Source organism: Cavia porcellus, unplaced genomic scaffold (assembly GCF_034190915.1).
Source record: "Cavia porcellus strain 051 isolate PalLab524CR breed Dunkin Hartley unplaced genomic scaffold, mCavPor4.1 scaffold_29, whole genome shotgun sequence".
Taxonomy (NCBI): domain Eukaryota; kingdom Metazoa; phylum Chordata; class Mammalia; order Rodentia; family Caviidae; genus Cavia; species Cavia porcellus.
In genome coordinates, this window is record NW_026947512.1 from 3442984 (window position 1) to 3699562 (window position 256579).

Below are 256579 nucleotides of genomic sequence, written 5' to 3' on the forward strand. Positions count from 1 at the left end.
GTCTGCTTTTGTGCTCCATGAGCAGAGATGAACAGCTATAACTGAGAATGTATCTGTAAAGTCTAAAATACTTGTGTAGCTCTTTACAAAAGATTTCCAACTTCCGGGTTATATTGAAGGATCCCAATTTGACAAAGGTTAAAAAAAAATTCTCAAAAGTCACCCAAAGACACTACAAAGCATCTGCCCATTCATTACAGTTTTAGAACAAATACCTTATGTCCCCAGCCCCACACTCAGGCCACACCAAATATAAAGGGTTACAAATATTCAGATTTTATTATAAATAAAATACTGGTTTTTTAAAACATAAAAAATGCCAAGTGTTGCATTTTATTAAACACCCTGGACAGCAAGACTGCAGAGGTTAAGGCAAACAGCTAAAGTGAAGGCACATATAACAGGGCCACAGCTGGAATCGAAAGGAAAAATTCCAGGGAAAAGAAACAGGATTTTCCCCCCTGTGACACCCAACATTCTGCAGCAGCCATTCTGTCAACTTGATTACACAAAATACAGATAACTGGAGCTGTACAATAAAAATAATGGCTATATTGCAGGACCGACTGTAGTTAAGGCATCGTTTTGTAAAGAATTTTCATTTCAAAAATATACTTCTGTTTAAAAATACACTACACAGATGGAAAAGAAAAAAAAACCAAATTAAAAAGTCCCATGAGGGACTAAGACTTGCTCGAGCATCCCTGGCAGTCTATTTTTAATTGTTTTCCTGCAACTAGGACCAAAATGCATGTTAGGATATGGCCACTTAGTAAGAGAAACTAGCCTGGAAACGTCAGTGTAAAAACTTGGCAAGAAAGAGCCACACCTCCTGTGAGAGTTCAAGGCAGGAGAGAAGTGAGTGGAAATCTCAGGGTGTGCCAGGTCAAAGCTTTTATGGTAAACTATGGTGTACCCCAAGGACATCCAGGTCCATGTACACCAGCTCTTCCCGTCTACCCAGCAGTTAGCACTGTTCCCGATGCCCTAAAAGTACAAAGTCATGGCACGCTCCCCTACAAAACTGGCTCAAAGAATTCCCAGAAAGGGCATTTCCAGCTTATTCCTGGCTAGAGCCACAATGGTGTCAAAGAGTCCCTTGGCAAACTCTCCTGATCACGCTGTACCCTGTCAAGCGGGCATTCCCGCTCCAGCACAGACGTCGCAATCGGCGTGAGGCCATGGCTTAGGATCATCAGGACCACAGCGAAGATGTCCTGAGTCAGGGCAAGGGGGAAAGCCGGCTGATACTCATGTTAGACAGTGGACATGCTGCGAAACAAGGCAGAGAACAAAGTACAGCAGAAACAATGCGTTAGAGCTCCAGATGGAAGGCAAGACGGTATGGATATTGTGCCAGTGAAGAGGGAAATGAAGCAAAGTGGACAGACAGTGCCATTCTAGAAACAGGAGCAAGTATATTTACATAAACTCCTTACTCTATAATCATGATAAAACAAAAAACAAAAAAAACCATTCACACAAAAATATAAATTTGAAATAATTAATAGCACCAGTGTGTCAGATAATAGTTTCTTTCCCCCGCTACGCAAAGTACAAAGTTGCATAGTGTTAAAGGCTATATATGAATCTCAAAGGCAGGTCGGTAGGAGGAAAGGGGGTGTGTGGCAGGATCTGTCACACTGTGGTCTCACAAGAAAACCACAGAGCTGAGCACTAAGGGTGAGAAGCCCACTAGGAAACTCCACATACGGTTCTTCCTCGGCGTGCGGAGCAAAGGGTCAGAGTGGGTTGGTTCACAACGTGCGGGACTAGATGGTGTCGGCAGCTGTGTGAAATACCGACAGCAAGCATTTGCCACCAGGGCTTGGCAAACAGTGTGTGAGGAATTCCAGAAGATGGAAACATCAGAAGAAAACTGGAGCTAAGGGTCAAACGTTTCTCTCTCCAACAGAAGGGAAAAATCCCACATTAGATTCTGACACTACAACTTGTGTGTGTTTGATCCCTTTGTTAGAAGAGACTGGGACATTTTTTTGTTTGTTTGTTTGTCCAGATCTTAGGGAACAATTGTTCCCTTACAGATATTTTAATACTAGTTCCAAGACTAACATACTTAGGAAAAAAAACCCTAAGAATTAAAGTTGGAAAAACTTTTAGTGGTTATCATATCCCTGTTGTTTCTTCTGTGTAGCTTTCACTTATCAGAACATTAAAAGATGTCTACTAGTCTAGTGGTGAGTGTCAGCTGCCCAAAGATCTGAAAAAAGTTCGTCCTCCTAGTCATTATGAATACATGAGAAAATCTTCAGTTGACTTCTGCCAGGTTCTCCTGGAGACTCTCATACATCACCGTATCCTTACCCGTGGATGGCTCAGTGTCCTAAACTCAAACAGCTAGCACGACTGATGGATGGCTACTGACATTCTAATGACCAATACCTTTGGCACAGATGTTTATTTCCTTTTGCTTAAAAGGAGTAGGGTAGAAGATGCTGATGCATTTTCTTTATCCATGGACTGGGTATACTGGCCATCACAGTGCTACGATGAGTAGCCAAACTTTTCCTTCATAGAAACAAGGGTACTGAGGCTGAGGAAGTTCTGCTGGTATCGATGCGAGAGGGGGCAGGCTGCCTGCTCTGCCCTGGCACTTGCAGGTTCACAGAAGTGTTTAGGCCACTGCAGGATGCCATGTCCTCACGCAAGTCAGGAGAGAAAGTGTGGGTAAGGTAGCGACATTAGTGGAAGAGAGACTTTATTACAGATAAAACCCTTTGTTCCCGGTTCAGGATGTGTAACTTGCTTCTCTTTAAACTCTGTGACTTTTCTGGTTCGAAAGGACAGTGATGGAGAGCAGCAGAGAAGTGGGGGTCTGAAAAATGTCATCTTTGTGTCAAGGCACTCTGTGGCCTCACAAGCGTCCCCCTGTCAGGGGATGCTGCCTTCCGGCTCGCCCAAGGCTAGGGCTTCTCAATGGATGGGGTGTTGAAACAGCCAGACGGTAAAGTCTTCTTGATGTCCTCCAGGTTGCGAATGTCCTTCATGATCTCCTCGATATCTCGGTTATAGTCCATGATGGCAGCCTCCTGCTTCCTGGCTTCATTCTCCAGGTCTGACACTTTCCTATCAAGGTCATTGGCCTTCATTTCATCTTTGGCTTTGCTCAAGGTACCTTCGATCTCATTTATCTTATTCAGGTCCACTGTGTCCAGCTGCCCTGTAAAGCCAGAGGGAAAGATGCATTCGGTAAGAACATCACTTCGTAACAACTGCCACTAGCTTCTCTAGAAACTAAGCCAGCAGCTGCTAAGACATGAAAATCGTCCTGCCTTGCAGGTGGCTATTGTGTACTGGGGAACAAACAATGCGAACAAGGCACACAGTGGGGGAGGTCAGAGACAGCATTAATACTGAGCCAGGATTTGAGGGTTTTTTCTGAGAAAAAGATTTTAAAGAATGTTTTCTAAATGCACAGCTACAGTGTTCTAGACCTTCAGCTTCCCTTGTGCTTCTGAAGGTCACCTGGTGACATCTCATTCCTTTCAGGTTTATACATGTAATCTGTATGTCACTTTGGTGTCATCTGAAGAACAACAACAAAAACCCTCAAGACAGAATTCCGAGCTCTTAGATTTCAGGAAAGATAGGTTGGTTTTAGGATTTACCTTTTTTGAGGAGCCAGGCTCCACGGAACCTTCTCATGGAAAAGGACCAAGGTTGAAATGCTGAAGTAACTTCAGCGAAGCTTTACTTTTTAAAAAAGTAGCAAAAGGAGAAGTTCTTTGGAAAGAAGTTTCTCCACAGTAAACAAAAGGAGACACAAACAACAGCACTTCATGCATATTTCACTTGATTAAATTTTCCTAAGACTATTTTACCTTCATGGTTTTCAGATGTTAAATAATTTGCTAAATTTTGCGTAACTTATAAGCAACAAAGGCAGTCTAACTTAAGCCTGATTAATTATGAAGTCCTGCTCTTCTCTCTTACTTTCATTTTAGATTCATCTTCTCATAAATAATTATTCTTGATATTTGAGACAGATAAATCTCCTTCACCTAAGAAAAAACTCCACCAAACAAAACACACCGATCTTTAGCAGCTATGTCTAACCCGCAGCCTGCCTTTTTTCCTTTTTTGTGTGTGAAAAAGAACTGCCATGGGCCACATATAAAGCATGTAAAATGGTTAATGTATGTAAATAACAAAACTTCCTCTAAATATTTATTATAACATACTTAAAAAAGAGGTCTAGAAAATTAAAATATAAAGAGTCTGGCCTATAGTATTACTACCTTATTATGGAATCTGGTAAAAGTATATCTGTCCTAAAATAAACACTGCTCCTATTCTAAACACCCTAGATTAAAAGAATGTCTTAGTGTGCTTACATTTCCTTGAAAAATGAAGGTCTTTTTTCTTTTTGGACATAAAAGCTTTCACCTAATCAAATTGTCTTTTAGTAAGCAAATAAAGAGAATTCTTGGCAATGAAATCATGGCCATGTAAAAGTATTTTTATTCTAACACTGAAATTCTTTTCTTTAAGTCCTTAAAACATGCTCTTAGGATGAGTTAAAATTATTGTTTAATTGAACCAGGAACCTGGACCACAAATGAACCTCATTAGCCAGCAACTTATACACAAAACATGATGACAGCCCTAAGAGCGTGCTGTTTCATTTAGGGCAACATCTATGAGAGGCACCTCGTAAGCTCTTGCACAATAATACAATTTAAAGTCATGGTTCAGTTCACACTCTGAAGCTGCTAAACATACAAAAAGTATTATAATTCAAGTCTTTCTTGAAGGTCCTACCATGAAAGACACATACTTATTTTATAAGGCATTTATTCATTTGCTTATTTCAGTGGGAGGAGGTTTGTGACAGGTTCTCATTATATAGTTCAGCCTGGCCTCAAATGACTGTATAGCCCCGCTGGCCTTAAACTCGTGGTGATCCTCTTGCCTCAGTCTCCCTAGTGCCAGGATTACAGGCATGGGCCACTATGCCTGTTTTATAAGGCATTTTTAAATAAGCAAGAGATAAAAGAAATGTGAGTAACTGATGAATCACTTCAAAGGGATTTACATACTAATCTTCCTTTCAATTAACTACATCAGATCCCAGAAACAGCACAAAGGGTACAGAGACTGACCAACCCGACCCTATGGCCACTTACCCAACTGCTCCAAGAGGTCATTAATCATGCTGAGGAGATTGTTGACGGAGTTTTTGGCCTTTCTGGCATTGATCTCAGCTTCCTGCGCGGCCTGTGATGCCTGTAAGGAAAAAGGGATAAATGATGCAAATAGTTCTGTCTTCTTTGACTATTTTCCCTACAGTGAGCCTACAAATCTCATTTCTAGATGCTTTCCCCTTTTCCAACTCATGAAATTATAAGTTCTGACCGCAGGTTTTGTTATTTGGGGTGAATTTTTAGGTTAAGGATGTTGCCGTTCCTTCTCTATGGAACAGTCATAAACAATCAGTGTGCCAGTACTATTAAATCTGTCTTTAAAAAAATCAGCAATATCTCCTTCTTCCACTTTCTTACATACGAATACATGGAGGTAGATTCATAATAATACTCACCAAGCAGAAACAGCTTATTTTATAAAGATGAATTTTAGAACCGAAAACATGTCCTTCAAGGCATCCTTAGGAATTTGATTATTAGAAATGTCCTCTACTTGGAAAATTTTCATAAATAAAGGAACTTTTCATGTAAATTCCCCCTCTATTTGCAACCACCTAACAACAACCCTTCCCCAGCAACTCATTTATCGGGCTGATATACTTTACAATTTCAAAATCAACCAAAGGTAAATATATTTGGGAAAATTCCACGAAACCTGAACAAACACTCTGTGCATGAGTCACCAGGAAACAGCAGTGGAAGAGGAAATGTCTAAACATCAGAAACCAGATGCTCTTATAAGGAAACCTAGTCAGGATACAAATGAGTGGCTTTGAGCTCTCACCACAACACCACATCCCCTAGTTTTGAGGTCAAGACAACACAAGCATTTTGGGGATCAAAACAATGTGAAAATGTTAAAGAGAAAAAGAAGGGAGGCAAAAAGCCTTCCCGAGTAAATGATTAGTCTCCATTCACACAGCGCTGTGCCTGCTGAGCCAGCACAGACCTCCCGCACTGCAAGGGAGAGTGGGACAGGACAGAGAACTCATACGTGTTCAACCTGCGGGTCCCAGGCTGCAAGAACAACCATAACCCTCACACTCTGCATTAAAACACACACTGTAACAGACTCGGGCAATGCTGGAAGAAGGAAGGCTCTCCTTTCTAAGTGGTAGTACTCTTTTTGCTTTCTTTCATTTTTTTGGTATCAGGGATCACCGCATGACCTCGTGTTTGCGAGGCAGGTACTTGTGCCACTGAGCTACATTCCCAGCTCCCCTTTTTCTTTTCTGGTACCAGGAATCAAATTTAGGACCCTGTACTTCTATGTAAGCTAGAACCCAAATCTTGACCAGAAAATGCAATGAAAAGCAGAAGTCCGTATGCTTCCTTCACATCTAGCCATGAGCAAAAAATGCCGTGGCCCTTACCATGCCCGCCATCATCATGTCCTGGTCCGCGGCGTCCTGCTTTCTCTTCAGCTCTCCCTCTGCTTCCTGCAGCTGTCTCAACATGTTGTTCACTTCATTATCCAGATCTGTAACCTCTGTGAAGGTCTGTTCTGCCTCTGCCTTGGTGCTGGTAGCATTCTGAGCACAAAATAAGCACGTTGCAGATTTTAAAAAGCTTTTTCTTTTTGCAAGTATGCTTCTGCTCTTTTTATAAGTTTTGCCCTTTGATAATTGTTGAAAGGACTCAGAAAGCCAATCCAGAAAAAGTAGTACAGTAATTCACACTATTTTATGATTTATTTGGGCTCCAAGTTAATAATTACAGAAAATGATACCTAATGATGCTATTTAATATCTAATAATATAATACTACCTAACATCACAGCATTTTATATTTTATAAAGCACAATCATTTCTATTTTCTTTTTTCATCTTTGAAATTACTTGGTCTACTACATCCATTTTTAGTTGAGCTCACACAGCTAGCAACTAACAAACATTCTTTCACTTGGATAATTTTAAAGTTAGCCTGCCTCTTCTGGGCAGTTCATAATGTACAAAAAGGCCACAATCCTGAAATAGGAGTATTTCATAAAATATTGTATAATTAACCCCAAAGCAAACTGTCCTAAAGAAACTAAGACTTTTCTATAGTTCTTTTTTATTTATTTTTTGGGGTCTCTTTGAGACAGGCTTTCACTATGTAGTTCAAGATGGCCTTGAACTCACTATGTAGCCCAGGCTGGCCTTGAACTCGCAGGGATCTCCTGCCTTAGCTGCCCAAATGCTAGGATTACAGACATGTGCCACCATGCCTGGCATTTCTGTAATTCTTAAACTAGTTTTAGAATTGGCTCCAATCTCTCTTTTAAATAAAACAAGAAGACTGCTCTTTCAATATGAAAAGGCCAGCATAAATGAATGACTCTTCAAGATGAATGTAAACAGCCCTGCAGGGTCACTACATAAAGTGATACAGGAGGGGCTTGAGTAGGGCAAAGAGGGATTTAAAAGTTGTGTATAGCACTCTGCCTAAGACTAAAAAGAAAGGTTACCTGTCTAGGTCCAAAAAACACATTTATCTAGGAAACACCTCATTTTTTTTGTGGAAAGGAGCCCTATGGCCTTGGAAACCCTACCCCTAAAATAACTTAAGACTGCCACACTAAGACCTGGAACTTTTTAAGAGCCTTTTTACTGCTTTCTTCTACTCAATGTAGTTACCTGCTCTATCTAAAAGACTAGATTAGGGTAGGGGTGGTGGTAACCGGGGATCAAACTCATGACCCTGTAATTGCCAGCAGGCACTTATGCCTGCTGAGTAAATCCCTGGCCTCTCAAGGCTAATTAAAAAAGGAAGCAGACAAGCATCGATCACGCCCGTTTTCCTGGAACCCGAGAGCTGGGAGCGGGTGGCGGGTGCCCGCACCTTCTGGACGGCGCTCGCGATCCTCTCCGCCTCGTGAGCCTTGTTCTTGGCCTCGGCGGCGTCGGCCGCGGCACTGCCCAGCGCCAGCCGCGCCTCCCGTGTCTTCTCGTCGGCCTCCGTGATGGTCTGGTCGATGGCGGGAATCCGCTTCAGGGCCTCCTCTGCGGCCGTCTTGTTATCGTTCACCCGTCTATCGAAATCTAAAGTTCAAGGAATGCACCCGAACTGAATTCCAACAAGTGAAACAGCGAGCCTTTCTGGGAGCTGCGCATGGATTGTTTTACGAGCAATAAAAGTCAGCCAGAAAAATGAGGAACGGCCTGGGTTGAAATTTTAGAAGAGTAAAAGCACATGCGCATTGCTGCGTGCAAGGTTTCCTGGGAGTGGTCCCCTGAACACCACGTATTTCGGGAAAGAGTTCTTACTGCAAAGTCTAAGGCAGAGCGAGTGCGCCTCGAGCACTAGCGAAAGCGTGTTTGTGGCATGTCTGCACGGAGCTAAAGCCCTCTGGCCCTGTCTGTAGGTCTGTATCATGTTATAAATGATCGAGGCTGATGGCTAAAGAGGTTTCTTTGTGGAGCAAGGATTTAAATGCAGGCCCACTGACACCAAGGCCCATACTTTCAATCACTACCCTACAGTGCCTCCTTTATAGAACCTATGGTTATTCTATCAGAGGTGAATCCAGAGCTACACAGTGAATCTGGCACATTTCGTTTCTAAGTAGGGTAAAGAAAGAGAAAAACAAAGAATTAAATGTCACTGCCAGAGAAAGGCTAAAGCTCTCCATTTACCAATGTGAAGTCAGTTGAATAAGCAGATTTTGATTACAGGAGTTAGTTCAACAAAAATATGCCTTTTTCTAGTTTACATCTTCGAGTATATACAGGGGTAAAATGACACAAGCACTAGGATTCTTTCTAAGCACTTCAGTATAAGAAAGGGAGGCTGGGACTGGGGATACAGTTTGATGGGGATGCAGAGGGCTAGCCTAGCACTCGTGAAGCCCCAGGTTGGATGCTCAGCGTAACAGCAAAGCGCAGGATGTTGATGAAGTACAATGAAAATCATGGTAACTGCTAACTGTAAACAGGCAGACAGGGTACACTATTATTTTTCACTCTGTGCATGCGTGAAGAGCATTATGCGAACACTAAAACGACATGAAAAAGAAAAGAAAAAGGAGTGGAAGAAGCAAACGATGCGCCCCGTTACTTGCCGCTCTGGTACCTTTCAGGTTGTTGAGAATGTCATTGGCTTCCTGCAAGGTGTTTCTTCCCTTTTTAGCAGCTTCCTCAGCAAGAGCCTTGGCAGCATCGGCGCGGGCCAGGAGCTGGTCGGCAGTCTGCAAAGGTACGGCAGGTCAGGAGACAAACCCTCGCAGGCCACTCCTGCCCTCTCCTGACACACAGGCCGCCTCGGAGCGCTCTGGGTTGCTGTCTCCGTGACTCTGGTGCCACGAGAGACACTGCTTGACCAGGGTGCAATCTCTTGCCTCCAGAAAGGAAGTGATCTGAAAATCAGACCGACCTGCTGTTCAACTTTTCCACTCTCCAGAAGTTTCTTTACTTCCAGTTCCTTCCCACTCATGTCTTCTCTTAGGTCCTCATAATCCTTTAACTTCTGATCAATCAGACGATCTAGATCTGCAGCTTCTTTCTTTATTTTATTGGCTTCATTCTATGAAAAAGCAAATAATTTTCAAGCTTCCCTTGTATCCCCTCTCCTGTCACCTGCCTCCCCAGCCCTCCCTCCTACAACTGCCACTGTTCTGATGGCTATCACTGCAGAGTGGGCTGGAATATTTTCAATTTCAAACACGTGGAATCAGTGTGCATGTATCTGAAGAGATCTAAACTCTCAGGATGGCAAGTCAATACCTCACACACAAAAATGACATTTAGAAAGGTATAGATAGTAAAAGATATAAATTGTAAAAGACAACGTAAGATAGTAAAATTTTAAGTCTGATTTTTAATGCAAAAATAAACTTAAACAGAGTTTTGTAGAAGGAGACATGACTAGAGTACAGACATGAAATAAAATGCTACCAACTCGCAAATGTTTAGCCTCCTAGCATCCTGATACAGCTCTTTCATTTAAACCATCCTTTTGTTATTGTTCCCAGGTCTCCAGCAGATACGATCTGGAGTAAGGGGTTATAGACATTGTGTTCTAAGTAATTCCAATGTATTATAATTTGGGTGCATATGAAAGATTCAGGATAACACCTATCACCAAAGTATCCCTCACTAATGTTAATTAATAACTTTTATAGTTATCAACATTAAATTATAGCAAGATTTTTTTTTTACCTCAATGAGTTCTACAAATGTACTGAAAACAGAACTCACTGAGTCACCTGAAGGGTGGATGAGGGACACTGGCCATCAGTCAGGCTCTTACAGAGACCAGAGGGATGGGATGGGTGTGAGGGTATCGGTGACAGCCAGCACAGTGCATACCTCCAGTGCCTCTGAGTCCACAGGGGCCAGCTGAGCCACACTGGCATAGATTTCCACAGCTTTGTCACCAGCCTGCTTGGCCTCCTCATGGACGCGGGCAGCTTGCTTTTCTAGATCCTCTGAGATGTTCTTTGCTTGTTCATACCTAAGGAACAAATTATATGCTTTAATAAAAAGACAACTGCTTTTAGCATATTAATGTTATTCAGTTTCAATATAGTTTATATCATGATAATATTCTCAAAACCGCAAGGGAAATGTTACATTAAAATGCTTTCACTTAATACCAACATTTGACTGAAATTTACATTTCATCTCATTACTTGAATTTATAATATACAATATAGGTTGAGCATTTCAAAGACAAAGTAAAATTCAAAATGCTTCAAACTCTATTAAATTCTTTATTTTATTTTATTTATTTATTTTTTGGTCTTTTTCATTTTTTATCGGTACTGGGGATCGAACTCACGACCGCCTGCTTGCAAGGCAGGTGCTTATGCCGCTGAGCTAAATCCCCAGCCCCTTAAACTCTATAAATTCTTGAGTACCAACATGATGCCATAAGTGAAAATTTTCACATCTGGCCTCATGTGATGGGTCACAGTCAAACTTCATGAAAACATATGAAATTTTGGCTCTGAGTATAAATTGCATATGAACATAGGTGAATCTTGTGTTTCGACTTGGGTTCCTGCCATGAGACAGCTCATTATGTATATACAAATATTCCAAATTCTGAAAACGAATCCAAAATTCAAAGTTCTTGTATCAAGCATTTCAGATAAGGGATTCTCATCTTGTAATTTCTTATTTTAGACCTCTGAAAGATTTGTAGTTCATGTTTTGTCTACTTGATCATATTTTCTGTCTTAATTTTTCATTTATGCAGAATTTTAAGCACTGTAACTAGTCTTGTTACCATTCTCCACAGGTACTGTAATAGGATCAAAAAAAGAATCTCTGTGGCTCCATAGTCCCTGTTGGAATTACTCTTCTATTTCAAAAGCATGATTAACAAAAGAGACCTTACTGCATGAATGCGTGCCTTGAATCCGTAAGTCTCCATTGAACTAGTGTTACTTGAACAGTATCAAAAGGGCTGTAAACCAGCTTAAAATTATACTCACTTCCTATTAAGCTCTTCAATCTCAACTGCTGTTTGATTTTCTCCTGCCAGAGTCCTCAAAAGTAGATTATATGCCTCAGTTGAGGTATCATTGGCTGTCTTTGCTACTCGTACGATGTCATCAGCTTCTTGTTTATGGCTGTACACAAGAGGAAAAATAAACTATGAAGCAGATTACCTGACAGGGAAAAAAGTGAAGTTTAGGTAATTTTTATTTTATTATAGAGTCTGCCAAAAATTTTATATACACATTAGCAGTTCACCATACTAATAAATGTCTGGAGCTAATGGCCACCACTTTGAGAACCTCTTATAATTATAGAGGCCAAAAGTAACTTGTATTAATCTCATGATCTCTCAATACATTTAGTATTAAAATATTTACAGAAGCTTTTCTTCTGATACACACATTTGTTATGGCTTGTGGTTAGATGTCCCCTAAAGCTTCATGCTTTAGGAGGGGTTTTTTCAGAGGTGACTGGATCTAGAGTGCATGACAGAGTCGTGGTACAAGGGTGCGAGGATTTAGGGTATGAATGCAACCACCCTTCATGGGGCCCACTGTAGCCTGGACAAAATGTAAGGGGCAGAGAGAGGCTTACTGCTAGTTATTTGCAGTTCATGGCTTGATTTGCCACCTTCTGTCCCATATGAACTGCTTCTCCTCTGCAGTACCTATCGGCCACACCACCCTACCCCGGAGCCAGCCAATGATGGACTGAAACCCCTACAAATTGGGGCTAAACAAACCTTTCCTCCTTTAACTTTGGATGTCAAGTATTTTGTCTCAGCAATGAAAAAAAGTAAGAGAACTTTTTTTTTAGATACATACTAAGGTGGTCAGAAATCTAAAAATACTGAAAAGATCTCATTCATTTGGAACTTTGCAATCCTTCTGGTGGAGCTAAATTTATAAACATTACTCTCTAAACTGAGAGTGAATACTGTCCACATAAATTAGTGGCATAAAATTTATAGGAATAAACATTTATATTTACTTAACCTTCATGGTTTTGAAGTTAAAAGTCTATAAAAAATAGTAATCTTTTTCTTCAAACTGCTGCATTCTAATAAAACAAACATTAAATTTCAAAGTAAAAGGAAGATGGGACGCATTTCAGAAAGGAGAGCGAACTGTGCTTTGGGAAGTATCTGTGAGATGACACAGGACCACAAGGGGAAGGAAAGTTGCGCCCTGACAGCCAGAGAGTGGGGGTTTGCAGGTTACCGTTCAGCAAGCTTCCGGGCCTCCTCTGCCAAGAGAGTCATGTTGTTCGGGTCCCCCGTTGACTCTGGTTGAGTGATTGACTAAAGAGGAAATAAAGCATTTAGTCTGGAAGGACTGAACTGTTTAAATTTCACAAAGCGAGGGTCAAAACTAAATTTTTATTAGTGTTGAGGGCAAAAAGAATGCTTATTTTCAGAGGTATTTGACATCAACACTTTTCACTGCAAATTATTGCTATTTCCAGGAAGGGTAAAGATGATGAATTTTCTCAGTACCAAAAAAGGAGCAAAAGTGGGGAGAAAAACCCTAGACGCCACTGGGGGATTCTTTTTGGTTGTTTTTGTTTTCTGATAAAGGGTTAAACTTACTATGTAACAAGGCCAGCCTCAAACTCTAACAATCCTCCTGCTTCAGCCTTCTGAGTGCTGGAATTACAGGTATGCACCACCACACCCAGCCAATTTTTTATCCTATCTATATTATTACAGAACGAATGTGAGTAATATGGTTTTCTTTCTCTACAGAGGAAGATGAGAGGAGCAGAAGAACCACTCCATTGCCATTAACAGACTTGTAGCAACACATGACCAAAGGGCTCCCAAGCCTCCCCTGAGATCTTTCTGATCACTCACCACATTGGCAACGGCGACTTTAGCTTTCTCGAGTTCTCTGGAAGCGATTTCAATCAGCTGCTCTGTGCTCTCTACTCGGGCACGCGCCTGCTCAGCCAGGTTCCCAGTCTCTTCAATGGTATTGCGGATATTCTGCAAACGGCTAATCTGGCTGTGCAAGGTGTTATTTACTCTCTGAAGTCGACTCATCAAATTTTGGTCTACATCTGAAATGGTATTGCACAAGAAAGTACCATAAATTAGCTGCATGAAATCTGAGGCACTGGGTATTTTTTATTTTTCAAAACAGCATCTGTGTGACAAGTTTTCCATGCTCCTTCACACCTACACTGTTAGATTTCTTACACCAGGCTCCAACTGTATGTCTCTCTGTCCTACCTGACTCTAAGCCCCCTTCTTTGTCCATTTTTTTTCTACTGAGGAGTGACTCTAGAGCCTTTACACTGAACTACATACCCAAGGTATTTTTAAATTGTTAAGCAGGGTCTCACTAAATTGCTAAGCTGACCTGGTGAGGCTCAAACTTGTGACCTTCTTGCCTTGGCTCCCCAAAGTGCTAAGATTACAGCATGCACCACTACCCCTGGCAAGTCCTGTCCTCACTCCTCACTTATATACCCACATTCTTACAGAGCGGTTGACAAAGAGAAGACAAGTGAGGAATGTCTGATGAAGGGAAGATTGATTTTGATATTCTAGCACATGCCAGATTTAATCATAAATACACGAAGTTGTTAAAAAATGCTGCCAGTCCTGAAAGCTAAATATATTTTAAAACTTGGAAAAATCTGCATTTAAAATAGACATTGACCTATTTGCCTGTTGGCAAATTCAACTCGCTTTGTATTTTAGGTACTTTTGGACTATCCCTCCCTTATGCTCTGCATATATAAGTAATTTCTTTCAAACTGATATCTGCTGCTAAATAGTTTTTCAAAGGGTCCTTTATTAATTATGTTCATTCAACTTAAACCTTATACTTGGGTCCTGAAAAAGCAAAGATAAAAGCACAAACAAACCAAGCCAGTCAGTATTAAATTCTCACATTATGAGGTTATATTCATATACAAAACCCAGTAATCGTATTCAAAATTGACCAATCCTTGGAACAAATAGAGAACCTAGAAGTAAACACACATTATCTACAGCAAACTAACTTTCAACAGTGTCGCTAAGGACATACACCAGAAAAGGGCAGTCTTCAATTAATGGTGTTAGGAAAGAAAGTTGGATATTCACACACAGAAGAATGACACTAGATCCCTATAGCTCAACTCATGAATTAAATGTAAGACTTGAAACAATAAACTGCTAAAAGAAAGCGTAAGGGAGATACTTTAGAACATCTGAATGGGCACAAGTTTTTTGGACAAGATCCCCAAACAACAGGAAGCAAAAACAGAAATAGACAAATGGGACTATGTCATACTGAAAAGCTTCTACAGTGCAAAGGAAAGAAACAACCTACAGAATCAGGAAAACATATGTGCTAATTATATATCTGACCTTGATATCCTGAATATGTAAGGAACTCCAAAAGCTCAATCACAAAGACCCAAATAATGAAATTTAAACACAGACAATGGACCTAAATAGACATTTTTAAGTGACATACAACCAACCAACAAGAACATGAAAACAATGTTTAAAATCACTAATTGCCAGAAAAATGTATGAAACAGGTATATAAAATTCTTTAAATTTGAAGATCAAAGTTTTTGGTATGATAGAAAATTACTTTATAGTATCTTAAAGTTTAAACTGATGTGTTGGTTTTCAAAATATTGCTTAAAAAACAAAATAGTTCATATTCTGCAAGTTTGAAAAGCCAGGTATGATGGCACACACTTGTAATCTCAGCACTTGGGAGGTTGAAGCAGAAGGATCTCTGTGAGTTCAACGCTAGCCTGGATACACAGTAAATTTTTTCACCACTAAATCCATTTTATTTCAATGAGAAACAAACTGAACAAGAAAATTTCAAAATGTCAGTCAGGGCAACAATGGTACACTGTACACTGTCATCCCCAAATCATTCACCCAGAGCACAAGACATCTGCATTCAATTGTCCAAACAATACCAGCACAAACCTTTCTCTTTAGTAAACTCAGAGATATCAATAGCATAACTACCTTAACTATTTTTTATATACATATTCATACACATACGCATGTTGTTTCAGCTTCTCACACTGAGACAATACATACATAGTAAGTTTAAGACCAGCGTGAATTACAGAGTGAGAGCTTGTCTCAAAAAGCATTAAAAAAAGTAAGAAATTAATTTATAAAATCATACTAATTACCTTTTAAACCCTGAATTAGGAACCACATCACAGATTTACCCACAGTTTACGTGCATTTACCTTTGACACCCTGGGCCTCACGAAGGAGGTCATTGACCTCTCTCTGTGCTTCCTTCAGTCTATCCTCAAAGGCTTGATCTGTCACCATCTCATCCCCCGTTCCTAGGTTTGCTATAAGACTCTCCAATTCCTGGAGTTTCACTCGATGATCAGCAACCTACATATATGGAGGAGGCAAAGAGAAAAAAAACTCAGCTGTATTTGCTGCAGGAATGACAGGGGCACTCTACGAACAGGTGGGTCTGAGGGCTCCAGATACACGGGTAAACATGTGACAAGGGTAGTTCTTCTGTATTTCTCTGACTTCAAAAAAAAAAACAGGGCCATTCCTCCGACTTTAAACAATGCCTGTTGATAATTTTTCAGTTCTGACCTTTCTGTTGAATATTAGATTGCTGTCTTAATTTTTCCACTGGGCTCTCTGACAACTACCTCAAACTTACCCAAATTTACACTTAAATTTCTTTTCTCTGGGTTATCTCAGTACAAAATGTCTGTAGCTACCTTAAGCAAAAATCTCAAGACTGATCCTGATTCTTTGCTTTCCCAATCCAAATCCAACCTGATTGAGGCTTCCTGTTTTACTCCACTCCTCACCTCACTCTTTATATTGCAGTCACAGTGTGCACCTCTTAAAAAACTGGATTTCTAAGCTTCTGGGAATTTCTTCAGTATACTTCCATCAGACTTGAGGTAAGACATAAATTCCTTATCAGTGCCATCAGTCCTGTTATAACCTGTGCCCACCAAACGCTGTAGTCTCATGAACTACGCCCTCTCCCTTCAGCAGGCTCTGGCCACACTAGTTTCTAGGCCCTTTACACAGGCTCCCCGCTGCCTGGAATGACCTTCTATTGCTTCTTACGTGGCTCATTCCCTCACACCCTCAAGAGCTTACCACACAGGACCTTAGGCCTTCTCCTTAGTCCTTTTCCAGAGTATTTCCCACAGTCATTCTCCATTTGTTATTCTTTCTAGCAGTTATCTCAATGTTTCTTGCTGGTTCATTTACTTTTATTATTTACCTGCAGACTGCTGGAACGTAGCCTTTGGGAATGGGCCCTATCTGTCTGTGTCACCACCGTCTCTGGGGCTTAGCATAGCAGGTTTCCAAGCAGCGTCTCGGAATGAACGAATGCACGCTGGCAGCTCACCTTTGCCTTTACCAGCCGGTAACAGGCCGGGCACTCCTGGCAGCCAGGCCAAGAGCGGTTGTAAAAATAGTTCTCTTCACACTGGTCGCAGCGGTTTCCCACAAAGCCTTCTCTGCACTCACAACGACCATCGTCTTTGCACTGGAGTGAAAGAGACCCCTCAGGATGACAGTCACAAGCTGTACAACGAGGGGAAATAGTACATAGTAAATAAAAGGAGGCCGCCGCATGCTTTTTCTTTATTCAAGACTCGTAACAAGAAGCTGATTATTATAATCATTATAAGTGAACTTTTAAAAAAAGGCCTATTCATGAGACATTACATGATTAAGTTCCCCTCTCAGAAAAGACATGTTTTTAAAGTAAAAATAAGCTTTAAAATAAAATGTCCATCCTTTGGGGCACATTTCATGTTATTAATAGTTCCAGAGATCATTAAACTAATTAATGCCCTTTCCATGCACTTCAGGAATTCATCTCTGCCTCCGACTATCCATTGCTTAGTAGTCCTCTAGGGACTGCAAAAACCCAAATGCTAATGCCTCTTACATTATTTTATAGTCTGTTTACTCACTTTGTTCTCTGAGCTGAGCAAGTGACTTTTGCTCCATTCCACAAGAGAAATCAAGGAATTCAGAAAGCAAAAACACCAAACTGTTCTAATTCCAGGCAAGTGTTTATGCCAAGGAGAAGCAGATGTTTATACGCAACTGTAGGGAAAGGGCCCCAAGGGTGGGAAGCAACTGCAGCCAGTGAGTCAACAAACGCAATGCAAAAAGAATTCTTCACTGTTTCGTTATCTCCATGATAAATGTGATCAATACGAAAGTTTCATTAAGCACAGTGGGCAAGCTCACTAATCAAAGGGAGATTCTTCTTTGGAACAACAAAGCATCAAAAATGCCATAAAAGAAAATATAAATAAGGTGGTTGCAAAGAGACTAGAGAGGTTGTCCATTTCCAGAGTTCTAGAAAAGAGCACCATTTCATGGACAAGAAGGTCCATGATGACTTAGGTACGGCTCAGACTCTAAAAGTGAGGTGGCTAGTCAGAGGTGCCAAAGTCCCTTCTAACTAGACTCAGAGGAGACTTAGGATTGCACGCCAACAGCAGCAGGCCTTACGTTTGCAGCCTTCAGGTCCGAACCCAAAGTGGTTGACCTCACAGCGCTCACAGTGCTGCCCAGTGATGCCAGGCTGGCACTCACACTGGCCAGTACGAATGTCACACTGCCCATTGGTGGAACCTAGAGCATGGCAGTCACACCTGAAAAACAAACACAGAATGTTTCTCGAGTAAGGAAAACAGACCTTAAGTAAAAGTTGTTGTTTTTCAGCACAGGACTGGTGTAATCTCTATCAGAAAATAGAATGTAGAAGGTTACTAAGTTTCTGAGGTTCAAGTTAATTTCTATGAGTGCTATTTAGGACCTCATTTTCAAGACTACCACTGCCACTGGTATTCTGAGCAGAGATGGTACTGTACTGTCATCGACTGGGCACTCAGACTTCCCGGGCTGCAACCCAGTAGGGTTTATTCTAAGCATCCCAGAAAGAACCTTGTGTTACTTTAAAAATGTTGTTCAGCTGATTCTGATATAGGTGGAGCCATTATGCTCCATTCCTTCATCCCATTAGCTTACTATAATTTCGAGTACGACCCTCAAGGATACATTTCCTGTATTAGGTATTCAAATCATTTGGAAGAAAAATCAAGTGAGCTAACAAGTGTAACTTACAAAACCTCACTGCCCGCACACAAAAAGTAAAGATGATGTCCACTAAAGGCACCGACGTCTCACCTCTCGCAGCCTCGCCCACTCTGCAGGTTGTAGAAGCCGGGGTCACAGACAGCGCAGTCCCGGCCAGACACATGAGGCAGACACTCGCACTGCCCAGTCACGGGGTTGCAGTCCCTCTGCTGCTTCACCGTCCCATACGGGTTACAACTGCAGTCTACGGCAGGAGACAGAGACAGCGCAGGGGACATCACCAGAGGAGAAGACTGAACGGCAAGCTACCCGAATAGCAACATTAGTGTTGCTCCATACAGCAGCCACTGCTCAGTCGGCTAGGAAGCATTGGAAATGTGGCTGACTGACCCGAACTGAGATGTGCTATAAATGTTGAAAATGTGCTACAATTACTGGATGGGGAGAAAAAATTTATATCTCACATATTTTACTCATTACTTATTAAAATAATATATTGGCTATTTTGGGTTGAATAAAATATATTAACTTCTCCTGTTTCTTTTTATTATTTTACTATGATGGCTGAAAAATTTTAAATTATACAAATTTTAAAATATAAGTCATCCTGTATTTTTAATGGACTGTACTACACTATATCAAACTATTGTCAGTATTCCAAAGGACACAGATGAAGTCACAGAGTACAGAAATTAAAGCACCTGACCGATGGCCGTACCTTTGCATTTGTCTGCTGGATTGGGAGCCAAGGGATTTCCAAAAAACCCATCCTTGCAGCGATCACAATAGAAGCCGGCAGTGTTATAGATGCACTTCAGGCACTCCCCCGTCAGGCGGTTGCAGTTCCCCACTGCGTTGGGGTCGATGTTGTCATTGCACTGGCACAGGCGGCAGAGCCTCACGGGGCCATTGTTACCCTGGGGGTCTCCAAAGTAGCCGTCATCACAGAGCTCACATCTCTTACCTAGGGATGAGACAGTCCATTGTTACAAAAGAAAACACTAGGGTTCCACAGGCAGCCTAGCGTGTCTGACAGCTGTGAGGGCAGCCGGGACCTGGCGGCAGCTGTGGCGCTGAGCCAGATCAGTGGAGGGACCTCCCACACCTCTCTATTTCCTCCTTAGAAGACAGGCAACCACGGTTATCCACCTCTCTTCAAATACTCTGACAACTAACCAAGACCATGTATTCAAAGCACTTTGTAAATGAATCAGACCCAAGGTTTATTCACCTCCAGTCCCCAGGAATGGCACATTCATATGCTTGCTTTACCTGATAATATTTTTAAAAGATGACATGCCACTTCGACCCCTGGAAGTCCCTCAAACAGAGAGAGCAGGATAATGCCCTGAAAATATAAAAGGCACCTGCTACCTCTCACATGGCAGTAACTAGTATGGAAACGGATATCTAGAGAATAATTTAGAAATCATCCATGGCCACCTGTTTCTGTTGGAGCTCAGGGGACAGAAAGGGAGACAGTCACAGGGCAAGTGCCCCAGAAAGGCCATTCACAGTGCTCAGCCAAGCAGCACTCAGAAGCCCCTACAGCCACGATGCAAAAGAACCTGGAACTTGGCTGCTGCTCAACATAGCTGCAGACCTTGGCATCATCCAGTGGTGCTGGTTTTACTGGCACATAGAAAATAAGGGTTATGGAGCCATGGAGGCTTCCACCAGATTTTAGAAGAAGCGCAGGTTAATAAAGATGCTATCACAGACATACAGGCAGAGTGTAGGAAACTACAAGGAGAATAGTACCTGGGATAGGTCCAGAGCCTGCACCTCAGCTACCAGAAACAGTCAGAAAGTGCTATTTGGATAAGGTCACCTGCCACAAGCTGAGACCTTTGATTTGAGGTCACCAACCCAAAGGACTTGTCAGAGAAAAGGCCTTGAAGTAAACACTCAGCCTTCACTGTCCTTCTCTCTGTTCGCCTCTATGTGCTTCCTGTTGTCTGAACCCCACAGAGGTGGGATTCGATGTAGCACACAGGTTTCATCATTTGGAGACAGGCAGAGAACAGATGTGGAGGGGTAAGTAAAGGCTTCCAGCCCACCACCCAGGCAGGCTGCAAGTGGTTACTGGTGCTCAGGAGAGAATGTTCAGGACTGAAGATGCAGATGCTGAAGTTATAGGCATCAGGAGGCTTTTGAACCCTAAAGAAGAGATCTGATCACTTAAAGGGGGAACACAGACAGCTTGCTATGAAAGCTCCCAGCCGACGAGCAGAGGTGATGGAAGGATATCCAGGAGAAGAACGGTTATATGAAAACAAGGAGAGGAAGTGGTACAGAAGGGGAGAAGGATGGGAGACAATGTTTGGAGCAGCTGAGAAAATGGGCAAGATGAGCACTGAAACGAACCACCGGATTTGACAAATGCAGACTGATGAGGCGAACAGAGAGTGTGGGTGGAGGTGGGGCCGGAGGGGAAAAAACAGGGTGTTGGAGAGGATGAGACACGAGGGACTCTTCTGGCCCTGATGTGAACAGCCACCAGACTCTCACTCAAATCTGTTTCCAGATTAGCATTCTGGCAGCATTTCAATTATGCTTTTTCATCCGACAATTGAGCTAGTCTAGAGATGTTTCATATTTTCAAAGTTATAAAACTTGCTTTGAATAAAATGCAAAACTAAAATTAGGTAGAAAAAGCTAGAACAGGGATCTGGTAGCCTATAAAAAAGCCCCTCCAAAATATGCTTTGGTAGCTCTGGCTAGTCTACCCTTTAACCGACAGTCTAGGATCTAGGTTTAAATCCTAGCTGTAACTTGTACATGACTCTGTGCAAGCATCATATATTTTCAGCCTTAGTTCCCCTTATCTTCCTTCCCCTCACTGGGAGATGTGCCTTCCTTTCTTCTCCTTTGGTACCCATATGTACATTCTTTTATCTGAACTAATCATGCTGCATTAAAATCATCTATATTTCCCTCCATAATTTATTCATCTTTGTATTCCCAAAGATATGCACTCAAGTTTATTGGAAAAAACAATTGTTAACATTTCTTTATCTTCAAAGATCATTTAAAAAGATTAAACTGTATGCATAAGAACTCAGTAACTATCACAGTTATTCATACATAATCTTGGAAAATCTGCTAAATGAGAAACATCTTTTACTCCTTATAATCTACCTCCTTCCAGTTAGCAAGTGCTTCCACTCACTCAACAAATAGTCATGGTTAATACTGTTCTTTATTCACAAACGAATAAAGCAAATTGTGTGTTTATAGTGCTTAAACCTGGGGGAAAGAATAAAAAGGAGATAGACAATAAACAAATTAAAAGTGTTATTAAAAAATGAAGCAGTGTATAAAGATAGCATTATTTTGATAAGACCTATACTGTTTTCATACAGACCTCTACCTCCACCATTCTCAAGAATTGCTATTCATCACTGTCTTCAAGCCAGGTGATAACTAAGCAAAATAAGTATATATCACAAATCTTACATAAGACAAACACAGTTAGGGACTAATATGTTTACAGCATTTTCCAAGATCTCAAGGAAAGGCTTCCTGTAGAAGAGATGCTTCAATTCACCCCATAGACAGGTAAGAGCTGGCAAGGGGAGGGCAGAGAAAGAAGTGTAGGATAGCATGCTGAAGAGAGGGAAAGCTTGCAGCAGACCAAAAAGCCAGTACATTTGAGCACTGGAGCCCAGGAAGGATGCAGCAGACACAGGTGCAAGGGCGGGTGGTAGGACCAAGGTTGCAGAAGTCTGTTGGGGTGGGACTGTGGAGAAATGATTTTTTAAGAAGTAGGACACAATACATATGAATATCAAGACATCACATGTATATCAAGACATTACTATGTATAAATTTATGTATCAGTTAAAAATCTTATTTTAAAAAGGCAGAAAAGTCAGAGATACGAAACTCTACACCAATTCCTATTCCCTTCTTGCCCAACTACCTTAAACAAATGACAGACTGTGAGCTGTAATTCTCTTGTGCTAAACGTGGGGTCACCAGGACAGTGGGTGGGAGCTATAGGAAGGGGACTCCTAATGACCACAGTGTCAGTGTCCTCTCACACAAAGCCTGCAATAGAGCCAGGGCTTTACGGGAAGCCCAGATAGAACCTCTCTGTGATGGTGTGGGTGATGGGAGAAGGCAGCGGTCTGCATGGAGGAGCCTCGGTCTCCTCAGTAGTTCAGCACAGGCACTGTTCTCTTAGCTAGGAAAGATCTAGTTGTATGCTCTTTTGAAAAAGAACACAAAAAATCAATCTGTTTTCCCAATTACACATGATGATATACTGAGAGGACTATTTAGGGAATTTTAAAATGATTACTTTATTTCAAAAATCCCAGGACAGCCTCCCAAACTGAAAAATCAAGTTTAGCTTCTCATTTGATGAATGAGAACATGCTGTGGCCATCATTATCTCTGGAGGTACACTGGCTGGGCTGGGGTCCCAGCTTGACCAGGGAGGGGCCGTGCAGCCTTGGACATGAAACTCACTGTCTCCATGCCTCAATTTTCTTAGTTGTCACAAGGTAATAACAGCAGAACTCACCTCAGTGTCATGAGGATTAATAAAAAGTTCATGGAACATACTTAAATAGTATCTGGCCATAAATAATACATATTAGCTACAATGAGTAACCTGATACGTATTTCATGAATTCCTAATTAACCTAATTAACCTAATTACCCTTTGTGATAAAAAATATGGTGAATATTCAAGTTTTTAAAAAATGTAGTACATGCAGTAAAAGACACATTGTCATTAATCCCTTTCAAAATAGTTCCCCTCACTTCAAAGACACTTAACCCACCGTTCTTGCCACGTCATAAAGCAATTCTAGAAGTCCTCTCTCATGTCTGTAATTGTGCTGTTGGGCTTGCCTTGCCATCCTGAATCAATCCAAAACATTTCCTTCCCATGGTCATCCTGACTTTAGGAAGCACAACACCAGCTGTGGACAAGGGCTGTCACAGTGCTGTGACGGGCCGTCTTTCCCTGGGACGGCACTGGGCAGGCAGCAGCACTCCCCATATTGTCAATCACAGCGCATCATGACGGGAAGCAGGACTTTCAAAACTTCTTCAGGAAGTTGTGAAGATAGGACACTGAGTTTGAAGTGAGATAAGAGTATTTCGAGGGGGATGAATGGTAATGTGTCTTTTACCGTAATCAGTTAAAAAAATTTTTATAAACATTCACTGTATATTTTCATCACACTTTGCATTTTCTGCAAAACTTCTGACTACAATCACTAACCCAAACAAAAACAACTTTAAAAAAACAAACTCAAAACAGAACAAAACACCAAAGTTGCTACTCCCAAGTCTTCCATAAGATGGAAAGAGCGGGCAGACTCACCAGTGGTGCCGACTGGACAGTTGGTGCACACCACCTCCTTTGTCTTAGGGACAACAGCACAACTTGAGCCCCCAGGACACGGACACGGCTGACAGTCAGAGGAGGCGCCCACGGTCGAGTCCCCATAGTAGCCATCACTGCACCTCTCACAGTGGGGACCAGCCGTGTTGTCTCTACAGTCACACACACCTACGTGCAAAACAGGTGTGAGAGGAATACACAAGTGAGTAAGACAGGGAGCATCTCTTTCCCAGCCGCTAAAGGGAAGTCAGGCCCGGCAGGGACGGAGATCATCTTCTCACCTGTTTCAGGGTCACAGGTCTCACTGTGTCCATTGCAAGTACAAAGCACACAGGGACTGTATGGTCCAAGACTCGGGGTTTCTCTCCTGTAACCTGAGAGGCATATCTCGCAAAACTGCCCTCCGTATCCCGCTGGGCAGGTGCAGGACTCCACCCAGGTTGCAGCGACCCCAGGCCCAGGACGAGCACTCGCCAGGGTGACATCATCCAAATATCCAGCACCTGTGCAGGGCAGAATGGAGAACTGCTGAGATACCTTTCATTTTCCAAAAGCCCGTGAAAAGTCAGTAACTAAGAGTCACCAGACCCAAAATGTCAACAAAAGTCAACTACTAAGTTTGATTTGTGCACTACAGACTAATTATAATTATAATTATAATTATAATTGGCTTATTAGTTATAAAACAGTATCATTTACTGATTTTAACAAATTTTCTTCCGGCTCATGAAAGTAGTTTTTTGTTTGTTTTGTTTTTTTGTCTTTTTGAGATAGGGTCTTGCTAAGCAGTTCAGACTGGCCTTGAGCTCACTCTGCAGCCAAGGCTGGTCTCAAACTTGCAATGATTCTCTTGCCTCAGCCTTCTGAGTGCTGAGATTACAGGCACATGCCACCACACCTGGCTTTGAAAGTAGTTTTTGTAAATACATTATTTTTATATATAATTCATATACAATGTGGTAGTTTATATTAGTCCTTTGAAATCAGTGCTATAGTATTTGAAGAGATAAGCTTCTGCGTTATCACATATCCTTCTATCTAATCATTCTCTTAAACAATACTTCTGAATTGCATCATTACTTACTTCTCTCGCTGTATGTCCCCCGGATCTTGATAGAGGTCAAGTTGTTTAGGAGCTTCTGAAATTCAAAAGGGGTAAGAGTAGGCCTCCATGGATAATCTGTTGCTTCATGGAGCCTGGAGAGAAAGCAAAAAAGGGGCGTTAATTTCAGATGCAGGGATGCATTTCTCATTTGTGCCACCAACAATGAGATGCTGACAATCTAATCAAAGCAGAAAGGAGATTGCTGGGTTGACAGCAAAACTGGAAAAGGAAATGAAGGAAAGGTCACTTTTGCAAAGTCATCATGATAACCTACAAGTTTTTCTTTAATCAATGTCCAGAGGCCAGATAAGCTTAGACAAAAAACTACTTTTTGCAATGCCAGTCCAAAATGACAATGCTTTTACAAAGCAGGTAATCTTACCTGAAGACATACTTCCCTGAGGTCTCACTAGGATAGGAATTGCCCTGAGCGATCAAGGGCACAGACACTCTTAGACCTGCTCCCTCAAGCACAAGATCCTCTGCTGAGAGGCGCGTGTCTCGTCTGTCCACTCGAAAGGAGAAGGAGAGGTTCTGACCGTAACTCAACACCTGGTTGCCCAAGAACTTGGCTGGAATACAGACACAAAGGTGGGCAAGAATGTGAGCATGAAACTAGAGAGAAGCGCCCAGGAAGTCACTGCAACTTCCAGCCTCACTTACCGGGGGCAACGAAGTAGCGAGGGAAGTAGCTATCAGAGATCACAGAGATATCCTGGCTCTCGGAGGACCACTCCAGAGATGCCTCAGAGCCATCTCTCTGCTCCACACGCCACCCGTCCTCATCTGCAGGCAGAGAACAGAAACGCAAAAACTATTTACACTGTAAACATCCTGAATCCAGATCCTCTGTGTCTTACAAAAATGCAGAAGATTGCATCTTATCTACAGAAAGTCAACAATAAAAGTTTTTTAATAAAAGGCTCCTACAACAGTACATATACATGTTACACTCTGGTGTACTCTTCTCTATATAATGTTTGTAATCACTGATCACTAAGTTCTATACAAATACAAATGTTTTCATTAAAGAGTCTGATGAGACTCACGCATATTAATGCCATGCACATGAAATGGTTCCCACTATCCAAAAACCCTTGAAGTTACTGACTTTAGTTACACATTTAAATGTGATCTTGGGGTTCTAGGAGGTGGAAGGGTAAGATGAAATTTACCAATCTGAAAGGTAGAGGACACATCATAAGCACTGTAGCCAACTGCATTTGTACAGACTGAGGAATGCCCAAAGCAGAAGCAAGGTGTGCAACCCCTGGGATTGGACGATTCCAGATTGAAAAACCCAGGTTTGCATCTGAAAAACATAAAGTCGTAGTTATTTTGTTAGCTTGTGATATGATAACAGGCAAATCATATCACGGCTGCAGGAAAAATGAGCTACCTCTCACAATTGAAGCCTTCAACATTGTCTTTGCAAACACATCTTCCTGTTTCCACATTACATTCATCTGTGCTGCCGGAAGGATCACAGGAGCAGGGCCTGGGCGATGAAAACATGGAGTAAGCCAGTGAGGGAAGAAAGGGTGAAACGAAGTTCCACTCTTCAGTCAATCCTTTGCTTCACATGTTAACAGAGTAACATTCCACACAATAGGATGAAATGATACCTACGAGCTTTTAGATCTGGATTTTCACATCTAGGTATCAAAATTCTCCTTATTCTCCATACAAACCGATACCCCAGAGGCTCATCATACCAGTTATTCTTGATTCTTACTAGTAACTATTATGGAGGAAAATGTTCATGCTGCTGTCAATAATTCAATATATCTATTATTATGAGTTTACTATAGACAGACTCTGCCCCTGTCCCTTTTCCTGGTTTGAAAACAATTTACCTGCATCCTGCTTCAGTGAGAGAATGGAATCCAGGCTGGCAACGGTCACACTTGTCACCCATCACTCCTGGCTTACAGCTGCATCTGCCGTAACTATCACACTGTGTGCTGAGAGAACCTAAAATTCAATGAGCTTCCCATCAACCACAAGTCCAGGGGGAATCAAAACCAATGCATCAAAAGACTGACAAGTGGTAACTAAAAGCCACTGTTAAACCAATAAGTAATCTCTAGATGATCACAACAGTGGGTGGGAGATGATCATATTTTAAACCATGAGTCTTTCAAAATCATACCTTTTAAAACCATATTTTAATTTTCCAGACACAGCCTAGATGAGTCTATTCAGTGCTGAACAATGCTTGGTAACTGTCCTGTACCCAACAGTACCCTATACCCAAAACCAATACTTCTCTGGGAAGGAGCACAGGCTCTTTAAGATCCATGTCTAGAACTTAAGTCTATGCAGGCATAAATATGAAGTCACGGTAAGACTCTTGACAAAGTAGGATGGTCCTTAGACCTCTAGACAGACATCAACATACTTAAAGCAGTTCAGCCAGAGCTAAGGAGATGAGACTAAACAAAATCATTAACAGGGAAGATGCTTACACAGTCAAAGTTCAAACAGTCTCCGTGACCTTATTGCTAATTATTTACACAACCACTACTCAGGCCACCTCCACCTTTTCACACGCACCAGGAAATCATCAGAAAGTTCAACTGGGTTAGACAGAGTGAAGGCAGATGCAGAATAATCTACATAATGTGCATCTCCCATACTCAGCTGTGCAAATGCCCAGGAAGCAAACCTCTTCTTTCCGGGGATACAGGGAACATTCATCTTGTGTCTCCTATCAAGCTGAATGAGTCCTTCTTGTCACTTACCAACAGGACTGCAGTGGCAGGGAGAGCAGGCTTCTTTGTTCCCAAGACGGAAGAAGTTCTCTCGGCACCTCTCACAGTTAGCACCGTCTGTGTTATCCCGGCAGTTGGTACAGTGGCCACCATGGCCAGTGGAACGGTACAGTTCAGGGTCAAAGTAGCACTCTTGTGATCGACCATTGCAGTCACAGGCTGTTGGCCAAAATGTACAAGTTACATCAGATGAATACACCTTTATTATAGCATTTTAATAAACCCTAATTCCCTACATCTTTGACAGAGGTAGTGGCTGAGCGTGACCACCAGATGCCAAAACTAAGCAAAACAAAACAGTGTATCAATAAAACGGTTATGCAACTAGATGAGCTGCTTGCTACAAAATAGCCTTATAAAAAACACCAGAAATGCCTGTACTCAGAAAAAACAAATCCATCTCCACAGAGGTAGATTCATATAAACTAAAAACTGTCAAACTACAATTTTCTTGACTCTTTATCCTTGCTTTTACTACCAATTCAAAGAACAATGTGCTAATTTATGTGCAGCCTTCAGTTTTAAGGTTTAGGTTGCAGATGGTTCAAACACACCAAGACACTAACTTTCAAAGTGTAGGATGACTTGCGTAACCAGGTAAGAAACCAAAGATTCATGGGCTCAGATGAGTGCCTTTGAAGATCAAAGTAGAATTTAAGGGAAATGCAGACCCTTCAGATGCTTCCATCTCCTAGGAAGCTACTGGGTCATCTATTAAGCATTGTATGTTAAGAACAAGTGTCTATAGTCATAGAAAGTTTTGGCTATATTTATATTAAGGTGATTTTTCTCACTTTTATTGATTCTACTCAAAGTATGCAGAGTATCTTGAACACTAATGTTTTATTTGAATTTGTACAAGGAAGTTAACTATCTTTAATATCTTAATACATGTAATTTCTTTTTTTCTTTCTTCCTACAATCTGCTTTTAAACATAACACAGTAACCGAAAGCTTAGAACACCTGACCCGCTGGCATCAAATCTTAAGAGTTTTGTTAAGTTAGTTTGGTAGCTCTCTTTCTCTCATTCACTGACTACTTCTCTTCCCTCAAGCCACCCTGGTCCATCGCACCTCAAACATGTGGTGCTCTGAGACCAGGAAGCGCAACAATCCCCGAGGTCTCACTCTCTGAAGGCAGAGCATCAACAGCTGGGGTGAAAGGAGGCAGCTGTAATGTTCTCCTCTCTGGCCTCTGCATCCTGACAGCACTGTCACAACATCCAGAGGCCTCACTCCCTGAAGCATCTCAATCCTGAATACAGATCAAGGAAGAAGCAAACTGACTTAGTTTCTCATCAGTCTTTGAGATATAGCAGTCAGTTCATTTGCTTGTGACGAATGTTTTATTTGTTGTTCTTACAGTTTCCTGCCTAGACCAATACTATGACATCATTAAGCAGAGCACTTCTCTGTGTTTGTTTATTAGGAGGCCACATCTAAGGAAGATTTCATTTCTTCTTCTGCCAGTCTTTATCAGGCAGCTTCCAACCCTGCATAGTTCAGCTCAGTAATGGAATTAAAGAAGCTCAAACAAGTCTCAGAACTGTTAGAGAAGGCTGTAAATTTTATCTGTAACTCTGGGATTTGCTGAAGGAAAAGATGAATAAGAGAATCTGTTCTAGGCAGCTCAATGAAAATAGTCATGAGTCAAGGTTTCTGCCAGTAAGGTCTACAAACTTAAGAGTGTTTTTCTCTTCATTCACTTTATATTCAAGACAGTCTGATGCAGCATATTTATAAAGATAAAGAACATTACAGCTGCCTTGAAAGTTTGTTACTGTGAAGTCCTTGGCAAACTGTTATTGCATGGTTTCTTTCTCCTTGGTTTTCTTTCTCTCTCTGCTCAGAATAAACCATGGCTTTATGAAGGGATAAACAATGTGGCAACTTTTCGTTTTGTCATCTTCTAGGAATACATGCTCTATTCTTCCTCCCAAAGCCACCGGGCTCTCCAAGAGAATGGGAAAAATTCTTCCCACTTCACTCTTTAGTGAGACAGAGGAAACTAATTTTGAGAAATAGTTTTTTGGACAGCAGTCTTACTTTTGAATTCACTGTACTTGACACATGCTTGAGTAAAAGAGCACTGACAGGAAAAAGCACACACAGTCAGCCTTCTGTACTAGCAGGTTCTGCTCCCACAGATCTGACCAAGTGCTAATCAAAAATATTTGGAAAGGGGCTGAGGATTTAGCTCAGTGGCAGAACGGTTGTCTCAGCAAGCTGAAAGCCCTGGGTTCAGTCCTTTGTGCACATACACATACACACACACACACACACAAAGTTAGAAAAAAAATTCTGTGTGTTCTGAACACATACAGACTTTTTGGGGTCCTTATGTCCTAAACAATACCGTATATTGGTTACTTATATTTACATTGTACTGGGTATTAAAAGCTTGAGATAGTTTAAAGCACACAGGAATACTACACCACTGTATATAAATGACTTAAGTACTCACAGATTTTCATATCTGAGGAAGATTCTGGAATCAATCTTCCATGGCTACCAACAGATGATTACAGCTTAGAGAGCAACAAAAACAAGGCTAGAGGAACCGTCTTTAGAGGGGCCATACTGGTTTCTGAATCTAACCAAATAACCAGGACAGTTTGTCTTCACAGCCAACTGCTTTCCTCTGCAACCTTCCCCTGACGTGCATGCAGTTTACTGCTCTACTTTTCAAACTCTCAAAGGAGCACTGCCTTTCGGAGCATTCCTTCTAAGGAAGAATAAAAGGAAGCCACCCCTTCTTCCTTCCTTCCTCCGTTTCCAGATTCCTCCAGAGGAATAGACAAGACAGCGCCCAGGCACTCACGCAAGCATTCACTGGGACTTTGAGCAATCGCCCTCCTCCACGGCCGGTCATTGAAGAACGGAAGGCACTTCTCACAGTCTACTCCATACGTGTTGTGTTTGCAGTTACACACCAGCTTGCCAAATTCATTCTTCACACACTCGCTGGCGTGTCCATTGCATTTACACCTGTGGAGAGAGGAGACATGCCCAAGAATGGAACCGTCGTACGGTCCCAGAGATGACACAGAAGAAATGTGTGCCCAGAAAACTGACAATACTTTTGAGTTCTACCATTCAAACACCAAAACTGAGGAAGTAAGCAAGAATAAAGTGGTAACACATGTCATGGGATGTGCCATTCACCAGGCAAGAGAGAAACAGCCCCTGACGGCTCCTGAGGGAGCACATGTATAGGATCAATTCCTGAAGTCAACTGCAGGCCAAGAGGCAGTGGAGAGCAGTGTTCAAAAAAGGATGGGCTCAAGGTTCAGGATGCCCAGGTCTGAAGCCTTTCACTGTCCCTCAGTACACCTGAACCTCCCTGCAGAGCAGGGAGGATGGTAACGCCTACCTCGTAAGACTATTGGGAGGAGGCCAGGGATATAGCTCAGTGGTGCAGAGCCTGCCTGGCAAGCATAAGGTCCTGAGTCCGATTCCTGGTATAAACAAAATAAAACTCTTAAAAAAAAGATTATTAGGAGGAGCTTCATGTATGTCTCAGGATTGCACAACCACACAATTCAATGTATCTCAGTGACAATCTGCCATAAAGAAAATCCTGTATTTCCACTTGAAGAGGGGAAGGCACTGAATCAGACACATCCCCCTCCATGTGGATGAGCACATTCCCTCAGGCGGCTTGGGCAAGAATCCCTGACGGATCCCAGATGCAGGCACTAGCCTAACACAAGCACTGAGGCAAACTCCGTGAGAACTAATTCGTGATAGAGACAAGTGACACTTCCCTTGCTTGCTTCCAAACATGGCAATCACTTCTACAGTTACAACTAGCATTTAAAAATACATATAAATACTTTGAAGGTATTCATAGTATGCCAGGATGAGGCCCAAATTTACATCTCCAGCTCTCACCTTTCCCCCCAGGTCCTGTCCTCAACTGCTGCACAAGCTGATACCTAAAGTTTGACATGGCTACAGCTAGCTCATCTCCTCCAAGTTATCCCATCTTCTTCATTATTCGATCCCTTTACAGGCAAGTGCATCTGTACGCTCCTCTCTGTTCTACTGTCACCAGCTGATCACGTACTTATTGTCTAAGACTGTTCTGAAGCGTAACAGTAGTCTACTTTCGCCATGCTTGTATACTAAACTTCCTAAACTGGTGACTTGGTATCACAGTCCTACTCCAAAAAAATTTGCCTGATTTCTCATTGTTTAGTTTCCAACAGCTTCTGCTGAGTATCAATCCTATTCCAGAAATGCTAGATATAAAAATAATTTTTCTGGTCAAGACCTCATAGTCTAATACAGGGAGAAAAGTTCAAATGCTTAGCCTGCTGAAAAAGTCTCTGGTCAATAAACTAGCTTTCTGGTTTACGGTTCTATAAACTCAGAAAAGGTTTTCCTTCTGTTAAATAGGCTTATACTCCACCATGCCTGCATTTTATGTTCCCTGGCTATCCATGTTCCCAGACTGATATTCATCCAACCAACTCAACTGTCTTCTCTCCTTATCAACTCCTACCTATTCTTCAAGACCCAGCTCAAACCCCATCTACCTGTCTAGCTGCCATTTCTGGATCATTCCTGACATACAGCATCTTTTCTACTGCTAAGTGATCCTCTCATTTCATACATGTGACTATGCTAATACAGGGTAAGTATTTCTTATTCCTAATGCGTGGAACCAGAAGTGTTTTTTGTTTCAGATTTTTAAATATTTGTATATACAAAATGAGGTGTCTTGGGAATTTATGTGTCATGTATATTTAATACACAAAGACTGAAGGTAACTTTATATACTGTTTTTAGTATGCCTAAAACAGTAACTCATTACCTGAAATCAGGAGAACTTTCTACTTGACGTATCATGTCAGTGTCCACGGTTTTAGCTTGGCAAGCATTTCAGGTTTGAGATTTTTAGATTAGGGGTATTGATCTGTATTTAAGCTCTCACATTGTCACAAATGGCCTGTTCCATTCACTTACAAGATCCGAGAAGGTGAGGCTTTCTTAGGGGATGTTCAGTCTCCTCAGTCAGCAGCTTCCCTAACCTACCATGGAATTCTGTGCTTAAATAGTCAATATGTATTCACAAAGGGTACTGATTCGACAAGACTGAAAAACCTAGTTGCTTAGTTTTGACAAAAATGAGTAGATTTGACAAGAAAGATATTCTAGGTTGCTGCCTCTTTTTCCAGATATATATTATCCCTACATCTTCCCTTTCCTGTTGTAAGTAAAGGTCCAGTAATAATAGTAATACAGCTGTAAACAAGTTGCTACATTCACTTTTACAACAAATCTCTAATCATGTCTGTCATGGTTTATGTCTGTGTCCCCCAGGCCTCATGAGTTTGCATTGTGCATTTGCATTGTCTAGTGCTTGGATTGATGGTGTCAGTGCTCCACCCACCTAGGGGTGGAGCCAGGATGTGATGTAATGGCAGGAGGAAGGTGTGTCTTGCTCTTTGCTGCTTCCTGTTTGCTGTTTGCGGCCGCCAGGAACTGCAGCCCAGCCATGCCCACCTGCCTTGGAGCCAACTGAGTGTGGACTGAAACCTCCAAAAGCTGTAAGAAATAAACCTTTCCTTTCCCAACTTTGGGCTTCAGGTATTTTGTCTCAGTGACGAGTAAAAAGTAACTAAGACAATGTCCAAAGCTGATTTAATAGTTTACTTACCTGCCACCTACAGCAAAATCAGAGATTGCATAATAATAGGATTTGAGGACTTTGGGGTCATTAAATACTTCATCTCCAAAAGTGTTCAGGCGATTCAGAGTTACTCTGATGTCAGTGGCAGTAACCCAGTCCTGTCAGGCACCAAAAACAAAACATTAGAGAGAAGTAGATACGCAAGCACAAAGCTTTAAGTCATTACATTGGTCTCAGACCGGTGATGGCGAACCTTCCAGAACTTTCAATGACACAAACAGCCCACTGTGGCATACATGCCATGGGTCCCTCACCACTGGTCTAGACCAACCAAATGCAGTTTGTTTTTGTCTTCACCTCTCCTACAATATCACCTTCTCTGTGAGGTTTTCCTTTACCTAAAATTGCTATCCCTCTCCCACTCCTAATTTCCCTTTCCCATTTTAGATGTATCATCTGTTTTTTTATTATAAAAAAGAAAAAACAGAATTTCAAAACAAGACAACAGTAGAGTAACAATAATTAATACATTGCATATTGTTATGTTCAGAGTAGTCACTCAGTGTATAAGATATAAGCATGAGATACTGTACAAAAAATATTAGCACAAGCCTTTCTTTTCAATGAACTAAGAGAAACTAGCAGTATATCTACCTTAGCTATCAAATTTATATATAAATTATATTATGTGATAAATTACATTATATTTTATTATATAATATATATATATATATATTTTTCCCTTTCATCTTTTCCCCTTTCCCCATCACAGTTTCTTCTTTTGAACAGTTTCTTCCCAATTTACAGTATCTAATGTACCTTTTGGGTCCTCTTTATTTTTCAGTTTCTCACACTAGTGAGACCATATGATGATGTTTCAACCAGAAACACTAAATCTACTGGAAGAGAAAATAGGTAGAAGTCTTGAAGACACAGGTAAAGGCTGAAACTTCATAAACAAAACACAGACTGCATAGAAATACTACAAAGAGTGAACAAATAGGATCTCACCTTACTAAAAAGGTTTTGCACAATATTCTCTATTTCCACACATCCTGCCCCCATAATCTGACTGCAAGCACCAAGTGGCAGGAAATGTGTATCTGTTTTCTTCATTGTAATTTCCCCCTGCTGTTTACCACCCTGTATGTGTGCAAATAGTATTTGCTAAGTACATGAACAGAAAAAAAAAATCCTCTGATCAAGTTAGTAGCTGAAGAATGAAAGTTATATAATTTCCCCCCAAGTTTTATGGGCACTAAGCCCTAATAATAAATGCCCTTTCACTGAGCTAATTTTATCAGACGTTACATATGTGGTAGACTATTATCACAATAATCCCAATGAATCATATTGGCCAGAACCACACCCTGTGCAACCCTTTTCCACATGTTGTGTGACTGGTTTTGGAAAGAGAACAGCAGCAAATGTGACACAAGCAGAGGCATGATAAGCACTTGTGCCCAGGGACTTGCTCTCCTGGAGCCCTTCCCTCACCACGAAGAAAAGCCTGGTCTTGTCACTTAAGGATGACAACCAAGGGAAAAAGAAACCTGGCCTGCTTGGCTAATCTGCTGGGTAAGATACCCAGGCTAACAGCATCATTAGAAAGAACGTACCACAGTATTTTAAAAGCACTATGTTGGGAGTAGTATACTGCGTACGACAATCCAAAGACACCCTTTCTGCTCTTAGCCTCAGGGATCTTCCTGGGCATTACATGTCAGAATCACCTCTAGGGACATAAAACAAGCAAGAGCAGAGGTAGAGGCATCTATGCTTTCCGAAGCTCAGTGAGACTGGAGGAACAACCCTGATTAAGAACTACTGCCTTAACCCATGCCAGACATCTGGCATACTGAGCAATGCAGAGAACTCATAAAAACTAATCTCCATGCAACTCCAGGTATAATTAGAAAGAAGAGATGATGATTTCACTGTCTCCAAACTTGGAACTCAATAACAACTCCCACTCATGGCCACAACTGGAGGAATCTTGGTCTTCTGTAATATGAATAGCTAAATATATCTCTGTCTAAAGCCTACTATATCTTCTCCAGGCTTCGTCTCTATCAAGGCTCTCCTTGAATGGATGCTTTTTTTTTTCACGTCAAATGGGTAATGTGCCGATATCGTAACAAGGTTCAAAGGAGGCACATGTCATGCATGAAGCATGAACACCCAATCATCACGCTTATGAACTTGAGGATCTGAATGGATGCTTTTTAAAGGCTGACCTAAGCTAGCTTTTTTCATAAAAATGAGCAGACTCTGGAGCTAAACCTCACAGGCCTGGAATCTTAGTTTTGTCACTTAAGATTGATTCAGGGCAAGTTATATCCTCTCTGGACCTCTGATTCCTCATATGTAAAACAGAGATAACAGAAATACCTTACAGACTCATTATGAGAGTTGAAAGAGTTAATATTCTAAAGCGTTTAGAACAGTGCTTGCCACATCATAGCACAGTAAGTATATAATGAATGCTAATTATTATTCTACACAGTATCAACACATGCTTAGGATACTCATACATAGTGAAACTGGGAAGGAACTTCTCTGTCTGGGAGACTGCAGCTTTTGGAGGGAGAGGATGTCTGCCGTCTCCTCATTGTCAGATCAGCTAAGAGTCAAATCCACTTACCATCCTTGGCAGTAGCATTATGAGAAGCACAGCTCTTAAACCCAGAAATATATCATTAAAGCTACTGCACAATGAAAGGAACCGGCCAATGTATGCAGGTACACATTGCATTTTTACCACATGTAGTCTCATTAGTTTCTATGGCATAAAGAGTAGCAAACCTCAGAATTTCTAGAGCTGGGCAAGATGCTCAAGACAGGCTGATGGGCACACAGTTAACAAAAGCACAAGAAAATCAGTCTCTTTATAAAACCGTTTTTCTTATTGTCTCCAGTATAGTTTGTCTACCCTGGATGTAAAAATACAACTTGCTGTAGGAAGAAACAAGGCTGGAAAGTGTCTGCTCCATTACTCCTCCCTGAGGATTTCAGTCCTCTGCTTTTTCATCTCTACATCATTTATTTTGAACATACCTGATCTTCACTGCAAGAAACATTTTTCTAAAAGGCCTCTGCAAACAAACTTATGTGCACCATAACCTCAGAGTTTTACCAAGCGCTTCCATATTGACCATCTCCCAGCAGTCAAAGAGGAAAACTGGACCCACAGAGAAATACAAGATGTTCTCATTTTTTTGGCACTGTCCAAAACCACACAACCAAATCAGAAAACAAGTCCCTGAAAACAGGAAGTTCCAGAGAGACAAAATGGGAAAGCAGAAAATAGAAAATCCAGAAAGACAGAAATCATAACAACTTTTCATAAAATGTACACAGCATTTGCAAGCCTGTAACTAGTATTTTTTCTCAGTCAATGAACACAGGTTGCCCTCACTGAGATGCTAGCTTCAGCCCTGTGACAATAGCATCTGGGTTCCTTCTGGGTCAATGCACTGAGAACATGATGGGTCTCATTAGTCCCAACAGTCACCTAGCTGGAACAATGAAAATTCACAGTAACCTCAGCAACATCAGAGAATCCATGTAAACGTATATAAAGAATGCACACACAGGACTGATTTTTAAAAGCAGCTTTTAGTTCTACATGAAGTAGGGAAAAACTTTCTATCGTGATGCTCAAACACAATACCACAGGCACGTAACTGATACCTGTCACTAACACTTGCTTTTCCTGGTGATGAAGAATTCTCACAGTGTTTGGCAATAAGGCCAGACAAACCCAATCAAAGTTTCCTTGCATAATAATGAAGGAAGAGAGCTGGGGTTTAGCTCAGCAGCATAAGCGCCTGCTTGGTTAGCCTGAGGTCCTGAGTTTGATCCCCAGTACCAAAATAATTATAATAATAATAATAATGAAAGAAGAGCCGGTGAAGTACCTCAGTGGCACAGCACCTGCCTGGCAAATGCAAGGCCCAGTTCAATCCCAGTACACACACACACACACACACACACACACACACGCACACACAGTTCAATCCCAGTACACACACGCACACACGCGCACACACACAGTTCAATCCTAGTACACACACACACGCACGCACGCACACACAGTTCAATCCCAGTACACACACACACACACACACATACACGCACACACGCGCACACACACAGTTCAATCCTAGTACACACACACACACACACGCACGCACACACAGTTCAATCCCAGTACACACACACACACACACACGCACACACAGTTCAATCCCAGTACACACACACACACACATACACGCACACACGCGCACACACACAGTTCAATCCTAGTACACACACACACACACACACGCACGCACACACAGTTCAATCCCAGTACACACACACACACACACACACGCACACACAGTTCAATCCCAGTACACACACACACACACACACGCACGCACACACAGTTCAATCCCAGTACACACACACACACACACACACACACACGCACACACAGTTCAATCCCAGTACACACACACACACACACACACACACACACACCCCAGAAAGAAGGCAGCATTCTTTCTTTCCTTTTTTTGGAGAAAAGGTCTTGTTATATAGTTCAGGCTGGTCTTGAATTCACTACAGAGCCCAGGGCTGGTCTCAAACTCATGGTGATCCTCCTACTTCAGTCTCCCCAAGGCTGGGACTTCAGGCATCTGCTACCATGCTCAGCCAGAAGGCAGCATTCTTAAATATTTTGTTTTCAATTGCTTCCGCTTACTAATTAAAAAAATAGTAATTTTTTTATTTTATCAACTCAAAGAGGTACAAAGTACCAGGCCTACAACCTAGCAGTTTGGGAAGCTGAAGCAAGACTGTAAATCTGAGCCCAACCTGAGCAACTCACAGGCTTAGTGACAGTGTGTCTGAAAACAAAACATAAAGCAAAAAAGGGCTGGGGACGTCACTCAGTGAGAAAGCCTGGGTTCAACCCCTATTAAGGAAAAGAGAGAGACAGAGAGACAGAGACAGAGACAGAGACAGAGAGACAGAGAGAGAACACCAGAAAACAAAAAGTCAGAAAGAACACTAGAAAACAAAAGGTCAGAAGCAACATGTTTCCATCTCAAATACAGACATTAAAGTTAAACTTTGCACAAATTTTAAGCAATGTGTAAAGTTTATATCCCAGGATATATCTGCATCTCAGCACGTAAGTGCATCCAGGATCTATTCCTCCTGCTCACACAGGAGTGGGACCTGGCCTTGGTGCCACAGGCTTCCCGCACCTGGCGTGGGACAGAACTGGTCCTTCTGCTGCCTGGAAGGGCCTACCTGCAGTACAGGGCTGTGATCAAAGTTGTAGGCACTGGGCCTGCCTTCCAGGGTGGAGAAAGCCACATTGCCCCCAGTGAGGGGAGAGATGTCACTGAATTCATCAGTGCACAAGGCCTGCTGCTCGTCCTCTCCGGTCCGGATAAAGCCGCGGTTGGCCTTGGCGTAGGTGTTCTCACAGGAGCCACTGTAGTACTGGTAAGGTATCCAGGGTCCGTCCTCCCGAGTGCGCTTGTAGATAGCGAAGCTCTCTGGGCGGCTGGTATGGAACTTCAGGCGCACATAGGTGATGTCAAAGGCTTTTCCTGTAGGACAAACACATCACAGTTCATGTGTCATGTGAATGAAGGTACGAAATTCTTCCATTCCTAGTCAGGAGTTTGACAATGAGGCTACAAATTACTGTAGGTGCACTACATTGAGGAGACCCCAGAATACAGAATACACTGGTTTTGTTCAACAGGCTTATTCTAAATCAGGAAATAACACACATTTCCCCCACAAAATGACAAGCTGCAATTGGGTTGTGACATTGGCTTCTACAAGCTTCTTCAGGCACTGTTAAAATTTTGTTTGAAATGAAAATTAGGAGTGTAAGTAATAATATGTTTCTTTAAAGTGAATAAAAAGTTCATTTATTTTTAATGCTGGTGTTCCAGCAAAAGCTTAATTAAACATATAAAATTATTTGCTGATTTTTTAAATGAGCTGAGACTAAGGATCACAAGTGAGGGCCCAGTCTGGGCAACTGAGCAACACGGGAAGACTCTGTCTCAAAAAATTAAAAAGGGCTAGAGATGTAGTTTGGTGGAAAGGCTCAGATTTAATCCCCAATACCAAAAGAAAGTGGTGTCATTTGGTCACTTTAAATCAGTGAAGGGGATTGAAAAAAAAAATTAAGATGTGTTACTCACATATACCCACTCCCATAAGGAATATAATCATTATGTACTAAACTACAAACACATACTAATAAAAAAAAAAAACTGTGACACTCGAGGTAGAAAGAATATTACCAGTTCTATTCTTTATTTACTAGATGAAGAGACAAATTTTAGAAGGGGACAAAACCAGTGTTTTGGAGGATGGAGCAGAGAGCACAAGAAAATTGTCCTTCAATAACAACTAGAGATGGGGGGAAAGAAAGAAAAAGGAAAGGCAGAAGGAGGTTTATAAAGGTGGTATTTTTGGAAAGCGAATCCAGGAGAGGTGAGCTCTGAGCAGGGCAGGGCAGGCAGAGGGAGGGCCAGGAGCCCAGTCACTGGGACAGGCAACTCCTGCATCAGCCAGGTCTCGGGATCCAGGCGGCACAGCTGTGATCAGCCTGCCGTCAGGTGGACAGCAGTAATGTGCAGCTGTTTTGAATCACAATCCATCTACACACTGGACCTTTCTGTGTGACAATATGTATACTTTGCTATTTCCATGTTATTGTGAAGATCACAGTCTGTTCAACATGTATTTGCTGGATATAACAACATGCTCAGACTTATGCTATCCACACTGGGGGCCAGGAGGTATTCCATAGAAGAGCTTGCTTGTCCTTACAGAGGTTATATTTTCCCCCCAATCAAATCAGCACCTCACGAAGAACCAACCTGACCCTCTCCTACACCCACACAACAGGAACTCCTGCGCTCCCCCAAGCGGTGGGTGACAGGGGCTGCTGCTGTGTGCTCGGGCTGCATTTTTCAACCCAGCTTTGTCTACAATAAAACAGGTAAAATGAGTCAGATGTGACTGGAGTTCTCAACAGGTTCAGACATTAGAAGAGGTCTGATTAACTGGTTTGATTAACTATGTGCATAAAATGCACTGGCACACATATGACCTTGAACATAAAGCTACATGGTATGATGGAAAGAACACAAGACTGGGCACAGTGAGTTCTTCATTTTGTTATACAAAAGTCTCATGATTTCTATTCAGCAAAAATGAGGGTGATAATCCTGGTTCCACCTACCTTGAAGAGCTATTAAAAGGTCAAACTAAGATCTGGCACACACTTGACTAACTATAAAACATTATGCAAGTATAAAGCATTATTACAATAGAGCTTATGAAGAAAATTCTTAGGGTTCTGAGTATGATCACACATAAAAACCTGACTATAACAGGGATTACTTGGTGAAGGTACCTAAGAACATTATATAATATATGGGGTGCAGTATAACACTTTGCCTGAATACAGATCACATAAATGCACTTCACTTATTGAGAAGAATGTAAATTTAACCCTTATCTCTTTATTATGTCAAAATGTCTAGACATCACTTTTGAATGAAGGTGAGGTTAGTACAATTATCTACCGCATTCCAGAGACTCACTATCTAAGACATTCCTGAATGGTAAAAGAATTTATTTTACTTAAGAGTAAGTGGCTTGGGATGGTCAAAGCCATAATCAGTAATCTGGGGATTACAGATTACCTTTGCATTTTTTCTCTTTTACCTTCTGTACATTCATTGTTCTTTAGCAACATGACGTACAGCAGACAGGGCCAAAAGAAACAAGGTAAAATGGACCAAAGGATTCTCTGTTCCAGATCAGTATCTGCACCACAAAGCCGAGTTCTGAAATAATTGGGCATATGTGGCCACTCCCACTGTGACCACAGCCATAAAGCACCATGGGTGGCCACACATCCTTAAAGCAATTCCAGTAGCATTAAACTGAGACTGCCTCACACACAGACGTCAGCCTAGCCTTGCCAGCTCTGTGCCTCATTTTCAGAGCCTCCTTCCTCATTCAAACCTTTAGCCACCATCGGAAGGGGAAAAGGACCTCTGTGTAACTGGACAGAGGCAGACACATTTCCTCTCAAGAAGGCAGTGCCACACTCTGTCTCAGAGTTGTGGTCAGTCTACAGTAAGCATAGACAAGTACAGTTCTATGTGGTGATTCCATGACAGGAAAAGCACAGAGTACCAGGGGAATTCGGAGGAAGTTAACCTAATTCAGGTTTGGGAGGTCAAGAAATATTTCCGAGAGGAAATGGCATCTAAGACCTGAGTAATGCTTAGAATTAGCTAAGCAAACAGGGGCTGGTTGTCCAGGCAGATGACATACCATGCATGCAATACTAAGAGAACACAAGGAGCGAGTTCAGAGCAATGAGAAAGTTGCATGATATAACTAGAAGTAGACAGAGGCTGCACATAAGTGACAAGCAAAATGACTACAGGCGGTGGTCAGTCACTGAAGGGCTTACACCAGGAAATGCAGGATCCTACTGGGTGGTCCGGCCACCTGGGGTAGGGGTAGAGATTAGGCTGAAAGGGACAGGACTGAAGACAGATAAGTAAAGTAGATTGGATAATAACCCAGATCAGATCGTAAGAGGCAAAACCAAAAACAGGAACACTGGAATGGAGAGAAATGAATGGAGCCCAGTGAGGTTCAGGAGGTCAACATCAACAGTAAGGTTAGGGTTAGGAACCAAGAGCCACTCCCAAAGGACTCCTCTACTCACACCCATTAGCACTCTGCTCCCTGTCAACATTCTCTTTTCTCATTCCATGAGGTGGAGAGACTAAAAACAACCTTTGTTCCTTGGTTTAAAAATAAAATAGGCAGGTGTGGTGAGGCAGGACTATAATCTCAGCACTTGGAAAGCTGAGGCAGGAGAACTACTGCAAGTTCCAGGTCAGTCTGGACTACATAGTGAGTTCAAGACCAGCCTAAATTGCATAGTGAAACCCTGTCTCAAAAACACACCCAAAAATCTAAGGTAGTACCATCCACTAAAACAGAAAATGGTCAGTAAGCTGGGCTGAGATGATGGCAGAGAGCTAACGGGGACATGGGTTTTTGGCTATAGTAGATTTGAGTTGTCTGAAGGTCACCCAGATAAGAAGAAATGTCTGAAAGAAAGCAGGATGTGAACGACCTGAAGGTCCAAGAGACATTTGAGTTAGGAATATAGATTTGGGATTCATTAGCATGATGTAGATGTCACTGAAGATTTGGGTATGGCAAAGATCAACGAGGAAGTGTACTGTGACAGAAGAGAGCAACACCTCAAGGAGCACCAGTATTTAAAGCACAGGTCAGGCTGAGGTGACAAAGCAGACTGTGTACAAGTGACCAGGGAGAGCAGAAGTCAAGGTAGAGTCAAGTGTGCAAGACAATGACTAGGAGGCGCTCACGGACTTGAAGCTAGTGCAGAGGTCACTACTGCACTTGAAAGAGTAGCAGGCACAGAGACCAAAGGCCCTGGAAACTGAGAACCAATGGCAGACAGGTGCAGGGAGTGTGATCAGCCTGCTGGGACCCCAGCTGAAGGGAGCAGCAAGAGAAGACAGGGCTTTTGGAAGAACACAGGGCCAAGGCAAGACCCTTCCCCTCTCCCTGCCTTTTTTTGTTTTCTTAGGTAGGAGAAGTGAGTGTGTACTTACTTAACGCTGGTGTGCTCAAGTCTGCAGAAAGGAAAAGGCTGAAAATACAGGCTAGGAAGTAAGAACAAGATTCGATGCTCAGTAGGAGACTGGCTCTGTACAGGAGAAAATCCACTTCCTACTTCCTGCTTGGATGCAAATGCAATTGATTTTGTAGGTTCTAGGGAACAGAAGCTTAAAGAATTCTAATAGATGACTTTTTTATTATATGGAACATTAAGAGTACCTGGGCTAAGGGGTTGAGGGTAAAGCCAGTGGAGTCGTTGAGTGGTGAACACTAGGAAAGTACAGAAACTTTATAGGACCCACTGTAAAGACCAGCAAAGAAAGCTGGCTAGAGGAGGAAAGAAGGTTCACTGGGTAGTCAGGCAGTCAGGCCACTGAGACAAGGGTAAGAGGTCGTTAATTTGTAGGGCCATTTCTGCACAGGTGAGATTTTCTTGTTTGTTTGTTTGTTGTTTTTTGAGACAGGGTCTTGCCATGTAGTCCAGGATGGTCTCAAACTCATGTGACCCCTGCCTCAGCCTCCCAAGTGCTGGGATTAGAGGCATGCACCATCATGTCCAGCAGAGGTGGGATCTTCCACAGCAATGTGTCACATGCCCTATACTGGTGTAACAGAAGGAAAAGCAGACACAGGGCACCGATGTGCCAACTTCAAGGAAATTGGAATCTAGGCTGGATAAGAAGGAAATACAGAGAATGGGATGGAGGAATAAAAGTGTGAGTTCTGCCTGTAACCATGGATAATCAAGAACCGGAAGCCAGGCGATGAGGCACATACCTACAACTCCAGCACTCTAGGAGGCTAACACACAGGAGGGCTGCAAGTTTGGGCCCAGCCTAAGCAACTTAGTGAGGCCCTGTCTCCAAACACAAAATTTAAAAAGGGGTGCAGATATAGGTGAGTGTGAAGGTTCTGGGCTCAATCTTCTATACCAAAAAAGCAAAAATCTAACAAACAAAAACTCTGGAAAACTAAGGATCTTATTTTTATCCTGTGAAACAACCAAGAGCTACTGTGTCCCCCCACCTCACACGTCCCTATTCTCCCTGCATCCCCCTCCTCTAACAAAGTCAGAAGATACAGTTAATTGGCAGATGAATAGAAAACTGGCCCAGGTCTTCCAGTGAGCTTGTCATATCATCACTGTAGCTGGAAGCAAGCAGAAGTGAAGTAGCCAAGCCGAACAACTAAGGCTGTCAGCAAGTACATCTGTAGATGTCACCCAGCAACAGTACAAGGACCGCATCTTCCATTCCTCACCTCGCATTCCCACACATGGAGAATATCCATGAATATACACACCCTGGAGAAAATATTTAGCTACCAAATGTTCTCCTGCCTCTCCCTCTCCCTCTGCGACATTCCTTCCATAAACAAAAAAGAAAAGGAAAAAAAAAAAAAACCCTCAAGTGCAGATGGTCAGAAAGCAGAGCACAAACTCAAGGGCTACTTTTTGCTCAGAATCCTACCGCGATGCTGGCTGAGTCAGTGAGCAAAGGGGAGGAGGGGGCTGCCTGGACAGGGAGATCCAGCCTTTTTCCAGGCTGGGCCATCGAAAACAGGAATCCGTCTTAAGCCGCCTACGTGGCGAAGTATTTCTAATCTCTCTGAGGAAGGGAGAAACTCTCTCTGTATTAGGACTGGATTCAAACACTCACTGCTAGAAAACATAAATGCCTCTCTGTTATATGCAGCTCCACAGAATTCCACGAAGAGCTTGTGAAACACCATCCTATACAGTTTAGTGAATGATAATGGCCATAGAGAAATTGTCAAAATTTCAAAATGCCCTTCTATGGCCTGAACAAGAAAACAAAAGCCAATTTACTCTAAAGCATCAAAGTAAAGAGTCCCTGGTTCACTACTGTTCTTTTATGTTAACTCTTTCAAATCAGAAAAATCAGTGTTCTCCTTGCAGTGAGCCTCAGGAACACAGAACTTTAATAAGGCTGTACTACAGAGCTTATCAGAGATGGTGTATGTTTAGACTATTAAACAGGATTCTCCAAACAGTTATCACAAACAGTAGACACAGAAAGCAACTATTTGAAAATGCTTTCAATTCTGTTACCATAACTGCTGGCTGAAACAAGAGTTCCCAGGACAACACGTCCAGCTGCATACCAGCTGTTATTGTTCCACCTCAGCAGACGGATTACACAAATAGAGCCTTCCCAATTAAGATGACCAAGAGCCAACTTAACGCTGAATCTGGGATCCTCAAGCAGACAGACAGGCAATCAGGAAGCACTGGAAAGAACATCTCAGCATACAGAGAATGTATAGAGGAGATGTGAGTACATTTCAACTGCCAAAACACCCAGTCCTAACTGCCTGCCAAACAACTAGTTTCTACTGCCTCAAATTCATTGCTGAAGCAGACTGCTTTAAAAAAAAAAAATGTACCCTGTTCCTTTCCCTTACATTTCAGTGCTTCTTGTTCACGGCCTCTCCCTTGTCCACCAGCCAAATGCCAACAGTGCAAAGGCCAGTCCCATAGGAAGCATACTTTAAGCGTGCACAAGTCACAAGTGATGAAAAGTAACCTTTATAACTTTACAGAAAACAGTAATTTTTAACTGAACTTATTACAGCAAATGCAATGGAACTCCCTATTTGAGGACATGTCCCTTTCAAATGATGAACAAAAGGCTGACAATCTCAAGCAGAGGCAAGAAACCCTCCCTCTCACATGTGAGCTATTATTGTCATTAAGAACCTACGATGAGCAGAGCTGGAAAATGAAAAGCATCTCAATTCTATGCTGTCACAAGAAAATATAGCAGAAGTAGGTAACCATGCTAGCATTTTTTTTTTCCGGTACTAGGGATCGAACTCACAACCTTGAGCTTACCAGGCAAGTGCTTAAGCCACAAAGCTATAAATACCCAACCCTCATGCTAGCATTTTTAAAAAGTTAGTACGAACACCAAAGGTATGGCTTTGGCTAATGGAGCTAAAAGGCAGACAAGTATTGAAAAACGGTGTAATTTAGAAGAAGACAAACTCATAATGTCTTATGAAACTGGATTTTTCTGTAAGGTACAAAGTTTAAAGCTTAAGGCAAGCAAACAAACAGGTTAGGAAATAAGAACAAGATTCGATGCTCAGTAGGAGACTGGCTCTGTACAGGAGAAACAAAACAAAACCCCCATTTAAAAAATCCAGTTCTACTCTCTCCCTTATAATCTATAAAATACTGCTTGGCCCCATTACTGAATAAGACCACAGCACTAAACTAATGGAGCAGTCCTCACTACCCAAATGCAGTATCCAAAAATGCCAGATCTTCAGCATACTGAAGGCTCACAAATGATTTGACTTAACATGATAATTCTGGTTCTCTAAGACGGCTATTTTGTGACCAGATTATTTTTTTATTTTTATTTTTTTGTGGGAACTGAACTCACAACCTCGTGCTTGCCAGGCAGGCACCTATGCCACTGACCTAAATCCCTAGCCAACCTGAGAATTCTTAATACTAGAGTGTCAAACAAGCTTGGAGGTAAAATAGGTTTAAAGTAGGTTTAAATTACAGTTAGAGGTAATAGACATTTTCCATTATCAAAACGCAAGGGTAAAGGTACCCTAATCCGTGGGATGTGTCTTTGTTATTTTATGTGATATCTTCACCAGAAGAAATAAGAGTCTCAAGTAAAAACTCCAAGCCGAGAACTGGCACATTTGCCTTATTTGCTCAAACTTCATGCTTACAAGACTCAATACCAGCCCTAATTCAGGGTAGTAGGTCACAAACATGCCTGCAGTCCTGAGCTGAGCTAAAAAATGAGGCCAACGTTTACTCCCACACATCCAAGCTAAGGCAAAAAATGCACTCATGCTGCTGAACAAACTCCTAGCTATGGGACGTGACATGAGGCAATTACTGGAAAAAAGTCACAGAAAAAGGAAAATGCGTTATTTGTAACACTAAAGAAATAAAAGGGCAATGATATATGAGATACATAAAACACGTATTTTTAGAAAATATATACTCATTAAAATATACAAAAGACAAGTTTATATAGGAAGCTATTTCTTGTTGCATGACATTTATAAACTATTAAGAATTATCTATAGTTTGGTTTTCAACCACATAGAAGGGTGACAAATGAGAAAAGGAGACAAACAATAACCTCATTATGAAAAATGTTCTAATATCTAATCATAATGTTAAAATAGGCTAAGATCTTCTGTCTCTCACAAAGTGGCAGGAAATTGATTGATAGTTTACTTTTATTTATTCAACTATTCGCTAAGTGAATCTACGCCAAAGCCCTCTATGCCAAGCCATTTGGAATACTCCAATCCTTCATTTTGCTAGAATGTCTTTTAGTTTCTAGTTCTTTTAATTCCTAATAAACTTAGCCCTTAATTTCCCTAGATCATGTGCTATTCACATCTCTTTTTAAAGCAAGAAATTACAACAAATAACCGATATATCTTAAATACGCATCTTCCTCAGTTTTTACAGTTGCTTATTAACTTTCTTACCACACCACCCATCGGATCAAGTTTAACAGCCATGACTCTTAAATTGCTCAGGTCCGAATTCTTCCATTCATTCAACAACTATTTACTTAATACTACTATACCACCCAGTCAGTGTTCTAGATACTAAGGGCACACCAGTGACTAACACAGATATACTCCTAAACTAGGACCTTAAATTCCAACCCTGCAGTCCAGTGGGGAGGGAGCAGGGTTGGATAAGGGATACATAAAATTAAAAATAAAAATGTTATGTGTCAGAGGATCATGAAAAAATTGGGGTGGAAGACATCAGAGGAGGGGTTCTCTTAACACTGCATCATTGGAGACGGCCTCAGTGACAGAGACGAGGTGACATTTGAGCAGAGAGAAGAGCAAAACCAAGGCAACAAGTGGGGGAAGAACAAGCACAAAGGCAGGAGCTCGCTGCGGGGCGAGGTCAGCCGGCCCGGGGTAACAGTGAGAAAGGTGGAAACATTAGGAGAGAAGGTCAGAGGAGCTCCAGGGCAGGGAGGAACTGCAGCCCTGTGGAGCCTGCAGACCCAGCTTGTACTCTGAAAGAGGTGAAAAGCCACAGGAGACCTTTGTACAAGGAAAAACATGCTCTGATTAGTATTTTAAAAGGATTACTTTGACCACTATAGTAGCTTAAGACGACAGAGGACACAAAAAGGTGGGCAGGGAAGGGAGTTTTGACAATCTAGGCAAGAGATTCCCGTAACTTGGTCCAGGGTGGAGTGGAAAGTAGTGACAGATTCTCAGCGTATTTTAAGAGCAGAACAGATCAGTTTACTAGTGGACTGGGTACACATTATAAGCTCTGGCCTGCACAATTAGAATGATGAAGCCACCATTTACAGAAACAGGTACAGGGATGGCCTGCAAGGAAATCGGGAGGCTGGTATTGGGTATGAGAGTTTTAGATGCTTATGAAACATCATTATGGAAATGTCAAGTAAGCAACTAAGATATTCAAGGACACAGTTCAGGGACAGGTCTAGGCAGGGGAGAAAAATCCGGAAGTCATCAGCATAGAGTCAATATTCAAAAGCTATGGGAGTAGATGAAAATGATTACAGATAGATATAGATAAGTGAGGAGTAGACAGACTGGGACTTGGGGCATAATAAATTTTAAAGTTGGGGAAGATAAGGAGGACCTAACAAAGAAAACTCAAGGGAAATCTCTACTGATGGAGAGGAGTATGAACAGTAAAATTTCAGGAACAAAATTTTTTTAAAAAACTACTTCAGGAAGAGAATAATCAACTGAAGCAAATATTTCGGAGATGTCAGAAAAGATGAAACTAAGGACTGGCCTCTGCTTTAGCAAACTGAAGGACACTGCTTCCTTGACAAGGGTTTGGTAAAATGACAGAGCTGAAACCAGAGGGAATGCTGGGTGCAGCAGGGTGCACTGGGAACTGGAGCCAGCTAATAAAAACAATTGCCAAGTATTTTGCTAGGAAAGAAGAGAGGGAGGGCAAAAAAAGAAAGAAGAGGAGAGAAGAGAAGTCAGTCAGAAATAGCTGGTGAGGAAAAGAGAGGTTCCAAAAGAAACTGCTTTTCAAGGTAAAAAGACAAGTAGTAAGTGAATGATCCAACCGGCAGCTAGATTTACAGTTATCATGAAGGCTTTCTCTGGTGTGGGTTCGTAAGTCTCCCAAAACTTTCCCTTGCAAAGCAAAAAATAGTCATGTCCAGGATCAATGTAAGTATGTAAACATTTAGTACCCAAAGAGTTCAAAACTCACAGAGTCTGGAAGACACTCCCCATCAGAGCCGGCCTTGTTCTGGGCCTTTCTTCCCCCGTTAGTTCTCAAAATCTGGTCCAGTGTCAGGTCTCAAACTGGCTGTCAGCAAACTTCTGATCCTCATTCTCTATATGTTCCATTCTGGTACATTCTGGGTAATGTTCCAAAATTTATATTTTTTAAAGCACTAGAGATAATTTTTATGTACTGTCACATTTGAGAAATATTTCTTACTATAAATTCTTCTCCATCCTGGTTCTTACCCTTTAAAGATTTGGGTTGGGAAAAGATTCTGACCTTAGCACTGCATTACAAAATGAATTAGGCTTTTGTAGGTGATTCCTTTGGCTTCATAGGCCAAGCACTGCAAAGTAACATTTATTCCAGTGTCCATGTAAGCTTGAGCAGTGAACCAGAACAGCAGCAGTCGATCTTCTTTAAGGCACAAACAGGTGTTCAACGCAACACAAGCTACACTTGCCATATCCCAGGGGGCTTAGCATGCCTGGGCCAACCGAACCCCAACTCCCCAACACTTTTCTCCATGCCAGTTTCCTCTCTCATTCAACCGATATCCTCCAGGCCCCACTTCCCAGACAAGTAAAAATAAACATTTGATTTTTAGAAAGTTACTGAGCATTTCACATGGTATCCTTTACATGCACACAGTAAAACCAAATCCCCCCCCCCCCATACCTGTCCCTCACCGCATTCTTAATATCTGACAAAATAATGCAGGACCACCAGCATATCTCAAAGGCAAGCGATAAATGTGGAAGCAAAGAGTTAACTTTTGCCTCAGCACACACAAAATGATAAGAAAACACTCTGTGGTCATCTAGAAGCCTAGACTTGTTTAACCCCAGTCTGTGTTGGGTAGCATTGGCATTTTCAGGCAGGGTGTTACATTCTGCTGGTTAAAAACCAGCATAGAAATATTTACTTTTCAAAAAAGAATTTCAGGTGTTTATTTTAAAAAATACACACAGGTGTGTGTGCACATACACATAGATGGTTTAAGAGAAAGTATTCAATAGTCATATAGCAATAGAGAAAAAGAACAGAGCAGGGGGAAGATAGGGAGAATATGACACTTAAGAATTAAGAACGTTCTGAAAGTCCAAACGGCCCGTAAATTGGTTTGCATATTCTCATCAGATCTACAGGGGAGACTTTCTTCCCATTTTAAAAACACCTTGCATCACTTAACTCACCTCTTTCCAGAATCAAGCCTTAGGATGCACCTTCAATAGTTAGAACTTAAGACAGAGGGTAGCAAAATATGGCCTGCTCACTGATCTATTTTATCAGCCTTTTATAAAAGTTTTACTGAAACAAAGTCACATCTACTTGTTTACCTACCTACTGTCGATAGCTGCTTCCTGGCCGTAACAGCAAGACAGAGCAATTGTAGAAAGCCCAAAAAGCCTAAAATATTTTCTGTGGCATTCTATAGATCTAAGAAGACAATGAATATAAAAACAAAGATTTCTACAAAAACCTCTCCCAGCTCCCTAGTGCAGGGCACAGCATTTGAAAATTTGGTCCAAGGAAACCTGAATTTTCTCTCTCTCTACACACACACACACATGCAGAAGGGAGTCTATTCAGAAACTGTGCAAGATTAAGGGCAACTGAAATCCATTTGATATCTAGAATTACTTATTCATATAAAAAAAGATTAGTAGTTAAAAGGGAAGGGAAAGAGATCTGAATCATTCCAAAAATCGAATCTGTAATAATATCCTTAAGCTCTTACACAGCTCACAAAATGAACCAACCAAGGAGAAAGACAAGGAAAACAATACTATTGGAAAAAATGGCACCATTTTTCCAATGACGCCTCCTCCCAGACCCAGTCCAAGAGGCAGCAGAGAAGGAGGGAAACTAACTAACCAAGACGCGCGGCGACCACAGCCGGGAGAGCAGGGGAATGACGACATGTCGAAAACTGCAAATAAAATGGAAGCTACCATCAGATCTCACTTAGATCTCTATGAGAACGTCCCTCCCCTGTCCTCTGGGTAGGAATTCAGTCCTTCACACTAGGCGTCCTTGTCCTTCTTCTGAGTGGATGGACAATTTACATCATGAAAATACCCTCCCGGCTGGCACTCGCTCTACAAGTGACTGATTGTGAGCAGATGCCTTCATAAAGTAAGTATAAACGAATACACCCCTTCTCCATTCTTCAGTCACCCACCCTCTGAGCAAAAGAACAGAAATGCGTACTCCACACCCGCTGCGTTAGAAGCCAAAGCCTGTGTGTATTCTTTGCATCCCTTCACATCTTTCATTGGCCTTGCTTTTACATCCCTGACTAGATAATGCACCCTATTAAATATCTATTAAACACAATCTTCCTACACTAGAGCTGCATAATCTTTACTATAAGATGCAAGCATTTTCTTTCCACTTATTCCACTTAAAAACTAAGAAATTCCTAAAACAGCCTCAATTCAGAATATTTCAAAATCTATTTCAAAAAGGAATCAACACCTTCAACTGAAAATCAGTCAAATTTACCACTGTATTTAATGGTACAGATTAACACTAATTAAATCAATCACATTCCCTTGAATATACATTAGTATTTCAGAAACTATTTTAAATTACTCTTCAATTGGAAAGCAGTACGACGTTTGACAGGTAAACATTGCGTCCTCTTTCCACAAAGAGAAATTTTTGGTGATTATTCCCAAAACCCTCTCACAAATTATGTACACCAGATTCAGTGAGAGTGTGCTGAGGGCAAAGAGGTCATCAGCCAAATACCTACATACCACATTTCAGGTAGGTTCCCAGTATTTCAAAATCCTGAGCTCTCTTTATCTGCTTTTCCCTCTACATTGAGGGCAAACATTCAGCAGTGATAGCAGAAGAAATACTCTTTAAGTCCATTCTTTACCATATTTCAAAGAGACAGCTCGCGACTCCATGCTGCTCGGTGGAGTGTTTCACACGCACCCACATGGGACTTGCTTTACCTTTCTATTTACATTCTGGAGAGCAGCCAAAGTCCTTTCTAGTTCTCTTTGATCTGATGCCAGAGACTTGGTATCCCAAAACCACCTAGATGAAATTCCCTTAGGAGTGCTCTAACTGAAGTGGAGTATGAAGGAGACAGAAAACATTCCATAAACGCATCCTGTATCATATCACTCTTCAGCTTCAAACTCCTTGCAGTTACCTGATCTAATGCAGACTCCTCAGGCATGTTATTACAAAGCATCCGTAAGTCTGAACAATACTTCTCTTTCTATCTCCAAACCATACACTAAAATTCTCCGATGTAAACTTCCTCTCTCTCTCTCTCTCTCTCTCTCTCTCTCTCTCCCTCTCTCTCTCTCCCTCTCTCTCTCTCCCTCTCTCTCTCTCCCTCTCTCTCTCTCCCTCTTTCTCCCCAAGGTCTTGCTATGTAGTTCAGGGTGGCCTTGAACTCACAATGTAACCCAGTGGCCTTGAAGTCACAGCAGTCCTCCTGCCTCAGCTTCCTGGGTGCTGGGATTAAAAGCATGCACCACTATGCCCAGCTAAACTCTACTTGCCATCTATACTATCCATATACCATTTCTCTAAACTATTCTACCTCACCCCTTCCAAATCCTACCTACGTCTTTGGGTTTAGTTCAAGTACCACTGTCTCCTGAACACTTTCAACCTGTATCATCATCTCACTTTTGTGAATACATAGCATACAATAAAAGATTAGCTTATTCAAAAAGAAATCTGTATTTCTGGTATCTTCTGCAATAGTACAGTTCAAGGTTTTCTGACCATCACACAAAGTAAAAGAGACACTTCGGCCAGGAATGGTGGCAGACACCTATAATCCTAGCACTTGGGAGGCTGAGGCAAGTCGATCCCTGCAAGTTTGAAGCCAGCCTGGGCTATACAATGAGTTCAAACTGCAGAATGAAACCTTGTCTCAAAAAGACCCCCTCCCAAAAGACACTTCATATTGGAACCCTCAAGATATACACATGATGTTAAAACTCATTTAATCAAACAAAATAATACTATCTATGATGTAATTTGATAGTTATTCTATTTTTCATTTCATTTGTTAGAAAGTGCTGGTTGCCTATCACTAAATTCCTTTTGATACACAAGGAATTGTTGCCTACAATTTTTAAAATGCTCCTCTACAATCCTTAAGGCACTGTCTTTGGCAAAAATCGAGCCCAGTAAATATCTGATCATATTGACTGACACATCCACCAAAGACACAGGTTAGAATCTTAAAATGAAATTACGTTTTTCTAGTTATGGCCATAAAGCTTGATGATGAAGTCTTTTGAGATCTTCTTCCAAAAAGATCTTCTTAAAAAACAGGACAACATAAAAAACAGAAGGAGGAGGAGGAAAGAGGAAGAGGAAGAGGAGGATGAAGAGGAAGAGAGGAGGAAGAAGTTGTTTTAGATAAGACAGCCTTTAATAAAAAAAAAAAAAAAAATCAAAGAAAATATTCTCTTCCCTAAACCTAAACTGAAAAATTTCATTCACATACACGGCACCCCCAAGGGAGCCTAAAGCCTCCAATTTCACATAAGTAAATCTTTCCCACTTAGCTGGTTTTAGCAGTTCTGGTCTCCAAGCCTCCTTCAGCCATGAGCATATGATAAGCCTTCATAGTAGTAGCAAAGTTTTCTCCTCTGTGAGGTAGATGCCCAGTGCCTGTGGTTAAATTTCCAATAAAGTAAAGACATCTGGATATTTACTGGGAAGTTCAATTTGCGACATACCATGTTCATGGAATCATCTAGATTTGTTTTTACTTTTTGTATATATTCTTTGCTGTGGTAATTATGACACACACACACACAACTACAGATTTTTGAGATCCAGGTCTCTTGTTCCCTGCTATTCCCTTACTGAACTTTTATAGGAAGAAAAAAGCCTGACTTCTAAAATAAGCAGTAGCCCAATGAGATAGAGTAAACTTATTGTCTGGTTCATTCATTAAATGATTCATTCATTTACAAACATATCCTGAAACTTAATGTGTACCAGGCAATAGGCTGGGTACTGGATAAAGTAAAAGCCTCTGCCCTAAAGGAATTTCAACGGATAGGTGAGGACAGACACAAATAACTAAACATAAAGTGAGGTAAGTTCTATACCAGGAAGTAAAGAGTACCCACATGTCTATTTTCTCATCTGTAAGACAGTTTGTACAGATGAATTGTAAGAGTGTACATCCAGGGGCTGGAGGTTTAGCTCAGCGGCATAAGCGCCTGCCTTGCAAGCAGGCAGTCATGAGTTCGATCCCTGGTACCGATAAAAAGGAAAAAGACAAAAAAAAAAAAAAAAAGAGTGTACATCCAGCTCCAAAAAATCCCAATCCTACAATCTTACTGTCAGGGACATTTCTAAGAATACCTCCTTCATCCATCCTTTTCAATATATTACTTTCTCATAGTAGCATTATAAGGAAATGTTAAAATGCCACAAGAACTGATTTGACAGAGCTGAGTAACATCCGAGATATGAAATATCAGTAAAGTTCAGTTCCACAAAGACTTAAATAATTTCCTGACTTTCTACCATGCTTTTGCCAATAATCTCTACTCAATTAAGTTCTGCATGCCTGCTTGTAGGTAAGCTTGTGTTGGACAATTCGCAAAGGATAACAGAAGTTTTCCCTTTAAAAGTTAAACAATTCATAATTGAGCACAAGTTCTCAAACAGTTGTTTCTGTCTTTGGATGAGAAAAAAACAACTCTTGGTTTCTGTATCCGCACAACATCAAATCTCCAGGCTCTCAACATTTCAACACATATTTAGCCAAGAGAGTAAGTGACATGTAATGTTTTAAAGTTGGTTCTTCAGATGGAGGGGAAAAAAATATTGTTTCTACTGCTTGCAAAAGTAAATGTCCGAATCCCTTTGAAAATTTGCCCAATCTACAAAGCAGTGGAACTAAACTGAACTCCCACTACTACTTGGCTCATGCATTTTTCCACAAGTCGAACAAAGACCTCATTGACTTCTGCATGTAGGCGGCTTAGACCTGCAGTGCAGCCATGCAGCACGTTACTTAGGACAGTGATTCCACCCTGATAAGTCAAGAGTCTTCTCTACAGCTGCTTTCCTTCTTCCGCAGAAGTATAATTTTAAGCTTCCCATGAAAAAGTCGTATGATTTAGCATAAAACAGGTCTGCCTATATATTTGAAACCACATATAGAACTGTTTTATTTGCCTGTTTATGTTTAGTGGTGTTTCCAATCCTTCTTAGATCTCACCTTAAAAAACAGACTAAGTGGACACAAAGGTATGCCAAGAATCAAACATTCCAAGTCCTTACGCGTCCAGTGAAAACCTAACAGAAAAATATTAGTATGCAAAATGACAGTATGACAGACCAATCATCACTAAAGTGCCCTATCTTTAGAATTTATAAAGCACATTATAAAAATTTTAGTGGCACTTTCTAATTCAATATCCAAGCATGTACTGAAAGCCCTCAGTAATGGATATAAAGATGAATGTTTATAACCCAGTGGAACCAGGACAGGATGTGCTCAGGGTTACAAAGGACACAGAGAGCAACTGAGTCCAAATGGATCATTACAAAAGCTTTTCACAAGAAGCTGCCATCAAATTTATATTTCTTCTTCTGAGCAAGTGATAAAACAGAAGTGGATGGTTCTGACATAATAGTGCAGTAAACAGACATTCTCAACTTCATCTTTCAGCGCTTCTGCTAATTTACCACTGTCTATGAATTTTAACAATATTCACACCAAGTAAAATACTCGGCACTGTCACGAGATGCCAAAATAAAAATTTAAAAAAAGAAAGCACTGTAAGGAACTCAGAGAAAATACATGGCTATATGGAAAATAAGGACAGAAACTAACTCAAAATACCATACATGCATGGATATAAAGGAGGTATTTCTCCTTTAAATATCTTTCAGAAACAGGAAAACTGCCTTATATTCCAATTCTTACAAACTTTCCAGTTACTTCATTTGTATACCGTGCATTATGATAAGAAATCAAATTAAGTCTAAAATGACCTCAAATAGTACAAATTATTGGAAAATTATATATCATATACAGTAAAAGCGTTTTTGTTCTCTTGTTTTTAAGAGACAAAAATGCTAACTCATTTATACAACTACCTCCTGAAAGGCATGGGTTTAAAATTAAAAGTGCTAAGATTTCTAAATAAGCCTCTAAAGAACATAAGACAGGACTAATAGTAAGGAAAACAAAAAAACTATTCTATGTTACATGAATCAGCATATAGTGTATATTGGTACAAGAAAAACTGATACCTTAAACCAATTTTTTTAAAAGTACCAGAACGTAATTTCTTCATACAAATGTATATAATACAATCTGGAAAACTACTACTGATGATTAAAAAGTGACTTTAATAATCACTGATATCAAAATGCATATTTAAAAAACTGGAAGCAGGATATGATGGTACAAATCTATAATCTCAGCACTCTGCAAAATGGAGGCAGAAGGGTGGCATGTTTGAGACTGGCCTGGGCTACACAACAAGTTTGAGGTACCTGGATCACAGCAAGACCTTGTCTCAAAAAGAACTGGAGAGCTGGAGATGTAGTTCAGTGGCGCAGCACCTGCCTGGCAAGTACAAGGCCCTGAGTTCGCTTCCCAGTACCAAAACAAACAAACAAAAATTAGAATAAAACTGTTCCACAAAATATAAGAGTACAGATGGGTATGGTGGCACATGCCTGCAATCCCCACCCGCCCTGGGGAGGCTGAGACAGAAGAATCACCACTGAATTTGAGGCCAGTCTGGGGTACTCAGCAAGTTCAAGGCCAGCCTGAACTGCACATCAAGGCCTTGGGGCGGGGGACGGACAGAAAACAATCCTAGTTTTCCTATATGAGATTTAAACTATACAAAATTAAGTGAATATTTTTAAAAGCTATCTAATTATTTTACCTATATCCCTAATTTTTCCCCAGTACTAGAGGCTGAAACCAGAGTCCCCAAGCTGCAGTCCCAACCACTTTTTTATTCTTAAGACAAGATCTTGTTGAAACACTAAGTTGGTCAAACATGCAAGCCCACTACCTCAATTTCCCAGACTGGTGGAATTATAGTCAGGCACCATCACACCCGGCTTATGTTCCCCAAATTTTTATACCTTTAAGTTGGCCAAAATCGTTATACAAAAATATTTCAAAGGGGCCGGGGCTTTAGCTCAGCGGCATAAATGCCTGCCTTGCAAGCAGGCAGTCATGAGTTCGATCCCTGGTACCGATAAAAAGGAAAAAGACAAAAAAAAAAATTTTTTTCAAAGATAAAACGATAAGCTTTTTATCTAAGTTTTGATGCTGTCTTGTATACAGAATCGTGTGGTAGACTTCGTGTTATGATTAAAAAGAAAAAAGATGGTAAAGCAAATGGGATTCCATACGTGATCTGACCGACATTTAACTCTGCAGAAGCCACACCAAACTTCCAGTCCAGGAGGGACAGGCATAGGGACAGAGGCAAGCAGACAGGCAGACCAGCCGCTCTGCTCTGCGGAGCGCGACACTCCCTCCTCCCAAGCTACAGCAAAGTCATGCCGGGTTCCTTGCTTAAGATGCTCCCCCCCTCTCCCACTTTATTTCTACTTTACGACAGAAAAATCAACTTTAAAGGCAGATCGATCACCATTCTCACTAACACAATGAAAGAGTATCTGTATTCGGCAGTAGCACAGACTCTATCCTTGATGGTAATAGAACACACACACGCACACACATCAACCTTTTCCTTGTTGTTTTACGTCAGTTTAAAAAGTTACTTAACCTTTCTTCTTCCAAGTTTTTCCACCTGCACAAATCACAAGTAAATGACAAAAATTTCAGTGCCACAGACAGCAGGAAAATGACGCCAACATGTGCTATTTTAAAGGCCAGAAGAGTCCTTTCCCCAATACCACTAATGATACAAATGATGACACGGGGTGGCCTGACAGGAAATTACCCTGTGTCCACAACCCTGTGTCCACACCAGTCTTCACTCTGACTCCTAGCGCTGGCTGTACGTGGCTGACACTGATCCTAATCTGCTCCAAGGTAAGTCATCTAACCCTAAGCCAGTGAAGTCACACCTGAGTGACAGAGGTATTTCCATCATCAGTACTAATAAAATGAAAAGGCATCTTGTGCCATACAACATGACCCCTTTCCCAACAATGATTCTAAAATGTAAGACCCAGTTCCTGGATAGACAGAACTGGAGTAATGTGGAGAATGGATCAATGCCGGAGGTCCCTGCCCTTCTGCTCCTTTGTTAGGCACCTCCCCCTCCCTGTGCAGACTTACAACCCACACACTTGTCACACATCACCCTGACACTCCAGATTTCATAGTCTCTTGTCACAATGTCCTCATGAAGAACTGATCAAAAATACATTTAGCATACCAATTTCTATAGGCTTCAATAAAAGCATTCTACTTTTTCATTGCTAGGAATGCAAGGTTACTTTGGAAGACAGTTTCACGCTCCTACTCATGTCTACGCAAAAATCTGCACATGGATGTTTAGAGCAGTTTTACTCACAGTTGCCAAAACTCAGAAGCATCCAATTTATCCTTCAGTATAAATGGCTAGATGAACTGTGGTAAATCCATACAACACAATTATTTAGCACTATAAAGAAGTAGCCTATCACACCACGAAAAGATATGAAGAGCTGGGACTGGTGGCACAGGCCTATAATCCCAGCACTGCAGGAGACTAAGGCATAAGGATAGCAAGTTCAAACCTTGCCTGGGCAATTAAGCAACTTAGCAAGACCCTGTCTCAAAATAAAAAATAAAAGGAGCTAAGGGTGCAGCTCAATGCGAATGTCCTAGGTTAAATCCCTAGTCTCAAAGAGGAAAAAAAAAATTATGGAGGAACCTTAAAGGCACATTACTAAGTAAATAAATGTAACAGAATTACACATTGCATGATTTCAACCACAAGACATTCTAAAGTGACTGAGATAATCAGGGATTGCTGGGAGTTTGGGAAGAAGGATGAACAGGCAAAAACCAGGACTTTTAGGAAAATAAAACTATTGTGTATAATATCACAATTGTACAGGATGAGTGGATGGATATAGGTAGATAGATATCAGTACACATTTGCCCAAATTCATAGAACATACATGAAGAATGAACTCAAGTATGGACTCTGGGAATAAAGTCTTATTTTGTTTGTTTTTTTATTAAATGTAAATTTTATCAAACATATTGTCTTATTCTTCTTGTTGCTAAGACAAAATATCCAACACCCAAAGTTAAAGGCAGAAAGATTTATTGACTCCCAGTTTGTAAAGGTTTCAGTCTATAATCAACTGGCTCCCAAGGCAGGTTGGCATCAGAGGATAACAGTTTATTGCAGGCAGAAGATAGCAAAAGCAAGCAAGAAAGGGACCTTAACAGTGACATTCTCCCCCTTATAGCTTATCTAGGCTAGAGAGGGTGAGTAGTACCCCTACCCTTAATCCTAGTGCCCTTGAGCCTAGCACTGCACCTTGAATCAGTTCTTGTGTCACATACTGTAGACCTATCCACCTCTGAAAGAGCCCCACTTATGACCACATGAGGCTTTGGGGGCCATCAAGACACAAGCCATGCTGATAGTCCAAGAAGCTGGATTTGAGGGGGGACATACTTTGAACTCAAATTTGATTGTTAACCCAAAAATGTTCTAATCTATTACTATTTTCAAAAAGAACACTATTAAGTTTCATTTAAAAGACTTGTTTTAGAAGTCAAGTAAATTTTGCTATAGCCTGTCAAAGGTAGGTTGCATTCAAAAACACTAAAATCCAAGAGCATTAGTACTGCCAAAATGTCCTAAGGCCAGCTTTTAAATCTCAACAAGCAAAGCTAAAAATAGTGCTGAACAAGATCAACTAAAAAAATAAAGTCTTATTATGCAGTCTAACAACATACATGTCTCTAGTACAGTATTCTAAGTATCAGCATCAGGCTGAAGGTATAGCTGTGTTAGAAGTATGGTTAGGAGGGTTAGGATGTACAAGGCCCTGCATTCAATCTGCAGTACCAAAAAACTCAAAAAAACAAAACACTGGACCAACGATTTAGGTCAGTGGCATAAGCACCTGCCTCGCAAGCACAAGGCCATGAGTTTGATACCCAGTACCAAAAAACAAAAAAATAGAAAAGCAGGCGAGGTGGCACACTCCTGTAATCCCAGCACTCGGAAAGCTGAAGCAAGTGAATCGTTCCAAGTGTGAGACCAGCCTGGACTACAAAGTGAGCCCAAGGCCAGGCTGAACTGCATCGTGAGACCCTGTCTCAAAAAGACAGAAAGGAAAAAAAAAAAAAAAAAAAAAAAACTAGCATCTAACTGTAATAGTTAAGATTTAACTAATTACTGTATCTAGAAAAAACAGGAAGAAACAAAACCTCGAGTCCCCAGAAGTTTTGACTCAACTCACTGACCTCTAAGTATTGCTAGAGGGGCTATCAATGGGCCTCTGCTCTAAGGCTGCAGGCTAAAGAGCTGAGATGCACTCAGAAGTCTCAGGTTCCAGAGCACCGGAGGGAGAGGCACGCAACGTCCATCCTCTGTGGATGACAGGGCCCATCCTATTCCATCTGCTCCAGCAGAAGCTACAGCTAAAGCAAGTATAGTATCCCCATCTCCAGGTTTTACACTTGTACATGTCACCGCTGGTCAGCTCTGGATCATCAAGCATGCTGCACACATTCTAGAAGCTGTATCTTGTATTTTAAATATCACTGATATCCTTAACATCACTTAAGTAGCAAGTACAATTTTTAAAATCTTTTTTTAAAAAATTGTATGGCACTATAACTACTCAGTGAGATAACCTGTCATTATAAACTGACTACAGAAATAAAAACCTTTATGTTTCTAATCAGCAGAATGCTGCAGAATTTAGCATAACGGCTGATGACACTAATATTTACTGTAAGCAAAATCACCTGATCTACAGATTTTCAAATTCAGAAATTTTATTTTCATCAGCCCATCAAATGTTCATTAGGCTTTAAAAAAGTAACCTGTGTTAACCAAACACAACCTAATTGGTTTAAACGCCATAAGCCACAGGTAAGTTTTCAATGAAAGCTATTTTTGTCAGAATGATGGGAGCAGATATCTGCACAGGGCAAGTCCTCACAGAAGACAAAATTAGAGATCAGAAAGTTGCTTGGTCTGCAGAGAACTGAAGCAAATGAGAGCTGAACATTCTTAGGCAATCATTCTACCAAATAATGGCAAACTGCCCTCCTCTCCTCCAATGATGGTTTTCTAAAAATAATCAGGCTACTTGTCTAAAATTAGAGCACTCTCCCAGAGAGTGTGACAGAGATGAAGATTTCTCCTTTTTCAATATTCCTTGTATGTCACTACAGCTTCTGTTATCACAGTTTCTTACATTAATTACATGACTCCAGAGCCAGGCGTAGTGGCGCACCCCTGTAATCCCAGCACTTGGGAGGCTGAAGCAGGAGGATCGTTGTGAGTTCAAGGCCAGCCTAGGCTACAAAGTGAGCTCAAGGCCAGCCTGAACTACATAGAGACCCTGTCTCAAAAAGACCAAAAAAAAAAAAAAAAATTACATGACTCCTTTATCTCATGGTGTTGTTTTTAAACCACAATGTAAGCATAAGTGAGAATTATTCTAGCTATTAAATATTTTGTTTTCTTACGTTGAATCCAGATTTTGGGGATGGGAAGATCCTATCTTATTAATTTAGCATTTGGACTTCAGTATATTTTTTGGTACATGTGCTGCCGAAGTGAGCACATTAAGCATATTTTTAAAGCTAATATTCCAATGTGAAATATATCTTTCCAGTAAACACCTTATCTCCAGACATACAAAATCCTTAACTAGTCAAGAATAAAAAATATGATAAAATTCCTCTTATGAATAATCTTCCTGAACTAAGATGCTTTATAATTTCAATTCACATCCAAGATACCAAAGAAAAAAAGCACATTAACATGCCCAGACAAAAACCAAAACATAATTAATAGATTAATAAAAACATAATGTCCAAGCTGAAGAAATTTAAGAGAGAACTCCAAGCAAACTCCAAACAGATGAGAGAGAAAACCATTCCGCAGCTACTCATCAGAGCTGCTGAGCATACACCTGACATCCAGGATAGAGGGCTCAGGAAAAGGCTTCTTGTCGTCAGCGCTGCTGTGACCGTACTCTCCCTATCCAGAACAACTCAGGAGCTTCCTCTGGGATCAAGGTGTAGAAAGCAATGGAACAGAATTATTCTGGCAAGGTACTTCAAAGAAATCTCCACTGTCCCAAGACTTTCAGTACATATATAAGCTAAAAATAAATAAATAAAAGACATAGACAGAAGAATGCCAGAATAATTTAGGGTTAAAATTGCTTTTGCTATCTAGGTACTTTCTTCTGCTCTCTTTAAATCAGAAAAACACAACCCACATTGTTCTTCAAAGTAGCTCTTAATTATACTTTACCAAAGCAAACTCACGAAGCACTATGTTGGCTACAAAAAGACAGTAATGAAAAGCCAGTCACTGGGTAACAACTAAAGCCAATAGGTCCTTCCTTAGCTTGTTGGGCATGAGGTTAAACTATTTTGGGGGGTTTAAATACTTAGGGCAAGAGTCTGTCGGTAGTATGGGCCTGTAATTCCAACACTTGGGAAGCTGAGGCCGGATGATCAATGTGATGTCAAGGCCAGCTTGGCCTACATAATGAGTTTAAAGTCAGTCTGAGCTATGTATGACTGTCTCAAAAAAAAAGTAAATAAATACATAGGGCCAGCTATGAGGTGATCAAGAATGACATGCCGATTCTAAGAAGAAAATTTTGTTTTGCATATGCAGAAGAAACTTTGCAAACGCTAAGTGTCTCTTCCTAAAGATCTAGTAGGACATGCTTATTTGTGAAGGCAGGTACTCAGTCATCACTGAGAGAGAAAGGAGAGAGAGGAGAGAAAGGCAATTAACCTCTCCTGCCTTTCCACCCCAGCTTGGTTCCACTGTTTTCCTAAGCTGATGGACAAAGATGGTAAAGAAGATGAACAAACGAATAGTCACAGCAATCACCAGTGGAACACAGCACACCGTTTATTCTCTCACGCTTCTCACTTTTTCATAAAAAAAAATTCCCCCACAACACTCCTGCTACTAAAAATTACAAATGCCAAATTTCGACAGGGCAAAATATCCTTCTTCTCTGATAAAGGCAAATGGAAAGCAGCCAAATGCACTCATCTGCAGTATGCCTAAAAATCTCAGAAAGGATTGGAAGCACACAGCCTTTCTCAGGGTGAATGGATTCACCTTTTCCATCTTATGCCCACTGTGAAGTCATATTGATAGATTCCCTGTTAGGAAACACTTGGTGAAGGCAAAGTTTTCTATTTCTTCATCACCATAAGATCCAGTAAAATGTAAAATGAGGGCTTATGATACATTTCTCTTTTTTTTTTGGTACCAGGGATGGAACTTAGGAGCCAGTGCTTGCCAGGCAGGCACTTGTGCAGCTGAGCTAAACCCTTCCCTATGATACATTTCTTATGACAATGCAGAAATGACTCCAGAAACTGGCCAGCCCACACAGTGTCCTATACGATGAGTCTACATGTCCTGCATGTCCAAGGGTGCCAATGGAGTGGGACACTACTCGTTGTTCTAACTCTAATTCTCCCTCTCTACTCATGAGGCAACTGAGATCCATAACCCCAAACATTTTAAGCACCCAGAATTTGAGGATTTGTTTCAGAAGAAGAAAACATTAGAAACACTATTTGTATTTTACTTTATCTCATCCTTCTATATTTTCTATATACTGTACTTACATTATTACTAGACAGCATGTGCACATTTTTAAGTATAAATCAGTAAGCAGGTATTTTAAGTGTACACCAAGAAAAATGTCATTAACGGTGTGCTTGAACAAAAAATACTTACGAGACCATAAGGACAGAGAGTAGGTGAGAACTCGTGTCTATGAAGGGGCTGAAATCAAAGTATTCACTTCTATCATCTTTATTTCTCACTCAAATGTATCTATAAATGTAATAACCCACTTTGGAAAATATTTTCCATTAGAAGAAAAATATTAGGAGTAGACAAACTCGGTCTCAGTCCTTTTTCTGGTCTTAAGGAGGAACAAGGTTGTCATCAATTCAAGAGGAAGTAAGTTTTGGGTCTTTCTGTCCTTGCCTGGTGCTTGGGATAGGACCCAGGGCCTGCAGGACACTAGGCAAGGGCTCGACCACTGAGCTACAACCCAGCCCAAGTTTTCTTTTTAAGACTAGATGAAGGCCAATGTATGCACACTAAACAGGTAAAGAGAAGTTTCAGTTACTTCTATTCTATTCCTGACACTCAAGTAAAATTTCATCTTTCAATACTGCAGCACTGAATAGAGATTTTCCAATCTTTTTTTCTATAGGCACCAACAAAATTGTGAATTAAAAGCATAAAACAGGTCAGAAATTTTGTTTTGGATTTTGCTTTGTTTTTTTGAGACACAGTCTCACTATGTAGCCCATACTGTCCTCAAACTCTAAGTGATCCTCTGCCTCATTCTCCCAAGTGCTGGGATTATAGGCCTGAGCCACCACGCCTGGCTCAGGTCAGAAATTAAAAAAAAAAAAAAAAAAAAAAAAAAACTTCTTCTAATTCATATAGTTTTCCCAACCCTCTGTAATGAAGTAAAGGGGAAAAAGTAATCTATGTCCTGCTCTTCTTTAGGTCAGCATTCTGCCTTTTTCATTTATAAAAGCTGTGACTCAGGCTCAATTTTACTGTACAATTATGTTAATATAGAAAACATCCTCCCTTCTCCAGGTCCCCACAGGCCAGAGTCCTTCACATTCAGTATCACACCAAGACCCTGTGAAGCAGGGGAGCATTTTAAAAATGCTACTTTCCTGTTCTTGTCTTCATTATCCAAGGGTAAACACCACACTACTGTAAACTTTCATGATGCACACCTTTTTGGATAACAGTGCTTGTTATACACCTGCAAATGTCATTCCTAGACTGAGTATTTGGCCTTTCCTAAATTGTAGATTCTATGAAATTATAAGTGCTATTAAATTCATTGCTTTTCTGTATAAAAATATATGATCAAATTTACATATACTCAATGTTACTAATCTATAAGTCTATAAAAACACACAACACTAACATTACTAGGTATTAATTTCATCATTAATATCCATTAAATTTCTCATTTGAATAGAAATGTAAAAAACAAAACAGCTATGTTTATGTTCAAAGAAAAAAGTTTTGAAGATTTTTTTACAATTTACATTATGGAGCTGGTATATCTAAAGCAAATCAGACAAAGGCAGGAAGAACAAGGAAAATTATAGGCCAATACCATGTATAAATGCAGATAAAAGTCCTATAAACTGAACCAAGCAACTTGGCTTTTAGTTCTAGAATTACAGTATGTGGTTGTTTTATAGTTCGTCTCTTTTTTTTTTTCCTGATTGTTTCCAGTTCCCTGAAGAAATTTTTAACATATTTTTCTTTGAACATAAACATAGCTGTTTTACAGAGTGTGTTTACTAATTTCCATACCTGAAATACGCCTCCTTCTCTTGCTTATTATTTTGCTGCTTTGATTTCATTATACACTATTTACTGATATGCGTGGGTATCTTTGCCTATGTGCTTGACATTGTATTTCTAAAAATATAAGTGCACATATATGTGTGAATAATTTGAAATCTAGTGTCTTTTTCCAAAAGAATGTTTAACTGCTTATACCAGATTACATGGAAGTAAAACCAAACTGACTCAAGCCAAGTCCCAGGCTTGAGCTCCTAGATTACCCAGGTGATGCAAAAGTAACTCAAAGTCTATCCACCAGAAGGTGAGAGAACTTTCTGACAAGCCAGCAGAAAGCTTTATGAAGATATCAGATGCCTACCTCTGAACACCCAAAACTCTGCTTTGTAAAGACCCTGACCTCTGCATCTTTTGACCTATGAGGATGTAACATTTTTTGTTTTGTAACTATTGTTTTTAGATTAGAAAATAATGTACTTGGGACTTATTTTTGTGGTTCCAGTCTCTTCCTAGGTTTATATCCAGAAATTCCTGTTTTGTTCGCTCTTCTGAGATTCTGTCCCACCCTGTAGCCCTCATAGGGTTTAGAGCTAAAATGGCCCTTAAGATGGCTTGCATTTAAACGTCCCTGAGAGTCTCATGCATGCATGGGGTAAGGGGGGGTGACTGGTTTCTGAGGGCTTATAGATGACTTGCAGTTAGGAGGCAGAAACTGACCAGAAGAGGCAGTCACTAAGGGTATGACCTGGAAGGGCCTGTCTCCCTTTCCAAGCTCCCCCTTTCATTCTCTGCTTCTGGCTGCTATGAAGTGAGAGCTTCTTCCACTGGACCCTTCTACTTTGCAACTTCTGCCTCAAGCCCACCAATCATGCATGGAAAGAAACATGAGCCAAAAAAACCCTCTCCTCTTTTAAATTGTGGGTGCCAGGTGCTTTGTCCCGGCAATGAGAAAAGCCTCACATGTTTGGAGGTCACTGGACGACAGCGGTAACATAGCCGGCATGAGGTGGGATTTGATGGAGAGCCAGGTCACTGTAAGGCTATAGCTCCCTTTCTGACTCCTCCCTTTTTGTTTTTCTTTCTGGCTACAATTAACTTTTTTCCTTTAATCTCAGTCTCATGAGAAGTCTCAGGACATGAGCAAAATGTAGACAAATTTTCTGCCAGCGCTTAACACACATGATCTGAAGTCCAATTGTCAATGGAATCCTTGTTCCCAACTGAAACTTTCTGAGCCTGGTCTTTGTTTATCTCTTTCTTTTTTAATCAACATTCTAGTCTTCTGAGTTCCAATTAGAATCTCCCAACACTTGTGGCTTACAGCATTTTCGGGCTGCTCTTCTAGCTATTATCTCCAAATTTTTCCAAACTCCCCGTGCAAATCAATTCCATCTAATTCAACTTGATGTTAGGAACTGAAGCAAAGACAGCCCAACATTCAGGTTGTAATATAAGTACTTCTGGCAGCTTTTAACCAGGTTTGTATTGAAAATCAAGAGCAAAAAACACTGCTGAGTGATTCAAAAATTTCTCAATTTGGTGAAAAAGGAACTCTGATACAGTTGGAGCCTGCAAAGTTGGAGGATGGAGAGCTTGGTTTCTAAAAAGAGTAACATTTTTAAAAACCAAGTACTTTTAATCAGGACAATAGGAAAGATGACTTAAGGCATGTGAGGAATCTACAAGGCTCCTAGGCTCAAGGGTCTAAGTGTGAAAGGCTTCCTTTTAAGAAAAGAGCCCCAGGGTATCATACTCCTGAAAGGATGATGAGGAAACTGGTTTTCCAGGATTTCGTTCATAGCTATCCAGAGACTCCTAGGCCCTGCAGCCAGAATTTGAACAGGACTAGTAACTGCTCAAACTGGCTTCAGACCTTGGTGTCATCCACATGAAGCTAGTTTTACAGGCATGAATATACAAAAGTTGTGGGGTTAGAGAGACTCTACCTAGATTCAGGGTAAGACCTGTGAGGCAAGCCAGGGGGCCCCTGAGAAGATAGCGTGTGAAGCTGTGAGAGTGAAGTACAGCAGAGACCCCAGAAAGTTAGAGAAGCAAAGAACATGGAACATCTGAAGAAAGTCCAGACAAAGAGCAAAACCAATTCAAAAGAGAGGCTTAAGGATTTAATGAGAGAGGCCTAAAGGATTTAATGTTTGCCTACTAGGTCTTGCTCTGATCCCACTGCTTTCTATCCCCAGTCCTTTTTCTTCTGAATGGAGATGTTTATACTGTACCACTCTTAGTATCGATTCATAGTTAAGAGTTTGCCTTAACTCTAAGAGAAGATTTTGGACTTGGATTTTTCAGCAAGGCTGGAATTGCTCAGAGTTCTGCAACCTTTACAGACGGACCAAATATACTTTGCATAAAGAGAGACACACAAATTTCTTTGGGGTATGGGATAAAATGTTACAGTTTAGATCAAAATAGAATGTTATAGTTTAGATCTAGATCTGTTGTGTTTGCAAAGTGATTAGATTATATGGGTGATACAGCTGACTTGCTGTTAGGAAGCAGGGTTTGGTTAGAAGAGGTAAGTCACTGTGGGTATGAGATGGAAAGGTATCTCTCTTCCTAACTCCTTTCTTGATACACTGCATCCTGGCTGCCATGACATGAGCAGTCTTCCTCTGCCAGATCCTTGCCTGCCTTGGGAATGGCCAACAAAGAACTGAACCTTGAGCCAAAATAAAGTTGCTGGTGCCAGGTATTTCCTCTCAGCACCATGGAAACTAAGACACACTCAAAAATACTGTTTTAAAATTTTTACTTCATCTGGCCCAGGGATTTAGCTCAGTGGTGTAAGTGCCTGACTGGCCTACGTGGGGTCATGAGTTTGATCCCCAGCACCAAAAAAAAATTTTTCCTGACCATCATCATAGATAGAAATTAATCTTCTCTAATAATATATACATAAAGACAATGTATTATGCCCAAGTTGGCTTATTACTAGAAAGCAACTTTGTTTCAACAATTTTTAAAAATTTTATCATCTTTATTATCTTTAAAAATTAAAGAAAATAATATACAAAAGAAAAGCTTCAATAGGCAAAGAAAAAGGATTTAAATTTAATATTCTTCATGATAAAAACTTCAGAAACTAGGGATAAGAGAATTTCCTTAACCTAATTAAATGGTATTGCCTAAAAACAATTAATATTTTTAAAATTACTAATCATGGCAAGGTAAATGCCTTTTAAAATGGAAAAAATTAAAAGAATACCTAACTCGCTGACATTAAAGCAGAGAGCTAGCTAGTGCAACAATTTAAGAAAAAGAAGAGGAAGATTAGGAAAAAACACGGCCAAGAAAAGATGTTCGGACTTGTAAATAAATAGAATAAAATATAAAACCCAGACTTTACATCCTCTAGCTAAGAAATAATCTATTAAAATAAAGTATCACTGAATAGATAGCCCTACCGTGTCTTATATATAAACGAAGAATTCCATTTCATCCCATCTGGGTAGTATACAGTACAGTTCTGACACTAACCTCCTGGAGTTTATGTTAGACACCACAGCTTTAAATCTCAGTCTTCCACAACACTGCTCTTTCTTCAAATGCCAGCTATACTTCAGGAGTCCCAGGAAACCTCCAGTCCTGACCAACAGGCTGTAAAAAGAGGGGCTCTCACAATCCCTATGGGTTCAAAAGTTCACTAGCACTAAAAAAAAAAAAAAACTAAAATTCATACAGAACCAGAAGAGGAAAAGCAACCCTGGGCAACAAGAACAAAGCAGGAGGTATCACAATCTGGGATTTCAAATTATATTACAAAGCTAAAGTAATTTTAAAAAACAGCATGGCACTGGCACAAAAACAGACACACGGATCAGTGCAGCAGAACAGGGGATGGCATATTCAGTCATCATATCTTTGACAAAGAAATAGGCCAAAAATATACACCAGAAGAAAGATAGCCTCTTTAACAAATGGTACTGGAAAATCTGGTTACCCACAATGCAGATTAAATCTAAACCCGTATCGATCATCACATACTAAACAAAAGCACATTGGATCAAACATCTAAATATTAAAACAGAAACAATCTGCTGGAAGATAAAACAGATAAACTCTTAAGATACTGGTGTATGCAAAGACTTTATGAACAGAACTCCAATTACAAAAGAAACACCAAGAACCAACAAATAGGATCATATCAAATTTAAAAGCTTCTGCACAGCAAAGGGAACAACCAGCAAAGTGAAAAGACAACCTACAGAATGAGAAAAATTTTTGACAGCTATTCCACAAAGGACACACAATACCTTAGAAGCTCCAAAATAAAAGGCTCAACCAAAAAATAAGCAACAGAAATGAACAAACTTCTCCAAAGTGGTACAAATGGCCAATAAATACATGAAAAAAATGTTCAACATGTGTGGCCATCAGAGGAATGCAGAGATAACACTTGAGATTCCATCTTAATCCAGAAAAAATAGCTACCATCAAGAAATCAAATACAAACGCTTGCAGGAGAGAGAGGTTGCAGAAGAAAGGAGAACTCTTCTATGTTGCTGGTGGGAAAGTACACTAGTACAACCACTATGGAAACCGATGTGGAGATTCCTTTAAAAACGAAAATTAGAAATTGCTGTTGACCCAGCTATTCCCCCTTTAGAGTAAAAGACATCACATTATAGTGATACATACTTACTGATACAATATTTATAGTAGCACATCTCTTAATATCTAGATCTTGAAAACAGCCTGTATGCCCATAAACAGATGTATGTGCAAAGAAAATGTGATATTTATACACAATGGAGTACTACTCTGCTATGTGAAAAATATGGTACTTAAATAGAGTATGAAAGGAATATTTACTAGGTACAAGCATTGAAACATGGCAGTGTTACCTCCTTTGATGTGAGCTGAGAACATGCATAAGTAGACTCACAATTTTCGCTGCTCTGTCTGTACCTATCCCCAAATAACCACAACAAAAGCCATGAATATTGGTATAGGGGTTGGAAATAGTTTACCAGCAGGCAAAATTTGCAAACACTAACCTGCACATAAGAATAGACACTAGGGTCTACACATACTTCAAAAAGCAACTGCCACCAGGGTAATCCTAAACCTTACCACTGTCCATAAAAAGCAAAACATAGGCTATCCTATACTATTATTTTAAATTACAGTGTATCTGTATATGGTTTCAATTTCCAAGTGAGAAACCTTGCAGGTAACAGCTACAGAACAGTATCAAACACTTTCCTCCACCCACATATAGATAAAACATCTGCGCACACAAGAGTCCAAGTTATTCATTATCTCCCTTCCTGTGTCATTCACCATTTCCCTGAGAGGGACACACACAGTCACACACACACATACACACACACCCATCAGTGTTCAAATAAAGAGCACTGGGAAACACTTCCTGGATCAGCCTTTTGTGAGACCAAAATAAAAACAAAACAAATAAAAAAGAAAAGAAATCCCCCAAACTGGTATTTCCTGACATATAAATATGATTTCCTAAACAGCAATCTTTGAAAGTATTGTTACTTTGTATAGTGACACAGCAGGTGGCAGGCTGTGATGAAACAGGAAATGAGAACAAGTGTCTCCCCCACACAGCAGCAGACGCCCAGGGAATGTATGGCACACGCTCCAGTCCTCTACCCAGCCACCATCTGCAGGACTCTCCTTCCTTTAACTGGCTCCTGCCCCCTGCTCAGTCACCCTCCCACCTGTCCGACAATTCTTTACATATTAATGGAAGAAACTGCCAAGGCTAACATTACAATGGGAGAACCATGAACTATTTTGAGAGATCCTACTGAATTTAAACAGGAAAAAAAAACCTCTAAAAGCTTATCTTCTCTTTCAGCACCATATAAAAATTTACAACACTACATTTCAAGGAATGGTTAAATGTTTTTTTTTCTAATCACCTCAAACAAGGAAGATTTTCCAAATACCGACTAGATTAACAGTATTTATTCCAGTTACAGTTTTATAAAATATACATATTTCATTCCCTTGTTTAGAATATTTCCACAATTACCCAAAACAGCCCAAAATAAAAAGTTCTTTATCATATGGCATAAAAGTCAAACCTAAGAACCTCTTACCTAATTCTACATATAACAATCCTGCGCACATTCATTCCATCTATATAGGCTGGAGACTTAGCTCAGTGGCATAAGCACCTGCCTTGCAAGCGTGTGGTCATGAGTTCGATCCCTGGTACCAGTAAAAATACATTCATCTATATAAGCTCTCAATCATTCACTAATTCCTTATTAACAGTCTCCATAGGCACTGTGCCATCCCAAGCTCAAAGTACTCGACAGAGCCATTCTCTTTTTACGTACAGTGCCCCTGCCCAGGCTACCGAGCTGGAAAACCCTCACTATCTCTTTCTCCTTTTACTTTTAGTTCGATAATACCCAACCACTAGTGGCAACTACCTTGGAGATGTCTTCTACAAACAAAGATAGGCTCCCCAGGAAGCAGGGGCAAGACTGGCAAATGAGACCTGGTCCAGGAGGTGCCAAAAGTACTGAACTCTTCCTCAGACTCGCTGACTTACTGAAATCTCTCGATAATAGTTCTGTAAGTTGGGGGACTGTCTGCTCTCTTCTTCTAACACGGTAAACAATCCAATTAAGTTTACACATTCACCTGTAGAAGGAAGCACTCCTCCCACACTGGACATCACCTGCCTGCTTCCAAGCTTTCTATGTAACCTGTCTTCTTCTCCTACCAGAACAGTAGAATAAACAGAATATATGCCACCAAATGGATAGTAATCTTGAGGAGGGTGATTAGACTTTGATCTTTCCTGAATTTCCTACCATGTAAAACACAGTAGAATATGAAGCGGTTTTCATAATTAAGTTGTACATATCCTGATGAAGAGATACCATCTGTCTTATTTTGAACTGCATCAGCACAAGACAAATAAATTGTTTTCAAATCCCAGACACATACAATTCTGTCATATGACAAAAACTATAAGTTAAATGCCTATATGACAGGGTACAAAAACAGGAACCTAAACACAATCAGTTCTTTAGAAGACGCTGTAACATGAAATATAGTAGATACAGTCAGTATAGTTTATAATATACATATTAAAATTTAAAACATGTCAGGCAGAGTTTAACTCTGATTTTTAAGTATTTTAAAAGAACAAATAAAAAACCATTAGTTCACTGCCTATCTTTCTACAGTGTGAATATAGCCAACATTGAGTGGCTCAAGATAAAATGTATTTTTCCTGAAGTTTAACCAGTAAGTGACAAAGTCTCTACTAATTTATCAAAAATTATAACTGCATCCCACCACCTGGATACCATTCCAAATACCCTGATACTCTAAGCTTAACTACTACTTATAAAAAGTTACTCCCGGAAAAGAGTTTGTTCTTTGGGTTTAAGGAAAGTAAGGCTTAAAAAGGGTAAGAGCTCCAGGTCAAGGTCATAATATCCTTGAATAACACAGGAGACATCTGAGTTCTCTTTTCCCTCTCAATTTGCCAAACCTGAAAGCCTCCTTAGCTTCTGTCAGTAAAGAACCTCATATTTAGAGATTATGCTGCACCTCCCCTCCTCCCTCCCCCAGTACTGGAAATGAACTCAGGTAGCACTGATCTATGCTGCCAGCCATATTTTTGGACAGTGTTTCATTAAATTGCTGGGGCTGGCCTTGAACTTGTAATCCTCCTGTCTTAGCTTCCCAAGTAGCTGGGATTACAGGAGTGTGCCACCGTATCTGGTCACACTGTACATTTCGACCAACCTTTTTTTATTAATATATGTTTGCTGTACCTAATGTTTACATTTCTTAGGTGGAGTTGGTACATGGACATAACACATCTTAACTCCTTTTTTGACTCCTTCCCCTCTCCTTCTCCTCCTCCTCCCTCCATCTCTTCATCCCCTTCCCATTTGAAAAAGATCCCTCTCCCCACTTTTTAAATCTGTATTTTATTTTGCTCTTTATTTATAATGTAGGTTTTCATATAATAGAAACCATGTAACATTTAAGCTGGTGTATCTGATTTATTTCACTGAACATTATGGTCTCCATTTTCCAAGTTTATCTTTCTTTATAGCAGAGTGGTACTGCATTGAGATAAACACCACATATTTTTTACCTACTCATCTACTGATGGACATACAGGCCATTTTCAGGAGTTAGCTATTATAAATTGTGTTGCTATAAATGTGTGTATACACATATCACGGTAATATGATGATGTCTTTAACTCTTTCAAGAAGGTATCTAAAGTGATACCTTCTGGGTCAACTTCGAAATATAATTTTAAAAACTTTTCATATCTCAAATGAGGCAGTATCACAGTAGGAAAGGCACAACTTTGAGATCATTATTTCCCAGAACTTAATCAGAAAGGCTTTGAGGTAGTAGTTTCCAATTTCTGTCATCCAATGAATCTCTCATTTTAGATAAGCTACAGCCAGAAAGTACTGGGTTACCAAAAGAGACCAAAAAACAAAAACAAACAATTGTATTTGATAATCCCTCTTTTTTCCCAGTGCTTCCAATACCTCCAACTAGGAAACCACGGGAAGGATTCCTTAAACTGAAAAGGCATCCCCAAAAAGCCTGCAGCAGCATCACACTGTCATGAAATACTGAAAGCATTCTCTTATTTAAACTCAACTACAAGATAAAGAATGCCCCACTGCTACCTCCTTTCAAAAGCCTAATTCATGGCTCAGAAATACTCTGGCAGAGCTACGCCCATGGCACACACTTGTGCACAGTCAAGTGAGGCAGAATGGAAAATTCACCCCAGCTTGGGCTTCCACCACAGCTATGCTCCGCCCAGTGTGGGAACTTGAGATCCTCTGGCTTTCCACCCCAAGTCCCGATCTTCTAAACAGCAAAATGGGGGCAAATCATTGCAGCAACAAAGCATTTCCTACCTGCTACTGAACAAATACATAATGACTTTAAAAACATGTAAAAAAACTGCAAATAAAAAAAAGACATAGCACAGTCAAGAAAAACACTTTCCAAAACACAGACAAAGACCCAGTTAATTCTGTCCCACTTAAACCACAGGATTATAATAAGGACCAAATGAGGTAGGACAAGGGAAACTTACCCTTTCTAAAAAAATGACAAATCCTTCCACAAACATGGTTTACATCATCACCAGAATATATAAACTGGCATCTTTTTATTCCCTAGAGTACCTAGGACATAGTAACTGAACTAACTCAAAATGTATTATATGAAGTTAAAATGTACAAAGATGACATTTAATGTGCTCAGTATAAAAATACATTATAAAAGCTGAGAATGTTCTTTTTAACTGACACATGGTATGCATAACATAAAATTCACCCATTTCAAGTGCATGACTCAGTGAGTTGTGGTGTATTTCCTAGACTGTGCAACCATCACCACTAATTCCAAAATGTCTTCATCACCCCAAAAGAAATTCCAGGCACTAGCAATCACTCCCTATCCCCTCTTCCCCCAGTTCTAAGTAATCAATACTAATGTATTTCCTGACTCTATCAACTTGCCTACTCTGGATTTTTTGTATAAATGACACACTATATGCTGTACATACAGCTTTTTTTGTATAAATGACACACTTTTTTTGTATAAATGACACACTTTTTTTGTATAAATGACACACTATATGCTGTACATACAGCTTCTTTCACTTAACACTGTTTGGAAGGTCCACCCATGCTGTAATCCATATCCATATCCAGTTTTTATGGCAAAAATAGTACTCCATTGTATGGATATGCCACGATTTCTTTATCCATTCATTCAGTGATGGGTGTTTGGGTTATTTCCATGTTTATTGACTATTACAAGTGGTACTGTGAACATTTGTAGACTTTTTTGTGTGAATGTGTTTTCATTCTCTTGCATATTTTATAACGATTTCCCAGAGAAAAGAAATATGAGATATATCTCCATGACCATATCCATCCTACTGAGAGAGAGAATTTTTTAGGGAATTAGCTGGGTGGCTTTAGGCACAACCTAAAGCTACAGGGTAGTTAAGCAGATAAAGAGACCCAGGAACGAGATACTGCTGTAGTTTCAGTCTGAATGTCATCTGAATTTCCTCCTAAAGTCTACTAAAGCATTCAACTGACTGGATGGGGACACCCTAGAGTACAGAGAATAATTTGCTTTATTCAAGGCCTACAGATTTAAATGTTCATTTCATCCACAAATACACTCCCAGAAAGACCCAGAACACTGACCAAATACTTGGGCTTCATGCCAGAGCCAAGTTGCCACAAAACACTGATACACCTAGGAACAGGATACTGACTCATAGAGAACTGTATTTAATTTAGCAGCCAAAATGTTGTAGGGGCCAGGGATTCAGCTCAATGGCACAGTGCCTGTCTGGCAAGTGTGACGTCCTGAGTTCGGTTCAAAAGGTTTCCAAAGCAGGTGTACATGACACATTCCCACCAACAGCATAGTTACAACCTGTATCCTCACCAACATCTGTTATCTATCTTTTGATGAGAGCCAACTTATCCGGTATAAAATAGAATCTCATTGTATTCTGATTTGCATTTTCCTAATGACTAATGTTGAACATCTTTTCATGTGCTTAGTCTTCTCTGGAATAATATTTGTTAAATAATTATTCATTTTAAATTTGGTTATCTTTTTTTTTTTTGTCTTTTTTGTTTTTATCGGTACCAGGGATCGAACTCACGACTGCCTGCTTTCAAGGCAGGCGCTTATGCCGCTGAGCTAAATTCCCAGCCCCGTGTTATCTTTTTATTGTTGCATTTATAAAAATTTTCATACATTCTGGATTTTCGACCCTTATCAGATATATGCTTTGTGAATATTTTCTTCCAACTTGTGGGCTGTCTATTCACTTTATACATGGTGTCTTTTGAAGCACAATGGCTTTTAATTTTGATGTCCAATTCATCTGTTTATCTTTTGGTTGCTTGTGCTATAGGTATCTTACCTAAGAAATCACTGCCTGACGTCACTAAGATTTTCCCTTATGTTTTCTTCACACTGTCCTTTATGTTGTGTCTTTACATAATACATGCTCATCTTTGCACATGGCATGAGACAGGAATCTATCTTCAGTCCTTATTCACATGCATGTGAATATCTAGTTGTCTCAGCACCACTTGCTGAAAACACATTCTTTCCCCATTGAAAAGAACACTATTTTTACTACAATTCTCCTTAGTGATCAGGCATTCCTTTTTACACCACTGGTCCAGACAGGACTGAGATGATGACATCCCTCAAGAAGCTAGAACGATATAACTCCTAGCCTTTCCTAACATCCTTTGAGTTGTTACCTATTTCTGTGTAGGCAGGCACAGTGCTTTCCTCCTGCACTTACCCAATTGTGTAAGAGTTCCTCTTCAAATAGCTGCAGTTTCCCACAGGACAACACATTGCTGGCTTATAATCAATATCTACTCAATGTATCATGAATGTTCTAGAATTATTTAAAGATCGAATTTAAATACTGAGGGTATAAGTATTTCTTTCCACCTCTGTCTCTTCCTCCACTCGAAGAATTTTTTAAAATTGGAAATGGTATTTCACCAATTGTTATTTCCGTCAATTACTCTTGCCAGCCAATATGTGAAACAGATATTCAAGTGTACCATTATTTTAAAATCTTAATTTTGCGGTAACAATAAGAATATGGAATGCCCATAATGGGGTAGATATGATTCTAAATCTAAGTGTCTCCCTCCCTAACAAGACTTTGATACAAGTAGTATAAATAATCTCATTTTAAATGTAAGTAATTGAGAAGAACACAGGATTTGAACCCAGGCAGCTGGGCTATAAGACCTTCAAAATCTTTCCCCTGACATCACAGTTCTATTCTGAGTTTTCCCAATTTTTTCCATCCAAATCAAGAAGGTACACAGAACATAGTAGCACATGCCTGTAATCTTAGTACTCTGAAAGACTGAGGCAAAAAGACTGTAAGTTCAAGCCCTGCCTGGACACCTTAGTGAAAACTTGTCTCAAAATAAAAAGTAAAAATGGGGTGGGGCATAGCTCAGTGTAAAGGCCCCAGGTTCAATCTCAGTACTACACGGAAAAAAGTAAATGCAAATTATGGTTAAATATATTCTAGTTAATTCCCAAGGAAAACACTAATGGGTATATTTAGAGCCCTAAAAGACAGTAAAATTTTAAACACTATATTGTTTCTCTATACAAATTAGTAAACACGCACCAGTTTATGCTCAGTTATACTATTTTTGTAGTTTGTGAAAAAGACGAAATTAAGAAATCAGAAAGAGAAACTAGCAGTGCAAAGTAGCTAATAAAATGTTTCCATGGACAAAGATTGTAAGCTATAAAGAGCCTTTGAGGGCCTGGGATATACATCAGTGGCATAAGCGCCTGCCTGGTAAGCGCAAGGCCCTGAGTTAAATAACCGGTAGAAAATAAAATAAAGAACCTTTGAAAATGTGTGGGATAAGAACAATACATGTCAGGTTTTATAGAAAACATGAATACAAACTGCATAATTTCATCCATAGAATTCTTCCAGTATTGAAGTAAAGCTGGGTCAAAATGCACAGTAGGTCGGATGGAAAATGAAGTAGGAAAGTCAATTATTTACTTACTCCCTGAAGTTCAAAGACATATAAAAGTCTCAGACCACTGAGGCTATGACAGATGGTAGAGAGCAAACGAAGGGGCATTAGCTCTGTATACCTCTTACTCCAGAAACACCACATCCTACTACAACGAATGGCAAATGCCATGTGTGGTTTCAAGCATGGTCAGAAACTTATTAAACTTTTCAATGTTGTTACTTTCTTCATTATAAAAACAGAAATACCAGTCCATAGCCCTTACCCTCAAATCTGAAATCTAACAAGTTCTGTAAATCAGGCGGCTATTTTGTTTTTGTGCTTTTAGATTAGCAACAAACTCCTCTGGCAGGAAATTCATTTATACCAAAACTTGGCCTGGTATGACATGGACCAATTTTTAGTTATTGCCCCCGAAAAAAGTGTGGATTTATCAGCTGAACAACCACATGTTCCATTAGGGATGTAGAATATGTAAGGTATACAGTGTCACCTTTTTTTCTAAAAAGTCGTCAGTTCTGAATACTTTGCCCAGGAGTGTTTGCTATAGGACTTGCAAGCCTGCGATAATTTAAGTCCCATTTCATAAAATATTTGTGATAATAAACATCAAACATAAGCACACTGCTTGCCCTTAGTAGGTCCTCATTAGGGGTTGTTAAAAGCAAAGACAGAGGTTCCATTAAAAGAAATTCTGCCTTGCTGTTGTTAGAATTTTGAGTGTCTCCAAAAAGTCCGTGCGTTAGAGGTCTCCAGCTTGCCCCTTACCAGGAGGCATGAAAGTCTGGGCTGGGGCCGAGCAGGAGGTTCTGTTTCTGTGACCATGTCCTTGAAGGAGATTTGGGACTCTCATCTTTTCCTCTCTGCTTTACTTTCCAGTCCTAAAGCAAGTGATTTTGCTTTGCCATGCACTACTGCATAATGTGTTCCCCAAACTCAAAGCAACAGGCCAAGTGGTCAAGGCCCAGAGCCTCTATAACTGAGCCAAAACGACCAGTTCTCTTTCCGCCGATGACCTCCAGCTGCAGTGCCGGGAAGCTGAGGACACCGACTCCAACTGCCTCACTTGAGTTTCTAGCTTTCAGACTCCAGACTGCAGCAATCTCCCAACACCCTGCCTGCTGGCCTGCTCTGCAGACTGCAGACTGCAGACTTGTCAGCCCCTGCAACACAAGCTCACGAGGCACTTTCCTAAGACAAATTTGTCGTTCTCTGCATGCACATGCGCATGTGTGTATAAAACGCTCTCCTACTGAGGTGTTAGAGATCCTCTGGGTTCTGTTTCTCTGAGGAACCCTAATACCTACACTTAAGATATTGCACACAAAATTTTAACCACCAAATGCATTAACTTGCATTGAAAAGCTAACTGAGGGAGATGGAAAAATCTCTTCAATAATCTGAACTTACAAACATGCATTTAATTGGGTAGCATGTCTTCAGGTGAATTCTTTTAAGACACTCATGTACTATTTTGTAAGCACATACACCACTATTACCCTTGTGCACCCACACTGAATCCCTTAACCTGGAGTCTGCACCTGACACAGTTAAGAGACTCAATTTACTATAATAAAGTTTACCCACTGCAATAGACTTCTCAAGTTTCCAGCCTCATTGTCTTTTGTAGTTAAAAGCTGACAATAAAGATTTAAGTACTTTGTCACACTAAGTAAATTATTTACTTTGTAAATATACTTCTGTATATTACAGAAGGAACTATGCCAAAGGAAAACATTATCCAAAGAAAAACTATAACAAGTCTCCTGAATGAGCAAACTATTATGGAAATAAAATTAATAGCAGTATCTCCTATTACCACCCAGGGAAGATTCCAAGCAAGAGAACGCTTTGCAGTTGATGCCTGAAACTGAAAAACTCTTTAGAATGATTTAAATGCTTTGATGAAACAGATGTGCCTCTCTGTCTTGCGGTAATCTGTTTTTGCAGAAACAATGTAAGGAAGAATTACAAGCTATTACACTACACTGTCTAAGGCAATGCAAGAAAAGATAATGGAAGCCGCCTGGCCCACACCAAAGCAGCTGCTGAGGACGTTCCAGTGGTCAATAAAAACATCAAAGGTCAGCATCTTCCAGATAGTAACACACAGTATCACTACATAAGCTGTAAATTCCACTAAGGCATCTTTGAAGTGCTCGCTTTCAGGTTATCTACAGCCACACATAAAAACTCCTACTTTTTCTTCATACTTCAGTTTGCTATTTACTTTATGGTTATGTGTTGATCTGAATATTTTAATGAGTTTTTAAAATCACTTTAATTGATGTTATATTAACAATTTGAAAACACAAATGCATTAATTTGTCTTCTTGCTGAACAAACTCTGACTAATCTTAATGCTAAGAACTGCAGGAAGGTGTTCAGTTAAGACTTAACATACAAAACAAAACAAATCTGACTATTCAGTTTTTTGTTAAGGAGACCATCAGAGAAAATGTCATTTAAAACTACTCTATGATCCTACCCCAGAAAAAAACAGCTTTCACCAAAAATATAACAAATGCTAGCAAGGATGTGGGAAAAAGGAACTCTACTGCATTGCTGATAGGACGACAAACTAGTATAACCACCAGGAAATCAATGTGGAGATTACTTTAAAAACTAAAAGTAAAAATTACATTTGACCTAGCTATCCCTCCTCCTAATTATCTTCTCAAAAGAATTATAATCATAGGTTAGGGATGTAGCTCAGTAGTACAGAGTTTGCATATTACGCACAAGGCCCTGAGTTCAATTCTCAGTACCACACACACACACACACACACAAAGAATTTAAGTCATACTACAGAGATATATGCATACACATGTTCATAACAACATAATTTATGATTTTGGAAATAGTGTATATGGCCCATCAACAAATGGATATAGAAAATGTGATAATTATATACAATGGAATACTACAGTGTCATAAAAAAGCGAGGCCTTCATAGAAATGGATACAACTTGAGATCATAACGTTAACTCACAGGTCTGACTTGGTATCACTGCCTCTCTTACATGAGAAACACCATAAATAAATAAATACACACAAAGAAAGCAAACTAGAAGAGGCATAATTAGGAAAAAAGGAGACCTTCAAATACTTTCCCAAATTACATATTCCATTGTTTTAAAAATATTTAAATATATGGAAATGTGTTTCATTCATAGTTTGTTGAAAAGAAAGTCTGCATTATCTTTTTTGTAAAAATCTTTTTGATTTATCTTATACTGAATATTCTGAAAATAACAATATATAGTTTAATCACTACTGTTATTATGTTATTTGGTTATGAAAATTTATTTTCTTCTTTCATAAAAGAAAAAAGAAACAATATCTTAAAATATAAGGTATGTGCAGAAAACTTGCCTGTCAAACAGCGAATAGTGAAGCTGGATATGGAGATTTTTCCAATTCCTTGACTACTTTCCCAAAGTGAATTCTGACAAGTAATAATGCAGATGTTAAGTAGAAGTAATTCAACAAACAAAATTTAGAACAAAATTTCCTACTAATTATCATTCAAATTTTCTAGATCAGTATAGTCAAACACTGCCCTGAAACTGTAAGACGGCCACTCAAAAATATATTGACCTAAAGGTCCACATTGTAAATTTTGGCTTTTCTGAAAATAATCATAAATAATGTTAACGCAGCAAAAGAAAAAAAAATGCTGTTAGGATTTGTGCAGCCAAATGGCTCTGAACTCTTTGCTTTGCAAACAAAATATGTAGAAATAAGTTATAAGATGAAACAGATTGAAGATGCAAACATGACTCCAGTGTCCCAACAGCTGTAACAGAACCCTGTCCTCACCTGTTCTATGGACTGCAAGTCTGACCGCACCAGGCTGCAGGACTGCTGTAGACAGACGTGCAGACGAGGGCCACCCCTCAGAGAAAGCCAGGCCTGCTGCCTGCCGCTTCCCGCTTACGCCAAGGCACTGCTTCCTTTTATAAAGTAAATCACTGATCTTTACCAGGTGCTGCGAGCACTCACTATAACTAACGTGTGGAAGGCCTCTAACTGGGACCCAATGGCCACTCATTAGTTCTCTTTCCCCTCTTACACGGCTTGTGTGGATTTACTTCCTATGAAACCAAAGTAAGAGAATTTATTAATTAGATCATTTATGTTTCAGTGTGGAAATTCACGGAGCAAAACTGCTTTCTGAGGGGACTCTTTTGACATTTTTTACCGTCTGTGGAAGAACACCTTTCGGTACTGTTTTCCCACAAGCACGCGAGCAACAACTCAAACAGAATGTCAGGAAGCCATGCTATACCGAGACTATACCAAAGAGAACTGAAGAACTGGTTCCCGAGTTTTCTTCTGGGCCCAGAGCCCAACTGAGATGAGCCTGGGGCTGGGGATGGGTTAACAACCACCAACAAAAAATTCTAAGGACGAAAGTTATTGGGGAAAGAACTTCTGTTCCCCTTTGAAAATCAGAGTAGAGAGTTTAGGGTTTAGGTGGGGCTTGGAGACACTAATACCAAAAGCCTCGAATGAAAAGGACTTCACTTTTGAGGGGTGAAGACCTTGGCAAACCAAAATGTGCAAAATCTGAACGTGACCGAATCCGCCAGTTCTGTGGCTGCTGTTCGAAGTGTTTCCTTTTGCCTTTCTGATTGGCATCACCAAGTCCTACTCCACATTAACTCACATCTAGTACTGTAACACTGAACCCCTTTTCTAGGATTCAAACTTCTTCCTGCTCCAAATCCTCCAGCCCCTAGACTAATTTTCCTGTAACTCTGCTGATCCAACCATGTGACTTTTGTGACAAAAGCCCTTCTTAGGTCTTTTGCATCAGAGACAAAGCCTTCCACAGAGGGATCACACCAGCCTTATACAAGTCTCCCTCCCTCTCAAGCCAAATCCTTCATTCCAAACTGTCTCCATTCTTCCCATCAAAATAAAGTTAATTTTGTAGTCTTTTCTTTGCCCATGCCGACACTGACTTGGGGTAACCTCTATTTTGCTGTATTTCACTACGTCAGATAGGCATCTAGTGAGCACCTACTATGCGCTTGGCCCCAACCTACTGCTAGGAATACAAAGATGACTCAGGCCTAGTGCTTGTCCCCAGGGAAGGTAATGATAATTAAATGACTCAGACACATGAACAATAGCTCAGTAACTGCTGTGATTCTGTGTACAGGGTGCTATGGAAACACAAAAGGAGTTGTGATTCACTATAAAAGAGACAAGAGACAGAGAGAGCCTGGTCCAGGAGACTTCACAGAAGAAAGCAGAGTGGGACTAAGTCTTGCAGGGGGAAGTGACTAACAGGGGGTGGAGGAGGGGGAAAGGGGTGACCATTTAAGAGGAAAGTGCATTCCATGAAGCAGGGAACAAGGCGCAGTGGGGAGTGGGAAGGGAACATTCACGAGCACTTAAACTTCTAGGTACCTGGTGGGCAGCCAAGGATGATTTTTAAGCAGGGAGTGATTACTGGATGTGAGAGTTTTGAAGGCTTGCTGGGAAAGGGCTCTCTTTCAAAATCAGTAGAGCCAGCAAGGTTCCCCTTCTCTCTCTGCCTCACCTTTCCAGCACTGTGGGTCTCAGAACAGTAAGGCTGCCACTATGGAAAACTTGATGGAACCCACCCTCCAGTTCCATCATCTCATTTGGTCCTACAGCACTTCTAAGACAGAGGACCTTAGCCACAGCCGGGGGAATTACACTATCTCGCTCTAACGTGACACCATTTGGGAGTAGATGGCATTAAGCCTACTTCCAGACTCTGTGGTCTCCTGTGATGCCACACATGGTCCTACCCTGAATGACACATTCCCCGGTCCTCTACTGTTCCACACTGGATCCCCCTCTATTTTACTCATCTGGTAAATTGCTACACCACCTGTTTCTCTATTGCCAGGGCTGCCATAAGTAAACCGCTGGCCTAAACTAGGTAAGACACCTTCCTTGGCTGGTTTCCTAAAATGAAAGAGGGTCTCTCGGATCACTAATACAAGTGCAGGAATACAGAGAGGCAGTGAGCCAGTCCAACCTGGAATGCCACGTTCCACCACGCTACACTTTATTAATAGCCCATGCACTAACATTTACTGAGAATATCTCCCAAACCAGGGCCAAGGAAAAAACTTCCTCCAACCAGGAAGCAAAGCTGCATTAACAAAACCACCAGCCGTGACGCCTCCCCTCTTCTCTATGGGCTTCCTGCCCTGGCTGCACCATCTCCCCAAAGCGTGCATGCTCAGCTGGTGAAGACCTAAACTGGACGCCAACTCACTACCAGAAGATTCTAAGAAAATACCCAAGACCAGGGTGCAGAGAACACAAGGAGAGCAATTACCTACACTTAAGCTTCCACTAAATTAAGAAACCTAACAAAAACCGACCCTCTCACAGCACAACTATTTTTCAAGTAAATCTTATCTATTTTTCCCAAGATGAGAAATTTTTCCCACGTAAAGAGACAATATATAAGTATCATTTTATTTAGCTGCTTAGCTTGTAACTGATGGGTTTACCTTTTTAAAACATATAAACATAGCATATCTTTTTGTTGCTGGCTTTTTTGTGTTTTGTTTTGGGTTGTTGTTTTTTTTTTTTTTTTTTTACTCCTCCACTAATCACTTTCTCACCCTCCAGGAAAACCAAGTAGGTGGGCAAAAATTCCTGGATGTTTTTTGAAAGGTACTTAGAACACCCACACCCTCAGACAGAAGAAACACTTCAAGTCTACATAAACAGTCAGGAGACAATTTAGTTATCAAGAAACATTAATATGAACAAAGACAAAATATTTATATATTGAGACATAAGAAGATGTTATAGGAAAATGGAACAGATATGTAAGTACTAGAAAATCTCAATTTGAATCCTTTGCAATGCATTTTCCAATGATCCATTTACACATCAGTCTCTCAAGTCACCAAATACATTCTTCACTTCAATGAATGTTTTCCTAGGGGCAAAAAAAAACACAACATGAACCTTTATTATCAAACTGCTGCAGAGAAGATCAGACTCAAATATATTCCTGCCAGGCAAATTCAAATAGCCACAGTCTTTGTCACAAAAAGAAACGTATTCATCTCCAGGAGCAGACAGACATAAAGATGCACAAGATTGCAAAGAACTATAAAACTAAGGTAACCTAACATCCCTCCCCAAGGTACAGAATACAGCACACCAAAGCCTCACATCCACTCAGGCACACACGCTGCAGTCTGAGGCAAAACTATTTCTTTAAATACAATTCCAAGAATTCTCTATGGCTGCAACAGAAATGAAGCCGCTGATAGAGATGAATCTTTGGAAAACTACATCACAGACAAAAAATAAATATGCTCCCATGTTAACGACAGAACAGAGACACCCTCTTTTTAGATAGGTCAAATATACTCCAATGACATAAACTGATGCTTATTTTGAAAAACACATGAAGTCTGCTATCATTTGCAAACCAAAACAAATTCTTCTAAAGATAACTTTATTAAGAATCAGTTATTCATTTGTTGAACTGTACATAAAAATATGTTTCGGACACATAACATTTACGTAAGAAAAAAGAAAAACCTGAATACAGGAGGTGATAAATATATATACTTTAACTTTCCAACCCTGACAATTTAGGCTACAACTCAAGCTGCTAAAACTTTTAAATGAATGTCTCTATGGTTTGGGATGATTCAGGAGGTTTCCAGAGATAGGCATGAAATCTCTTTACCCAGCACAGATAGCTAAGACTGAGGCTTGACCAGGAAGTCCCTGGCCACACCCAGAAGGCTATGAGGTGGACATGACTTGGCTCTGAAACATAGACACTTGCTATGATCAAATATCTACCCTCGGTGCAGCTGAGGGAGAGAACAAGGTGAGAGCGCTGCTCAAGGTTTCTCTGGACTCGCCTCCTCTCCAGTCTCATGGGAAAATAATACTGCAGCCAGCTCAAAACCTCAGTCCTACTCCACAAGCGTTCTTACCCGGGCTTGGGGTAAGAGCATCCCCGTGGGCCGTGAGCTCCCTCAAGGCAATGACTCTAATAAAGCTCACAGTAGATGCTCAGTAAACACATTAATCTAGCATTATGGTTGCAATTAGAAGTACTCAAACATACCTTATCAACTGAAGTAAAAGCTAGGTAAAGGGTGAAGAGGCCCCAAACCCAGAAGCACTCTATACCACGAGACACAAGTCTGTCTGTGTAACCTGCCTGGGGGAAGGGGTTGTGTTGACTAGCTGAAAAACTGGCACACAGGTGGTGAACAGAACAGGAATCCAGAAGAAAGAAACCTGGCCTCTGGCAATGACTACCTCTCTAGAGCTCAGTTTTCTCATCTGTAAACGAGAGTGACTGATTAAATTACTTGTCAGGGATGGTTATGTGCCAAATCAGGCAGTGATCTGCTCAGGCAGAAAGGCAAGATCACACTCTGTGTGTGTGTGTGTGTGTGTGTGTGTGTGTGTGTGTGTGTGTAGAAGTCCTCACGATAGAAGACCACTCAATCAGACTCTAGAAGGCAGTGGGACTTATCCAGTAGACCAAAATGGTACCACACTTGGTGAGGTCATGCAGGAAAAAATGGATACTGAGACAGAGAGGCGCCTACATGTAATGCAACTTTAGGTGTCAGGAGCAGAGGGCAGATCCATCATTCGGCAGAGGCACTGCTAGCTGTTCTGTGCTCACTACTTGACTTAATCTTTACAGTATTATTTGAAGGAATCAAATGGGCAATTCTATATTACTTCTCACTCGTGTCTTTTTGGGTTTTTTGTTTGTTTTTAGAGATAGGGTCTTGCTGCGTAGTTCCGGCTGGCCTTGAACTCCCAGAGATCCTTCTGCCTCAGCCACCCAAGTGCTGAGATTAAATGTGTACATCATGGTTGATTTTTTTAAACCCAGGGAAATTAAGGACTGCAATGCCTTTGGAGACCTGTCAAAAGTCACAGGGAAGCAAGCAGCTGAAGCAAGACTGGCACAAGGTCCCCTGATGCCACAGCCCATTCTCTGCCCATGGCATCACACTGCACTCTCACAGCGTCAGGCAGCCACAGACAGGCAGGCCTACATCAGTCCTAGCCACACCCTCCTATATAAAGAACAGGAATACAAAATATGAAAATACTACTTAATTTTCATTCCATACATGAAAGATGTTTTAATGCAACAGAGACCTTGTAATATCTGATATATCCTTTAAATATCCCTGGCTTGACTTTCATTAGTATAGTGGTCATTAAAAATCCTTAAATGTTTGGTTTGTGCCAAACACCAGGTAAACTATTAATGTGTTTATTTCATTTAATCTCATATCATGAATTCTACAAAGTAGATGCTATAATTACCTCTTTCTTTACAGATAAGAAAACTGAGGTTCAGAGATGAATCACCCTCAGCAAGTGTCAAGAGCATGGCTGAGCCATCAGTAGATAATGGTAAAAATACCTTCCGCCACGTTCCACAAACTAGTAAACGAAATGCTGAGGAGAAGAGCCATCGAGTGTCACTATGCAAAGGCACAAGGTGGCAGGAGAGAAGGCCACACGATGGAGCATGACGAATAAGAGCGGCCAAGGTCCTCTGGCTGAGGGCCTGTGAGCCTAAGTGACAGCAAAGAGTCGAAGTCTCACGCTCTGCTCAGAGCCAAATGTTCTACACGTTGACGCTCAGTCTCAGAAAAGAGCCAGCTACGGTATCTAGCATACAGTGGACACCAAACAACTAAAATGTTCCATGTCTTTCAATCGAGTAAACTCCAAGCTAAGAGAAACTTCAGTATGGCAATGCACAAGACAGATTAATCTTGTTCTAAGCCACAGCATCTGCTAACATACCACCCAAGTTACTTATCTCCATTTTATTCTCAACATGACCCTAGAATATCAGCAGTGTGGGGGTTGTAGTATTGCATCACTGCCATTAGAATGTGGGACATGAAATCCAAATGAGGAATGAGCAATAAATAGTACCAATTCCCAGAGTCCTAAAGCGCATAGCCATATTTTATGGAAAGAGCTGGATTCTGAGAAGTAAAGCCACAGACTGACTCAGGAAGGAAACCACGCAGCCGGCTCGGGGCGCGTCTCATCACAGATGCGTGGCCTCCTAGAGACTCAGCTCCCCTGTCAACTGGGAGTTTGCTGGGAGTGATCTGAGGGTTAAGAGAAGACAACAAATCAGCACCTTTCAAGTAACTACAACCGTCTAACAATGTTAACTCCCAAGCGCCGCAGCTAAGAGTCCTGGTGCTGTACACAGAACTGAAAAGCAACAACTTTAAAATGAAAACTGAAGGAGATAAAACTATGTAGAAGAAACAAAACTGGGGTGGGGGGACCCTGCTCAGCAGCTCTTTCAACGTGAGAGAGCATCTGTACAGCACTAATGGTGATGCCGAGAGCAAAAGCATTGTTGAGCAGCACAGATTTACCACCTTATATTCCTTCCCGATAAGAACTTACCTTTTTATTATGAAAGTTAAAGGTTGCAGGTGGGTATGTCTCAAAAAGAGAAAGTTTAAAAGTTTCAAATCTTACAGGACATGCATACATGATCATTGTGGCCAGATTCATCCACCCATGCCATCTTTAGGAACACTACTCCTACTGGGTATCATGGTGCACTCCTGTAATCCCAATACTTGGGAGGCTGAGTCAGGAGGATCAGTGAGTTCCATACTACATAAAGAATTCCTGTGTCAAAAAACAAAACACTATTTTCCTCTGGAAGGAGCTGACTGGGCCTCTAAATTTGATGCAAGCACTGATCATCTAGCTGTTTTTTTCAATTAACTCATTACTTTGAAATTTTAAAAAAGCAGATCAAGACAAGACTAGCATTTTAAAAACTTAGTGAACAACAGTACAATATATTTTAAAAATGGGAAGACTTCATTTGAGACATTTATTTGATCATATGTACTGGCTAGGAAGAAACGTAAAATGTACTATATTTGTTTTAATGGGCTACAGTCAAAAATATCCGTGAAAAACTGATTGAACCATTAAAAATGAACAAGGAAACCAAGTTCTTCAAGTTTTTACATTTAACATACTTATAAAACCCTACCAACAGATTTGATTTATAGCATTCTTCTCCCATAAATTCAAACAAATAAACTGAGAAATGACTGAACTTTCCCGCTGCAAGACAGGAAGCAGAATCTGAGATCTCCAGCCAACACGAGAGAAAACAGAGGAATCATTGTGGGAGCCTCTTGCCTCCTTTACCTGTGTTTGCATTAGGAAATCCACATGCTTTCAAGACAATCATTTTTTTTTTCAGTATGTACTGAGGGTTGAATCTAGGGCCTTCACCCTGAGCTACATCCAGCGTGATTTTACTAAAGTTGCCAAATTTCCTGGGTGAAGCTGACACTTGTGACCCTCATGCCTCAGCCTCCCAGGGTGGACCACCATACTTAGCTGACAATAAATTCGTGGCCCTGGGGGAGAGGCCATGTAGCTTCACGTAGCTCTGTTTGACAGAATGAAATGCAAATATAGAAAAGGTTTCTACTTAATCAGAATAAGCTAATGAATACGACTGTGCATTATAAATGAGTAATGCCTCTGTTCTCAAGTTGCTTATAATCTATTAAGAGACATGGATATAATAAATGACGCCCCAAAAGCCAAGCAGATTAGGCTCAACATCAGGGAAGGGGAGAAAGAAATGAAAAAAAAAAAAAAAAAAAAAAAAGGCAAGTTGGGGGTGTAGTTCAGTGGCACAGTGCCTGCCTGGCAAGCGAAAGGTCCTGAGTTCAATTCCTGGTACCTCCCTCCCAAAAAGGCAACTAAAATTAGCTTTCTGGTTAGTATGAGTAGAGTAACAATTAGCACAGTTGGGCAGAGGCAAGCTGAGGGTGCAGGGTGCATTGCCTTTGGGGGAGGAGACAAGAGGCAAGAGTGCCACAAACCCGGATGAGCAGCAAGCCGACCACATGCAAGAGGAAGAGCTGAGGCCATGGTCACTCCACTTGGCCTGCAGCAGAGCCCACAATGCTGACCAAGACACCAGTGCTTTCTTTTCCAGGTGAAGAAATGGAAGGTTTGGGATCAGGGAGACTGATACCAGGAAGCTGAATATGACCTTTTTTTCTTATACTTACCCTCATTTATGGCTCCTTGAGATCATCCTTAACATGGATCCCTGTACTTATCTCCCACTACGGAGGCACAAAAAGATACTGACCAGAAAGAGTCTGCTATCGCAGACACAGGATTGCTACGATTGTAACTCAGTCTGAAATTCCTGCCAAGCTTCAATTCTCACACAAAAATGCGTAACCTGGGGTTACCTCTGGCTCCTCTCCCATTGCTCTCTGGTTGGAGCCAAAGAGAAAAGCAGTTTCTGCTGGGGTCCACAGTTCTTTTTAAAACAACCATTCTAAGAAGGAATAAAAGTTCAGTCCTCTTGGGGAAAAAACAATTCAGTATCTTCAGCGACTCAGTCATCATTCCAGGGTCTGTACTACCAGCGACTCCAAAGCTCCATGGCTTAAAACACCACGTTTATATAAAACCCTGACAGTCAGTCATTCGGAAAAAGCACAACTGGTGATTTTTGTAGTCTCCATGCCATGGACTCAAACCAGCTAGTGGTATTCAGCTGGCAACTGGGCTAGTCATGCGAGGTCCCTTAAGGGTATGGAGGGAAGGCTGGGCACAGCTGAGAAGGCTCGTTAGACTGCCTGCTCATGTCCTTTCAAGTAAGACAGTAACCGGTTAGTCAAACTTCTGCCTGGTGCCTGGGGTCCCAAGCCCTAGAAAGAAGCTGCCAACCTTGGAAATGCCACATCACCATATCTGCCACCCAAGATGTGTGAAAGCAGTTGCAAGGCACTTTGGCCATCTTCAAAGGGAAAGCACAGAAAATTGGCGGTCACCTTTACGTGTCAAAAACACCTAAACCTCTGCGGCACACTGGCAGCCATGATTTGCCAACTACTGAATACAGGGGATATGAAAGCTCAAACAAAGAAAAATGACATTAAAAGGAGAATAAAGAAATTCCCAGAGTAATAGATATTCGACTGTAAGACCCAAGGGTATCAAAAATATCCGTGTCTTTTAACTAACTCCACCTTTAAGAATTAAATCTAAGAAAGCAATCAGAAACAAACACACATAGGCAAAAATATCAAATAACTATTTATAATAGTTACAATGTACAAGTAATTTATATTTCTAATAAGGGGTAGGTTAAGTATGTAAATATAGACCAAAAATATATTTTAAAACAATAAAGTCTGCGTGTAGCATGAACGAGTAATACAACCCTACATGTGTGAATCAACAGCAACTCTTCATTGGTAGAAAAGCTGGGCACTGTGGCACATGCCCAGCACTGGGGGGCCTGAGGCAAGAGGATCACTGTGAGTTTGAGGCCAGCCTGGCTACAAAGCAAGTGCAAGGCCAGACTGAACTGCAAAGAGAAACAAACAAAACAAACAAACCAAACAAACAAACAAACGAAAAACTCAGTTGGTAAAAAGTATTAGCTAGAGGGCTGGGGATTTAGCTCAGCGGCACAAGCGCCTTCCTTGCAAGCAGGCAGTCGTGAGTTTGATCCCCGATACCGATAAAAAACAAAAAAGACCGAAAAAGAAAAGTATTAGCTAGAATAGGACCTGTATTTCTAGTACATACTAAGATAAAATCAGGCAAATAGATGGATATAAAAGAATGCAAAGAAACACATATAAAATGCTACACCCTACAGATCTGACTTACTATTGAGACTACCCAAATTGTTCTTGCTATACCCATTTAAAATACCGCAAGTGATGCAAAGGAAAAAGATTCAGAATGATTTTTTAATTTGGTGAAAATGACAGAGTAGGTACTTAAGGCAATAAGAAACCAAGTCCCTCGCCAGGAAATAAACAAACCAAATAGAATAAGTCAAATTTGAAATTGGAGAAAATAGCTACAAAAAAGTCAAGAATATAGGACTTGTTATCACAACTTATTCTAGTGCTGTAAAGCCAATCCAACCAGTTATCCACCGCATTCCCATGTGTTTTCTCTACATCTGTGGTGCTGTGGATGCTATTCCACCAAGACAAATATTAAGATGCTACTCACCAGGCAGACCATTTAAAGAGCCGCTGTTACATCAAATGCAGATCATAAGGAAACACAAAGACCTTTCTTCAAACCTAGAGCCTTCAAATAGGCTAGAGATAGCAGCAATCATTTCTTGACTGCAAACTAAATGTAAAGAACTATGGTAATAGCAGTACAAAGAAATTTATGACCCAGTCCCACCCTCCATGTCTCTAGGTGGTGAGACGACAGACGACCAGAAGTCAGCGCGTTTGAACTGGGAAAGGATGTGTGGTACTTCAGAAAGAAGTTTCGGCCCCTTGAGTACAACAGAGTGGAGGGGTGAGAGCCATAGAGGCCAGAGACTGGCTGGAGACACAGGGGTGAGGATGAAAGGCTGCAGGCCTCGGGGTCTTCAGCCCACAGAACTCGGCCCCCTTCCTATAACAACTACAGATTTTATGATGCCTCCCTCTCTACCAACCCAAAATAGAACTGCTACAGCATCAGTAACATGCATGTGTGTGTAGAGCAAAAATTAAAAGAAAACACATGTTGGGCCTCAGGTAACAGCTCAAGGATCACTACACTAAATGGCATTAACACAGCCATTAGATACCTGCTCCTTAATAACTTATAACAAGTATTTTAAAAAACAGCATTAGACGACATTTTGTATAAAACATACAAGAAAATGAAAGGGCAGAGGCACAGGTAGACATTGCAATAAACAAATGAAGGTTAGGGAAATTAGTAACAGTGCCAGTTTACCTGCATGTTTTAAGATACAAAGGAGTGTCACTTTAACTGAATAGTACAACATGTCAGGACAAATTACAGACTGTCAAAGTGAGAACATGAGGAGGAATGATGTGTCTCTGCCAGCTTTATCGGCATGTTTCCTTGTAAAATGTTCAATGGCTCTTAATGATTTCACTGCTAATAAAAAATAGGTGACAAGTTAGTAGCTATTCATGGATAGGAAAAACAAAAAAATTAAATTTCAAATTTTCTACTGAAAATTATCAATACTTTTCTTTATATTTACGACTTTGGAAGAAAAGATCAAGTAAGAATATAAAATCAGAGTCACTCTGATTGTGAGGGTCAGAAGAGCAGATGGATTTACACCTGTGTGGGCATCTCCAGCCCTTCGAAAGGCCCTGCTGGCAGAGCAGTGGCTTTCCCCATTGGTGAACTCTTGGAAACTTAAAAACCTTATACTTAAAAAATATCTATGTGGTTGTATTCAGTTGTATTCTAGTGGTCACCTAGTCTAATGCAAACATTCAGGAAAACAGTTTAAATTATGTCATAGAACTAAAGAAACACAATATTATGACCCAGCAACCCAATCAGAGACACTGTCACATGAAAGTACAAGAATTTGGGGTTTTTTTCCCTCATTTGGTTTTATTCCTTAAAAATAAATAAATAAAAATAAAGAAGGTACAAGGAGACAGGGATGACAAGGTACACCGCAGCATTATTCATAAGACAACAAAAAAGTCTACCAACAGAATAATCACTTAGCTGTGGCACAATCTTAGCTACAGGGAAATAAAAATGAATGAGTCCCAGCTACATTTTACAAATGTAGCATTGAGTTTAAAGTGCAAATAATCAATACACACAGAATACCATTTTTACAAGTAACACACTGTTGTTTAGGGATGACAAATCAGTTTCTAAGAGTCTTGGGTAGTAGATGGCTGGGATGAGGACAGGAGGAAGAAATGCTCATAAGGTTATTAATCTACTTCCTAAGAAAGTTTTCATTCCATAACATATTCCTGAATGTTAACACAGGCTACTTGCTGTACAAACAACATTTCACTTTATTTTTACCTGTAGGCACAAACCAACAATTCATACCAATCAACAACACAAACTCCTAAGATGATTCTATTTGTGCTTGTGAGTACTGGACGATCATTCACAGATGACTAGGATCCTCCCCTGAAGAATAATTCCTGGGTTCACTGGCAGTCTGTATTAAGAAGCTACACATGGTGGTGCACATCCATAACCCCAGCACTCTGAGAAGCTGAGGCAGGAGGATCCTAAGTCAGGCCCAGTCTGAGCAATTTAGTAACCAGGTAATACTGAAAATTACAAATGAAAGGACCATAGCACAGTGCCAAGGTCGTGGGTCCAATCTCTGGTGCTGCAAAAAAAGAAGCCACAAGGGAAGCACCACACTTAATAACTTTAAAATGCTATGAAAAAGGCTTCAATGATTCTTTAAAAAAATTTATTAATAAATTTTTATCAATAAAAAAATCCAACCTTGTAGGATTTAATTTTTTTTCTGGGCACTGGGCATTGAACTCAGGGCTTCACACATGCTAAGCACATGGCCTACTGCTGACCTACACCCTCAACCCCAGGCCTTTATAGTCAGTAAAACAGAAACTCTTACAATCCCAGTGTGAGAAACCCTGCTATCCTAAAAAAAGAAAGGTATTTAACTTGGCACTGTGGATCTTGGAAAGAAGAGGCTTCTTGAAAAGAAACAATTTTATGGTTGATTTCAGCTATTTTCTTGCTCTTAAAAGAAAGTTCACTAGAACAAATAGGCAGGTCTTCCATTATTACTGTCCACAACAAGGAGGACGTCTTAAATTTTGAGAAAACAGCTCTGTGGCCTTTCTCCAAAGACCAGTGAATACCGCTCTTTCAAGTACACTACCAAAGCAATGGTCTGGGGACATCTGACTGGTGAATTCACCCTGTGCTTCTCTGTCAAGTTTAGAATTAAGTCCTTCTGCTTCATCAAAACAACCAAAGAATATTTAAATGCTTAACATTTCACAAGTCAAGTACCGAGTTCTAAATTACTGACCTAATGGTTTTGTTCAAGTGACCAACAAATTATACACTAAGCACTATTGTATCACACTTTCAGAATGTAGAGAAGAATGGGTAGGGAAGGGGACTTCCTTTCAAAAGAAGTGGGATAATAAAGCCCAGAGAACAACATGGTATATCTTGGGGAAAGTGGGATGGCAAATCGCAATGAGCATATAAAGAGATTGACTAAGAAAGAAGAAGAAAAAAAAATCAATTGCAGGACACCACAATATTTTAGAAAGCACAAACTATGCTGAAAGAAAACCAGCAAACACACTCATTTATAACCATTATATAAGCATCTTCTGTCCGAGTGATTATTCAAAAGTTCCTAGAGATACTGATTTAATTATGGTTTTGTTAAAACTGGAAAGAATGAAAGAAAAAAAAAGATGGGAGGGAATACAGAGAAAAGACACCGACATCACTGAAATTACCTGCTTTTGAGAACAAGAATTAACTTCAAATTCAAAAATGTATCTTGAAATAGTTTTAACATAGCCAGATTCCTAACAACATTATGCAAAGACATTAAAGATGAAATTGCCTTTTTACAAGAACAATCAAAAACCAAAAAATAAACTGATGTCCATACAGGAATAGAAATACTTTTCTGTTGGAACAGGTAATTTTTTATTAAAAGTATTTCTTTTCCTCCCTTAAATATCAATTAATACCCTATTTATAGTTCTAAAGTATTATTATTGTAATTGAATAACTGATCTGCTTAAATTGTTTTAGAATCTGTCACAACTCATTATTTCAGTAACATTCTATTGAAACACTTTATCCCAAAAAAACCCTTTATCCATTTACTTAGATAATGACTGTTTATGTGCAGTTTTGGTCTTCAACAATTATCATCACTATTTATAAAAGTGCTATAATTTATACTATATACTCGAATGTGATATAAATCCATATTCCTTTATCATGGCTCTAAAACAAAAAGTTTTAAACAGCAGATGTTTCGTTTGACATATAACACAGCTCACTGAGAGGCTCATCCTTCAATCAGCTCACTGCATGTGAACGTATTTAACTGCAAAAATATTAAAGTTACCAATGGGGTATAATGGCAGGTATTTTATACATATACACATTACTAAATTTACTATTATAAATTTTAATAAATTTACTCTTATAAGTACTTAGCTTTAAGATTCCTGAAAAAGACTAATCAAGTGATCAATAGGTGATATTGCAATAAGCAATGCTTATCTCTTCTGCAGTTCCCATTTCTAAAACACATCTGAATTTTAAACAGTTTTAGTTCATGTGTCACAGCTAAATATACACATGATCAGAACTGCGGAGTACATAAGCGCTTCATGATGTGCATGGGACGTGCTTCTCCCAGACAGGTCTGATATACAGGCCATCATCCATAACCCCAACGTCATGAGAGGCTCTTCTAAAGATCTGAATTTCTGAGTTTTCACTACAAGTGAGTCTGCAGTTTTTTCCTAGATCACCGTCCTAAAACTGCTATCCACAGAACAGGGTCCTGTGAAGACAGCTCTCTGCTGAAAGATCAAAACTTAGGAAAAACAAGGTTCTGCAGTGCTGGAGCAGGCACACACACCACCAGCACGCAAGTACTGCCACCCATGGAAGAGATGCCAAGATCCATTTCCCTTCCGTCATTTTCATAGACAGGTGAAGCAAATGCCGCTGTGCCACCTTCAGGACTCAGTGTCAATATTTAGGCACATAACTGTTCAACAGCCTGTTCCTGTAGCCACACAGGTGGCCACCACCAACTTCAACCATACACAGAAGGACAATCCCCTCAGGGATGGCAAATTCTACCGTAAAAGGTTCCCAAGTCCCAGGTCGTCTGTGTGAAGCACAGCAAGCCTGCCCTGAACCACGTGTCCCACAACTATCCAAGAAAAGCAAAGGTCAATGTTTTCTCAGCTATTATAGGGCTCTGGTACAGTGGCTTAGTCTCACCCGCCAATGCTGGTGAGAAAGCTACCCTGTGAACTGGCCATCCCATTCCAACTATGCAGTTTCAATAACCCTATCTAAAAGGCAGATGTCCTTATGAGAAAACCTAAACAAAACTGCTGCTTCTTATATGCATCCGCAATCTATGGTCGTGCACATCTGTAATCCCAGCATGTAGAAGGTTGATACAGGAGGATCGCTGCAAATTCAAGGCTAGACTTGACTACATAGCAACACTCTATCTCAAAAAAGACCAAAAAAAGTAGGAAGCCTTTCGTTCAGCACTTTTTGGAGCACCTGCTACCACATAAAAGGTATCATGCCAAACATCAGTGAGTAAAAAGCTAGTAAAACTCTCTCTGGGACAAGGTCCTCCATATTATATGCCTCTTACTCAGAATTTCAACTCCACTTTGTCTTCTCTGCCATGTCCCCAGCACTTTTCAGTGCTTTTCCCATAACACGTGCTCAAATTTGGTAAGAGAATTAAGAACACGTTGACTTTGTCTTTTCCTTAATAAATTGAGTCTAAAAGGAGGAAATGAAGAAAACAAAACATTGTAGCACCAGTCACATCACAGGCACTCGCATTAACTGAATTTTCCGAATGCAGGGACGTGTGCACATGGAAAGACTGTGACAGTGGTATGCGGTGCAGAAGAAATCAGAACTCAGCACACCTTTCCAGGGAGGAGCTGAGGTCTTCATGAGCCCATTCTGAAGGACAATTAGCAACTGCAGAACAGAAAAACAGTCAAAAAAGACAGAGCACCAAAGCGATATGAATGTTTACTATGACTGAAACTAACAATGGGGAATACAATGAATGGAGCTTTGCTTTGAATATTTTCACCCCCACTAATCAAACTAACACTTTCTTCAGCATTTGCGTCACTCTGTGTGGGTAATATGAGTTGTGAAATCAAGAGATCCCCGTCCTTTACCTTCAGTTTTAATTTTATTTCTTAAATCTATAATCAGAATTTATTTGACTAGTTCTGGCAAGTTCTTTGTCATATAATCAAAGACTGTCCAGGTGGGGAGGAATTTCAAAGGTTACTAGATACTTGTTTGTGGAAGTTACCTGTCTTGACCAGCTATAACCCAATCTTCATAATTAAATGGAATTTCTGCCCTGCTCCTATGGCAATTCACATTTCGTCTCCTAATGTATTTGATGAAACACACTCCTGCTTTCCCGTCAGCCTGTATGCTTAAGTGCCACCTACTCTCGTCTTTACCTCGTACTCCTCAGTGTTAATAATCACAGGCTCTGCATAAACTATCTTTTGAGCCAACCGTATAGCTCTGGTAGTCCCTTGAAATACCAGACATTCCTGGATCCTGGATGCAGCCTCACTGTCACCTTCAGTAAGGATGAGCTGTGGTCTATTCCCTAACACCCACAGTCATCCCATAGGCAGGGTTTCCTTCTTGTTTTAATATCAACGCAACATTCTTTCTTTCGTTCTATGAATTAGGACCTAATACTGCAAACATTTTTTAAGAAAATGGAAAATAGACTATCCCATGTGTCAGCTTCGGAATTACTTCTGAAACTGATAGATGTTTCCCTGCAGATGTTTTAGGCCTAGAATCATCAGTGGCCTTTCCTGTCCCATCTTTGTTCCTCTGACAAGGGTACTGTGCCTCCTTGAAACTTCCTGTTTGAATAACCACACACTTGGGTGTCCCAACTCCCCTGTGTCCATTACTCACCATAAAAGGGACCTGAGGAAGTAACCAGGGAACTGAACACAAAATGATCTATGAACAAAAACAGCTGTGTGCGAGCAGGAAGACAAAAAGACAGCAGGGATCTAGGCAATGCTGTGAATTTCAAAAACAAGGTCTATTTAGTCAGGCATGGTTAAAAGGCTGCTGATTCACAGCATTAGGGGCCTGTTTCATAACTGAAAATCAACTCGAAATGCAAATAAGTCCATTTTTAGTCGCTTCCAAAATCCCGTGCCCAACACCACATCTACCAACAGATCTGCTTCTCCTCTCTGTTACAGAAATGTCAACAGCAACTCAAAAGGTTTCCCCCAAAACTTAGTGTCTATTTTATTTCCCACTCCAAAAAGCAGACACTCTCCCCTACTTCCCTAACTGTTATGAAAGTAGAAAGGAAGAAGGCACAGATACACACAGACACAAGAAAAGCAGCCCAGAATCCAAGTCAACATTCTTTGGACATCTGGAAGGTATGTTTGTCTCCAGAATTAGCCCAGCTGGGGTGGCCTGGACTCACCACTGACATCTGGGCCAGGATATAACAGCTTTAAAGTGGATATAGATTAAAAATAAAACCTTATTAGCATGGTCATGGAATTAATGATTGCCGACCCTACCAAGAGCTGATGCTAACTTATTTCTTGGCCTGTGGCAAAAATGCTGAAAACAGCAATAAACAAATCAGCTTGAGTTGCTAAAGCCATCCTGATAAAGTAAACAAACTTTATTACAGCTGCATTACAGATGTTCCCACAAACTTTCATAATCTGTAGAATTCTAAGAATTTATAATCTCTAGGAGACTTTATATCCATTATCTAAAACATTTACAATAAATTCAAAACTATGTATAGAGCTGCCCTAAAAGTTAATCCAAGACACAGAAGCCTGTGGAACCCGACCCTTTTCCCATGAAGAAGGAATCGTGTGACCAAAGTAAATAAAAAACACAATCGCTCCTCTGATTTCTAAGTTCCCACAACCGCCTCAATAGTCTTCATCAGCAGGCCCTTGCTTCTTCTCATCTCCAAAAAGAACAATTTCAATGAATGTTCCAGGACATTCATTTGTATCAGACTGTGATCGAATGCAAAAATAACAATCTAGAAACAGCAACATTAAGCAGGTGAAACCAGCCCATCACAGTAATATACCTGACAAAGCTGGGCGAGGTGGCACATCCGTATAATCCCAGCATTTAGGAGGCTGGAGCAGGAAGCCAGCCTGGGCTACATAAGCAAGCTCAAGGCCAGTCTGTGTGAGATGGCAAGAGCCTGTCTCAAAAAACAAACTTGATGGGTAGGAACCACTGAGGACTGCGGCCCAGATGCATAAGCAAATACTGTGAGCTCAAAGTAGCTACAGCAACACTAACTTTTTTCCTAAGAGAGTAAATAAAATGTAAACCGATTTCTATCTCTAAAACACGTTTTACAGCTTAAATTCTCCTAAATTCTTTCAAACTCTCAAACCTCATAATTTTATTATTCTAGCTGGCCCATGGTATGCTGCTGTGACAGAACCACAGCCCCAGGAATTTCCAGTGAACAGAAACTCATATGGCTGAGAAGTCCAGGACCACGACGCTGGCATCTTGGAGCCTTCGTAAGGCACTGTAACAGGGCAGACGGCATCATGTGGACAGGAGCACATGCAAGAACAAGAGCACTATTGTAACAAACCCACTGCCAGGATGATGACATGAACCCTTTCACGGCAGCACAGCCCACACCCGAAGCCCCACTCAAAGGTTCCAATTCTTGAAACTGCCACACTGGGAAGTTAGCTTCTAACACTGGAACTTCGGAAGACACATTCAAACCACATCAACCGCATGTTTTTAAAAGTCCATTAGATGCCCACATTCCAGAAAACTAAGGGTCTGCCTTAGGGGATAGGGTCAAAGAACTGGTCTGAGGGCGTGAATGTGTTAGGAGTGAGAGAGAGAGTGTGTGTGTGTGTGTGTGTGTGTGTGTGCGCGCATGTGCATGTGTGTGGTACTAGAGGATGAACCTAAGACCTTTGCAGCAAGCTGCATCCTCAGCCGTTTTATTTTCTATTTTGAAATTAGGTCTCACTAAATTGTCCAGCCAGGGCTAAAGCTTGAAATCCTCCTACCTCAGCCTCCCAAAGTACTAGGATTTTTACACTCAGTTTAAATTCCATACCTTGATCTAAGCATTTTACATTAACAAGGTATATGATTTATTCGTTAACTGTTTCTGAAAACAACATAGTCACATGGATTTTGAGACCATGTAGGCAGATCATTCCTGCATCTGATCAGGGTTTCTGCTAGAAAAGCAGGATGTATCACTCCCAGTCCCTGTCAGTGAATAAAAACTCAAAAAGGCTGTTCTCATTTCATAAGGCTGTCCCCCATCCTCTCTCTAAAACCAGAGACTTTGCCTGAGACAGATTAAGGGCAGCACACTAGTTAATATAGCGGAAGAAATTTCAAGGCAGTTGAATGTTTCCACAGGGGCACAGCTACTGTTGGGGGCTTTTGGTCAGATTTATGCTACAAATCAAGAGTAAAGAGTCCAGAAGAATGATTTAGAACATTTTGAGTTTGGCCAGAAAGGAAGCTCCGGTAAAGCTGTGGACTGCAAAGATGGACCAGAGACTGGTGAGAAGGAACAGGAGAATAGAAAAGATGGCCTGAGGTCATCACAAGAAGCAGAAGACTCCACCTCTACAGCCTCAAAATTGCAAGAGACTTTGCTTTGAGGAAAAAGCCACAGAGCACTACATTACAGAATGGTGCCAGGCACACCACGTTCCAGAATGGCAGCAGCAAGGAAGATTTATTCCTCAGAATTGGATTCAAAGTGCCCAGAGATCCAGGCACTCAATCCCTATAGCCAAGAAGGAAGCTTGGCTGTTGCTCCAGCTGGCAGCAGACGTTGGCATCATCCATGTGGCACTGGTTTTAGGTGCATGCAGAATGGAAGAGCTGTGGGTTCAGGAAAGTTTCCACTCAGATTTCAGAAGGCCTAGGAGGCCAGGCAGTGTGCCTGACAGTATGTGAAGCTGTGAGTGTAAGGCCATAGGTGCAATAAAGACACCAGGAGTTCAGAGAAGCCAGAAGTGTGGATCATCTAAGGAAAACTGCAAGAAGGGAGCAAAGCAGACCCTAACGAGAAGCCATGGGAGATACTACCACTAGAAGTACCAAAGGGGCAGAGCTACTCAAATCCTTTTGAGTTCACATCTAGCCACAGATTATGGGAGATGCTACACATAGAACCTCAAGACTTTATGTCTGCCCTGCTGGATTTTGGATTTGCTTTGGTCCTCTTTCTTTGTATCTCCCCGTTTGTAACTTTTGGAATGAAAATGTCTATGTCCTGCCACTGAACACTGGAAGTATTACATTTTCATTTGTATAAGGCTTCAGAGCTAAGAGTTTGCCTTACATCTCAGAGCAGATTTGGGATTGGGACTTTTCAGCAATGCTGAAACTGCCAGGGGTTTGAGAATTCTTAAAAGATGGACTAACTGCCTTTTGTGTCAAGGAATATGCAACAGTCTTTAGGAGGCAGGGGCTGAATGTTATGGTTTATGTCTGGCTTCCCCTCAAAGCTTCATGTGGTTATGAAGAGGTGGGCTTTTTGGAAGTAGCAGAATCTAGAGCTTATGACTGATTCATGTTCTAATGCTGAGATTAAGGGTGTGAGTGCTACACCCACCCTAGGACAGGCCTCCTGCAAACAATATAGGGATGGGAAGAGGCTTGTTCTTCCCTTCTCTTGTGTTGCTTTACCACAGTGAATGGTTGCCTTTGCCACGGCACCCTATCTTAGAGCCAGTTGATTATGACTGAAACTTCTACAAACTGTGAGCTAAATAAAACTCTCCTCTTTAAAAAAAAAAAAAAAAAAAAAAAAAAAAAAAAAAACTTGGTAAACACATTTCCTAAATGGCAATTATGAACTCTTTTCCAGAAAAAGCTAAAGAAAAACAAAAATAATAAGGAATCCATGACCCGCTGAAATGAACTTTAGCTCAGTAATGTTCTTAGAAGACTAAAAAGGAGAATGATGGACTGACTGGTAAATATGCATATATAGAGTGCCCATCTTGGAGGCAGGCAGATCACCTCAAGTTTAAGGCCACACTAGGCTACACAGTGAGCACAAGACCAGCCCAGAATACATAGCGAGACCCTGTCTAAGGAAACAAAAGATGCTGAAGTGAATGGCATCACTTCTGAGCCTGAAAGATGGAAGCAAAGACAAGGAACGCTCTGGGGAACACAGCAGTCATCTAAAAATCAGTCAGTAAAGGGTGAGTTAGACCTGTTCAACCAGCAGACCTGATTAACAAAAAAATGCCACCACGTAAGGCATTTACGCGCAGCACAGGAGAAACCTGAAGATCAACAGACTGACTTATCTTTAATGATATCAGATAAGAAAGCAACCGAACTGAACTCAGCAACACTCAACTAGAAAGCAGGCATGGATAAGGTAGGAAAGAGATAAAGTGGCATTCCCCTGTATAACAGAGTGGGGCCACACTGCAGGAAATGGGGCAGGAGACACAGTTCCCACCACAGACACTGACAAAACCCAGGACCTCATTCTGGAATTCAATAAATTCTTTAGAAATTCCAAGAGACATTAATGACTAAATATTACATAATTAGTATAAGTACTCAAAACCTAAAATTCTCCCTTTGAAAACAATCCTCTGTCCTTTACAAATGTAACCCCCTTTTTAACAAGACAATCCCAGCCCAGAGTTCCTCAAGCAGAGACCTCTGTCAGAAACAGCAGGTTTAACTCTCAGTTTGAGACAGTCGTTTCTGTCCACTAATTCAGCCTCTCTACCATCACTCACCAGGTCTGATCTCACACAGTAGAGAGGCAAAAGCATAACCAATGTACCACGATGGGTCTGACTGCTGCCCACACACACCTGTGCGACTCAGTCATCCTACCCTGCTATTCCACAGGGGACAGCAACAGTCCTCAAGACTGAAGAACTCAGAAGTATCAGGAAGTGGTGCTCAAAAAAAAAAAGTACAGGAACTTACATTCACCACCCAGTTTTAAGCTCCCATTCTTTTCAGATTCCATGCAGCCCATCCCCATTACTCCGTGAAAGGCAAACAATGCCTTTACTATTATCTACGGACTTTTACATCTTTTTCAAAGCAACTCGCCCTTCCTGGAAAGCCCTTTACTCTTCCATTGCTTTTCTCCAAGACTCAAGCAGCTTTTCCTGACTGACCTCAGTCCATACTCGTCAATGTGCTCAGCTGGTCTTCCTTCAGCACTTTAAAGGGCTCCAACTAAATTACTTTTCCTGTACCTGCATTTTGTGTGTCTTATCTCCTCAAACACATTACAAACTACCTCAGGCTAGGGAGAAGGTCTTAACCAACATATCCTGTACAGTACTACAATGTCCACAAATGAAATTTTCTCCCAAACTGCCTTGTAATGCCTTTGTCCACCAATTAGAATCCCAATGCAACAAACCTGCCTCATTTGGAGCTGGTAGGTCCTTCACATACTTGCAAATACTTGCCAAAGTTTCATAAACTCTTCTAAGAAAGCCATACAATTCTAGCTTTTGACCTATAATTCTGAAAAGCTCAGTAACAAGAAACCACTATCTAACACATGTTAAAGGGATGAAGACGGGATAGTCACAGGATGTAAGTAATCTGTGGAACATTGTTTTTAGCTGAAGGTGGGAGCGCATACCTGTAATTCTGCCACTCTAGGAGGCTGAGTTAGGAGGATCATAAATTGAAGTCCAGCTTAGGCAACTTACTAAGACACTACATTAACATTTTAAAAAGTATTTTTTTAAGGGCTTGGTTATATAACTCACTGTGAAGCCCATATCCTCATTCTCCAGCACTGAAAAAAAAAAAAAATTGTTTCCACCAGGGAAATCAAATAGTTATTAAAAACATACAAACAAACCAAACAACCTAGGCATTGTTACCAAAGCACATGCCACACAAAGACACTATTAAAAAAACTCTAAATCTGTAGCAACCACTACAAACTTAACCATTCTACTACAACAAACTACAAAGGATCAAGCAAAGCACACTATCCGCTTGGAGAGGCAAGAGAAGCAGACAGGAGGACCCTGGGCAGCTCCTGTGCCGCTCCTCAGGCTTGGTAAACAGACTCACAGCTCCACTAAAATCAGCACGCTCGCTTGATTTTTTGCTCAATAAATAATCTGTTAATGCCTATATGTCAGCAAATTCCAGTCAAGAGTAGAAAAACAGTAAGAAAAAGAAAAATATTACTTAGGTGATCCAGACTAAGATTCTATGTTCTCCTACTTTAAGCCCAAAATCATACCAGGAAGAAATTACCTAAATTACCTATATATTAGTTAGTACTTAATTGGCTAAAAGTATCTTAATTCTTTTCTAATTTTAAGAATAATTTACATGTGATAAAATACATACAAATATGTATAGCTCTGAATTTCTCCATCCATGCTAAGATAATAAAGCACAGAACTATAAAGGCAAAAAAAAAAAAAAAAATACTAGGTATTAACCCAGTCTCCTTAAACACTGACAGGTGCTGTGCAGCCACGCCACATCATTGTGATTGGCAGAAACCTCCAGGTATACTATGGTTTAACATTCTGAAACAAAATTCACTGGGTCTCTAACTCTGTACAAGACCACATACCAAACTCAAGGAGGAAAAAAATGAAGGAGACTAAATTTGAGTTAAGCTGTCCACCAACTTTAGAAACAAAAAAGATAAAATAAAAACCTAAAGAATAAAACAATAATCCAATGCTGCCTGTAATACAACAGGAAAGAGCCATACAGCTGTAAACAGAGAACCAAAAAAAAGGAACCAAACCCCACCATTTTAAAAGAAATAAGGTAAATCCCTAATGTTTCACTCAGCCTTGCCACAAGAGTTTCCTCCCAAGCTAAGAAAGAGATAAGTCGCTTTATTTTATTTCATGAATATGTGGCTACAGAGGGCACCGGACTGACTGGGCCCAATTATTTTAGGCTGGCCCCTTGGAAGACAGCACGGGTTAATGAGTGTCCCTAACTCTTGTGCAAAGCTCAGGGCTATTTCTATAAGTGAACTTTCTATTAGCATTTTTGGTATGCTGTCAATTTGTGGCCCAAATCAAGAAACATCCAATCAACCTACAAGAAAGAAGATGCTTGCAAATTCCACCAACATCCTCTGACAAATCTCAGCACAAGCAACCAACACAGGGTAACAGAACCCCAATGCACAATCATCTTAAAACTTACCAGCTGATATTGACTATTTAAGTGACAGATTAATCCCTTGTTTTTAAAAAGTCTTCTCAGGAATTTCAAGCAGGAAAAAAATAAACAAACAGCTCTTCTCTAAACTTTGACACTTTTCCCTACAACTCAAACACAGCAGGGGTAGAGCTGTCAATTAAGTACAGCTGCAGGCTAGAAGCAAGTGAAGAAGCATGCATGTGTCCATCTGGCTGCCGGTTAACTCTGTACACACACAATGACTGTTTATCTGCTCCCACATGAGCCCCACTGTGATCTGCATCGTCCAGAAGTGAGGGCCGACCCTGCTGCAGTCTTCCAATCCTACTGATAACGGGCTTAACAAAAAAAGTAATGCTACCCATGCTAAGCAAGTAAGAATTTTTATCATAACCTTCAACTGGTTAACAATCATCTTTCAGAGCCTTAACAATGGACAAGTGAATAAATGTGTATTTTTTAAATGACCACTTAAAAAAAGAAAGAAAGAAAATTAAAGTTAAAATGTCAGAAATACATATAAGACTTTATGAACAGTGTTCTCATAAAATTTTTCAAGGCTGCCTGAAAGCCATATAAAAGTCTCACTTTTACCCAAAAAAGGACAGTCATCAATCTTCCAATTCCATATCACTTCCACACGTAACTTAACTACTTTACGTTCTGGAAATAAAACTACCACATACCACCATTTATTTAGTATACCATCATGATGCATACTTCATGAAAATGGAGACACAGCATGAATAAAAAGCAAGTTCAAAGGTATTTCCTAAAGAATTTGAACATGCATTGTTCGGGGACATTTAGAAGTCAGACCTCCACTCACTCCCCCTACATATATTTGTCAAACACAGTTGTTAAGTACTAGAGATACAGTTTCTCCAACCTTCATCCAAAAGGTAAGTGAAGCCTTTCCATGCCTGCTTCTCTCCCTTAGGACTTATATAGCATGAGCATACTGGTCTACAGCAGAGATCACCAAACTTGTACAGCAAGGGCCAGATAGTAAATGTTTTAGCTTTTGTGGGCTGGAACATAAGGAGTCCGTCTACATTACTTAACTATGCCTTTGTAGTGCAAAACAATCGTAAACAATTATTAAATGGGCTTAACTATGCTCCAATAAAACTTTGTGAATACTAAGATTTAAATTTCAAGTAATTTGCACAAGTCACAAAATATTCTTCTTTTGATTTCTAACTAAAAAAGTACAAAGCATTCCCAGCTCAGAACCCATACAAAAGCTGATGGAGAGGCCAGGCAGGATTTTCCCAGGCGGGTGGTAATCTGCCTACCTCCCAGGTCTAGAGCATAGAGGTCCTCATCTAGACCTCCTCTAAGCATGAGGTTAAGACAACATCCTATGAATCATCATCCATCCAGGAATCTGTATGGTGAGGCACAGTAAGCAAATAACAAGTGTTAGTTCTACTGAACTGAAAATGACTGATCTGCTAACTCTGACTTTGTGGCTAGCTGGTGGTATGTACCTATAGTCCCAGCTACTTTGGAGGCCGAGGCAGGAAAATGGCTTGAGTTTAAGAATTAAGAGACCAGCTCAAGCACATGGCAAAACCCCATCTCTAAACAAAACAGAAAACAAAAAAGAATCCTTAGTCTAGAAAAGTATAAATAAACAAGAAACATATCATGCGACAAGGCTAAGACAGATAAACCTACAGGGTGATGTGACTGGGACACCTAATTTGGGCCAGACAGCAGGGCTAAAAGGGCAGGGAGCTGGTAAAGGATTCCTTAAGATTTGACTCTGAGAAAAAAGTGATCCCAACACAGCCCTTTGTGATCATGAAATGATAGCTGGTCAACCTACAAGCTAACAAATAGCTTACAGGACCTTGTCTACCATACCAGAGAGTTTGGGCTTTATCCTAAAGACCTGAGGAACCACTGAACTTTTAGCTAAAACATTGATCAGATACACACTTCAGATTCATCAGTCAGTCTGAAATGGCTGCTCAAATAAAGATGGCCCCCAAATTTGGAGGGTTTGACTTAGATACTTTGGACTTCATAGTGATATGAAAGTGATATACATGCAGTAAAAACCAGACTGAGTTTTTCAGCATAATATTCTTCTGGAATAATGCTGGTTAGCAGCCAACAATCACAGCTCCCTGTCAGCTACTCAACATGGCAGTTAATAATCAATACCCCACAGTGTACTAGTTGGCTAAACTAAAATGCTCAGCAGGTTGGGTATATTAAATGGACTTTCAACTTAGTAATTCACAATTTATGATGGGTTTACTGGGACATAACCTCATCACACATTGAGATGCATCTGTGGAAGCAGCAAAACTGGAAGCAAAAAGACCATCAGTTTGTTAGGGCGCTGCTGTGGTAATACAGGTGACAATCAGTGGGCACAGGCAAGGAGGACAAAAAAGATAAAAAGCACTTGTGACTCTACAGCTTGACAGTGATGGCAAACCTTTTAGAAACCAGCACCCAAACTGCAACCCAAAACTCACTCATTTATCACAAAGTACCACAGTGCAACTAAACCTGAATACAGAGGTTTTAGTTTAAAAACTTAACTCATACGTTGATATCTTTCGGGGCAGTCTATAGGGAAGAACGGGTGGGAGAGCCAGGCAGAGTCAGAGCTGGCCAGACATGATCTACCCCACAGCGGTGGGTCCTCCCTGCTCACCAAAGTCATCCTTACCGATGAGAGCCTGTCAAGCATAACTGTGTTTTAGAGAAGACTTGGAAAAACTGGTTGAGAGCCACAGTGATGATCACTGAGACAGAGAAACAACAGCTGTGAGTTGGGTGACACAATAAGGACTGAATTTAGTTTTGGACATGACCTCTGAGCATACCAAATTAACTATATCCAACAAGTCTTTAGATTTAGAGAAAGAGCTGACCTACAGATGAAAATTCTGAATCTATAATCCTGCAAAGAGCAAAAGAAGCCTTGGGATTAAAACGTGTTCACTTGAGGACAGTGAATGAGATGAAAAGAGAGGGGAAATCAACAAAGAAGTAGATAGGAACTCAGGACCCAGTAGACGCAAGGTCCTGGGTTCGACTTCTAGTACCAAAAAAAATAGATAGAAACATACTGAAGAACATCAAGGAAGACAACCAAAGGAGCCTCTAAATCAATGTATATTTGAACTTTTATTTTAAAGTTCCCCTGAAATAACTCAAGCTTCTGAGACTTTATCAGAGAAACTATAACTTCAGGGTTAGTGTCCTTGACCACAAAGTATAGTCTAACTCCTCCAATATCTTTTACTCTGCCTTCACTGAGTTATAAAAATCTAATGAGCAATCAACTAGAGGCTTTATAAAAAGACCCCTTGGCCTTTACAACTGTATTACAACAGTAAGAGTACACGCTCCTGAAGACAGGACACGTGACCCTCTATACCTTTTCATCAGGCACAGGGGTATATATTTCTTTTTTTTGTCTTTTTCGTTTTTATCGGTACCAAGGATCGAACTCACGACTGCCGGCTTGCAAGGCAGGCGCTTGTGCCACTGAACTAAATCCCCAGCCCCCAGGGGTATGTATTTCTAAGGTATTTTTAAAATGCTTTTGGAATATTTCGTAGTAACATGAGAATGTGTGCACAGGAGAAAAGGTACACAGCAAAACACACACCTCACTTCCTAAAACAATTTAGAATAAAATAGTCAAATTTTATTCCTCCCACAAATGTGACCAATGACAAACTGACGGGGTGAAGGGATGCCTCATAGCTCCAATTTCTCCCCCCATTTGTAAGGACTTTTTTTTTTTCCTAAGTGCCTTAGAAAAATGGAAAAGGAATTCACAGAAAAAGCAAAAGAACTACAGAAGAAGAAAACAGCCAACAGCAACTTTTATAAAACTGTTCAACAAAATACTGGCCATTAAAGAACAGCTCCGTAACTTCTCAAGTTGAAACCTGCAAACTGAAAATCAGGCCTTTGTGAGACAAACTAAAATAGTGTCCCCTCGGGGTACACAAATACCACAGTGAAGTCACCAGAGTGAGCTATTGCTGACAAAGTAAGAGCCTACTTCGCAGGGAATGGGGGTGCTGCTTGTCTCATACAAACTCATTAGAAGATCAAACAGAATGCAGTGACTTATATAGCAATTATTCTTATTTATACACACGAAAACAGTAGTCAGCAAAGAGCTTCACTAAATCCACTGTAGATTACCACAATTTATGAGGATCTGGGAAACTAATTTGCACTTCATGTTAATTTGGGGAGTTCTATAAACTTTGAATCAGCTGTGTAAGCACTGTTTTCTTAACCTAGTTGCTTTAGGAAGAGGGAAAGATACCTTCCTCCAAGATTCAAGATTCTGTCTGCCAAATTTCTACTCACAATGATTATCAAATTAATTAAAGGGATTGTTTAATAAAAGGCCAAACCTCAGCTACAATCTTGCTACCAACTCAACTATCCCTGGACAGTGATAAAACTTACTGTAACTTGTTAGCATACAGCTTAAAAGCAAAACTTTTTTAAAAAGTTAACTGAGTAATACAAAAGTTACACAAGATCCAAAAGCTAAAAGCAACATAAGAAAGACTTCTTTTTAGAGAAGAGTGTCTGGTGAGCTTTCTTTCTACAGGAGAGAAAATGCAGTTCCAGTTCCCACAATAACTTCAGCTCTTTATATCTGCACCCCGCGCACCAGGGATTACGGTATGTGGATCTTAAATAAAACAGCAGCTTTTAGGATTAATGCTGATTTTCCTGGATTTTGTACAGGAAGATATGATACTGGTACAATGATCTAATTTGTACAGGACGTATGTTTGAAGCATGCCTCAGCCCCAACCACCACTACCACCACCCACCCACCCCTACCTCATTCCCACTAAAAAGGCACTAGTTACAATGATCACGTAACTTGGTGTGTGAAAATTTTGGAGGGTTTACACAAGAAATTGTGAACTGTTGTCTTTAGAGCATGGAACTTAGCAAAAAAAAGACACGCTTGTCATTGTACTGTTTAACTATATCATGTCATGTTTCTTTTTTACAATAAAAAAGGGACTTATGATCAGTGCCCAAACATATGTTTCTTGCAACTACTTAAGTATGATCTGACGTGGCTTATTTTAAAGTTTACTGTGTTTAAAGCTCAATACTGAAAGGAAGCCTACAAAAGGGGCAGCTAGACTGAATCACATTGCTCACGTTAGTTTCACATGCTTTCCAAGGCCAAAGCACAATATGCATCACTTGTTTAAGGGTATGTGAAATTTGAACTGGATGGGAGATTTAATGGATGCACAAAACAGTCATGGTCCTTGAATTCATGGGAAATAATTTGTTAGCTAGAACCTGTGGAATAAATGGAGTCAGGAAGTGAAAACCATGAATATCAAAACACACATGATAAATAAAAGCCTTGCCTACTTGCCATTAATTATTGATCCTAACATTCATACATACATAAATTATGCTCATCACTGAAATGAAATGGGGAGGGAAATCAACCTTACTACACATAAATCTTCCTCCCTCTTCCATGGCACTTAATTTCCCCCTGGACATCATTTCCAATCCAAAAACAAATATAGCAGGAACCAGTCAAAACTGTCTTTTTTCTTAAGAGTTTTAAACAGTTTTGTTCTGATTATTTTTTGAAGCACTAATCTTTATTAAAACTTTACATCAGTGGTTGGATTTAACCATTCTAGTGACACTTTTGTCACTCTACAAATATTTACTGAGTGCTTTTTTATGTCAGGGACCTAACTAGGGATACAGTGTTGAATAAAATAGGCAAAGTACAAGGTAAAAGAAGGCAAAAATAATAATAACCAGAGAAGGAATAAAAAATAATACATCTCAGTGCAGCATAATGGTGTCTCTGTCATGAAAGATCACATTTACAACAGTGGTCCTGTGAGATTATAGTGCACCTGAAGACATCACAACTTAAGTTAAACTCGTTTTATGAATGTCATTTAGCAAAGATATTACCAAAAACAAGAATTTTCAACAAAAACTAGTCCTAGTATATAATATTTTTGGAGTAAAAAAGTCATGTTGGGAGTGCTAACTAGGTAAATCTCAAGATCTCTTTTGACTGCTATGAGCATGGCCCTCCGTGACTGCTATGAGCATGGCCCTCCATTACCGTACCTGCTCCCCAACAGCAGCAACTCCATGTCTCTGCCACACTGTCCTGGGGAGAACAAAACGTTGAGTAATCTACCTACCTCTGCAGTCACCTACAAAAAAACCTTAGCTGCTTCCCACCACCAACAGAAAACCAGGAAATCCAAGATTTCAGGCACTCTGGTGCATCAAAGCAATGCCTTTTCTTTTAATTTTTTTAAAGTTTGGAAATGGATAAAATAACACTTCCAGAGTATTCAGAACTCAACAGAAACTAAAGTAAAAATTTTAGCAAAAATTGGATATAAGCTATGAAAAGAATTTCTGCCAATTTTTAAAATGTAACACAAGAAAATGGTTAAGGACCATTCTCACAAAATCTTGGGGTCTATGGCAATCTCTTTAGAAAAGCATCTGTCCCAAGATACTACTACTTCTAACATTTTCCAATTATCTTTTAAAAAACTGGCAATACAGTCTGTATCTTCAATCACTGAAAAGAAAGTGCCTGAGAGTTTTACTTTATAAACTTATTTTCAAGTTTCATGTAACAAATAAAATGGTATTTACTACAAAAGGTGCTAAATACTGCCAACATTTATTCCACATACAGTAATTTAATTACACTTTGCATAGTACTTTTTTGTAAATCACATTCTCTGGAATCTTGATACTTACATAAAGTTTAGTGTGTGAGGGAGCAGTGGGAAAAAAATACAAATTATGATCAAAAGAACCATTTGCCTATAAAATGTCCCTTTCAAACAATCCTAAATAATGTTATTAGCTCTACAGAATTACCCTGCTTTGACAGAAGAATGGCTCGGGGCAGTCTGTTCTCTCTGGAAGTTCATTAGTGCCAGCTACTGGTAAAATCAAGCCTCCCAATGCAAATAGGGATTGAAGTCCTCCCAATCAAATCTCAGTTTCTCACACGTATGCTACTCTGTGAAAGAACAATGACATTTTCTGTCTGTTACATGCCTCTGTAATGAAGAAAACCTTGGCTAGATAAAACCCCATCTTTAATTCTTTCAGAAAAGTATGTCCTTTCTCATCTACAGCCTACCGCTCAGTTTTCTGTGCATCACTTCACCGACTTTTAAAAGGTCACTATCACACGTTTCTATACTTGCTTTGAATTAAATCAAAAAGAAAAACAGCAAGAACTTTTTTACATAGGGACAATACTCTGTCCAGCAATTACAGTGAATACAGGCACTTCCTCTTGTTTCTTCTGTACTAGGGTTAGTGGTGGAACAACTTTATAGCTCTCATTTAAAGGAGAACAGTTCTAAACAACAGTATCTTTAAACGTGAATCTCTAGCTCACTTACACCAAGGTAATATATACAGCAAAGGCAACTGCGTCCCTAGAATTCCCTTAACTCAGCAGAGAAAACAGCAATCACTCTGAATCAGGGAGACCAGAGACATCTAAACATTTTCAAAGCAAAAGTGTTTAAAGTGGACCTTCCTGTCTTTATGCTCCTACAACGCTGGGGCGGCCCTGAAAGGAATGAGAAAAGCAAGGATGGGTGTTTCTGATTAACGCTTCAATAAAATGGACCAACATCCTAACAGCAGAAATGGTGCAAGCTCTCTACAAGCAAGAAGACTGGTAGGTTAGAAAGCACTGGAAAGCAGAGATCAATGTGGCGTGGAGCGTTTTGGCCCTCACCAGATGTCAAGAGCTCAATCAACTTTAGAAGTTGCAGAAATGAATTTCTGCGCGGCCCACGCCGGGAAGCAGAGAGCTCCCACGCGGCTGTCTAAGCCGCTCAAGCTGGAACACGGGTGGAGACAGCCTGGGAGCTGGGCTGTGGGCGAGCAGGAGTGAGGACGGGGCTGTCACCGCTTACCCAGGTGCAGCGTGAGGTTGATGGAGCTGGGGTACTGCACCCCAGACAGCATGGTCTGGCTTTGCCACCAGGTGGTGTCGGCCTGGTTGTTGTAGTCGGTCAGGAAGGCTGCCCCGTGCTGCAGGTGGGGCTGCCCGGCGTCGCACAGGTGACAGGACTTGGTCACCCCGGTCACCCCGGTCTGCACACAGTACTCCTCGGGCGGAGTCCCACACGTGTTGGTGGCCTCCACGGTCACGTTGAAGGCGGCGTTGACGAACTCTGGCATGCAGCGCTGCGGCCGCCCGTCCTCATCCGTGCACTCGTCCATGGCCGCCCGGGCGCACCCCGCCGCGGCGACCGCCAGCGCGACCAGCACCGGCCAGAGCCGCCCCCGGGGCCGCAGGGCCGGCTCGGCCCGCTCGCTGCCCCTCATCCCGCCGCGCGCGCGCCGGGCCACCACGAAGGCAAGGGCGCCGCGCGTACCCCCGGCCTGGGGTCTCCGCTCCGCCGGCTGCGCCCGGGGCGCCGGGCCGGACTCGCGCGCACACGGGCGGCGGTGGCGCCGGAGAGACGGGCCGGCCGGTGGGCGCCCCTAGCGAAGACGGCGCTGCTCTCCGACCGGTGCCCCGCGCGCCGCCTCCGCGCCTCGCTCACCCACCCGGACGCAGCCCGCACCGCGCGCCGACCCCCGACTTCCGAGCGCGGCCCCGAGCGCGCACCCGGGAGGAAGGAGCAGGGGGTGGGGTCTGGGGGCGGGGAGAAGCCAGCCCCGGCCCCTCTCGGCTGCTCCCGCGGCCCCGAGCGGCTCCCCCCCCCCGGCGGCGTCTCGCGCTCGGCCCCCAGCGGGTGGGGGCAGGGGGAGGGGACAGGAGGGAGCGCAGGGGAGGGGGAGGGACGCGGGCGGTGCATGCCGGGAGGCGAGGCGAGGCGAGGCGAGGCGAGGCGGTCGGCGCCCGCCATCCGGGCAGGGCTGGGGCTCCTGGGTGCCCCTCGGGCTCCGCGGCCCCGGGAGACTACGGATTGGGAAGGGGTAGGAAGGGCGCTTAATGGGGCGCCGCGGTCGGCGAGGTCGCTCGGGGTTGGCTTTTGGGCCGCTGGCCAATTTGGGCCCTGCGCGGAGAGGCCCCGCCCAGCCAGGTGTCAGCGCGCGGCCCAGCCGGACACCGCCCGGGGCGAGGACCGGGACTGGGCGCTGGCGCAGCCCGCGAGCCCCGACCCCACCCCACCCTGGAGCGCCCAGCCCCGCGCGCCCCGGCCTAGCCTCTCCGGGGGAGGCCCGGGGGTCGGGCTGGCTCGGTCCCTGGGGAAGAGAGGGCCTGGTCGCTGCATCGAAATGAATCTTGTGAAGCGATTTCCTGCCGCTAAATTAAAGTGTAACCAGGGGTTTAGCCCGGGTGAGGAAGGAAGTGAAAAGGCTGGGAATGGGATGACATTTTTCCCCTGGGGACGCAGACCCACTGCGATGTTTCCACTGTGTTGTTTGTGATCTCTGTCTTGCCTTTAAAAGACGAAATGATCTGGATTTGACATCCCCCTTTTCAGGCCTGCTGAGTCACGGAATATTCTCAGCGCCAGAATGACTCAGTTCGCAGAACCAGAGCCAGAAGATCATGAGTTTCAGTCCTAGATCAGAACCTGGGCACGGACCCAGACAAGAGTGAGCCAGGACCGGGCGAAGCGGTGCTGTAAAATGGACCAGCAGAATGCAGTGGTTCTTAGATCTTTGAGTCCTCTAGCAAAGTGGATGCACGAAATGCATACACGAGACAGATTGTTTTAACTTTTCAGAAAAGTAAGGATACTACACGGTTTTAGATCCAGTAATCTTGTTAAGACAAGGAGAGTGGGGATCTGAAACAATAAAATAAGTAAATGTTAGGTGACTGTGATAGGGGTCAGTGTTAGTCCCACAATTCCTAATTAGGAGAGCCTTAGGGGTAACCTCGTAGTTACACTGGGGGAAGCCTGCGGACTCCAGGGCACTTTGGCAGAACCTTTTGGAGTACATCATCACGAAGGGCTGTCAGATATATTGTTCATTTATTCGATGAGATGGATGGATATTGTACATGGCTAAACATCTCTAACCCTTTACCCCAGCACTTTCTTTTTGGGAGAAGAAAGTTGTGAGAGCAATAATGTTTTAATCGTTTCATACTTGAGTTGAAACAAAGTCAATATATTCACTCCTGAAGGAAATGATATTCTCAGTTCTTCCTTGTACTTGAGAACAAAGATAACAGTGTGAACAGTAAATAAAGCTACAGATACTTTAATGTATGTGTAATAAATATTAATGCATTTTCCTTATCTTATATTTTCAGGATTTTATGAATACTGACAAATTAAAGGGTGGGTCTCTTTTTGTCTTCTACCAGAAAAGTAAAAAGATAAAGCAATCACAAAGGCTGCAAGATCAATGTGAATGCGTTTCCTTTTCACTTTCCTTGTTGTGTCCTGAGTAAATTTCAAACTATTACTGTTGCTTATTTGCTACATAATTTAATTACCAGAATCTCATCTGACATTTGTAAAGCTGTAAAGAGACTTTGCCTATATTGCTAAAGCAGGAAGCACCTAATGTGAAGAGAGGGGTACACAGCCAGTGTGCTTGATCGTAACTGCTCCATTCTTCGGAATCTGATTCAAAGATTTTGTTAACATAATTTTGAAGACAATTTGGGAAAGCTAAACACTAGATGTTTGATCATATTAACAAAGTACTTAGGTACCAGGAAGATGTCAGAGTCGTTAATATTTTTAAATATTAAATATTTAAATATCTCATAAATATATGAGATTTTCTTTTACTGCAAGTTCTGTTTTTCAAAACATTCCAGAACCTTCTAAATAAATGTTAACTGCTTGAAAATTCCCTTATTTACTAAACAGATATATGTGTTTAGAAGAAAAATATGAAAATACAGGGAAAATTAGTTTCAGAGTCCTCAAAAGAGGCTGTTAGTGGCCAATCATCAGTGCCCCCATACAGCGAGATAGGCAGGAAGAGAGGATGTAGTTTACTGTACAGGTAACATAGTTTTTGTTTTGTTTTTTAAGCAAACAACACTCCAGAGAAAAGAGTTCTCCCCATCAGGATTTACGTAAATAATTTCCAGGAAGAATGCTCATTATCTCACACCCAGATAGATGAATAGAGGTACCAGCCCACCAGAAAACCAAGGAGCATGGGGCAAGCAGTTCAAAAAAAACCAACTTGCTGTTTCGAGAAGAGAGCAGTTTACAAGGCAAGATTAAAACAAAAATCTATCAGGATTAGAAAAATTTATTGTTTTGGGTTTGTTGTCTCTTTTGCTTTTTGTTTTTCTTTTCTGTCTTTTTTTTTTTTTCCTCTTAAATAAAGAAAAGAAAAAGAATTTGAAAGTTTGGGTTGACTTTTCAAGATTGCAACTCGCCAAGAGGCAGCCAGTGAGAATGGCTGCACAATCTTCAGAAAGGCCTGCAGCCCAGGCCCCGCGGGCCGAAACACAGACCCGCTCCCTGAGACAAGGCAGCTGCTGTCCCAGTACCGCGCAGAGCAAGAAAAGCTGTCTTCGCCTTGGCCTTGGGGGACTCTTGAGGTCCACTGACCTTTGTTGGGACTTATTAGGCCACATGATCGTGGGACAGGACAGGCCTGAACAGGAGGTGGGAAGCCTCCTCCAGGACGGGCACCTCTTTGTGGACAAGGCCACGAGCATTCTGGCCGACTAGCGGCCGGGCCGAGCCAGTTTGTCACAAAATCACCAACAGCAGAGCCCCTGCAACTCCCCAGGCTGCCTTCTTGGTGACTTGCTCTGGCTTCCTTCCAAGCCTGCAGTCATTGTTGGTTATTTCTCCCAGGCTAGGGACAAGACGGTCCCATTGCAGTGGTCTAGGAGAACTGGGCATAGTGGCATAGGTCTGCAAATGCAGCACTCTGGGAGCAAGAGGATGGCCAATCTGAAACCAGTGGGGCAAGTTAGGGACTTAGAAATTATTTCAAAATGAAAAGGGCTGTGGATGTAGATCTGTACAAAGGCCCTGAGATCAATTCCTAGTCCTAGGGAGAAAAAGATTGTAACTTGTCCTTTTTTAAAAGCCTTTTATAGTTACCAATGTTTATTTTTCCATTTTTTAGTCTTTCTGACCTCATTTCCCTGCATTCTTCCCAAACCTCAGCACTACTGTATTATATGCTTTATCTTTAGAAACATAACTGTTATGGATTGGAAACTGGTGGTCAACTTAATGCTAGCTGGATTACATCAGCATGGTGCTAAACGTAGATGTTTCACTTAAGGAAGGTTGCCAGCATAAATAGAGATGTAGAGAAGGAGAAGAGAGGCATTGAGGCATTGAGGCATTGCGGGTTCTTCTATGTGTTGCTGTTTGAGCCATGAGATTCTCCTGGAGAAACTCTGGTCCTCTCATCGAGCATTGCTTCCTGGCTCTAGAGGGGAAGATGTGTGCCACTTGGTCTCCAGGATGAACTCCTCAGGCTGGCTTCCTGGCATGTACTCAACTGTGCTAGTCATTGGAGGAGCCTGGGGCCTCCGTGTCACTGAGGGTGGCTGTGGTGCTTTTCAGGACAGCCCTGGTCTTTGTTGTGAGTGTGATTCTTGGCTCCAGCGTAGAACCCTCAACCTACCAGCACAGCTCCCTCACCCCACTGGCATAGACTTCCTAGCTTCCACCTCTGACTTTGGGCCTTCCTGGCACAGATCTGTAAGAGACTGGTGTGAGTCTTTCTTGTGGGCTCTGGACCTCCAGTTGGACTTGTGGGAGGCCTTGTCATGGGCTCTGGGTTTTCATCTGGACTCATGTGGGACATTGCTGTGGGATTCAGACCCCTGGTTGAATAGTCTATGTCTTTAGTGTTGTAGACAGATTTCCTGCAGTTTCTTATGTTAACTCTGTGTGACCATCATAAAACAATATTATAAATTCCATGTTCTGGCTTTAATTGTTCTCCACACAATCCCTAACTACAATAACTTATACATAACAATCATTAATAATAATAAAACAATGTTAGCCTATAATTACATATTCTTGTTTCTTTCAAAATTGCACTGAGCAGAGGATGGATGGTTTTTCCAATGGAAGGCTGAAGAAAGGAACGCTTGAAGAGATTAGGTAAGGGAGGAATCCAAGCCAGGGCGAGAGCCTGCTGTTTTTGGCCCCTTGTCCAGCCTGCTTCCTGTTCTATGAAAAGAGAGAGCTCTCTTCGCATTTCTCACATTTCCTAGGATTTTAGACTATTAAATGGAAATTTAAAATTAGCTAAAAATTAACATGATACTAGAGGAGAATTATAATATCCCTTTTCCAAGTTACAGTAACTACACTTACTACTCTGTGTTGGGCTTATAGATCCTGACTGGGTTCCTGGTCCAAGTCCAACCATAACAAGATAAGCTATCTTCTGCGGCCAGGCTCAGGTAAGGACAGGATTTCTCTTGCTTGAGTTAAAGTCCTTTCATGCTCAGCCTCCTGCACTGACTTCGAGTCAGCTTTATAGTGTCACATTAATGTTAAAAAGAAAAGAGAACACTCATAGCTTAAAACAACTTTATTGCAATATACAAATTTTTAAAAGGCAGTATTTACAAAAACAAATAGTGAAATCCATCCTCACACCTCCCCAAATCTTCCCATTATGATAAGACTTCAGCTCTCAAAATGTTTACTATTCTTAGCATGATGTTCTCAGGAATTTTGCTGCAAATGACATGATTCAATTCTTTGTGACTAATAGTCCATTTTGTGTGTGTGTGTGTGTGTGTGTGTGTGTGTGTGTGTGTGTGTGTGTATGCCACATTTTCTTTATCTAGTCATCTGTTGATGGGTATCTAGGCTGTTTCCAGAGCTTTGGTAGTAAGAATTGTGCTGCTAAAAAAAAATATGAAGCTGGGCGTGGTGGCTCACGCCTGTAATCCCAGCACTCAGGAGGCTGAGGTGGGAGGATTGTTGCGAGTTCAAAACCAGCCTGGGCTACAAAGTGAACTCAAGGCCAGCCTGAACTGCATAGTGAGACTCCGTCTCAAAAAAGACAAAAAAAAAAAAAAAAAAGAAAAAAGAAAAAATGTTCAACATCACTGGTTATTCAAGAGAAGCAAATTCAAACAACACTGAGATTCCATTTCACCCCAGAAAGAATAGTTATCATCAAGAAATCAACCAATAACAAATGCTGGCAGGGCTATGGGGGAAAAGGAATCCTTCTCCACTGTCTGTGGAAGTGTAGACTGGTTCAGTCACTGTAGAAATCACGGGGATTCTTCAAGAAACTAGGACTAGAGATTCAATTGACTCAGCTATTCCCCTCTTGCATATCTTCCCAAAAGAATTAAAAGTATCATACCACAGAGATATATGGATATCTATGTTTATAGCTGCACAGTTTGTATATCTGGCTTGTAAATATTTATCTCAGAAGCAACCCAAGTGTCCATGAACTGCTGAATGAATAAAGATGTGCTTGTTTATACAATGGAGTACTACTCTGTCATAAAGAAGGATATACTTGAGACATTTCTAGAAAAATGGATGCACTTTGAGATCATACTCTTAAGTGAAATAAATCAGATACACTTGTAAATACTACATTGTTTTTCTGGTTTGAGAAACTAAAAGTATAAATAAGGACCAAAATGTATAATAGGTATTGTGAAATAGGAAGAAGATTTTCAAATGGGGAGGGGAACAAGAGGGGGGGGAGAAAAGAAGAGAAAAATTTTAAAAATGACAAAAAAGAAAAACGTGGAAACAGAGCTTTTGTAAATGGGAAGGGGAGGAGGGTAAGAGGGTAGGAGATAGGGAAAATACAAGTTATATCACATACAAGTACAAATACAAATTCTCTGTGATGAATGTGATCATTATGTATATCTAAAATAACCAGCAAAATCTGACTGAAAAATAAATACATGCTGCTGATATAAATTCCATATGATTTCTCTTGTATGAGAAACCAAAAATATATATTAATTAATTAATTAACAAAGGGAGACGTGGTGGGAAACAAGAAGGCAGACATCTTGGAGATGAGGAAGAGATTGGGAAGAGGAGGAAGAGGGAGGGGAGAGAGGGATGAAGAGACTGAAAACTATCAAGATAAGTGACGTGCCTGGCCCGGTTCTCCAGACCAACATAACTGCCGTGCATTACAAATGCACTGATAAACAAGAATAGCCTAGGGGCTGGGGATTTAGCTCAGCGGCATAAGCGCCTGCCTTGCAAGCAGGCAGTCTTGAGTTCGATCCCTGGTACCGGTAAAAATGAAAAGGACAAAAAAAAAAAAAGAATAGCCCAATGCTGTAAAGAAACTTTTGCTTTTAACTCAAAAATAATTATTCTACCAACTAGATGGAAACTGCATCCTATCATTCAAAAATGACACACAGGGCTGGGGATTTAGCTCAGCATGTAAGGGCCTGCCTGGCAAGCACAAGGTCCTGAGTTTGATCCCTGATACCAAAATAAATAAATAAGACAAATGATCCTTTTAATGCAGAGGACACATTTTGATTGTGGGAACTCAGATGATTTTTAATAAGTTGTTGGCCCCAATGGTTACTGTTAAAAAGAAAATTCTTTATAATCAAATTATTATTGATAGTTTTCCCCAACATTTGTCTTATAATTTATTGCCTAATTCCACTACATAAGAGCATACTCCAACAGTTCCTTTGTTTTTTTTTTTTAATTTGGACAGTAAGCCTGGAAGTTATATTATTCAAGTTAAAACTAGAAATTCAGTATTCTTTTCATGAGATTGTTTTGGGGCTCTGATAAAAGATTATAACACTAAAACACCTGCCTTGCAAGTGTGTGGTTGTGCGTTCGATCCCCGGTACTGATAAAAAAAGACAAAAAAAAAAAAAAAAGATTATAACACTAGCTTTAGATTTTTTCCAATAGAAAAAATCTGGGCGTGGGTGATACAGGACTGTAACCCCAGCACTGTGGGAGGCTGAGGCAGGAGCCCTGATCACAAGTTCAAGCAACTGAACAAGATCCTGTCTTGACACAAAAAATTTTAAAATTGTCTGGGGAGGTAGCTCAGGGTGAAGGCCCTGGATTCAGTCGTCCAGCATTGCAAAACTCAACAACAACAACAACAAAAGTCCAACTGAAATTATTAGGGTCCTACCACAGAACTCAGAGACTTCTCTCTGTAATTTATATATATACTTGAACAATCACTTTTCCGTCCCATCTTTGCTTTTTATTATAATAACCAAATTAAAACAAGATTCAAAATGACTTTTTTATTTATCAGAATTCCTTTTCCTAGCCTATATATATATATATATTTTTTTTTTTTTTTTTTGAGGGTGCTGGGTACTGAACCCTAGGCCATGGCATTCTAGACAAGTGCTCCACCCTGAGTTGTGCTCTGGCCCCATTCTTCTTCCATTTCAATAAGCTTGCTTTATTAACATACAATATTCAGACAGACAACTGCACAGAATCTGAGATAGAATTCACTGGTTGGCTGAGGTATCACAGAATCCACATACCTTTACCATCACCGACCAGTCTAGAAATAAACTGTCACTTTGACCCAAAAGTTCATTCTGTCTCGTGCCAATCAGCAGCCCCATTCTGCCCAAATGTATATTTTATTCTTTCATCAGTTCCTATTTAGTAGCTTAAAACCTTCCGAAGCGTTAGTTTTTCTAGCTTTTGAATGCTGTTTAAATGAAATCCACAGTATGCACTTTGTGTATAAGTGACTTCTTTTGAGCAATATCATACTTTTGACCTGAATCCATACTGTTGTGTGCAGCAGTCCATTACTTTTCTGTGTATGGTATTCTAATGTGCAGATTATAATTTATTCACTCTACTATTGATGACATTTCATTTGTTTCCAGTCTGAGGCTATTATGAATAATTATAATATGAATCTAACAATATTCTTACTTGGCCTTTGGTGATATATTTTATTCACAACCTCATACGCCCACTTATTTTTGGTGGGTCTGCATCTCAGAATGGAATTAATGGGTCATAGAGGAAGGCATGTATTCAAATTGGCAGATACCGCCAAACTGTTTTCCAAACTAGTTATGTCAGAATGTTCTCCTGCTAGTTGCATATGAGTTGCTGTTTCAACCCATCCTCTGATACCTGTATTCACACAGATGATAAATTACGTCATTGAGAGTGTAGTATTGAATTATACCTTCAATTTCTAATGCCTTGGTTACTAATTGAACTCACCACTTTTCATGTATTCTTTAACCACCTGGATATCCTCCTTTTGGGGTGACATTTTTTGTTAATTTTTCTGTTGAGCTGTCACTTGCTTGTTACCTGTGCAATGATCTGGATATTGTTGTTGGTTTTGGCTTTTTTTTTTTTTAAATATTTGGCCTCTCACTATATTGCCTAAGCTGCCTTTGAATTTGGCCTCCAGCAGTTGGGTCTGCAGGCATATGCCACCATACCCAGCTACTTTTAACTCTGTAATCCAACTAGCGCTTACTTATGTGTGGTGTGAGACAGTAGTTGTGTCCATCAGTGTTACTAGAGAAACAGATGTAATACAAGATATACAAATATAAGAATACACAAGATTGGCTTGCAATGGCCACCCATAGTCAGGGGTAGAAGGGTGCAAAAGGCCCATCTGTGCTTTAGGGGCCCAAAGGACCAGTCAAAAGCCTGGAGCTCAGTATAGTGTCCCATGTGTGTCTATATTGGGAGGCCAAATGGTCTGTACCAGAAGGCTGAAGGGTTAGTGCTGATGAGAGAGGAGTGACCGGCGCAGCCCCCCAATGAGACAGAGGACGCTCTTGTGGGTAACAGGTAACTGCCGCTTTATTGTTGTGGGTTCTGGCTTATATATCTGACTGTGGCCAATCAGGCTGCCACGAGGGCTGCCACGAGGAGGCAGGGCTGGAATGAGACGCGGGCTCTGGCTAATATACCCAGCTGTGGTCAATCAGGGGTTGCCACAGAGTCAGCACGGGGCGAATACGAAGTGAGCACGAGGTGTGCACGGGGTGGCTAATTTGGAGAGGGACGTAGCGCATTGCGGAAGCTGGCGTGGTCCTTAGTCCCGGGTAGGGTATGGTATGTTGAGCGCCTGCGCCCAACAGAGGAGACCACCTCCTGGCGTGGAACTGGACAGCTACGGCTTAAATGCATAGCCACGCTCACTGGGGAGGGTGATGTAGCTGAGACGGATGGTTTCAACTCCAGCCAGGCATAAGGTTGAGCTGCGAGGTAATGTCAGTGGAGCATAGCAGACTTGGAAAGAGCTGTTTAAAGTCCCTACCCCCATCACTGTTTATTCCCTTTTAATCATTGCTTGGCTTTCGTAGCTTTGTTTTGAGCTGACTGCCAATGAAAAGTTGCCCATAGGATAGACAATATAAAACTGAAAATGGGGCTTTGTTCTCCACTCTCAGGTGGACACTGGTCCCCCAAGAGATGCAGGCAATCAACTGCTTCTTGACCTATTACTCTGCGTCTTGTCAGTTCTGTCAGAGGCTGAAGAGTCTGCACTGGAAGCCAGGAGATGACGTCCAAGGTGAAAGCAAAGGCTGGAGGAAGAAGAGACAGAAGCAATCCTGTAGGCTGGGGCTCCCACATCCACAACTATGCTGAGCCAATTTAGTTGGGTATTTTTCGCACAAGTTGATGCAATCAGTTAACTATCATAGAAATCAAGGCATATTTTTCCATGTGGCTACGCTATAACATCATTATTGAAAAGAATGTCTTTTCCACCATTACTCTATAGTGTGATCTTTCTACCAATTATGTACTTAAGTGGTCTGTTTCAGGTATCCATATTTTACTTCATTGTAGCTTTATAATAACAGTACAACTGGGTATGGTGGTGCACATCTATAATCCTAGCGCTTGGGAGGCTAAAGGGGAAGAATTGCTGTGAGTTCAAGGTCATTTTAGGCTACATAATGAATTCAAGGCCAGCCTGAACTAAATAATGAAACACTGTGTCCAAAAATAAAACAATTATTATCATTACTATTTAGTGTAATCCTAGTACTTGGAAGGCTAAGGCAGGAGGATCCCCATGAATTAGAAACCAGCCTGGACTATGTCATGAATTCAAGAACAGCCTGAACTACATGACAAGACTGTCTCAAAAAAAAAAAAATAGTGTTAATAACTAGTAATACAGGTTCTCCAACGCTTTTTCCAAGACCATCTTGGCTATTTAAATTTCCATATAATTTTAGGATTAGCATTAACTTCTAAATTTCCATCAGAAAAGCAACACAAAGTTTTGCTGGTAATTGTGTTCAATCTCTGCATTAAGCTTGAAGAAGTAACAATCAGACATTTTGATTCTTCCATCTGTATCTCTTAATGTACCTCACCATTTTACCAAGGCCTTAGATTTTCCTGGTAATCCTTTTAGTTCACCAGGTAGAATCTTGTACATTTTCCATTATTCAGTTTCTTTTTCCAGTACCAGGGATCAAACTCACAACCTCGCACTTGCTAGGCAGGCGCTTCTGCCACTGAGCTAAACTCCTGACCCCCACATTTTCCAGTAAATGTTTTGCTACATACTGGTGTCTTTATCCTGTCCGTATTAGAACATAGAAATACAACTTGTTTTTTGTACATTGGCCTTGTAGCCAGTAATCCAACAATCTTACAAAAGTCACTTCTTGTCACCAACATAGGGAAGAACTGGATGCCATAAAATAAATGCAAACAGATATCCAGGGGATTAAAAATTTTGTTGAAAGTACATGCAGCAGAATCAACCAATGTGGAGATAGACTAAAAGATCAGGAAGACAGGGCTGTAGTGGGTGATCATTAAATGAAAAATTTCTTAAAAATAGCAAGTGACCTTGAAAATAATCAAACCAACAGCTGCTGGACAATGCAAAGAAGAATATAAGATGAACTGGAATCAATGAAAAATCAAAAAACAACACAAAGCACATTTTTAAAAACTGTTCACAGAAGTGACAGGAGAAAACTTTCCAATCATGAGGGGGAAAGTGACATGCAGATAACTGAGGCACACAAAACCTCATTAGCCATGATCAGAAAAAAAAAAAAAATACACCAAGGCATATGGAAGTCAAGATTCCAGAAACTGAACACAAGAACAGAGTATTAAAAGTTGTTAGAGAAACAAATCACCTATAAAGGAAAACCTATGAGAATCACAGCAAACTCCTCAACACAAACCACTAAGTAAAGGAGAGCTTGGAGTAAAGTATTTGAAACCTTAGAAGAAACAGCCTCCATAAATCAGGCCTGGTGGTGCACTCCTGTAATCCCAGCAGTTGGGAGGCTGGGTAGGATGATTGTTGCAAATTCGAGACCAGCCTGGGCTATAAAGTGAGGCCAAGGCCAGCCTGAACTGCATGGTGAGACTCTGTCTCAAAAAGACAAAAAACAACAACAAAAAAAAGAAAGTAAGAAAGAAAGAAATAGCCTTTAACCCAGATTGTTGTACTCTACAAAATTATCTTTCAAAACTAATGGAGAAATAAGATACTTCCATGATAAAAAAAAAAAATCTGAATAAATTCATGACCACCAAACGAGCCCTCCACAAAGTTTTGAAGGATATTTTGGAAAAAGACAATGAAGACACCAATTCCAAATAGTCCAACAGAATGAATTCACCAGGAAAGGCAATCAAGTAAGTTGATGGGAAGGAAAGGGAGCCAACAACAGAAAAATAATACAATGATAAGAATTAGTTAATACCTAATGGTCATAACCATCAGTGTGAATGGTCTCTATTTACCAGTCAAAAGAAACAGGTTAGCAAAATGAAACAAGACAGAATCCAACAACATACTGCATACAAGAAACATGATTATTTCAAAAAGAAATTCATAGACTGAGAATCAAAGGATAGAAAACTATATTCCATGAAACAGGAACCTGGAAAAAGGAGGAGTAGCTACTCTATTTGTAGACAAAGTGAATTTCAAGCTAAGAATGATCAGAAGAGATAAAGAAGGTCACTATATACTTGTTAAGGAAACAATCCAAGAGGAAAAAGATAACAGTCATAAATACATACACACAAAACACTGGTGAACCAACTACATAAAACAAACATTAATAGGGGCTGGGGATTTAGCTCAGCGGCATAAGCACCTGCCTTGCAAGCAGGCAGTCGTGAGTTCGATCCCCGGTACTGATAAAAACGAAAAAGACAAAACAAAAAAAAAAAACAGTAATAGATATGAAAAACAAGTTTAACACTAATACACTAATGGAGAATACCAATACCCTATGTCACAAGTAGATAGATCAACTAGACAAAAAATCAGCAAAGAGCCAGGGATATAGCTCAGCGGCCTAAGCACCTGCCTAGCAAACATGAGGTCATGAGCTCAATCCCTGGTACCAAAAAAAAAAAAAAAAAATCAACAAAGAAGTATCAAACATGAACCAAACCTCTGAACAAATAGACTTAGTCTATAGAGTGTTCACCCAATGACAATAAAATGAACATTTTTCTCAGCAGCACATGAGTCTTTATCCAGAATAGATCACATAGTACCTCATAGAACATGGTTAAGTACATGGAAAGGAATTGAAATTATTCCATGTATATTATCAGATCGTTGTGCAATGAAATGGGAAATAAATGGCAAAAGAAACCTCAAAAACTGCAAAAACATGGCAGTTAAGCAATACACTCTTGAACAACCAATGAGTCATAGATGGAATGAAAGAAGAAACTAGCTTCTACAATTGAACAGTAATGCCGGTAAAATATATGAGAATTTATCGTGCAGTGAAAGCAGTCCTACGAGGGAAGTTTACAGCAGTGAATTCCCACATCAGAAAAAGAGTGAACTCAAATGTATAACCTAATGTCAAACCTCAAACTTCGAGAAAAAGAAAAACAAGTTAAACCCAACGCTCATATGAGGAAGGAAATTATAAGAATCAGAGCAGAAAGTAATGTAGTTGAGACTAATAATACAAAGAATCAATGAATCAAGGAGTTGGTTCTTTGGAAGATTAAATAAAATAGGCAAACCCTCAGCCACCCTCATAAAAAATAAAAGTAAAGACCCAAATCCATTCAGTAGGAATGAAAGTCTGTTGAAATCTAGAAAATCTTCAGCACTTATACTGAAAACCTACACTCAAAAAAGATGGAAAATTCAGAAGAGATTAATAGGTGCCTAGATACATAGGAGCTATCAAAGCTGAATGAAGAATATATAAAACTCCTAAACAATTCAATAGCAACCAATGAAACTGAAGGTAATTTTTTAAAATTACCAACAAAGGGCCAAGGATATGGCTCCATGGCACAGCACCTACCTGGAAAGCATGAGTTTGATTCTAGGTACAGAAAAAAACAAAGAAATGCCCAGGTCTTGATGAATTCTACAAAAACTCTGAAGACCAACTAATGCCACTCCCCAAACTCTTCAATGAAATCGAAAGGGAAGCAGTATTCCCAACATCATCCCTAAAAGCAAGCATTGTCCTGATATCAAAACCAGCAAATGATCCCAAAAAAGAGAACTACAGGCCAATGTAATGAACAAAGGTCCGGAAATCCTCAAAAAGATACTGGCAAACAGAATGCAGCAAATCATCAAAAAGATTGTATGCCATGACCGAATAGGATTCATTTCAAGGATGTGAGGATAGTTCAGTATACATGAGTCAATAAATGTAACACATCACATGAACAGAAAAAAGACAAAAACCACATGACTACTTCAGTAGATGCATAAAAAGCATTTGATGAAGTCCAACCTGAGTTTGCAATAAAAACCCTAAAGAAAATTGGAATAGAAGATCTTTACTTCAATCTGATAAAAGCCACCTATGACAAACCAACAACCACTTAGTATGATATTAAATGGTCAAAAACTAAAAGCTTTCACTCTAAAATCAAGAACAAGACATTATCACAAGTCCCCTTAAATATAGTTCTGGAAATATTAGCCAGAGAAATTATCAAAGGAAAGAAATAAAAAGAATGAGGATAGAAAAGGAAGAATTTAAATAATTATTATTTGAAGATGACACGACACTCTATATAAAACACCCTAAAAACTTCACCAAAAGACACCTACATTTAATAACCAAATTTTGTACATAGCAACATACAAAGTCAACCCTCAAAAATCAATAGCATTCTGAATCACAAATGAACTCAGTGAGAGAGAGATTAGAGAAAAACACCTTTCATAATAGCACAAGGAAAATGAAATATTGAGAAATTAATATAACAAAGAAAGTGAGAGACCTTAACATTGAAAGCTACAGTACACTGAAAAAGGAGATTGATGAAGATGTCAGAAAATGAAAAGATATCCCTTGTTCTTGGAGAGGCAGAACCAATAACTAAAGCAATTCTAGGAAAAAAGGCAAGGCAGGGGACATCATATTCCCTGACTTGAAATTATACTATAAAACTACCATGACAAAAACAGCATGGTAGTAGCTAAAAAAGAAAGAAAGAAAAAAATGTAGACCTGAGGATCAATAAAACTGGATAGAAGATGAAGAAACAACTCTGACAAATACCGTCAGCTACTCATCTTTGACAAAGGGACCAAATACCTTCATTGGAAGAAAGAAAGCTTCTTTAATAAATGGTGCTATGGATCAAACCTAGATCTATATCTTACTTTTACAATGCATTAAGCTAAAATCAAAATTAATCAAAGATCTAAATATTAAAACAGAAACATTTAATCTGCTTGAAGATAGAACAGGTAAAACTTTTGAAGATGTACATATGGCAAAGGCTATGAACAAAGTCCCAGTTTCACAGGAAATAGTACAAAGAATCAACTAGGATTATGCCTAGATTTTGTAACCTGAACAATATTTCTAAGATAACAATATGCAATATATTAACTAGTGGTAATTTCCTACTATTTTTTGAAATTCTAAGGGGCTGGGGATTTAGCTCAGCGGCATAAGCGCCTGCCTTGCAAGCAGGCAGTCGTGAGTTCGATCCCTGGTACCAATAAAAAAGAAAAAGACAAAAAAAAAAAAAAAAAAAAGAAATTCTGTATCATTTCTATCCTTTTATTCTGTTTTGCTTTTTAAAATAAAAAAAGAAAGTAAATTCATTTAAGAAAAAAAAGAATCAACTAAGACCACATCATATTAAAAAGCTTTTGCACAGCAAAGGAAACCACCAACACAGTGAAGCGACAACCCACAGAATGAGAAAAAAATTTTACCAGCTATTTTTCAGACAAAGAACTAATATCTGGAGTACATTAAAAACTTAAGGGTTGGGGATATAGCTCAGTGGCACACATGTCTGCCTGGTAAGTGCAAGGTCCAGAGTTTGACTCCTAGTACCATAAAAAAAAAAACAAACTCAAAACAATCAGATCCCCCAAATTTAAATATTGAATCCAAAAATGGGCATCTGACATGAATAGACACTTCTCAGGCGAGTAGTACAAACAGCAAATAAATACGTGAAAAAAATGCTCAACATCATTGGTCATTTGAGAAATGAAAATTTATACAACACTGAGATTCCGTCTTACTCCACAAAGAATGGCTGCCTTCAAGAAATCAGCAAATAACAGATCCTAGAGAGGCTGTGGGGAAAAAGAAACCCTTTTCCACTGTTGGTGGAAATCAGTATGGGATTTCCCTAAAACAAAAACCTAAAAACTAAAATTAGAACTTCCATTTGGCCCAGCTATTTTTCTTCTAGGTAACTTCCCAAAGGAGTTAAAAGCAACATACCATAGTGGTGCATATGCAACACTCATATTTATGACAGCACAGTTTATAATAGATAAATCTTGGAAACAGTCCACATGCCTATCAATGAATGAGTGGATAATACGGTTTGTACAAACAGTAGAGTACTCTTCTGCCACAAAGAAGGATAACCTTGAGACATTGCTAGGTAAGCTGATGCACAAGTGAAATAAACCAGACATACAGGTTTAAATGTTGCATTGATTTCTCATGTAAGAAATCCAAAAGGAGGGGCTGGGGGTTTAGCTCAGCGGCATAAGAGCCTGCCTTGTAAGCAGGTAGTCGTGAGTTCAATCTCTGGTACCGATAAAAAGGAAAAAGACAAAAAAAAAAAAATTAAAAAAAAAAAAGAAATCCAAAAGGTAAATAAGGACAAACTGGAGAATAGATACTGGGAAATGGGAAGAAAATGTTTGTTTGTTTATTTATTTATTGGTAGTGGGAATCAAACTCATGACCTTGTGCTTGTCAGACAGGTGCTGTACCACTGAGCTATACCCCAGCCCACCAAAAATGTTTAAATAGGAAGAAGAACAAAAGAGGGGGCAGATGAAGGTAAGGAAGGGAGTAGGGATGAAAAAAGTTAAAAAGAATGAAAGAAAAACAATATAACCAAAGCTTTGTAAATGTAGGGGGGAAGAACAATTGAAGGGAAGGGAGGAGAATGGGAAAAAATAATTAAACTGTATCATGTACAAGTACAGACTCCCTACAATAAATGAGATCATTATGTATGCAAAAATGTATCAGCAGCCTAGTGCGGTGTTGCACACCTGTAATCCCAGCACTCAGGAGGCTGAAACCGGGATTGCTGTGAGCTTGTGGCCAGCCTGGGTTACAAAGTGAGTTAAACTATATTATACTATATAATATAAAAAGACAAAAAGAGTACCAATAAAATTAATTATAAAAATATTTTATGGCTGTACATGGTGGTGCATGCCTGTGAGCCCAGCAGTTGGAAGGCTGAGGCAGGAAGACTGCCACAGGTTTAAGGCTACCCTGGACTAACTGGTGAATTCAAAGCCATCCTGAACTGTGTTGTAGAACCCTGTCTCAGAAATAATTTTCTTTTGTACTTCTTGATGCTATTGTAAATTTCATTTTTGAATTTTTCACAAATGTACAGAAGCCCAATTGATTTTATGTTCATGAATCTTGTACCCTGTAACCTTGTTGAACTCATTAAAATCTATTAGTTCTTACTGGATCCTTTATGGTTATCAATGAATGCATTATCACTTGTGATAATTTTGTTAGTTTCAACTTGGATGCCTTTTTTTCTTCTTCAACATTTTTTTGTATAAATCCCCTAAATAAGTAGCCTAGTAAAATGTTAAATAGAAAAAAATTCACTTATTTCCAATAGTTTGTAAATTCCTAGAGCTTCCATCTATACAATCAGATCATTTGTGCATAGTAACAGATCTGTTTTTTATTTTCCATGTTCGATACCTTTTAGATCTTTCCTTGTCTACTCGGACTTGTTATGGCACCTAATATAAAGATAAAGTAAAATGGGGACAGTGGACACATTTATCTCGTTCCTGGTCTCAGGGAATTTTCAATACCTTACCCCTAAGGAAATGTTTGTTGTACATGTTTTGTATTTTTCTTTTGTTTAATTAAAGACTCTCTCTTCACACCCTAGTTTGATAAATACTTTTAAACTGTGAAGGTTAGAATTCATTATGATTTTTCTGCATCTATTGAAAAGTACATATGATGCTTCTACCATAATATCATATAATATTATTTTGTTAATACAGAGAATTACACTGATGATTTAATGTTAAACCAAAGTCACATTCCTAAAATAAATTCAATATGATTGTATTGTTTCTAATATTTTATTTAGGATTATTTTGTCTATGTCAGATGAGAGAAATTGCCCTGTAATATTCTCTATTATCATTTTTCTAAAGAAAACCTAGGCATACCTCTCAGGATTTAGTATTAAGATCATGCTGACCTTTAAAACAAATTGAGAAGTATTCCTATTTCTCTGTTTTTTAGAAGAGTCATTTTAAGTATATTTCATTTAAATATTTGGAAGATTTAATCAGTGACACCAGTTAGGCTGTGTGTGTGTTAGTACTATCATACTATTTAAATTTTGTATTTCTTCTATGCTTAGTTTTAGGAAATTGTGTTTTTCAAAGAATTTTTCAAAATTCATTGACACAAAGTTTACTTTTTTCTTTTTAATATGGTAGGAACTGTATTCATTCCTGATGTTTGTGTTCTCTCTCTCTCTCTCTCTCTCTCTCTCTCTCTCTTTTTTTTTTATTGGTACCAGGGATCAAACGCACGACTACATGCTTGCAAAGCAAGTGCTTGTGCCGTTTAGCTAAATCCCCAGCCCTGTGTTCTCTCTTTTGCTTTCTATGGTTTATCAGGTATTTTGGTTTTTGCTGTTTTTGTTTTGTTTTTTGGTCTGGTGGGAGGGGGGTGCTGTTCTTTTGAGAGAGGGTCTTGCTATGTAGTTCGGGCTGTCCTAGGCTGGCTTTGAACTAGATGCAGTCCTCCCACGTGCTGGTGTTGCCAGAATGCCAAGGTGGTATCCCATGGTGACACTTCCACAGACAGAGGAGGTAGATGCAAGCAAATTTATTTTAAAATTATAAAGGGAAGAAAATAAAAGATACAAAGGCCAGGAAGTAAAGCTCCCACTAGCCTGGAGGGGGTTCAGAGTAAGACACCCAAAAAGGCTCTTGGTGTAGAAGTTTTAAAGAGGTTAGAAGGGTCTCACCACTGTGTGAGCAACATGAAATCTCTACCTTGTAGGAGACTGTGCATCTTTTAGGCTCCAGCCTATGCAGTGCTCACGCTGGGTCCGCACAGGGCCTGTGTACCCTTGAGCCAGCGTCCTGTATGAACATGCTCTGGGGAATGGGAAGGTCCCAGACAGCTGTAGGACACCTGGCAGATGATTTTGTAAGATACCTGGAAGGTTGTGACTCAGACCATTGCTTTTGGGCTTGCTGACTCCATTTTGGGGCTGCTGTTCTTACTACCTAATAGAATCCTAACTCTTGTCTCACTAATTTTGTTACACTGGGATTACGGGCGTGCACCAGCATGCCTGGCTGATCAGTTTTAATAGTTATTACAAATTACCAGTTTATGACTTTGCCAAAATTTTTTGCCAAAAGATTTCTCTGTTATTTATTTATTAAGTCATTTTATGTTTTTTTATTATTTCCTTCCTTCAACTTTGAGTTCAATATCCTGTTCTAACTTCTGGAGATGTAATCTTAGATAATTAATTAAAGTCATTTATTTCTTTGTTCATAGTCTTAAAGATAAAAGTTTCCCTCCATGTATTACATTAGCTACATCTTGCAAGTCTTGATGTGATTTAGAATTATTATTCAAAATATTTTCTAATTTCTATGGCAAATTTTATTATGGTCCTTACAAATGTGTTGCTTAATTTCCAAACATTTGCAGATTTTCTAGTTCTCTTTGTTACTATTCTGTTTGCTAACAACTGACACCTTGATTTCCTCATTCAGATCATAAAGACTGCTGTACATTAGGGAGATGAGGAAGAGGATTCTGGTTTGTGCGAACTGCAAAGGGAAACTTGGCAGCAGCACCTGTCTGACCACCACAATGGGCTCCATATGGGCAGCACTGGCCTTCCAAAAGAGCAAGACATCAGAGCTGACCCCTCGAGACTCACCGGCAGCCCCCGAGTCCTCGACTTAACAAGACACAGGAGCCAAAAAAAAAAAAAGCAAGACGTTCTTCTAATAAGCAAGACAGGTGATTGGGGTCACGTTACTACTAAAAATATGTGACCTTGGGGCTGGGGATTTAGCTTAGCGTCATAAGCGCCTGCCTTACAAGCGCACAGTCATGAGTTCGATTCCTGGTACCAATAAAAAAAAATTGTAAAAAAAAATATGTGATCTTGCTATTCTCCAAGCTGCTGAGACAGGATATAACATCCTTCATTTGATGCCATATTTATCACTTCACGTTGCATTTGTAAGTTAGGAAACATGTATGTGGTTCAGTCTCTCTAATATGGACATAACATCCACAGCCGCGATCTGCTCTGCACTTACTGTGTGCTAGACACACTTCTAAGCATCTTACCTCTACCATTGCAACTAGTCTTCATATTTGTAATAATCCCCATTTTCAGGCAAAGAAACTAGAGCAATAGAAAGGAAGTTGTCCAGAGTCTTTCAGCTGCTGATGAACATGGAACTCAAACTCAGTACGTATGACCCACGGGCCAGCGCTCTTTGTGCTCCACGACAATAGCAAATGCTTATCTGGGTTTTACACAAAGCAATGACAGTTTAAGTGCTCTGCACATACACTGCCTCCTTTAGTCTCTGTGACAATCCTACCAGGTATGTATTTGTGATATTAGCTCATGCCCCTCTAGTAGATGACAAAATACAGGTGTAGAGGTTCAGTACCTCACTCAAGATGACACAGCTTGTAAGTGCCAGAGTTGAGTCTCGTCACGGCCGTCTACCTCCTGAGTCCTTGTCACCACCATGATGCAGTTCTGCCTCTGCCCCTGCACTGACTGGGGAACAGCAAGTGTCACACATCAGTTCACATGTATCATCTGTTCATCTCAAATGAACATCCTTACAGGTTTGATAATTATGTCCGAAATGATGAGTTATTTATTTGTGGCAATGGGAATTGAGCCTAGGGAACACTGAGCTATGTTTGTTTTTTTTCTTTTTGAGACAGGGTCTCGCTGTGCAGTTCAGGCTGGCCTAGAGCTCACTTTGTAACCCAGGCTGGTCTCGAACTTGCAACGATCTTCCTGCCTCAGCCTCCTGAGTGCTGGGATTACAGGCATGAGCCACCATGCCCGGCTACACTGAGCTATAGCCTAAGTGCTTTTTTATTTTGAGATAAGGACTCACTAAATTGCCCAGGGCTGGTCTCAAATTTTAAATCTTCCTACCTCAGCCTCCTGAATAACTGGAAATACAGGTATGTACCAGCATACATAGCTGTGACATTTATTTCTGAAGGGATGTTTTTGCTTATCAGTACCAGCTTTGAATATTTTTCAAATTTTTAAAATTTTAAACAATTTGTAGAAATAATCTACATACAGTAACACTGCACAAATAGCAATGCACAAAAATACACGTTCTATATTATAGTCTTAGTTTGTATTCTGTAACAAAAAGAAATGACTGTCACATGGGCAAGACCAGCTAGGAAAAGCCCATTACTCCTTCAGATTGGCAACATTGGCAGCTTCCAACCAGGAGAAGTACTTCAAGGAAAAAAAACCTTTAAATTATTGTTACAAACTGAATGTTCCTCCTCTGCCAGCATCATACGTTGAATTCCCAGCTCCGCTTTGGAGACAGGCTGTGAGGTGTTAATTAGGGTTGGAACAGGTCATGAGGATAGACACTGGTCTGCTGGGTTCATGTCCCTCCGTGAGAAGAGACACCAATCTCCACCAGCACCCCGCTGTGCCGCCTCCTCTCAGTCCACCACGTGAGGACCTAGGCGCAGGCGGCCGTCTCCAAAGTCTCCAAACCAGGAAGGCAGCCCTCCCCAGGAGCCAAACTGCCACGGCCTGATCCTCAACTTCCAGCTTTCAGAACATTGAAAAGATTAAGTTCTGTTTTTTAAACTGCCCTGCCCATGCTACAGTGTTTGTTACAGCAACCAAAACTGACCAATACAACTGTTTAAAAATAGCTTCCAGGTTTCAGGAGCTATAAAGTGAACTTGCTGTATCTCAGAAATTGTGGCTGTAAAGAGTCAGGAATTTAGCTCAGTGGCATAAGTGTCTGCCTGGCAAGTGCAAGGTCATGAATTTGATTCATGGTTCCACCAAAAAAAAAAAAAAAAAAAAAAAAAAAACGTATAGAAATTGTGGCTGTGTGTGCATGGGAAATGAGCCCTGCCTTTTTATTTATTTATTTATGAATTGTGAAACCTAAACATAGGAATCATTAAGCTCAATACCCAAAGTTTGGTACACTTAACAGTCGCTGCCCTGTAATATACCAATGAAAGCATTTTCAGTATTCAGTAAAGCTCAAGGAATTTCACCATAACAAGATGCCAAAATCCTGTATTTCTATGTCTGTTTTTTTTCCTCCAAAATGTTACAGTTTTACACATTTAAAATTTAAGGTCAGTAACTGCAAGGCAGGATTTCCTTCACTCTGCATGTATACCATTCGAACATTGTTCATGGGGGTAAGTGTAAGAACTAAGAAAAGTACTTTATCCTCATTTTGTGGATAAGATCCTTTTAAGCCACAGAGCAGCTTTATGTTATTCTAAAATGTCGGGATATTTTCTGTCCTAGAACTTCCGTCTTAGCACATTCTTTATGAAAACATTTTATCACTGTGGAGTGCATGAAAGAATCTTTCATCGGGCTGCTGTCCTGACCAGGCTTATCTCCCGTCTGTAATATATAATTACATGGCAACACTGAAGCCACGGAAAACAGAATGTGTCTCCCGCCACCACAGCAGAGCTGCCATGGGAAAAGATCCTCTTCACACAGGCAAGCACTGCAGTGGCCAATAACAAAGGATACATTCCAGGCATGTGCAATTCCAAGCCTCCCAGGTGTGTCTCATTCTAGGTCACCTGAAGTTAAAAACCAAGATTTCTTTTTTCTTTTTTATTTTTTGGAGTTTTGTTTTATTTGTTTGTTTGATTTTTCTTTGGTTTTAAATACTGGTAGCTGAGAGCTTAAAAGAAAAAGATTGAAAGTAAAAAGGCAGTAAAGCTAAACTAGATGTTAATATTATTTCTAATGAGTGGGTGTGGTTTATCTGACGTTATTAATCAGCTCTCCTATTGCTTGGATACAATACCTGACGCCACAATTTTATTTTTTTTGGTCTTTTTGAGAGAGGGTCTCACTATGTAATTCAGGCTGGCCTTGAGTTCACACTGTAGCCCAGACTGGTCTGGAACTTGCAACAATCCTCCTGCATCAGCCTCCAAGTACTAGGATTACAGGCATGTGCCACCATGCCCGCTGACACTCACGATTTAAAGGAGAAGTTTAATTTATCTCATGGTTCAGGAACTCAGTCCATGGTTGGCCGGCTCCAAAGCAGAAATACGGCAGAAATGTGCGACAGAATAATCTGCTTACTTCATGGAGGCCTGGAGAATAGAGCTGAGAAATTGCCAGAGAAGAACGGGGGAGGGACCATGCATGGTATCCAAGGCTGCACCTCCACAAGCCACCCAATCACACCCAGAAGATGGCTTACTAATCTGCCAGGTATTTTGTCATCCAATGAAGTTGACATATCAGGATTAATCATCACACTTGGGGCATTCTGGGTTTTTAATAAACTTAAAGAAACTGTTCTCTTCCACTTTTGTTTCTATTGTATCTTACGCCTCATAAGTGTTCTATTAAATATGGTTGGTTGTTAGGAAAAAATACACCTTAGGATAGAGCTCAGTACAACTAAGACAATGAACACCAAGCACTTTGTATCTCTAGCTCAGATCCTAGAAGTCAGCCTAAAAGTTCATTTCTACCTGGAGGCAAAGCCAGGGTCCATTTAAATACCTGTCTGCTGAGCATTTTCCCATTTATCTTTCCCATTCCTGATCTTCCAAAAGCTATCACTAAAAGATCTCTAGCAAAACACAATGAGAAGCAATGAAAGCTTAAGAATGTAAGACAGCAAAAGCAAGAGTTTCAAAAAAACAAAGCTCACGGCTGCAGTTCTGGTGGAATGTACAGTGCAGTCAAGAAGACTGGGTACATAAATGCAAAGCATCGTTCCAGCGTACTTACAATGCAGGATAAAACTTAGATGATGTTATGCAACTCAGCTATGGAGTATGAATTGACTTTTGAAGAATGTCCTTCCCCAATGAATAAGTAAGTGAGCCATGGATTAGAATTTTAAAAGTTGCAAGGCTTTTAACTGACATAGAAGGAGGAAGAGAATATTGGAAGTAAAAATATGTGTAGATAAATGTTTCAGAATGTATTGGAAATTCCTTTTTGCTCAAAGTTACGTGGTTGCTTATATATTCAGTAAATACCTATAAAGCATCTACTGTTTTCCTTGTATTTATTCATTCACCTCTATCCTAAAACAAAGCACAGATCCAATCCAGTATCTGTCATTCATTCAACAAATACTTGTTTGCTGCCAATTACATGTCAGAAACTGAAAATAGAAAGGTAAGGCAAGGAAACGCCTTGAACACACTTGAAATGTGGTGGGAAGAATAAAAATTTAAATAATTACAATGAACCAAAGTGGTACATAAGAAACACAGAGCTGGGTGTGGTGGCATCCGTCTATCACCCCAGCACTCAGGAGGCTGAGGCAAAAGGATAGCCTGAGTTTGAGGATAGCCGGGCCTATATAGTGAGTTAAAGGTAAGCCTGGACTACATAGGGAGACCCTGTCGGAAAAAAAAAAAGAAAGAAAGAAAGAAGGAAAGGGGCTACTGAAAATTAATGAAGAAAATGTTAAACAGCCAGGAATTTTATTTTCTTTCTTTGTCTGTTTGAGACAAGTTCTCATTATGCAGTTCAGGATGGCCTTGAGCTTACTTTGTAACTCAGGCTGGCCTTTTTTTTTTTTTTTTTGTACCAGGGATTGAACTCATGGCCTTGCCCTTGCCAGGCAGGAACTTATGCCACTGAACAAAATCCCTGGTCCCCCAGGCTGGTCTTGAATTCATAAAGATCCTCCTGTCTCGGCCTCTCAAGTGCTGGGATTACAGGTATGTGCCACCATGCTGGTGAGCCAGGAATTATTTAAGTATGGAAGTAATATGGTCATATTTGCAAATTATAAATTACATTTCTCTTATTGAAGAAAAAAATGAATCACAGCTCAGTGGCATAAGCACCTGCCTTGCAAGCACGAAGTCCTGAGTTTGATTTCCCAGTACCAAAACAAAACAAAACAAAACAAAAAAAGAATCACATAGGAGCAATGGAAGGTCATTTAACAAGCTAGGGACTACCATCCCTATAAAAGAGAAAATATGACAGATCAGAGAATAGAGAACATGACAAATTCAAGATGGACTTAAGAGATACGATAAGAACCTCCTAAGTATTTGTTAAATCACGAAACTTTATTTTTGCTGGGCACGGCACACTCCTGTAGTCCCAGCATTCAGGAGGCTGAGGCAGGAAATCACTGCAAATTCAAGACCAACTTGGGCTATAAAGTGAACTCAAGGCCAGCCTGAACTGCATAGTGAGACCCTATCTCAAAAAGACAAAAAATTTCATTTTTAAAAAATTAAGTTTATTGGTCTGTTTTAGGTGTACATAAAGTTCGCATTTATCATAGGGAATTTGTAGCTGTACATGATATAACTTGATTTTTTTCCCATTCCCCTCCCCTCCCTCCAACCCCTCTTTCCCCCTGCATTTACAAAAGCGCTGTTGCCATTTTTTCTTTTTCTCATCATGTTTTGTTTTCTTTTCCTCTCTTTCCTTTCTCCCTCTGCTTTAGGAAACTTTAGGACAATGAGAAAGGCGCTCCTGGTTTCTGGCTTGAATGACAAGGTAGCGGGGGTGCCCTGGTAACTGGGAGGAAACATGGGAGGCCTGGCTTTGGAAATGAAGTTTGCAGATGCTGAATCCGTTTTCAACAAGTTCGGCTTTGGTGATAACATTGTATTAGGTGTGAACTAAGGCACAGCATCTGAACTTGGACGTTTACAATATAGAGGAAAATTTATTGTAATTAAGCATAATAAAAGGTTAAACAGAGATATACAGCACCGACCAGGTTACACTACAGTAGCTAATAAAACTCAGAGCTCAAAGACTTCACCAACAAAAGTTTACTCGTTACTCAGATGAAGTCTAACACAGGTTCAGGGAAATCTCCAGCGTCCCCCCTTGTGTGGTGTGTGGAATCTCCATTTGGGGCTTTGGCTGTGCCACCATGAGACCCTCCTTGCCAGCTGGAGAGAAGCCTCATGGTCAGTTCTCAAGCGCTTTAGACAGTGGCCTCTGCCACTCCCACTAACCGCCCTTTCCCCCGAGGAAGCCTAGTGCTCTGCCTTACTGGGCATGAGCTGGGAAAGCGGACCTTAAAGACCACTGGGTGAGGCGATGTCTGTGCCGCAGGCGTGAAATGGGAGCACCAAGGCACCCCTGGCAGAAGGACCGCGCTTGTGCTGTGATTTGAAGCCAGCCCTTTCTAAGAGCTGCCCACATGATGAAGACAGAGGCGGGACTTTGCAGGCTAATGGACCATGACACACGAAGACACGAGATGCTGGAGATACGTGGGCATGGCAAAGTGAAATTGGCCGTTAGAGGAGATTTTTCAGGGAAATAGAAGAAAAGCTGATTACAGAGATGAGGAGGGCATAAAAATGCTAAGGAGGTTGTAGGCTCACCTTGAGCCGCGGAGATTTTTTTTTTTTTTTGGTCTTTTTGAGGCAGGGTCTTGCTACCCCGTTCAGGCTGGGCTTAGGCTCACTTTGCAGCCCGGATTCAAACTTGAAACAATCCTCCCACCTCAGCCTTCCAAGTCATTGATACTTTTGAGTGGAGAAGCTCAAGCTTTAGAAGAGACAGAGGAGATTCTGATACATACACATACAGCAGATGTAGAAGTAGATACACATTAGTAAGTTTATTTACTTAGAAGATAGGTTGGGTATATGAGGAAAGCCTTAGGAGGATGAGAGCAGGCACTGTGGAGAACAGATGTGAAGTTTCTGCCTTGATGAGGTCAATGGACAGTGAAGCCATGAACCAAGGTGCGAAGAGTCAGTGGAACACAGAAGGAGTAAAGGTAACTTCCCACAGCTAGAAACTCAGGTCTCTTGGATCACTGATCCTTCACTGAAGTTTGTTTACCAAAAACATCAATAACTATGCTGCAATAACATTTTTATTAAAAAAGCAGCCGTGCCCGCAGGAGCGGAGGCTTTGTTGCTCTCCGTGGAACGCCCCGTCTGCGGTGCTGCCAGCCTCTCCGGCCTCCAGGACCCGCGTGCGGAGCATGGAAGCATCTGGAGCAGCCACGTTTCCTCCCTCAGGCTAAAACAAGTAAACCCATCCGGGCTTATCTCGTATCCGCCCTGGGGATCTCATGGGAGGATGCAGCCCTTATTACTGAAATAATGTGTGGAAAACAAAAATAGCAGGGCACGATGCTTCTCAGCATGAGCCTTAGAGTGGATTTCCAAATTAACAGAGCCATAGAAAGTTAACACAAGTGAATGTTTTGGGTTTGAATTTTTGCTTGGTTTTCACAAAGGATCTTTATGGTTTTTAAATTTGCGGGGTATCCTTATGTGCATGAATTTAACTTTAGGGGGCTCTTTTTGTCATAAAAGACTCCTAGAGCAGTTTTTGGTTTTTTGTTTTTTCACCCCTGACTGGCTTAATAACTTGTGTTAAGTCACTTGGCCTTTTCACAGTTAAGCCCTTGATTGTGAAACAATGAAAATAATGTTGGACTCTCTTAGGAGGACAATACTGGGACTTAGCCAATCAGAGAGTCTAAAACGGTATCGTGCCCTTGGGGCACATGTATTCATGCATGCTAAGTATGAATAAATAATTACTGACCTTCATTTTGGATATAATTTATTGAGTTTGAATTAAATGACCATCTATTATATATTAGACATTGAAGATAAAGAGGGAATAACATGTGATCTTGCCCTCGAGGAATTACCCATTTTAGTAGAGAAGGTAAACAATGAGATCAAGAGGCCCACATGCATGGTCAAGGGAACCAGAGGAAAAATTACCTGAACAGTTACCTGCCCCAGCCATTCTAAAATCTTCAAGGATCCTGCTGGGCTTTTTTTCCCTCAGTGAGTAGGCTGTATAATTTCTGCAGTGCTCCTTTGAAGACAAGGGGTTTGAAAAAGGCATGTTTTCCAATCTAGTGCCCTGATTATCACAAAGAAGTGGTTAAGAGAGTGGCCCTGGATCTAAACCAGCTGTGTTTCATTACTGCCGTGTGACTTTGATCGGGCTTCTCTGTCACTCAACATCCCAGTTTCTTCAGCTGAAAAATTGACCTAATGATAGCAACACCTTAGAGAGTGGCTGAAAATTAACAAATTCCACATACAAAATACTTACATGATTGGCACAATCTGCCAACCAAAGTAGCTGAAAGTAGCTTTACTTCTTGTCTGGAATTTAGTGTTCTATGCTGAGTTAACCGAAATTTTTTGGTATTATTTGAAATAGTGATTTTTCAATCCTATTAGACCTAACACTTTTGTGAAAAATTTTTTGTAAATATTTTTATGAATATTGGTAGTCTCCCTCTATATTCTCAGCTGAAAACTAATAGTCCATACAAGCTATTTGTACATATTATTTTTAATCATATAAAATTCTAACAGTACCATACAGAAAAAATGAAGATATTATCTCATTGTATGAGTAGGTTAGGCACAAGCCTCCTAGGACACATGAGGAACAGTCAGGTGTCTGTGTCTATACATGGAATTACCTTGACTACAGCAGGGGCAAATGTAGACTGAAACGGATTATTGAGTTCAAAGATACAATCTTGAGCCAGGAATCACTTGTAACCTCAGCACTCAGGAGGCTGAGGCAGTTCACAACCAACCTGCACTACACAGCAAACCCTATCTCAAAACACTAAAAAAGGAGGAGGGGAGGGAGGGGTGACAGAGAGGGCATGGGAGGGGGAAAAAGTTCTAATTCAAGTTCAGATTCTCCATGATGAAGGTGATGATCATGTATATCTAAAGTACACCAATAGAATCATGCATGGTGGTGCACATCTGAAATCCCAGGACTCAGGAGGCTGAGGCAGGATTGCCTTGAGTCGAGGCCAGCCAGAACTGCATAGCAAGGCTCTATCTCAAAAAAAAAAAAAAAAGCATCAATAAAATCTGATTGAAACAAGAAAATAAAACTGGCATTCAATTTAAAAAGACAGTTTTGCAGACAGCATTGCAATCTGTGATGAGCTTTTTCCAAAATGATGAGATAATTAGGCAAAATTCTGAGTAAATCAAACAAATAAACAGACATAATAATGCCTTAATTTATATGCAACCTTGCATTCTAGAAAATTTAACATCCATTAAAAATCTCACAAAAACACTTTGTGTATACATATTAAATGGCATTTGATCTCAGTTCAGATCATTATAAATATATTTCTCTCACATAGCACCAATACATAGAGGTGTATCCTCCAGGGAACCTCTGAATGTAGTGAGGGCAGCCAGCTGACCGTTGAGTGAGTCTTCCCCAGAACTAATGTAGAATTCATGGCGCCTGCAAGCAAATGCCAGTGGTAGCATCATCACTCACTGTGACACCAAAAGTTTCAGCAGATCTCTAAAAGTTCTTCGAGAGCAATTCCATCCCCAGGATTATTACTGATACAGAAGAACAGACCTAAAAACTCAGACTCAACTGAATCTAGGGATGTTGAAGTAGATTCATCATGTATAACTGGATAGTTCCCTAACTGGCCCTCTCAGGAAGTCCCAGGGGATATTTCTTTTACTTGGGCAAAGTGTGATGATGAAGAGAGTGTGCCCAGTCTTAAAAGGTGCCATGAGCTGTCTTTTATAAGCTAGAGATGAGGAAATGAGCTGCTGCCTGTGGAATGTTCCTCAGTATCAACAGAGATGGCAGGGGCTCGGTCGGCAGCACCGAACAGAGGCAAGATGGACTTGGCTAGCATAACAGGAAGCAGGGCTGGAGGGACATCGGAATGGTTCTGTCCTTAAGGATGAACTGATCGTGAGCTCCTTAGAGCTAAGTGTCTGGGAATCACACTAAAGATTTTTATAAGCAAATTTTTAAAAATCTACATCTACACAGAGCCTGACTTGAGACAACCCAACTGTCATGATCTCTTCACAGTATTGTTCCAGATGTGGAGCTCCCAGGCTCTTTTCTTCTTTTTTTTCTCTTTTTAAAAGAAAACCACCCTGTGTCACTTATTGGGGTAACTGTTCAGTGTGGAAAGAGAAATGCCTTTCAGGGATTATTAGAAACAGGCCGCACCAAAATGCCTTGAATCCTTGGGAACCCAGAACATTGTTGTTGCTCAGTTGAGTTTACTGAAGTCAGATCATGAATAGGATTGTGTTTAAGCTTGTGTCATACAGCGCCTTGTTATTTACAAACCCAGGCTATGGTTACTTCTTTTATTCCATAGAGCAGAATACAAGATTGGCTCTCTAGCTCAAGGAGAGTGGGTTACTATGGAGAAAGGGCTAAAGAGAGGGTCTCTCCCAATCAAAACAGCAAACCAAAAGTACTATTCTATTCCTGAGAAAATCATAGATATCAGTGTTCGCAAGAGTTTAAAAGACCCTGGGCCAGGGCTGGGGATTTAGCTCAGCGGCATAAGCGCCTGCCTTGCAAGCAGGCAGTCGTGAGTTCGATCCCTAGTACCGATAAAAACGAAAAAGACCAAAAAAAAAAAAAAAAAAAAAAAGACCCTGGGCCAGGGATTTAGCTCAGTGGTGTAAGTGCTTGTCTGGCAAATGCTAGGTCGTGAATTTGATCCCTAGTACAAAACAAAAAGACCTTAAAAGAAAAAACGTATAATTCCTATCTTATCTCTATTGAATTTGACACTGATTTGTGCTGATGACAAATAGATCTTGGCATCATAAGCTTAATCAAAAAGTGTAAAATATTGTAACAGTAAAAAGAAAAAAGTAGGGGCTGGGGATTTAGCTCAGCGGTATAGAGCCTACCTGGAAAGTGCAAGGTCATGAGTTCAACCCCTGGTACCAGAAAAAAAAAAAGAAAAAAAGTAAAATTATAATAGTAAAAAGAAAAAAATTGTGGTTGGTTCAAATCAATAAAATACTACTTCTTACATGCAGCTGTTTATCTGATAATTTTAATCTTCACTAATAGGGAAACCATAAACCTTTACTTTCTTAATGAACTGTTCATTTGGTATACTTTGTGTACCAAAAAGTGGTACACAAATCCCTTAAAAGTCCTTGATCCTGGGGCTGGGGATTTAGCTCAGCGGCATAAGCACCTGCCTTGCAAGCAGGCAGTCGTGAGTTTGATCCCCTGTACCGATAAAAAAGATTAAAAAAAAAAAAGTCCTTGGTCTTGCATGTGCCATTAAAGCTTCTTGGATTTCAATTATTTGAGTCATATCAGGGCAGCCCCTCCAAAAAGATCTGAGCAGTGAAAAGTTGGGTGTGGCCCATTGCGTTCCATCACCAAGTGGAGGCTGCAGTTGGGAGCTGGTTCTGAAGGAACTCCTTGACATACAGATAAGTGGCATTTTTTCTAATACATCTCTTCATGCTATCTACATTTATAGCTTCAGGAAGAATGTTCAAGCCCGATTTATAGGTGATTTTGACACTGGCAAGAAGTAGACTGCTGTTGAATTAGACTTGCACCAAAAGTGGCCCTGAAAGACAATCCCCTGCCTGGTGGGAAAAACTGTAAGGGGCAACATGATCACCTATTTTACCAGGAAGGATAGGCGGCCAAAAGCTGAAACAGTCAACAATTTGTGGGAACCATCCAATAGTTTGGCTGAGTGGATACTGATGCCCATTGGGAAAATTAATAATAAGGAGATTTAGGTAAGCTACACACAGTATCAGAGCCACTTAGGTTCAGACTGGAATGTGTGATTATTTATGTCCCATATGATGATCACCTAACCCTCCATCCCACTCCACAGAAGATTCTTTAATCAGGTGAGCGAGCTGTCCTGCTCTGTGGCCTCTAATGGATGTGTTGAGGATACAGGATCTTTCCTGCTTCCTTTTCTGCCATTTTCTTGTTGACTTGTTTTGATATTTGTTCTGTACTTCTAGGTAGTCACCCTGGCTCCCGCACTCAGGTCCACATTTTAACCAGCGGAAATCAAGACGAAGGGAGAGGGAATCCCACTAGCCTTCACATGCATGAATCAAAACTGCACACTGCTCATACCAACGTCCTATTTTATAGGTATAACTTAACCATGTGGCCAACGAGCAAGAGCAGCGGGGAAAGCTAGTCTTTGCTTGGGTATCATGTGAGTTGCTAAAAAAACTAGGATTGTTTAATTAAGAAAGATCACACTGAGGACAACCGTGTCCACCAATTCTCAGTGCTGCAGGGCACAGAGGAGACCTGGAAATGGCCCACACTGAGGGGTCTGGCAGCTCACATTCTCTGCTATGGTGACAGTGAAGGCAAACCACATTCAGAACAAGGAAAGATGTCTCTCCACTAAGTATGCCCTTGACGGCAGTACTATCTCTGGGTTTACTGGCTCTCATAATCCTTGTCATGGCACCTATAGATATTGTTTCTGCCCAGATAATTCATCTTACAGCAAAAGAAACAAAACAATGAAGCGATACTATTGAGATATGCTTATCTTACCATGGACTCATTCCCCTAAAAGCTTATTACCATGTAGTATTTCCTTATTATCTTACAGCTGACCTTATAGGATAACGTAATGGACTGTTTAAAATCAACTCTGAACTGAGAGATAACACCTTTTAAGCTTATAATATGTTTTCCTAAAAGTAATCAGTATATGATGTGGTTTCTTCCAAGCCAGAAAACATGACCCCAGAAACCAAAGTGTAGGAGTGGCACTTCACTACACCCAGTGACTCACTTGCAAAATCTCTGCTTCCTACCCCTGCAAGTCTAGACTTTTCTGGGTTAGAAATCTTAATGCTCAAAAGAAAAATATTTCTTGGAGAGGTCACATTAAACGACTGTGAAATGCCATCTGTCCACTGGGTTACACAGAAATAGGGGAGTTAGTACGTTAGTTGAGGTGATCCATTCTTACTGGGCCAGGGAGGAGTATATGTCTGGAACCCAGCAAACTCTCTGGCATCTTCTGGTACTGCTACCAAGTGGTTAACAGAACCTCATCCACCTCCATACATAACACAGCCAGCAATGCTCAAATACTTCAACAACAAAGGTTTGACCACTCTAGCAGAGAAAAAACTCACCTTGTGGGATTGACAGGAATATGGCACAGTCATGGAGTCGGCCATAATGAAACTTAAACATTCTTCATCATCAGTTGCAAAAACTGGACAGGAGTAGCTACGTGTACTTTTTCCTATGAATATATTTTTATAAAGTGACCAAGTTTCCTTTTATCTCATTTTTTTCTCTTACTATTTTATATAGTGTTTAATTTATGACTTTGATTCAAAAAAAGGGGGTTAGGGGCTGGGGATTTAGAACTCAGTGGCATAAGCACCTGCCCTGCAAGCTTGTAGAGTCGTGAGTTCAATCCCCGGTACTGATTTTAAAAAAATTTATGACTTTGTTTAATGCACATGTTACAGGTTATTAAGGGTGAGATTGTGATAAAGGAGAGGAGGAACAACCACCTCGAGATAGGAACAGTGACAGAGAAATTTCTGGATCTCTTCTTGGGAGAAGACGCTGCAAATATTCTCACTTATACAAACTATCGGAGCATTGCATTAAGGTTAGTGGAAGTTACCAACAGAAAGAAAGGCATGTGTGAAGGCCAGGACACCAACAGGGCTGTGGGACGCACTGTGGAATGGCACGCACAACACCTCTCTTCTGCCTGTCTCAGGATGCCTTCCTGTAACACAAAGGATACAAAGCCAAGAGTCAAAACTCCCAGCGTCCCTTAAAATAGGTTTCCAGATCCAGATTATTGGCATTCAATTAAGCAGATGCATTTGGAAAGAACACAACTTGGAAATGCATTAGCTAAGGGTAGAAATGTAACTGGTGAGGTGAAATGTGGCTTTGTGCTGGTTCCCAGGTGTTCTCCCGATTTAGCAGGAGACTTTTCAGTTCTGGAACTTTTGATATCGCAGAGGAGGCCCTGGCTTGGTGCTGGTCATTGTGGAAGCTGCTTTCTGATGTGGCCACTTCCTGATCGTGACAGAGACAGCAGCTGCCTTGACAGTCCAGTGCCACACTGTGGCGTTGGGAGAACTCTGGAAGCTCTGCCTAGAGACTTCTCTCAGCCTTCACAGTGACTGTAAAAGTCAGGTAAGTGTCTTTGGTTTACACTAGCTGGAATGTATTTTCTGGACAGTTGATGTATAGTAATAAACATGGGAGCCAGAAAACAAGGGTCTACTACAGGTGAACAGTTGAAAAAAAGTCCCATCTTAACAGTTGTGTACCAGGCCTAGAGGTCATCAGTCCAGATGACCGTAGGATGGTGGCCACTGTGGTCTGAATGTTTGTGTCCCACTAAAATTTGTTCTTTAAAGTCCAGTATTCAGTGTAATACTAGTAAGAGTGGGGGCCTTTAGAAGGTGATTATATGGTGAAGGCTTTGTTTTTTGTCTGCTTGTTTTTGAGGCAGTGTCTCAATCTTGTAGTTCAGGCTGTCCTTGAACTCACCATAGAGCCCAGGCTGGCCTTAAACTTGGGGTAATTCTCTTGCCTCAGACTCTCAAGTGCTGGGATTACACATATGCACCGCCATGCCTAGCCATATTTTACCAATTTATCTAATAATTTCCAGCAGGCTTTTTTCCTCCATTAGGGGAAAATTGACCAAGACTTATATATTTAATTTTTCATAATTTAGTGTTACGTTATAATCGATCTTGACTAGATTTGTTTTAAATTTATTTCTCTTTCCCATTTGCAAACTGCTCCTTTCCAGCAGAAGCAAAGCCTATGACTGTACAGGTGGAAATGTCCCTGGAGCCAGAATCTAAGCAGACTTCTTCTTTGAGTGGTTCTGAGAATGGGACCGACTTGTCTTGCCTGGAGCAGATTTGTGAAGAGCTTTGTCCAAAGAAGGAAGCCAGTCGAGACTCATGGGCCAGCCAGTTCTCACAGCAAGCAAGAGTGTGTCAAAGCCATTCGTCTATCTACTAAATCCTTCATATAATCACATTTATTTCTATTGAATCCATTCCTCTAGACAACCCTAACTAATACATTGTCCTATATCCTAGAAAAATAGTACTAGAAGTCAGAATTTTCAGATTTAACTTTATACCCTTAGGAATATTAAATACCTTGCAATCCATCTGAGGAATGCTAAAGAGGTATTACAAGAATGAGTCAATGATATCAAGTATCTTAAAATTAGGGACATGGTTATTCACAAATATGGCAACTGTTCTACATGATAAAATACTTACAACATGACAGATTCTGTAGACCATTATTTAGAAAGTCCAAATAAAAGAATACATTGAAGATAATTCACTAGCTTCATACTGTAGCCCAAATGTTAGGCAAATGTAAATTGCCAAGAAGGATTGCTTGCTTATTTATTTATTTATTTATTTATTTATTTTGCAGTACCGGGGATTGAACTCGTGACCTTGCACTTGCCAGGCAGGCGCTTGTACCACTGAGCTAAACCTCCGGCCCTTATGTATTTATTTTGAGTCAGGCTCTCACTTTGTAGTCCAGGCTGGCCTTGAATTAATTATGTAACCCCAACTGGCCTTGAACTCACAGTGATCCTGCCTCAACCTTCTGAGTGCTGGGATTACAGGTGTGCACCACTATACCTAGCTCTGCTTACATGGCTCTTTTATTTTAGAATCTGTTTTAGAAAGCAGAGGAAATTTGTATCTGTGTTTTATACACCAGATTCCACATGCTTGTGCCCTTTTCTCCGTGTCTGCTCACAGGGCTGAGAAACATACCCGGGAGCAGGGGCAGCAGTGTTGTGAGAAAGTCCAGGTCTCAGCACAAAGCCTAGAATAAATGGAGCGCTCAGTAATATTTACTGCAGGATGAACAAGTGCTCACTGATGCCATGCCAGAGGGTAAATCCACAACACAGCTCCCGTGACGCCTGGCACTGCAGTAGACATGGGGCAGAAGGAAGCCTGGGGATAGAACAGACACACGTTCAGGGTACTAAGTATTTCTACAATTCCAAATTCTTTTTTTCTTTTTTCTTTTTTTCCGGTACCAAGGATCAAACTCACGACTGCGCACTTGCAAGGCAGGTGTTTATGCCGCTGAGCTAAATCCCCAGCCCCCTACGATTCCAAATTCTAATAATGTCGTTTTCAAGTTTTCTCTTTAGCCCCCATGTTACAGCACGTGTCCTTATTCATCTAAAAGTATACTCCTAAATTAATTTGAAAATCCGAATTAATTGGTATGATTTGTTCACCCAGTAGAAGTCATGACATATTAAACTCTTTTGCTTTTTTCAAGAAATTACTAAATGAATTGTTATGAGAATGTTATAGACAGTGTTTTGGGGGGGTTTTCTATGAGCCATTTGGCAATCACAGAAAATGTTCTAGAGTTTAAGATAGTAAGAAAACAGAAGTAATAATTAATATTAAGGGAATTTATATTTAATGGAAAATGTGCCCAAACACTGTGGGTCAGTGATTTTGCAGCAAGTCTTGAAAATGCCCACTGATTTCCCTATGGATCTTCTATATGTCACATTCTGTTCAACTGTCTTTAAAATGTCCATGGGCTAGGGATATAGCTCAGTGGAACAGTGCCTCCTGGCAAGCGGCGAGGTTGTGAATTCAACTCCCAGTACCAAAATAAAATGTCTGTTAATTGCCAAGTGTGATGGCACGTGCCTATAATTCCAGAATTCAGGAGGCTGAGGCAAGTGGATTGCCACAAGTTGGAGGCCAACCTGGGCTACTTAGTGAGTTCAAGGCCAACCTGAACAGCACAAGGAACCTTGTTTTAAGCAGGTCCAAACCCCTGCAAAAAGCAAAAACAAAAAGTCCCCAAGAATACAGAGGAATATTCATCACATTGCAGATGACACAAAGTTCCTTGAGATGACAGAAGCCTAGTTGTAAAGTTTTTGCAATAGACTACATTAAACTAAAACTTTTTTAAAGAAAAAGTTAATACACTAGTTTTAAATACAAAATTCTGGGGCTGGGCATGGTGTGCATGCCTGTAATCCCAGCACTTGGGAGGCTGAGGCAGGAGGATTATTATAAATTTGAGGCTAGCCTGGACTACATATTGAGTTCAAGGGAAGCCTGAACTCATAGAAAGACCCTGTCTCAAAAAAACAAAAAGCATTTAATTAATTAAGTTAAAAATCCAAGGTCAGCGTAAACTTCATAGGGAGACCCTGTCTCAAAAAAGAAGAAGAAGAAAAGAAAGAAAAAAGAAAAAAGTAAGTAAATTAAAAAAGAAGAAGAAGAAGAAAAGAAGGCTAACACGAGGGCTACAAAAATGGGTGGGTTTTTTTACTAGTTGTTCAGTGAAATAGGACATTTTCTAATAATTGTTGCCATTTAAAATGGAATAGTCTGGCTGGCTTGAATGGAACTCTTTCCCTTTCTGGAAATATTTATGCACAAGCTGGGTGACCACTTTCTAGAGAGACTAGAAGTTTAATCTGTAGCTTGTAGAAAACTGCGTTAGGTGACTCACATTGTCAACTCTGATATTTAACTGGTAAACTTCACAAAGTAAACTTTTCCACCATCAGTGGTAATACAGTGCTCATTCAAAGCAAAGATTTAAGAGGAGAGTTTCTAGTGCTATAGGATTTTTCAGGACCAAGAAACAGGAAAGTTAAGAGAAGTGTGTGTGTTAATTAGGACCCCTTTCCCATTAATGTGACTGTCAATTCTGAAAGATAGGGCAGCAGCCCAAGAGTGCAAAGCTTGCAAGTGTTGGCAGTCTCATGGACTAGGATGGCAAACATTGGAGTTGAGGGGCCAATGTAGGGGAGACGCTCCGGTAAATGCTAGCCTTTTGGCTAGTTTCAAAAAGACAAAAAAAAAAAATCAAAGGGAAATATTAGAACTGCATAACAACCAACATTAAGAATTCAAAGGATGGATCGCACCAGACTAAATAAGTAAGCTGGAGTAACACAGACCAGAAGAAAAAAGACTGAAGAAAGAATAAAAGAAAGAAAATACGAAAGTGAGCATAAATAAGTAAGAGGCTAATTTAAGAAGTCTGATATGCCTAAATGTGGAGACTCAGGAAGAGAAGAGGAAGAGAAAACTGGCGGATGGAATACAGTTGTCTGTCCATACCTGTGAGTCCCCTTCATAGGGTCAACCAAGTGGACATCGTGTTCTGTCACCTCGGCCTATGAAGCTGGCATCTGAGCTGAACATGTACAGCCCTTTCTTTTTCCCCTAAACAATACAGCTATTTATGCAACATTTGCACTATACCAGGTATTATAAGTAATCTAGTGATGCTTTAAAGCATATAGAAGGGAATGCAGAGGCTATATTTAATGGCTTTTTTGGTACTGGAAATCAAACTCAGGACCTAGCACTTGCCAGGCAGGTGCTGTGCCACTAAGCTACATCCGTGGCCCACTGGGGTTGTATTTAAATACCATGCCATTTTACACATTGGCCATGAACATCCAGAGGTTTTGGTATCCACAGGCCATCCTGGAACCAGTTGTCTGAGAATACTGAGGGACAACTACATTTGAAAAAATAATGGCAGAGAATTTTCCAAAATTGTTGAGGAAAGGCAAGTCACAGGTAGGGGCTGGGGATTTAGCTCATAAGCATAAGCGCCTGCCTGGCAAGCATAAGGTTAAGAGTTCAATCCCCAGTACCAAAAAAAAAAAAAAAAAAAAAAAAAAAAAAAAAGTCACAGGTTCAAAACACACCATGAACCTTCAGCAAGATAAATTCAAAGAAAATCAAACCTAAGCACATCCGAGTATAGCTTGTAAATATCAAATCCAGGGCAAGAAAACCGTAAAAGAAGCCAGATAAATCCAGATATCTACCATTAAGCAATACCATGACAATGGAAGAATAGAAGTCAAAACAGGCAATGATACTGTATCTTCAAAGTGATAAGGGAGATGTCTGCCAACCCAGAATTCTATACCCACTGAGAATAATCTTAATAAATATGCATGTGATGACGCACACTTGTAATCCCAGTTACTTACGCGGCCAAGGTGGAAGCATCTCAGTTTGAGACTAGCCTGGGCACCTCAGCAAAAGCCTGTCTGAAAAGATCAATGAAGGGCTAGGGATTTAGCTCAGTGGCATGTCTGGCATGCACGAGGTCGTGAGTGCAATCCCCGGTACCAAAAAAAAAAAAAAAATCAATGAAAAAATACATGAATATAAAATAAGAACTTACACACACACACACACTCATTCACTCACAGAAAAAAGCAGAAGACCATGCTTAGTACCGAAGAAAAATGGGTTAGAATTGAGAGATCATTTGCATATGGTGGCACACACCTGTAATCCCAGTATTTGGGGGGCTGAGGCAGAGGAGCTCAGTGAGTTCAAGGCCAGCCTGACCTAAATCGTGAAACGTTGTCTCAAAAAAAAAAAAAAAAAAAAAGAAAGAAAAACCATAAAAAGTAAAAACAAATGAAGAATCAAAATATAAGCAATGAAAATGTTTCAGAAAATATAAATCAATATTTGTGGTATAAAATAAAAATAACACTTGAGGGACTTCAAATGATACCTAGAGTTAAATTACATGATGGTAGCAGAGCATAAACAGTAAGATGGAAAATGAAGACCAAGTCTTCTGAGGTCCTTCCCTGTCAGGAAAAAAAATAAAAGTAATGATTTGAATGAGACTTTGAAAAGTCAGTGATGGAAAAAAAACAAATAAAGACTCAAATTTCATCACGAGGGGGCTGGGGATTTAGCTCAGCGGCATAAGCGCCTGCCTTGCAAAGCAGGCAGTCGTGAGTTTGATTTCTGGTACCGATAAAAAGGAAAAAGACAAAAAAAAAAAAATTTCATCATGAGGCAAATACAAATCAAAGCCACGATAAGAGTCTACTTCACTCCCATTAGAATGACTATTATGCTACAGCAGGAGCCTTGGTAAGGATGTGAATAAATGAACCCAGTGCACTGCAGTGGAAATGTAAAATGGTGCAGTCATGAAAAACAGCATGAAGTTTCTTTTAAAAATTAGGCATGGAGTTACAAGATGCTCCAGCAACTCCACTTATGGGTATAAATCCCAAATTATAACAGAGACTTGTAGAGGCCAGGGATTTAGCTCACGGTATAAGCACCTGCCTTGCAAGCCCATGGTCCTGAGTTCCATCCCCAGTACCAAAGAAAAATAGTAACAGAGACTTGGTGAGATGCCCATACATCCATGTTCATTGGAGCCTTATTCACAATAACCCAAAGGTGGGAATGAAATACATGTCCCTCGACAGATGAATGGGTAAATAAAATGTGGTTCTGTATACCACATTTTATTATTCAGAAAGAAAAGAATTCTGACTCATTCTACAACACGAGTGAACCTTGGAGACATTAAGTGAAATAAACCAGCAAAGAATAAATACTACATGATTCCACTTTGACGAGGAGCCTAGAGTAGTCAGATCCCGGAGGCTGAATCAGCATGTGGGTATGCAGGGACGCGAGTGGAGGTGTAGCTACCAGCAAGCAGGCGCAGAGTTTCAGCTTGGAACCATGAAGTGCTCCTGGAGATGAGTGGTGGAGATGGCTGCACAATGGGTCAGTGGTGTCCCTGAACTATGCACTGACAAAATGTCCCAAACGGTAACTTCGGAGGGGGTACTGGGGACTGAACCCAGGGCTGGCGTGGTGACATTTATGTTTTGTGTATTCTACAATAAAAAAATGAAATAAAAAGATCTGGGTGTAGCAGTGCACACCTATAATCCCAGATCCTCAGGAGGCTGAGACAAGAGGATCACTCAAACCCAGGAGTTCAAAACCAGCCTGGGCAACACAGTGAGACCCCATTTCAAAAAGAGAAAGAACGATAAAATAACTCAGTAATGCGCTTCATAATCTCTAGTGCAACTACTAGAAGAATAACAAAAGAACAAACACCCAGCATGTTTTCGAGGGGAAAAAATCAATTAAATTCATTTTTATATATCAATGTATAAATAAATGCACTGAAAGTTACTAATCAAAGTATATGCAAGTGAAAATATTCACTGCAATAAAAATGAAGATTGCATAAGGACACTGAAATTTTGGGTTTCTGGGTCGGGGATGTAGCTCAGTGATACACTGTTTGCCAAGTATGCGGGAGGCCTTGGATTCAATGCTTAGTACCCAAAGAAAAATGGACACTGTGGACGCTATGTTGGTTTCAGTCTTGTAAATTTTCTATACTATGGCTATCAGTTTATACTAGTTATGGTTAGTTACAAACCACCTTCATAATATAAATAACTATGCTTAAAAGAGTAATTTATTGTCAAGTAGAAATCAGTTCTGAGTTTTTGTGAAACAATTTTTAAAAGGACCATTAATAGAAGTCACTTAGAGATCTTTCACAATAGATTGTCTGTTTCTCCTAAGCATGGTTAGGTGTATATTTGATTATAGCAGGCCATATGTAGGCATTTTAAATAAAAAGTAGGTAACTCATCTGACTTACTCATAAACGTTCACTTACTACAAAAATTTTACCAATATCCAATCGGAATTTAAATGAAAATTAAGTCCCAGCAGAAATACATGATGTACGAAAGAGCAAGTCCCTGTCTTCTCTAGCATGAATTCTCTGTTCCTTTTCAGCTGCAACACAGATGCTCAGTTTGTTCAAGAACAAGTCCCCATCTATGAAAAAGCATGTTGTTAATTCTGCTCTGAAGTCAGAAAATGACAAAGAGCTATTATAGATGATCTAAAGTGTGGCATTCTATGGGCTTTCCCTGCCTCAATCTGGTTTTCTTCTTCTTAATAATATGCCTTGATTTCACTTTTTAAAAGAACAAAGCTGTCTTTTATTTGCCCAACTACCTACTAAGATTTATTTCTTTTTTTTTTTTTTTCAATGCTATCATAATCCCAACTGTGAAGCAAAGTTGAAGGGACAAGTAGGTAATGGAACAGAATAGAAAAACCAAAACCAGATTCACAAATATTTGGGAATTTAGTATACAATGGAAAAAGATATATAAATTAATGTGAGAAATGATGAACTGTACAATAAATGATATGTTGAGACAACTGTATAACAACTGTTTTCATATGTTTTAGAAAGCTACCAGATCTCTATTTCAAATCTCACACAAAAATTAGCTCCAGACAAATTCAGGATTTAAGTATGAATAGTAAAACCATAAAACATTTATAAGAAATTATAGGAGAAAATCTTTAAGACCTTGGAAAGGGGAAGTTGTCTTCAACAATCCATAAGCATTATAAATGACAAAGGGGGGAAAAATAGCAAAGGGAAATGGTAGTAAATTTGGCCAGATGAAAAGCAAAACATCTATACCACAAAAGATGCCATGAATGGAGTTAAAATATGTGACAGCCAGCCCAGAAGATTTCAGCACATATGACCCAATAAAGGATTAGTACTCATAATACTTGAAAACAAACTACCCAGTGGAAAATGAGGCAAAATATATGAATAGTAGGCTCATAAAAAATGACAATAAATTTTTTCTTTGTCTTTTTGAGACAGGTTCTCACTATGCAGTTCAGGCTGGTATTGAGCTTATTTTGCAGCCCAGATTGGTCTTGAGCTTTGCAATGATCCTCCTGCCTCAGCCTTCCGAATGCTGGGATTACAGGCATGTGTTACCATGCCCAGCTTAAATGATCAATAATATAGATGATCCAGCTCACTAGTAACTAGGGATATTCAAATTAAAGCAATAACAAAGCCAACATTTTCCAAGCTGGATGAACTAGGAAACTTTTATCTTGTAAGTGCCATCTTCACATTGGGTGTGTGTCCCCAAGCCCAAAGTCCTGCTGTTATTTTTCTAACGTTCTTCTTCTTTTTTTTAACTTTCTCTTTCTAATTACAGAATTATGATGATTTCAAGGTTCATATGTGTATGTGTATAGTTTTCTGTCACTAAGTTTGAGAGGAAACATCTATACATGCATTTATTCAATCAGCTACTTCAACTAATTAACTAACTTAAGTAATTTATAACTAAATTTTGTAAGAATATAATACATGTATTGAGAAAAAGAAAGCTTCTGTCTGAGAGACACTATAATTAATTTTCACCCCTAAATTAAACTCATTTTAAATGTAACTTTTAACAGAACTGTAATACACTGGTCACATACAAAACTACTCAACATATGGGCTGGGGGTTTAGCTCGGTGGCACAAGCACCTGCTAGGCAAGTGTGAGGTCCTGAGTTTGGTCCCTGCTACCAAGAAAGAAAAAAAAAATTCAGTAATTTATTTTTTTTGGTGGTGATGGTACAGGGAATCAAATTCATAACCTTGTGCTTGCCAGGCAGGCACTTATACCACTGAGCCCTCAGTAATTTCTTAATAAGTATCATAATATACTATCATAAGTTTAGACTCTAATTTCAAATTGCCTCCTGTATTTCATGGAAAATGCTAGATTTTTTGTGTCAGAATTACTGGAATGAGAGCTGTTAAATCTCTTTAAATCTATAGGTTCCCTCTTACGTTCTCATTTCTCCTTTGCTAGTTTGTAGTTGCTGTTCTTGTTATTGAAGAAAACCAAATGGTTTGTTTTTCAGATGTGAACTCCATGGATGGCAGATCCGTAGCAGAGTAGCTGTCTGTGCCCTATTTCTCCTCTGGAGTCTTGAGCAGGGAGGGTCAGGTGAGTGTGCTGGGCGGGTATCAGTCTGCGTTCTTCCATCAGGAGGTGCGTCATAGCTGATTCTCCTCAGATGACTGGAGCAGTGGTTGATAAGCAATATCTAATTCCATTGATCTATTTCAGACTGCAAAATGGTTGCATTTTCTCATAGGGGATTCTATAAATGAGACATCCTTCATTTACTACTTAGATAATAGTAATAGATTATATTAGAAAAACAAGACACGCGATTTTGATGTTTATCAATCCACTGCAGTAACTATCCTTACTGATGCTCAAACTTTCCTATTTAGCCCATGGGAGCCTCTTCAACTTGGTTTCTGTGTTCTTTTATCACATTTCCAGTAGCCCCCAAATCTTTCCTGTGCCTAAGACAAGATTTTCTAATATTCTGTATATTCTTTGTTCCATACCTGACCTTAGCTCTCTTCCCAAAGAGTTGTTTTGGTTTTTGAGACAGTCTTGTAATTCAGACTGGCCTTGAACTCACCAAGTAGCCCAGGCTGGCCTCAAACTTGAGGCCAGCCTCTCACGTCAGCCTCCTGAGTGCTGGAGTTACAGGTGTGTGCCGCTCTACCCCGCTCCCAGGGTTTTGTTCTTTTCAGTAGAAAATGGTATTTGGAGACCACAGTTTGGATGTTTGCAGTGCACTGATATTGGATTGGTCAGTGTATTTATGCATATTCAAGGAACAAAGCTAGGTACCTATTTCTAATGAACTATTTCATATGCATCAAAATGCATATATATATAGCACATATATAGTGTAATCCTTGGGCATTTCCATATTCCTTAGGTAGCAGTCCTTTTCAATTTTACTATTCCCTTATTTATGTGTACTTAAACAGTAATTTGTTTAGTTTTCCACTTTTGAACTTTATGTAAGTGAAATCATACTATAGCTATTCTGTAACTTTCACTGTTGCTTGTTTGTTTGGGGGCTATAGGGAACCCTAGCCTGTCCTCATCCTGTTCCAAGAAGGTTTCTAATAGTAATCCCAAGGAGAAGTCATTGGAATTCCAATGAGTTAACTCCAATCTACCACTTCCAGTGCAACCCATGGTGAGAAGAAAAACACTGAGATAGTTGTGGGCAGCTCAGGGTCCTAAGTCCAGCCAAGATGGTGGTTCACTGAAACAAAGGCAATGATACAGAGCCCAACCCAAGTTTTAACTCCATGAGGGGAGTGGCTCCGGGATGAGTGACAGTGAGAGTGGCAGGAAATATGTGACCACCATGACTACCACTACTGTGAGCTGGGCTAGACAGGAGTTCTGAGATCACCTCTGCAATATGCAGAGGTCACGAAATGCAGAGAGCGCAATCTGCATAACAACTGAGGTGGCAGCTAATAATTTGGGGTCGTGCTTCAGTTCTGATGTACAGTCCCTTTTGCCCCGGGAAATCATAGCCTCTTTCTCAAGGCTCAGTCCCAGCCAATAGCGTGGAGCATGGCCCTCCATCCCACTTGACTCAACTGCATATTGGAGCAGACGTTGGGCGTGGTAACATTGACCTGTGGCTTTGCTTCAAAAATTACAAATCAGCTCCTCAGCCAACCCAGTTTACATTGCTGAAAACCAACTGAAAGAACAAAGAAATAACAGCCAACTCTGCACGTATCAATACATGGAGACAGGGCCAAGTTTATCCAAAAAGGAGACAGTTTTCTTCTTTCTAAGGAGAGTCATCTGTATGGTTCCCTACAGTGGTAACATAAATTGAGGTCTACTGTCTTAGTTTCCCATCATGGAGACAAAATACCCAATACTCACAACTAAAAGAAAGCGAGGGACTCCATCTTAGTCAGCTGGCTCCAAGGCATGGCTAAAGGCCCTAGGCAGAGCACAGCTGCCCATCTGCTGGCAGCTGAGAGGCAGAGCAAGAAGGGAAGAGCTGGGCACAAGAATCCACCCCTAGTGACCACCTCCAACCAGGCTTCGCCCCCTAACAGCTCGTTCAGCTCCTGAACTCACCAGTGCGGGGGTGGGGTGTGGAGTTGGGGAGTGTCCCCTGATGAACACAGCGCCCCCAGGGATCCATCACCTTCCATACACATGAGCCTTAGGGGGGATGTTTTAGATCTAAACCGTAACATCTACTCGTACCAAAGCAATTATTTATCCATTCTCCCAAAGATATGAATTGGAGTCATTTCCAACTTCTTGTCCCAGCAACCAAAGTAGTTATGAATTTCCTTCATATAGTTCTCTTAGTGGGTTCCTATGGAAGTTTCTTACTTGTTACATGTTAGAGGTGGAATTTGGTTGTTATAGGTTAGAGGTGAGTTTGGTTGTTATAGGTTAGAGGTGAGTGCTTCTGTCTCTTCAGCTAAACTGAAACATCTGTCAAAGTTACCAAGGCTTCCACAGTGCTGGGTGGGCCATTTTTTGTCCTCCTCGTTCTTGGGGCCTCAGGTATTCAGTACAGCCTTTCCCTCCCGGAAACCCTGCCCTCCAGTCTTCAGGGCCTGGAGCTCTCTTAACATTGCTCACATTCCAGTGGCAGCCCCTCCTGATGGCTCCACCCCACCTCTGGTACGGGAGTTCCCAGAAAGTCCCTTCTGGGCCTTTGATTTGCTCAGTTTTCTCCCTGTATCTCCAGGAAAGCCCATCATTTCTATGACTTTAAATGTCACACATTTGTTTAGGCCTTTCTTTTATTTTTCATATTGAGTCTTCCAATTCAGTGAAAGTTTTTGTTTTGTTTTTGGAGACAGGGTCTCACTATATAGTTCAGGCTACCCTTGAACTCATTCTGTAACCCTGGCTGACCTTGAACTTGCAGCAATCCTCCTGCCTCAGCTTCTGCTTCCTTCTCTGACCTCTAACTGTGTGATAAACTGCTTAGATGGCTCCATCACCTCAAAGTTCACATGCTTAAAGTGGAATTGTTTTTATTCTAGTCTTCCTCATCCTAACAATAAATCGCACTGTCATTCTCTCAGCTAGTGAAACCAGACGCTTGAGACTCACTCCGGATGCTTCCCTTTCTTTTACTCCTCCATCTAATCTATCTCTGTGTCCTTCTGTTGGCTCTACCTCTAAAATATATTCTGAATCTGAATGCCACCGCCCCAGCTCAAGCTACCATCATCCTTTATTGGAGCTTCTTCAATAATCTGAACTGACCCCCAACTTCCATTTTTGTAATCTTTCTATTCATTCTTCCTACAGCAGCTGAAACAGTATTTTTATTTATAGATCATGCTTCTGTTTCTGTAAAGACTTCCCAAAGTTTCTCAAACTCCTTACCTTGCCCTACAGGGACATTTTCCATACTTTCACAAAATCTATAATCAAGAAATCAAGGAGATCAAACTCACAACTTTGAGTTTGCCAAGCAGGCACCTACACCACTGAGCCAAACCCCCAGTCCCCTTGGTCAGTGTTTTAAAGTGAAATTACAGAATAAAGACCACGGTAGCCATTACACATCATAAGGGAAAGGCCTTATTTTTTGTGTAAACATCTCTCTTGAGTCCTATGATATAGAATATACCCTACTGTGAGCCATGGTTAAAACATTTTAGGAAAAGCTACCCTACATGATCCATGGCCACCTGCCTCCCAGCCTCATTTCATGATGCCTCCCCTGGCGCTGAAGCTTTGGCCTCAGATCTTCCGCACCTTCTAGACGACAACCAACAACCCAGCCTTTATTCTGCAGGGATTTGAGCTTGTCCCACCCCTGGCCGAACAGCTCCTCCAACCAGGTTTCAGATGGCTTCTTTCACCTTTCAGGTGTCACATTAAAATGTCCCATTTCAGAGGGAACTTCTCTGATCACCCTGTTTAAGTAGCTCCACTCTGATATTTTTTGTGTTTTTCTTTCAAAATATTGGCAAAAATATATGTTAGGAGCACTCACCATCTCTCCCCTATACTGGACTAAAACTCTGTGGAGTAGGAACCCCTGTCAGGATTTTGTTTTTGTTTTTTCGTACAGGGGATCAAGCTCACAACTTTGCATTTGCCAAGCAGGTACGTATGCCGCTGAGCTAAACCCCCAGCAGGGTTTTTGGTTTTGCATCTCAACATTTTGCAGATTCAGGGTGTTACTAAACTTGTTTTACTTTGTTTTCAGGACTGGGGATCAAACCCATGCTAGGCAAGTGTTTTGTTCCTGAGCTATAATCTTATTTTTTTCTTATTTTTTCTTTTTGAGACAGGGCCGTACTAAGTTACCCAAGCTGGACCCAAACTTGTGATCCTCCTGCTTCAACTTCCCAAGTGACTGGGATTACAGGCATGTGGCACTGCATATGCTCCTTGGAATGAACATTTGGGTCAAGGTTGTGCCTCCTTGTTGACTTTATATCACTTCTGTTGGAAAGATGCAAACCCCAATGAAAAAATACATTTGATCAGTATATCAGATACTGAAATTGTAACACTTGCAATAAGACCCAAAGCACATCTCTGGGATGTGCCAAAGTGAATAACTTACTATTATTTGTAAAATATTCATCAGCCTTGACAATAGATGTATATTATGATAATGGAGGGCCACACAACTGGGCCATCAACTAACCAAGGGGTGTTAACAGATTTCCACCTGACTCAATAACTCTTGTTATTTTTCTTCCTTCATTGGAGAATGTTTGATGGTGGCTTCTAGAATGCCTTAATAGCCTTTGCAAGTTGGCCACAGTATGCTGATCAAGGTTCAGGTCTGAGGAAATGAGCGATCCTTTTTCTAGTGTGGAGGCCACCTGAACACTCAGCAAAGTCTCCTTGCTTGGGTGGATCCAGCTTTATGAATGAATAACCCCTCCACCACCAAACAATAGCACACAGCTGGGCCATCAACTAACCAAGGGGTGTTAACCTGCTCCCAGGTAATTAATTTCAGAAAACTAGCAACCATAAGAATGTTTTGATTCCTACTGTCGGCTAAAATTTAACAGAAGAAGTGTTTTGCTTTACTTTGTTTTTGGTACTGGGATCAAACTCACAACCCTGTACTTGCTAGGTAGGCACTTACGCTATTGAGCTAAATCCCCAGCCTCAGACAAAATGTTTTTAAAAGCCTCTTAAACAGTCTTTTAGGGGAAAAAATAAGTGTTTTAGGGCAGACTTTCTAATTTCAAAAATCACAATGTCCTATTAAAATTTAAAGGTTTTCAACATTCTCATGAAATCATTATGAATTTATAATTTAGAATATATGACCCTGACTTCATTTTTCTGTTTAATTCACTTTTAGCTCTTAAACGTGGGCACCGACACACTGCTCAAACACGTGTTTTCCTTCATGCCTTCACCTCCAACTGACGTGAAATGCAAGACTACACAGAAGCACTACTGGGAGCTGTAAATGTTTACCCCAAGAAGTTAAATATCATCCCCAAAACAAAGGTAAATATCATGTATTGCAAACATACACCAATAAAAAAAAGAAGGTAAACAGCACACCTTGAGCAGGGGTTAATCAATAGTGTATTTCTAATAGGTTACTGACAAAAGCAATTCTATTACCTCCTAAAAACCACTAAGTAGTTACAACTTGGTGGTGAAAACAAAACAAGCATGCCCTGTTCTCCCTAATAATGTGGAATCTAAGAAAAATGACAGAAAAGTGGAAGGGAAATTATTAGACAGGAGGAAAGGAACGGGAGGGGGAAAGGTGAGGGCAGTTAATAGGGAGATAGATAGCATCAAAATGTATAGTAAGCACTGAAGCCCCTCAAAAATATGAAACCGGGGGGAAGGCGGGGCAAGAAGGGATGGGGGATAAGATGATCAAAGTCTGTAACAAGCATGTGCAAATCTGCCAGAGTAAAATGCATTAATCTGTACAATCAATTTAAAAACTAGGGAAAGAAAAAAACTGCTTGCTACAATATAAAGAATGAAATTCCTCCAAAACAAAACAAACACGTCAAGTATGCTTGCCTCAAAGTCCTTGGAAACCAGAGTCTTTAAAAACTTAAAGTAAGAGGCCAGGGATTTAGTTCAGTGGCACAAGTACCTGCCTGGCAAGTGCAAGCTCATGAGCTCGATCCCTCGTTTAAAAAAAAAAAAAAAAAAATTTAAAGTAAATTTTAGAATGAGAAGAAAATCTTGTAAGTTTGATTTTTCTCCATAATTGAAGCAAACCGAGCCCCTTTCCCACCTCCTTGTGAACTGACACGTTTCGTACTCAGTGCGGGTGCGCTGGGAATCATGCTATGGGCTGTGGCTGAGAGACACCACATGCAGTGCACTTTCTCTTGATTGTCAAGCTGTGTTTACTTACTGGTTAGAAAGAATTTCCAGGCCAGTATCATGGCACATGCCTATAACTTCAGCACTTGGGATGCTGAAGCAGGAGGATCACCGTGAGTTCAAGGCCAGCCTGGGGTATAAGGTGAATTCAAAACTAGTGTGAACTACATAGCGAGGGGCTAGGAAAAAAAGGAAAAAAAGGAAGAAAGGAAGAATTTCCAAAGAATATTCATTCTTTCTATCTCTCCCAGCCTTGGACCTTTGTACATAGTGGTCTTGCTAAGAATGAAGGGCTTGAGTTGGTTTTGAATGCTGTAAAGGCCAGATGAGAATTACCTGAAATATGCTGCTTAAAAATACTATTCATGTCTTCCAGATGTGATGGCATACACCTTTAATCTCAGCACTGGGGAGGCTGAGGCAGGAGGGTCATTGTGAGTTTGAGACCAGCCTGAGCTACAAAAGTGAGCTGAAGACCAGCCTGCACTGCATAACGAGACCCTCTCTCAAAAAGACAATAAATACATACTATTCATATCTTACTATGTCATGGGCTCATCACTGACCATTTTAGGCAAAATTTCTAAACAAACTGCTTTAATGTTTAACATCGCCTAAAATCTCAAGTTAAAAAATGAAACATATGGGGGTGAGGATTTAGCTCGGTGGTGTAAGTGCCTGCCTGGTAAGTGCGAGGTCGTGAGTTCGGTCCCTGGTACTAAAAAAAAAAAAAAAAAAAAAAAAAAGAGTATTGACTTAAGCCATTAAATCTGCATATGATAAAATGTATCAAAGAAATACAAGTGACCAAAGGAATTAAGTGAGACTGATGAATACCCTAACAACAATAACGAAAACACCAGACAAAACTTCCCAAAGAAAATGCTGTCACTCCATGACTATAAATTACTCGCTCCTGGTTTTCAGTTACAAGCAACAGAGACTAACTCTGGATACTGAAGCATTTTACTGAAAGAAGTCTATTAAAAGGGTATTGAGTTAAAGCTGGTGAATCTTACGGTATGTAAACCAGATCTCCATAAACCATAAAAAAAAGAAAAAGAATGCAGTCAGTGGGAAGACTGGCTTCAGGCTACACTTCCAGGAGAACCCTGAAGATCCAGGAGGAACTGGCCTAGTGACAAACCCACTGTTGCTGGCTGTCCTCTCCCTGCCCTAGCAGGCCAGGTTGGGCCTCACCACAGGGGCTGACTGTTCAGTGTCCCTGCTGCTGGCCGGCACCAAAGCCAACTCCTGAGTGATAGCTCATCCTGGTGATCAAACCTGTCCTCTCTGCCTCTACTCTTTTTTGCAAAATGGGTTGTGCTGCCCAGGGTTTGTTCCTGACCGGACTGCCCAAGTAAAGTCTCCTGCGCCTATGCCCTAGCTGCAAAGGATCTCAGGGAATTCAGGTTTTGCTGTTCTTTATTTGTGGGTTTTTAATTTTTATTTTTGTTTTCTGTTTGTTTTTTTGTGGGGTTTTTGTTGTTATTGTTGTTTTGCTTTTTATGTTAGCAAAACAACTCTTACTTTTTTTTCCTTTGTCTTTTTGAGACAGGGTCTCACTATGTAATTCAGGCTGCCCGCGAGCTCACTTTGTAGCCCAGGCTGGTCTTGAACTCACAACAGTTCTCCTGCCTCAGCCTCCCGAGTGCTGGGATTACAAGTGTGTGCCACCACACCTGGTTTAGAACTCTTAATGAAGGCCAGAATTTACCAGAAGTAGCAACAAAGGGCAAAAAAGATGCTAGGCAACCTCAAAACGTATGCCTGTGTTAACAACTTTCAATGTTTGATGGACTTAACTATGTTCATACAAATTTTTCTAACCTAGTACTTAAAATATTAAAACTCTAGAATTCCACAGCCAGTACATGGCTTATCGAATCTTTGATTTCTCTAAAAAATATAATAATTAATATTAATTAATAACAATTGTATATACATGTCTTAATGGTTAAGAGGATGATGTCTGAATGAAGAATTTCTGGATTCAATTTCCAGTTTTGCTATTTAGTTTGGGATCTTAGGCACTTTACTTAATTGTACTCAATTGTAAATTACAATCCACTCAACAGTAATTTATTCAATTACAATTTTCTCCAGTTGTAAGCTGGGAATAATAAGAATGGTGAGTGCTGTAGTTAGAATCCTAAATGTTCCCCAAAGACCAAGGTGTTGAAAGCTTGTTTCCCAGGAAGCAATATGGGGAGGTGGTATGGACTTTGAGAGGCAGAGCCTGGCAGGAGGCTGTTACGTCCTGAGGAGGCCCCCCCTAGGGGCTCATGGAACCTCAATTTCTACCACTTGCCTTTTTCCTTCATGAGGGGAGCAATTCTTCTGAGCCATATGCGCCCTACCACAATTTGCTACCTCACCACAGGCTAAAATAACAGTGCCAAGTCATCACGGACTAAAATCTCCAAAACTCAAAGTCAGCAAGCTCTGGTATTTTTTTGTACCAGGAATCGAATTCAGGACCTTGTACTTGAACTCAGGGAGTTCAAGAATTGAACTCAGGGAGGCACTGCCCCTCTGAGCTATACCCCCAGCCCTGAGCTCAATAATTTTGCTACAACAATTGAAAGTTAACCTACACAGTGACCTGTCTTACATCAGTTTTGTGCGTTTTAAATGAGACAATCTAGTACAGCTCTTTAAAAAATGCCTGAGTGAATTAGTGTGTGCTATTACCAGGGGTAGCAAATAATCCTATCAGGAAATGGGATGCTCAGAGCCCCTGAGCAAAGCTCACAGATGGAGGCTCATAAATAAAAGAGAAGTGAGCCTTGCATTGGATGACTGGGAAGAAAGCAAAGAAAACAAAAACAACTGTGCCATGGGGCAGCAAGAAGTGTATATGGGCTTACAAGACATTTTGGAGTACGTCAGGTTCGAGCAATCCATTAAATATCATAAAGTTTCAATCTGACCAGCAGGTATTGAGGGCAGGGAGAGGAAGAGGATACCCTAAGCAAGAACGGAGCAGATCACAAAAGCCCAGAGGTAACAAGCAGTAAGCAAAGAGCCCCAGGCGTGTGTTTGTATGGGATAAGGGAAGTTTCATGAGGATGAGGCTAGAAAAAGAAGCACGTACTAAATTCCAATGTGTCATTTTTATTTTGGTTTTTTGAGCCCAGGCTAGCCTCTAATTCACCACCCTCCTGCCTCAGCCTCTGAAGTGCTGGGGATTAGTCAAGTCGTGTGCTACCACACCTGGCTGTGACATGCCTTCAATGCTGGTCTGCATCCGACTACCAGTTTAGTTCCCAGTAGGCATGTTCTGTATTTTGTTTTGCCCCAGCACCAGGGACTGAATTCACAGCCTCACACTTGCCAGGCACTTGTACCACTGAGCTGTACCCCCAGCTGCATCTTATGCAGTTATGAATGCAATGAGATCTCTAGTTGTCTGGCACCAGAGGAGACCCAACCCATCCCAAATCATTTTAATTCAAATCACTTCATCATTTTCTAGTCTACTCATTACCCTCAGATTTTAACCTCTTTGGAAAGATTAACTTTTCAAGGCTGCAAGATAAAATTAATTACATTTATAAGACACACTGGAGCCTGTTTTAAACTAGCCTTGACTGGAGTATTCTAGTTCCCCATTACTCTATTCTTGCTCAAGACGGTTTTTATTATTTTCAACAGGCAAACGCCAGTTAAAACTATTTAGTGATTCAAGTTTTGCAACATTTACAAGCCAAGGATATGAGAGCTCTTTTCATTCACCTCGCCACCAGCACGCTTCTTTGCTCTTACTCACCAGCTCTGAGATCAAAGTGAACTGGTGAGGAGAATCTACCTTTAAATCAATTAGTTTCTTATCTAAAATATAGCTTATTTCCCCTTTCCTTAGTTTTAGGTATGTTTCCTCCGGCAACAAATCCGCAGAAAAAAGCATGGTGGGAGTTCCTGCACAGCCCTTGCTCAGGTAAATTCCCTTGGATCCTAGGTGCCCTGGGCCGCCCAGATCTATCAGGAATTCGGGTCAGTTCCAAGCCTCTGCACCTCAACACCCTGCCGTCTTCCGGTGAGACTTCCAGCCTAGCAGCCCACAAGGTGATTTACAAAATGTGTTCACCAGTGAAACGCACATGACCTAGTACTAACTTTACATCATATAGCATGAACCCCAGTTAAGATTACTCTGCAAAAAAAAGGGGAGGGGGCTTGAAATTCCTAGTGATAGAGAACAAACACACCATTATTAAAATCTTGGGGTTTACCTGGCAAGTACAAGGTCATAAATTCAATCCCTGGTAACAAACAAACAAACAAAAACCTTGGGGTGACTGCAAACTCTGGTTCTATGATTCAAGCCAAAATAAGAAATTCACCTGCCTTACTGAACAGCTGGTACCTTTACTAGTACACAGCATATAAATAGTTGGATATTTAAAAAAAAAAAAAAAACTTTAGGGATTTATTGGTTATGTAAAGGGAGAATCCAAGACAGGGCATGTAGCTCTGGGCATGGTGCCTGCCTGGCAGGGGTGATGTCCTGAGTTTGATTCCAGGTACCCAAAAAAAAAAGGAGAAGGAGAATCTTGAGAGAGTTCCTAGCTTCAGGCATAGCTACAGGCCTCTGGCTGCCCTTCTTCCTATTAGTGCTGCCCCTCCCTAGCTCTTCCTTCTCAGTTGCAAAGAAGGCTCTCAGAAGTAAGGCACTTGTTGCAAAATGACTTCATGATCCTATGCAGGCTTAATGAATTGTTTTACTTCCCTCAAAGGCTGCCCTACATGAAGGCAGGGTCTTTCACAAATGATTCTTCCAGGCTGAGGCACCAAACTTCTGGTGCCCTCCCCCCAGCAGCTGAGGGTTAAGTGGTCACGTGTGCTGTGGGTGTCCGGGCCTCCCTCAGCGGGGGAGCTCTTTTCTTGGCTTTTTAAAACGGGGGTCTCAGGGCTGGGGATTTAGCTTAGCGGCATAAGCGCCTGCCTTGCAAGGGCGCAGTCCTGAGTTCAATCCCCGGTACCAAAAAAAAAAAAAAAAAAAAAAGAAGACGGGGTCTCCTACGCAGTTCAGGCTGGCCTTGGGGTTCACCTTGTAACTGAGGTTGTTCTCGAACTTGCAACGATCTTGCCTCCGCTTCCCAAGTGGGGGGATTACCAGAGTCCGCCCAAGTGGTTACATGCCCAGCTCCAGACCCACACCTTTGCTCAAGTAGGAGCTGCGGGACTGGGAGAAGCCTTGTCCTGCTGCATGCCAATGTCCACATGTCAGTCCACCATGAGTTATGTTTCAAAAGTTTGGAAAAGCAAAGCATTAGATATAATAAAATATCAGAGCCAATTTCTATGGACACAAAAGATGCTTAAATATATATATTATATATGGTGAATATATATAGTTATTCTATTTCTGGTCCAATTGTTAGGTTGATGAGCTGATCTGTGTATCACTGGAAATAGCACTACAGACACTTTCTCTGCGGAACAGCCTGTGTTTGTGGTGGGTTCATACAGTACGTGTGGAGCGTGTGTGCGAAAGGGGGGCTAGGGATGTAGCTTGGCAATATACAGCCCGTCTGGTGCGCGCTAGGTGTAAGTTTGATCCCCAGTACCAAAAGAAAAAAAAGGAGAGAGGCATATGAGCATTAAATTCTGCTGCTGACCTGGGCAACCTGCAAGCTGACCCACGCACACCTAGGTGTCAAACATGATTTTAAGTTCCTTTTCTTTTTGAGACAGGGGTTCACCAGGCAAATCAGGCTGGCCTTGAACTCACTTTGTAGCACAGACTGGTCTTGAACTCACAGCAATCTTTCTGCCTCAGCCTCCCGAGTGCTGGGATTACAGCTTGTGCCTCCTTGCCAGGCATTTTAAAACTCTTTAAATGTACCATCTTACTTAATTCTTGTAACCACCAGTGATGTAAACTCTATTCTTACTCCCAGTGACAGATGGAGAAATCAAAGTTCAGAAAGGCATGTTCGCTTCTCAAGGTTACTTAGCTAGAAAAGGGCTCAATATCCCCGGTGATGCTAAGGCCAAGGTAAAGCACAAATTTGAGCTGGCAACCAGGGCGTTTCTGCCTGCGTGTACCTTCCAAAGTCCCCTCGTGGCATGACAGATGCCTCCTGCCCCCAGAAAAGCCCTCTGAAAAGCCCATTCTCTGGGAATCCCCAGGCTGACGTTTGGCGTCAGGAATAGCAGCGTCAGCCCCAGCCTCTTCCCTCCCGGAAATCTTTCATTTCCTCCAGTATAATGACCCTCTTCCCTTTTCACATAATTCAACAGGCTCAACGCTCAGACAAAGAGCTACTGTTTAATTCTTAAAATGCATTTTCCTAATTGTGAAATAGATGCAAATTGAAAAAATTTAAAAGCAAATGTGGAACTATTCAAAGAGACTCCCTAAAACTCCTGAGATTAAAAATTCTTAATTTTGCTGTCCATTTTCTCTGAGCACACTTAACTTTATTATGTTTTCTGTGCATGATTGTGTGATAAATATTTTCGCATAATTCTTGAGGTCAACAGCTGTTTTTATCTTTTTTTTTTTTTTTTTATCGAACTCACGACTGCCTGCTTGCAAGGCAGGTACTTATGCCGCTGAGTTAAATCCCCAGCCCCTTTGTTTTTTGTTTTTTTTGAGATGTTTTTATCTTGATCAACATTATAGTTTATCTTGATTCACATTATATTTTCAGGGCCCTACATAGTACTTGGCATATAGTAATTAGCACATAATTAGTAATATTTATTTGACTTAATAAAAATTTGTTGAATGACTGACATCTTAATTTCTTCCAACACTTTTTAAAGGGCCCGTAATTATGAATATATGCAACAAAATATAATTGTGAAATTATATTCAGGTAGTAGTACATAATTTATATTCAGAAGTTTTACCAGATTGAGGGGCAACATGATATGACAGAAGGAATCTGAGGTAAGAGGCAGGGGTAGGCTCCAGCAGAGCTCAGACACATGTAAACATAAAGCCACAAATATGATTCTGCCTAATACCTCAGTGTGGCCCCCACGGGAAGGAGCTGATCTGCCTGATTGTGAAGATTCCCTACTATACCATTTTTTTTTTATTTAAGGAGAAAAAGAAAAAAATAACAGAAAAAGGGTACAAGTTATACAGAATTTCAGAAAAAATAAATAGTAGGAAATCAATAGTTAATAGATTACATATTGTTATCTTAGAAATAGTTGTTCAAGTTACAAAATTAAAGCATATAAAGTGGACATTCAAACAGTGAGACTGCAAACAGTTCTGTTCAATGATCCAACAAAACTCAGTAATATAGTTAACTATCTTATACACTTAAATACATATGCAGTTATATTCTTTAGAGCACTTTCTTTTCCTTTCTTTTGTACAATGAAAATTACACATTTTGGGTTTTATTACTCCCACAGTTCTTACTACTTTTTTTTTTTAAGAGAATAAAACCAAATGTGACATAACAGAACAGAGTCAGTCAAATCAAAAGGATGGACATAATAGATAATGTAAAAACAAAATACTAGGTGATCAACAATGGTTACGATACTGCCTCTTGCTATCTTAAAAAGAATTGCCTATATCATCAGTTATGATAAAATTGAACAAAATAATAAAGAATAAAACCAAAACATTGGAGACATTACAAGACTTTAAAGAAGATAATAGTCAACCGGAATGGGCGTCATAATGAATCTTATTGTCTTTTTTTTTTTGAATCTTATTGTCTTTACAGTTTTGCCTATACTTTCGAACTTGGTACTATCAAGCAAAGCAGAATAGAGGAAAATCAGTCAAAGCAAGATGGTGAGGGCTATACGGGGTTTCAAATCAAGTTAATAGGAAATCAAAGTGGGTTACTGTACTGTATCCTGCTTTTTTTCCCCTTAATTAAAAAGATAAAAATAAAAAAGTAAATAATTTTTTAAAAGGAGACTGAGATAAAAGAATGCATAACAACAAAACAGCACAGGTCAAAGCATAACTATTTAAGCAAAATAGTGTTTCACCACAAGATATCCTGACTTAAAAGTAGTTACCATAGTGTCTCTTTCCTTGAAATCTTTGAGTATAACTTCGTGTACTGTAGCACCAAACATATCAAGACAATGTAAAACCATTCTAGAGAATGAGAGTATTACAGGGTATTTAGAACTGCCTATCCGAAAATGAACAATGGTTTCTGTATAATCTCCTTGTCTATAAAAGTTTTTGCTTATATTATCACATATAATAAAATCCAATAAGATACAACCTGTTAAGACTGATGGAGACAGAAGAATAAAAGCTTGATGGGACTTGAAAGCAAGATGATACTAAATCTGCACTAGCTATTATGATGTCTTGTTTTCTCCAAAATAGCTGTTCCTACCATCCAATCTTCTCTGCCTCATTTCTGTTGAGCTCTTTTTCTGTTGTTTGTTGTCAGTTTGTCTTCTTCATTTTGCTTTCTGCTCCATTCATTGTGGCCTCTCTGCCACTGTTTCTGAAGTCTTGGTATTTTCCTTTTTTAGAATATCCTGCAGTAGAATTGAGTTGAATTGGTGGTTGCAAATTCCCCTAGTTCCTCTTTATCCTGGAAGCACCTTGTTTTTCCATCAATTTCTAGGGACAGTTGTGCAGGATATATCAGTCTTGGCTGGAGGTTGTTATCTTTCAAAGCTTGAATTATTTCCCCCCACGCTCTTCGTGATTTGATAGTTTGTGCCGAGAAGTCTGCTGTAATTCTGATGGGTGTTCCCTTGTAAGTGATCTGTTTCTTGTCTCTAACGGTTTTTAGTATTCTGTTCTTATATTGGATTTCTAGAATTTTGATTATTATATGCCTGGGTGTAGCTCTGTTTGGGTTGTGGCTGGAGTCCTGTATGCCTCATATATCTGAGTATCTTTACCTTTTGCTAAATTAGGGAAATTCTCCTGGATTATTTTTGTGAATAGCATTTGTAGTCTATTTGTTTGTGTCCCTACTTCTTATGTTCTTAATTCTTAAGTTATAGATCCTCTTATCATCTTCTAGCCTTTGTATTTTTGCTTTGTTTTTTTTTTATTTTTAAGAAGTTTTTCATTTCATGCTCCCATATTACAAATCTGCCCTCCAATTCAGATAATCTATCCTTAGTTTCTTTCAAGCTGTTATGCCAGCTTTCGATAGAGTTTTTAGTTTCCTGGTAATCTCTTTGAATCTGCTTCACATATTCTATGTTTTCTCTATTATCTCCATCAAAGAATTCTCCCCTTTTTTCTGTTCTTCCATTCCACCATCTGTTTTTTCTTGGGCGGTGCTTAGCATTTCTCTAACTATTCTACTTACATCTTGCTTTATTTTATTAAATACTTCATTTTAAACTCGTCTATGAGGCTCTGGAGATATCGCTTTATGTCTGTTGGTGTCGTCTCTGATATTGCATGTTTTCTGTCTTCCTTTGCGTTTCCCTTTCCTGGATCAGTGTTCTCAGGATTGGGGACTGAGGACCCTTTCTTGTTGCTTCCTCTTCCCATACTTTTTGTTCCTTCCATACAAGTGAATGTAGGAGGCCCAATTTTTTTCTCTATTTCCGTTATAGTTTGTTTGAATTCCACTGGCTAGGTGTTCCCATACACTGAAGTGTACTAGGGAGATGCAGACCTGGGCAGCCTCTGCTGGGCACGCCCCTCCAGGTCAACCTACCTATGGCTTCACCGCTAGTGCGCCTCCCGGCACTGGGGCCTGATTTAGGATAGCCTACTGGGTCTTAGTCAGCGGCGTCACGCAGGCCAGGCACTCCCCACCAATCCCACTTGAGAGGGGAACATGCCACTAATGTCACTGCAGTGCCCTGTTCCAGGAAGTCTGCCCAGTCCCAGTAGGTCCTTTGCTGGAGCCTTCTACTCTATGAAAGGGTCCCCGTTCCGCTCACTCACCGCAAGTCGATGTAGGGCTCCCTGCTAGTCCCACTCTCAAGTCCTTTCACAGATTCCCGCTCTCAGAGCTTTCGCGTGTCTCTCTCCCTGCCCTGTAGATTTGGATGCTGCAGTGGCAGCAGGAAACTCAAATCACAGCTTCTAATGGCGCAGGTTCTAGCTTCCGTGCTGAGATTTTATCTGTTCCTGTTATAGCACTAGGATTGGATTTCCAGTTGGTTTCTCTTAGCTTAGTTCATTCCTGAGTCAGCAGGGTGTATCTCCCCTTGCTTAGGACTCCTCATACTGCACCCTTCCTTAATTTTAAGTGGGGTATCTCAGAGAGCCTCCGTAGCTGCTGCTATCTATCCACCATGTTCTTCCGGACTGCTATACCATTTTTAAAGAGTGTCATTGTCTTTCAAAAGATGCAGAATTGGTCCATAAATCTATTTCAATATGCTTTAGATAGTAAATGTCTCCCAAAGGCCAGGCCCTTGGTCCTTAGCCTGTGGCGCTATTGGGAGTGGCCAGAACCTGTGGACAATTGAAGGAAGTGAGGTCACTGGGGAAGCGAGGGGCTTCGAAGGGATATTCGGGCCCTAGCTGTATGGAGACCCAATGGTCACAGACCCGAGAGAAGGCGGCTCAGGCAGCGTGGCTTGAACCCTCTGAAACTGAGACAAAATAAATCTTTCCTCCTTTAAGGTTGTATACCTCAGCAATTTTGTTACAAAGAAAGCTAACATATTTTATTTCAAAATACTTAGAGAATGCAAAATTATAGAGGATAAAATATGAAATTCCCTTTACAACTACCTCCTCCCTAATACTGCCTCTTCATAAAGATAACAGCTGATCCACTTTGATGTCTTTTCTCTTTGCTTTCATGCATGTGCAAATACAGAATGTAGTTTAAAAACACACACCAAAGGAGTCATGCTGATGGCATTATTCTGAGAGTTGATCTCACAATTTGTCTTTGAAGCTCTTACCAAGCCAATGTATCTAAATTGACTTTTTTTCTGTCTTTTTGAGATGGGGCCTCACTAGGCTGAGCTTGAGCTCACATTGTAACCCAGGCTGGTCTCAGACTTGCAAGGATCCTCCTGCCTCAGCCTTCTGAGTGTTGGGGTTACAGGCGTGTGCCACCATACCTGGCTAGATTGACTTAATTTTGATTATATCATTGATGATTCATTCCAGCTAACAAGACATGGTTTGATTCTAGTTTACAGCATTGTAAACAGTGCTGTGATGAATCCCTCACGCTGAATGCAGTGACTAAGCTGATGAACTTTGAGATCAGGCTGCCTGCAGTTGAAGCTGTTACTTACCTAGTTTGTGCCTTGGTTTCCTCCTCATTATTAAAATGAGGCTGCCGAGCTGTCTTTTGTTTTTGTTTTTTCGGGCTTTCATTGAAATTACTCAACATAACATAATGTTCTTGAACCGCGTCTGGCACACACTAAGTGCTAAACAGGATTATCATCATTATTTCATTATTCTAAGTATTCTTAGGCACATGCATAAGCATTTCTGAGGAACTGAGTCCCAGAATAAGAATTTAAATATTTGAAAGCTCCTGCCACGCTGCTTTCCAAAGAACTTGAGCAGTTTCCATCTCTCGCGCCTGTGGTCTCACATTCGCCAGGCACTGTACAGGTGTGCTGTAAACTCAGGTAGCAGACATCATACTCTTTAACTGGTAGGCTACCTATCCCTTGTCATTCTCAGTGTCCTTTTCTATCAAGAATAAAATGCGAACCTGCATTTATAAAGGCGAGCTTGGGCCGCCGGCTCTGCCCGAACAGCTTCGGTGCAGCCGAGCGGCAGCCACCCTGCCCTCCCCCCTTCGCCTCCCCTCGCTGGGGCGTGGCACTTCTTTCACAAGATGAACTGTGAATCCTGCATTTACCTCAAAAGGACCAGAAACGAAAACAGAAGACAAAACAAGTATCAGGGTACACTTCGTAACGCCTGAAGATGAAGCAGAAGGTCACGCTGGAGGTTAAAGCAGTGCTCACACTAGACACGCGCCTCTGAACGCGCCCTGAGCGCAGCGCAGTGCCCAGCCCAGCGGGCGGCGGTGCTGACCCGGCCCAGAAGCTCTCCACTGCCCTCCGCTGGCCACAGCGAGGAGATGCACGCTCCAGAAAGCTGTTCCCGGATCTTGCCACCATCTGGAGAGCTCGTGGACAAAGTCAGAGAGATGCGGTAGGGAAACATTAGTGTTCCAAGACAAGGAACAGTTAAGTATGTTGAGAGTAAATCGGGTGTGAGGTGGCGCATGCCTGTGATCCCAGGACTCTGGAGGCAGAGGCAGGATTACCCTGAGTTTGAGGTCAGCCTGGCAACATAAAGAGTTTGAGGTCGTCGTGACCTCACTACATAGTGAGACCTTGTCTCAAAAAACCCAAACCACCGGGGATTTAGCTCAGCGGTGTAAGCACCTGCCTGGCAAGCGCGATACTGTGAGTTCAATTCCCGGTACAAATAAATAAATAAGCGGTGATGTACTCAGGAGGCTAAGGCAGGAGGATTGTAGCAAATTGGAGACCAGTCTGGGCTATAAAATGAGCTCAACGCCAGCTTGAACTTCATAGACCCTGTCTCCAAAAAAAAAAAAAAAAAACCAAAACAAATAAAAATGCCAAAAAATAAAACAAAAAATACTCTCCAGAATTCTCCAAGCTTCTGATAAGTATTTTCTCCGCTAGTGTGAACCTTATTTAAATCCTTATAGAGGAAGGTGAAAATAATACATTAGTAAAGTTAACAACTTTCTGGAATTTGTTACTCTTTATATTTGTGTGTTTTTGTATCTCAGTTGTTCCCTGAAAATGATGAAAAACCTTTACTTGCCACTGTCAAAGTTTAAGATTTTCCACATGACCGCCTTCAGATCTTTATTTAACTGTTGTGCTATGGGTGATACGCATCTATAAAATTGTATCTGCAGCCCAACTCCCAGCAATGCCCCCAACCCTGCTGTGCCCCATCTTCCTCACCATTTTCCATCCCACTTACTGCTCTGTAATCGACTATAAATTTTAATTTTCCATTTTTTTTTTGTCTTTTTGAGACAAGGTCTCACTATGCTGTTCCATTCTTGAACTTGCAACAATCCTCCTGCTTCAGCCTCCCCAGTGCTGGGATTGTAGGAGTGCACCACCAGGAGCAGCTAATTAAATGATTCTTTAGTTCTCAGAGTTAGACACTCATTACAGAACTCACAGTATGTTATCATCACCCCAGAAACTCTGGATCCATTAGCGGTCAGCTCTCATTACTTCTCAGACCCTGCCCCTCCTCCCCTGCCCAAACTGCAACAGGGCTGGGAAACCAGTAATCTACTTTTAGTCTTGATGGACTTGCCTATTCTGAGCATTGCCTCTAAATAGAAAAAGTATTTTACTTTTTTTTTGGTACTGAGGATCAAACTCATGACCTTGTGCTTCCCAGGCAGGTGCTTATGCTCCTTAGGTAAATTCCCAGCCCCTCTTTTTGTCTTTTTGAGACAAGGTCTATCTATGCAGTTCATGGTCTTGAGCTCACTTTGTAGCCCAGGCTGGTCTTGAACTTGCAAGGATCCTCCTGCCTCAGCCTCCCAAATACTGCAATTACAGATGTGTGCCACCATACCCAGCTACCTGAACTTTTGTTATTGACTTCTTTCACTCAGCATATTTTCAAGGTTCATTGATGTTACACAGCATATCAGTATTTTTACAGCCAAATAATAATAATTCTGTTGTATGATTATATTATGTATATTAATTAATGGACATTTAGGATACTTTCACTTTTTGGCTATTTTAAACAATGCTACTATAAGAATTCATGTACAAGTTTTTGACTGACATATGTTATCATTTTTCTTGATAATTTCACTTTGGTTTTTTTTTTTTTTTTTTTTTTTTTTTTGGTGCTGGGGCTGAACTCACAACCTCTCATTTGCCAAGGATAATTTCACTCTTAAAATTATTTTTTAATCTGTTTCCTCAAAAGGAATGCAAGTTCAGAGGTTTTTGTTTTGCTATATCATTAGCACCAAATAAATACCACGTCTGAACAGAGTAAGTGCTCAATGTATTCCTGTATAAAGACAAACCCGTTACCTCTGTTCTGTGGACACTCAAGACTGTTGCAAATGAGACCCGTCAGTTCCCCTTAATTCTGGTCCCAACTTTATACCTAAAGTGATCTTAGCAGGCATCACTGAAGTAAAGGCAAGGCAACTCTCCAGGTCATTGCTTCTGTCCAGCACATCCTTCTGTCTAGCACCCTGCCTCTGTACTGCTGTCAAAGGGGGGTCTGCTTTTCTGTTGGCCTGAGTCCCTCCTCCAGATAATAAGGAGGCCTCATAGAAACACTGAGTCTAGGTGAACCTCTGAAATGTCAGATTCTTATCTAGGTTTTGTTTTTCTTAGCTCTAGCTGTTATTACTCAAAAGTGCTTTGCTTTTCATTTCCAAAAAAATGTTCTTAAAGAGTTCTATGTCCAGGGACTGCTAAGCCAAAAAGAATTTACAAGTTTAGTTTTTGCTTCCCAGTGAGCCAGGATAAAAACAATTTTTGATTAGAAATATTTTTAGTGGGGGCTGGAGATTTAGCTCAGTGGCATAAGCACCTGCCTTGCAAGCAGGCAGTCGTGAGTTCGATCCCTGGTACCGATAAAAAGGAAAAAGACAAAAAAAAAAAAGAAATATTTTTAGTAGAACAGAGTTCTAAGCCTGGCATGGTGGCACATACTAATCCTAGCACTCAGGAGGCTGAGGGAGGATTCCCCAAGAGTTTCAGGCCAGCCTGAGCTACATGGTGAGGTCAAAACCAGCCTGAACTACCAAGCAACATCATGTTTCAAAAAAGCCAACAACAACAACAACAAAAAAAAACAGTTCTGAATTTTAAATGAGTGTTTTTACAAAGGCTTTAGATCCTCTATATGTTAGATGTAACCTAGCTTCCCCAGACAGGTCAACTCACTTAATAATAATAGCAATATTTACACTGATCTACAGAATTTAGCATATAAGTGTTAAGAAACTGGGTAGGAAAGCTGTATGCTAAATAAGCTCCGCAGTGACATAAAGATGTGCAAAACCTGAGCCTGGTGTCAAGGAAGTAACAACCTGGTGGGCAGAAGCATAAATGCATGTTTGAGCCCTGAAGCTAGAAAAAATATCTGTTGCTCCTCTACAGTTTTACAGTTCTTTTAGAAAATAAGACTGGGCCCAGCAGGCCCATCCCTCAGTTTTCTACTGTAAATTTGTATTTGAGTGTAATAGTAGCCGGCTGTGCATTTCAGTGCCTTTCCCTAAGGGATACAGAAGCAATCTATGCGTTTACCTATTTGGTACGACAAACAGCAAGGAGTGTGCATGAGGGCAGAAATGGCAAAACAGGACCTGGCACCTTTATGCTCTGATGACTGGTTTTACGTATGTTTACCTGAGCATCGGAGGGGGTCTAATAGAGCCACATCATTTTAGGATTTGTTGTTTGTTTGTTTTGTACTGGGAATTGAACTCACAACTTCACACTTGCCAGGCAGGTGCTGTGCTGCTGAGCTATATCCTCAGCCACAGGACTTGTTAAAAAAATTTTTTTCTTTTGATTTTTCTGGTAGAAGAACCCCAATTTAGTGCAATGACACATGAAAAAGTAGATTTGAGGAGGTCTCAGAGAAGATGGTGGGTTGATAAGTAGCAAGGTGGGAACCTCTCTGAGAGAAACAGCTTAGATGCTGGAATTTACCACCATGGAGAACAGATGAAAGGAGAGGGATTCTCATGACCCAGGAAGAAAACATGGACACAAGGCTGGAGCCAAATGTGCTCTGACTGGAGTCAGTCCGACTTTCAGTTGCAGTGCTCTCGCTGGAGCTGCAGTTGTGCTGAAATAGATGATTGGTGAGCCCAACAGAGAACAGAGCTGGTGTGGAGACCTGCACTAATCCTCGGTGAGTGCTTGGAATTTGGTCCTCCTAGGAGGACACACTGGAATTGGGCAGGATGGGCCTGAACAAGGAATGGCAGTGACTTCAGTCGGGCTCCCTGACCAGAGCAGATTGGTGGTATCTACATGGGCTGGGTCATACCCCTGCCAGGACCCAATAGCTAGGGACAAAATTGTCCCCGAAGTTGTCCCGAACCGGTTCTGTTGGTGCGGCACACACTAACGTGGTGAAGGTCCCTATGGTTGACTGGCTCAGAGGGGAGGGGCCAGCCTACACTGCCTCTGTTTGCATCCCAGTGACCAACAGCAAACTAGAGAGGGCAGATATTCCTAGATAGCATGCTTCAGAAGAACCATAACCCATATGGAAAGGGGCTGGGACCTCCACCATACACATATATGGAAGAAACCAGAAACATGACAATAGAAAGAAACAAGAAAAAGCCTCCAACCCAGGGAAAATGGGTCCAGGAGAGCTAAATACAGAAGAGATCAAGGGCAGCAAACATGCAATATCAGACATAGCATCAGCTGACATAAAGAAATATCTTCATGACATTATAGATGAACTCAAAACTGAAATTCTAATACAAGTGAAGCAATATATAAGAAGATTAATAAAAGAAATGCTAAGCACCTCTCAAGAAGACACAGAAGGAAAAAAGGAAGAACACAGAAAAAGAAGAGAAATCTTCAATGATGAATATTTTTAAAAATCTAAAGTACATGAAACAGATTCAAAGAGATTACCGGGAAATTAAAAACTCCATTGAAAGCTGGCAAAATTACCTGACAGAAACTAAAGATAGATTAACAAAACGTGAAGATAGGCTTGCATTGTGTGATTGTGAAAGGAAAGATCTTGTAAAAATAACAAAGAAACAGGCAGTAACAATACAAAGGCTAGAAGATAACAAGAGGATCCATAACTGAAGAATAAAAAATGTGAGTGAAGAAGCAGGGGTAAACACAAAGGAAATACAAAAGCTATTCACAGAAATAATTAAGGAAAACTTCCAAGCATAGGAAAAGGAAATGATATCCAGATGTATGAGGCATACAGAACTCCAGTCAGCTACAGCCAAAACAGATCTACACCCAGACATATAATAATCAAGGTCCCAGAAATTCATCACAAGAACAAAATATTAAAAGCCAGCAGAGAAAAGAAACAGATCACCTATTTAGGAAAGCTCATCAAAATCACGGAAGACTTCTCAACACAAACCATCAAATCAAGGAGAGCTTGGAGCAAAGTATTCCAAACCCTGAAAGAAAATAACCTCCAACCCAGATTGATGTTCCCTGAAAAACTGTCTCCCAAAATTAATGGAGAAACAAGATGCTTCCATGACAAAGAGGAACTGGAGAGTTCGTGACCACCAATCCAACCCTACAAAAAATACTGAAGAACATTCTAGAGAGAGAGAGGAAAAAAACTCCAGAATTTCAAGAACAGTGGCGAAGAGGCCTCAGTGAATGGGGCAGACAGGAGAATGAAGGAGAAAAGGAGAAAACTAATGGCAGAAAAATAGCATAGCAGAGAAGCTGGCTATAATCTTTAACATAGATGGCCTTGATACACTAGCAAAAAGAACCACAGGCAGAGAAGATTAGGAAATAGAGTCTATCGAGAAGCTCTGTATAGGAAATATAATTAACCTGAAAGAGGGTTTATGGATTGAAAGTCAAATATAAGAAAACAATGCTCTATGCCACAGGGAACCAGAGACAGCTGGGGACAGCTTATCCAGCAGCTGCAGATAGATTGGAAAGATGTGACACTTTTGTGCAGTGGAGAGCTACTCAGCTAGAATGAAGGAAAACCTCGAGGCTTTTGTAGGTAAAAGAATACAACTTAAGATCAAGCCCAGGAGTAAAAAGATTCAGAACCATTTAGATAAATAGTGGGTTGCCTCCTCCAATCTAAAAACTAAAGCGGTTAGTGGGACCCCAAATGTACAATGCACCCTGTGAAAGTGAAAGGAGAGGAACTGTCTAAAAAAGGAAGGCAGAGGACATTGTTAATAGTTTATCAGGATTTAAAATCTACATTATTCTCGCTTTGTTTCATTTGATTATATTCTGTACTAGTCTGTTTACTTGTACTAGATTTGAGAGCACAGACAACTATTCCAAAAATAGCAGGATATATTACAGTAACCATCCTCAATTTCCTATTAACTTAATCTGAAGCCCTGTATAACTTACACTGTCTTATTATGACTGATCTTCTTTGAATCTGGTTTACTAGATTGCTGTTTTGTCTTGACTGACTTTATTCAAATCTGTTATGACTGATAGTATCAAGTCTGAAAGTATAGGCAAATACTCTGAAGATGACAAGATTCACTAGGATACCCACTCTGGTTTATTATTATCTGCTTTTGAAATATTATAATGTCTCCAATGTTTTGTTTTTATTAATAATGTTATATACTGCTATGTTCAATTATATTATGCCTGATAATATAGACAATTCTATTGAAGGTAACAAGAGACATCATAGTAACCATTGTAGATCACCTTGTATTGTGGTTTTATGTCTTTTTTGGTTTGTGTTTTTCTAGGAATTTGTTTTGTTTTGCTTTGTCTTGTTCTGTTTTGTTTTTCCCTCTAATACAGAAAAGATAGACATACATGTAGAAACTCATGCATGCAGAGAACTTCTAAGCATTCTATGAGAACTGGTTATATAATGCACAATGAAATGAACAACCACTTTAAAGAAAAAGAGACACTAAGGTATCTAGTGCTGATTCCGTAGCACCATGATGTGAAATCCAGCAATACTATTATTCTTTGTTCAGAGTGATTTTTGTCTGTGTTGTTTTGTTTAATTTCAACATACATAAAGTTTTGGACACCTATTTTGAAGAGAATGAGAGACACTGTGACAGCCATTGTTGACTTCCTTATTGTCTGGTGTTAAAGACCTAAAATGCCTTCATCATCCTGTTCTGATCAGTTTTATACTCTTGTTTTGTATGAATTCAATGTATGTAAAGATATGGACAACTATTTGGAAGAAAACAAGGGACAATATGATTGATATTGAAGATCTCTCATTGTCTTGCTTTGAAATCTGTGTCTCTTACATTGTTTTCTTATGTTCAGATTTGTTCTGTTTTGTTACATTTAATTTTACCCTCTTTAAAATAAGGTTTTAAAAAACTAGATTTGAAAGTTTTGGAGGAGGTCAAAAGTGAATTGTCAGGTTATTCATGCATAGATGATGAAGGTGATGCATTATAGTAAAAAAAAAAACAAAAAACAAAAACATGCTTTCATAATGTTGCAGGCAGCTGAGTTAGTTAGAAATATTATAGGCAGTGAGAGAGGGCTAGGTCCTCAAAGGAGCCAGTGCAGAAATCCAGATACCTTGCAATTAAGGGAGAGACAGATACCTCCTGCTGTGGGCCAGGCTTCAAGACAAAAGATCAAACAAATGCATCCATATCCTAAGGACTGATATTCTAATTGGTTCCCTATCACCCTGAGGAAGTCAGGAGTCACCATTCCAACCCCCTAGGGAAGAGTCACTGCTCCCTAAAAATGTCTGCTTTCTGTGTGACTCACTTTCCCACTTATCCTTATTGTAATCAATCTTACCTGAACTTTTTTTTTTTTTTTTTGTACCAGGGATTGAACTCACAACCTCACACTTGCCAGGCATGTGGTTTTGCCACTGAGCTAAATTCCCAGCTTTACCTGAACTATTAATCTTACTAAGTATACGTCCCACCTTATGTACCACCTTATGCCCATCTGTCTTGTTATTTCCCAGTTTTCCCCGCCTTGAACCCATCTCACCCCATGATTTTACTCTAGAAAAGTCCCTGGAAAAGACAGAGTCCCTGGCAACCCGCTCAGGACCCCTTCTGTCTGTCTCAGACAGAAGCTTTTTTTCCCTCAATAAATATATATTACTCTTAACCTCTGTTGTTCCTGAAATTCATTCTTGGATTTTAGAGAACATGAATATGCCAGACATAATAGGTCAGGAGTTTCTTTCCCCTATATCATTTGGAGGTTTCCCACCGAGATCACTGGGCGGAGGTGAGAGTTTGCTTTTGCTTCATAGACTCTGGACTGGTACTCATTTAGGTAACATATTTTATGCTTCAAATTTTGTTTTGCTTTGCCAGTTGTTTATAAGTACTTGTTATTTACCCATTGTTTTTAATTGCTTATCTCACATAGTTTTATTAAAATAATGTAAATCTAAGTTAAAACATGGGAAGTTTATAAAGTTATGATATTTCTTTAATGGTATATTATTATAATTATTTTATTCTTATACAAGTTAAATTTAAATTAGTTGCTAAATTTACTGGTGCACTTTACTTGACTGTACTTAGACAACATCACTAGAGAAAAAATATTAGAACACCTCTGATAGGCTTTAATGTAAACTTCTATAAAATGGTTCTCTTAAATGGAAATCTAGCTCAGACTTAGAAAATATTCATGCTTACAGTAAAAACTGGGACTGCTTCCACCATTTAAACAGCACGAGGCTAGTGGCCTGTCTTCAGGACTTGGAGGACCGGTTTCACTGAGACAGCCTGGCTCTGATCCTCCTCTACAATCTAGAGGAAATGTCAAGCCTTTTCTATTCCAGTTTCCTGCCTTTGACTTTACCCCTCCTCATTTCCCACTTTGTACTTTCCTTATACAAGCATGTGAAATTAGGAAAAATAAGATTATTCCCATCTTTTCCTTCTTAGTTAAGTCCATAGAAAATGAGCATTTGCTAGTCATCTTAGATAAGGGTTACATGCACCATGAGGCGGGGCTGGGGATTTAGCTCAGCGGCATAAGCGCCTGCCTTGCAAGCAGCCAGTCGTGAGTTCGATCCCTGGTACCGATAAAAAAAACGAAAAAGACCAAAAAAAAAAAAAAAACAAAAAAAACATGCACCATGAGGCATTCAAATTATGCCCATCCAGGAGAACACACATAGGAGCCATGTCCCACCTCAGTGTTCTGGGCAAATCTCCTTTGGAGATTAAACCTGAGACACAGTGTGACAGTGAAAGAAGCTACCCCCAAAAGCAGCATACATATGGGACCTTAACACATTAGAATAAAGAGGCTTTCCAACCTCTCAAGTTGTGGACTTTAAAACCTTTGTTGTAAATTCATATAGCAGTAGGTAATGATCTTGCTCAGGCTTTTAACTATCCCTTATAGAATTTTAACAAGCAGTGGTTACTCTGCCAGCTAATTAATCTGGCAGCTAATAGAAGCTGCCACTCTTAAAAGCAGAGGACAGGTTTCCCCAGCATCTGTCTGGTAAATCATCATGGAAGCCAGTGGCCAAAGGAGTCAATGGAATGTTGGCTACACAGACAGCTGGATTCCTTTCTGGAGACTGATCTCTGGTTATCTGAGCTGATAGAAACTGAGAACTGAGGGTTCCTGGCTAGGGCAACTCTCTGGTGGACTCCCAAAAGTTCCTCGGTGGACATTTGCTCGTGACCACTCAAAATCTCCACTTTCTATCATCCTTATTTCTAAACTTTTCATTGGATTTTTAGATCACTTAGGCTACTCCCCCTTCAGTGATTAGACATAGGTAACTTACAACAGTTGTTTACATTTCACAGCAGTTAGTAGGGAAGGACTTCCATTTGTGCTTTACATGTATTAAGAGTTCATAGCCTTTTCCTTTTTTGTGCCTTTACTAGCTGGTAAAATGTAGTTCTAGACGATAATTTTTAAGTTTAACCTATGAGCTTCAACAAAATAGAAATTTAAATAAAACATAACCATGTCCCTCCACTAGAAAAGATTACCTAGGTAATTAGAGAACGTAAATGCCTTGGAGAATTTGCCTGAGGGACCAGGGCGAGTTCCTCACATTTACTTGTTGTCTCTATTCCCAAGGAAATCTCTCAGAACACAAATGCTTTAGTCCACCTTTTTATGATAAACAAAAAGTAGTAGCTTATTACAAAGTTATGCTTCCTTCTTTAAGCATTCCTTTTGGAAACAAAGTTCATGAGCTATCTGGGAAGACAGGATTGCATGCCAGGCCAAGGGTGGATAAGGCTAACTGAATCTATCTTCCATTCTCTCCAGATGGCATCCACCTGCCCTGGAGCAGTGTCAACCCAAGGGACACCTAGGGAATATTTATCGAATAGGAATAAAAAGGGACACCTCAGTTTATTTCCTTTTTTTTGTAACTAGATAGCTCAGTATCATTCACAGCTCAGTGAAAGGTCCTGAGTTCAATGCTCAGGTACAAAAAAGTTTCATACTTATGCCTTGCTTTTACATTACAGACATGGGCAACACAACGCCAAAGCCCCCTTACTCCTCTGGAATGCATTCTTAAGCACTGGAAGATGTTTGACCCTTCCATGTTGAAAAAGCCAGTTGGCATTTCTCTGCACAAGTGCGTGGCCTACCTACCCCCTAGAGCCGAAGTGGAACACAGAGGGAAGTAGTAATTATGATGCTCATTTACAACTAGAAACATACTGTAAAAAGGAGAGAAAATGGTCAGAGTTGCCTTATGTTCCAATTTTCTATGCATTGAGAAATACTCCTTATTTATAGTATAAATGTAAACATGAGCCACAGGAAAACACAGCACCTCAGGCCCTTAAGGCATTTAATACCCCAGAGCCTAAAATCACTCCTCCCAAACCTTTGGAACCTGAGAATAAAATAGTCTTAATTAAATCTACCCCCACTTTTATAGAACCTAAGGTTTCCCCCACTTGCCCTTCCAGCCTTGAGGATAAGGCTTCTAGACCAGCTATAATCCAGGCTTCTGCAGGACTATACCCATCCTTAGCTGAGTTTAAGCAAACTCCTCAAGGGAAATATCCTTTATAGGAAGTACAGGGAAGATCTGGAACTTCCACAGTTCATGTACCTTTCTCTCTTGGTGTCCTAAACCAAATGAAATTAGGTCTTGGGAAATTTTCAGATGATCCTGAGAAGTACTGTGAGGCCTTTAGAGGACTTACGCAGGTATATAAACTAGATTGGAAAGATGGAATGTTACTCTTAAATCAGACATTGACTTCTAGTGAGAGACAGGCAGCATTACAGGCTGCTATTGCCTTTGGAGATGAATATCATATTGTTAATTTTAGAAGGCCAGAAGATATACAGCCAGGGGAACTACCAGTTTACAAACAATCCCTATGCAAGACCCTTACTGGGTTAACAACCAGGTGGGTGATTGGATTAGAAAACATTTCCAGACATGTGTTCTTGAAGGTTTAAAAAGAGTGAGAACTAAACCATTCAATTATTTTAAGTTATCAGCTATTCAATAAGAAAGTAAGGAACCCCCTTCTGCCTTCTTAGATTGATTATGATTGATAAAACGTACTTCTTTAAATCCTGATTCTATAGAGGGACAAATTATCCTTAAAGATAAGTTTATTACACATCCTCAGATGTCAGAAAAAAGCTACAAAAGATGGCTTTTGCTCCAGATAGTCCACTTGATACTTTAGTAAAAGTTGCCTCCTCAGCATTTTATAACTATGATGACAGGATGATCAAAACAAAGAGACCGAGAAAAAGCAGTTGCTTTTACTGCAGCTTTAAGAGAAACAGACCCTAAATCTGATTCTCGGGGGCCCAAGAAGAGCTGGACAACGACACTTGTCTGCTATCACTGCCACAAGCCAGCTCACCTTAAGAGGGACTGCACTCAGAAGCCCCCCACCTTCCCCGACTGCAAAGTGACCACTAGGGGTCATGCCGCTGAGGCCAAGGCCCCAGAGTTCAGACCCATCCTATCAGTTGGTCCAGCAGGACTGAAGGCCCCCAGGGCACTCACTGCCTCTCCATCTGGCCGGACTGTCAGCTTCACAAAAGAGCTCCCGGTAGGGCCTGGGAGTTTAGCTCAGCGGCATAAGCGCCTGCCTTCAAGTGTGCGGTCATGAGTTTGATCCCTGGTACCGAAAAAAGGAAAAAGGCCAAAAAAAAAAAAAAAAAAAAAAGAGCTGCAGGTGATCATGACTACAGAGGGAAAAAAACAGCCTTCTGCTGAATACTGGTGCAAGCCTCTTTTCAATTCTGGCCTTCCTTCTAGTAACCACACCTCAGTGAAAGGAGTCACTGGCGAGGAGGTAATTTGCCATTTTCCACAACCCTTAGGTTGTAACTGGCATAGTTTTCTTTTTACACATTCATTTTTGATTATGCCTGAAAGTCCAGTTCTCCTCTTAGAAAGAGATATTTTATCATGTTTAAATACTATGATATATATATGCACCAGGTCAGGCATGCTGCCTTCCCCTTGTGGAGACAGAAATAAATATTGAAGAATGGACAGCTAAAGGTGTAATAGGCAGGGCTCCGGTATAGATACACCTCAGAGATTCTACTGTTTCCTCACCAGAGACAATATCCTTTAAGACCCGAAGTTAAGAGAGGATGAATACCTATAATTGATCATGTAAGGGCACGTGGCTTGCTTGAGCCCTGTAATAGTCCATGTAATACTCCAGTCTTGGGAATTTAGAAACCCAAATGGGGCATGGAGGTACAGGACGTTAGGCTGATAAATGAGGCAGTAGTGCCCATTCATCCAGTGGTACCCAATCCATACGCTCTGCTTTCTCAGATCCCAGAAGATGCCAGGTGGTTTTCAGTGTTAGATTTAAAAGATGCCTTCTTTGTATTCCTTTACATACAGATTCTTAGTTTCTTTTTGCTTTTGAAAATCCACAGGACCAAGCATCTCAATTGACATGCACTGTGTTCTCCTAAGGGTTCAGAGATATTCCACATTTTTTTGGACAAGTGCCTTCCCCATGACTTGGCATGTTTTGAGTTTTCCCAGGTCACAATCATGCAATATATAGATGACATACTCTTATGTGCCCCCTTAGAAGAGCTCTGTAGCCAAGGCCTTGTGCTCTGCTAAAGTTTCTAGCAGACTGAGGTTATAAGGTGTTATGGTTTGATAACTAGTGGTCAACTTAACACCAGCTGGATTACATCAGCATGCATTGAGAGAAGATGCTCCACCTGAGAAGGGTTGCCAGGATAAATAGGTGGAGAAGAAGAGAGGTGTGGAGAGGGATTGAGGCGTTATGGAGGCATTGTTAGTTCTCCTACGAGTTGCTGTTTGAGCTGTTGGTTCTCCTGGAGAAGCTTTGGTCTTCACATCGAGCATTGCTTCCTGGCTCCGGAGGGGAAGACATGTGCTGCCTGGTCTCCAGGGTGAACTCCTCACGCTGCTTCCTGGCATGTTCCCGACTGTGCTTGTCGCCGGAGGAGCTCGGGGCCTCCGTGTCGCTGAGGACAGCTGTGGTTCCTTTCAGGACAGCCCCACTCTTTGTTGTGAGTGTGACTTCTCAGCTCCAGTGTAGAACCCTCATCCCACTAGCACAGCTCCTTCATCCTGCTGGCATGGACTTTCCGACTTCCACCGCTGACCCTTGGGTCTTCCCGGCATGAATCCGTAAAAGAGACTGGCGTGAGCCCTTGTGGGCCCTGAACTTCCAGTTGGACTCGTGGAGGCATTGTCCTGAGCTCTGGGTTTTTATCTGGACGTATGTGGGACATTGCCATGGGGTTTAGACTCTTGACTAAATAATCTATGTCGTTGGTGTTGTGGATAGATTTCCTGCATTCTCCTGTGTTAACTTTCAGTGACCATTATAAAAATATTATAAGCTCCATGTCCTGATCTGAGTTGTTCTCTGTGTAATAACCCTGGACTACAACATAAGGTTTCTAAATCTAAGGCACAACTTTGCAGTCTTGAGGTAAACTATTTAGGCCTCATTATAACCAAGGGGACCCAAAGGCTAGGAAAGGAAAGAATTAAGCCATTTCCTCCATCCCACAGCCCAAAACTCTAAAACAGCTAAGGGGATTTCTAGAGGTTACAGGCTTTTGCCACCTTTGGATACCAAGATATGGGGAGATTGCACAACCTATCAACTTATAAAAGAGACCCAAAAGGCAGATACCCATATTTTATGCTGGGAACCTGATTCCCAAGCTGCATTCCAGAAGCTTAAACAAGCACTTCTGAGTGCCCCTACCCTGAGCCTACCCACAGGGTACCATTTCAATTTATACATAGATGAGAGGCCAGGCATGGCTTTAGGAGTGCTTAAGCAAGATGGAGGACCTGCTCAACAGCCTATAGGGTATCTGAGCTGTGAATTAGACATTTTAGCAAAGGGATGGCCTGCTGGCCTTAGAGCTATGACAGTTGTAGCTCTCTTATTACCAGAGGCAACCAAGCTGACTTTAGGCAAAGACCTCATTGTATTTACACTTCATGCGGCAGGACTCCTTTCTCCCAAAGGAAGTCTATGGCTATCCGACAACTGACTTCTCAAGTACCAGGTTCTACTTCTAGGAGGAGCAGCCCTTCAAATAAAGGCATGGTCTTCCTTAAATCCCGCCACCTTCTTGCTAGAACAGAAGAAATTGAGATTAATAAACTGTACACAGGTACTTCTTCATACATATACAGCCAGAAAAGACTTACTAGCCACTCCGCTTACTGACCCAGACTTAACTCTCTTCTGTGATGGGCAGCTCCTTCATGGAAAATGGAAAAAGAAAGGCAGAATGTGCCATGGTGATTTTACACCACACTCTTGAAAGCGTGTCACTTACACCTGGAGCTAGGGCTCAGCTAGCAGAGCTCATAGCTCTGGCCAGAGCCTTACAACTCAGCAAGGGACAGGAGGTCACTATTTATACTGATTCTCAGTATGCTTCCTAGTTTTACATGCTCATGCAGCATATGCAAAGAAAGAAACTACCTATCAGCCAAAGGATCTCCTATAAAATATCATAAGAAGACAGATGATCTTTTATTATCTGTTTTTCTACCCTACTAAATGGCAGTAATTCACTGTACAGACATCAAAAACCAGCTGGGCCTTCTTTTAAAGCAACAGTAACACAAAGTGTCTCTCAGGCACTGGGCACTCTCTATCACCTCCATTGTGCATGGAGGCCACAGTCATCAGGAAAAGTAGGAAAGGTATATGAGACCCTAAAAAAAATCTTCGTAAAATGGCTCAGGAAACCCACCTTCAGTGGCCTCATTGACTACCTTTTTAGTTCTTATCAAAATAAGAAATACACCTCGGCTGGTCCGAAGGTAGTGAGTTACCTCAATTGGTTGTTCACAGTCAGTACAGATTGAGCTCCTTGTTCTACTCTTTCCCCCCTTCTCACTACTGCACTTGACTAGTCTAAAAAAAAAAAAAAAAAGAAATACACCTCAAATCCTAGGCCTCAGTCCATTTGAAATGCTTTATGGACGCCCTTTCCTCACTAATGATTTTTTTCTTCAACAGAGAAACAGATGCCTTATTAAAAGATGTCACTTCATTGGCTGAATTTCAACAAACCCTTCAAGAGCTAACAGAAGCTCAGTCTACAGAAAAGGGAAATCCTATTATTCCACCCTGGAGATTTAGTACTGGTAAAATCCCCTCCCTCATCATCTCCTTCCCCAGGACCAACTTGGGAAGGACCTTATGCTGCGATCCTGCCGACTCCTTCCACAATCAAGACAACAGGCCTGGACTCCCAGACACATCACACCAGACTCAAACCCTGGGAACCAGAGACTGTCACTGGAAGTGAACAACCACCCACATACTCCTGTGAACCCACAGAAGACTTAAGATGCCTCTTCAAAAAGAAAACAAGGACTTCAGATAAGCAATGCTACTATTAGCCTCTTTACTGTTCACTTCACCACTCAAAGGAGGATGCAATTCCTTTTTAATATGGGCACAAGAATATGCCAAATCATTGCAACAAACCTCTTGCTGGATATGTGGCTTACTACCCTTGTCCAGTGCATCAGGACTTCCTTGGTGGATCTCCTCCTTTTCAAGATGACTGGAATAAATTACAAGACTATATTAATGAGTTACGAAGAAGCTCAGTAGTTCATAGTTCAGCCCACAAGTACCAAATAATAAAATGGCCTATAAATTATACTCTTAATGATCCTGAACATAATTGGATTTTTTCTAATAATGCCACTGAAGCTTCTCTACAGACACTAATAAGGCCCCTATTAGATAAAATTAAAGTACTATCCTAAAGGCCAACAGTCATAGATATCAAGTGGTTATTTTCAAATATGGGATGAGTATCTATGGTTAACTCCCACCATAGGATATCTCAGTAGAAAAGCCCATTATGTTGGGAACAAAAAACCCCATCTTATTCTCATTGGCCTAATGTCACTAAATACTTGGCGTGGACACCCCTTGAACAATGTGTACACACAGTAACTTTACAGGCTAATGACTGGTTTGCAACAGACTGGTTTAATCACCCTGGAATTAGATGGAGAACCCCCAATGGCACTCACTGGTCTTGTGGAACTAATCCATGGCCCTGGCTGCCCCCTGAATGGATAGGCAGATGCACATTAGGATTTGCATGGTTACAAGGCAGAAGTGTCAAAAACATTGACAAACCTGCAAATTTACCTCACCTACAACACTGATGATCCAGAAGCATGTTACACTGGTATGATCATCTGGTCTCTGTCTTTATCCCTTCCCTAGGATTAGAAGACGTCATGCAATATATTGAGGCCTTGACTAACTATACTCAGCTGGCCTTAAATGATACTGCTGCTGGTCTCTCTCACTTAAATGAAGAAATAAAATTTATGAGACAGGCTGTTCTTCAAAATGGCATTAGACGTTCTAACAGCAGCACAGTGGGAGAGGGCACCTGTGCAATTGCAAAAGCTGAATGCTGTGTATACATTCCTGATTCTTCTGCTAATATCTCAGGAGCTATTCAAGACATTAGACAACAAATTAACAATATGTCAGACTCTTAAGATTCCCTGGACCTTGTCTTTCTCCTTATGGAAAGCTATTACTGGTTCCTCTTGGTGGAAATCTTTGTTAGCTATACTTATAACTGTCTTATTAATTTTACTCTTTGGCCCATACATACTTAACTGTTCCTTTGGCTTTGTCTCCTCCAGACTTAAAGCTGTTGCACTTACCCACGATGAAAATGCCTGGTGTCTATCAAGGGCCCTAGACAGGATCTCTGCAGAAGTACCTCTGACTGCCTTTCAACCACCACAACCCTCTTCAGCCTGAAGAAACTAGATTAGTCATCACCATTAACCCCTCATGGCAGTTTGGGATACTTCTTCAGAGGGGGGATTGTTGCAGGCAGCTGAGTTAGAAATATTATAGGCAGTGAGAGAGGGCTAGGTCCTCAAAGGAGCCAGTCCTTCGAGGTGCAGAAGTCCAGACACCTTGCAACTATGGGGGAGACAAACACTTCCTGCTGTAGGCCAAGCCTCAAGACAAAAGATCAAACAACTGCATCCAATATCCTAAGGACTGATATTCTAAAATAGTTCCCTATCACCCTTATGAAGTCAGGAGTCACCATTCTAACTCCCTAGGGAGGAGTCACTGCTCCCTAAAAATGCCTGCTTTCTACGTGACTCACTTCCCCACTTATCCCTAATATAGTCAATTTTACCTGAATTATTAATCTTATTGGCTAATTATAGTTATGTCCCACCTTATACCCATCTGCCTTGTGTGTTCCCAGTTTTTCGCACCTTGAACCTGTGTCACCCCATGATTTTACTCTATAAAGTCCCTGGAAAATACAGAGTCCCTGGCAACCTGCTGGGGACTCCTTCTGTCTCTCTTAGACAGAAGCTTTCTTTCTCTCAACAAATACATTCTACTCTTCACCTCCGTTGTTCCTAAAATTCATTCTTTGATTTTAGAGAACACGAACTTGTACTGGGCATAGTAAGTTGGGAGTTTCATTCCCCTATATCAATAAGAGAATGGTGGTGAAGGTGGGTGATGATGATGATGATGATGATGATGATGATGATGATGCCAATGACTTTGACAATGGCCATATGAGCCAAAGTTTCTGTTACAGTGTGATGGAGACAGAATCAACAGATGCAGACGCAGGGAATGCAGACCACCTTGATTCAGATGATGAAGAAAATAGCAAGGTGGGTAAAAACTGACTGGGTGAAATGTTGTGAAATGCCCATGCAAGCAAATAGAACAATCCAATGTTAGACCTAGGTCTGCAAATATAGTGGGAGTGAAAGGTATTGGACAGAATGTCAGCAGTGCCATTCAGTGTTGGAAATTGTAACAGATAAAATGCTACAAGATGCTGTGACATATCAAAGACTGAAATGTAAGTAAAACACTCTATATGTATCAATAGCCATATTCAAAAATGTATTTATTATAACATCTCACTAGCTAAACTGAAAGCATTCATAGGTCTGCTATACTTAGCAGGGGTTTCCCATGGTAGCTGCAGGAATGTAAAAGATTTTTGGAAAAGCTATAGTCAAAATACGGCATTAAAAGAAAAACTTTTTTTTTTGGTACTAATTGAACACATGACCTCACATTTGCCAGGCAGGAGCTGTGCCACTGAGCTATATCCTCAGTCTGGCATAAAATTTATGCCCTTATAGGTGCAAAAACTTTTGTGCTTTCAATTTAGACATTTATCCTGGAACTTACTTATCAGGTCCTTATTCATGAAATAATAAATCAAATGCTACTGTGAACAGACTTGTTGCTCCCATCTCCCAAACTAACTGGATGTGACATTCAACAGGTGGTTTACTTATTTCCAACTGAAGTTGCATTTGCCAACACAGTACAAGTTGATCAGTGCAGGCAACTGTGCATATGTAGGAACAAAGCAGAAAGTCCAAATGAAATGTTGCAATTACAAAACAGAGAATTGTAAAATACAATCTTTGTATTTCAGAAATATATAACAATGACCTAGTATAAGGCAAAGAAAAAACGAACTGGTACTGCTGATGTCAACACTGTACCATCATGGAAATACTGCTAGAGAAATCTTCACAAAATGGAAGCCTGAGATGGAAACTTTCTCCAATAAAACCTAAGGTGGAGTAGCTGTTTTTAATGAGCTATGCAGCAAATATGATGCACTTGAAACACAAAGTGTTGGCCAGTGGTTGTGTTTTACTCACTCTTAAATATGTGTGGCATAAAGAGTTTGACAGTTTATAATGAAAACAAGTGCAAAATATCAGAGAAATTTTCTTAGATGACTGGAACTGGAACTATATGAAATCATTCACAACAGCAGAAAAACAAGATGTTTCTGCTTAGGGAACTACATAAAAAAACTGTGGAGCACACTGGTGAGCTGATGGGTGAACAGGCAGGTGCAGCATCACAAAGACCTACTATGACAACAGGAAAACAAAAAAGATGTCAACTGTGCCCTATGAGAGAGTACCGGAAAACAAAACATATGTGCTATCAGTGTAAGCAATGCTTGTGAATGGAACATGCAGGTGTTGTGTGTGAAAACTGCCTTAGGTCTGACAGTTGAAACAAAGTTTATTTCTGTGCTAGAGTTCTATTGGTTTTGCAAGTAAAGAGCTGATGTGATGATGTTAATGTCTATTCTAAGCACTATTTACATATGAAGAATTTATTTCTATATTTTATTGATATTTTATATTCTTTTAACTGCACATTGTATAATAAGAATGTCCTGACAAAACAACAAGACCACTGAGAGGTCAAATATGTCTTACAAAAAGGACAGGAAAGCAAAAGACATGCTTTGAGTGTAAATGATATGCGTGCATGGAATGTGCTATTTTCACATGTGCAGACTTCCTTGGGTATGACAGATAATTAAAGTAACATTTTTTTGGGGTGCAATGCTATTGGTGTTTCCGTGGTAGTTCATATAGGAATTTTTTTTTTTTGGTACTAGGAATCGAACTCATGACTGAGCGCTTGCAAGGCAAGTGCTTATGCTGCTGAGCTAAATCCCCAGCCCCTGTAGTTCATATAGGAATTTATTTCTGATTTTTTTTTACACTTGGTACACCAAAAGCTAGTCTATGTTGAAAAGTTTGATGTTTCTTTATAAACAATAAATATTGAAAACTTCATTTCTGTGATTTTTTTTCCTGTTACATAAACTCATAAAATTAAATTAATAATTCATTAATAGAAATATTCTAAAGAACAACATTATTAGTCTTATGCTCTACTTAAAACTCTCATTAGCTAGATGCCAAGCACTGCATTAAACACTGGAGGTGGGGAATGTAAATGTCATTGTCCCTGCACTGGAAGTGTTTCCACTGTAATATGATGCTGTACAGAAAGCACTCTGAGGATGTGGACAAAGGAGAGATTAGTTTTGGTTGGAGCCATGCATTACAACCTGACCTAGGAGAATCTGAATGTGGGAGACAAACAGGTGGGCCATGCTAGGGGGAAAAACAGAATAAGCAAGCTAGGGCAGCAGCTACTGGTCAGATTCCTGAGAACAAGAAATAAAATGCCCATGTCCTTAGAATCATCAAATCGAATTCAGCCATAGGAATCTATCCTGTTCAGGGTTCTTGTGGGACAGAAGATCAGAGCAGGGGGCTGGGGATATAGCTCAATGGCACAATGCCTGCCTGGCAAGCACAAGGTCCTGAGTTCGATTGATGGTACAAAAAAAAGAGCAGATTTTGGCCACAAAAACACAAAGTAGAAATTAGCCCACAGTACAAGGATCTCATTCTCTTGCTGCTCTTCGGCAGGTCTGAGCCCTAGAGCTCATGCATGCACACAGCAGCCTGCCCTTTCCTTGCATTTGACTAGCAAGCTCATGCATTTGCCACCTTAGGCAAGGAAGAGTCAATTTAAGGAAACACTCCCAAGAAGAGAGGATATGAAGCGGCCCCCTGCTCCCCATTGCAAGATGTAGAGCAGATATGGCTCCTTTTAGTAATCAGCCCTTGATCATTAGAATCACTAATCAGAAATGAGAGCTGTTTTAACTGCTACAAAAAAGCAGGGGATCATGGAGAGCTTTCCAGGGGTCAGGTACCATGCTACACACTGAGGGTCCATAATTTCAATACCAGAATCCTGTGTTTTAAGTCTCATTTTACAGGCGGGGTTGGGGGAAGATCTCACCAGGTCAGGCTAGGCTACATAGTGAGTTCAAGGCCAGACTAAACTTCAGAGTGAGACTTTGTCTCAAAAATCCAAAATAAGGGGCCGGGGGTTTAGCTCAGTGACATAAGTGCCTGCTTGGCAAATGCAAGGTTGTAAGTTTGATCCATGATACCAAAAAACAAAACAAACAAAGCAAAGAAAGACTTTTGAGTGAAAAAATTTTACTGTTACATCATAGCCAAGCCATTGATCCCAGGCAGGTCAGATTCCATGCTTTTTTTTTTTTTTTTTTACACAGGGTCTCATTGTGCAGTTCAGGCTGGCCTTGAGCTCACTTTGTAGCCTAGGCTGATCTTGAACTCCCAACGATCCTCAGCCTCCCAAGTGCTGGGATTACAGGAGTGAGCCACCACGCCTGGCTCTAGACTTCATGCTCTTGATCATTCATTACACAATTTTAAGGGCTGAGGATGTAGCTCAGTGGCACAGCACCTGCCTGGCAAGTGCAAAGCTGTGAGTTTGATTCCCAGTACCAAAATAATAATAATAATAATATTAAAAACAGCTTTCATAGCTGGCATAACAGCTTGAAAGAAACTAAGGATAGATTAGCAGAACTGGAAGACAGATTTGTAAGGTGGGAGCATGAAATGAAAAACTTCTTAAAAATAACAAGAAAACAAACAGCAATAATACAAAGACTGGAAGATGATAAGAGGATCTATAACTTAAGAATTAAGAACATAAAAGAAGAAGTAGGGACTCAAACAAATGAACTACAAAAGCTATTCACAGAAATAATCCAGGAGAATTTCCCTAATTTAGCAAAAAGGTAAAGATACTCAGATGTATGAGGCATACAGGCCCCCAGCCACCTACAACCCAAACAGAGCTACACCCAGGCATATAATAATCAAAATTCCAGAAATCCAATATAAGAATAGAATGTTAAAAGCCGTCAAAGACAAGAAACAGATCACTTACAAGGGAACACCCATCAGAATTACAGCAGACTTCTCGGCACAAACCATCAAATCACAAAGAGCGTGGGGGGAAATAATTCAAGCCTTGAAAGATAATAACCTCCAGCCAAGACTGATATATCCTGCACAACTGCCCTAGAAATTGATGGAAAAACAAGGTGCTTCCAGGATAAAGAGGAACTAGGGGAATTTGCAACCACCAATTCAACTCTACAGAGATTACTGCAGGATATTCTAAAAATGAAAAATACCAAGATTCCAGAAACAGTGGCAGAGCAGCCACAATGAATGGAGCAGAAAGAGAAATGAAGAGGACAAACTGACAACCAATGACAGAAAAAGAGCTCAACAGAAATGAGGCAGAGAAGGTTGGATGGTAGGAACAGCCATTTTGGAGAAAACAAGACATCATAATAGGTAGTGCTGATTTAATATCCTCTTGTTTTGAAGTCCCATCAAGCTTTTGTTCTTCTGTCTCCATCAGTTTTAACCTGTTGTATCTTATTGGATTTTATTATATGTGATAAACAAAAACTTTTATAGACAAGGAGATTATACAGAAACCATTGTTCATTTTCTATTAGTTGATTCTAAATACCTTGTAATACTGTCATTCTCTTGAACAGTTTTACATTGTCTTGATACGTTTGATGCTGTAGTATACGAAGTTATTCCCAAAGATTTTAAGGGAAGAGACATTATGGTAACTACTATTATATAGAGATTATCTTGTGGTGAAACACTATTTTGCTTAAATGGCTATGTTTTGACCTGTGCTGTTTTGTTGTTATGCCCTCTTTTTTTATCTCAATCTCCTTTTTATTATCTACTTTTTCATTTTTATCCTTTTAATTAAGGAAAAATAAATAAAAAATAGCAGGATATATTATAGTAACCCACTTTGATTTCCTATTAACTTGATTTGAAACTCTGTATTGCTTTCACCATCTTGTTTTGACTGATTTTCTTCTATTCTGTTCTGCTTGATAGTACCAAGTTTGAAAGTATAGGCAACAACTATGAAGACAATAAGATTCATTGTGACGCCCATTCTGGTTGACTATTATCTTCTTTTGAAGTCCTCTAATATCTCCAATGTTTTGATTTTATTGGTCTTATTCTTTACTGTTTTGTTCAATTTTATTATAACTGATGATATAGGCAATTCTTTTTAAGATAACAAGAGGCATTATGGTAACCATTGTTGATCACCTTGTATTTTGTTTTTACATTATGTATTATGTCCATCCTTTTGATTTGACTGACTCTGTCCTGGTATGTCACATTTGGTTTTACTTTCTTCAAAAAAAAAAAAAAAAAAGTAATAAGAACTGTGGGAGTAATAAAACCCAAAATGTGTAATTGTCATTATACAAAGGAAAAGAAAAGAAAGTTTTCTAAAAGATATAACTGCATATATATTTAAGTGTATAAGATAGATAACCATATTACTGAGTTTTGTTGGATCATTGAACAAAACTGTTTCCAGTTTCACTGTTTGAAAGTCCCCTCTATATGCTTTAATTTTGTAACTTCAACAACTATTTCTAAAATGACAATATATAATTAACTAGTGATTTCCTACTGTTTATTTTTTCTGAAATTCTGTATAACTTGTACCCTTTTTCTGTTTTTTTTTTATTTTTTCTCCTTAAATAAAATTTAAAAAAAAAACAAAACAAACAAACAAAAAAACAGCTTTCATTATACAATTTCAGGAAAAAAAAAATGTGCTGAGAGAAAGCCTGAGAGGGAAAGAAAGTTCAAAGCCATAAGTCCAGTGAGAGCAACTGTAAGGATGTTCAGAATTTTCAGGTCCTTTGCAAGTATCCATTCTTCAGCTACCTGAGTCCCAGTGTAATGGACAGAGTAACTAACACTGTAGAGTAATGCAGCCGCCTAAGCTTTGTAAATATCCAGAGCTAAGACGGATTAGATTCCAGGCAATAATTGCAAAGGCTGGAACAAACCCTGACTTCTAGGCCAGTAGCTCAGATGCTCAGATAAGTCAGCAGTTAAGTCCACTCTCAATAGAGTTCTATTCTATTTCCTATTCCAGTTCTGATAACTGTGTATAGTGACATGCTGCCCAAATCTCCCTTATAGAATTGAGATGTTCGCTCTCCCAGCTGCTGGGAATGTTGGCTGCTATAGACTCACAGCTAAACCTCTTTATTTTTATTTTTAGGTATTGGGGATCAAACTCACGACCTCACACTTGCCAGGTAGGCGCTTATGCTGCTGAATCCCGGCCTAAACCTCTCTTATTTATTTTACAGACAGTGTCTCACTATGTAGTTCAGGCTGAGCTTGAACTTGAGGCTGTCTTTCTGCCTCAGTCTCCTGAGTGCTGGGATTACAGGTATCAGCCACCTAAGTCTCTCTTTTTGCAAACTACCTTTTGTTTTTTCTTTTGGTATGGTGGATTGAACTCACAGCCTCATGCTTGCCAGCTAGGTGCTGTGCTGCTAAGCTAAATCCCCAGCCAAAGGGAGCTGCCACAACCAAGGTCATGTGTCCACTTTGTGGACAGCTCACACTTGCTAACTGGCAGGTGTGGAGATGTAAAAGCCCATCCCTTGATTTAATGTAAGACAACTGGGAAGGAGCTATCCTAAGTAGGCCGCGGGCAATTAAAGCACAGCTGTTAAGATCATCATCAGAGCAAGGGAAGAATGGGCTGGTAGTGTGATTATGCAAAGTTTAGTGAAAGTGATAATTACTGTAATAACCATGGAATCAGATGGCTCTTGCTGGGTTTTAGTGATTCATTGGCAAAAGACAAAGGAAGTCAGTTAATTATTCAATTAAAGGAAGTGTGAAGGCCAGAGGCCTCTGCTGTAACACATAAAAAAACTCTTGCTTCCCACCTCCCGCTGATTAGGAAAAAAATTGATTTCTAGGTTTTCATAAGGTTAACAGTTTCAAGACCAGCCCTAGTAGGACTGCTAAGCCAAAGTTGGATTCTGTTGGGAGAGTGAAACCCTGAGGCAGCTAGAGGACATCTTCGTCGGTGTAAAAATATTGAATCTCCAGATCGCCCTCCAGCCCTCTGAGCTCATTTGCCCCCATTAAAAGCCAGTCTCACTTGAGTGAAGATGACGCCTGTCTGCCCTGAAAACTCTATGAGGGAGGAACCCCTTTACCCCAGCAGCCCAATAAAGAGGGTTCACACATAACCTGGCTGGCAAATGGTAGCGGAAGTGGGTGGACTGGCCAGGAGCTAAGCGGGAAGAAGATGCTACACTTCAGAGGGCTACAGCTGGGAAAGGTGTCTGGGAATGGATGCTGAGAGTGCTGGATCAATTTTATGGTTTAACCAACTTGGAGACAAGAGGGAGAGTTTATCCATATGACTAAGTTCAACTTAGTAACATAGTGCACCTAGGTAACCCTTTGTGGTACACCGTTTCATATCTTGCCAACCTGAATTTGTGTCCCAATTTGTTCTCTGTATTTCAGTCGTGCCAAACTACATTCCTAGATCATAATCTTTAACCCCTCTGTAAAACCCCTAATTGCTCTCTCCACCTGAAGTATTTACCCTACTCCATTTTGCAGTTGTATGAGATGCCTATTGCTTTGTACTTCTCTTTCAAAACTCAACCGAGATGGGAATTTTATTTGCTAATGGAGAAAAAAACTAATTATTTTGGGGAAGTAATTTGGCAATACTGAGGGTCTTCAAAATGTAAAGAGAAACTGAATTTCTCCCTAAGGGAAAAATCTGAACCATAGGAACTGAAAAGTTCTTGCCCTAGTATAAATTACTATATTTTTATGGCGGTGCTTCTTCTTCAGCCCTAATTGCAGCTCCCCTTCCTGTTTGCACGCAGAGAATTCCAATCAGTTCCTCACACATAATCAATCTACCCCATGTGCCACTTCAATCGGAGGTCATATGACCCTCTGCCTCCCTGTATCTGGTCGAAGGAGACAGCCCAACTGCCATGGGTTGTATGCTCCTTTCCATGTCCTCAATAAACCTGTTCATTTTATATTTTTTGCTTCTCTATTGTGCCAGAATACCCTAACAGGAGCAAACTTATGCATGTATCCAAAGTAGCATACTTATTACTAAAAAAAATTAAATGTAATCTTGGGCTGAGGATGTAAGTCAATGGTAGAGTGCTTGTCTAGCATGTGTGAGGTTCTGGGATCAACACCCAGTGAAAGGTTCTTGCCCTCGTACAAATTCTTGTACAATTAAGGTGATGATCTAACGTGGTAGAAGGCCAAAGCAGGAACCTTTACCCTGACAGCCACTCACTCCATCTTTCCCTTAGGCCCAAATTGTTTTTTTTTTTTTTAACTTTTTATGGGTACCAGGGATCGAACTCACGACCGCCTCCCATTTATGGGCCAAGAAAATTCCAATCAGTTCCTCATACATCATCAATACCCGCCCCATGTGCCATTTCTGATCAAGGTTATACAACCTTCTGCTCTTCTGGATCCAGTGGGAGTAGAAAGCCAAACCCTGCAGGTTGTGGGTTCCTCTCCAGGTCCTCATATAAAAAGGCCACTTTCATTTTCTCTTTCCCTCTGCTTCTCTATTGTGCCAGAGAACTCTTAACACCCAGCACTGCAAATACAAAACAAAACAAATGTGACTCAAATATCTGGAAATATAGATATGCAAATTACACCCATAGAAAGAAATTGCACATAGCTAATGAAAATTAGGTTTAAATAATTGATTACATATATATATATATGCTTACACCACTAAATTTATTTATTTTTGTCTATTTGAGACAGGTTCTCAATATGCAGTTCAGGCTGGCCTTGAGCTTGTAGCCCAGATTGGTCTCAAACTTGAAATGATCCTCCTTGACTTAGCCTCCCAAGTGCTGGGATTACAGGCATGCGCTACCACTCCAGCTAACACTAAATTTAAAAATATGTTAAATTTATTGTAATCTAACTTTGCAATAACGTGATAGGAAAAACACTGAAGAAAAATAAAGAGAATCTAACTGCACATCACTGAGCATTGGCATTACAGCTGATTCAAGTTTTCTTCTTTCTTATGCCCTTCTGTTTTGCCCAAACTTCTCTAGGTATAGGCACTGACTTCTGTTTTTTGTTTTTCAGTAGTGAGGATCAGTGAGCTACATCCCCATTTCTTTTTACATTTATTTTGAAAACAGGCTTGCTAAGTTGCCCAGGTTAGATTTGAACCTGCGGGGTCTTCCTGTCTCAGCCTTCTCAGTGTTAGAATTTTAGAATGTGCAACCGCACCTGACACTTTCATTTAATGAAACACAAGGTTTTTTTTTTTTTTTTTTCCATTTTTATCAGTACTGGGGATTGAACTCACGACCGCCTGCTTGCAAGGCAGGTGCTTATGCCGCTGAGCTAAATCCCCAGCCCCACAAGTTATTTTTAAAAAGCCTGGAGTTTTTTTTTTTTTTTAATTTTTCCCTAGGACAAAAGGTATTTTCCTTCCACAGTGTAATTTAAAATACACATTTATAAATTATAACCATAGTTCTTATCAAACACAGTCCTCTATTGACCCATCTATATTTTTCACCAGGACTAGGAAGGTGGGAATTTAATCTTTCACTTCCCCGACTTGGCATCCATGCAGTGCCTGGTACACAACAGGCTCCTAACATGTCTTGCTCCCAGAGGAAATGAAGCTGTTTCTAAATTCTAGGGCAGGGCATGGGATCTTTATTATTGTGAAGCTAAGAATTAAAAAAAAACAACAAAAAAAACAACAAAAAAAACCCTATAATCTATTAAAAACGAATTTTTGGATTTTTAAAAAAATTTTTTTTGTTTGTACCAAGGATCAAACCTCACATTTGCCAGTCAGGGCCTTAATACCGCTGAGCTACATCCCAGGTCCCAAAACAAATTTTTTTGGAGGAAAGAATAGATAGTAATAAACTTCAGTTTAGGTCAGTGAAACCTATATATTAGGTTATCATTTTTAAAACCCCAGAATTCCTGACAAAAGGAATAAATTTACAGCAAAACATGATGCATGCTATAATTACTCCCAACTATTGTTCATCACAACCAATGTTTTCCTTAAAATGAACTCGGGATGTAACACAGCACCCTTCCAGATGAGCGTGAAGGAAGCCAGGTGCTTCCCTTTGTCCTCTCTCCTGGGAGCGGGGCGGGGGGGGGGGGCAGGGCCGTATTTCACAGCCGGCTGTAAACACACTCTTCCAGTTGGCGCCAAGCACATAGCAGGAAAATTGAGCAGGCTTTTAATGTGAAAAATGCTTTGCATACATTACACCCCGAAGAAAAGCTGTGTCCTTCAGCAGCACCTAATAGAAGCTCTCCTTTGAGGACTTTGAGCGCAAACCAGCCAGTCACAAACTCACATTCTCAGGAAAAATGAGTGCCCTGTTTAAAATGACAAGGGAGGAGCCAAGCGCAGTGGTGCATAGTAATTCTTGGAGGCTGAGGCAGGAGGATCACTGCAAGTTTGAGGCCAGCCTGAACTGCATAGTGAGATCCTTTCTCAAAAAACCTCAAAATTAACTGAAAAAACAAAATGTAAAGGAAGTATTTTACGAACCATCTGAACAGGAGGGAGAGGAAAACTCCTAGGCGGCTGGATTTGTCACTCAGGGTTTTTCCAGTATTAACCAGAGGGCCCCGGTTATAACTGCCTCCCAGGAGAAAAAGAAACTTTCAAGAGGCCTTTCCCGGGCTCTGCGAGCGCGGAAGCAGAAGCAGCACAGGACGCCTCACAAGCCCCCAGACCGCACACGGACCCGAAGCAGTAGCACCTGCGGGCGGGAACGCCGAAGGCCGATGCGCGTGTGCCTGGGGCTCGGCGTGAGCGCGCAAGACGCCCCCACCCCCACCGCGCGAGCCCCACACACTCGGAGGAGGCGCGGCCAACGGCTGCAGCGGGCCTGGGCTGCGGCGGCGATGGCGACGGGGCCGGGCGCCGCGGGACCTGACGACTCGGTCCCGGACACGGCCCCTGGCGGGGCGGGCGGGGAGGCGCCCGCCGCGTCCCCGGTGCGCACGGTGGTGGCCTCGCTGCGCCCTGAGAAGGCGCCCGCGGGGCGCGGCGGACGGCGGCTCCGGCTGCAGCAGGCGTTGGCGGCCGAGGCCGAGGGCGAGGCGGGGCCGCTGGAGGACGCGGGGCGGGGCCGAGAGGCGGGGCCGGGGGCGCGGCCCCTGCCGGCCGTGTGCGCGACCCCGCTGCGGAGCATGTGGCGCGCGGAGAAGGCGGCGCTGTACTGCGACGAGGTGCTGCGGGGCGCCAAGGTGAGGGCGAGGCGGAGACGAGGAGCGATGCGGCCGCGGTCCGGGTCGCGCGTCGCGGTGCGGAGGCTGAGGGCGCCGGTCTTCCTCTCAGGGCATGGGCCCCGATGCACCTGGATGCCGAGCCGCGCAGCTGCCGCCCGGGGGACCCCGTAGAGGGCGGCCGACGGCGGCGTCTGAGCGCCGGAGAGACGCGGGTATTCCCGGCTGTCTGGCCAGGCGAGCTCCTCAGGCTGTTGAGTTCGCAGCGACAGTGTGTGCCTAAACGTGACGGTGACAGTGCTTAGCCGTTACACTGGGGAAGAATGATTCGCGGATAACTGCAACGTGTTAATGTTTTGCATAGAGAGAGAATAACTGTTCACACTGTAGAGCTAATTTTTGTTTTTTGTTTTTTGTTTTTGTCTTTTTGAGACAAGGTCTCGCCATGCAGTTCAGACTGGCCTTTGGCTTACTTTGTAGCCCAGGCTGGTTTTGAACTTGGAGGGATGCTCTTGCCTCAACCTCGCCAGTGTTGGAATTCCAGGAGTGCGCCACTATGCTCAGCAATATTGTATGTTTTTAAACTACTTCGTTTTGCTTTTGAAAAGCTACATCAGGCTAGGTGTGGTGGCTGAGGCAGAAGGATTGCCCCAGACTACAAGTCCAGAAAGGCCATTGTGAACTACGCAGCAAGACCTGTCTCAGAAAAACAAAACAAACTACACCAGAAGAATTTGTGTACAAGTATATTCATTGCAGTGATATTTATAAATAGTTAAAAATTACAAACCGCCAACTGCAGCTTCATATAGTGGAAAACCATGCAGGGATAGTAATCATATTTCCTTTTTTTTTTTGTACTGGAAGTCAAAATCAGGACTTTGAGCTTACCTGGCAGGCGCTTGTGCCACTGAGCTATATCCACAGCCCCCATGTTTTCAAGAACTACAAGTAGCTATGTTATAAGAAAATCAAAATGTATGTGCATGGATAGATACATGTATAAAAGAAACACTGAAAGGAAATATACCAAAATGTTAAACATCTTTGGGTGCCAGGATCAGGTGTGATTTTTGTTTTCTTTGTATTTTCTGTATTTTTTTCAGAAGGTTTGCCAAATTTTATAACCAGGAGAAAATTTTATTTATTTTGTTTTTGAGACAGTGTCTTACTGACCCTGAATTCACTATGTAGCCAGGCTGGCCTGGGATTTGAAGTGATCTTTCTGCCTCAGGCTTGCAAGTGCTGTGATTACAGGCATGTGCCATTGTGCCCAGCTAGTTTTATATACACTATGACTGAAAAACTAGCACCGTGTTACAATCATTTTACATCTGATTTTGAGATTGGAGGAAGCCAGGTCTGTTAAAGGCAATGAAAAATATTTATATAAACTATTGTGTCATTAATCAGCTAACGTCTAATAACTGAGTTTTGCATACTCAGTGTCCTCCACATGCAAAGCCTTGGTCCCCAGCTGAGAGCACTGGGAGAAACTTTAGGAGGTGGAGCCTAGTTGGAGGAAGTTAGGTCACTGGCAATTGCCCTTGAAGGGGACACTTGGGTGTTAGTATCTCCTGTCTCTCTACTCCTGAGCTGACCTGGAATGAGCAACTTAGCTCCATGCCACACTCCTTGTCATGCTTTTCTGCCTGTCAAAGGCCCATAGTGGTAGGTTGAAGTGATCATGGACTGAAACCTCTGAAACTGCAAGCTGAAATAAATCTTTGCTCTTTTCAAGTTGTTTTTCTTGGGTGTTTTGTCATAGCAACAGAAAGCTGACTAACATAGATTATTCTTGAAGTACCTGTGTTTAAATTTAAAAATCGGATGGACAAATATGTACTAAATGCTTAAAACATTCATTTGTTTATAGAATGAATTTTAAGTTTTTATGTTCTGAGTACGTTTTAAGTGGGTCGTTTTATCAAAGTTCAGAAAAATAATATTGTTAATATAATTGTGTGTTTTAATGTGTAGTTACACAATGTGTAGTTTAATGTGTATTAATATATATTGATACATATTACATACATAATATGTGTAATTCTGCTTAGTAGTTTTATTTATTTTGGGGGGGGGGCTTTGTTTTGTATTGTTTTGTTGTTTGGTACCAGGACTAGAACTTGGATCTTGCATTTGCCAGGCAGGCACTTGTGCTGCTGAGCTATATCCCTGGCTTGCTTAGTAGATTAATAAAACAAACTACTATGCAGGCATAGATAATAAGTAGGTATCTAATTTCTGAATTATTCTGATGAGTAGATAAGTATTTTCAAACTTCTTTCTAATTTTTTAATATTTACAGTGTTTTCCATTAAATATTTTCAGTCAAAATCTATAATTTCTTATTTGAAGTGTTACTGGTTCCATTGTTTTTTTTTTTTTTTTTTGTCTTTTTCCTTTTTTTATCGGTACCAGGGATCGAACTCACGACTGCCTGTTTGCAAGGCAGGCGCTTATGCCACTGAGCTAAATCCCCAGCCCCACTGATTCCAGTTTTAAATGTAAGTAAAAATATTTAAGTTGGGCTGAGGATTTAGCTCAGTGGTATAAATGCCTGCCTGGTGAGCACAACATCATGAGTTCGATCCCTGGTACAAAAAAAAAGTTATAAACCAACAATTTAGTGTATTTATACTTTTTCTTCCTTTTGCTAGGCAGAAGATGCTGATGAGGCCATGAGTAAATACCTGTTAGAAAAATTAAAATTGAGAGACAGATGGCTTGGAGTTTGGAAGACTAATCCTGAACTATTCTTTGTGGAATATGAAGAAGCTTCTATCCCTTTTGTTGGTATACTGATCGAGGTAAAAAAAATTTTACTTGAGGGGCTGGAGATTTAGCTCAGTGGCATAAGCACCTGCCTTGCAAGCAGGCAGTCATGAGTTAGATCCCTGGTACCGATAAAAAAAAAAAAATTTACTTGATCATTCTGTTTTTGTTTTAATTTTTGAGACAAGAGTTCCATTGTGTACTTCAGGCTGGTCTTGAACTCACTTTGTAGCCCAGACTGGCCTCAGACTCACAGTGATCCTCCTGCCTCAGTGTTTCAAGTGCTGGGATTACAAGCACGTGCCACTATGCCTGGTCTGATTCATTCTTTGAATGAAATTATCAGTTCTTTTAAAGACTGAAATATGGCTTTATTAACTTGGGACTTTGATACTTACCAAGTTTCAAACAGAAAAAAAAAATTATTTCTGGTCTAGGTAAATTAATAATGTAGGCTCTTAGCATCCATTTATGTGTAGACAGTTGTCATTTAATGGAATCTAGAATACCAGACTATTTTTAACCTAGATTCATTTACTGCAAAAACAGCAAAAATTCATTTCTTGGAAAATCAGTAATTTAAGCTTTAACAAATTTGGGCCATGATTTTCCATTCATCTTCATTTATCTGAATTATGAGGTTTAGTTCAGATGAGGAAAGAGCAATGACTAAAAAAATATTGGCAAAATATGAAAGTTTTTCCTTTGAAAAGGATGCTTGTAATCAATTTCTAAGCTTTCATTTAATTTGTTGCTTTTTAGATCTGTAAACTAGATATTGTGAAATATTCAATATTATAATTTTAGTTCCTTTAAAGGCCAATTACCATTGTAGTGAAAGTTATATTTATGATCACCACTGTACCCTGCTCCAGATGGATATCTCAAATCTACTTTTAGTCACAAGAAAAACTTTGTCACTTATTACTTCATGCAATACTTGAAAATATTTCAAAATTATATGTTCTAGAGAAGTTAGTGGCAGTCTCATATATGAAGAATACATCTAAAGGTATAGAGATTACAAAAGAATATAAAAGAATCTTCAGTTAGTTAATTTTCCAACAGTACTATATATATGTATATATACTGGTAGATAGATTTACTCTTCAGAGTTTGAGTAGCTTTTCCCTGAATCATTTATAGCATCTCTGAACTTTTTCGTTTGAATAAGATAAGAGAAACTACACTATATTAGTGACTTTAACATTTTTTAGTGGCGTAAGCTTGGGGTTTTTCCAAGTACCAAGAAAAAAAAAATTCCACAAAGTATTCCAGAGGTCTGTAGCCAGGAAATTTGAGAATAGTGGGCCCAAGAAAAGGTTCCCAAAATTCCAGAGAAAAAAGAGGTTGCATTTTTCTTTTTTTATCGGTGCATTTTAGATATGTATAATAATAGCTTTCATCATAGGGAATTTGTACCTGTACGTGATACATCTTTTTTCCCATTCCCAACATGCATTTAAATACTGAATAAAAGTAATTTTAGAATATAAGCCTATCAACTTTTATAACTACTTTTTGGATATATATTTTTGTTATGTTACAAATATGGACTGTTGGTCATTTATTGTCTTCAAACATTCACTTTTATTTTGCTGTTTTATAAGTTTTTCCTATTACATAGTTACTTTGAACAGAATTTATTTTAAATTGATTATAAAATTTGTATTTCAAAGTTTGGATAGTATTTGAAGATCCTTTCTACATTTAAGTAATTGATTACTGTCATATCCATTACTGACATAACACTTAGCAAGTGAGTTTATTTCATCAATAAATGATGGCTTCAGCATAGATTTTCACACCATTACTAGAGATATATTTCAATATTGTGAAATAAGATGAGCAAATATGATATAGTATGTTGCTTATGACACTAACTTTATTCAAAGATTTTTAAAATGTTTTTTTTTTGTCTTTTTCGTATTTTTATTGGTACCAGGGATCGAACTCACGACTGCCTGCTTGCAAGGCAGGTGCTTATGCCGCTGAGCTAAATCCCCAGCCTCCTTAAAATGTTATACTTACCTTTTTTTTCATTTTGGGTGGCTTTTTACAATATATAATACATTATGTAATATACATAATATAAATAACAAATATATAGAATCCAGGGCCTTACACAGGCAAGCAATCTACCACTAAGTTACATTGCAAGCCCTTTTTTTTAAAAAATTTATTTTTTTAATTTTATTTAAGGAGAAAAGAAAAAAAAAAGCAGGGAAAGGGTACAAGTTATACAGATTTACAGAAAAAAAAATGAACAGTAGGAAATCACTAGTTAATGGATTACATATTGTCATCTTAGAAATAATTGTTCAAGTCACAAAATTAAAGCTTGTAAAGTGGACATTCCATCAATGATACTGCAAACAGTTCTGTTCATTGATCCAATAAAACTCTGTGATATCATTTTCTATCTTATACATTTAAATATACATGCAGTTATATAGTTTGGAGCACTTTCTTTTCCTCTCTTTTGTACCATGACTATTACACATTTTGGGTTTCATTGCTCCCATGGTTCTTATTACTTTTTTGGAAGAGAGTAAAACCAAATGTGACATAACAGAACAGAATCGGTCAAGTCAAAAGGGGGGACATAATAGATAATGTAAAAACATAATACAAGGTGATCAACAATGGTTACCATAATGCCTCCCGCTATCTCTAATAGAATTGCCTATATCGTTAGTTATAATACAATTGAACAAAACAGTAAAGAATAAAACTGACAAAACCAAAACATTGGAGACATTGTAGGTCTTCAAAAGTAGATAAAAGTCAACGAGAATGGGCGTCATAATGAATCTCATTATCTTCATAGCTGATGCCTAAACTTTCGAACCTGATACTATCCAGCAAAACAGAATAGGGGAACATCAGTCAAAAACCAGATGGTGAGAGTAATACAGGGCTTTAAATCAAGGTAATAAAAAGTCAAAGTGGGTTACTATAATATATCCTGCTATTTTTTTCCTTTAATTAAAAGGATAAAGATAAAAAAGTAAATAATGGAGTGGAGATTGAGATAAAAGAGGGCATAACAACGAAACAGCGCAGATCAAAACATAACCATTTAAGCAGAGTAGTGTTTCACCACCAGATAATCCTAACCTAAAAGTAGTTACCATATTGTCTCTTTCTTTGAAATCCTTGAGTACAACTTCGTATACTGTAGCATTAAGTATATCAAAACAATGTAAAACCATTCAAGAGAATGACAGCATTACAGAGTATTTAGAATCGACTAACAGAAAATGAACAATGGTTTCTGTATAATCTCCTTGTCTTTAAAAGGTTTTTGCTTATACTATCGTACATAATAAAATCCAATAAGATACAGCCTATTTAGACCATTGGAGACAGAAGGACAAAAGCTAGATGAGACTTCAAAACTAGATGATACTAAATCAGTATTACCTATTAAGATGTCATTTTCTCCAAAATAGCTGTTCCTATCATCCAATCTTCTCTGCCTCATTTCTGTTGAGCTCTTTTTCTGTCAGTAGCTGTCAGTTTGTCTTCTTCATTTTGTTCTCTGCTCCATTCGTTGTGGCCTCTCTGCCATTATTTCTGGATTCTTTGTATTTTTCTTTTTTTAGAATATCCTGCAATACTCTCTGTAGAGTTGAATTGGTGGTTGCAAATTCCCCCAGTTCCTCTTTATCCTGGAAGCACCTTGTTTTTCCATCAATTTCCAGGGACAGTTGTGCAGGATATCTCAAACTTGGCTGGAGATTATTATCTTTCAAAGCTTGAATTATTTCCCCCCACGCTCTTCGTGATTTGATGGTTTGTGCAGAGAAATCTGTTGTAATTCTGATGGGTGTTCCCTTGTAAGTGGTCTGTTTCTTGTCTCTGACAGCTTTTAATATTCTGTTCTTGTATTGAATTTCTGGAATTTTGATTATTATATGCCTGGGTGTAGCTCTGTTTGGGTTGTAGGTAGCTGGGGTCCTGTATGCCTCATACATCTGAGTATCTTTACCTTTTGCTAAATTAGGAAAATTCTCCTGGATTATTTCTGTGAGTAGCTTTTGTAGTTCACTTGTTTGTGTCCCTACTTCTTCTTTTATGTTCTTAATCCTTAAGTTATGGATCCTCTTATCATCTTCTTGTCTTTGTATTATTGCTGTTTGTTTCTTTGTTATTTTTAAGAAGTTTTTCATTTCATTCTCCCATATTACAAGTCTGCCCTCCAGTTCAGATAGTCTGTCCTTAGTTTCTTTCAAGCTGTTATGCCAGTCTTCGATAGACTTCTTAGTATCTTGGTAGTCCCTTTGAACCTGCTTCACGTATTCTATGCTTTCTCTGTTTTCTCCATCAAACAATTCTCCCCTTTTTTTCTGTTCTTCCATTCCACCACCTGTTTTTTTCTTGGGTGGTACTTAGCATTTCTCTAACTATTCTGCATACTTCTAGCTTCAGGTCGTTGATAACTTCATTCCTGAATTGGTCTATGAGGCTCTCTATATGGCGCCTTATGTGTATTGGTGCGGTGTCTGCTATTGCCTGTTTCTCAGAATTGGGGGCCGAGGAGCCTTTCTTGTTGCTGCCTCTTCCCATGCTGCCTCTTCTTCTCTGTTCCTTATATATGCAAGCTTATATAAGAGGCCCAGCTTCTCTCCCAGTCAGCCACAGCCTGATCAAATTGTGCCAGTTAGGTGTTCCCGCTCACTGCTGCGCACCAGGGAGTTACGGACCAGGCAGCCTACGCGTCTCCCCTCCTGGCCACTGTCAGGCTCTGGGATCTGGGTTGGGACAGCCTACCAGGTCCGCCGGCAGCGTCACGCAGGCCAGGCACTTTTCACCAATCCCGCCCGAGAGGGGGATGTGTGGCTGGAGTCGCCACCGTGCCCTGCTCCCGCAGGACTGCTCGGGCCCAGAAAGTCCTCTGCTGGAGTCAAACTGTGGTAGAAAGTCAGTTTCTCTCACTCACCTCACCACAAGTCAGTGCACACCTCCCTGCCGTTCGCAGATTGCCGTTCTCAGAGCTTCTGCGTGTCTCTCTCCTTGCTGAGCCACTGTAGAGGCAGCCAGCCGCCGCGTGGAGGGAAACCCAAATGGCGGCTTACAATGGCGCGGAGTCCAGCCTCCACACCGAGGCTTTTCTGTTCCTGTTCTAGCACCAGGACTGCATTCCAAGTTGGTTTCTCTCAGCCCAGTTCGTTCCTGAGTCAGCAGAGCATATCTCCACCTGCTTATGTCTCCTTAGTCCGCACCATTCCTGGCTTCTGAGCCGAGTCTTTCAGAGAGCCTCTGGTAGTTGCTGTTATCTGTCCGCCATGTTCTCCCGGAAGTCGCAAGCCCTTTTTATTTTATTTTGAGAGTGTCTCACTAAGTTGCACAGGCTGGGCTTGAACTTTCGATCTTCTTGGCTCAGTCTCGTTTGTTAAAATATTTTTTAAAAATATTACTATCCTATGAAAATCAAAGGTCTGGTTCCTTGGGGGGCGTGGTGGCACATACCTGTATTCCTTGCATTCTGGGACTCTGAGGCAGGAGGATTGCAAAAATGGAGCTCAGCCTGGGCAGCTTAGCAGTTTAGTAAGACCTCATCTCAAAATACAAAATAAAAATAGGGAGTATAACTCAGTGGGGAGGCCCTGGGTTAAAACCCCAGGGCCACAAGTATGACTACTCAAACTTAGAAATACAGTGTGTAATGTAGAAGGAGATACACAATTCCTTTTGGGAATATTAAAACTTGTTTGAGAAGTAGAGTTCAAAAACCTAGTGATATTTTATGGGCTATTTATGCAAGTCATTCTCTGTATTGATTGTTAGAGAACTCAAAAAATTAAACTTTATAATTCATATATAAGAAAAATCCTTGTGGTTTGCTTATATTTGGTACTATAATTTTTAATATTTGTTTTAGGTAACTTGTAAACCATACCAGAATTCATCGTCTTGTTTTGAAGTTACCGTTTCTGTTGCTGAGCCTTTTTCTTCTAACATTGCAAACATTCCAAGGGATTTGGTTGATGGGGTTTTGGAGGAACTGGAGCACGGTGTACCTCTCTTGGAAGTGTATCCCATTGAAGGACAAGATGCAGAGATATGGGAAATTGCTCTGGCCTTGGAGGTTGTAAGGTGAAAAAAGCTTTCTAATTCTGCAAGTTAAAATTACTATATTCAAAAATATACACTTATCAGCTGAGTGTGGTGGCTTACACCTGTAATCCCAGCACTCGGGAGGCTGAGGCGGGAGGATCCTTGCAAGTTTGAGGCCAGCTTGGGCTACGGAGTGAGCTCAAGGCCAGCCTGAACTGCATAGCAAGACCCCGTCTCAAAGACGAAAAACCCACAAAAAGCAAAAAACAAAAATACGCTTAATCTGTAAGTTTTGCTAGTATAAGCACTTTATAAGTATCTGTAATTTTTATTCTTTGATTGATAAATTTGCTCATTGTAATTAACATAATGTATTTGTAACTCTTCCAGTTAACATTTCGTTGCAGAAGTACTGTATAAGTAATGGAAAATTTGCTATTTTTTTATCTGCATTTTATAAAAACTGAGTTTAAAAGAATATCAGAAATAAGTAACATTAAAATCTGTTGATATTTAAGCATCTTTAATATATTAGGTTTTACTTTACTAAATGGGTTTTATAAATACTGGATGTCATCATCCGCATTGTATTTTTTTGTTTGCTTTTTAAGATGGGATCTCACTGGCCTCAAAATCACAGTTCTTTTGACCCAGCTTCTCAGATATCTGTAATGACAGGCATGCAGCACTGTGCGCAGTCCATAGCTTACTATAAGTTTATAAAGTGGGAAAGCTATTGATCAACTGAATACAGAATAATTTTTGGCTTTTGTTGTTATTTCTCTCTCCCTAAATACAAATTTTGTTATATATCACATATTTCTTTATTGAATGAAATCATAGTCAAAATCCATGAAGTTTAGATTTTTTGGGGGGGAGGGGGTACTAGGGGTTGAACTCTCAACCTTGCGCTTGCCAGGCAGGCATTTGTGCCTGCTGAGCTAAATCCCTGGCTAATCCATGAAGTTTAGAACCTGAGTTTTAAACTCCCACTTCTAGAAGTATTATTTTCTTATATGCAGTAGTCAAAGATAGCATCCAGATCATCTACTCTTTAAAGCTTTACCTGTTATTATTAGTTTACTGAAAGTTCAGTTAAAAACACTTTTCTTAAGAGTTAAGATCCAGGGCTGGGGATTTAGCTCAGCAGCATAAGTGCCTGCCTTGGGAGCACTTGATCGTGAGTTTGATCCTTAGTACTGATAAAAAATAAATAAAGAGTTAAGATCCATGTAGAAAATTCTGATATCAAAATATCTTAAATTCTAAACACTGTCTTAGGCTGTCTTTGATTGCTGTCATCTTCATTTGATTTATTGTAGGTTTTTTTATGATTTTCTTTGGAGAGATTGGGATGACGAAGAAAATTGTGAGAATTACTCTGCGCTTATTGAAGAAAGAATTAATCTGTGAGTACAGTTTAGAAAGCTGTGCAGCACATTGTAAAGGAGAAATATGGTAACCGCCTGGGTCCTTTCCAGGTGGTGTGACATACAGGATGGAACCATACCTGCTCCGATTGCACAGCGCTTTAAGAAGACTTTGGAGAAATATAAGAAGAAGCGTGTTGAGCTCATTGAGTATCAGAACAATATTAAAGAAGATCCATCTGCAGCAGAGGCTGTCGAATGCTGGAAAAAATACTATGAAATAGTAATGCTTTGTGGATTATTGAAAATGTGGGAGGATTTACGCCTTCGGTAAGAATTTGCTGTATTTTAAATAGAAACAAAAGACTCTACAGTCATTCTTTAAGCACCATGTATATTGTCTTCATCAAAACAGACTATAAAATTAGATGTCTAATTTATGGATTAAGCATAAAGTATAATTATAAATATGGGAAAATTATTTTTATATTAGCTGAATTCATTGATGTCATTTGCTTTTGTACTGATGTCATTTTTACCAAAAACTCATAAATCTAGCTGTTATCTTTCATCTTTGCCTTTTTGATTTTGTTTAAAGGATAAGAAAGGAGGAGATATGCGTATACCTTCTGCATATAATATATGAAGTAAATAAGGGAGAATTGATTAATTTGGCTATCTCATATCAGTTTCTCCAACCAAAATAAGCTGTTTTGATGATAAATGAAACAATACAGAATTAATCACTATCATTCTCTAAATACTTAAAAATGTGTGAAAATATTTTATACTGTTTCGCAGTGAAAAATGTATGTACTTCTGTCTTTTTTTTAACATATGGAGAAACAGAATTCTTGTTCACAGTCTGACTGGCAGACAATCTTGAATGGAGCCAGAGGAACTAGTCTGTGCAATCTCTTTCTATCCATCTTAGTGTATTTGCTGCCCTTAGGAATTTTGAACCACTGATAGCATAAATCTTTTGTTTTTTTCTCCAAATTTGACCTATTTTTGATTACTAGTAATCCCATTCCAGTACCTATTTTCGATACATCATTGCTTGTGGGATTCCTATAATGAATCTTGTGATAATTCAGGGAAAGAAACACAGATTTTAAAATTCCACTTACCTAGGAATCCATAAATTTAGTAAACATTAGATTTGAATACAAGTTATGGTCACTAGACTTCATATGGCATAGAACAAAGATGTCTCTCATTTTAAAATTTATAATCTAGCTGTGTGCAGTGACACACAAGAGGCTTGAGGCAGGAGGATCACTGTGAGTTCAAGCCCAGCCTAAATTGCAGAACAAGGCCTTGTCTCAAAACGCCAAAACAAACACCAAAACCTTATATTTACAGATTAGGTTCAGGAACTATGAAATGAATGGGTTGGTCAAACATGGCCAGTAGCTAACAGTTATAAAACTTGGACAAAATATATTAAGAGTAGCTGACTCTTGGAAGAAGCTGTAAAGTGACCAAGGAAATAATGAAGTTTTTCTTTGAAAGCGATTCATCCTTGGACTGGGCAAGAAATAGGAATTTGTAACTCTTTGGTCTAAAAATGATCCCAGTTGTTTTCAGCTCTGGCAGCAAAAGATAATACTGTTACTGTTTCAAGATGACAAAGGACAAAGTGGCTAGCAGTTTAGGAAAGCTATCCTGAAAGAGAGCTACAAAAAGCTGAGGTCCAGGATCAGAGCTTAAACCCTACCTAGGTCCTTTGCTGAAAAAGTAGAACTGATTAGAAGTGCTGAATGGCAAATAAGATAAAAAACAGTTCTGAGAAGTTAGACTAATTTGTCTAGGAGCACAATAGCTAACTATTTTACAGAGACCATATCCTTTGAAATCTATTAATTGAACATAGTATTTAAAATTAAATATGTCCCAAAACTTGATCATGCTTTAGTGTCACAGAATATAACTCATTTCTGTTTTGTGTAAGTTTACAACTCAGTGGATTATGAAATTACAATGAAGAAAATTGCCTGTTGTATTGGAAAATAGAGGCGGATGAGGTGCTGGTGGTGAGTTACATGCAGATTTCCAGGTACAGTTCATTAAAAAAAAAGATTTGAAGGCATAAACAGTTGTCTAGAAGATCTTATTACCGTGTTGCTCTCAAGCTGTTCATTGCCCTCAAACAGCTTACAATTAATGAAACCTCTTTCTAGAAGATGCTTAGTATCAAGTTTTTAAGGATAGATTGAATGTTTGCTTATGTTAATTTAATCACAAATAAATATTTTTAATCATAGAGTTCATGGGCCTTTTTTCCCAAGAATTCTGCGACGTAGGAAAGGAAAAAGAGACTTTGAGAAGACAGTAACACATATTGTAGCAAAATTGATGACTACTGAAATGGTAAGAAATAAATTTTGTTTGTTTAGGTTTTTGGCTGCATGTAATTAGAAAAGGAACTCCCTGAAGGTAGAGTCTGACTTAGTCTTACTTCCTGTATTTTACCCAGCTCAATGGTTGGCATATAGATAATAAATAAATGTTGACAAATATTTACTGAATCATACCTTGTTGGCAGGTACTATTCTAGTTGCCATGGTAACAGTGAGACATAGATGGGAGAGATGCTGCATTTGGGGGACATATGGTATTGCACCTGATCCACTCTTTATTCTTCATATATTTGACAGTTTTCAAGGACTATATAGTGGAGATGTGGTCAGGTAAATTAGCAACCACAGTTGTAAGGATGATAAATGCTCTCCCCTTGTCTCCCTTCCCTCTCTGTGGGTTTGTGGGTGATTATCTCCCAAAAGCAAGAGATTCTGGAGGATATCTTGTCTCTCTGCAGAGAAGGAGGAGAGAGAAAGGATAAGGAGTCCCTCACTCTTACTGAGATTAGGCAAATGTGTGGAATGTGGGAAGCAGTGCAAATCTTACAGAAAAGACCCACCCAAATAGCAGTGCAATCAGTGAATCTGTTTAGTGACAATCCATGTTGCATTTCCACAAAATCCTCAAAAGGAGTCAAAAGCAAGCATCATTGGATAGGTTCCTTGTCAAAACTGCATGAAAACAGGAAGATTCTGACTGGGCATAATCCCAGCACTCAGGAGGCTGAGGCAGGAAGAGTGCTGCCAGTTCAAGACTATGTAGTGAGCCCAAGGACAGTCTAAACTACACAGCAAGATCCCATCTCAAAAAAGAATTCTGTCGAGCCAATAGATAGCAACAATTCTGTTAGTGATAGTCAACTATCCTACACAATAACCTTCCCCTCTCTTATCCCCCCGCACACCAGCCACAGAGCTTTTCAAAAGTAAGTGCAGGTTAACTTTTTTCTTCCAAAAATCCATTTTATTTCAAAGAGAAAAATAAAATTTCAAAACAACAATCAAAAAACAACAATGTAATTTTTTCTTTTATGTTTTGTCTTTTTATTTTTTCATTTTGATAAACAAGTGCTTGGGATTACAAGCATGTTTCTGGAATGAATTATTCTCACAAACCAAGGTTTTACAGTACTTATCATCCAAAATGTACATAGCAGACTTATTCTCAGCCCCATGCCTGAAGGTCCAACTGCTTATTGCTCATCACCACTTCACTGTCTCCAGAGTACTTCACCTCACACATGTGTCAATAAATTCATGGTCCTATCCATTGACTGACCTGTATTCTAGACTTTGCTGTTTTAGTAAATGGCACCATCGCATAGTCAGTGGCTAATGACAATTTTCTTGGATCATATTAATATCCCTTTATTGCTCTCCTACACCTGCTTTCTCCTGTTCTAGCACTATGTCCTTGTATGAGCTGTATTGTTTCCTTTGTGTGTTGTCACTGCCCTCCATCAAATTTCAGTTTAAGTAACATTTCCACAGGGAAGACCTTCTCAACCCCCCAGAATGCTTCAGATTTCTGTGTACATTTATAGCTTCTTTCTTGGCATTTTTCTTCCCTGACACTTTTCCTTATCATGACAGTAATAATAATTTTTGTGTTTGAATGAATGTTTTGAATGTTTGTCTCTTCCTGAATATGAGTTCTCTGAGAGCAAAGACATTTGTATTTACTGCTCATCCAGTCACCAGGCATGATGCTTAGCAGATGGTAGGCACCCCACAGTTTTCGTTGATAAGTGAGTGGATGTGTGACAGATCAGTACATATGAAGGACTAAAGGAAGTCCCCCAAAGCGGTGTTTAACACCTAAAAGGAGAGAGTGAGACAGAAAGCAAGCTTATTTGAGTGGTGTCTGCCATGTGACCCACCCCTATTTCTGTTATTTTCACAAAGCCTGTTTACTCTCCCTCTCTTCTCCCTTCTGGGCTAAGGATTCAGCCCCAGGACTTGTACTGTACATGCTAAGCTAGCACCCTAGTACTGAGCCACATCCCCAGCCCTAAGATTTTTAATGTCTCATTGAGTCAGATTATGTTAATAAGATTAATTATCCCAAACATATTTATAAACATCCATTAAAACTTCTTTGTAAGAAGTATAAACCGGGCATGGTGGCACACTCCTGTAATCCCAGCACTTGGGAGGCTGAGGCAGGCAGCTCCTTGCAAGTTCGAGACCAGCCTGGGCTACAAATGAGCCCGAGGCCAGCCTGAACCAATAGAGAGACCCTGTCTCGAAAAGACAAAAATAAATAAATAAATAAAACCTCTTTGTAAGAAGTATAGATTTTGCTTTTATCATTTTTATTTTTCTCTCTTGTTTTTGTTTTAAAATGAGGACTGGCTTTATTATCTTAATTTTCCTGCAGTATGAAAGTAAGAAATTTCTTTGATTTTTATCCAAAGCTGGTTTTGCAATTCTGTCTTCATTTCTAAGTAAGTATCCCTAAATTACTGTGAGAAGGAAGCATTATCAAATGCAACTTTACTTAAACCTTTAATTTTAGATTTACCTTTGAGGTTGACAAAATATTTTAGTTTGATAGTTATCATAGCTATACATATCGCCTTTAATAACTTTCACAACTTTGAAGGCTCTTTCTTCTCAGTTTTGCTCAGTGCTCTCCTCTTAAACTGTTTCACCCACACCCAACATATTTATGTTGGGGTTATTACAAGTTGTTAGTGGAAAACATGAACTTTGCATCCAATCTAGTGTTCCAGTAACCTCTCAAGGGCCAGTTAATGTCAGTGTGACTTTAGGCAGGCTGTGTAAACTCCAGTTTCCTTATTTGAAAGGTGTTTAAAAAGAGACAGATAAAAATTACATGTATTGTGATAGAACTGTGGGGGACCGGCAGCAGCTGAAAAGATAAGAAGTATGAAATATAAATGACCTTTCTTTTGAGAATGCAGGGAGAGACACCCTCACTCCCCTGGGGCGCAGCATCCACCCCCACCTTCCCCCACCCCACCCCCACCCCCACCCCTGTCGGGAGTCTCTCCGTGGAACGCGTGAAGTAGGGGCATACATGTAGCTTAGGTTGGGGGTGGTGCCTGAGGGGCATTAAGGAAGCACAGGTAGCCCATTGGTATTCTTTTGGCGCCAGAGGTAAATTCCTAGGGGTGGGGAAGATACAGTGTTGGGGGGCGCGCCTGGGGATTTAGCTCAGCGGCATAAGCGCCTGCCTTGCAAGCAGGCAGTCATGAGTTCGATCCCTGGTACCGATAAAAAAGACAAAAAAAAAAAACAAAAAACATACAGTCACAGGTGAATTCCTAGGGGTGGGGGAGATAGGAGCTCCTTGGTTCCGCCTAAGGCTACAGTGTCCCGTCTGGGCCAAAACTCTTTCATATTGTGCTGGTTGAGAGCATGGGCTCTAAATCCAAACTGCCTGGATTCATGGTTTTGCCACTTACTATGTATGTAATTTTCAAGAAGTTATTTAATGCATTTGTGCTTTAGCACCTCACATATAAAATGGGTATAATTGCACTATGGTCCATATTTATAGAGTTGTAAAGTGACTTCATATCTGTAATATATTTAGAAAAAAGCTTAGGACGTTGTAAATGCTCAGTAAGTGTTTGCTACTTATCCCGGTGTGTGAACTGGCTGCACATGTGTCATTCTCCCCAGTTGGGGAGAAAATGTGGTGTCTACATTGCTCATTGCAGGCTTCTGTGGTGGTCCTCCTGTAAGTCTGGAGACCATGCTAGTGAAAAACAGAGTCACTGTCTTTTTTTAAACACCTCACTATGTTGATCCACCTCAGCCTCCAGAGTAACTGGAATTACAAGTGTGCACCACCATGCTCAGCTATGCATAAATTGCAGAATTAGCTGGGTGTGGTAGCACATGCCTATAATTCTGGAGGATTGCTGCGAGTTCCAGGCCAGCCTGGGCTACATAGTGTGCTCAAAGCCAGCCTGCACTACAAAGTGAAAGCCAATATCAAAGCAAAATAAAGCACAAAAAATAAATTATAAAAATCTGAGTTTGGTTTACCATTTTGCTTCTTAATATTTGTATTTCCAAGTCTGTACAAGAGAGTAATGAAATCTATCCCATAGAGTGTTCAGCTTAACTAATTTATATAAAGCTTTTAACAAAATGCCTCCCACATTGCTGTCAGATTTCCTTATAGTGCTACAAAATGTAGTAACTGAAAATAAAGCAAGTGGGAAGAATTATTTAACCAGTTCTCTTCCATCTGTATCCACCCTCTTGCTTCCTATCTCCTCAGTTACATTGTTCCTGGTTGTTCCTTCTCTTTCTTGAATCTTTTTTCCCTTTTTAGAAACAAGGATGAAATTTACCTGCAAAACTAAACCTCTGAAAGTGAATAATTTAAAAAGTGGGCAATTTAAGGGCATTTAATACATTTACCATGTTGTGTAACCAAACATTTGTATCATCCTGTAATAAACTCTATACCCTTCCTACGTTTTTTTTGCCAGCCCCTGATTACCACCAGTCTGCTATATCTGTGGATTCAACTATTCTGGGTAATTCAGATAGATGAAATCATACAATAAGTGAACGTTTACATATAGCTTCTTGGTTTTTGTTTGTTTGTTTTGCTTTTTTCTGGTACTGGGGATCGAACTCAGAACCTCATGCTTGCCAGGCAGGCACTTATGCTGCTGAGTTAAATCCCCAGCTCCTCATATAGCTTCTTTAGCGTAGCACATTTTGAAGTTTCATCCCCCGCATGTTATGTACCAGTATTGCACTTCCATTTTTTATGGCTGAATGGTGTTGCATTGCATGTATATTTATCTATTTATTTATCCACTCGTCAATTGATGAGTATTTGTTTTTACCTTCCATTTATTTATTTGCAGTGCTGAGGATTGATTCCATGATCTGCCACATGCTAGGCAAGGGCTTTACATAAGCTACAGCCCCAGCCCGTGTTTCCACTTTGTGACTGTTGTGAGAGTGCTGATTAAGAACATTTGTGTATGTGCTGGTGTTTGTTTCACTGTCTGTTTCAGTTCTTTTAAGTGTATACCTCAGTATACCTTAAGTGGATTTACTGCACCATGTGGTGATTCTATGCTATCTGTGCTAACTTTATGAAGAACCATTAACGTGCTGCTGGGGCCAAGCCATTTACATTGTCATCTGCAGTGTCTCAGGTTCTAATCTCCCCAGGCTTCACACAGTGGTTATGAACTTTTTTATTTTAGTTTTAGTGGATGGAAAGTGCTATCTCCTTTTGGTTTTGATTTTTTTATTTCCATAGTGATTAGTGATATTGAACATCCTTTCACATACTTGTTGGCCATTTGTATATCTTCTTTAGAGCAGTGACTATTCAAGTCATCTGCCCATTTTTAACTGGATTGTCTTCCTATTCCTTGTTGGTTGGTGCTGTACTTTTCTTGTCTTTTTTTTTTTTTTGTATCGGGGATCGAACTTGCAACCTCAGGGCTGGGGATTTAGCTCAGCGGCATAAGCACCTGCCTTGCAAGCAGGTGGTCGTGAGTTCGATCCCTGGTACCGATAAAAATGAAAAAGACCAAAAAGAAAAAAAAAAAAAAAAAAAGAACTTGCAACCTCGCGCTTGCTGGGCAGGCACTTATGCCACTGAGCTAAATTCCTAGCTCTGTGCTGTACTTTTCTTTCTTTTTTTTTTTTTTTTTTTTTGTCTTTTTCCCTTTTTATCGGTACTGGGGATTGAACTCATGACTGCCTGCTTGCAAGGCAGGCGCTTATGCCACTGAGCTAAATCCCCAGCCCCATGTGCTGTACTTTTCTTAGATGTGTGATTTCTAAGTATGTTCTCCCATTCTATTGATTGTCTTAACTTTCTTCATGTTACCCTTTGATGCGCACAGATACCTGGTTATAAAGAAATCCAGCCTATCTTTTTACTCATGTCATACATAAGAGTTTTTTGCCAAATCCAAGGTCATAAAGATTTATCCTCATGTTTTCTTCTGGATTTTTATGGCGTTAGGTTTGGCACTGAATAGCTATAAAATTAATTATTATAAGAAGAATTTTATTTCATCATTCCCCTAATTGACACAAGTGACACTAAATACATAAGTAAGTGTTTGGATAATATCATGTGTCCAGTAAGCGTCTTTAAGTAAAATGTCATGTTTCAGTTTAAGCTATTGTGTAAGATGTGCCACTGTATTTTTTTTCTAGGTAAAGGATTTGTCTTCAGACACACTTCTCCAGCAGCATGATGATTTGGATTTGGCTTTGGATAGTTGTTACAGTGGAGATACAATAGTTATTTTTCCAGGAGAATATCAATCTGCAAATATTGCCTTACTGACTGATGACATCATTATAAAGGGTTAGCAGGTTACTTTTTGTAGCTTTTTTCCAGAAATATGTACTGAACTGTGTATTATAAGTATTATTATAAGTATGCCTAATGACATTTTTAGACAGTAGAAGTTTATATTTCATAATCTGTATGCACCTTTCATAGATAATATCTGTGCATAATCATATTTTCCACAGCTCCATGTATATTTTTTACCAAAACTTTTTTCTCATCTATTTCTACTGCTCTTGATACCACTTAAGAATGAAGACTCAGATAGAGAACTATATTAAAATATACTCAGAATTTTTTCAAAAGTCTAATTCACCAAATAAACATAGAAAAAGAAAAATGTATTAAATTACTTTTAGGTTCGGAATATACTTAATAACTTTGATTTTGATTTTGTCCTTTTAACTTTGAAATAAGGGCATTCTCATTGACCAAAAAGCAGCAGCAATAAGAAAAAAAACCAGCTAATTATCAATTGAAAATTCAAACAAAGTATTCACTGTATCATGGTAGTTATAATGAATAGTACTTTGCTGAACTACATCTGTGATAAGGATGATGCATATGATTTAAACATCTGCACCATGTTTGATGTTAAATTTAGATAACTGCTTTGACTATGCTAGAGCAAAATTATTGGTCTGATTATGTTAATCTAAGTTAAGAATCTCTGCTAGTCTTTTTGTTTTGTTTTGTTTTTGGTCTTTTTGAGACAGAGTATCTCTATGCGGTTCAGGCTGGCCTGGAGCTCACTTTGTAGCCCAGGCTGGTCTCAAATGCACAACAGTTCTCCTGTCTCGGTCTCCTGAATTTTGAGGTTCCAGGTGTGCACCACCACACTTACTTTGCTAGTGTTTTTTTGTGTGTGTCTTTTTCCTTTTCATCGGTACCAGGGATCAAACTCACGACTGCCTGCTTGCAAGGCACGCGCTTATGCCGCTGAGCTAAATCCCCAGCCCTGCTAGTCTTTTTTTATTAATGATAATTACAGTTTTTAAACTAGACTAAGGTATGGTATATGTTTGTATCATAGATATTTTGTACATGACTGCTGCTTACAAGATATAGGGAAATATTTAGTGGAATGACTATGTTGAATAAATACTATAGGTACATTTAGACTGATTATATTTTATTTATTTATTTATTGGTACTGGGGATTAAACTCACAACCTTGCACTTGCCAGGCAGATGCTTATGCCACTGAACTAAATCCCCAGCCCCATTTAAACTGATTATAAACTCAGATTTTTTTCATCATAGCTTCAAGATAAGGAAAAAATTTAGATTAGTTAAATATTTACTTAGTTCATAATGAAACAGTTGTTACATTATGTATTATATATTGTTAAATGTATAAAATTATAATATAGTTAAAAATATATGAAAGGAAAAAATGATACTAACAAGTATTATTGAATAATTAAAGAGCTTTGAAACTTGGGATTATTGATTTGTGCTTTTTATCCTCTGTATCAGGAGTTGGAAGGAGAGAGGAAATTATGATTACTTCCAAACCTTCTCATGACAGTTTTGTGGTGTCCAAAGCTGACAGTGTGAAACTAATGAATCTGTCTTTGATACAACAAGGAACAGTTGATGGTATTGTGGTGGTAGAGTCTGGTCACATGACTCTAGAAAACTGTGTGTTAAGATGTGAAGGAACAGGAGTGTGTGTCCTTACAGGGGCTACTTTGACAATTACAGACAGTGAGATAACTGGTGCCCAGGTATTTCATTCTATAAAATCTATGGGTTTCCAAGACTATAGCTAACAACTGAGTGAATTGAACATACAAAAGGATAATAATACCTTCATTTGGAAATATACTTCAGCTTAGCAACTGCTAAAATTGAGAAAATAAAGAGCAGGAACCTGATCTTAAGATAAAGGAACAAGTTGAGAGTATTAAAAATGTTTAAAAATTATCCGTCTTTTAAAAAACAACACTGGGGGGCTGGAGGTTTAGCCCAGCGGCATACGCGCCTGCCTTGCAAGCAGGCAGTCGTGAGTTCGATCCCCGGTACCGATAAAAAGGAAAAAGACCAAAAAAAAAAAACCACTGGGTTCATACCTGTAAAATGGGCCAGTGCACTCTTGGGGGCAGACCACCTGTCTTGGCCTCTCAAGAGAAGCATAAATGTTCCCAGCTCCAGAAAGTAAGTGCCTCTTTCTCTCTTAAAGGCCTGTACTCTATCCCTTTTCAGTGTGTACTTTTAAATTTCTGTCTAATCCCTTTATAACTCTCTTTAAAAAACTGGTAGAAATCAACAGTGTGTCATTAACCACATAGGAAGAATGAACTATGTAAGTATTCCAATGAAGAAGTTAGCTTTACTTGTAATTTTAAAAAAATTAGCAATCAGATTGTGAATCAAGGTTTAGTGATTTATTTTTAAAGAAATAAGTACTTATAAGCTATCTGGCATTGCTTGTAAGATACTGTGATTAGTTCTGACTTTTTTTTTTTTTTTTGGGTATGGGGATTAAACTCACAACCTTGTGCTTGGTAGGCAGGTGCTTATGCCACTGAGCTAAATTCCCAGCCAGTTCTGACAACTTTTGAATTATGGAAACATAGGAAATTGTAGATTTTAGATTACAATCCCAAAGATCATTAAAATAACTAGAAAATTGAATGAGAAGGTTTTTAAAAAGTGGTAGAAAAACAAGCACTTTTTAGGGTGACTGTTTCTTAATCCCCATTAAAATGAAAAACTACTGTAGCAGTATTCTTAGGAAAGTACAGTGGATGTGAATGTTTATAACTACTGAAACAAATGCTTAATGAGATTTTGGTCTCCTTTGTATAGATCTCATTTGGATGAGAGAGTCAGATAACAGACTGACCTTGACTTTTCTTGTGTGGATGATTTTGTAAAACATTTAGTTTTCAACATTTAAAAACAATCTCTATCATAAATTGCTGCATCCAGTGGTATGCATTTCCATGTAATTTGGTGTTGAGATTGCTAATACATAATTACACTTTTGGGGCTGGAGATGTAGCTCAGTAGTAGAGCACCTGTCTAGCATGTATGAGGCCCTGGGTTCAACCTCCAGCTCTGCAAAAAATAAATTATACAGCTTTCAAGTATACACAATATTTTGGAGTGTGTTTCATAAATTCTTTTATTTGCTCTTAATTTATAGGGTGCTGGTGTAGAATTGTATCCTGGGAGTATAGCCATTTTAGAAAGGAATGAAATTCATCACTGTAATAACTTTAGAACCAGTGACAATTCAAAAAGCACCTTGGGTGGAGTTAATATCAAGGTATCATTTTAGTTCTTATACGAAAATTATGAAAATTTTAAATAGTTATTATATAAGTACTAAAGCATTAGTTTTAGTATTAAAATTTAGTCTGAATGCTATTGATTTGGACAAGGAAAATAGTGTAATAAAACATGACTGAATGATGGCTGGTGGGAAACAAATTTAGTCCTGTAACTTACTAATTGCAGCTTAAACTCTTAGCAAGTAACTTGGAATGTGACAGCGTAGTTTGGTTTCTGCTCTTTCTTTTTTTTTTTGCCTGGGTTTTGCTATGCAGTTCAGCTGGCCTTGAGCTCACTTATTCTAGGCTGGCCTCAAACTTGCAGCACTCCTCCTGCCTCAGCCTCCCAAGTGTTGGGATTACAGACGTATGCCACCATGCCCAGCTTGGTTTTTACTCTAATAATAGTTTGTATTATTTATGGATTAGATCTGTAATGTCTTTTGAAAAGTAAAAAGGGAGCCAAGACAGTGGCATAAGCACCGGCCTGGCAAGCGCAAGGTTGTGAGTTTGATCCCTGGTACAAAAAAAAAAAAGGAAAAGAAAAGTAAAACAAACTAAACAAATAAATATTAAACACTTCAACTCCTTCAGAGTTGTATAAAGCAAAATAATGAAAACATTAATAGTGTTTTGTAGGCAAAATGTCTTCCCAGTCTTTCCTGCTTCTGTAACGCTATTTCCCTAGGTCACACTCTGAGCTTTGTAGTTAATAAATTTTATACTGATGAAGGTTTTTGTAGATCTCTAATTCTTTTATTTATTTATTTAGGTACTGGTAATTGAACTCGGGACCTTGCACTTCCCAGGCAGGCACTTATACCACTGAGCTATATCCCTGGCCCCTTTTTAAATTAACAGTGTACATTCTGTCTCCTCAAGTAGACTTTAAATCACTTAAGAATACCGCTTATCTAAAATGCTTAGAACCAAAAGTGTTTCACATTTGAGTTTTTGGGTTTTTGAATATTTGCATATACATAATCAGCTATTTTGTGGCTGGGAACCAAGTCTAAGGATGAAATTCTTAATTTTTCATATACGTTTTCTAAAGAAAATGTTATACAATATTTTAAGTAATTCTGTGCAGGAAAAAATGTTGCATGGTGTGAAATTTTCCACTGGTGTCATTTCAGCATTCAGAGTTTCAGATTCTAGAGCTCTTTGGATTAGAGATGTTCACCTTGTACTAGAAAACCTGCCTACCCTGTAGCATGAATTTAAGATATTAAATCAGATAATTGACTAAAAATATAGTACAAACCATAACTGGAACACCGTATGGGCAGCTTTGAAATCTCTACGTTAAACATCGTTTTTCGTGGGGTTTTTTTGTTTGTTTTATTTTTTTCTGTTTTTATTTTTTCTGAGAGAAATATTTTTTGTTTTATTTTTATTTTTCTGGCCTTAAACTTACCACGTAGCCAGGCCAGCCTCAAACTCATAACAATTCTCTTGCCCCAGCCTTTTGAGTGCTGGCTGGGTTTGCAAGCCTTAAGATTTTTTCTGTTAAGTATTTTTAAATTTTTCAGTGGCTCTCACATGTTAGCATGCATCAGAACCTCTCTTGAGTGACAAACCCTGGTTTCCAGTCCAGATCTGGGGTAATATATGAGGACTTGAAGGACTTGCTCTAGGAACTGGTCAGGTGCTGCCGACATTGCTGGCCAGCGCTTTGAGAACCGTAGCCCACTAACTCAGTCGGCCTTGGGCACAAGCACTGGAACTACCTGGTATCTTCTGAGAACTGCAGAATCTTGAGCCTTATTTCAAAATAAATCAAAATCTGATTTTAAACAAGGTCTCCAAGTGCCTTACATTATAAAATTAAGTATTACAAACTTTTATAAATGTTTGTAAAACCTGACAAGATCGCTCCCTTGCCTTCTCCAACCTTCTCTTTTCATTCTTTCTCTAATATGTTACATTAAAACTATACTAATGTTTTTGTGTTCTCAGAAATTACTAATCTTTTTTGGGCTATTACCCCACCTGAAATTCTTCCTGTAGCTCTGTAAGTAATGAACAACCACCTCCCTGTTTATGTATTAATATAGCTGTCCTCTTCAAAACACTCAGTACCATGAAGAGCACTCTCAGTGGTGACCTCTCGCTGCTCCCACCCAGCCATCCTCTATTGCTTTGCCCGATTTTATTTTTTCCGTATTGCACATTCTCTGCAATTATTTATCTTCATGTTTTATCATGTTCTATTAGAGGTCACCTTCATGTGCTGTTGCTGTATCCCCATTTAGAATCAGTTATTTTATTAAAAGCTGGTAAATACATTGAAATTTTATTTAATATTTTTATTCATTTAATATTTCCTCATTAAATGTTTGTATTTAATATTAATGTGAAGGAACTACATTTGTTCAATACTTGTTGTTGTATTGTTTTAAAGAAATTGTCAACCCAAGAGTAATTTCTGGAGTAATTTTATATGTTTATATAAATTCTTTATCAGAATTATTAAAAACTAAATTTTCTTAAATAATTTAACAGGCTCTTCCAGCGCCCAAATTGAAGATGACTAATAATCATATTTACAACAACAGTGGCTATGGAGTAAGCATTCTTCAACCAACTGAACAGTTTTTTATTGTAGCAGAAGAAGTTCTCAATGAAGGGGCTGCTTCAGGAGATAAAGTAGATGACAAAATGATCTGCAAAATAATGCAAAACCTGGATCTGGAAATGAATAATAATAAAATAGAAGCAAATTTAAAAGGGGATATCAGAATAGGCACTAATTAAAGCATCTGAATAAATGTTAAAGTTTTATACTTCAGAAATTTGTTTAGTAATTATTATATCCCACAGATATGGTCACTTTTAAGTTCAAAGCTTGTTACAATATTAAAATATTAAATGGTTTCATTGACTTTAACATTTTTAAAATAACTGCTTTATTGAGATACAATTCAAATACAATAAAATACACTCTTCAAAAAGTATATACATTAGTGCTGGAAATACAGCATATAGAGCACTTCCCAAGAATGTAAGGTCCTGTCCAAAACTCAGCACTGCCAAAAAAAAAAAGTACAAAACTATTTTTTAATGAATTTTTACTGTGTAGTTTAGTGATCATATTCAATTCCAGGAACAATATGGCTTTAAGTACTATGTTTTACTATTTATGTCAGAAAGTTAAATGTTCTATACAGATAAATTTATAGTTAATTTTCAGTAATCTGTGTTAGTAATTACATGAAGGTAATATGTCACTGTATAGGGGCTGAGGAGGTAGCTCAGCGGCATAAGTGCCTGCCTTGCAAGCCCGTGGTCATGACTTCAATCCCCGGTACCTTAAAAAAAAAAAAAAAAAGTCACTGTATGAAAATACTAAGTTTAACTGCAAGAAACAAGGATACCCAAAATAAAAGATTAAACAATATAAAAATGTTATTTCTTCTCATAAAGCCAAGGTATAGAGTTGAAAGATGTTTCATGTTAGCACTCAGGAGTCCAGTAGGTGTTTCGTATTAGAAATTCAAGCTTTTCCCATCTTATTTCACATTATATGGTTTCTGTTAAAAATTACCATATGGCCTAAGATAGTGATTCTTGTTCAAAATTATTAGGTTCAAATTCCAGCCAAGAAGAGCATAAGACCTTTCTGCTAAGCTGCACACATTGTTTCAGCTTGCATGCTGTCCTGATTACTTCTCTCTCATTGCTGAGACAAAATACCCCAATGCCCAAAATTACGGAGGAAAGGTTTGCTCAGTTCATGGAGGTTTCAGTCTGTAATTAGCTGACTCCATTGCACGGTGGCATGGCACAGGGACAACAATTCAAGGTGGCAGAAGACAGCAAAAGCAACAAGAGCAAAAGGGGAGGGCAGGCCTCCTTTCCTCCTTTATATTGTAAGCAGGCTGTCACCCATAAGGTGGATGTGGCACTCGCACCATCTCCATGCCCTCCTCTTGCACAGGATGAGGAAATTTAGATCTGCTTTGCTCCTTCCTTGCAGCTTTCCTTAGATGATCCACATTCCTAGTTTTTCCAAACTTCTGAGTCTCCACTGCCCCACTGGTTTCATACAGCTTCACACACTGCCCTCTCAGGCACACTGCCTGGCCTCCCAGACCTTCTAAAATTGAGGTAGAAGCCTTCTTAACCCCATAACTCTTGCATTCTGTGTGCACCTAAAATCAGTGCCATGTGGATAATGCCAAGGTATGCTGCCAGCTGGAGCAGTAGCCAGACTTTCCTGTGTCTTTGTTGTAGGGATTGAGTGAGTGAATCCAATTCTGAGAAATTTTCTATGCTACTGCCATTCTGGAATATGATATTCTGTGGCTTTCTCCTCAAAACAGTCTTTCACTTTTGCAGGTTTGAGGCTGCAAAGGGTGGTGACTTGCTGTTTCTTGTGATGTCCTCAGGCCATCAGCAATCAAAATCTTCTCAGTTTTATCTTTGCAGTCCACAGCTTTAGTGGAACTTCTTTTCTGGCCAAACTCTCAGCATTTTAAATCATCCTGCTGGGCTCTTTGCTCTTGATTCTCAACATAGAAACATAGATCTGGCTAAAACCTCCCAACAGTAGCCTTGCCACACTTTCAACATTCAGTTAGCCTAAACTACATAGTGAGACCCCATCTCAAAAAATGGTTAGCGAGTTCCACCTATGCAAAAGACTGAGCTGAAATTTTACTTTTTTTTTTTTTTTTTGAAACAGTGTCTTGCTATGTAATTCAGGCTGGCCTTGAACTCATTTTGTAGCCCAGGCTGGCCTTGAACTCAAGCTAATTCTCCTACCTCAGCCTTTCAAGTGCTGGGATTACAGGTGTATGCCACCACATCTGACGGAAGATTTTATAATTTAGAAGGATATTTTGTCACAAGTCCTGGGGATGGAAATGCTGAAATTGTACAGATAAGGACTGGACAAATCAGGGATAGATGAATGATCATGGAGTGGGATGAGACTGTGGAGGAGACACCTGGATGGCTCCCCTTGGACGAAGAGCAGTTACCTCCATTTTGGCTAAACCTGGCCCAGTCTCCATGTACAGAGCTGTCTAGGCCATGTCTTTATCCCTTCAACTGGCTTTATGCAACGTAAATACGGCTAGCTGAGGTACTGAGGCAAAATTTTTGAAGCTAGGCGACAGTGTTTTCTCCTCCTGTGACTCCCCAAAACATGATCAAGCCAGGTGAGATGAAGAGCCATGGTCCAGGGGCTGGGGATTTAGCTCAGCGGCATAAGCACCTGCCTTGCAAGCAGGCAGTCGTGAGTTCGGTCCCCGGTACCGATAAAAATGAAAAAGACAAAAAAAAAAAAAAAGCCATGGTCCAGGGCTGTCAATCAGGACTGAGTCTTGAGATAAGAGCTATGACTTCCCTGGGCAGAAAAGTTTTCACATCAGAACTGAAGTACCACCCGCAAAACATTAGATGCTACCTCAATTGTGTTACGCAGCTTGGTCTTTCTGCGTATCCTTTTCTCTGCATATTGCAGAGGTGTGTTCAGGCCTCCCACCCATCCTTGCTCACAATATTCATGTATTTCCCTGTCTTTCTTATAGTCACTCTTCTTCAAACCACCCTTCTTTACAAATTAATAAAATCCAGGTTGGGGACTGGTCAAGGCCTTGTTCCAATGAAACCATCCTGGCTGGGCTTAGGACCCCTTGGCTCCCCATAACTGTAATTATGTCATAATGTCTTTATTCTTACCAATGTCTTGCACTGGCAGTGGTAGATTGTTGGACTTGTTGGAATTCCAATAACTTTTCCAAGGGGTTATAAACATGAACTTCCCAGACTGAGACAAGGTCCAGGAAGGCCTATCTATATGATATGGAATGGATCAGAATCCTTTTTCATGATGGGCAATTTGCAGGGGGAGTGGAGATTTCCTTCACTCTCTTGTCATGCCAAATATCTGCGAGTTGTAAAACCTCACTAGAGAGCAGATGGAAACCATAGGACTAGTGTATCTTGTCAGTTTATGAAGAGGCAATGACAAAAATGGCAGGTGCCTGAAAGGTATGCCTAAATTGTACAAGATATATGCAAAAGTTTCTATGATAGGGCTGGGGATTTACCTCAGCGGCGTAAGTGCCTGTCTTGTAAGCAGGCAGTCGTGAGTTCGATCCCTGGTACTGATAAAAATTTTAAAAAATTAAAAAACAAGTTTCTATGATTATAGATGCTGTTTCCAAGCCAGAGACACATATATGTTATAAATCCAACCATTAAATAGTAAACTTGGAATGTCTAATTTTCTCAAAATTTTCAAATGAACAAGCTGTGACTTGTGCATTTTCAGTAACTGGACCAAATTGGATTGTCTTAAAATGAAGGACATGCACAGGTTTCGGAGTGTGAACTACTCAAAATTCTTCATAACAAATATGGAGCATATGCCATGTGGGTGAGTGTCCTTAGCTGAAAAACACTCCTCATCCCTCAAAACCACTAGACAATATGCTGTTTTTCATAAATATTTTTTTCTACAAAATACTGTAATGTAACTTAGAAACACTTTATAACTCATACTTAAGTGCCAAGTTATTGTTGGAGACCACACATTCAATGGCTAATTTTGCATATTTCGCTATGGGATAAAACGGAGGTTTGGGGTTATTGGTGCCATCCATCTGAGATTTCCCAGACTCTTCTAAGCATAAGATTGTCTATGCCTTCTTGAGTCATCTCAGGATTATACTCCAGGACAGAATCCTTCTTAGCATATGAACATCTATGCCCTCTGGAGTCTGTCTGCTGCTGAATTGTAGTCCCTTACAGCCCCACCTACCACTGTATAGACCTAATAAATAGTGGCTGCTTGGGAAGTGGAGGGGGAACCCACCGAGAGATACGGACTTCCCAGTCATTGGTGCATTATTATCCTTGTCTCTGTCTTTTATTTTCCATGCTATATTCTTAAGACACACAATCAGGACTCTTGGCCAGCTTCCCAATAAGTTATGCCATTATATGTTTGGTAATTGGATATTTATCACATTAATTTTGAGGCTATTTAAAATGAACATTTATTTATAAATAAAATTTTATAGCCATTACAGATATCGCTAGGATATTAGGTTAATTTGCAAATGCTCTGAACAATTATCAATGCCCCTTCAAAACTTTTTATTTTGATCAGCAAGTTAACTTAATCCTACATGCTTCCTATTGTTGTAGAACTATAAAAGTTTTAATCAGCTAAAATAATTACTGAAGTAATAGAAACAACCAATAAACATGCATTTTTACAGATATATAGTTGAGAATCATTGAATATTGGATTATGAAACCAATTCCTTTGTTGCCTTTATCTTTTAATTCTAGATTTGAAGTAAATATGAGGCTCAAAACTTTGAAAATTCCTAACAATTCTTTTATGTAAGATTAATCCTAAGAACACCAACTTGTCCTACTATGAGGAAGATTTTACAAGTTCATTTTTAAATTTTTAGTAGTACATGTTTGTGGCACATAATGATTATACCCATTATGGAGAATTGGTATATGTACATAACACATCTCAACTCTTTTTCGTGCCTGCTCTCTACCCCCATTTAAAAAAATGACACTAGCAAATTCATTTGTTTATTTTATGTCTTATCAAGTTAACTATCATAAACAGATTAATAGGCCAAAAACATATAAAGCACATATAATAATTATACTAAATTAAGGTACACTTTCAGATACATTGCTAGATTACAATAACTTTTTCTTTTCTATTGTCTTTTATTTTGTACTTTACTCATAGAAGAGAAGCTATACAATATTTTTTATTTTGAAAGTAGTAAAATACAACAGAACAAGACAGAATAAAGCCAACTGAGACTGTGTAGTGAAATTGGTACAGAACTTCACAGCAGGTTACAGGGATAACAGTAATAGATATCACAGCATATTTCATTACCTTTACAATAGCTGTTCTTTCAATCACGTATATCAAAATAAAACGAAATACAGAACATTATAGAACTTATCAAAACAATATTGAATAGAGCAGTACCATTAATCAGAATAAAGCAGTAATAAAAATATTTGCCTTCAAAGAAATGGTAGAAGGAAGTCCCCCTTATTTGCTATGGTCAACTTTCCAAGAGATGCTCAGATTTCTGGTTCCCATTTGCTAAGGGGCGGGGGGGGGGGAGACAGGGAAGGGTGGTTGGAGAAGGGGGATGTTTGACTCTAGGCCACGCATCAGTAAGTTCACTATTGCTTAGCAGGGAGGCAGGCTAGTTGCTTGGTTTCCCAGTGTCCCAATTCCAATATGGCACAGATCTTAGAAGACACTGGTGCTTCTCCCCCTGGAAGGGCCACAGTCTGCCACACCACAGCTGCTTACCAGGGATGCGAGCTGCTTGCTTGGTTTCCCAGCATCCTAAGTTCCAACCTGGGGAGGATCTCAGCAGACACTGGTGGTTCTCCCCCTGGAAGGCCTGCCATCTGCCACACTGCCACTGCTTACCAGGGAGGGGAGCTGCTTGCTTGGTTTCCCAGTGTCCTTACATGGCGCGGGTCTCAGGAGACATTGGTGGTTCTCCCCTGGAAGGGCCGCAGTCTGCCACACCACTGCCATTTACCAGGGAGGGGAGCTGGTTGCTTAAGCTATACAATATTTAAGCTTCTGTGTCTAATTTTATTTATCTGACATTATGGGCTCAAAGCCCACCTATTTTCCTGCAGATGACTCAAGTTTAGCCTTCTTTAGGGTAGAGCAGTGCTCCATTGTCAATAAATAAATTTTCTTACCTGCTTGTTGATGGACAAATAGGCTGCTTCAAAAACTTAACTATTATGAATTGTGCCGAAATAAACATGAGTATACATGTATCATTGTACTAATGTCTTTAACTCTTTAAGGAAGACATATACATATAAAGTTGGGTCAAATGGAATTTTTATTTTTATTTTGGGAATCTCCACACTGATTTCCATATTGGCTGTGCTAGTATACACTCCTACCAACAATGAACCAAAAGTTCCTTTTCCCCCATAGCTCTCCAGCATTTGTTACTGTTTGATTTCTTGATGAATGGCATTCTCAGTTTTTTTGTGGGGGGGCATTCTTTGAGTGAAGTTCAATCTCAGAATTATTTTGATTTGCATTTCTCAAAGGACTAGCGATGATGAACATTTTCACGCATATTTATTGCCTATTTGCATTTCTTCGTTTGTGAACCATTGTATTGGTCCTTTGAAGAGTAGGAATTTTATTGGTATTTTCATTGGGATTGCATTAAATCTGTAAAACAGTTTTAGAAATATGACCATTTTGACCATATTGGTTCTGCCTATCCAGGAAAGATATCTTTCCACTTTCTAATGTTTTCTTGAATCTCCTTCTTTAGAGTACTGTAGTTTTCATTTTGTTTTTCTTGATGCTATTGTGAAAGGTACTGTTTGTTTCCCTAATTTCTGTCTTGATGAGTTTATTATCAGTGAAGAGGAATACCGTTCATGTTTTAGTGTTGACTTTGTATCCTGCTACATTACTGAGTGTGTTTATTCTAGGAGTCTTTTGGTGGAGTTTTGGGAGTCTTCTATAAAGAGCATCATGTCATATGCAAATAATGATAATTATTCCTATCTATATCTTTTTATTTCTTTTTCTTTTCTAATTGTTCTGGCTAATGTCTCAAGAACTATATTGAACAGGAGTAGTGATTGCTGATCCTTACCTTGTTTCTGATTATAGAGAGAAATTTTCTCACCATTTAGTGTGAGGTTGGTTGTTGCTTTGTCATAGATGGCTTTTATCATATAGTTTGTCTACATCTATTTTGTTCAGAATTTTTAAATGGTGAGTGGATGTAGGATTTTGTCTAATGCTTTTTTTTGTATCTTTTGAGATAATCATGTGATTTGTTTCCTTGCTTCTGTTTATGTGGTATATTACATTTATTAATTTTTGTATATTGAGTTATCCCTGCCCCCTGGAATAAATCTTTTTTTTTTAATTCTTAAATTTCATTGACTGATATTGGATTATCCAGAAACTTTTATATCATCTTGGGAGTTCAGCTTTGGTAATTCATACATATCTCAGAATTTGTTCATTTCTTCTGAGTTTTTCTTTTTATTATAGTATAGGGTCTCAAAACAGATACCAGTGATCTTCTGGATTTAGCAGAATCCATTGTGATTTCACCTTTTTCACTTCCAATTGCATTGGTTTGGGTCTTTCTTTTTTTTTTTGATAAGATTGGCTGAGGATTTGTCTATTCTTTCAAAGAATCAACTCTTTGATTCAGTATTTATATTGTTTTATTAATCTCAATTTCATTAATTTCTGCACTGATCTTTATGTCTTTCCTAATATTAGTTTTGGATTTGGAATGTTCTTCTTTCTTGAGGTGCAGTATTAGGTTATTTATTTGAGCTTGTTCTGGTTTTCTGATGTGAGAATTTACTGTTATAAATTTCACTTCTTCAAATTGCTTTCATTGTGCCTGGAATGTTGCATTGGCATTATTGTTTGCATGTAGGAAATGTCCAATTTCTATTGCAGCACATTCAACATTGGGCTGTAATTCATATGTCTCCTGCCAGGTAGCTCTGATGGTAAATACCTACCTCCCCGCTGGTACAGTCATGCATGTAGCACCAGTGGTTCAAACCAGCAGGAACATGTTAATTTCTTCTGTGGTCCATTGATTTTTTTTTTTTTTGGTCTTTTTTCATTTTTATCGGTACCAGGGATCGAACTCATGACTGCCTGCTTGCAAGGCAGGCGCTTATGCCGCTGAGCTAAATCCCCAGCCCCCCGGTCCATTGATTATTGAAGAGAGTATTGTTTAATTTCCATGTCTTTGCATATTATCTGTGGTTTCTCTTGCCATTGATTTCTAGTTTTATTACATTATGATCTGAAAATATGCATGGGATAATTTTGATTCTTTTGTATTTTCTTAGGTGCAGTTTATGGGATAGTATGTGTCTATTTTCTTTCTTTTTTTTTTTTGTCTTTTTCCTTTTTATCGGTACCGGGGATTGAACTCACGACTGCCTGCTTTCAAGGCAGGCGCTTATGCCGCTGAGCTAAACCCCCAGCCCCGTATGTGTCTATTTTGGAGAAAGTTCCATGTACTGCTGAGAAGAATGTGTATTCTGTTGTTGGAGAGAAAACTGTAGATAATAATTAAATCCATTTGTTTTGAAGTTTGTTTCAACTTTTTTTTTCTTTTTGAGATAGGGCCTTGCTCTGCAGCTCAGGTTGGCCTTAAACTCATTTTGAAGCCCAGGTTGGTCTCAAACTTGAATCAGTCCTCCTCCTTCAGCCTCCTAAGTGCTGGCATGAACCACAATGTCTGGCCTGTTTCAACTCTTATATAATATTTATTTGTTGACTATTTTTTTGGTCTAGTTGATGTGTCCTTTTGTAACAGTGGGGTACTGTTGGCCCCCATTACACTTGTGTTCCTGTTTATCTGATCTTCCCTGTCCACTGGTGTTTGTTTTATGAATCTTATCACACTGGTATTTAGTTCATATACAATTTTTATCTCTTCCTGTTGAACTGTTCCCTGAATCCATTGCAACTGATGTTGAGCCTGGCCTTTGGCAGTAGGGGCGAGCACCTGTCCTTTACCTCAGATCCCTTTAGTGGGTCTTTTTCCAACTTGAATGTCCCCTGTGGCTGTCTCTCACCCATCACTGGAAATGTAATACGGGGAGCATCAAATGAAGTCATCCTATGACTACTCTGAGTCCCTGGTTTAAGCAGTCAGCTCCCCTGGAATGACATCCAACCACACATTCTTTCCAAGGAAATGGTGGGTTCTTGGACTGAGTCACTCACCAGCTGTTGCTTGTTGAAGGACTCATGTGGGAGCAGAATCCTATCTCTCCCTGTAGATCTGTCCCTGTAGATCAGGGCATCCCTGGAGATCTGAAGCCCTCTTGAGCTGCTGCTCTCACTTTGTCTCTAGTTTCCATCTCCCTTTTCTGCAAGTCAGGAGATGGAGAGAAAGTGTAAACTGTCCCTTAAACTGTCCCTTACATTCTCTATATTCTATTCTGTGCCTCCAATTCCTGTTTTGTAGGTTTTAATTTTCCTGTCAGATTCTTCCTGATTCCTATGGATTCATTCTCTCTCTCTCTCTCTGTGTGTGTGTGTGTGTGTGTGTGTGTCTGTGTGTCTGTGTGTCTGTCTCCCCCAAGTTATTTTCCAACGTCTGAACTCCAAGTCTCAGAAAGGCTTATTTGTTCTTGCTTACCACCACCATTTTTCAAGGAAGTCTCTCCATAATTTTCCCACTTTTAATATTTTATCTTAGGGAACTGAGACACTTGGTCACTCCAATTAGTATCAATAAAGATTCTTTTTTAAGAGAAGAATATATTTATTGAGAGAAAGAGAGATAGGAGTCCCAAGTGGGTTGATGAGGACCCTGCCTTTTTTAGAGTCAATAAAGATTTTTTTTTTTGTCTTTTTCATTTTTATCGGTACTCACAACCGCCTGCTTGCAAGGCAGGTACTTATGCCGCTGAGCTAAATCCCCAGCCCCATCGATAAAGATTTTTAACACATTTTTTTCTTTGTTTAATTTTATTTTTGTTAGGATGTTTGCATTACATAATGATTACATTCATGGGGGGTGGCACATGTATAATTAATTTTTGTTTTATTTTGAGGTCCAAACTGGCCTCAAACTCACAGCAATGTTCCTGCCTTGGCCTCTCAGTGTTGGGATTACAAGCGAGTGCCACATCTGACTACATTTTAATTCTTCTTTTAATCCACTTCGCCTCCCTTGTCTCCTTCCCTCCTCCATCTCTCCATCCCTTTCCCTTTTGCTCTTTAGAGGATTTAGCTCAGTGGCATAAGTGCCTGCTTTACAAGTGTACAGTCATGAGTTCGATCCCTGATACCGATAAAAAAAAAAAAAGCTATCCCTTTTTGCTCTTTGTATTTTTGGTTTCTAATGTAAAAAAAAAAAAAAAAAGTGAGCCATGAATAATCAATGGGTCATAGAAGAAATAAGGAAATTAAGCAGTTCTGAGCCATGCATGATGGCACACACCTGTAATCCCAGCACTCCAGACGTGAGGCAGCCTCACCACAAATTTGAGTAGCTAGGCTACTTAGTGCCGTCAAGGCCAGCCTGCACTACGTAGCGAGACCTAGTCTCAAAAAACCAACCCAAACCAAAGCAAAACAAAAATAGTGATATTTAAGCTTGTGTGTACCATTTATTATAAAGTTTTGGTCTAAAGGTGCATTCATTTTCCTACAAATGCCTCCGCTTACCGTGTGGTACAGTAGCATTCCACTGTGTGAATGCCACACTGTATATCTGCAGATGACATACAGGCTGTCTCCAGCATTCAGCGTATGCACGGTGCTGCTGTAAACATGAGCATGCATGCATCCATGTTATTCAACATCAGTAGCTCTTTTGGGAAGATACCTATAGAGGGAATACTAGGTCAAATGGAACTTGCAGTTTTAGTTTTTTGTGAAATCTCCATACTGATTTCCTTAGTGGTTTTACAGGTTTACACTCCCACCAACAATATAGGAAAGTTTCTTTTTCTCCATAGCCTCACCAACATTTGTTATTATTTGACTTCTTAATTGGACCCACGTTTTCTGGAGTAAGATGCATTACAGCGTTATTTTAATTTTCATTTTTCTAATGGCAAGAGATATTGAACATATTTCATGTATTTATTGACCTTTTAGATCACCAATTGCATGAATGTTTCTATTCATTTCAGTTGCTAGTTGTTTGGATTAGTCTTATACCTTGGAAAGATCCAAGATTTTTCTTTATATTGTAGATATCAGTCCTACCTGACTTTTCCCCATTCTTTAGGTTGTCTCTTCACTGTATTGGTGATTTCCTTTGCTTTGCAGAAGCTTTTAAATTTGATATAATCTAATTTGTTGGTTCTTGATAATATTTCTTGTGCAGCTGAGGTTTAGTTCAGAAAGTCATTGCCTACACTTGTGTTTTCAAGAGCTTTCCTGTTTTGTCTTCCAGAAAATTGGTTCTGTTTTAATATTTAGATCTTTAACTCATTTTGATTTTACTTTCATACATGGTAAAAGATGTTGGTCTAGATTCAGTTTTTGCACATGGCTAGTCAGTTTTCCCAGCACCATTTGTTAGGGAGGCTATCTTTCCTCCAGCATATGCTTTTTGTTCCTTTGTCAAAGATCAGATAGCTGGCGCTGGGGATTTGGCTCAGTGGCATAAGCGCCTGCCTTACAAGCAGGCACTCGTGAGTTCGATCCCCGGTACTGATAAAAAAAAAAAAAAAAAAAAGAAAAAGACAAAAAAAAAAAAAAAAAAAAACCAACAAAGAACAGGTAGCTGCTATATGTACCTTGGGTTGTTTCTGCATTCTCCACGCTGTTCCACTCATCCAGGTACTGTTTTCAGCAATGTTAGCTTGTAATATAACTTTAAGACCAGAATTCTGATATCTCTTGCTTTGGTCTCATTGCCCAGGATTGCTATTGCAATTGCTAGTATGTACCTCCACGTACATTTTAGGATTGTTTTCTCTAGTTCTGTAAGGAATGTTTTGGGTTTTTTTTGGTACCGGGGATTGAACTCACAACTGCATGCTTGCAAGGCAGGTGCTTATGCCAGTGAGCTATCTCCACAACCCCTGCTTTGGTATTTTTATTGAGATTCCACTAAATCTATTAGTTTGGGGGATATGTTCATTTTGACAACATTGCTTCTGCCTTTACAAGAACAAGGAATAGCTTCCATGTTTTGATTTCCTTTTTCAGAGTACTTTTTGTTTTAGAGGTATTTTACTTCAATGACTAGATTAATTCTTAAGTATTTAATATTTCTTGATAAAGTACAGAATTGGTTTTTTTATTATTTTCTCTTAGTGAAGTGTATTGTTTATTTTCTCTTAGTGAAGTCATTATTAGTGTACCAGAAAGCTATTGATTTTTGTGTGGAGGTTTTATATCCTGATGCATTGTCAAATTAGGTTTGTAATGAATTCAGTTAATTGTAAGACTCTTTTGGTGGAACTTTTGAGGTGTTCTATGTAAAAGATCATGCCATCTTCAAATAATGACAGTTCAACTTTCTCCTTTTGTGGAAGTAGATCTCTTTTATTTCTTTTTCCTTCATGACTGCCATAGCACTGTGTTGGAGAAAAAATGATGATAGCGTACTATTCTGATTGTTTTCATTAATTCCAATTAATCTTAGTTTTTCAGTCATCTAGCAGCTGCTGGATCCATTTTCCAGGTACTCATGTGGAGGTATGTGTGAGCTGGCCTTCGCAGAGATAAAGGACCTTTGGAGTCTCAGCCCAAACCTCCTGGAATGCGTGGTTAAAGATTATAGGAGAGCCTAAAGGCAGCAACACAGATTGTCTTAAGGAATGCAAGCTCTGGCCCCTGTCCTCCTCAGTACTCAGATTAGCTCTAAGGTTAGTCATGTCCTTTCCCTGTCCCCTGCGTGAATTCCTGCACAGATGTCCTTATCATTACTTCCTTTTTCTGGCAATAAAAGGCCATAAAAGCTTCAGTTTGGGACTGTTTTTCTGAGACTCTTTATGCTGAGACGCTTTGGCATAGCAGACCTTCTGGGTCTTCTTGGAGGTTAATCTGGACACGGACTTTGAGTAATTATTCATACTTAGTGTCATGGTTGTGAACAGTGACACACTTGTTTTCTTTTTTTTTAAATTATTTTTTTAAAGATGGTAAAAGCCAACAAAACAAGACAGAACAAAGCCAATCAAAACAATGCAGCAAAACTGGTACAGAACTTCAAAGCAGGACATCAGGAAAACAACAGTAGCTATGATAGAATATCTTGTTATCTTCACAAGTTGTCCATTCCATCAGGTATTCCAAAATCAAACCAAAAATAAAACACAATAAAACCAATCAAAACAGAATATAGAATCAAGCAAAATAATCAAAACAGAGCAAAACAGTGAAAACAACATTGGCCTTCAAAGAGGAGAGTGAAAGAAATCCCTCATATTTGCTATATTGCATGCGGTCATCCTCCCAAGAGATGCTCAGACCTCTGGCCCCAGGTCAGCATAATCAACCCAGCAATACAAGCATTTCGTTGCTTTATGTGCCTTAGTTGCTATTAACTCAGCCTGTCCTCTGAACCATCCAATTGCCTGGGGGCAGAGGCGCTGGCATGGATGGTGTTTGATTCTCAGCCCGTGTGCCGGTACCCGTGCACTGGTAGGCTCACAGGACATGCTATCTGACTTTTCTCTCCCTAGAACCCACATGGCTTGCGTGGCTTACCAGAAAGGCTGGCTAGTTGATTGCTTGGTTAGTCCCAGCAGGGCTGATTCTTGGGAGGTGCTGACTTTTCTCTCCCACACTTGTTTCTCAGTTATCTCTGAGTACATGATACCTGCATCAGTCCTCTTCTAGTTCTGGCACCTGTTGTCACATTGGTCAGTTTTGCTGCCCATACAAAGAATTATTTATCTGCTGGATTTGTGTTTGGCACCTTTTTATGGGCTCCAATTAGTTGCTAACCTGGTCATTCACGTTTGTATCATTTTGTTTAGCTCTGCTAGCTTTATATTAATGTCTTCTGTGAATTCACTGATGATGTTATTGATCTACATTACTTACTTAGTCATATAATCTTTGAAATTACCAAGCACATTTCCAATCTATCTTTTTGTGTCCACTTTTATCATTTTGTATAACTCAGCAGTCTGGCTTTTGGATTCTTCACAATTGATTCTCCATCAATCAGTTTGGGGGGATTTGGGCAATTTTGGAAGGCCTTTTGTTGCCTTCTCTTCTTTCAATGCATGTGTGTACATGCATGTGAGCATACATGTGCTAAGGTTTGCAATTAATTATTGTGGAAAAAGTTTGTTGCTAGTACAGAGATCCCTTTGGTGTCAGTTTTTCATTGGTACATTCTGGGGTGGCTAACTAGACCTTGTGTCTGTCTCAAGAGCGAAACACCTTTTTTTAAAGAGAATAAAACAAAACAATAAAATGAAAACAATAACAAGACAGTAGAAAACCAACAGTAGTTACTATATTGCATCTTGTTATCCTCTAAATAGTTGCTCAGACTGTCACATATAAGGCATGCAAAGTTAATCAAACAATATAAGCACTAAGTTGTTTTTCTTTTTTACTTCAGTTGCTATCATTTCAGAAATTTCAGGTGTGTGGCTTCTAATCTCTTCTATGTCTGTATCTCCTGGGGTCTGGTGAGATATGGGCATGTAAAATTAATCAAACAATATAAGCACTACGTTGTTTCTTTACTTCAGTTGCAATGACCTGAGAATTTCAGCTGTGTAACTTCCAATCTCTTTGTGTCCATGTCTCAACTGACCTGCCCTGGGTAGGCTGGAGGTCCGAGACTACACCCCACTCCCTGTCCCAACATTTTCCTGTGTTTCTCTGAATCAGGCAGTTGCTAAATCCTGGGCACTTCCTGCATTAGCTGCCCATCCACAGTTTGGGGACTGGGTTAGGTACCTGGGTTCCTCTGATCCAAGGCCCCAGAGGAGATGGACTGGTGAGGGGCAGTAGTCCATCAACACTTCTCCAATGGTGATGGAGCCTCTGGCATGGATTCTTCTCCCCTGGGCCTGTGTGGCTGCGGGCTCATAGGTGTGTGTCTTCTCCAAGGACCTTTGTTCATTTGTGTATAGTGTAATTAGCTGTAAGTTCTCTGGAAATGAACTGCAGTACTATTGAAAAGGACAAATCAGGTATACTGGCATACAGTCAAAACCAATTAATAAAAACTTTCCTACCCTTGCAATAGCAACAGCAACAAAATCAGCAACAACAGAATCAAAGACAAACTGGATATTAACATACCATAGAAGTTAATATAAGCTGTTACTCTACCATCTGTACCCATAGAAAAAGAGATCTACAATTAAAATTTAAATGTAAAGAGAAAGCAAATATGAGATACAGTATCTACTAAATTCACCAATTATACCACCATTACCAAGAGAAAATAATTCAACAGTAGAACAGAATTAACTAAATAACTAAATATTAATAAAGCTTACTAGTAATACTAATAAAGCTGGAGTGATGAAAAATAAAAGAAAAATCTGAGACATAAAACAAGAAGAGAGGAACTTCTGGGAAGATGGCAGAGTGGTTGGTGGGCAGCAGACAAGAGCCTCTCGGAGATTTGCTGTCTAGACACTTGTTATATACCTAGGTGAGGAAGAGAAGTAAGGAAGTGGGTCTCTAGGACCCAGAAAAGACCTGAAGTGACAACTGAAGCCCACTGGGAGAGTGAAGAGAGAAACTTGCACAAAGGAGGAGAGAGCTTTCTCCACGGGCCTGAATGCACTGTATGGGCAGGGCCGCTGGAACCTGCAGACGCATGGTGACTGTGGTGACTCGGAGGCCTCCACAGAGAAACACAGCAGTGGAACATGGTGGGTGCAGACAACTGCATGGCTGGTGAGTGACGCGGGTTCGGATGAGCTGCAGGGAAGGAACTGGTTGGCAGGCACTTTGGAAAGGGATCAACTACACTAGAGCTGAAAGCAACTACTGGCCCCACTAGTGGCTCCCAGCCAAGTTCAAGCCCACAGGAAGTGCAGGGACTGCTGCAGGCTACATGGGTCCAGCTCCAGCTGCATGGCCAGAAACCAGCCTGCACTTCAGGGGAAGTCAAGGTGCAGTCTAACCGGGATGATCCAGTACTCTGTTAGAAAGCTACTGCTGACTTGCTGGGTTCGTCAGCACGGACCTGGACTCTGCCAGCACTGTCTACCAGTAACAGCAAAGAGACACTTGAAGTGCACACTTTTTCTTACTTTTTTGCTTTTCTTTCTCTTCTCATTGCTGTTTTATGTTTTGCTTTCTACTCAGTTTCTTCTTGTTTTTATATGACTGTGAACTTGGGGTCTAGTTTTTTGTCTGATGTCCTCTTCTTGTTTTTATTTCTTCTTTTACTCCCGCCTGCTGCATCAGTTTCAAGGTTTGTGGGACCCCTTCATGCTCCAGCCTTTCTTTTAATCTCTCCCTCTACTTCTATTTACTCCTCTCCCAATCTTTTCTAAATTTTCTTCCTTGAAGATAAATTTACAGGATAAAGAGCTTTTTTACTACATACAGTTTTCTGGTTTGTTATAGATTTTGTTATATAACCACAAATCTAGCTCATTCAGTTAAAGGTACAAATTAATAGTAAGCTCAGTTTGTCATTCTCTAGGCTGTGTTTGATGCTACTGTTATTGCTGATTGTACCACGTTAGCCAAAGTGACATATTTGCCCTAACCAGTTATTCTTCCTAGTACACTAAGACTGAGATTGCCTAAGGGTCATTAAAAAAAAACTATAGGGGCTGGGGATTTAGCTCAGCAGCATAAGCGCCTGCTTTGCAAGTGTGTGGTCATGAGTTCAATCCCTGGTACTGACAAAAAAGAAAAAGACAAAAACAAAACAACAACAACAAAAAAATATATATAGACAGGTGCCATTGAACCCGGGGCTGAGCCAGGTAGGTAGCAACATCTCCCTAATAAATAGAAGAAACAGGATTTTGCCACAGACTCAAAAACCAAAAGCCAGCTACAGCTGGAAAACACCTCTGAGTGGTAGTCATTTCCTATGGGCTCCAAATACTAGCAATAAAGCTACTCACCATAGGGAATTTACAAACACCAACCAAGAATTAAAGTTAAAGAAAAAAAAAATGAGAAGACACTTTAACAATGAAATCGGAAATAATTTTTCAGATAACCACAGAGATGATGACCATAATGAAAGACACCGTAGGCGACTCTAGAGCAGTACAGATAAGAGTAGAGGAGTTTGGGAGAATAATGGAGACCATGAACGCCCAACATAGGAAAGAAATGGATCCATGAACTAGATTCATCAGCTATCCAGAAGGTTCCATTGAGAGAAAGCTAAGGCCTCGCCTGAGAGCCAGCTGGAGCATGGGATGGGGAGAACACGGAAGGCAGTTAAGCTCCAGCCCGAGTCAGCTGGAATACACAGCAAGGAAAACCAGGACTGAAGGGAAGCCCGGCCTATGAGCTGACTGAGGGCAGGCTGCGGGGGAAGAACAGGCCTCCTGCCACGCCTCTGTTGGTTCAGGTGAAACGTATTGTTGGATTAACTTTGCGAGCCTAAAGCTGAGCAGCTATTTACAGGACAATAATACGCAATATAGTACCTACTGTAGATTTCCTATTGTTCTACTCCTTTTAAAATTAAATTTAAAAATCTGAAAAACAAATTCATTGAAAGTATATGCCACAGAGGAGTTTGTTCAGCTGCACAAGCGCCTGACACAAGTAGTGATTTTGATCTCCAGTACGAAAGAAAGAAAGAAAGAAAGAAAGAAAGAAAGAAAGAAAGAAAGAAAGAAAGAAAGAAAAGAAAAGAAAAGCTGTGCACTTCCCTGCTGGTGACACCCTCCACAGGGCCCTGTGGAGCTGCACCCCTAAATGTACCCATCCGCGCTGCCTGCCAGGCCACGCCCAGCCCCCCCCTTCCCATCCTCCCACCCTCTGTCCCCCACCTGGGGTTCTCACTCCGCCCCCACAGTGCCAGGCCCAGGCCCGCGAGGCTGTACTCCACGCCAAACGTGCTCTTTCCAGCTCCCCCAGCCCTATGGCGCACCCCCAGACCCGGCCACCGCAGGGAGGGCCGTGGGGCACTCTGTCTTCAAGATCGTGGGCATCGCATCAGGGCTGGGGATTTAGCTCAGCAGCATAAGCGCCTGCCTTGCAAGCAGGCGGTCGTGAGTTCGATCCCTGGTACTGATAAAAACGAAAAAGACAAAAAAAAAAAAAAAAAAAAAAAAAGTATACACTTAAAATGTAAAGTAGGGATTATTGTTGAAGTAATTTGACATTGAAACTGTAGATTCTAGGTATTTTTCTATAACCTCTGTTCCTCCATAAATAATTATGAAAACAATCACATTTTATTCTAAACAGATGATGCGTCTTACACTTTGAGCTGCTCTGTCTATAACGTGAATAAATCGAGTCCTCTTCAGGTTATATTTTGGATATACATTTTAAAACTGTGATTGTCAGATGTCAGGTTTATTTGGGATTATTGTTGAAGTAATTTGACATTGAAACTGTAGATTCTAGGTATTTTTCTACAACCTCTGTTCCTCCATAAATAATTATGAAAACAATCACATTTTATTCTAAACAGATGATGCGTCTTACACTTTGAGCTGCTCTGTCTATAACGTGAATAAATCGAGTCCTCTTCAGGTTATATTTTGGATATACATTTTAAAACTGTGATTGTCAGATGTCAGGTTTATTAGCCATCAACTATTCATTCTTATGCTTGAGCTGTTTGTAAAAACCTGCGTTTCGTTTATGCCATATGGGTCACAAGACTGTACCATTTATGAAAACTTTTCTGTGCTTGGGGCTGGTGACCGAACCTGGTGCCTCACACATGCCAAGCAAGCTCTCTGCCGCGGGGCTCCCTTTAATGCAAGCCAGTGTGTGTGACCGTATTCTTAGAGAACTGCGCCGTGCTGTGCGGTGCAGGGCGAGGTGTGTGTGTTACTTTGGGGTGAGCTCAAAGAGAGAATATTGTCCTTTGTTGTAAACCGTAAACAAGCCCTAGGAATTGCTTTGTGGCAGCAAGTAAATTTTCGTTCTCCCCAGACCGGAGGCTGATCTTGTGCCAGGCCCTTCCCTGAGGACTCCCACCCCCAGCAAGTCTCCCTGGCTCGGACGCTGACACACACAGGAGCAACTCAAGTCAGACAGACCTGGCACCCTCTTTGTACAAGAGGTGTCTGGGTAAGCGACGGCACTGTCCTTGCATAGTTTCCCAAATCTGTTTGTAAAATGTTCCTGGCTGACAGTTTGGTTCTTTGTTGACAGGCAGATAAACAGAATTGAGTATCACCTTTGAAAAAAATCATCCTTGAGTTCTAACACTGAAAATAGTAAACTGTTGATTCCCACAACTGAGCTTAAAGCAATATAACTGTGTTGCTTGAGTAGGAAATATTGTTTCTAACTGCAGAACCAAGTTGGTATCTCTCCAGCACCTTGCCTCTGAGTCAGTCTTAGATTTGGGATGGACTTGACTGTATTTTATCAAATCACATTTTGAAATCTTGAATGTATCCATTGGGTCCTTGAAATGTATTGTGAAATTCTCAGATAGATATAAGAAAAAATTTATGCTGTAGATAAGAAACAAATCATCTATAAAGGAAAGCCCATCAGAATCACAAGACTTCTCAACATAGACCCTCAAGTCAAGAACTTGGAGTGATGTACTTCAAGCTCAAAAAGAAAACAGCCCCCAACTCAGATTGATATACTTTGCAAAACTACTTTCCAAAATTGATGGAGAAATAAGATACTTCCATGACAAAGAACCTGAAGAAATTCATGAATACCAAACCAGCATTCCAAAATGTTCTGAAAGACATTGTAGAAAGAGAAAACAAAGACTACTGATATAGGGGAGTGAAACTCTTTAATCTGCTATAGTCACGAATTTGTGTTCTCTAAAGTAGAAAAATGAATTTTAGGAACAACGGAGGTTAAGAGTAGAATATATTTATTGAGAGAAAGAAAGCTTCTGTTTAAAGAGAGACAGAAGGGGTCCTGAGTGGGTTTCCCAGGACTGTCTTTTCCAGGGACTTTTCTAGAGTAAAACCATGGGTTCAAGGTGGGGGAAGACTGGGAACTCACAAGGCAGATGGGCATAAGCTGGGACATAACTATGGTTAGCCAATAAGATCAGTAGTTCAGGTAAAACTGATTACACTAGGGACAAATGGGGAAGCAAGTCATGTAGGAAGTGGGCATTCTTGGAGTTGTGACCTTTCCCCTAGGGGGATGGGGTAGTGACTCCAGGGTGATAGGGAACCAATTTGAATATCCTTAGGATGTGGATGCATTTGTTTGATCTTTGTCTTGAGGCCTGGCCCACAGCAGGAGGTGTCTGTCTCGCCCACTGTTGTAAGGTATCTACACTGGCTCCATTGAGGACCTAGCCCTGTCTCACTGCCTATAATGCTTCTAACTCAGCTGCCTGCAACACAGTGTTAATGGGCATGAAAAATCAAATAAATACAGACATAATTGTAATGGGGGACCTTGGGGCTGGGGATTTAGCTCAGTGGCATAAGCGCCTGCCTTGCAAGCAGGCAGTTGTGAGTTCGATCCCTGGTGCCGATAAAAATGAAAAAGACAAAAAAAAAAAACAAAAAAAACAAAAAAAACAAAACCAGGGTAATGGGGGACCTCAATACTCCATCTACTAGACAAAAGATCAAGTGAAATATTAGCACTAAACCAAACTTTTGAACAAATGAACTTACTAGATGTCTACCTAGTGTTCTGTCTTATAACATCAGAATAAACATTCTTCTCAGCTGCACATGGGATGTTCTCCAAAATAGACTATATACTACCTCTCAGAACAGGCTTAAGTAAATGCAAAGGGACTGAAATTATTGTATGCATAGTATGTGACATTATACAATGAAATTGGAAATCAATGACAAAAGAAACCACAAGAACTTCATAAACATATGGAAATTAAATAACTCACTCCTGAACAACTAGTGAGTTAAAGGTAAAAGTAAAGAAGAAATTAGGTTCTACAATTAAACCATAATGCTAATACAACATACCGGAATTTATGGGATACCATGAAAGCAGTCCTATGAGAAATGTATAGTGGTGAATACTTATGTCAGGAAAATGGAGCAAGGTCAAATAAACAACTTACTGTGTTAGTTTCTTTTAAAGCAACCTAACATTGAAACTGAAGCTTCTAGAAAAAGAAGAACAAGGCAAGTGAAAAACTCACACAAAGGAGGAAATTATAAAGATCAGAAGAGAAATTAATGCAATGGAGACAAAGAAAATATGAAAAATCAGTGAACTGAAAAGTTGTTTTTTTGAAAGGTTAAAATTGACAAACTCTTAGCCAACTTTATCAAGAAAAGGAAAGAAAACACTCAAATCAATGTAGTTGGGAATGAAAAGAGTGAACTCCCATTAGATCCTACAGAATCCAGAAGATCAAATATACCTAGAATTTATGTTCTTACAAGATGGAAAATGCTGAAGAAATTCCTCGATATATATGAATTACCAAAGCTGAATCAGGAAGATATAAAAATTCTAAATAAACCAGTATCAGTTAATGAAATTGAAGATGTAATTAAAGATGCACTGTTATAAGCTAAGGCCCCCTAACTATTGCGCAGTAAGGTCTGTTCTGTATAAGCCCACCTGCTGCTTCCCCTCCCCTTCTCCCTTCACATCTAACTAGGTTAAGTTTTAACTTCCCAAAAGGCCACAAAACAAAGACCTGAGCCCGTCACAAATTGTGTTAATTGCATTAGATTGTATTAGATTGTACTATTCTTCACAAAAATAGCTTCGTTTGTATCATAGCAATACCTGTAACTTGGCCTTACTGTATATGTGTTTTCCTTTTCCCTCTGAGTAAAGGATTGATATGTTAATCAATGCTCTCCTCTGTAAAGAATTGTAAAATCTTACCTAATTGATATGTTAACCATTGTTGCCCTCTACAAATAACAGTTGTGGTGCTGAAGTAGGGTAACTAAGGTTGTTAATTGCTGTTAGGCTTCTCTATTCTTTGCTAAGGAAAACAAGATTTCTTCTTATCTAAACTTGCTAGTATGCAGGGAGACTTGCAATTGCCGTTTCTGCTTTGTAGTGCGTCACACCCCCATCCCCCTCCTTACATTGTGTGACCAGCAGCTGTTTGTGGATTTACGAGATAAAAGCCCTGACTTTTAGCTGTGAGGTGCGCAGTCTCCAAATTGGCTCCTGGAGGCTGTGTCACCAGGCCTGGAAATAAAGCCTTTGCTTCCCAAATTTTAATTTCTTGCTTCCTTGGATTTTATACCGGGGTCTGAGTTATCACAGTACTAACAAAAAAAGTTCAGATCCTAATGGATTTACTGCTGAATTCTACAAGAAATTTAGAAAAGACCTAATACCACTACTTCTCACAATGGTAATGAAATAGAAAGGGAATACTCCCAAATTCATTCCTAGAAGTAAGCCTTAACCTCTAATATCAAAACCAAATAAAGAGCCAGATATGGTGGCACACACCTGTAGTCCCAGCACTCAGGAGGCTGAGGCAGGAAGATTATTGTGACTTTGAGGCCAGCCTGGACTACATGGCAAGACTCTGCCTCAAAAACAAAAACAAAACCAAAGCAAATAACCAAAAACAATAACCTTCCTGTACACAAATAAACTCACTGAGAATTTAGGAAAACAGCATACCTTTCACAATAGCAACTAAAAAACCAAAATACTTAGGAATCAATCTAATGAAGTAAATAAAAGATCCCTACACTGAAAACTACAGCGCTCTAAAAAAGGAGATTGAAGAGGATATTGGGAAATGGAAAGATTTCCCTTGCTGTTGAATAGGAAGAAACAATATAGTGAAAATGGCCATACTTCCAAAATTGTCATACAGATTTAATGCAATGCTGGTCAAAGTTCCAACAGTATATCTCACAGAATTAGAGAAAATAATTCTAAAATTCATTTGGAATGAGAAGAGACCTAGGATAGCCAATGCAATTCTGGGCAACCAAGGCAAGGCAGGCAACATAAATAGCCCCTGAAATATACTAAAAAACTACTGTGATAAAAACAGCATGGCGGGGGCTGGGGATTTAGTTCAGTGACATAAGCGCCTGCCTTGCAAGCAGGCAGTCGTGAGTTCGATCCCTGGTACCGATAAAAAAGAGAAAGACAAAAAACAAGCAAACAAACAAACAAACAAACAAAAACCAGCATTACACTGGCAAAAAACAGACCCAAAGGCCAACAGAACAGATTAGAAAATGAAAATCAACTCTGGATATACTTAACTACCTTATTTTTGATTAAAGTGCCGAACATCTTCACTGGTGCTGTAAAAGATGGCTTTCTGCATGTCAAATATTAAAAGTAGACTCATAACTTTCACTATGCCCTAAACTAAAATAGAAATGGATCCAAGATTTAAATAGTAAAACAGACAATCTCCTGAAAGATACAGTAAGTAGAGCTCTTGAAGACAATTGTGCAGGCAAAGACTTTATGAACAAAAACTCTGATCCCACAGGAGATATCACAAACAATCAACATCTGGGATCTCATCTTATTAAAAAGCTTGAACCATCAACAGAGTGAAGAGACAACCAACAGTGTGGGAAAAAAATTTTGCCAGCTGTTCCTCAGACAAAGGACTATTGTCTAGAATACATAACGAATTTTAAAAAATTTCACTCCAAGCCAAAAGTTGGTATCTGAAATAGACACTTCTCAGGTAGAGAAGAAATAGCAAATAAATACAGGAAAAATTGTTCAACATCATTATTTTTTTTTTACATCATTGGTTATTTGAGAAATACAAATTAAAACAATGCTGAGATTACTTTTCACCTTAGAAAGAATGGCTATTATCAAGAAATCAACTAATAATGAATGTTGGCAGGGCTGTGGTGAGAAAAAAACGTAGACTGGTAAAACCACAGTGCACATCAGTGTGGATAGTCTTCAAAAAACTAGAACTACATACATGTTCTATTCAACCCAGCTCTTCCCCTTCTTGGCACCTTCCTGGGAGAATTAAAAGTATCATACCCCAGTGATACATGAGCACCCATGTTTTGTAGCAGCTCAGTTTGTAATAGCTAAATGTTGGAAACAGCCCAAATGCCCATCAACTGCTAAATGGATAAAGAAGTGGTTTTTTGTATAATGGAGTACTACTCTGCCATAAATAAGGATAAGCATGAGACATTTCTAGGAAAATGGATACACCTGGAGACCATAATTTTATGTGAAATAAAATGGACACACATTTTTGTAAATAACAGTTTCTCTGGTGTGAGAAACCAAAAATGTAAACAAGGACCAAAATATGTAATAGATATTGTAAAACAGGAAGAAAATGTTCAAATAGGAAGGGGAACTAGGGAGGGAAGAGGTAGACAGGAAGAGAAAAGAATGAGAAAAGAGAAAAGTGGAAACAAAGCCTTTGTAAAAAGAGGGAAGGAAGGGTTGAAGGAAAATAGAAAATGCGAAAAAACAGACTCAAGTTATATCATGCAAAGGTACAAATTCCCTGTAATGAATGTGATCTTTAATTACACCTAAAACATACCAATAAACTCAAAAAATGATGAAAGAAAACTGAAACAAATGATCCTATTAAAGAATAGTAAATACAATTACATAAAATAACAGAAAAAGAAGGAAAAACAGCAAAATAGAGGATAAAATGGGGGGGGGGAACCACCAAAAACTGATGAAGAAAAAACAAAGAGAAAGTTTCCAAAACAAAACAAAACGACAAAAAGAAAGCATCCAAAAAAGATTTCCTCCATGTTTTTGAACGGGCAGTTTATTGCCAGGGCCTGCAGTACCAGAACGCACCAGCTATGGAGGAGGGCAGTGAATCCCTGGTTTGCTTCCACACTGACTGTTTTGTGGTGAATGCTGCATCCTGCCCTGCCCTTCCCACTGGCCCTGCTGGTCAGACCACCAGAACGGCTCTCCTTGAATGCACTGTTACCTCCACTTCAGCCAAACCTGGCCCTGTCTCCACGTACTGTGATGTACCGCACTGGCAAAGCTTTCCTTCAACTGGCTCTCAGCACTGTAAACAGGGCTAGCTGAGGTGCTGATGGGTAATCTTTTTTTGGATTTTTTTTTTAATTTTAAAGAGAACAAAAGAAAACAGAATGAAACAAAGCAAATCAGAACAGGAAAATGCAAGCAACACAGCACTTCACAACAAACAACTGGACATCAACAGTAGCTAACATAATGTCTCTTTTTTTTGATATAGTTGAGCATACCTTCACACACAATAATAGCAAACATAACAATATAGTATAAAACCATTCAAAAGAATGAAAGCATTACAGGGCTTCAAAACCAAGTAACAGGAAATGAACAATGGGTGCTATAATACCTCATTTTCCTCAAAAAAAACTGTCTATACCATCACACATAATAAAATCAAATAAAACATAACAGAATAGAACCAATCAAAACACAACAAAAGCATGGTAGGACTTCAAAACAAGATGATAGTAAATCAGCAATAGCTACCATAATGTCTTGTTTTCTTCAAAATAGCTATTCATACCATCTCACATAATAAAATCAAACAAAAACAAAATAAAATCAGACCAATGAATGAAGCATTATAAGACTTCAAAGCAATAGAAAACCATGATTACCATAATATTTCCCATTATATTCATAACAGCTGCCCTTACCATCTGAAAGCATAAAATCTAACAAAAGACAGAACAAAGCCAAACCTAATAAAATTGTGTAAACAATGCAAGAGTTCAAAATAAGACAATAAGAAATTGACAATAGTTTCCACCTTTCTCTCCCTTTGCTCTTTTTAAAAATTTTATTTAAAGGCTAAACAAAACAGAAAATGGGTAGACATAATACATACTTTCAAAGAAAGAATAAACAGTAAGAAATCACTAGTTGATATTTACATATTGCCCTCTTACAAATAGTTATTCAAGATACAAAAGTGGAGCACATAGAGTGGGGTTTCAAACAGCGAGAGTGCAACCAGTTCTGTTCAACAAAAACTTGG

At 40.1% G+C, this 256579-nt stretch overlaps 2 protein-coding genes, 3 long non-coding RNA genes and 1 other non-coding gene across 10 annotated transcripts; 2 read left to right on the top strand and 4 right to left on the bottom strand.

Moving 5' to 3' along the window:
- Positions 1–253: 253 nt before the first annotated feature.
- Positions 254–115163, bottom strand: Lamc1 (laminin subunit gamma 1). The gene is made up of 28 exons (XM_013157832.2): positions 114454–115163; positions 38861–39165; positions 33581–33711; positions 30737–30903; positions 27886–28074; positions 26998–27115; positions 26541–26639; positions 26317–26453; positions 25805–25927; positions 25524–25713; positions 25121–25233; positions 24318–24539; positions 24016–24204; positions 19393–19638; positions 18765–18918; positions 18087–18229; positions 16963–17141; positions 15809–15965; positions 13443–13648; positions 12811–12890; positions 11584–11721; positions 10454–10598; positions 9519–9668; positions 9219–9333; positions 7989–8188; positions 6539–6697; positions 5148–5247; positions 254–3181 (listed from the first exon to the last, which is right to left on the bottom strand). The coding sequence occupies exons 1-28, from the start codon at positions 114866–114868 to the stop codon at positions 2925–2927; spliced, it is 4827 nt and encodes a 1608-aa protein (XP_013013286.2). The 5' UTR covers positions 114869–115163; the 3' UTR covers positions 254–2924.
- LOC111758324 (small nucleolar RNA U13) lies at positions 35662–35763 on the bottom strand. The gene has a single exon (XR_002792517.1). It is a non-coding gene; the product is annotated as a small nucleolar RNA U13 (small nucleolar RNA).
- A 147-nt stretch (positions 115164–115310) lies between the features above and the next one.
- LOC106028712 (uncharacterized) lies at positions 115311–117812 on the top strand. Its single transcript, XR_001202337.3, has 4 exons — positions 115311–115465; positions 115978–116227; positions 116760–116787; positions 117496–117812. It is a non-coding gene; the product is annotated as an uncharacterized LOC106028712 (long non-coding RNA).
- A 6411-nt stretch (positions 117813–124223) lies between these two features.
- Positions 124224–136005, bottom strand: LOC134473921 (uncharacterized). The gene is made up of 2 exons (XR_010044409.1): positions 135593–136005; positions 124224–124976 (listed from the first exon to the last, which is right to left on the bottom strand). It is a non-coding gene; the product is annotated as an uncharacterized LOC134473921 (long non-coding RNA).
- Positions 136006–143471: 7466 nt separating this feature from the next.
- Positions 143472–205284, bottom strand: LOC106028739 (uncharacterized). 2 transcript variants are annotated; one of them, XR_010044571.1, is made up of 5 exons: positions 205155–205284; positions 203047–203192; positions 150774–150959; positions 148616–148723; positions 143472–143993 (listed from the first exon to the last, which is right to left on the bottom strand). It is a non-coding gene; the product is annotated as an uncharacterized LOC106028739 (long non-coding RNA). The 2 variants fall into 2 exon arrangements; XR_001202343.3 differs by having other exon boundaries at positions 148110–148723.
- Positions 205285–205393: 109 nt separating this feature from the next.
- On the top strand, positions 205394–230800 carry Shcbp1l (SHC binding and spindle associated 1 like). 4 transcript variants are annotated; one of them, XM_063240261.1, is made up of 12 exons: positions 205394–205858; positions 208498–208647; positions 214500–214714; positions 215998–216084; positions 216157–216375; positions 218313–218418; positions 222881–222928; positions 224586–224739; positions 226204–226454; positions 227879–228001; positions 229965–230019; positions 230511–230667. In XM_063240261.1, exons 1-11 carry the CDS (start codon positions 205394–205396, stop codon positions 230013–230015), a joined length of 1869 nt encoding a protein of 622 aa, XP_063096331.1. In that variant the 3' UTR covers positions 230016–230019; positions 230511–230667. The 4 variants fall into 4 exon arrangements, with proteins under 4 accessions (XP_063096331.1, XP_063096329.1, XP_063096330.1 ...); XM_063240259.1 differs by lacking the exon at positions 229965–230019 and having other exon boundaries at positions 230511–230800; XM_063240260.1 differs by lacking the exons at positions 222881–222928; positions 229965–230019 and having other exon boundaries at positions 230511–230800.
- The last annotated feature ends 25779 nt before the right edge of the window (positions 230801–256579 follow it).

What these genes read in the sequence shown, in the direction of transcription:
- Shcbp1l (XM_063240259.1), top strand. Translation starts at nt 205,394, where the DNA reads ATGCGCGTGTGCCTGGGGCTCGGCGTGAGCGCGCAAGACGCCCCCACC. An exon ending in TGTGGATTCAACTATTCTGG is followed by an intron (nt 222,929 to 224,585) that starts GTAATTCAGATA and finishes TTTTTTTTCTAG; the next exon opens with GTAAAGGATTTGTCTTCAGA. An exon ending in TGATGACATCATTATAAAGG is followed by an intron (nt 224,740 to 226,203) that starts GTTAGCAGGTTA and finishes CCTCTGTATCAG; the next exon opens with GAGTTGGAAGGAGAGAGGAA.
- Lamc1 (XM_013157832.2), bottom strand. Translation starts at nt 114,868, where the DNA reads ATGAGGGGCAGCGAGCGGGCCGAGCCGGCCCTGCGGCCCCGGGGGCGG. An exon ending in GTCCTCTACCTTTCAGATTG is followed by an intron (nt 25,928 to 26,316) that starts GTAAATTTCATC and finishes CTCTGCCTGCAG; the next exon opens with ATGAGGACGGGTGGCGTGTG. An exon ending in AGTGGGCGAGGCTGCGAGAG is followed by an intron (nt 18,230 to 18,764) that starts GTGAGACGTCGG and finishes TTTGTTTTTCAG; the next exon opens with GTGTGACTGCCATGCTCTAG.